General features: G+C 43.8%; 20 protein-coding genes across 35 annotated transcripts; 12 read left to right on the top strand and 8 right to left on the bottom strand.

Annotated features, from left to right (window-relative positions):
• Positions 1-8,152: 8,152 nt before the first annotated feature.
• On the bottom strand, positions 8,153-61,218 carry LOC130535081 (protocadherin-16-like). The gene is made up of 21 exons (XM_057049914.1): positions 60,655-61,218; positions 54,414-56,225; positions 23,162-23,350; positions 22,420-22,651; positions 22,027-22,263; positions 20,711-21,739; positions 20,274-20,461; positions 20,105-20,201; positions 19,665-19,822; positions 17,899-18,739; positions 15,768-16,007; positions 15,154-15,279; positions 14,864-15,073; positions 13,923-14,789; positions 13,734-13,847; positions 13,429-13,640; positions 13,095-13,246; positions 12,883-13,013; positions 12,416-12,702; positions 12,189-12,330; positions 8,153-12,106 (listed from the first exon to the last, which is right to left on the bottom strand). Exons 2-21 carry the CDS (start codon positions 56,202-56,204, stop codon positions 9,525-9,527), a joined length of 9,825 nt encoding a protein of 3,274 aa, XP_056905894.1. The 5' UTR covers positions 56,205-56,225; positions 60,655-61,218; the 3' UTR covers positions 8,153-9,524.
• A 6,435-nt stretch (positions 61,219-67,653) lies between these two features.
• On the top strand, positions 67,654-79,247 carry urb1 (URB1 ribosome biogenesis homolog). The gene is made up of 39 exons (XM_057049945.1): positions 67,654-67,877; positions 68,013-68,152; positions 68,238-68,389; positions 68,479-68,608; positions 68,692-68,788; positions 68,876-68,961; positions 69,050-69,172; positions 69,269-69,399; positions 69,490-69,685; positions 69,764-69,901; positions 70,013-70,186; positions 70,272-70,404; positions 70,490-70,612; positions 70,735-70,847; positions 70,955-71,071; positions 71,297-71,413; positions 71,518-71,656; positions 71,754-71,912; positions 72,218-72,417; positions 72,508-72,726; positions 72,809-72,994; positions 73,066-73,903; positions 73,981-74,185; positions 74,260-74,443; positions 74,527-74,585; positions 74,664-74,848; positions 74,939-75,049; positions 75,123-75,186; positions 75,264-75,432; positions 75,595-75,697; positions 75,784-75,944; positions 76,016-76,127; positions 76,329-76,435; positions 76,637-76,780; positions 76,911-77,020; positions 77,121-77,306; positions 77,416-77,657; positions 77,991-78,560; positions 78,655-79,247. Exons 1-39 carry the CDS (start codon positions 67,751-67,753, stop codon positions 78,843-78,845), a joined length of 6,741 nt encoding a protein of 2,246 aa, XP_056905925.1. The 5' UTR covers positions 67,654-67,750; the 3' UTR covers positions 78,846-79,247.
• An 851-nt stretch (positions 79,248-80,098) lies between these two features.
• LOC130535033 (SR-related and CTD-associated factor 4-like) lies at positions 80,099-92,660 on the top strand. 2 transcript variants are annotated; one of them, XM_057049826.1, is made up of 18 exons: positions 80,099-80,306; positions 81,094-81,177; positions 81,522-81,566; positions 81,660-81,821; positions 81,899-82,013; positions 82,099-82,217; positions 82,303-82,437; positions 82,528-82,601; positions 82,728-82,791; positions 82,966-83,046; positions 83,714-83,787; positions 84,214-84,386; positions 84,505-84,605; positions 84,702-84,815; positions 84,980-85,136; positions 85,221-85,306; positions 91,517-91,655; positions 91,746-92,660. In XM_057049826.1, the coding sequence occupies exons 1-18, from the start codon at positions 80,277-80,279 to the stop codon at positions 92,120-92,122; spliced, it is 2,130 nt and encodes a 709-aa protein (XP_056905806.1). In that variant the 5' UTR covers positions 80,099-80,276; the 3' UTR covers positions 92,123-92,660. The 2 variants fall into 2 exon arrangements, 1 of the variants encoding a protein (XP_056905806.1); XR_008953023.1 differs by lacking the exons at positions 91,517-91,655; positions 91,746-92,660 and adding an exon at positions 86,654-91,341 and having other exon boundaries at positions 85,221-86,557.
• Positions 92,661-92,974: 314 nt separating this feature from the next.
• ppp1r13l (protein phosphatase 1, regulatory subunit 13 like) lies at positions 92,975-101,131 on the top strand. 2 transcript variants are annotated; one of them, XM_057049963.1, is made up of 13 exons: positions 92,975-93,203; positions 96,597-96,706; positions 96,787-96,899; positions 97,290-97,827; positions 97,934-98,023; positions 98,179-98,267; positions 98,421-98,787; positions 98,861-99,306; positions 99,398-99,535; positions 99,680-99,813; positions 99,907-100,073; positions 100,261-100,454; positions 100,535-101,131. In XM_057049963.1, the coding sequence occupies exons 2-13, from the start codon at positions 96,670-96,672 to the stop codon at positions 100,568-100,570; spliced, it is 2,349 nt and encodes a 782-aa protein (XP_056905943.1). In that variant the 5' UTR covers positions 92,975-93,203; positions 96,597-96,669; the 3' UTR covers positions 100,571-101,131. The 2 variants fall into 2 exon arrangements, with proteins under 2 accessions (XP_056905943.1, XP_056905942.1); XM_057049962.1 differs by having other exon boundaries at positions 98,861-99,312.
• A 5,058-nt stretch (positions 101,132-106,189) lies between these two features.
• On the top strand, positions 106,190-115,526 carry tmem91 (transmembrane protein 91). Its single transcript, XM_057050625.1, has 4 exons — positions 106,190-106,636; positions 110,226-111,625; positions 113,002-113,148; positions 113,738-115,526. Exons 2-4 carry the CDS (start codon positions 111,194-111,196, stop codon positions 113,891-113,893), a joined length of 735 nt encoding a protein of 244 aa, XP_056906605.1. The 5' UTR covers positions 106,190-106,636; positions 110,226-111,193; the 3' UTR covers positions 113,894-115,526.
• Positions 115,527-115,623: 97 nt separating this feature from the next.
• exosc5 (exosome component 5) lies at positions 115,624-118,050 on the bottom strand. The gene is made up of 6 exons (XM_057050626.1): positions 117,670-118,050; positions 117,130-117,243; positions 116,647-116,768; positions 116,399-116,539; positions 115,943-116,032; positions 115,624-115,809 (listed from the first exon to the last, which is right to left on the bottom strand). The coding sequence occupies exons 1-6, from the start codon at positions 117,764-117,766 to the stop codon at positions 115,714-115,716; spliced, it is 660 nt and encodes a 219-aa protein (XP_056906606.1). The 5' UTR covers positions 117,767-118,050; the 3' UTR covers positions 115,624-115,713.
• On the top strand, positions 117,872-123,885 carry LOC130535539 (uncharacterized). Its single transcript, XM_057050618.1, has 13 exons — positions 117,872-118,161; positions 118,614-118,792; positions 118,887-120,506; positions 120,600-120,739; positions 120,823-120,997; positions 121,110-121,214; positions 121,301-121,490; positions 121,579-122,111; positions 122,204-122,339; positions 122,441-122,672; positions 122,904-123,032; positions 123,175-123,225; positions 123,302-123,885. Exons 1-13 carry the CDS (start codon positions 118,091-118,093, stop codon positions 123,668-123,670), a joined length of 3,930 nt encoding a protein of 1,309 aa, XP_056906598.1. The 5' UTR covers positions 117,872-118,090; the 3' UTR covers positions 123,671-123,885.
• Positions 123,886-124,141: 256 nt separating this feature from the next.
• bckdha (branched chain keto acid dehydrogenase E1 subunit alpha) lies at positions 124,142-127,288 on the top strand. Its single transcript, XM_057050621.1, has 8 exons — positions 124,142-124,410; positions 125,220-125,396; positions 125,484-125,570; positions 125,632-125,740; positions 125,848-126,009; positions 126,081-126,287; positions 126,357-126,498; positions 126,617-127,288. Exons 1-8 carry the CDS (start codon positions 124,297-124,299, stop codon positions 126,957-126,959), a joined length of 1,341 nt encoding a protein of 446 aa, XP_056906601.1. The 5' UTR covers positions 124,142-124,296; the 3' UTR covers positions 126,960-127,288.
• On the bottom strand, positions 127,285-129,487 carry b3gnt2l (UDP-GlcNAc:betaGal beta-1,3-N-acetylglucosaminyltransferase 2, like). Of its 2 annotated transcripts, none has more exons than XM_057050622.1 (2): positions 129,051-129,487; positions 127,285-128,841 (listed from the first exon to the last, which is right to left on the bottom strand). In XM_057050622.1, the coding sequence occupies exon 2, from the start codon at positions 128,722-128,724 to the stop codon at positions 127,477-127,479; it is 1,248 nt and encodes a 415-aa protein (XP_056906602.1). In that variant the 5' UTR covers positions 128,725-128,841; positions 129,051-129,487; the 3' UTR covers positions 127,285-127,476. The 2 variants fall into 2 exon arrangements, with proteins under 2 accessions (XP_056906602.1, XP_056906603.1); XM_057050623.1 differs by lacking the exon at positions 129,051-129,487 and adding an exon at positions 128,941-129,050.
• A 130-nt stretch (positions 129,488-129,617) lies between these two features.
• napab (N-ethylmaleimide-sensitive factor attachment protein, alpha b) lies at positions 129,618-133,207 on the bottom strand. The gene is made up of 11 exons (XM_057050624.1): positions 132,946-133,207; positions 132,096-132,175; positions 131,895-132,011; positions 131,772-131,818; positions 131,590-131,667; positions 131,446-131,501; positions 131,264-131,348; positions 131,063-131,167; positions 130,922-130,990; positions 130,776-130,826; positions 129,618-130,657 (listed from the first exon to the last, which is right to left on the bottom strand). The coding sequence occupies exons 1-11, from the start codon at positions 133,170-133,172 to the stop codon at positions 130,556-130,558; spliced, it is 1,017 nt and encodes a 338-aa protein (XP_056906604.1). The 5' UTR covers positions 133,173-133,207; the 3' UTR covers positions 129,618-130,555.
• Positions 133,208-133,746: 539 nt separating this feature from the next.
• On the top strand, positions 133,747-145,393 carry bicra (BRD4 interacting chromatin remodeling complex associated protein). Of its 5 annotated transcripts, none has more exons than XM_057050615.1 (15): positions 133,747-133,846; positions 135,523-135,568; positions 135,671-135,716; positions 136,400-136,465; positions 136,703-138,778; positions 138,966-139,148; positions 140,339-140,938; positions 141,095-141,281; positions 141,366-141,463; positions 141,548-141,682; positions 141,758-141,804; positions 141,898-142,046; positions 142,127-142,221; positions 142,319-142,424; positions 142,528-145,393. In XM_057050615.1, exons 2-15 carry the CDS (start codon positions 135,528-135,530, stop codon positions 144,345-144,347), a joined length of 5,649 nt encoding a protein of 1,882 aa, XP_056906595.1. In that variant the 5' UTR covers positions 133,747-133,846; positions 135,523-135,527; the 3' UTR covers positions 144,348-145,393. The 5 variants fall into 5 exon arrangements, with proteins under 5 accessions (XP_056906595.1, XP_056906594.1, XP_056906593.1 ...); XM_057050614.1 differs by having other exon boundaries at positions 138,960-139,148; positions 142,322-142,424; XM_057050613.1 differs by having other exon boundaries at positions 138,960-139,148.
• Positions 145,394-145,784: 391 nt separating this feature from the next.
• Positions 145,785-151,023, top strand: ehd2b (EH-domain containing 2b). The gene is made up of 7 exons (XM_057050620.1): positions 145,785-146,199; positions 147,114-147,584; positions 147,661-147,837; positions 148,741-148,838; positions 149,142-149,554; positions 149,634-149,798; positions 149,952-151,023. The coding sequence occupies exons 2-7, from the start codon at positions 147,364-147,366 to the stop codon at positions 150,495-150,497; spliced, it is 1,620 nt and encodes a 539-aa protein (XP_056906600.1). The 5' UTR covers positions 145,785-146,199; positions 147,114-147,363; the 3' UTR covers positions 150,498-151,023.
• A 1,580-nt stretch (positions 151,024-152,603) lies between these two features.
• nup88 (nucleoporin 88) lies at positions 152,604-154,968 on the bottom strand. Its single transcript, XM_057049770.1, has one exon. It carries the CDS (start codon positions 154,936-154,938, stop codon positions 152,794-152,796), a length of 2,145 nt encoding a protein of 714 aa, XP_056905750.1. The 5' UTR covers positions 154,939-154,968; the 3' UTR covers positions 152,604-152,793.
• Positions 154,969-155,838: 870 nt separating this feature from the next.
• Positions 155,839-158,652, top strand: psmd8 (proteasome 26S subunit, non-ATPase 8). Its single transcript, XM_057049772.1, has 7 exons — positions 155,839-155,996; positions 156,485-156,557; positions 156,663-156,765; positions 156,858-157,023; positions 157,245-157,345; positions 157,935-158,046; positions 158,388-158,652. Exons 1-7 carry the CDS (start codon positions 155,892-155,894, stop codon positions 158,523-158,525), a joined length of 798 nt encoding a protein of 265 aa, XP_056905752.1. The 5' UTR covers positions 155,839-155,891; the 3' UTR covers positions 158,526-158,652.
• Positions 158,653-159,889: 1,237 nt separating this feature from the next.
• Positions 159,890-166,046, top strand: spred3 (sprouty related EVH1 domain containing 3). Of its 2 annotated transcripts, XM_057049809.1 has the most exons (6): positions 159,890-160,170; positions 161,577-161,742; positions 161,894-162,062; positions 162,141-162,202; positions 162,332-162,490; positions 162,602-166,046. In XM_057049809.1, the coding sequence occupies exons 1-6, from the start codon at positions 160,160-160,162 to the stop codon at positions 163,604-163,606; spliced, it is 1,572 nt and encodes a 523-aa protein (XP_056905789.1). In that variant the 5' UTR covers positions 159,890-160,159; the 3' UTR covers positions 163,607-166,046. The 2 variants fall into 2 exon arrangements, with proteins under 2 accessions (XP_056905789.1, XP_056905790.1); XM_057049810.1 differs by lacking the exon at positions 159,890-160,170 and having other exon boundaries at positions 161,583-161,750.
• A 98-nt stretch (positions 166,047-166,144) lies between these two features.
• dhx34 (DEAH (Asp-Glu-Ala-His) box polypeptide 34) lies at positions 166,145-172,034 on the bottom strand. Its single transcript, XM_057049808.1, has 16 exons — positions 171,067-172,034; positions 170,651-170,962; positions 170,174-170,428; positions 169,970-170,072; positions 169,601-169,818; positions 169,340-169,514; positions 169,048-169,241; positions 168,825-168,926; positions 168,475-168,735; positions 168,171-168,344; positions 167,984-168,089; positions 167,574-167,680; positions 167,133-167,399; positions 166,749-166,940; positions 166,459-166,600; positions 166,145-166,368 (listed from the first exon to the last, which is right to left on the bottom strand). Exons 1-16 carry the CDS (start codon positions 171,760-171,762, stop codon positions 166,223-166,225), a joined length of 3,450 nt encoding a protein of 1,149 aa, XP_056905788.1. The 5' UTR covers positions 171,763-172,034; the 3' UTR covers positions 166,145-166,222.
• Positions 172,035-172,370: 336 nt separating this feature from the next.
• On the bottom strand, positions 172,371-179,719 carry st14a (ST14 transmembrane serine protease matriptase a). Its single transcript, XM_057050151.1, has 19 exons — positions 179,310-179,719; positions 177,895-178,054; positions 177,510-177,640; positions 177,300-177,370; positions 177,038-177,204; positions 176,895-176,930; positions 176,572-176,806; positions 176,243-176,385; positions 176,029-176,132; positions 175,762-175,874; positions 175,544-175,680; positions 175,371-175,475; positions 175,185-175,292; positions 174,987-175,103; positions 174,707-174,829; positions 174,417-174,600; positions 173,913-174,184; positions 173,329-173,465; positions 172,371-173,253 (listed from the first exon to the last, which is right to left on the bottom strand). Exons 1-19 carry the CDS (start codon positions 179,349-179,351, stop codon positions 173,095-173,097), a joined length of 2,544 nt encoding a protein of 847 aa, XP_056906131.1. The 5' UTR covers positions 179,352-179,719; the 3' UTR covers positions 172,371-173,094.
• Positions 179,720-180,408: 689 nt separating this feature from the next.
• Positions 180,409-211,762, bottom strand: aplp2 (amyloid beta (A4) precursor-like protein 2). Of its 4 annotated transcripts, XM_057049044.1 has the most exons (18): positions 211,465-211,762; positions 196,115-196,288; positions 195,555-195,681; positions 191,443-191,555; positions 190,718-190,929; positions 190,410-190,606; positions 189,867-190,034; positions 188,649-188,782; positions 188,351-188,425; positions 187,966-188,124; positions 187,356-187,484; positions 185,993-186,092; positions 185,329-185,502; positions 184,726-184,761; positions 183,832-183,914; positions 182,813-182,890; positions 182,030-182,185; positions 180,409-181,890 (listed from the first exon to the last, which is right to left on the bottom strand). In XM_057049044.1, the coding sequence occupies exons 1-18, from the start codon at positions 211,534-211,536 to the stop codon at positions 181,789-181,791; spliced, it is 2,289 nt and encodes a 762-aa protein (XP_056905024.1). In that variant the 5' UTR covers positions 211,537-211,762; the 3' UTR covers positions 180,409-181,788. The 4 variants fall into 4 exon arrangements, with proteins under 4 accessions (XP_056905024.1, XP_056905026.1, XP_056905025.1 ...); XM_057049046.1 differs by lacking the exon at positions 182,813-182,890; XM_057049045.1 differs by lacking the exon at positions 184,726-184,761.
• A 1,439-nt stretch (positions 211,763-213,201) lies between these two features.
• Positions 213,202-221,496, top strand: prdm10 (PR domain containing 10). 4 transcript variants are annotated; one of them, XM_057049042.1, is made up of 23 exons: positions 213,202-213,574; positions 214,602-214,738; positions 214,921-215,082; positions 215,249-215,308; positions 215,393-215,497; positions 215,622-215,796; positions 215,893-216,134; positions 216,263-216,463; positions 216,540-216,612; positions 216,693-216,810; positions 216,895-217,009; positions 217,228-217,500; positions 217,789-218,133; positions 218,360-218,515; positions 218,614-218,793; positions 218,868-218,978; positions 219,076-219,276; positions 219,370-219,513; positions 219,610-219,783; positions 220,198-220,314; positions 220,385-220,559; positions 220,656-220,753; positions 220,867-221,496. In XM_057049042.1, the coding sequence occupies exons 2-23, from the start codon at positions 214,667-214,669 to the stop codon at positions 221,053-221,055; spliced, it is 3,486 nt and encodes a 1,161-aa protein (XP_056905022.1). In that variant the 5' UTR covers positions 213,202-213,574; positions 214,602-214,666; the 3' UTR covers positions 221,056-221,496. The 4 variants fall into 4 exon arrangements, with proteins under 4 accessions (XP_056905022.1, XP_056905021.1, XP_056905020.1 ...); XM_057049041.1 differs by having other exon boundaries at positions 213,204-213,574; positions 217,231-217,500; positions 220,177-220,314; XM_057049040.1 differs by having other exon boundaries at positions 213,204-213,574; positions 220,177-220,314.
• Positions 221,497-222,150: 654 nt separating this feature from the next.
• si:ch211-151h10.2 (uncharacterized protein LOC567699 homolog) lies at positions 222,151-225,181 on the top strand. 2 transcript variants are annotated; one of them, XM_057049048.1, is made up of 9 exons: positions 222,151-222,504; positions 222,622-222,877; positions 222,959-223,029; positions 223,190-223,328; positions 223,607-223,698; positions 223,784-223,964; positions 224,048-224,131; positions 224,207-224,311; positions 224,377-225,181. In XM_057049048.1, the coding sequence occupies exons 1-9, from the start codon at positions 222,386-222,388 to the stop codon at positions 224,662-224,664; spliced, it is 1,335 nt and encodes a 444-aa protein (XP_056905028.1). In that variant the 5' UTR covers positions 222,151-222,385; the 3' UTR covers positions 224,665-225,181. The 2 variants fall into 2 exon arrangements, with proteins under 2 accessions (XP_056905028.1, XP_056905030.1); XM_057049050.1 differs by having other exon boundaries at positions 222,155-222,504; positions 222,966-223,029.
• Positions 225,182-251,603: the final 26,422 nt, after the last annotated feature.

Below are 251,603 nucleotides of genomic sequence, written 5' to 3'. Positions count from 1 at the left end.
CTGTCCTCTAAATCACAGCAACAGGCGAGATGTGATAAAGCAGATGTGGGGCCCTAGCGCCATGTGTTTGTATCTGTTTCCACCCACGGCAGCACGGAGCTCGGACTCTCTGCATCCCGGTGCCCCTTTTTTCAAACGCCCTCGACTGCGCCGAACATTCCCGCTGCCACTCATTACAGTCCAAGCTGCTCCACAGATGTGCTTGCAATGGTTAATGGCTCGACTAAAGGCCGTATCTGCAGTGCGTGAACAGCTCATGACTAACTTTTGCCAGGCTTCAGCACTTTTTATGGGGTACGCTTCATTCGGTCCGGTGTCTTGCAGCGTTCAAAGTGTTAATCCTGTTTGAAATTATGCCCAGGAAGCCTGCGTTCATTAAAAAAAGCAGGTTATTTTAACCTATGGTGCCGGCAATATGACGTGGAAAAAAGATCTAATGTATCCAATAAAGAACAGTCATTTAAATGCTCAAATGACACATGTGGGGTTCAAACTGACTCTGGACTCTTATTGTTGTGGTAAACAGCACGTCTGAGTTTTAGTTTTGGCAGAAATGTGATGATGTGGCCTGAAAATTTGTGGTCACTCAGTATTTTACGACGCTCTTTGGACGAAGAGGGAGAATTGTGATTCCACTTCAATTAAATCTCCTGCCAGGACAGTAGATTGGTGTCAGAAAGAGGTTGCTAACACAGAAAATGGGCAACAATTTGCGATGGGAAGGCTTGAACCCAGCAATTTTTTTTCTTTTTTTAGCTTTAAGGGTGGAATCATAATTCCCACGCCATCCGACCCTGTGATACTCTTTGAACATATAAAGGCAGTTTTGCAATTGGGAGCACCATTTCTCATCAACAAAGTCCAAGGGAGGACCACTCAGGCTTACAACATGAAACCACATCATTGATTTGGTTAACCTGCTCCTATGATAAGATTTTTTCCAAAGATTTCAGTCAAAATGTATAAAAAGAGGTAAAGCTGAACAGAGAGGAAACAGAATGAAGGCAGAGGAATAGGACAGGATCGGGATCCAGGGTGTTTTTAAAATCTCTAACAGAAAATGATGCTGTTTTTTTGGCTTTCAAAGGACTCAAACTGGCTAAATAAAGCTTCTAACTGACAACATTTCAGGGCTCCCCTCCAAAAAAATAAGAAAGTGCTTACAATAGAGGTCAGATTGTCCATTCACCTCACATGCAAAGACAATGTATCCAGACAAATATCCTTTGTGCACCTGTAGCTAACATGCCTACCCATAATTAGAATAGTAGAGTCCATCTTTAATTATAAATCTGCTATAAAAGTAGTCCAGTAGTCTGACAGCAGTAATAATTGCAATTACAAAAGGTTTTTTAATTATATTTTTCACTGTTACAAATGTAAGTGTGACTAGGCTCCATGTCTTTATGTGGGGTTAAAAGAGTAGTCAACTAGCCTGAAACATTTAATCTTGCCAAGCTTTTATGCTTTGTGTGTGCGGATTTGTGTGTGTGTGTGAGACTGTGTGTGTGTGGATGCATTGATTTTGCCCACTTGTGCTCTTCCCTTGTGCTGCTGAGGGCCTGGGCAGCCTGGAGAAGCAGCTACCCCCTACCGTGAGGCTGTAGCGGGATTTGGAAAAGCTTGGCAAAATATTCCCCTCTTCTCAGCACGCTTTATCCTCCATTTTCTATTTCTGTAGAGGTTAGCAAGGAATATTGTTCAGAGATACAGCATTACACGGGTCCTGGGGATATAATGGCTACAAGAGCATTGGTGCTACAGCAGAAACTATTTAACATTGTAACATAATGAATCATTAAAATAAAGATTAAGCACATTAGTTCGACTTTGTGGGGAAGTCCAGCTAACACGGTCGAAGCTATTCATAATATTCTTGTCTAATTTCCTATGAGCGGTAAAAGTTTTTCAATTACTGTATGAGCCATCAGTTTTATGGCTGTGCTGACTGTGTAAATCTAAGATCTAAGTTGGCTCTGTGAACGCCGATGCTGACAAGTGAAAATCTCCACATCAATGTTTTTGAAATGAATTGCAGTGTAAAAACGCATAATTGTCCGCATGCCGTAGAAGACACTATCAATTTATTTGGCAAATTAAAGTGAAAGCAGATGGACTGTAGACGAAAATACTTTCCACTTGAAGTAGACCACTCTTCTTCTGAGCTCTTTCTCAGTAGCTGGGCGTGTTCCAGGCGCCCGACTGCAGACAGTTCAAAGTTCTTGGCAACCAGCTCTTTCTGCACAGTTGTTGAGATCTGACTTAATGCAAGACTCGGTTCTCTTGCTGGAATGGACAAATTACAGGCAGGGGTGAAGCACTGCATCTCCAACAGTGGACTGAACTATTGTTGCTAAGACAAACAGTAAATACACCAGTGTTGTCTAGTCATAATAGAAAAAAGGACAACAGTTAAGAGTTGTAGACGAAAGGGACACTCAATAAAAACCGCAACAAGCTTGTAGTAGTTCCTAAATCACCATGTTTTTAAAATTTGGCAGGAATAAATAACGTTAATGTGAAAACCTTAACTACAGATGTTTAACAGCTGTCTAACTGTGCTTCAGTTATTAGCTTCCCTAGAAAGCTATTGTGCGTACAAATCCTTGTCTTGTGTGCAACTAAATCCATCCATCCATCCATCCATCCATCCATCCATCCATCCATCATCCATCCATCCATCCATCCATCCATCCATCCATCCATCCATCCATCCATCCATCTTTTTTGTGCAAGTTTGCCAACAGGTTCATGAAATGTTGGTAAGAGCAAAGATGAGGCCATGGATAATGTCTAGACAGGGAATAACATGAACTTTGTTAAGCGCTGCAATTGTGAAATGTAGGAGTGGAGAGGCTAATGAATATAAAACACAATTATTAAATTAAATCATAGGCACCTAGTGGAGGAGAAATCCATATCCCGCCACTTTACAGGTGCTTTTAATGCTTAGTTATAAAGTTAATTTATATTTGAATGTTGACACGAAGAAAAACATCATGAGTGTAGTGTTCGGTTCTGGTTCATAGGATTTAAATAAAACCAAGTGGTTGTGTCTTTTTATGAGGTTGTTTCTGATTATTGATAGCACACATGTATTTGAGATTGAGCAAAGAGAGAAAGGAACTGAAACACAATGTTAATTGGCAGATAAACAAAACATTGTGTCTCAGGGTCAGAGAGGACAGGGACCATTTTTTTGTCATGTGGCAGTTTAATGTGCACCATAAAATGGATCATTGTGTCGTGGAGGGAAAAATAATACCAGTTTGCAAGAGCTGTAAGCGAGCTCATCGCTAAATCTGCGACTGTGTCCCTTTGTGCTCACGTCCAAAATCAACTTGAGTTGTCAGGAAAGCACATTTGCTCCTTTGGTGTCAACACATCCTCTACTCTCTGTGTGTACATCATAAGATGGTATAGAAAGTGTATATATTTAAAATTAAACCCGTCATCCGCTTAAGGGTTTTAAGTGTGGGCTGGTGATGAGACATGTCAGTCATCTTTCAGGGGTCATGTTTGAAACTCTTGGTTCATCAGCCTGTGCACATCACCTGTGTTATCAGTACAGAAAAGGATTACAAATATTTAAAGAAACTAAAAGGAAAGCGCCCTCAATTGGAAATGCATCAGTATGCAAGATATGCTTAAATTCAAATTGCCTAGTTCCTGGTATCAGGGGGTGAATTTGCATTAGGTTTAAGGAATCACTGGGCTCTCAATCAGCAGGGAAAGGTGGAATCATTAAATGGGGGAACTGTAATCCAAACCATGTAAAATGACCTGCACCTAATAATCAGTTATTCCTTCCGTCCTTAAATTCAGCCTGCTTGCCAGTAAATCTTTGTCTCTTCTCAGTTTTTCCTCTGGTTCGATTACATACACAAAGTCATTTTGTGTTTCTGTTTGCTAGAATAAACATTATTTAACATAATTCAGGTCCATTTTATTGTTTTTGTGGTCAATTTAGAAGTAATGGTTCAGAAAATGTAGCACTGGAGCTTTATGGAAATTGAACTGGGATTACTTTCCTAGGTCTGGAAATGTCTACATGTAGTGAAATACTGTGCATGTGAGCCTTGAAAAGAATCAAAAAGAATTGGCCCAAATGAAGCAAAACTATAAATCAGTGAATTTAAATGTGGTATACATTACTTTATGTATATTGAGTAGGAAAAGACATTTCATTTAGTCACGGTTACGGGTGGTGTAGTTTCCTGCCGTAGACACAAAGGATGGGAAACGCCGCAATATCTGTGCCGCAGCTGCACCAATATGAGTTATTTTAGTCTGCAACCACAAATCTCTACATTTGCATTCATGCCATAATGTGTTGGCCCATCGTACTGACAGACTGCACCAGATAGAATTAATCACATTAATAATAATCATACTTGTGCAATTATAGCTGTCATTACATGTTTAAAACATAGGATTTACCTTTAAATGGTTGCTGAGAAGGTATATATACTTAGTAGTAGTAATAGTACTAGTAGTTTCAGTAGTAGTAGTACTAGTAGTATCAGTAGTAGTAGTACTAGTAGCAACAGTATTTCATCTTTGCTGTATAGATAATTAGTCCAACATGTCATCAGTAGAAAACGGAAATAATTCATGTGCTGCATTGAAGCAAATGCTTCTGCAGAAAGCTCCCAAAACAACAGCTGACGTAAATGTATCGACATGTAACTGCAGCAATTTAATCCTGGCAAATGTGAGACAAAAGTTAAAGAGGGGTAAAACTAAATCAAAACAAAGTAAAGCTGGAACACAAGCAGATGGCCTCGTAATGGGAAGCAGGTTAGCTTGGTTGCTAAGTGACAAGGGTAAAGATGTGAGTCCATAGTTTTGGCTGTGGTTTTGCAGGGAAAACACTTCTCCTCCCTTCTCTAAGCCACACTCTTGCCTCAAAGTGCTGTGGTTGTGACGTTGGCGGGGCAGGACAGGAGGCAGACCTGGCCAAATGAGAAACAGACCCCTACACCCCAGTATTGCCTATTTTTCCCTGTGGCTTTTTTGTTTTGAAAGAAAAAAAAAAAAAAGACGCTCTCCAAAAATAGATTTGGGGCTCGCGTGCCAATGGCTTTTGAAACCCTTTTTTTCTTTTTTTCCACTCACTCTAGTCACGCAAGTAGCCTGGCAGGAGGAGACGAGAGAGCGGGGGGAAAAACAGAACTTGTAACAGACAAGATGATGAGGGGGGTGGGGGTCTCTCTCCTGTGTGTTAGGAGGAAGGATTGTGGTAAGCTTAGACCGGACCATCCGTGGAGCCTGACCCTTTTCAGGGGGAAAAGGAATGGAGATGTCCGTGCAAGCCGCAGGTATAAGGGGTTTACGGGTAATCCAAGCAGGAGCAGAAAGGCCTCTTTCTGGTCAGGTTTCATTTTAACTGGACGGTAGCCTGGGTTTCACCAAAGAGGAGAGTGATCCTTAGCAAAAGAAACAGCCTCTCATACATGAAAGCAAAGATTCCCATTTCCTATGTCCATAAGTCCAATTGATTCACATCCCAGCTGACTGATCTCCGCTGCACCCATTCATCATGTTTAGGGTTACATAATCTAGCGCGTCATCAACAGCAATTGCTGCTTTAGTTATTTCCACAAAAAGGGGGCTTTCGCTCTCAGACCTGTATCCGATTTTCAGTATCGTATCGATGAGCATGAGACGAGCACAAAGAGGAGTTGGACACAAATGTTTCAGCAGAAATATCCAACGGTGATGCTGTTCACTCTCAAGCTATCGATATTCTGTGAGTGGGCCATTGCACCAAAGACCATTCCTGGATTTTTCTGGAAATCGAAACAAAGCAGGTCCCAAATCTCAAAATGACGAATGTAAAGATGCCGGGACAGCAGTAACACACTCTTCTGTAGAGCAACAAAAAAGGCCCAAACAGTATTATACAAGCAACAAAGCCAAATGTTCAGTGCATGAAATAGTTCTACTCAAGACTGGAACTCATCAGTATGAATAATGACACCTTTGTTCTCTAACAGGCTTAACGTTTTCAAAGGTTGGTTGCTTCCACAGTGAGAAGGACGCCGTAAGCACCAGTAACACAAAAAAGGTGCAATGGCACATTCACTGGAATGGAAAACACATAAATTTATCTTTTTCAATGCGGCTTGAAATGAAGTTTGAGAAAAGCAGGCTGATAAATCCCCCGATTTTCCCTGTTTTTTTCCTCAACTGTCTTTTTTAAGAGCTAAATAAGTTAATAATGGCAGCCGTGCTCACCACTATATGTCATTTAACTCAGGAAGGTTTAGTGGGCAACCTGGTGATTGCATGCAACAGCCATCTCCTGCATGTCCAAGTAATGTTGACAACAAAAGCTTTCATTTGGTTTTCACAAGGGCCCTAATATGAACTGAGTAACTACTTAGTGCATCCCTCTTCGATCAGTGAGCTCTGTTACCTGGTGACACATAAACTGTCCGCTTCAGCCAATATTTCCACTGTGGTCATGTGTATGTGCATAAACATCAACATGAGGTTCAGGTTCAAGCCTCATAAACAAGTCACAGACTGACCTTGGAACATGTTTGGTCTGGTTTCAGCTCTGTTTCATCACACACCAGGAGTGTTGTCCAACCTAAGGCAATATGAGAGTTGTGTAATGAGTTCCCATGACAGGTGGGGCTGGATCCTGAAAAAACAACCCTATTAAGCAAGCCGGGTGACGTGCATTCATTTAAAGTGGGGGAAAAGTTCAGAAACTGACACTGGAAGTCTGCAGTGGGATGAAAAGTTCACTGAGTATAAAAGTTGGAATTTTCGTGTGAGATCTTTTATTTACTCACCACTACAAATGTGGAGCCTTAGATTGGAACATATGGTTGTCTAGCAAAGACCACACAATGTTAATAAGAATCAAATGTTATTTAGATTTTTTATAGATGATGCTTATGGATGGGTTGAGGGTCAGAACAGGACAATTAAGGCCCATGATTGGGGTGGATGAGTTAACCTGACGCAGATAAGGGCAGGAAATTGGAATAATATGTCACTCACATAAACACCTAAAGATACTAATTTACAACTTTAACTTTTACAACTTTAACACTTGTGTCTGTTTTGGCCAGTGCTATGATAAATGAATGGAAAAGCAATCTTTTGGGGGTTGAGTTGGAGTCAGAATGCAGAATGGATGGGGAAATCAGTGGTGTGAAGATGATCCTTCCATTAAAAATCCGAGTTACAGAGTCATTTGTACTTTAAAATCATTAGCAACAGGAAAAAGAAACCAAACTATGTGTATTTTCATCCACCCATGCTTAGCTTGATTTGCAGAGAGCTGGTGTCTAATAGAGTGTTAATATAGGAGACATTCATTATTACCTGATTTATTAATGAGAGCTAATCAATGATTAATCTATGGAGAAAACAACCACATGAACGCCAATGAAACCAAACATAAAAACGACCTGTAACTGTCCTATAACTGCAGATCTCAGTAGATTTGCTTCTGTAATCCACCTAATATAACATTACAGCCCAACACTTGACTTGAATTGGAGCAGCACCCATAAAACACAAAGGCCTATTTGTCCGTTTTACATTCCAGACACATAAAAAAACAGCAATAAAATATAACTTATCCATCCCTCTTCTTTTAGTCTTTTTAGTCTCTCCTGGATTTTTTTAGCAACATATTTGCCCTTCAAATCTTCCTTTTTATGGTTCTGCTGCTCCACATTTTTTCTCTTTTTCATATAGCTGCATCTAGACATACAGCTTCTTCTTTTCTTTTTCTTTTATTTTAAGCTCCAATCAGTTAGTCTTTTTTCTTTCAAATTAGTAACTTTAAAATCTAATCAATTTCTAGCACAATCTCATATGTTAAACTACAAAAATAAAGCTAGCATGCGGTGGTAGCTCAGCCTAGAGGGCTGGGCTGAGAAGCGTAGGGTTCTTAACCCAAGCGCCAGTGTGGACAAACCTTGGAAAGTGTTCTGGTAGCAGGGAGAGGTACCAGAACCCCTTCAGAGCACTGCCAAGATACCCTTGAGCAAGGTACTGAACCCCCAAATGCTGAAAGGAGCTGGAGACTCATTAAGGGGTGCATCCTGCCTTCCACGTACAAAAAGGCCACCCTGAAAGTACGGTGATTCAGTCCTCACACTGAGAGACGTGACAGAGGCATGAATCTGCTCATGTAAGTACTTTAATCAGGCACTTTTTACTCAAAACATTTCTATGCATACGTATGAAAATTCAGAGCAACTTGGTTTTCCTCATACGGTACAATTTACACAAACAGCTTAGACAAACGTGGAATGTGAGTGGGGAGCATCTTCTGTATAAAACAACAAGGATCTGATCATTCATTCTCTCAAACAGGTAGAAGAGTGTTCACACAGCATTTGGTCACGGTCAGACAAAAATCCCTGTAGCCCAATTCATCAAGTCTTTTAGTTTTAGAAGTAATAAATTAAATCTTAAATACATTCGTCTTGCCAGTAAAAGTTACTGGTGACCTAATAGTGGGGATTTAAGCAAACATGACGCATAGAGGAGCACAAGATTAGGTTTTGTAAAGGTTAAAACATTAGTTTCCTTTTTATGTCTAAAGTCTCAGACATTAAAGATAAAGGACAACATCCAAAAATATTCAAACAGGTACTTAAATGTTCAATAAATCAAGACTAAATGGGTGAGTTTATAAATTGGTTAGATCAGATTTTTTCCCCCACTATGACAGATTTAACTGAGGAATGTCAGAGTTCTCTGGAATTATAAGGTTGCTGATAAATTTACATTTACCCCATATCCAACTGCTCAAATATCTATGACATGATTTGATTTGATTTTTTACAAATATTCATAAACTATATAATATGGGAACACTAAGGCTGACTGTGAGAAATGACATGGTTTTCCTTTTCCTCTGGATTCTTGTATGTTTTCTCATCACATTTGTACTGAATGGGTGGCTCTGCCTCTATGAATATTTACAGTAACTGTTTACAAAAATTCAAAAAGCATGAATTGGAGAGCTTTGTAATCACGACATTTGCCAGATCAAACCAAAATACAGTACAAACATGTAAACAGTACAAGCATCAAATATACAAATATATATATATATATATATATATATACTGAGGTTTATGCAACGTTTAGGCAGAGTTGCCTTTTTGTTTCTGAAACCCAGAGTATAAAAATATAGACATGATTCTGTACAAAATATTGACAACGTGGATGAATCTTCATTTGAATGTGCAAACTAACACAAATCATCAGAAGGATTTCTCTTTCCATCTTAAACACACACACACACACACACACACACACACAAACACACGCACACACACACAAACATAGAAGAAATAGTCCATTTTACTCATGTTGTCCAGTTTCTCTTTAAGCACCATGACTTTAGCTCTGTTTTAACTCAATCCCTGGAGATTGAGAACAAACAAGAGCCTCAACAGGTTCCTGTCTGCAGCCCCTGTGGACAAACAACAAAAACGAGTCTGGGGTAGCAGTGATTCATTTTCAAGTCTGCAAGTTAGCATTCAAATCCTCAGCTCTGCCTCCTCACTGTGTTCCAAATTGTGCTCGGTTGCGCTGATCAGTGATGCAGAAGGACCCTGCGAGACACTGAAAGGTGTGACTGCAGGAGAGCGAGCTGCTAGGGGAGAGAGAGACGGGGAAAAGCTTGGAGACATAGCAACTGACGAGATGGACCCATCTGAACTGAGGGGAGATCGTCGAAAAGAACCCAAGTGGGGGAATGTCCTGCCCACGGCGGGCTTTGGAGGTACAGTTTTTGCCCCCGGGTGAGCGACAGATGTGATGAGAGGTGGAGGGTCAATTCTTGACTCGGGCTTTGGTTTGTGATGGAATGATCTGCGAGGATGAGGAGGAGCCGTTTCGTCCTTTAAACGCGCTATTTCAGTAAAAACGTTAGCTAAAGGCTGGAACTGGGGACACCAGTTTAGCAAATAGTCCCAGTTATAGCTTCCTCTCAGCTCTTCATCACTGGCCACGATGGCTGTCAATGAACCATCCACAGCTGGTTTCCCATCCTGTGGGAACGTGTAATCTTTTGGGTGGGTAATGCTAAGTCCACGTCCAACACCCACATATCCGCCCCCCTCGTCCCTGTAGACAGGGACCTGGCCAGCTAGTAACGTACCATTAATGCTGCCCATTTTCTTCCCTCTGAACCAGTCTATCGAAGGTTCGCAGGACACATCTGATAGCTGATCTGCATCCTGCTGGATTCCAGAGTCTGGTCCTCGAGCAGAGATGCGCTCCTGCATGGAAGAGGAGATGCTTGACACCCGAGGGTGTTCATTAATCATTCTAATCTCATCGTCCTCTGCTGCCTCTGCCGATCCACGCCCACTGGAGTGGGAGGGATCCAGCGATCCTCCACGAGTGTACGGACCCACGTTGTTGCCCCGATCGGCTGCATATCCAGGAAGGGCCTGGTGGTAAATCATCTCATTAGCTGCTAGTTTTGTTTCTTCAAGCTTGTGCAACATCGTGTCTGAAACAGGTGCCTGTCTGTGTTTTTGCTGTTCCTTTTTGTGGCGCCTCAGTCTTACAAAAATTAGTGCCACTGCTATCATTATGAGAATGACGATGGTCCCGAGTGAAACAGCAACAACACTAATGAGCAGCGTATTCATATCAGTGGTGAGACCAAAGGAGGTGTGGGTGACATCGACGATAACTTTGGCTGCAGCTATGCGAGATGTCTCCAGAGGGCTGTGAGCTGTGATGTCCAATGTCATAAGACGTAGTTCTCTTTTAGAACGACTCCCGGGTGTACTGTGGCTGTCCATTCTTAAGGAAATTGCTCCCGAAGACCTGTTGACTTCAAAATAGGGTGACGCGTGTACTAAAGAGTAGAGGACAATACCATCCACACCTCCATCCTCGTCCTGGGCTTGTACTTTGCCGATTATCTGACCTTTCTTGGCTCCTTCAGGCACTTTGAATGAAAAGTCAGAGGAGGTGAAAACTGGATCATATTCATCCTCCCCTGTTACGTAAACCTGTACTGTTACGGTGGCAGAATAGTTGCCAGCATCCATGGCAACAGCTACAAAAGAGAAGGAGTTGAGTTTCTCAAAATCAAAACTACAGCGAGTCCGAACCTCCCCTGAAGTTTGGTTGATGAAGAAGGTCTCTTTGCCATCACTGGATTTGTCTAACATGTAGTACTTTAACTGTCCAAAAACGCCTTTGTCGTGGTCAACTGCGTGCAATACAGTCACTAAGGCATTCTGGGGTTTATTCTCCCTGATGCTCGCTGTTAAGAGTTTGAGGGGGAAAAAGGGCCGGTTATCGTTGATGTCTTTGACTTCGATACTCACTGGAGCCAAAGCGTACTGGCCTCGGCCGTCAGTAGCCTGGACAATCAGCACATGAGTTGATTGGCTCTCTCTGCCCAGAGCTCGCTGAAGTCGCAAGGCTCCTGTCCACCGGTCTACTTGGAAAAGCTCAGTCTCATCCCCGGAGCAGATGGAGTACTGAACCTCTCCATTGGGAGTGGAGTCTGGATCCGTGGCAGACAGATGCAGAATCTCCGTCCCTGCTGCCACACCCTCGCTCAACACTACGCTGTACTCTGCACGGCTGAAAGCTGGAGGGTTGTCATTGGTGTCCAGGACGCTGATGAGGATCAGCACGCTGGAGCTACGCTGAGGGATTCCACGGTCCGACACTACAACAGTTAAGTTATAACTTGGCACTGCTTCATAGTCCAACTCCTCCACCAGAATCAGGCTCCCGACTGTCTGGAAGCCATGGCCCTCCAAGTAACGCACGCTGCTTTCAATCTGGAAGGTGTTCCCTGAATTGCCACTGGCAATGGCAAAATCAAAACCACAGTTTTCCCGGTTTACGTCTCCATCCACAGCTTCTAGGGTCAAAATAGCTGAACCAGGAACGTCATCTTCAGACAAACTGGCTCGGTATTCCGACTGGTGGAAGATGGGGGCGTTGTCGTTGACATCGGTCACATGCACGTGGACGGTGGCGATGGATGAAAGGGATGGAGTGCCCTGGTCCTGGGCCTCAATGACCACGAGGATGGATGGATTCTCGGAATCAAACGCCGTTTTCTGATTGGCGAACAGAGTACCTGTGAGGTTAACAAAAGACACAGGACATAAACTCAGCGTTCACAATACAGAATTTTGACAAAAGCCAGAAAATGACTTTACCATTGCTTGGGTCGATGTAAAAGATGCCTTTAGTCGAGGACATCACCCTGTAGGTAATTTTGCCATTGTCCCCAGAGTCACGGTCTGTAGCCGTGACTGTGATGACTGCACTGCCTGCTGGGAGGTGTTCTGATACAGTCACCTAATGTCAGACACAGAGGACAGATATAGTCATGCACTGAGCTGACAATCATGCTAATCACCTGAGGCTGTAAAAGCAGCCGTACCTGATACACGTCTTGAGTGAAGGTGGGTGCATTGTCATTCACATCATCCACCAGCACGGTGAGGTTTGCCTCGCTGTGATGCTTCGAGTCAGATGTGCTGACAGTCACAGTGTACCATGTCCGTTCTTCATAGTCCAGAGGGCCTGTCAGCGACACGCCTCCTCCGTAACGATGGATCCCGAACATGTCTCGGCTATTCATATCCAAGGTTAATGTGTAGAAGAGGGCTGGGCCTGAGTCCACATCATTCCCTGTCACCTGGGTGATAACTGTGCCTATCAGAGTATCTGTATGTGCAGACCAGTAGGATAAATTAAGCCGAGTACAACAACAGCATGTATCTTTATGAGGACTTATTAACTTTTTGAGTGCATTGGCCAAATATACATGGAAATTTGGGAAAGGATTATTATAGTTTACTCTCCAGCCACCCCGAGTGATGCGCGTTAATTGTAAATCTGACTTACTCTCCGGCACATGAATCTCTTGAGGGAGGGGAATCATTGGGCTGTTGTCATTGAGGTCAGTAACAATGACAGTGAGGGTCGCAGAGCCAGCCAGTCGTGGGGTTCCCCTGTCTGTTGCTGTGACAACAAGCCTGAGTGCAAACATATATATAAGTGCCCGTGTCTTTACTCCCATGCAATTCTGTGGCGACTGGATGAACGAAATGACTCACTTGGTTTCTGTCCAGATCTCTCTATCCATGATGGCAGCGGTGGTGATGCTGCCAGTCAGTGGGTCAATCTTAAACAAGCCGCTCATGGACGATGACCTGAGAGAATAGATCACCTGACCATTTTGTCCTTGATCCAGGTCAACTGCAGCAACCTGCAGCAAATATGCGACAACACACAGTTTAACAATCGGGAAATGGAAAGTTAACCGGCAAATCTTATCTTTATGGCAAAAATTAGATTATGGTGTAAAATCTGGACCCATTGTCTTACACAGGGGTTCAGTTTCATACATATTTTTGCTCACTTAAGTGTGTGTGGAGGCGGCTACTGTACCTGGATAATGGGAAAATCATAACCCTGTGCCTCTCTAATGTAGGCTACATAATTTTGGAGTTGAAAGCGTGGCAAGTTGTCGTTGACATCCTGCAGGATTAAATTAACAGCCATGTACGAGCTGGAGGACGCCGATTCGGCTTTCACCACAAGGCGGAGTTTCGGAGTCTCCTCAAAGTCGAGCCCTTCAGATTTCTGCACCCAGATTTCACCTTATTGACAGAAATTAGATGAAAAGAAAGGAGGTTAAAAGAGGTTTTCAAAACACCACTATGGAGGGAATAATGCCATCTTGCTGAACTCACCAGTAATGGTATTTATTCCAAAAGATTGCAATCTATTTCCACTGAAAATACTGTAACTGATACCAATTTGAGAACCATCAGGGTACCGAGCCTGAGTCTGTGTGACCACTGTGCCTGTGAGATGAAAAAAATATATATATTAATATGCAATTACATATTTCATAGGGAAAATGTTTAATATCATCAAACCTTTGGAAGCATTCTCCTGCAGAGCGACATCTCGTGTTGTCCTGGAGAAGCGGATGCCTCTGTAGATCTGTTCCCTAAGGTAAATGATGACAACCCCCAGAGAGGACTGAGCCGGGTTGCCTTGGTCCATTGCCTGAACTATTAAAGTCCTCTGGCTTTGGGACAGAGTTTGCAGCTTCTCTGTAACTTGGATATCTCCTGTTAGAGAGTTGATGGTAAAACCCCTCACGGGGTTTGCAAAACGATAAAACACGGAGCCATTGGCCCCAAAGTCTTTGTCCTCTGCTCTCATGGTGGCCAGCACTCGACGACTGGACGCACTGCTGACGGAGACATTCACAATGAGTGGGTCTTGAATGAAGAAGGGAGCGTTGTCATTCACATCCTGGACAGCGATTGTCACCTCAGTGGTGGAGTTTAGAGGGTTTAAAGGGGAGGAGTCTGTGGCACACACTTTAAAGGTGTAAGAGGCAATTTTCTCTCTGTCTAGAGGTGCGGTTGTGATAATGCTTCCTGTGTCCTGGTCAATGATGAACATACTGTGTGAGCTACTGCTCATGAAGTAGAGAACGCGGCTGTTGGGGCCTTCATCCAGATCTGTTGCTTTCACATCGAGGACATGCGAGCCAATAGGAATATCTTCAGGAATGTCTGCAGTGTAGGCGCTGCTCTCAAACTGTGGGCTGTGATCGTTGATGTCCAGAATAGTCACCTCCACTGTAGCAATGCTGCTGAGGGCAGGGTGGCCCTGGTCCTGCGCTGTAATCGTTAACGTATATCCAGTTCTCATCTCCCTATCTAGAGGTCTGGAAGTGGACAACACCCCCGACATTCTGTCCAAGTGGAAATCTCCAGCTAAATCTCCAGCTGCAAGAGGAAGAACTGTAAGTTCTAACTGTCATGTCGTTAATTCACCGAATGTCAAAGAATGTCAAAATCACCTGAAATTTTGTAGTTTATGATGGCACTTTCTCCTGTGTCTTGGTCATTGGCCCTCAGGGTAAACAGAGGCATTGCATCCAGGTTTTCTGGAACCTCAATGTTGTAATAGAGACGCCCAAAGACGGGGGCATTGTCATTCTCATCAAGCACTCTGATTCTCACTGTGGCTTTGGCGTAATTAGGGGGGAGTCCTCCATCTTTTGCATAAACTGTGGGGAGAAAAAAAAACAGGTGACACTCCTTTTTGAATTTCTGAGGTACTTTTATTTGTGATGCTTTAGAATCTAACCTGTGACAGTGTAATACTCCTGCAGCTCCCGATCCAGTGACTTTGTGGTTGTTATTACACCTGTAACTGGGTTTATATTGAAATCCTCCTCTGCGATGCCGCCATATGTCACCTGTCCATTGGGTCCTAAAGAACAATAGACACAATGTTCATTAACTCTCATTCTATTAAGTGATGGTCTCCTTTATTTGGCTGCAACATTTCAACAAAGTGCAGAATTTAATTGGATCTTTATAGACAAATGACCTGTTCTGCTCTTATGTCGTAGTCAGGCATGTTTGAGAGGAGACTGTGCTCTCAATGCCAGATTGCATGATATCAGAATGGAGCCGGGCAAGCTTCACTGATTGTTTTTGGAAGGAAAGTTTATAATCCTTCTGTTTTATGTGCTTCTGACTAAGCCAGGGGGAATGCAAACTTTCTGTACACATCCCTTCCAACTGTGTTCAATTAAAACCAACTGTTAATGTAATCCAAATACACACTCAGCCATACACACAGCACACCAAGGCTGAAAAACATCACATGGAATTGTTAAAACAGAATCATTTCCATTACGTCTCTGGCCACATGGATATACGCACTCACACGAGCAGACACAAACACAGTCTCACCTTGGTCCAGATCAGAGGCAGATACTGTTAGCACTTCAGTTCCCGAAGGTCGGTTCTCAGAGATCTGGGCTTCATATTGGGTCTCCTCAAACCAGGGCACCTCGTCGTTCACATCAATCACGTGGACACACAGCAGCTGGGTAGATGACCGCTGGGGTATCCCATGATCCTCAGCGATTATTGTTAGGTTAAAGATGTCCTGGTCCTCGCGATCCAGAGGTTTGAAAATAGACAGAGAGCCTGTCGAAGAAAGGAGTCAGAGGTTTGATGTGAGGAGAGATTTCCTGTGTGTGTGCCTGTGTTTTATTACATCCTCTTTCAGAGAGGCCGTAACACACAATTGCAGTATAAAATGGCACTTTCCACTGTGCAGTTAAACAATGTATTTAAATTGTGAAGTTGGAGTGTGAGAGACAAATGAAAGCAAATCTCCTCCACAAACAAACAGTGTTACCTACCTGAGCGCTACCACCACCACCACCAGTGTTGTAAAGACCTACAATCTGGCCACAGTTTACAAGTTTTTTGGTTTTTTTCCTTTTTCCAATGGAAAATGCAGAAGCCATCACAAAACAAGCAGTAAACACAGTCTATGCATGCAAGGGTCAAGCCTGCCGTGCTCTGCAGAAATTACGAGACAACCCTGCCTTTTCATTATCTGAACCAAAAACAGGACAGCAAGCGGCAATGTAATTTCAATTTCACTGCTTTAAAATGTAAAAAAAAAGAGTCCTAAACCAGTTTTAGTTTAAACCTTTAGTTTTAGCATGTTTTTCCCTTTTTATCTTGTTGGGATTGGGATAATTTGCCCCTAAGCCTATAATCTTGCAGGAATTACAGGCTTGAATATTTTTCAGCAAATTTGACTTGACTGTGATCCTCCTGTATCCCTGTCCACTGATAACATGTGAGTAGAAAAAAAGGGACTGGGAAAGGGGAAGCTTTGAATATTTTCAATTCCAGCATTGTAAGTATGTACGTAAACTGTTTGTGGCGCCAACACTTTGGACTGTAGTGTGAGGTTTGCTGGCGTTGCTCGGACAACCAAACACACTTTGTTGTGCTATATAAATGAGACATTTCTAAAATGCCACGTTAGTCCTTTCATGGTGTTGTCTAATGCCCTAGATCAATTGTGTATTTACTGCCTTTGCTCCCAAAGTGAAATTAACGACCTCCACTTGGCCAGAGCCGTCTCTACTGTGGTAACTGCAGTGCCAGAGTAATGAAAACCAAGCATGCAGAGATGGTCATAGCTCTGCCATCACCATCTTCAATACAGAAGCAAACCAGGTGTGCAGAGGATCACCTCTGTCATCGTTCTCAAAAATAACCGCGATGCATGAAAAGACTTCAAGGTGAGCGCCCGTACTGGTTTAAAGCAGAAGTGACATGCATGACAGATCCTGAATGTTTCCATCCCTGAGCTGCTGCAGAGGGCTTTCAGTTGGAGGACTCGAGGGGGAAGGCGGAGTTAACTTTGACACGTGTCTTACACACCACAACAAAGCCCACAGGACGAAATGGCCCGAGGTCAGCCCCGACTAAGTGACAGTCTCGTGCAAACGCAGACGCACTCTTACTGTTACGCGCACAAACACACTCGCGCGTACGCTCAAACACATGTAACTGATCCCAGCTCTAATGGTTCCCAGAAGCCCAGGCAGGAGGTTCTTTGGTCTTTCATGGGAAGAGTTCCACAATAACAGATTATAGGCTTTGTGTATGTTTGTGTGCGGTTGTGTTTGCGTGCGTACTATTTTTCTGGCACACTGCTCTGACTGTCTAGCCTCCAATGAGGAGACATAAGTCATGAAAGGTGAAGCAAGCGTCTTGTGCTTAGATATAAGCAGTGTTTCACTGTACGAGAGCTTGTGTGAGAGGAAAGGTCTGGGGGGATGAGTTCACGTGCACGTAAATTTAAATTTAGATGAGCTGCAAATGCTTAAAAATAACTCTGGCATCGTTCTAATATAGAAAATAATTAGTACACAACATGTTCTTAAAATAGAAACATAGAAACTTACATAAAAGCTTTCAAAAAAATGTAAAGAAGTGTTCATATTATGCAAGTAGAATATTTTAGTGTGTAGAAGAACAAGTAGAGTTACAACAGCACCTTTAGACTTACCAGTATTGGGATTAAGGCTGAATTTTCCTCCAGTGTTGCCTGACTGGATCCTATAGGTCACTCTGCCATTTTCCCCTTCGTCTGCATCAGTGGCCATTACATACAGGGTCACGAAGCCAACTGGCTGGTCCTCCATGACACTAACGCTGGCAGGTGAGCGGAACACCGGAGGATTGTCGTTCTCGTCGGTTATGTATACCCTCGCAGTGACAGAACCCCAACGCCTCTGACTGGCATCATGGGCCGAGTCTGTTGCCTTCACAACCAGTAACAGGCTGGGGGTGACCTCGTGATCCAGCTCTTGCGCAATAGAGAGAACTCCAGTGGAAGAGTCCAGGGATAGGAGTCCATGTGTGTTTGGCCACTGGTGTAGAATCGAGTACGTTAACTGACTGTTGGGTTCGCTGCCATCTTTGTCCACGGCCTGAAATGTATAGACAGACGAGTCGGGCTCCGTGCTCTCAGATATGACAATAGTGATGGGATCCTCGGAGAATTGGGGGGCGTGGTCATTACTGTCCTCGACATCAATGTCCAGGTGAACCAAAGTGCTGCTCAGTGTGGCTTGGGAGAGGTCGTCTACCTCAATCTGGAGGGTGTAGTGGCTGTGTTGTTCATAGTCCAGGGGACGTGCCAGGAATACGTCTCCCGTCAGGCGGTCGACAACAAACGTTCCATCACTGTCCGTACCACCTATCACCGTGTAGGTCACCTCCCCGTCTTTAGAGATTTCTCCCCCGTGGTGGCGAACTGAGCCGATTACTGACCCGGGTGCAGTCTCCTCCACCGAATTGAAAGTTATCGAATGGGAACTAGAAGGAGGCCTGTTAATGCTGAGAACCTGAAATGAGGAAGCAATGGAATATTTGAATGGATTGTGGATTTTTAAGACAATATCTTATGGAAGTTTTGATGGATAAAAGAAAATATTCATGGACAAAGTGAACACAAATGCACTCAGACAGAACTGTTCTGTTGCCACTTTTCTGCTCTGCACAATAACAGCACTGCAGATTACACATTGTACAAGATTTCTATAAAACCCTTTAAGCATTGTGTTCATATGTTGGAAGAGCTTTGAAGGGAGGAACAGAACCAAGTAAGCAGGCAAATGTAAATTTTTTTTTCCGGATCTGACGGAAAATATGTGTTCTGAAAATAAATCGGTCCAGTTCGCCGCATCATTACTGGTTGTAGAAAGGAAATTACAGCAATATCTCAGTGGGTAAGAACAACAACATTTAACCCAATTAACCAATCATTAAGGTCTTTCTGTTTTTTTGTTTTTTTTTCGGAAATGAGAAAATGGAAAAATCTGTTCCTAAAAAGAGCTGTTTTGAGTTCAGATCTTAGGTACTCTCTAATTTAGTCAATACTGAATTACCTTTAATGGCGTGATTTACGTGTGTGTGTGCATCTCTGCCAATCATGTCAACAAAGTCCACTGTATTAAAAAAAAGTGTTGAAGTCATTGAGTATGACCTTGATCAGAGCAGTCTGCAGCTGGCCCTCATCATGAGGCAGCTGGGAGTATTTGATTCAGACCCACTTTTCCATTTGAGATAGAAATTTCCCATTTGAAAACTCACAGGGGAAGAAAAGGGAGGGGATGGGAGGGAAGCTTGTCAGAAGTGAGGCTGATATGTCTGCAGTTAGTCTGAGGGGCCCAGAGACATGAATCCTCTCAGCACTGAGCCTATTCTTTGATATTAAATAGGTGAGTGGTAAGGGTGTTTGTGCTGGATGGGCTCCAGTGAATGTCTGACCTGAACGGTGAGGGAGCAGGAGGTGCTGCGCGGAGGTTGTCCTCTGTCAGTCGCTGTCACCATCAGCGAGTACTCAGCACGGTCTGAGTGGCTGAGAGCGGAAGCTGAATGCAGCTCTCCGGAGTTTGGGTTCAGAGAAAAACGGTCGGCTCTGGGACCTTGGTAAGAGGAAAACATGCACTTGATACTTTCTTAAGCAAATTAAAATAATTTACAGAGTTAAATCATGGATTTCAATTCACGCTGGGATCTTGGACACAAACTTTTAAACTAGCATAAGGCCTAAAATTAACTATTTTATTAATAGAAAACAATCATTTAAAAAAAGCTAATGATCCCTTTCACAATCTGCTTTACACAGCATCTGTGCATACATAAATCAGCTCTTTCAGAACTTATTTTCCATAGAATCATGGTTATCTTGTCTTGGTGTAATATACCTGTCAAACTATAGAATACAGTGCCATTCTCTCCTTCATCTGGGTCTTTGGCTTGCAGCGTGCCCAGTAAAACCCCAGAAGCCTGACTTTCTGTCACCTAGGCAGAAAACAATAATACAAGTCAACAAAAATAGCAATAACATTTTTTTTGTCTGGTTTAGGTTGTCACCTGCAAAATGAGGTTTTTGCCAGACGGGCTGTGTGTAAACGCTGGGTCATTGTCATTGTCGTCAAGGACGGTGATGAAGGCGGTGCCCGTGGCGCTGCGGGGTGGAGAACCTCCATCTTGAACCAACACTATTAGCTGGTAACTCGACTGCTGCTCTCTGTCCAGAACCGTCTTTGTATTAATTTCACCTAGAGAGATGAACAAAAGAAGATTAATCAACTCCAGAGGACTGATGAAAACAGATGATTTGACTGAAGACTGAATGAAGGTTGCTTTTTAGTGATTTATCCACTTCACAGACCCAAAAATCTTTCTCATAGTTCTCATAGTTTATTTTCATATTGCAGAGTTCTTCAACTTAATAATTTATTCAAGAGTTAAACTATCTCTTAATAATACAATTACAAGGGCTGCGGAAAATATGCAGTTATACTAACCTGTGTGGGAGTTTATCTGGAAATGGCGGTCAGGGTGCAGGAACCGGTAGCTAAGGCGCCCATTGGGACCGCTGTCTCGATCTGTGGCGGACACGTGACCAAAACCGCTTCCTGCAGGCATGTTTTCTTTGACAGCCATAAAGACCCTGTCCTGTGTGAATCGCGGCGAGTTGTCGTTCTCATCAGTCACTGATATCCGCACTGTAGCACTGCCCGTTTTCTTTAACTGCCCGTGACCTTGGGTGGCCAGCACAGTCAGAAGATACATATCCTTGACTTCCCTGTCCAGGGTGCTCTTCACAAACAGCCAGCCGCTGTCGGAAGCGATACCAAAGGCTGCCGCATCTCCATCTGGACGGAGATGGTAGGATAGGGGACCAAAGTGACCTGTACCAGATGTTTCTCTGTTCAGAGCCCTGACCTGGAGGAAACGTTTGTTTATCGGCGTCCCCTCTTTTAACTCAACACGGTAGGTAAGGGTATCGAACACAGGGCCGTGATCATTTTCTGCTTGGACATGAACCACAAGTACAAAGGTAGCACTGAGCTGAGGTACTCCACTATCTTTAGCAATCACTTGGAGGTCATAACGAGGAGTACTTTCATAGTTGAGGCTCCCGACCAACCTGATCTCTCCACTGCTGCGATCAATGCTAAAGGTCCTCTGGGTTCCACTGGGAGAATAAAGATCAAAAGAGAGTTGGCCATTAGCTCCAGAGTCTTGATCTTCAGCTTGGACCCGATATACCACAGTTCCCATTTCCGTATGCTCTGGAAGCAATAGGGACTCATAGGGTGAAGGTGAAAACACAGGTGGGTTATCGTTGATGTCTGTGATGCTAATGTGGACACGGGTCTGGCCAAAGGCTGGAGGGTTACCGCTGCGGGCCTGCACTTCCAAATCAAGAGATGACTGGGCTTCATGATCCAGGGGCAGACTGGTTCTAAGGGCCCCTGTGTCAGGATCCACTGTAATGTATCCCACAGGGTCCCCAGAACTGATGGTGTAGGAGATATCCCGAGAGGAGTCTGAAAACATAGGAAGATGACAAAGAACAGAAGCCTGTCACTATAGCCCAGGAGGCCAGACCAGCAGCACTTAAGCAACTGTGTACTCCAAGATGTCATTTGTCATCTGTAACGTGAATACATAAACAAAGTCGGAAAATGGAATTTGTGATTGATGTTATTTGAGCATTCTGTGTGTATGCTGGCTCAGTGCCTATTGTTGGCAGGGAACAGGAAAGAAATGTGTATGTCATGAACGGTGCGCCCATAAACTGTGTGAGCAAATGAGAACAAAGTAAGCATCACACCTGTCTTCACACTGGCCTGGATGATGCCTACAACCGTTCCCCTCAGCACATCCTCAGCTATGGAGAAGTAGTAGTGAGCGTGTTCGAACACAGGTGGCGCCACCAGGCCTGCCACCACGCTGATGTTGACTCTGGCATTGGTGAGGGAAACCAGACCACCACCATCCTGGGCAGAGATTACCATCGGAATAACCGAATTGGCCTTCCCAAAAACGGACCGAGACAGGGAGATCACACCTGCAAATTCAAAACCACAGGCACGTTTCAAAGAGGCGTTTTTTGGTCACTCCTTATAAATCAAGCAAGAAAATATTGTTATAGAATGGGTGAGACTGTCAAGGGAGGAAAAAATCAATCAGTGTGTGTGAGGACTGTAAAAGTAGTCATGCCAACCTGTGTCTTTGTTGAGCGTAAAGTAAGGAGAGGCCCCTCCAGGTGCTGTTTTGTATGTAATTCTGCCATTCTCGCCCGAGTCGGGGTCATAGGCCATCACTCTGACAACAGATGTCCCAGGGGCGCTCTGCGTGCTCAGACTAACAGCGTAGTTGACCGGGTAAAAGGTAGGTCTGTTATCATTAATGTCAACCACATCTACCTTCACATAGGCTACCGAGCTCAATCCGCCCTGGCAGGGAAACAAAGAGAGACTCTGTTACACTTTCATATGCATTAAAACATACCCAAAAGAAGGTTTTAGGTCATATTAATGGTTTAAACCCAGTTTAAACCAGTTTAAATATACCTTTAACAGAGCTTATAAAGTGTCCCCATTAGTACTGACTTATTGTTACTAACAGAAATTTCTCGAGACCACTGGAGGATAAGACACCGTGGCACCATGAAAAACTTTGTGGAAAACATACTGTAGGTCTATTTCTCCAGACAGGGTCACACTAATGACAGAGGGATGCATTTTCATTGCTGAAAGTCTTATTTGGTTATTTGGTAACAGAATATGCTAGCTTTGGAGTAAACTTGTCACTTAAGGTTTTTATTTCCTACTTGGCTGCGCAAATCAAAGTGTTTTTCCTGCACAGTTGGCCATGTCTTTGCTTCCCGTCTGAAAAAGCCCTGTTTATAGTATTGCTCTGACTCAATGAATTTATAAGCCGTATTTCAAAATATGAAAACTCACCCCATCCACGGCAGTAACAGTAAAGTCAAAGCTGGCTGGCCCGTGATCCCTGTCGAGTACGGCAGTAGTGCAGATCTGGCCTGTCTCCTTGCCAATGGTGAACTGTGACGGAGAAGCACTTTTGATGCCAGAACTGAGGGAGTAGCTAATGGAGCCAAATGATCCTCCATCTGCATCTCTTGCGGTCACCTACAAGAAAGAAAAAAAAAAGATATCACTTAAACATTCCAATTTTGAGCATGAAAAGTGCATTAAAGTGGAGCGAATGTATGTCAGTCGCCAGTTTTTCCATAACCCTTAAGCAACTGTCATCAGAGGCATAGAAGAACGGGGGGCAATTGACAAGGCTAAAACTTAATGGGTAGTAGCCTGGTGTCTTTTGAAACTTTCTTTGGTTATTTCTGTAGGAGCCAAAGAGGATTTTTGGTGAAAGGGGGCTCTGAAGGAGGGTGGGTCAATGGAGGATGGCTTCTGCAGACCTTTGGAGGGCTGCCAGCAGAGAAAAGGGCCTCCAAAAGGAAAAGGAAAGCGTCTCTCTACAAAGGACCGTGACCTGAATGGCGGGGATACCACCAACAGACGCTTCGTTGCGTCGCTTTAGACCCTTAATATAAAGTCCTACTTGGCGTCTGGTTTTAATAATGCAGCACATCTATAGAGGGTTGCAACTGTGGGAGCTATAAAAGGACCTCATAAGCCATGAGCTGGGGAGCCAACTCAATTACTGCAAGATCTCCCAAAACCAATCAGATCGGGCCCCTGAGTCGCAGCTACATATAATTGTTTACAAGTGTTTGGCTCTGAATCACAGTTTAGGGTTAAGCCACACATGTTGATTAGAATTCTCCGTCCATCTTTTTGAAATAGATCTTTTTCGGAAAAAACTAATTGGAACAAAGGGGAAGCTCAACGATTGAGGTGCAGCAGGGAGCTTCCACAGAGACAGAGAACACTGCCAAAGAAAACATCTCCGTGCTTATCCCTTCATTCATTTGTTTGTTTGTTTTTTAATGGATGAGATGCGTAGGAGTGTGGGCAGATGGAAATTAGGAGATTTCATTTGAGGTGATGAAGGTGTTGGTGCAGCTTTTTAAACTTCAGTTCTTTCCTGAGCAGATGGCAAAGAGATGAACATGCCCCACATTCTGGACTGTGACGCCTGACAGAGGGTGAGCGGTGTGTAGGAGTCAGGGAGTTGTAAAGCTGGCAGGGACCCGATCCAAGGAGAAGAATAATAAACCACATGAGGAAAGGAGAAACCAAAGGCAATACAAGAAAGCCACTTCATCTTTTAACACATAGCGATGCTTTCTGTAATATTCTCTAATTCTGAAGAAAGATCAGGTATTCGTAGCCGCTCTGCAGCTTTATTTATTTATCAAGTGCCGTGTGGAGGAAAAGGTGAAGGCTCGTTTTGGCAGCCAAAGAGAAAAAGCTACCAAACTTTTGCAGGTGATCTGGAAAATATTTTCCTTTTTGAAACTGACCTTTTCCTGACAGGCGCATGGGGAGTGCATGTTGTTTTCAATTTGGCCACAGTTATTTGTTTAAAAAAGAAAAAGAGTTTTTAATAAATGTAATAACCAGAGGTTGATTACCACCAGAAGTAGTTGGATTAATTTTGAATAAGCAGTGACTGCTGTTTTAATTACACTTTCATTTCTAATTTAAAAGCAGCAAAACAGTGTCCTTATTTTCCAATAGTGCATAATTTACCAGCCACTCAAATGAAGGACATGTGGGACAATTAAAAATGAATTAGACTATTAACCAAGCCTGAAGCCATTAAGTCTGAAAGAATTAGGACTGGGTAAATGTGCCTACAAGCATGAAAGAGAGAAAAGCTTAAACTTGTACTTGTGTGTAAAATCAATTTTAAATGTCGATTTAGAAAAAGTTTTCTGTCGATTCCCTTCACGTTTCACTATGAAACATTGGTATTGGTATTATAAACAGAACATCTCAGGCGAGAAGTTGAAAAGATGCAATAAATGCAGAGGAAACAGCCAACGGTATTCTGTCCATATGCAAGAGTGGAGGATGGAATGAGCTGTTCTATCAATCTGAGGGGAGCAACATTTGGCCAACTCCTTTGTAAAACAAGCAGGGGGACGGTAGATGCTCGGAGCACATTGTGGGGTTTTTTTCCCGATAGAATCCAAACGCCTACAAGGAGAAACTTTCTGATTGACGTTCTAATCAAGAGAACAGTCTTCTTGGGAGAAAACCTCATGTCTTCACATATTTACGTGTAAGGCGTTCCAATTGAGCAATGACCCTGAGGCTTTTAAATGCAGCAAAATGTTCTGGCTGAGATTGTATTCAGACTCTCTTGTCTGAAAGGCAGCCAAGTTTGGAAATTAAGAAGCCCAAAATTTGGTGCTTTCTATTTTTAGAGCAAACTTTCCTTTACAGTGACATTTATGCTATAACTATATGACTGTTTCCTTCTGTCCTAGTATCATAAATATCTCTGGACCAAGTGAAAACATGTGGATTTGTGTGACCTTGTTGGGGCATGCAGGGGAAAAAATCATGTGATAACCTGCGAATGATGGAGAATCTAAGCCAAAGAGGCCAACAAAGAGTGAGATGCCCAAGAAGAAACGCAGCTTTTCGTCCTGCTCCTCATGTTTGTGCCCAGTCAAACAAATCTGTCTTGCATCTTCCTCAGTAAACCCAGCCAATCCAAATAGGTGCGCGTAAACCCAGAAAAATGTTTGCCGACGAGGAAATTATCGCACACATCAATCAGAAAGTGCGTGTAAACGGCCTTCTTTGTGTTCCTTAAGTGCACAAGCGAAGACACGAATGTGCAAACGCTGGGGGAAACAGTTCTTACTCATCATCCTCTTCTGATGCCTGCAGAGCAAAACAGAGATCAAGCCCATTCTACGGTGTGATTACAACAAAATATTTTTGTATTCGCCACAAGAAAGGAGTCACGTATGAAGCAGAAAATACTGGACTACATCTGTCAATCTCCCTCTCTCTGATGAGCAGAGCACTCTCGAGGGAAAGGAGACCCTGAACAACATTTTGGAGACTATTGAATAACCCAAAAAGGCAATCAAACTGTTCTTTACGGTCGATGAACAAGACCAAACCAATCAAAAACAGAAAAATCGTAGCAGAATTTAGCGTATTACGTCCAAACATGCACATTTGTTAAACTGGCTAAGTGGAATAAAGTCATTAGTCGGCGAAGGCACATATGAAAGCGGAGGCTCAGTATGGGATCTTGCAGAAAACTGGACTGAGAGTTGTTTTGAGTTTTCACAGCTGGTGTTAAGCCGCGCACACTCCTCTCCCCCTATTGTCTTGGCATCACTTCTAAGCAGAGCACAAATGAGGAGAAAGAGGTGGAGAGACGGCCTGAGGGCTTCTTACCCCCTTCCTTTCACAAAAGTAGCAGATAGGCATAATTTGTGACATGTCCACCACCACACTAAAGATCCAGGCGGAAAAAAAAATCCGCACCAGCCAAATGGAAGGAAGGAGCCCACACACTGTTGATGAAGAAAAAAAACCGAAACATTTGCCACACAGAGTGTTGTTTGGATTCGAACCAACCATGTGTGAAAGATTTTGGTGGTTACTCAGGAGACAAAAGGGCTGAAATCTTCGCTGCATAGTTTTAGACATATGTAAGGTTTATGAAATTGTGACATTTAATACCGTCAAAGCGGCCAGAGATGTCTGGCTACTCTGCATAAGTGCGATATAAGATAATGAAATTTCAAAGGAACTGAAAAAAAAAGTTGAAAATCATCCCAGAGGCCTTACTTTGTTCTTCCGACCAACCAAACCCTAAATTAAACTGATACTGTTGTCTACTTTTCCTAATGTATGCTACACGATACATAGAGTCAATAAAAACCATAAGCTCTTTGTCTCCAGCCCCGTTGTCCATGGAAAGGTCCAAATGTTGCCTGTATTGCAAATCTATGTTCAGAGCGTCAGCCAGCATATGTAGGAATGGTAATGAAATTCAGTCGAAGCACAATGAAAACGTACTTTGGGCGTTTAAATGTATGTGAAGGCCAATCCAGTCTACTTATTGGCACTGTGTGTCTGATTTTGAGATCTCTTGGTGACAAGTGCTGCGAGGGAGGACGGAGGTCATGGAAAGACTATTCAGTGATTCAGCTCACAGCACATTAAGCTTGTATCAAAAAGCATGTGTGAATGGATTTTACAGGGGCCATTCGGTGCCTACAGAAATATACAGTAAATATATACTGAAGGTTATATCAATACTTGTGGTCCAATGTCTTGCACATATGATTGATTTTATACTATTGCTTTGAGGAAGATTTTATATTTACATCCATTTACTACTAACAATCTGCTTTTAAAATGTTGCTAATATAAAAAAACCCCATCTATACAATCTATCCTGCAATCTACATAGATTTTTCTTTGAATAGTAACACTACCCCAAAATAAACACAACACCCCGACTGTAACACATTTCATCAGAATAAACATTTAGTCTTTGTGACGATTTTCCTGTCAAGGTGCTTTAGGTTAAATTGACATTGTTATGCAGACATGTATTCGTTATTAGCAAGTCAAATCCACAAAGCCTCCTGCAGTATCCCGGCATGACTTCACGCGAACAAACTCCTCCAGATGTCCATTAAAATACATTTGCAGAGTTGAGGTATCCCCGTGGAACGCCTTATAACTGTCAGGATCGGTCACTGTCTTAATCGCGCCGAATTTTTCCAAAAACATGCATGCATGTGCCAGTCAAATCATCCCTCGCTGAATCTTGACTGTACAAGAGAAACAACTGTCCTCGTAGGGTTAATGGTTTCAACCTATAGAGCCATATACGAATACTGAAATGATCTATTGCAGATGGACTGAAGAATAAACATGACAACAGATAATATTTCACAGCAAGTATGCTAGCATAAATACTGTAGCTGTCATCTGCCTTTGAACACATCTATAGCAGAAAAAAAACAGATTGCCAAGATTATGACCCTCAAAGGTCAGAGCTATTGGGCTGTTTTTTCTTTCCCAGGACTGCCCCGGGTACAATCTGACACAAAGAGACTAGTAGGTATTCATTTCTAAATCAACAATTTTTCCAGGAGCTGCAGCTTATCATCTGTCTCTGCGCAGCACCCGTATTAATGGCGGCAGGTTAGCGCGCTGTAAGGTCCACATATCTGGCAGAGGAAGAGAGGGGAGGTGGTGTAGTACACAGACGTATAACAACGCTCGGTGCTAAGAGTGCAGACACGCTACAGGATAAGGTTTCTGTCTCCTTCCTTTCGTTTCACACATCACTCAACATAACTACTGCACGGCTGGAAAAAAAAAACGGTTAGTCAAAACATCTGACAGACTCAGCACGGTCCGTATGTTGATGAATGCAACGAGATATAATGGGCAACCTAAACACACCGTGTACTATTTTCCTACTGGAAATATTTCTTTCTGCAACAGAACAGGGTTTTATACATTTCAACAAGGGTGAAACCAAAGCGAGAGGTTTGACTTTGGTCAGCAGACATCTGTGTCAAGAAAAGTATGAAACCTTACGACTTGGGGTTGAAGTTTCCAACCCGAGATGAGCAGACCCAGTCTAGGCTTCTTTATAACATTTTTGTCCTCATCGACCTCCATTAACCAGGCACACCATCAGTGAGACTGACAGAATCAACACAACTCATAACTCTTATGTTTAACATAAACATGTCAGACCTGCCTCAAAGAGTTCCAAGAGAGGAAAAAAAAAAACACATTTTCTCTCACAACAGTCCCTCTTTGTAGTTCGCAATTTTCAAGATGTCACAAACTTGTTGGAACTTAAATACTGGTCTTTTTTTTTTTTTTTAAACTTTCATTAGACCTTTTTTTTTCCTTTTTACTCTCAAACTGAAGCGTCTGTCTTTCATCTCCATCTTACATCTGGAAGTGATTAGCCATCAAACCATTTAAGGAGAGGGGGCTTTCAGAGAGGCAAAATGAGCTGTGAGGAGACATATCGTGGAAAGGAAAGGAGACCTGAATGGAGAGAAGGTGCATTCAGGAGCAGGGACAGATTGCCATTTCTGTTTTCATATGAGATGTAGAGGTCGATTAATTACAAATTACTTCCATATTGATAACTGAACGCCTACTGAAGTTGGATATTCCTATACAGCTGCTAAAGATTTAAGTCACCAAAGTGGAATGCAGCACCTTGGAAATAGCTTTAAGGTGATTTTAAAAGCCCCCTGATGTGGACTAACCCAGTCAGTGTTCGATATGACACTCGAGTCCAACAGGCTAACTGGGAGGATTTGATTTGTAGCTGTTATGCGGTTTTGAAAAGGGATGAAAATAAAAAGCATCACTTAGAACAAAATCTCACATGAAAATGCAAAACAATGTAAAGGGTCCTGGGAACAGCAATTCAGGAAGTGTGCCTTTTTACTTCAAGCCTTTTCTTCCGATTAAAGAAATGCCATTCATAAAGGCTAAGATAAACAGTAACTCAATGGGTTACAATAAATAACCTCCGCACACCCACTAACGTAAGTACTGAAGCCATTAAAGAGCCAATCAAACCCACACAACATCCGCTGGAAGTGGTGAACTGAAGTTTGAAGCTTGCTTAGGAGCTACACTCTCAGAAGTCTTCCTCCAAGGAAGCTAATCTCACATCAAATACTGGTGGAGCCAGACCTGTCAGGCTCTATCACAGCTCTGTTTCAGCAAGTCCTTTCTTTCACAACCATCCAATGGCTGTGCTCGGCTCTGGCCTGCTGAGGAAAGCCAGGCGGTGGATCCCAGGGTTTGGGTAAGTGGGAGGGGAGCTAATATGAACCATTCAAAGCATGTGGGGGTGCAGGAGCACTGATGTGGGCTAGGCCAGTACTACAGCTGCATGCAGTGGGTGGGAGAATGCCCACTGAGCGTGGCGTGCGTAAATAAAGTACACATGTGGTTGCAGAGCCAGGCTAGACCCTGGTTCCCAGAGCTCCAAATAGAGATCCAGATATTTGATTGTTCATGGCGTTTGTCCTCATGTCCTTGTGCAAAGCAGGTTTACAGCAGCATAACATTCTAATGAAGCGGTCTCCCAATTAAAAAAAAATATTCACAACCTGCAAAACAAACCTGGCTCGATCCAATTTGTGAGCTGGCGCAGACTTGACGTTTCCTGATTAAACCTCTCAGTATGAGGAGTATTCGCATGCTGATGCCATCCCATTTCACTGTCATATATTATCTCCAAAGTTTATGGTTTCAGCGACTGTACGGAAGAGCTGGTGTTGAAACAGCCTGTCAGAGCCACTTACATCAGTGATTTAAAAGATAAATAAATCAATAGATCATCGTTACAGTGCTTACATTCCCTATGAACGCATCAGGCTGTGGCTCCACTGAGTGACGGTTTGGATTAGTCCTTCATTTTCTCACCCTAAACAGCAGCTGTCCAATAATGAGGAACCTGACAGATCTTCCTGTTGTGACATGCCTTTGGATACAATTTAGTGCCTTATCTATAATTCCGCTGCCATGTTACATCAACATTTTCCTTTATTATTCTTGACGGATGAAAGGATCTGTCAGCTCGAATATCCTTTCTTCAACAAGAATAGAAGTTTCCCTGTAAACCGGGAGGAGAAGTGAAAAGAATGAAAAGATCGGTTTACATAGTCAACGTTAAAAAATACAGGGACTCTTTGCTAAAGAGAAACGACATCCTCTTTTGAGTGGCTGTCTAATAAAGTGGCTAAAGAGCGGCTAACAAAAGGAAAACGATCAGATGTCTTCAGTAATAAGGAAAAAAGCTGTTTATTAGGCAACACATGAAATCATAGTAATCAGCACTGTGTTATTCTATTCTAAAAGGCCACATTTGAAAAATCATTTTGTACATCATCAACAAGTAAACTAATAATGCTGTTTAATGAGCTGCTGCAGACGAGGGCATTGAAAAACGGCTACACACAGTCGGAGAAACTTACAACTTCCAATGGTGTCCAACTTTTGCCTCCCGTGTCCAGAGATGAAAAATTGGGTGTTGGGGGGGGTATCTGGTTGAGTTGGGGCACTGAGGTCACAAAAACCTCGTGGAATCACATATAAACAGAGTTTGTCACCGACTGATAAACATTACAAAAGAATGAAGTCAGACCGTGCAAAGGCTCTGGCGCACCGCTTCTCCACTGGAGTCTGTTTAACTGTAAGCTCGGTCCTGAAGGGAGTCGTCTCTGCCTCAGATGTGGATTGGACATATAATGACAACACATTCTGGCAGTGGAAATCCTCCAGAGAGCCGAGTGTCTGTTTGGATCTCATTCCTTTGTTTCACCGAGTCACATAATTACGAGTCAACAGAGATTCATCCCGGGCAGGAAAGGGAACGGCGCACAGATTGACAGACGAGTGCACGCGAACACATGTGATGCGTCCTGTAACTTTCCAAACGGTTCCCTGCCAACAACAAACAACAGCTGCTCTTCACATAAAACAACGTCACGCCGAGATGGATCGAATCGCCGCCACGGCGTCACGACCGCACCTTTTTATCTGGGTTTGAAAGCTGCTGGAAACTATGAGGCAGATTTTGCCGTGTTTCCACAACCAAACGCACCGTTACGTCGGAACTGTTTCCTTTCTCTTTTTTTGGTGGGGGGGCAATATTTGAATGTTTACCATCTCAGATGTTCCCACTGATTCACTGGCATTCTTCTGCACACGAGCCTCCCAAAAAATAGGTGGGTTTCATTTCCTCATTGGGGTATTTATTTAGTTCTCTCCAAAATATTTGGGCGATAGAGTAATTATATTTTATCTTGTATACATGTCCAGTCCCCTCCTTCATGTGATTCATTTCAAACAATTCCTTCTGAGTATACATAAGGTAGTCACTGAGCACTTCAGTTGTTTCTCAGACCAAAAGGGACTTCCACAGTAAACATGTCATCCACACGATTACACTCACGCAGACCCCTGAAGAAGGAACACGCACGGGTTACAACGAAACATCTATTTGAACAATAAAAACAGTTTGGAGTTATACAAAAGCCGAGGATGGTGCAGGGGATTCCTCGTGATGCCGCTCACACCTCAAACCCACCTCACACACTTGTCCCTCGGGGGTCCGAACAGGTAGCTTTTTGTTTAAGTGAGGGTGATCTGGACAGTCTGTGTTTGTTGTTCATTGCTAGTGCAGCTATGCGAGTGATTGCCGTCAGGCGACTTTGTGAAAAGTGTTAGTAAGTTCACCCCAAATAAGAGAAGAAAAAAAAACTAAATCATCAAATCAGGATCTGGAAGCTTCATCAATAACTGAAGCACACATGTGGAGTTCTTCACAGGAAAACAAGAGAACGTGATATAAATCACAGATAAATTGGCCTCAAAATTCCCCCACAGGACTCTTGCATTTTTCCAACTTCTAATGTTCTTTCGAGTTTGTAATTAAAGACTGCTCTGATGATCTGAGGTATTATATTATAGGGCATCTCAGAGCAGCAAATTATCTTCAAATACGCCACGAAGAGAAACCCATTTATTAACAAAAGAGTGAAGCCAAGACACAACATTTCATCGAGTGCCTTGCTGTGTTATGGAACAGTTCTGCTGTCATCTCCAGGCTGCATTCGGAGCTTCATAAAACACAGCTTTCAGTTGTTTTCTGTGCTCCGTAAAGTTGCGGTTTTTATTCTAAGACCAATAAAAATGTGCCAGTCCTGAACGGATTAATAACGTCCTCATGAGAATTGGGGTTGTGGTTACAGTCACACCACCTAGAACTGATAAAAACAAATAAATAAACAAACAAATAAATAAACAAACAAATAAATAAAGCTGTCTGCTGATGACAGCATCTTTATCACTTCTTTTTCATTAAAGCTTAAATCATGCCAGATGTTCCTCCTCAACTTCTGACCGAATAAATTAATGCTGGCGTAATCAAATTCTTCAGTCTGGGATCTTTTTAGGAAGGTCACGGTTCACGCTTTTAGGTCTAACATGTGACTTTCAGATATAACAAATGATATCTCACACCAAGAAAAAAAAATCCAGTTAGGGCGCAGTTTCGGCTCCAACGACTTCTAAAGCGCAAAAATGCTAAAGCTAAAGTTTGAACAGTGTTGGATTCATTTTAGTGTCGCTGCTGATGCTCCAAACATGCGATTTTAATCAAGTGGTGTTCATGCAAATGAACACCACTTTTTCCTTAAGTTTTCAGTATGCAATTAAAAAAAAGAACAATTCAAAAGATCACGCCGGACAAACATGCTTATAACTCACTTACAAGGTTGCACATAAACGTATTTTATTCCTCACTGAAATGCTTTGTTTGAAAAATAATCCAATTACACAAGGCCAAGACTGTTAAAACCAGCTGGCAATGGAACTATTTGTGGTTGAGAAACTCATTACTCTACATTAGGGTCAGTGTCCTTTTTCAGCTATAGTTCAGTTAACTAAATAATTTATAGTCATCTATTATAGTCAAAGATATTAGTCTTTCAACCATGTCCATAATTGTTCAACAAATTATCCAATTAAAGCCCTGTTTGAGGACATTACGCAGGCGCTGAATGGGTTACTATGTTATATCCTGCTGGGAGACCCTGCGCACCAACCTCTGTGAGCTCGTGTTGAGCGCTTTGACTTTAGACCTCTGTGACAATGGCAGAAATAAATCACAGTTTTCCAAAGAAGGATTTATTGGTGGGGTGGAATGTGTGACTGCATGACCTCACAGACACAACAAAGGTCAAAGGTCACCGTTTCGCTGCATGAATGAGGACAGAGGAGATGCAAGGATGCAATCAATGTCCCCAAATAAAGCAGGGAAAAGTAAAAGATGAATGTTTAGCCGTGGATTAAAGGAATCAGCTTCACTAAAGTTAATTGTCAACTGTTGGACTAGCGTCTGTGTCGTAACCCTTAGCATTGTATGCGCTTTACGTTACAGGCGTAACAACGAAACTATTGAGAACAAAAGCTGACAATAGCTTTCAGGCTCGTGTTTTAGGCCAGCACATAGGAGGCAGGCTGAGCGATGGGCTGCGAGAGCAGTAGAACAAACAGCAGGAGGGGTCTCAGATCAAAGAAAGGTGTAGGATGTGTAATGATGGAGGCTTATAGGCCATTCCTGTAGAGGGGAGGATAATATATCCAAAAGACATATGGTCCTGGCTTCATTTTCTTTCTGCATTCTGTAACAAGAGAGGAGGGAAGACGAATGGTGTCGCTGGCTTTGCGGCACTGCTGTAAATGGCAGAGCCTCCCTGCACCAGTCAAAGGAAGAAGCATCTATAGATAAACAAATTAAACAAATTGAACTAATAAAGGAGGAGATGTTATTAAAATATAAGAGAAGAGGTCCAAAGTCGCCTTTAAAAAAAAACAGGAAGACTGTTTTTATCACTCTAAGCTTGGTGCCTGCTCCCTGCATGCTTAAAGCAAGTGTGAGACTTTAAAGCTAAGAACTTTAGTGATTGAGCCCAGTCTTGAATTCTGGGGAGATAAAAGCGACCCAGTTGAGCATCAGGCTAGGAGAGAAACTGTGAGGAAGACACAGATGGAGAACACTGCACCCCTATGGAGCTGATTAACCCTGCCTTTAGACACAACTCAGCTTCATAAATATATCACAATCGTTGAAACGTGGCTCACAGATCTCATGCTTTTCCGCTATAAAACATCATTGTCACTCGCATCCATTCCTGCGTGTCATTATGCTAGCGGTCGGATGTCGTACAATTAGTTTGTAATGTGGCGTTCTCTTGAAATGCAGAGCTAATAACACATTAAGTAAGCCCTCTTGTCAGGGTAGAAAAATTATCTACAAATAAATTGTGGTTTAAAAACTGCTGGTGTCTACTGGGAGCACTGGTGATGGTAAACAAAGCCATGCAAGCCAGCCCATACTGTACATCGCACAACCGTGATGTCGGGACTGCTAATGTTCCAGTCTGTGTTTACTTTCCTCAAATACTGACTTTGTGACGACGTCCTCAACCGCGCTGCCTATTGACGGCTTAAAAGCCCAAGGAAAACCAATACCTTCCCTCATTTCGCCACGTTACATTTTAGGAAACGTGCAAAGACGAATTTACATCCGTCAGTCAGACATGTTGCAGTGTGAAAGGGAGCATTGTATTGAGGACGAGGTGTGTTTTTTTGGCCTTTTTTTTCCTCTAACGAAACAAGGAAACGGAGAAAACTGAGCAAAAGTGGGGAAAAGCAAAACCAGAGTGTGAAGGAAAAAAATAATCCTCCAGTTTCCTCTGAGGCTGAGGCCTTACAGGGCTCATTCAGCAACAACTGTACAATGTTTTACTTCCCTTTAAAAGATTACATCAGTGCACTACAGTCTATTCACTCTGATTGGAAACACTTGATCAATAGAAATGTTTTAACTGTGTTGAGAGGCCCTGGTTGAAATAGAGAATATATATATATATATATGTCATGTACCTGTAATTTTCCTCTGAACATAATAATGCAGCGGATCAACATTCAGAGCTTTAATCAAATCTCAAGTGTGCGGTAATGAGGATTAAAGGGGCTTTCACAAAGAGACAAAAGACTGTGTGGGCTGTTTCAGTGTTAACAAGCAAAAGATAAAACTGAACAAAGACAACATTTAGGAGGCCAAGGAGAAACACGGATTATTGGAAAGTCATGAGATCTCACAAATGTTCAGATTCAGATGTCACATGTCGGGCTCTCTGGGGGGAGAAACTACCTTTGTGTGGAGCAAATCTATAAGTAGATCAACCACGCCTTAAAGGGATTATATTTGATTTCAGAGGGCAAAGGCTCAGAGACGTGAACTATTGAATCGGAGCACAGCAACAATAAGGCCGGAGTGATGGTGGTGGGGGGGCACTGATTTATTCATCCCGACATTTGCTTTAAAATAATGAAAAGTCTGCAATACTGAAACATTCATCCCGAAATCAAACCTCTCTTGATTCTACGCTTGTCTGATGCGGTTCCAGCAGAAGTTTTACTCTATTCAGCTGATTTCGATGTGAGGAAGATGACCCAAAAATACCAACTTTAAACAGCACTCGAGTCAGTCGTCAATAATTGATAAGCAATGATGCGAGCCCCCCCGTTGCATACCAACAAGTTGTTTAAGTGCTGAGGAGGAAAAGAACCATTTTTTTTCCCTTCAGCCTGTAGAATGTTTGTTGGGAAACATACATTTCCTTGCCAAACCTCCTGTTGTGGATCAAAGTCTGGTCCAGTGATATTTTACTCTTTGTTCTGCGTGGTGTGTGGCCCCCGGCTAAAGGTTTTAACTACAACCCTGTTGAAACAAGAATAAAAATTCACACATCTCAAGTTTCTACCAAACTAACTTATTTCATTGACCTGGCAGTGGTCGAGTTCCCTTTCATGGTCAGTTTACCTTTGTTTAGTTTGTCATGAATTAGAGAATTTCTTCTTATTTTCTTTGCTTTTTGTTTAAAATGTAAAGAATGGGCGATAACTGTGGCAGCATGACACCTTTCACCAGACCGCTCAGCCTGGTACCAAAAGAGTGTAATACCTGATAAGCAATTAATGATCTAACAAGGAACAGGGAGATCGGCTGTCAATCCAGATATCAGATAGGTGATGGCGGGGAGGCCACACAGTATTAGGTATTAGCTTTCCCACACTTGTCCTCGGACATGAACTCTGTGCTCTGATATGCTTCAGAAATCTGATGATGTCACACCGGCTGTAAAAACATTTCTGGTGTGTCTTCCATCCGCCCCCAAATGATAATATCAAAACTGACCACGGTCCGTTGGAGGAGCAGGCGCTGTAGATCTGAGTGTGTGGCCTGTTTTCATCATTTTGTGAATTAGAAAGTCTTATCTAAAGACTTGCTGAGATATCTTATTGCCTTGTGACACTCCCAATTTATTCCAAAAAAAAAAAAATATTGCATGCTTGATATAATAATTCATTTTGTAAGAGGCTCCAGTAAAAACACACACTAATGAACTGCAGCCAATGAGATAAACTTACTTTGGAAAAGAGGGAAAACCAAAATGATGCCTTCAATAATTCAGTACAATTATACATTCAATAAGTCAGCCTTAAAAAGAGACTCTTGACACAAAGTGTATCTTTCACCTCGCATAAACAACACGGGGACCCTGTGGTGTGTGTCGGACACATCGGACAGACTGTTGATACGTTGCCTTAAGGGTCTTGTAAATCAGACCGTCTCTGGGGGATTGTACAGTATTCACAGATATGTTACATCCTGTAGGTGCTTGTAGACACGTTTACATTTCCCTGTATTATTTAGGTTTGGTCTATTTAGAATTCGGAGCAGAAGGCCCATTAACTCAGACTGTTGTTTATCTTGCTCTGACTTTGAGATATCAATTGGAAGAAACACTTTCATATCGTCCTTGATCTTTGAAATGAATTGCACACATAGTTAAGCCCTGTCATGATTGGGTTATTCTTTAATAAAAGAAAAAGGAAGAATAATGAAATCTCGTATGGGTGAGTTGTAACTTCAATCCATGGCAGCTATGAAGTGGATTTAGTGAATTATTGGGTTTATCTGACAGCTTTCTGCATAAATTTGCCTTTGTGTAATCACCAAAAAAGCACAACAGCTCAAATTAGGCAAAGGGTTGATCATGTGGCATCTAAAGACATTTACATCTCTGTTACTACGAGGCTACACAAGTGCACAAAAGCATATTTTCACACCTTAAAAGGAACCATAAATGAAAGTCTTTCATTTTGAATTATAATTAATCATAATGATAATTTTGACATAATTATTTTCTGAACTGACTGATGAGCTCATGGTTTAAGTTGTATGTGCACTTTTATCCCAAAAAGTTGCACAAAAAATACACAATGTTCCAGTAATTTCACATATTTCTCACATTTTTTGCACCATTCAAAGCTGTTATTCAAAAGCCCTTTTATAGCTGCACTTAAAGTCATTCTAAGAGAAAATGAGTGTAAGAGACCTTTAAATTCACATTGCAGGTTTTCTTTAATGCAAGATATAATATTCTATATCTTAGCACTACTAGGGTACGTGTCTCAACCTGATAAAAACACTAAAACATTAATGCAAATGGATGCATGGGAGAATTCCTTCCTTCCTTTATCCCACTTTCCACAATTCAGTCTACTCTGCTGAAGGAATAAAGGTTCTTCTACATCTCTTGCACTTACAATATTTCCATATTTGAACCCAGAAAGACCCAATAAAAAGGTTACATTTACAACAACATTTTTGTGAATCTAACTGTGAAGACATGCCAATATTAAAGAACAAACCAAAAAAACTCTCTTTTTAATACAGGAGGCTGCTGTTCTTGATGGAGTTGAAACCTCAAATATTCTGTGATGTGTGTAAGCTGAGGAGAAATTTGAAACCAGGAGCACCAGTGGGGGGAAGAAGAATAACAAGAAGCCATCGTGGAAGAGCGCTAGAAAAAAAGGGGGCCTGTCATTTCATGCTTTACCAAATTTCAAACGAAAGACAAACTTCAAAGAGGAACATATGCATTAGGCCTATTTAAAGTAATTGTCACTGTATATTTCAGAATAATTCAAAGTGCTTTTTGACGTTGTAAAAGCGCGTGCCTTGAAAAGTCAGTATTTTTTAGTTTTTTTAATGGTGACTAGTTGATATTCTTTTTCAAAATCGTGGTACATATTTGTAGTTTGTGTCTCGCATAAAACATGATGTACTAATTCACAAATTCTGTTTGAGGTTTTTCACGCATGGAAGGTTTCAGAGCTGATTCCTTTGACAAAAACAGCTTGTCAGTAGAACTGGTCTTCAGTGTTATTTTAACATCTTCGCTGGCCAGTCAGAGTGGTGCTGCCGTCTTTGACTGATCCTGCTGAGATAATAAAAACAAGTCTTTGATTTGAGTTAATTCCAGGTAATCGTTTCCAGAGCCTGTGGAATGCAAACTAATCTGGTGCCATTGGTGATGCCGAAGCCCTCAGAAAGCCCAGCAGGGTCATCACCCTCGTAAAACCAGCCCACATTCACAACCCTTTTCAATACAAAGTTCAGAAGTGGATGAAGGCAGATAGGAAAGAGGTGGGGACTCACATTATCGAGTGAGCCGTGGCTACTGTTGACGTGCACAATGGAAGAATTGAGCAGGGGATGAACAGAGATGGAGAGAAGCATTTTTGTGCCGAACTCGTAAAACACCTCAGTGGTTCCCATAAGCAAACATTGCAATCGTCTGGTGAACTCTGTGGAATCCTGTTAGGGCAACCAGTAACTGATCGCACCTTTGTCACAGCGCAGACAAAGCGCTCCACTTTTTTTAATTCTGAGCTGTTTTCATTAATTAAGCTGCGTGACGCTCAAAGGCTAATCCCATCACACAGCGACCTCTCCTCACAGCTCAGGGCCCGGCTTCTTCATGACTTCGCCACACATACGGCCTCACCGCAGGCGGCACAACAGTACGCACTGCCGAAAAGCCACCACAGAGAACAGGAATCAGGAAAGCAAGGGAGGCAACGGAAGCAACAATCCACCCAAACATCACGAAAAAGACGCTTGCCTCCATTTACTGCAATGCAGCATCCCGCAGTTCTGCTTGGCGCTGTACAAGCGATGAAGGAAGACTACCTGCTTTTTTAGTAGTTGAAATGCTAATGGCAGGCGTTGCAAGGAGCTACAGACAGTTTTTTGGGGGAGGGGGTTGTCATTTATTGCTATTTAGTGCTGAGTTAATATAAAGAAGATGCAGTTATCCCACACATAAGAACTCACAACAAAAGGAAAACAGCCTTCTCACTGTTTAAGCACTGTTAAATCAGCACAAATCAAGAGATTCTAGCGATCTGATGTAAGGATCTTTGATGTCCAATATAGTCTGCCTTCTGTTTCCTTTCATGTAAATATTAAATAGAGAAAATTGCAAATCAAAGCCTTCTGTCAGGATGTCTGAATTTGACAGCAAAGACAAATAAAGGCCATCATTATTTGCATACTGATTTTCATCTCCTCGGTCATTCAGCGGTTTCTCCGGTGCCCATGATTCAATTCTCTGCATTATGTTGTGGGCCAAAAGAACAAACACTATTTGGAGTCTAACTATCCCTTTAGACCGAGAGCCACTGGACTCCTCAGACTGATGGATATAACAGATCACATCAAACCCAGATGCAAAAGGGAAGGGAAAAAAGCAGACTGGAGAAAGCAGCAGAGGTGGGGAGGAACTCTCCTGCTGCAGTTTACTATTGTTTACTTTTGGCAAAAGCTGCACTCACTGAAAATCATAAAGCACACACTGAAGGAGTGAAAATATCTTTGAATTACTAAAGCTTCAAGCATGCACAGTTTGGCTTCATTCTTACCTTTGGCCTCTGTGATCTGCTGATGGGCAAAAGAACCCTGGTTTATATTCTTGCTACAAATTATGCCCTAAAATCTACTGAAACGCTTTTTCCCAGTTCTCAGAATATATCTCCCAATACCCTTAAAACCTGACCCGACTTCAGACAGAAAAATGGTTTATCACCAGACAAAATAGCGATGTTCAGAGCTCTGCTGCTGAACACGTATCAGTTTCTAGAGCCATCTGGATCAATAAGTTCCAAAGAATTTGGTTTCCGCGAAAGGAGTGATGGACACGCTTGTTTTCAATCATGGGAACAACTGCAGGATTAAGGCAGGACGCTCCAACAGAACATGTGGAAGAGGCGAGGGCCATCATCTAATGGCTGTTATTATTACAACTGTCGGCTTCAGATTAGTGCAGCTGACAGATGACATATGGGTGTTGATGGAACTCACGCTAAGGAGGCAACCCGAGTGTGCCGCTGTTGTCTCCTCCTAGTCATCAAAACCTCTACCTGTGTGCAAAGTCGGACAGTTCCAGCTGCCAAGAAAAAGCACCAGTGCCCCGAAACTGTCAGCCACTGGCGGAGTGCACAATAACCACCACCCTCAGCGAAATAGTGGTCAAACTAGCAAAAATCCATCATAGATTGAATTTCACTGTGACAGAATATCACATTCCTCAATTTCACCTGCTTTGCGCGTAGCTCCAATGCAATACTTGGTAGAGACGAATTTAGGCCGGCTAATTTCCATCTGTGAACAACTGCCTCACGTTTCATCCGAGAGAATGTTTATTTTATTGGTACAAATGGAAATAGATCATGCATAGGAAAACACAAAGTGAGATGGCAGCTTCTCCTTGCTCTCTGGCAACTGTTACTGGAGGGCAATCTTAAAAAAAATATTGTTCTCTCGTCTCGCCATCCCTCAGCAGATTGCTGGACTAACTCAACATGACACCTACTTCCAATGCAAAAAAACAGATATGCCAAAGCCACAACAGACAAATGTAAAGACTGCTCTTTCTCAGACAAACGCGCACGTGTAACCCTAGAGGCAGCCCCGCGCTGGTTGGGCCACCGGGGACCGTGCAGGGACACAGAGGTGAGGTAGCAGCAGACCCTTCCCTTCTCCGTTACATCCCAGAGGAACCACGCGCCGCTTCCATTTCACAAACTTCCTACGGACTGTCATGGAAGATTGGGGAAGTGGAGGTGCAGCACAGAGCGGGAGTGAGACAAAGAAGAAATTATAATCCTCAATCGGGCAAGAGGCCAGGTTTGTAACTTTGCAAGCGGCATGTTAGAGGAAACGCTGCTAAACCAGATGGAGCAACTCCAAATGTGGACTTGTTATTAAATTATTGTTTGTTTTTGTTATATAGGTTAGTTTAGTTATTAGTTTGTGTTAGTGCTCCGCTCCTGTTTTTGTCTTTCTCCCCTGCCCTTCCTCCCGTCCTCCTCCTCCTTTACCCATCCTGCCATCAGCAGAAAGGTAGCAGAGGCTTCATAAACCAAGTGGAACTTAGAGTTGAAGCAGCAATCTGCTTACAAAATATATAAAACTCCTGAGTTTGCTTGTAGATACAGATGATTGTGAATGTATTCTGCCACTTCTTGATGCAGAGACCTCTGTGGTTCAATAATAAAGCAGCCAGCGTCTACATCCAAGTCTCTGAGGGCTGGGGGGATACACAGGGGTTACGTGATACCCAATCAGAGTGGAGCCATAACACACATGGTTGTAGAGAAAGATGAGAAGCAGCTGCTTACTGCTGGCTACTTGCTGGGCCTCGATTCGCTCGAAACCACTCACAGTTATGTAAACGTGAAAACAAAAAAAGGCCAAATGGGTCAGTCAGATTCATCATCCGACAGGGCAAAAGAAGTCAGTCGCGGGTTAAAACATACAAAACAGAGAAACGTTATTTCGGTGTAAGGTCATTTTGGGAATGCACATTAAGTACACGTCATTTGAAATATAAATTTGATTCATTGCCACCTTCGTGTTGCCTCCCTTCCACTATAATATAACCCTGTCAAAAAGATCGGGTGTAGCTTTTTTTTTGCTGTCTTCCAATGCATACTGACAATTATATGGAAATTACAGCCTAGGCAGGAAGCAGGCATACATTTTCTGATTTACTGGATCTGCATCAGTACACAACAACAAAAACAACACAATGGTTCAGATGACCTGCTGTCCTCCCCCAGCCTCGGCGCTACTCCACTGAAATGAGGAGCATTAGTGAAATGTATCCACCCAATCACCTATTTTTATGGCCAAAACCTTCATCCCCTAAAAATGTGCTTCTGTCTTGTTTGACTCAGACCCTAAATATTTTCCATTGGACTTTAGAAAAAGAGAAAATTCAGCCAGATGTCAGCAACATTGATCCGTATTCATCCCTGTCTCTTAAAATGACGGTGAGAAAAAGACTCTTGTGACCTCTGCCTCCAATATCTCGTCTCTGTCAGGAGACTTTTGATCTTAGTCTTCTAGATCCAGTAATGCTGGGAAAAAAGAAAAAAACAGAGACGGCTCCGGTTTCAAACAGATGTGATTTGCAATTCGGTTCTGTGCTTCATTTTTGGTGTCTCTCCTTCCCGCTCTCTCTGCATATTATCCCTTTTGGTGCGTAATGCCGTCTCATCTCAAGCCACAAATGAATGGCAGAGAAGGCTTGATCACGTCTCTTCTGTATAATTTTGAATGGCTTTATTTAGACACCTCTCATTTCCTTTGTAAAGGCAGACATCCTGCATCCCATAATCCCATGATGCTGCCCTCCACTGACTTTTCACTGTGGTGCTGAGTGTGTATCTGTGGCTTGGGGCAGGAATAAGAAAGCTCCATTTCCTTAGAACGCATTTCATCTGTTTAGACAGACAGTTAATATTACACATTATCCCAGGTCTTACCCTTTCAAAGTTGAGCGGATATGATTTGGTTTATGTAGGAGTACCTAAAGGCTGTCCTGTCCTTCTCTGACCTATATCTGCACTGCCTCAAGGGAATGTCGACTTAAAGGCGTGGAACCAGTTAGCTGGCACTGGTAACCAAATTATGTGATGACTTTTGGTTGTATGCATAAACGGGGAAGGTCTACCTCCCAAAAGACAACAAGTTTATTATGTGTGGCACCAATTTTCCATGATTCCACAGAAATGTGGTGACGGTCTAGTGAAACCAATCAAAATCATCAATAGAACGGCCATTATTGATGGAGTGTGACAAATTAAAAGGAACGCATTGGTGAACATCTGACATCCAGATTTTAAAAAAAAACATGGCTTAGTTGATTTGGGATGGGATTGGTCTTTTATTTTTCCACTTTTCAAGGTTTATTTTTCAAGAAAAGCTAAAACTGACGCACTTCCCGATGGTTCACATCTGCTGATGTTACCCAATAATTCTATAATTCTCTAGTTGACACCCAAATCCCTCAGCAGAGAATAACTATACATTATATTCAACATTATTTAAACTATTTATTTGTAGAATAACGGTTCAAATGTCTGTATAAAGGACAGAGCTTGTTCTCTGAAGCAGCCGTGCTTTGTTGCTTAAACCGTAACACACGGTCCCTCCACAGCAAGAGAAAGAGAGAGAAAAAGCCAGGCTGGAGCTGGAGCCTTGGCAGTTGGAAGGGTGTGTGGTGTGGCCCCTCCTTTATGCTGGGCTGGGAAAAACCAGGGAGTGTGGCGCCTCTGAGGTTAGTGGGCTGCCTCATCAGGTCACCAGCTCCACCATGAACCTATTTTTATTCTTTTTTTTATATTTTCCTCTACTGGAAAGACCTATCTTGACCCTTTTTTTCATCTCTCTAGTTTTATCTTCTTTTCTTTCTTATCATAGCGTGCTTACATTTCTTTGCTTTGTTTTACAGAGAGGTGAGAGAAACATCTATATGTTGGTTTATATTGTACATGACTATGTTGTGTTCTCCCCTTTCAGTCCTTTCTGGCTGTATTTCTTTACTGCAGCCACATGCTTGAGGGCAAGAATTCCCTGTCAATGGTTTGGCTGTATGACTGCAGTAAATATATATTGGGTTAAATACCTTCATCCATACGCACTCAAGACATTTATGGGACCCAGCAAAAGAAATTATGTGCATGAAAAATATTTCCTTTGGGTGTCTGCATAGAATTTTTTCGACAAGTAACCATCTCCCAGAGAATCGCAACCATAATTTGCATTCAGGTTGCTAACTTCCTCACAATAGCCCCAAAGCAAACAAGAAGCAGGGGAAAAAAATTCAGCTGTTGTTTTTGATATTCTAATGCCTGGATGTCAAGGATCAATGTATTTGACCTGCTAATCCAACATGTTGAATCAAGCCATGTACAATGTGGTTACGTTGGCATTATGGCGGGGGGTCCTCGGGTTTTATGGGGGAAAAAAGCGAGTTTACCATCATAAAGAGGCTATCCCACATCAACAGTCTCCACAGATACAGACAGTGCCGTGTTTGTGCCGCAGGCCATTCTATACAGGCACATTGTGGTAACTCCTCTAGCATTTACCAACAGCCTGGCAACAGTGAGCCCAGAGAGCAACAAGGGTCTACCCCAGATTTCCAGTGAGACCTTTGCTTCACATTGGCATCTCCCAGATTAAAAGAAGAAGAAAAAAAAAGCAGCACGGATTTTGGCATACTTGTAAATAAAACCTCAATTAGCACAAGTTACAAGAACTCTAAAGTGAAAAGTATTGTAACTTTTGTCACTAGAATCTGGCTGAACAAAGTCCCGCACATGAATTAAGGGCTACAATTAACTTTACTTCTTTAGCACTTGAGGCACATTTTTGTTTCCAATGACAGAGTTAACATCACTGTGTCCTTGGCAACTGATGAAGGGACTACTTGATTTATCCAATCCTTCCTCGCATCACATATCGGTCTGCCTGCACCCGTGGCTAAATGAGCTCTGTATCTCAAAAAAGGGTGTTTCAAACTAAGTATTCTGTGAGCTGTCCTGGCTGACTTGAATTCATTTGAATAATTCTGCCTACAGAATAGAATGAATATGTGTAAATGGTTGATCCATCAATCTAGCCTGACATTGTGCTTTCGAAAAACAGTATTCCCTCTGTTCTTTGTTTTTCTGGATACCTAATGAGAAATAGAAAACAACTTTGGGCAGTTGAATAATGCAGACCTCTTTGGTGAGGTTGGCACAGATTTTTAAGCCCCGAATTAGTTTGGTGCCGTATGAGCAAGCAGTTTCCTCTCCCTCGTCCACAAACCACACCACTGCCACGGTGTTCATTTCCACTCGCTTCCTTCATTACCCACATCTGAAGATTCCCCAGTTTAGGAGGGATTGGAAACCAACCGACTGTCCAGCGTGAACACAGCTATGTGAGGATATCATGCCGCTCTTTCCAGTTCAAGCAGTCTGATGTCAGGTCATTAATCTTCACCGTACCACCCCAAATTCTGGGAGACCGCACCAAATGCAGCGGACCTTTGAGCAGTGAACAACAAAGAGGCTGAATTAATTATTTAATTACATACTGTCAGACTGTAATGAATTTTGCACAAGGAAAAGACTTATTGTCCATAGTAAACAATGAGTAAAAAAAGTTGGCAAAACCTTTTTTTCCATGTTCTAGCGCCATTGAATGTAACACGAGCCAAACCTCAAACTGTGAAATGCTCGAACCATCACTGCTGTCGTGCAAAGTTTTGGCTAATTTTTCGACTCTTTGTCAGATCAATTTTGCAGCTCAATCACCAGCGCAACGGTTTTTCGGATTAAACTGATCCACGTGTACCGACGTGCTGCGGCTGCGCCTTGTATTGTGTCCGATCCTGCACGTTGACCTTGTCCATTCAGAGATGTGTTTGTTCACATGGCTAAACTCTGAGAGATAAGGGGAAACTATCTGCTCCAGGGGATCAAGCTGTGTCTTAAGGGAAGTGTTTTTTAGACTGATAGCTCTTCCATTCCAAGTGGAAAAACCCTGGCAAACTCAATCTAATCGTACTGGCACTTCATTAGAATGCCCCCAATCTTTTATCTGAACCCTGGAGAGCTGAGAAGGACATGGTGAAAGGAGGTGCCTATAGTGAGACAAAAAGCACGGACAAAGATGTCTGAGTAGGGCTGGAGTTTAGGAAGAGAAATTCTTGTGAACCCCCCCAGACCACCACTGCTACCGCCCCTCACACCCAGCCTGAATGTCTGTCTCGCATGACAGATGCAGAGGCCCAGCACTGGCACCAAGCAAGCCTAGGTGGGCTTTAAAAGGGCAAACATGTTGAATAAACATATTCAGTCTTATCCCAGATTTCCAACCCTCACTCCATATATATAATATAGATCCATCAGATAGCTCGATTGATGAGCTGTATTTACACTTCAGGACAGGCGGACCCTCTCCAGCCAAAACGTCATAATGTTTCTATCTCCAAACAAACATCCTCGGACGTCGCTGCATGTTCTCCAGGCCTCGAGGATGTGTTGATAAAGTTGTGTGATAGCCAATACAGCGAAACGGTCCAAAAACATAACAGGGGTGAACTTTCGAGAAAGGACAGCTCAACACATAACAGTCCGACCCGACAGAAAGTCGGTGTTTGGACAAGTGTGGGAGTAACATACTTTTTCACTTCACTTCTACCTCTGGATGCTCCTGCGCGTGCACATAAATATCTCGTTGCACACACAATGGAAACTCAAGCGCCGTGTGTTGATTTCCCTGTCAAATCGATGATGTTGCTTGTTGATTCCATGTTTCTGACTATTGCTATGGAAACAAGCAACCACTTGGACTCCATCTTTGTGCTACCTCTGCACCGCATGGTGTAAAACGCCTTTCTTTCCCTCACAATGTCCGTTTTATCCTCACCGTTTCCTTTTAATACCCCCCATTTGTTTGGATCATTTTTTTCATCTAGATTTTGCTCCACTGCAGGGCAGAGCACTGTCCTTTCAAATACATAAAGTGGAGGAATAAATAAAAGCAACAGATCAACAGATCCTTTTTCATTTTTACAAACCTTACTTGACAGCGGTCAACAAACAGAAGAAGGCCACCCCCCTACACACAAACACACACACACACACACAACAACAACAACATTGGCCGTGCTTCTATGTGTGTATGTGATGAATAAAGAGCGGAAGCGACAGGGCACAGGGTGACTTCACACTTAAACAGCCTGTTTACAAGTCATTTACCGAACTGCAGGGGGGATAGAGGCTCGGACGAGACCCCCTAAAGAAAGGCTTTCTTTGGTAGGATGGTGAGAACTTGTTCCACCTTCTGAAATGTGTTTTCCTACCGAACAAAACGTTGCCTTTTGCAAAAAAGGAACTGTTATATGCACTTTATGCCTAATTTCTATTTATTTATTTACCGTTTGGGTCCAGAAATGGCAGTGAGAGTGATTACACAAGCACAGTCAGTGTCTTCCGTACCTATGAATTTAGACAGTGTCACAGAAGTGATGCGGCGCCACTGTGACTAACAGACTTGAATCCTCGTCATTTGTATTCAACATCCTTTTTGGCTCTGCTTTGCTTAAAGCCCATTGGGACAGGTTCTACTTAAAACCAGCTGCATCACTCAGTGACTTCCCCTGGGATGAAGCTTGTTTCAGTAGCCTTTGTTGAGATTATTTCACTATAGGTGCTTCTTATAGGCATTCAACATGCCAAATGAATTATCATGAAACTATAATCACCCACGCAATACACCGTGTGTGACCTAAATAAACAACAGTGAAACATTGGAGTCAAATACCCTTTAATACTTTGTAATTAGCAATTGGACAAGACAAGAAAGATTAACTTTGTAACATGTAAAATAAGATTATAAAGCATTCATGACACTGCAGATTCCACTTGGCTCCATGTTTGAAGAGCTGTCATGTCCACATTTATAAAGTCACTGATGTGCACTGACTGAGATCATTCCCATGCACACTCCTACAGACCTCTTTAGTAAGACTAAAGTGAATGCCTCCTGATAAATTCTGCTGCACAGAAGAGCGATTCAGCTGGGATTTGATTCTTTTGAAGCAGCACAAGGGAGCTGATGAAATATATTACACATAATTTCAGATTACAGACACAAAGCCAGGTTGGACTGGAGACAAGTCAGGAAACCAGATGCCTCACTACCTTCGGTCCAGTCACTGATGAAGTGTTTCGATGAAAGCAGCAACAAGTTCTCCATTAACCCAGCTACTGAACTAACCAGCAACCTGTCTGCAACAATTTGTGTGGTGAGTTGACCTGCGTCAAGATCTCCACAGACTAGTGTTTCACATCAAGAGGATCGTCAATACACACATTACTTGTGAGTGAAAGCTCAAAACAGAGCAGATTTCCACTGTGCAGAAGACAAACGCGGTCAATAATGTTGCGGAATGAAGCAACCCAGTCTGAAGCAGCTGTAATGGGATCAAAGGCGGCATATCAAGCATTCACCAGACAGAACAATACAGATGTGGGCAAAATTCCTGATGCGAGCTACTCACTATATTTGAAATATGACATGCAGAGTAATATCTTTTTCCTGCTCTTTAAACATATTTTCAGGATTTAGAATGCAGCAAAGACTTTCTACTAATTATCTGACGTAGAGGCCTGGTCACAGATTAAGAGGATTTAAATCCTATCTGTATGTAAACACAACTCCTGGCTTTTCCCAGTATCACTTCATATATCTTGAGGCTACATAACACGCAGCTTGGCCCCCAATTCCACTGGTTTCTGCTTTCCAAAGCAACTATACAGAATAATCTAAACAAAGATTTGGCTTTTCAACACACTTGCTTAATGAAGCACCACACCATTTACAACACAATCTCTGCAGAACCAGATCAAATTTGCATGCTGATAAGTTACACATTCCAGTGGTAATTAGTTCCTTATTAAATCTTAATAACATCTTAACAATAGTACTAACAGGAAATGTTAAATGCAGCAATTGTCTGCTGACTGCAATCTGCAAGATATAAGCATAACATTAGATTTTCAGGCAGAAAATGGGATATTTCTGGTTCGTGTGGCAGATTCTTTAAGATATGTGACCAACAGTGTGTGGGAGGACCACCATGGAGCATCACTACATACAGACTCGGTGTCTGGCAAGAGTGATCCTGGGAGCCTCTCTGTCTAAATCCATGACAGACAGCGTTGGGTAACCGCAAAATTAAAGGGGAGCTTCTCATCCCAAAAATGTCTCTGGCTACCTTTTTGTCTCTCTTGCGAGGCTTAAAATGTCCTCACCATAACTGAGCCACACATGACAGTGAAAGAAAAAAGTTGGCGGCTGTGCTTTATTAAAAGCTGCTGTTGTCAATTAATTGTTCTCTTCCATTTGATCCGCATTCAAGCAGTCAAGTTGACATTTGCTAATTGGGTCAGACTCCAATCTTGCTGGCTACTGAATATATTTCCTGGAAGCATTTGACAATGAACAAGGAATCAATACCGATGGAGTCAAATTATTTAATACAATGGAAACAGATAATGACCTCCAATCTTTTATTCACCTAAAAAGCTAGGTTAATGCTTATTTCATATGGCGAGTGAAGCCACATCTAGCAAACAATAACAGACACAGAGCGCGATTTCTTTTTTATGTGTTCAATTTGGCGTCTAACTATGCGTACCCAGTTTTATTACGCTCTAGTGATTTTTCTTTCCGCATCCCATTTCATGTGCATTTCCATTCATTCAGCAACAAAATAAGAGGAACAAATAGGGCATATGCTGGGCTAAGCTTAAATGTATCCTACCCTAACTTCTAACAATGTTAAACTTTTATATAAAATGATTTACATTGGGTTGTAAATTTATGTTATAATTTGGTTTTACACAGACCACATTGCGGGATTGGTTGATTTTTGGTTCTCTGCTTCCACACAGGCATTTAGAGCTTGTATTGTATATTGCTATAAAAGCTCGTACCTTCTGACCACACAGAGAGACATGTCTTTTTAAAATCCTACTTCTGCTTTTACTGTTTTATGCACGCGTTCCCTGTTTTACCATCCCATGAAGCTCTTCCCCTATCAGCGATTTTTGAGATATGGGGTATTAAATAATTCCTTTGGCTCTGCCATCTTCACTTTACCTTCAGCTGTCCTCAGACTAACTATGTGATGTATGCTGTGCTACAGAAAGGCAGGTTTTACATGGCTGTAATTGTGGATATTTGTTACCTGGCAAGCTGTCACACAGTGTCTGCTTTCCAGTCTGCTGGCTTTTCAGTGGACAGCAGGAGACTGGATGGGTGATTTAACACAGATTTGCTTTGGAACAGAATGAATATCATGAGCAGATGATGCTTCCTGCTACCCAGCTTGTCTAGCAATGCCAACTGCACATGTGCAGGGTAGTGCGGACTGTGAAAACAGAAGGCTTAGCAGATCTGATCACAGTAAGCCTCGAAACCCTCTTCCACAGACGATCTGAATGATACAATAAATGGTGGATATTAAAGAAAAGACACAGTCTGACTTCACACTTTATAATCTGGTAAAAATCTTCCATTGTTTTTACTTTTAAATGAGATAACCACTTGCCTGCAAAAGACCTCCGAGCTAACCACTAACAAGGCATTTACTTTACACCAGGGAGGCTTGAGTAGCCTCAGGCAGTGAGCCTGTGCGGCTCTCACCTGCAATGATGTACTTGTCACATCTCTGGAGGGATGTGAGGGGAAGTGAGGAGGTGAAATTGGATCTCAGAAGGGATGCAACAGTATGGGAAAAGGAAGTGCGAAAGATAAGAAGTCTGGCCAAACACGGGGAAAGAGTAAAGTTACATAAACACAGACAATGATTCAGTAAGGGCAGTGGAGATCCCACCCTTCAGTGTTAAAGGATAGATGTTAAGGGGCGAATTAACAGCTGGATCCAGCTGCTAGTGTATGACGATTGTCAGTTGTCACAGCTGCCAAGAGGTGGACTGTCCCTCTGAGGACTCTGCACTGTTTTCCTTTCTCTATTCCTTATTATTTTGACCACCCTCACGCCCACAGAGGACCAGCTGAGAGGTTTGTGTCACCTGCAGCAGACTTTATTAATAAGATGTAAGTCCCATGAGAGAGCCATGTAAGCCAGTCTTCAGTCCTGGACAGATGCGGGAGGAACCCCCTCCAGCAGATTTTGTCTCTCCCACTCGTGGCAGCTTTGCAGGTGACACTCAACTTGCACTCAGGAGAGAATGATTTGAACAATGAGCACGGCTTGTTTTACAATTCAAAGACGAGACGGGAAAAGCTAACCGAATACCAACCGCCCGTTTGATTGCACCTTTCACGGAAAAGAATCTTTCATTATGCACTAACCTTTTACAGCACGACCCAGAATAATAATAATTGCATAAAAGTTATAATAATTATAACTGCGCTTGCACTTTTCAGTTATGTGTCATTTATTATTTTATCACAGCTTGGTACTCTTTAGAAAGTGAACGATAATGGATGTGTTGATGAAAGCCTGCATGAATCTATGTCCGTCACCTGAAGATCTCAGCACGATGCTAAGCCCAGACGTAAATGTTAAAGGAAACATTACATTTCCAAACACATCAAGAAACCGCATCAAGTTTCCTGCAATTTCACAAGTTGGAAAAATAACAGTATAAATGGGAATCAGCATGCTTCCAGCTAACCAAATCCCACGGGGAAACAGATCACTGGCACGAACACGACATTTTCAGCAAATGTCTCGGGGGAATCTCTTTGGATCCCATAATATTAGTATGACAATTTAATCTGCTGCACTGGATGTTAAAAAAATCATTACTCAATCTCATATTTAAACAACACTAAGGTTAATTAGGTAATACTGGAAAACTTGGCTCATGGTTTAGTAATTAATGCGTTTATGGTCAGTAGAGTGCAAATAGACTGTTAAAACTGTGAGGTGCTCATGTTTAAGAAACAAATTCTATCCATTATTCATACCTTTTCTCCAGGGCAATTATAATTATATCCTTTCCTGCATGCACAGATTGCCTTAATGTTGGCAGGAAAAGAGTTTCAGTGCACTGTGTAACTCTTTCAACTAGGTTGTCTTTAAAGAACGCCGTGAAATACAGAAATTCGAATATGTCTGAATAGTCTGCTTGAAATAACATCTGGAGTTCTCAACCCTCCGACAACTCAAACAAGTAATTCTAGCTAAAATATAACAGCCCTACAGAAGAGAAGTGACCTGATTAGTGAGTAGCTGCTAGGTAACCACTCCAGGCAGTAGAGAGACTGGTAAATGCTATTGTCATTTAGCTACCTTTACCAAAAGATTTACTTGCAACGTCTATGCTGAGGGAGCCCCAGCGATGACAAGGGGTCCAACATGAGCAAGGTGGTTTTAGAAATGAGAACTTGGCTTTCATCGCGCCCTGCTGATGGGAAATGAAGTTAGATCAGATAAGAATACGGAGAGGGACAGACCGGTGGACAGACGAGGAAACCCCATTGCTCCGGTCACCCCCATCGCGCCAAGTCTTTTCAGAGCTCATTTCCTACTCAGCTGCTGGGAGACTTCCCCCCTCTTCACTTTTTGAAGGAGCCAAAAGGACCCACACAAAGTGGAATATTTGAAGACATGAACTTTAAGCGATTTTAAATGATTGGATTATTTCTAGTTTTAAAGTAATCTGTAAACCAAATCATACGCAGCAGAAGGCAGCAAAAGATTCCATGTCCCTACTGTCTGGCCCGGTTACCCCGGCTTTACTGGAATAATCCTGAACCGCTGTGCTGGTGACCTCCAGAGGAAGAAAAGACACTTTTGAACTAATGATCCCCGAATTATTATTATAATGTCTCTTTGGACAGTAATGCAGATGGAAAAAAGAAATTGGAAATTTGGTCTGCAGAGGGAAAAGGCAGCCATCAGATGTCATGGTGAGCTACTTGGATGTAGAACTGGCACCACGACCAAGAGCAGCCTGTTCTCACACAGCCGGCCAAACAAACGTCTGCTGCATATCCAGACAGGCTGAAGAGAGGTTACCAGTGGCTTTAAACACACTGCACAATCTCAGTGATGCTACTAGTCACTGATTTATTTATTTTTTTGAGCTCAGAGAGAGAGGCTTTGAGTTTAAGAGACGGTATACCTCAGATTTTAATTATTTACAAAGAACTTGGACTTCATTACTATTGGAGAGAGCAATGGTTGAACATTTCCTACTTTTCTGTTTCTGATGTGAAGCCATAAGATGGGAAGGCCTGCATTTTCTGTTTACTCACCCTATGCCAAAGCCAAACCTTGGGGCAGGATCCCATCTGTTCATTCTGCACTCCAAATCATTTCAATAATATAGCAGCTCTCAGTTTGGACTTGATAAATACTATAATGATTTAAATAATTGATGTGCTGTCTTGTGTAAAAAAAAAAAATCCTCAGAAATGTAGTGAGCAAATTATAACTATTGAATTGGGGATGAAGTGGGACTGCAGTCACTTTCGATGCTGTAATATTTTTTTCTTGTAGCTATTTGTCCCCTTTCAATACATTAGTTTAATTAACGTCCCTTTTTAGGATGAAATCACATCAGGTTTTTTCGATACGGAGTTTTTTGCCGCCTGCGAAAATGTGGATAACCCCTTCGTGCTTATGCTGACTGAGGTTTTTATGTCCCCTCCGTTACCCTGGAAACTTCTTGTGAGGTAAACAGCAGGACGGCCAAAAATAAGATCAACATGTTATGAATCTGCATGTAAATCCACATGAAGGCACTCCAATTTATAGCGGCTTTAAACTAAATAATAACCTGTAGAGGAACGAAGGCCAAAGACTAATTTCCCTCAAATGCATCGAAATGGCAGTAATATTTTTTTATGAATTTACTGTTTCAGTGGGGGGTTCGTGTTTGTGAACATCAATGCATTTATGAAACGTTCATGCAATAAATCCTGGGGGGGGGGATGTCCTACCTCAAGAATGCAGGTCCCTGGAGCTGTGTTCTCCTTGATAGAGACATTGTAGACGTTTCTCTCAAAGACAGGCTCATTGTCGTTTATATCCTGGAGCACAATATTCACCACAGCGGTGGAGGACAGGGGTGGTTTCCCTCCATCTGTGGCCACCACAGTTATACTTGGATTTGGGTTTTTTTCATAATCCAGCTGTGAGTGAGTAGTTATAATCCCTGTGACTGAGTCTATACTGAACCACTTGTTGTAAGCACCTTGGTCTTGAAAGAGGCTGTAAGATATGTCCCCGTTCGGCCCGTGGTCTTTATCCCTAGCTGTCACCTGCAGCACAAAGCTCCCTGGAAACACCACTTCAGGAATGACCTGCCTGTACACTGGCTGGTCAAACAAAGGTGGGTTGTCATTGACGTCAGTCACCTGGATGATGAAGGACGACTCAGCCCTGAGAGGAGGGGTGCCTGAGTCTGTCGCCATCACCCTCAGCTCATAAGTGTCCCTCTCCTCCCGGTCCAGAATCCTGTCCACACAGATCAGATAGATGATATTATCCTTGGTGGTAAGGGCAAATTTGCCGTCGCCTCCCTCTAGGGACACGTTAACGTTGGCGTACTCTCCATAATCTGGATCTGTGACCGATATCCTGGCCACGTACTGGCCCGGCTGTGCACCTTCCGATACTCTCGGAGAGCCATCTTCACTGAGAAAGATGATCGTCATAGTGGGCTGGTTGTCGTTGTAGTCTCTGACATGGATGGTGACAAAGGCATTGGAGACCTCGGGCTGGGTTGCGTTGTCCTGGGCCTGCACCACCAGCTCGTGGACTCTCCTCATCTCAAAGTCCAGCGGCTTGTTGAGAGTGATGACACCAGACTGAGGGTCAACGAGGAAGTAATGATCTGGATCGCTCTGTCTCCGGTTGATTTCATACAACACCTTCCCGTTGTCTCCTTCATCATCATCTGTAGCGAACACTTGCAGGATGTTGCTCCCTGGTTGGAGGTTCTCTGATATTATGGCATGGTAGCGGCTCTGGTTGAAAACAGGAGCATTGTCATTGATGTCTTGCACGGTGATGTCTAATGTCATCTCATCAGTCCTCTTGGGAGAGCCCCCATCAAAGGCCTCCAGAGACAAGGTATATGTGGATCTTTTTTCTCTGTCTAGAATGGTGTTGACCACCAAGTCCAGATAGAGAACCCCGTTGCTTCCCCTCCTGGTCTCCAGGGTGAACGCTTGGCCAACATTTCCATCCTTGATAAGGTAACCCTGTGTTGTTAGCTGTCCCTGATCGGCATCAACAGCTGGCTCGAGGGGAAATCTAGTACCGATGGCCGTCTGTTCTGGGATTCTAAACGTTGCTTTTTTCCTCGGGAACTTTGGCGCGTGGTCGTTTATGTCGTTCACTTTGATGGTGACCTCCACGGTCACGCCTGTCATGGTGACAGCAATGAAGTTGTATCGGTCCCGAACTTCTCTGTCCAGAACTTTAGCAGTTTCAATAATGCCCGTGCTTTCATCTATGTGCAAATCAGTACTGACCCCGGTGCCCTCGTGGTCGGAGATGAAGAACAAGGTTGCTGTGACACCAGGAGGCAGGCCTGCACTGATGTCTCCTACAACTGTACCTGCAGGTTGTTCCTCATCTAGCTGCAGCTCAAGGGTTGCCAGGACCATGGGTGAATTGAAAGCTACAAGTTCCAAGGCCACATATATTATTAGCGCCATTCTCCTCCTCCAAAACGCTCCGCGATGTTTCAAAGACACCCGAACCTCGTTGGAAGCTGTCCTCATTTTGGCTGTTCTTTTTTACACCTGGAGACACACAAAGAAAGAATGAAAAGCCGAGTGATGTTGAAATCGCAAAGCAGTAGAGGCAGAGAGTGTATGATTTCTACATCTAGAAAAAGATGCATTTGCCTTAAACGCATTTCCATATGTTTGAGGGGCTCGGTTCCCATCCACAACACACAATAGTCCACGAAGGCACTATTTCCCTGCACTCTTTACTTCGCTTCATAAGTCAACACCTCCTCGGCCCTACATACCAGAGAGTTCTCCTTTGCTAAAGAAACACCATAACCACAAACCAGAGCAGACTGCATCAGCAGAGGAACCTTTGGATGTGGCTATTTATAAAGGACACGAGCCGTTAGCCAGTGACCTTACTACATCTGTGCCATCTAATCTGAATCCAGAAGTTCATATTTATGCATGCCAAAACCTTACAAACACACAGACCGATGAGGCTAAAGGTCCTTCCATTAATAACAGATATCTAAATTGTTTAAATAGACTCCAGCTTTTTTTTTAAATGGCATATTTAATATTAATGTTTATGGTTTAGTTGAAACACATTAAGTTCTGTGCATCTGGTTTAAGTCAGCTGATATGGCTACAGTGGACATTTCTATTTTATTCAGAGGAAATACCTATATAAAGCGGAGTGTGTGTTTAGACTTTGAGTGATGTTCTGCTAGAGAGGTTTTGAGGCTCCCTCCACCGGTTTTGATGATAAATGCAAACTAACAATTACAAAACATCTACGTGTGCAGAAAATGCCTCCGATGCTTCCCAAAACACAGTGTGACCATCTGTTTCAGCCATGGTGGTGAAAGCATGTTTGAGTGGCAGAGAAGTACAGCAGAGTTAAGGGCTCCGTTCAGTCTACTTCTCTCCCCCTTCTGGCTTTGCAATATTGTAATTGAGGGTTGCTGGAAGTTGTCCATACGCACACCAGATTCCATTACTAATTTCAGTCTGCCGTGATTTTGGAGACCACAACACTGGAGATGCTAACATTAATGTCACAAACTGGACCGAATTCCACTACGTTACAGTAAAAACATACTGCTTACCTGAATATCTTGACAGCACTTGAATTCAAAAATAATTATACAAATAGGGACTTTATTTAAATGAACTGGGGGTTATGGAAGTTACTTCCAACTGCAAAGGACAGCTTTGCAAAAGCCAGAATTTTATCCAAAGGCCATGACTCTAATAATACATTCTACTGCTATACTACAGCGGCTGACATGTGCAGAGCGGAGTCGCCTAATGGACACAGCAGACACACTCGTGTAGGGCAATTGTACAATACAAGGTTGAAAAGGACATTATGCACTATGAAGTCTAGAAAGGTCCATAACTTTAATGCTAAAACTGTCAGTCACCCAGTCTCTCCTGGCTTCATATGTGTAACTATTAATTTCTGTTACAAGTCTGGTTGTAATGCTGCATTACTTCACATTATTAAATATTATTTTAGCTGATAGTAATGACAACTGATCATCCTCATAGTGGGTCCAATTTAATTGCTCAACTTGTGGCTCAGCTGTCAATTATTGACATCTACAACTTTACATGTGCCTATGGAAGAAAGGCCAGACTTATTATCACGAGTTCAGCTTTCCATCAAATAATAATTGTCAAATATCTTGATTTTTTTTCCGTTCTAGATTGCATCTCAATTAAGTTGGATTGAGGTAAACTTTACTGTTGCTTGTTACCGTAGCATTGGCCCACTTTCTCCTAAATCCACGAAACCACGTTAGCCAATCAAATCCAAGATTTCTCAGTCTTTTGTGCAGAATGAAACCTCTGTTACAATCAGCAGATATTAACCTACTTTAGGCTCTTTATTAGCTTGACAGGAATCTGCATTAAAATCCGTTTAATCAGTAAGCTGGTAGGATTTCCCGTTTACCTCCCCACTTGTCACAAAATCTGTGATAGTCAAAACCAATATTATAGATTAAGACACTAAACATGATGCACAATGTTTCTGATATGTTGTCAATGAAACTGCCATCATGGTGTAATCCAGCGCTTCTCAAATAGTGGGGCGCGCCCCCCCGGGGGGGCGCGGTGCGATGCCAGGGGGGGCGCGTGTGACACCGGAGAACTTTATTTTAATTTTTTTTTGCCGTACTAGAATAAAGTGTAATTGCACATCCCGCGCGCACACGCCACAGAGCAACAGATAGGAAGCGCAGTGAACAAACCACCAAGAGACAGCATGAAAATACTTAACAGTGATGAAAAGAAAGGCGGAGAGAGACGGAGATAATGAGACATGCGAAAGTCTCCCGAAAGCTAAGACGAGGAAATATGACGAAGCATATAGCGCTTGGCTTCACTGCGACTACGGTGGGAGACGAGGAAAGACCGGTGTGTTTACTGTGTCTAAAAATGTTGCAGGACAGCATGAAGAAGCCAAATAAATGAAGGCGTCACTTAAAGACATTACACCCCAGTCACGCTGATCAGCCGCTTGAGTTTTTTCGGCAAAAACGTGCCGAATATTGGCAACAATCATCCCGCTTTGGTCTATATTTCTTTCTTTTTTTTCTTTAATATTAATAAGGATACAATGTTATGCAGAGGTGTACTTATAACAATTTCATAGACAATTATACTAATTATAGTCACGGCCGGGGGGGGGGCGCAAAATGTTTTCTTCTTCCTAGGGGGGGCGTAACAGAGAATAATTGAGAAGCACTGGTGTAACCACAGTATGATCCACTAAGCTTTAGTCATAGTTCAAAGCAGCATTCCAATGAGCTTAATTAACACGCACGCAACAGTCGCCCTAATCACCAACAGCTACAGCTAGTTTCACTGTTGGAACAAACGCCAACGCCATTTGGAACAAAAACACAACCCAGGAGCTGGACTGCAGATTGGAGATGGAGAAGACAGGCTGAGGACGAAGAAAACCTGAAAACGCCTCGCAAGTGCCACAGGGTCCCTCCCAATGGAGGAAGAAAAAAAGCCAGATTGGTTGGGAACCAACAGTCTCCTAATAGAAATGTGTTTCCTGGCTGTAGCGGCACTGCTAAAGCACAGCAACCACTTTCTAAATGCACTTTATGAAATTTAATGGCAACTCAATCGTCACTTCCCCCGCAAGGGTGACTGGGGTGGATTCAAATGTTTGAGGAAGATGCTGCAGACAACACACACACACACACACACACACACACACACACACACACGCCTTCTGTGTTTGAAGCGGACACCGTCTGTTTTTGCCCAGATTGCATTGTTAAAAACAGATTAGAAACAGATGCACATCAAGTGACAGTAGCTGGGGTGGCAAAAGTGCACGACCTGCATTACTACAGCTGAGGTCAAAGTTCACCAGATATTCACCTGAAGATTCGTATGCAGTCATTTGTGTAAGTCTGTGGCCTGTTTATTTGCTGGCGGACGTCAGATGGAGACAATAAAAGCAGCGAGGGCTACTCTCCTGCACCTTATGGATGCCTAACAGCTAAATTTACAGCCACACCATGAAGAAACCGAGTCTGTAAAAAGTTACTGATAACACAGGAAATGAGAATATGAAACACTTCAGAGATATTTAACAGAGCAGGCCAACTGTGTGTCAAATATGGCTGATTGTAAACAGTCAGAACCAAAAGAGAACTGAACCTAATAACTTTTCTTTTTTTTCTTTCTTTTTTTTAAATGTTCATAATTACTCATCTACACAATTTGAAACGTCGCTGTTGCAACTCAAGTGGTGATGGAACCCAGCAGAGACTTGATTAATTTATTAATTGAGGGAAAGGAACACTTTTTCACGGTCAGTGAGCACAAGACTTCCAGCAGAATAACGGTGCAGCATGCAGATAATCATTTGGTATTTGCTCAAATAGAGTAAGAGCGACGCACAAAGGCACAGCGGCAGCACTCCCTGGACAATGAAACAGCCCCGTAGGATCCGCTCATTTGGCCAAAAAATAATAATAAAAAAGATCTCAGTTCTTTCGCGGGGTGCCATGTCATACAGTTAAAATATTTAGCTGTCTTCCAAGTATGTGCGCTGGCTGGGAGAAGATTTAATGAACTTTGATACAGTCCGCAATAATCTATCATCAAAACGAGGCTTGCTTCCCCCCAAAGATAAAAGAATCCAAGCGCACCCCGATCCGCCTCGCAGCGCGCAAGACCTCGATTTTTTGGATTTCTATCAACCTCTTGGGATTATTCAGCGATTTGTCTTTTGAGTTGGGGCTGCGCCCAAATGGTGCACTATTAGAGTGGAGCCGTCTGCTTAAAAGTCCCCCCCCCCACCCCCCCCCCACCTAAGTTGAGTTGATGCACCTCAAAACAACAACAACACAAATGCCCAACAGTTAAACGTGTGCGTAAAAACATCTGTAGTTCTGGATCAACTGCGGCGGTGACACCGCCAGGATATTGTGGATGAAGATCCGACCCGATCGATACTCACATTCATCTGTTGCTCGTTGTGTTTCAGCAAAAGACTTGCGGGATTCTCTTCTCACTCCTCCTCTGCGAAGTCCAAAGTTAAAGTTACATCCATTTTTAGACCGAAAAGCCTTTTGTTCTTTTGCCGGTAAGAGAAGATCCCCCGTCTGCGGAGTGCTTTTCCAGAGATCTCCTGGTTGGTGTGCGCCGTCCTGAAGCGATGTCTGACGAGAAAGCTCAGATTTCAACCGTTTGCAACCTTTTCGGTAAAACCTTGGAGTGTCCAGTTGCGTGCACCGATGCAGCGCGCCGACTGAAGGCGGTGTGGCACCGATCGGTCGAGGTCTCTCTCTCTCCAGATCTAATTTATTCAACACGTGACAGAGTGTAACCTCCTGTTTCAGGGCTCTGAAACTCCTGCTGCTCCTCTGCCCTGTGCTGCTGCTGCTGCTGCTGCTGCAGGAGCCAAAGCTGCAAAAAGCAAACCAAACTGAACTTCGGAGCCATCATCACACATCAAAAGGGAAGAGATAAAAAGAAAACCACTCTGGAGAGTCACGTCTGGATTTAAAATAAAAAAAGGTGAAAATATCCACATATATATGTATATTTAACTACGATAACTGAGCATGGTTCACATCGCAGCCACATTTCTCTTCATTTACTTTGATGTTTGAATCTTTTTTACAAAAATGGAAAGGCTCGAGGTGCTTCGTCAGAGATGCTGAACCTTCAAGTCAGTCAAATTTCAGCATTAGATGCTCCAGCAAGCAGCACCTTATAATAACCTCCACATCAGCAGGAGCATCACAGGCACACACGCATATATACACACACACCCACACAAACGCAGTTTTTTCCCCCCTCAGAAGTTAGAAGTCAGGAAATCTCCCGGGGGTGATTTTATCAATGCAACTAACTTTTCCTCACATCTTGCAAGTCTTGAAAGTAGTGTAGCTTCCATTTACTCCCCAGAGGAGCACTAGTTTGCATCTCTAACAGTGCTGGAGCAGTCACACCTCTTTTTCGTCAATCACCAACGGTTCTGGAAGGTATTAAATCAAGACAAAAAAGGGTGGAATATGTTCACTAGCAATAAACAAAAGATTGATTTGCTAATCTTCTGTTAATCTTTGCTAATCTTGATTTACCTGGCAGGAGCTTTATGGTGAGGAAATTCCCATCCTGTTGGAAAGTTAGGCTTTAATTGTGGTTATTACATCAGTTAAACACCCAACGTCTCTCATTTTGACCTATTAATGGGAACTTTATGTTACTTTTGCATCAAGACGTCATCTTAACTACATTTACTGTAACCAACTCACCAGTTAAGAGCAATTATAAAGTTCCTATGAGTCACAAGATACTCACTGATGTTTTTTCTATAGGTGCTGTGATGGCAGATAAATCTGAGAGACTGTTTTGAGGTCCCGTTTTGTCCACATCATAAGGCTGCGGTTTCAGAAATTTCCTTTTGATGGTTATTTTAGTGACATCTGACCATGAAAACCACACAGTTTGGCTCAGGTTCTGGCGCTGAAGGTCCGTGGAAGAACAAACAGATTGGGTTTAATCAAGATTCAATTGTGTGTGATGGTCCCATCCACGGGGGGAATTCACTCTTTAAGGCTGGCATTGTGCTAACGAATATTAGCCATTTGGTTACTTCTTCTTGAAGAGATTTCCTCCCACTGATGTAATATTAACTATGTCTTCCTCTTATGTGGTGTGCGAATTGTTTGCAAACACAATTTGCAATGCTGAAGATGGATAAAACTGTTTTTGCATGGGGAATGTGTGCAATCTAAATCCGCAAGTCTATTTCAGAACCCTGAACTGCCCACATGGACAGTTCGCACCGCTCTTGTCATCCAAATCTGTCTTGTTTTTTTGGTTTCTCTGCCATCTATCATTTGTGTGATCAGTTCCCGACACACACAGGTCTAACCCTGTGGACACACACCTGCCGTACGAATATAACAGACTGAATTAGATTTGGTTAACGTTCATCCCAAAATAAGAAGTGTTGCCTGAAATGCGACCGCTTGTCCTGGATCAGAACCAAACAGGCTAATGGTCCGTTAGGTTTATAGTTAATCCAGCCGTTGGCATCTGTCTCCGCAGTAAAACATTTAGTGGATAAGAAAATGACTAAAAACCAGGCAGCGACTCTTCCAAGTCTAGAGTGAGACAGCAAAATATTACTTTTGCAGCCTTAATGAGATTTCGAGAGAGACTATGGAGGAAATTTTTCTGAGTTCTTGTGGGGGATAAGGCAACATCCTCACATTTCATTCTTCCTACGCCTTTAGATCAGGTCTCCCTGGCTGCTGTCCACTTAATAACAGAAGGCTTTGCAACAGTGACACCTACTTCAGAGAGACCGAGAGCGAGAAAAAAGCCCTCCTCTGAGGCCGTCTACCGTCAATGCTTCCTAATTAATACACTATCAATCACGCAGTCCTGCACGTCGTTTTGCTGCGGGATGAAATTCCTCAGACATTGTCGAGAGTCTAACCGATTCTGATGGAGATCACTTTTATTCCCCAGGAATGCGCTCTGTTGTGCAGAGAAGGAATGCAGCATTGAGAGGGGTGGCCTGGAATTCCCAAAACAATTAAATTGTTCAGGCAAATGTTTCTTTGAGGAAAGAGGGAACGACTCTAATCCCATTACTCCACAGCTCTCGACGCTGTCACAGGAGAGACCTCAAAAAGTGTTGACTCTATACTCGCTCCGTCAATCTGAGACACACCATTGAAATCCGCCTTGGCACTGAAAAGAGCAATGACTGCCAGGGTCAAAATGGAGCATCCCGGTTGAATTCCTTCACCGGGGAAGATTCCGCGAAGCTTCAGGCGGCTGAAACCGAGACGTGGAGTCGATCCATCGCTCCGGCGAAGAGATTTGTTTTTCTGTGGATTTTTTTTTCTTCTTTCCCCCAAAACTGTTGGTTGAGCCACAAGATAAAAAGAACAAGCCGCAACCGCTCATTGCCAATAAATTTCAATCCTGTAAACAGATTTGGGAAGAAAAGGGGGTGCAGAGTTTTAGAATCTGCTCTGAGTTCAGTCAGCGCCGACATGCTGTCATCACAAATGAAATACGTAGTTTGTGTGTGTTCCTGTTTCTAATGGACACTTTTGCCCGGCTTCAGAGGAAATCAAAGAAAAATAAATGACTAATGAACATCTTGGTGGTGTCAGAAGTCTCATTATGCCACCCAGACTGTTGCCATGGCTCCACTCAGCAATGCTATCACTCTGAGGGTCTAAGCACGTACTTTCTTTTTAAAGATGTCGGCGGTCTCCCTAGCTGCCAACGTCATCAACTTCAAGGGTCAAATGATTTTTTGAAAAGGCAAAACCAAAGTGTTTGGATGGATGAATAGTTCCCGGGGGGAGATTTCACTTCAAAAGTCCTGTGACGTGTATGGTTTTCAAATTTGCATCCTTGTTTCTCAATATTGCTGTAGAATCTCGTGTTCGGTCGTGTTTATAAAGCTTGTCTGCTTTTAACATCACTGTAAAGATTTGTACTCAGAGCCATAAAGCTATGAGTCAACTCCCCCCCTGCAGGGAAAAAAGTGGACATTTAAGTCAGGAACAGTCCTCCCAGCAGCGACAAAGGAAGCAAAGTAAGCTGCTCAGCCAGGAGAAATGTATTCATCTCAAAGCCTTCAGAGTTCTCCAGCCTGACCCGATCAATATCTGCTCCAAGTTCTGCTGCACTTACTATATAACTGCTCCAAAGATCACAGTCTCTGTCATTTAGGTTGGATCAGAGTGTTGAATTTATATTTATATATATAGTCTGCTGTTTAATGCCTTCCTTTAGAGGTGGGAAATGTTGGAGCCTAAACTGTAACTCTGGATCTTTGAGAATAACACAGGAACTGTGTTTGTCCACAGGCGCCTCTCACAAACATCAATACCTCAACAAAAGGCTCCTGAGACATTTTGCCCTTGCGGCTGACTTCTAAAGCTCTTTTTTTGTTGTTTTACACATTTACTTGATACAAAAGCTGATGTGATCTCAGAATTCAAGGCAAGATCCATGAAATGTGTAAAACAAGTCCATCTTTAACTGAATGGCATTTAGAATAATTCAATACTCATTGTGGTCAACTTTATACACTTTGCTATGAACCTGTAAAGAATGACCATCCAAGAGCTTTTCTGGGCTCCAGCATCTTGCTCAAGGACGTTTTAACATTCAGGAGACATAAATGGACCAACGACCTTCGTATTACTCCGCCACAGGAGCTACAGCCTTCCTTCTTATTCTCAACAGTGGGTACATAAAGTGTGTCAAGAATGGGGGGGGGGGGGGGTGAAGCAAAACTCTAAAGTTTTCTCCAGGAAAATATATAAAAAATACGTATAAATGGGGGTGGAGGGTGGATTCGGCCATTTGTGAGGTCGCAGTGAAGCAGAATTTCAAAGTTAGTCGTGCGCAGATGTTCAAGAAGAGCGCCGCTTGCTACCGTCAAATCCACATGTGCTTTGGTTTGAACAAACACTATAATCAGTACCTATCTATAAACCAGCTGCTTAGGCCTCAACTAAAAATACAGAGGCAAGGTTTACAATTACAGATGAATATACCGGTGATCATTTGGACGGTGAAAGAAATTATTTTATAAAGTTAGATATAGTAAATAACCACATCCCATTTGTGCCCTTTAATGATTTTCTGTGGTTTTGAACCCAAATCCTCTGCCTGAATCATAGGCTTTTTATTCTGCCCTTCATCCCCTCAGGAAACTTCAGCCAGTGGCTTCAACCGAATAATTATCCAATCACAATGCTGTCACTGGAAATAAAATGCTGCACGATCAAAGAAATCTTCCTTTGTTGGCTTTTTCTTTCCTTTTACAATCCAGTCCTCTTTATTTATAGTACAAGGTTGACAAAGTACTGCACAAACATTGGAATAAATCCACCACTTCAACGATCTCTTCCAGTTCTATCTCCAGGCTGTACACTACTTTATCTTGCCACCAATAACAAAAGATTATAAATTAAAGAAAATGGGAGAGGAAAGCAGGACAATTCTGATTTGAACATTTTAAATGGACAAAGAACAATGTTAGAGAACAATGTTGGACGAATATCACCTCAGGAGACACGCTATCGTCTTGTTGAAGACAATGCGGCGCTACAGTGACCAAATTCTCTCAGTGGCATGCAAAAAAGTCCATCAGGAGGAGACGGCCGAGTCCAATCCCACCTACAATAGAGGACATGATTGGAATTACCTTCAGTGGCAGCAGCGCGCCCCATAGGTTCCTGTAAATAGTTACTTTGATGCCATTCTGTTTTAAGGCTGGGTGGCTGCATATTTTTACTGGTTTTTTGTTGCTTTTAATTATTAATTTCAAAGTCCCAGATATCCACCCAGAGGCTTGGGGCATCCCAAAGTGCAGAGAATCTGGTTTTTGGTGCAGCAGTCTAATTGGACTTGAGAAAGCTTCCCGGCTCTTGTGGCGAGGGGAATGCGCAGCTTATGTGAACTGATCTCCACATCTATCCTGGGTCCTAATTGTTGCAGTGGTGTGGGCACACACCAACAGCTGCAGCCAACTACCACCAGATGTTTCTGACAGGCCAAGTGTCTGGCTGTTTGTTAGGCCTGGGGTAAACTTTGATCCTCCAACAGTATTTTTGTAATGAGGAAGCACTGTGAGATTCACACAAGAGATACCTCACAGAAAGATCTGTGGGATTCTGCTGTGAAAAACAAGCAGGATAAAATGTCTTCAGGTGTGGAGGAGAACCTTTTTAGGACCCACCCATTGTCTCTAAGCAGGCCATCCATGCTACTGGTGCCAATGGAAGTAATCGTGGCACAGTGGTAATGAATTTGCATAACTTTCATGTGTAATTTCCACATTCTAAAAATGAATAGAGTTGTTGCTTGACCTTCTGATGACATGATCACTCTGTCATCACTATCTGTGGTCCACAACGATACAACCTCATTCGGCTGATGGGCATCTTGGTCCTCCATCCCAGGGCTATAAAAGCCTGACCATCCTTGTCAGCGCTCGGGAGGCTTTGCACACCCACCATTTAGTTTAAAAGAGAAGTGGTGCACACCAAGCCAGAACTTCAAAAATAAACATGGCATTTATGGACCGGAAAAGGTTTTGCACAGCTGTGCCACTCCTGTTTCCACTCGCATCCAGCACAGTTTGGTCCCTCTCCACTTCAGTAACAGGTAATTTAGCAGCAGTGCAGCAGATTTATTTCAGGCATTAAATACCATGCCTTGATGTTAAGAGCATCAACGGAGAGTCCCGATCCTATTTGGAGGACAGACAAGCCACAAGGAACTGCCTCAAGAAAGGGTGACATATTGTCAGTAAACAAGCTGATCCTTCATATGTGCCAAGCTGAAACTCTTAATGATGTAGTTTACATTTTTGAAGTTCTCACGCGCGCGCGCACACACACACACACACACGCACACGCACAGAGAGAGAGAGAGAGAAAGAAAGGGAGAGAGAGAGCTTTTCACTACTTGTAAATTACGGAAAACCCCAAGACACAACAGCAGAGAAGAGACTGTCGTTTAAGCAACACTTTTGCATCAGTTCGGACCCTGAAATTTATTAGATGAGTTTGTTGCTAACAATGTAGAGTATGGACAATAGCTCCCTCTTGTGGGAAGATAATTGGATTACAACAGTTTACATTTTTATTTTAAAATTTTAAACGGTATGGATAAAAACGACGAAATTATTTATTAGATACATCAGGATAATGTATGTATTCAGAAATAAATAGCTCTAAATTAGTACTGATAACACAGTGACTAAGAAATTGGATATCACATCCAGGAAAGAAGAATTGCTCGCTTCTGTAATGTTAAAGATTTCACAATGCACTTATATTTTCCTGTATACATTATATAGGCATTTTCTTCTTCCTCTACAATTTTATCCGTTTATTTTGAATTATGCGGAACTAAAAGTCCGAAGTATTAGTTTCCGATCGGATCGCAATTTCATTGGACAGCCTCTGTTTATACCCAACGTGGGATTTCGATAAAACGCTTGTGGTGTGCATTAACTTTAACACATTGATCACCTTTTACCCATCTAAGGGGTCAAAATGGGTAAAAAGCGAATCAGCGGTGACTCTGGGGGGTCAACACCCCCTGAGAAAATACAAAAAGTTATGGAATTTAGTGGAATTGCATTTAAAACCATGCTGAAGGAGCCCACTTCAGCCATGAAAGGTGAGTGTATATGTACCTGCAAACAATACTCACAGTAGATATCAGCAGTTGTTCCTTCATTTATTTACAGGAAGCTTAAGTGGCAGTTTTACTTTATGTGCAACTGTGTGTTTCTTTCTGTGTTGTCTGCTGCAGGACTGGAAGCGTTCATATCAGCTGCGAAGAAGCTTCCATCATCTGACGTGTACGATGTGGTTGAGGGTTACATTAAAATATCAATGGAGTGTACAGAAATATTCAAATTGCTAGAGGGAGAAAAACATTTAGAGACAGAGGTATTAAGAAACACCTTTATCGATTTGTTCGTTAACATGTTGGCGACAGTGATGTATAGATTTTTTTTAAAAATTCTCTTGCCAGTTGATTCTGATCTTTGAAAGCCTGGAGATGATACTTCTAAGGACAGCAAGTGACCTTTCCCACTTCAGCATGGTGGGAAATGCAGTTGTCAAGAAAACTGTATCCGGTTACATGAAACTTCTGCAGTCGTCTCTCCATTCAAGCAATCACAGGTTGTAGTTGCTTTCAAAGAAACTAAACACTTTTGATCATGGCGTGATTTGATTGGCACAAAGCTAATATTCTTTTTTCTTATGTACAGGTTTGTTCGCCAGTGCCTCAGTTTCCTGACTGCTTTGGTGTCTCAGGGTCCAGAGGCCGCTAGAGAGATCCTGAGTTGCATTCACATCAATAAATCTCTATCAGGATTGGCAAAGAGAAAGGACAAGAAGGTGCCATGTTTAGTATTACATTGACATGCTCAGTTACACCGTATAGATATATACTAACATTTTTTTCTTTGTGAATTACTCAGGGAAGACCTGATGTACGCATGGCTTTTGTCCAGTTTGTGCTATCTTTTTTGGTGTCTGGAGATAATGCCACCATTGGACAAGTATTAGAATTCAAAGGTAATTCTGCACTAAGATGCCAACCAACATCTTGACCATAATCTTTCAATTTGTGTTGATTTTATGTTCATTTTTTGCTTTCATCAGAACTCCTGCCGGAGATTTTATGCACGGGTATAAAGGAAGACAGGATGTCTATTGTAAATCTTATTTTGTCCACACTGAAAACCAGAGTAAGTTTTCAGCTGATCACTTCCCATTTCAAAGAGTTTTTTGGATTTGACGTTTGCACGTGTTTTATTTTATTTTTTCTTGTCGCAGGTTGTGCTAAATAAGGCCATAAGCAAAACCCAGAAAATAAATTTTTTCACACCGGCTCTATTGGCCAATGTAGCATCCTTGTATAAATGGAATGGCCTTGTGGATTTAATTACTGATGACAACGTAAGTCGCGCTTTTTATTTTTCTTGGTTTTGCTGTTGACCGGATTGAAATGTGCTTTACAACCAAAGGGTCTAAACCTTATTTTCTATAATTGAGATGGAGGAAGGCTCTGATCATGCTGGGATATCGGCTGTACGGGATCTTGTTCACAGTTTCCTAACTGACCTCTGTAGCTCTCGCAAACATGGTATCAGTTTCCATGACGCCAGCTATGGCACAGCTGGCAGGTAAGTAAACAGAGCATCAGAATTTCTTAATTGGCACCTTTTCTTTTTAGAAAGTCTTCATGCTGAACATGGTCTTTTAATTCTAAACAGGTCTGGCAACATTGTCTTGCTCAAGTTCCTGGTTGGGCTGAAGCAGGCCACCGAAGATGCATTAGTGGCAGACCTGGTGGTCAGTGTACTGAAGGTTTGCCCTGATATTCTGGCCAGATACTTCCAGGAAACTCAGTATTCGTACACACCCCGCTGCAAGAGTGCATGGCAGGAAAATGTCCAGTTACTCAAAAAAGTAAGATAATTCTTTCTTACGTACAACTCACTAGCTATACTTTGTATCATTCTTTTAAACTTTCTAATTGCAATTCAGATCTATGATGCCCAGCCAGAGATTTCCACCATTTTTCAAACTGCTGAGGTCATTCCTCTCCAACGTTTGCTTTCCATGATCCTGGTGGTGTCTCTTCCTCCAGTCTGCAACAAGCCCTTCTTCACTCAGGGGCTCAATGTAAGTGACTAAGAAAGTCATTCAGTAGCTGCACTCTCACAAGATACTGAAACCAGTATGGTATTGTCTAAAATATAATTATACATTTTCCAAATACCCTCTATCCAACAGCTAGCTAACACCGCAGTGCAGCTCACAACCCTTTCCATGATAAACTTCATCTTGAAACGAGCTATAAAGAATATAGAGTACCTCTTGGAGAAATCTGAATGGCATAACTCAAAAGGATACACACATGACATGACAGAGGAACTTCTGCAGCTGTACAGGGAGGCCCTCAGCAAGGTAAGGACCGGGAACTGATACACAGTCAATATTCATGCTTTAAACCACTCATATCTACACGTGTACGTCTACTTATGCCTTTCAGATTTTGCCTGATATAACAAGTGTAATTGCGAAGTGGCAGTCCCTTAGTAAGAAGGAAAAGATGAATGATGAAGGAAAAAATATACCAACCGAAGGAAGTGTCACACAGACAGATGACAAAAAAGAAAATCCTGGTGCTCATACAGAACGCACTTCTTATGTTGCTTATGTAGACCACACCGAGACTGACTGATGGTTTGTTTTCTCTGTTTCAAATAGCTGCGGAGACAGCAGAGGTTATCCTTTTGAAAGCTCTGATTCTCCAGGTCCTGTGTCTTTACCAGAAAGTGGTGCCACATGTGGTCAGCCAGTGCAAATTTGATTTCAGCAAACTCTTCAAAGGTTTGTTTGTTTGTTTGTTTTTTAGGATTGTGTGTATTTACAGTTTATCTATGGAGTGAGATGAGGTGGTTCTACAACGGAAACTATCAGATATATATATATTTTTTTAATCACTTCTCTAGGTATCGTGTCAGACAAAGGAATGCGGGAAGAAGTTCCCCCAGTTTTACAGTATCAGATACTGCAGTTAGCATTAGAGCTCCCTGCAAGCAAGTTTTCATGGTTCCGGATACAGGTGATGGTCTTGCACCGTTGCACGTTTTAATTCAGCCCCATTTTCGCATTATTATTTCTGGTTAGTTTATGGTCAATATTATTCTAAATGTGTACATTTGTTTCTAGGATGTTGCAGATTCAGAGTCATCTGGGGAGAAATCTGTACTTTACCTGCTTCTGAAGATGTTTGTCAGCAGCGGCAGCAGCCATTTGAAAACATCCACACGCTCACTAATTCTAAAAGTAAGAGGTTTTTTTTTTGTTCTTTTTCAGTTGGTTTTTTTAATCACGCACTTTGTAGGACATATTTTTCATTCTTAATCAACTGCCAACTGCCTTAGAAAAGTAATAGTCTTATTTAATAGACCCAAGTATTTGATGCAGGAGCAGCTCAAATCTCTCCAAAAATATTGGAAGCATAAGAATGGTTTTATCTAAAAGTGAACGCGGATGCTGTCTTGTATTTAGGTGCTAAAGGACAGTGGGGTGTTTGAGTATACCTGGACAGAGCTGGAGATATGGCTCAATCAGTTGGCAAGAGTAGATCCAAACCAACAAGAAACAGTGATTCAGTTCTTGGAGAGGGTGAGTTATCTGCCCAACAGGCTTAGTTACTTCTTAAACATTTTGATTGTTCCTGTTTTTTTTTACTCAAAGTCATATTTATTTATTCCGTGCGCTTATTCTAGGTTTTGGGGAAGCTTGTGAACAGTTCTTACACGTACACAGATAAGGTTGCCAGCCTTGTGCAGGAGGCAGCTTACCTGCAAGATAACCTGAGTAGCCAAGAGGGCGAGACTGCCAGTACCCCAGTCTCACACATAGATGGTGAGGATTTAAACATTCCAGCGACACCTTATTTCTGCCCTAACACAACCATATCTGTGTTTATTTACAATGTGTTCCGGTCGATGGTGTCTTCTAGACATCATAAACATGCTGGACGTCATTATGGAGAGTGCTGAAGGGGAGATGCAGGAATTTGGGCCGTCTCTGAGCGAAGAGCTGATTCTTCAAACCTTCCCTTTCAGTGTGCTTGTACCTGCTGCTCTGGAGGCCAGAAACAAACTGCCAGGCAACAAGGGTACAGTACTGGAAGAATGATGTGTATATTTTTATGTATTAAAGACGCAGTGTGTAATATTGAGGATATACGGTGGCATCTATTTGGGAGAATACACAAAAATGGAATAGCTGTCCCAGACTACTGTGGAACCATAACAGAGCAGCATTTGTACACAAATGAAGGAAATTTGTTCAGAATTATCTAAATACAGTATCTCAATGCCCGGGGAGCAAAAATTCAATGATTAGTACTTAAATAGTGTTATACACCATTTGGAAAGCCTGAATATGTCATTTATCTATTAACTTTTTTCTTTCTTTCAGAAGTGGTGTTTGAATATGTGTCAGCAGTTCTTTGTGATGTGCTGCACTGCCAGAGGGAACCTCTTCCTCTCTGTTTGGCTCTGCTACAATATGACAAAGAGCTGGTTTCTTCACAGCCTTCTGCTTCTCCTCATCCATCCATCATAAGCCTTAATGAGTATTACTCTAAGTGGCTTCCACGGCAGTGCCAGGAGCCGCTGGTCAGTTTTGTTTACAAGAGTTTTGTTAAATCCTGCCTCCTGGACAAGGCTGGCAACCTTATATTGAATAACAATTGTCTCTTATCACAGTTCAAGTCGTCTGAAGGCTGCTCAGGGGAATTATCATCACCCTCTTCATTCAATGCTCTGATGAAAGCTGCTTATAGCCAGGGAATGAGCACTTTACTCGAGGATGCTTTCAGAAAGAAAGTGGAAGAAACTCTATCCTCCATTTCGATGGCAGAGTATCCAGTAGCGGTGAAACAGATCTTACTCTACATAAATTCAACTCTGGAAAATGTTGGCACTGTAAGAGAGTAACTGCTAATCCTATTGGCTATTGAGGCACCATCTATGAGTCTATGCAAAACATATTCAATATTCTCCACAGTTTCCCAAAGAAATAGGTATTAGGCCTGTGAGGACCTTAATGGGGATACTCTTGGATCTGGTGACCAGTTTAAAAGATCACCAGGAGAGCACAAACTCTGTGCCAACAGCTGAGATGCCCCAGGAAGGTTCAGAGCTCTTCCTAGAAATCAACCAATCATCAGCAGAAGAAGCTAACAAAGAGCAGGTGGGTGAGACGCTCGACTTTGATGGTGATCCTCATTTCATGCTGATTCTGATTCTCTTTTCTGTGTTTAGATCCTTCTTTCTGTACTTGGCTCCATCTTCAAGCATCCATGTTTGAAGCAGTGGTTTCTGGCCCTGGAGTTGTCTGCTTTGCCCCCTCACACGCTGAAACCTGTCAGATTGAAACATCTATGCACCCAGTTGAATGAGGACATTCTGGCCTTGTTGAAGACCAGTGCTCCCATTCTCCATGATCTGGCTCAATTGGACCTTGTTTGTAGCTACATGGAGGCTATAGAAAAGTCAGTGCTTAAGGAAGTGATGGAAAAGTCATCCGAGGGGGCAAAGAAAGAGTCTAAACCTTTCCAAGCCCTCTTGTCTTTGCATTGTTACTTGGACTCTTTTAAGCTGAATGAAGTGGTTTCCAAATTGTTGCTCCTCCCCCAGCAGAGTTTAATCCTCCCCATGAGTAAGGCTACACAGGCTGAGCTGAGTGTTTACGGTCATGCAGCTGTGCAGATCCTCACACAGTCTAAAGCAAACTCGTCCCTGGACCGCAGTATCTTTCTCTCCCAGGCACACCTTCATGGTCTAGGGACCCTGTTCCTGTCCTGTTCCAGTCCCACACTGGAGGCCTTCTTATTACAGACTCTGTCTGATGAGCCAGGCAGTGCCAAGCTTATCACCACAGATGTTCTGCTGCATTGTTTTCAGTATCCTTCCCACAACACTCTGGCAATCGGCTCTCTGTTACTACAGAACTGCTCCACCCATCTTCTTTGTTTTGAGATGTGGTGTCTAGAACCTTCAAACATGGAGAAGCTTTTAGACAACATGGAAACTTTCCTTCCGCTCATCGTAGTCTACCTGCAGATGGCAAGTAAAGAGGATCCAGCCAGACCCAAAGATGGTTTGTTCACTGACTTACAGAAAGTAATATATATTTGTGTCTCTTCTGGTATAATAATTTTATTTTATTTTTTACAGTGCAAAAGCAGGTTTTAAAAGCCTTGAACGAAGGTTTGCTCTTGAATTTGTCCAAATGTGTTCTGGGAAACATGACTGAGAACTCAAGACCCCAACAGACTGAAGCATTATCTAGTCTGATCAAACTCTCTGCAAACACCGACGACATCAGGAAGCTGATTAATAATCTGCTGAGTGCTCTTCAAAATGTGGAGAGCTTTGAAAGGTATTTATTAAGCTTGAAAATGAAGCAAATTCTGATCGTTAACAGTTGCTATAAAACATTCTTCCCCTTTTCAGGTGGAAATTAATTGATGTTATTACTGAGAAACTGGCTGATTTTCCAGAAGAAAAAGAAACATGGAGAAAGTCTGTGATTACTGCTGCCATCAAGTGTCTCACTGCCAGTTACAGCAACTATAAAGATCAAGCTACTTCCCCTGAACAGGAGAGGACTGTTTCGGAAAGACTGTGTCAACACTTTGTGGGTTTATCCGAGACACACACACACACACACACACACTTGTTTCTATTTCATTTAATCTATAACCTATTTTCTTTACATAGTCGTCATCTGAAGACATCGCTGCATCTGAATGGAACAGTTTTGTCAAGAATGGGCTGAAGTGAGATTTTAAAATTAGTTCACGTGTCTCATTAAAGAAATGTCTTCAGTGGCATAAAAAGTTATTTTTCTGTTACAGATACCGCTTCAAAGATCACCATTTCCTGAATACATTGAGAAGCCTGTTGGAAGTGATTTATACAGACAGCAAAGATCAAAAAGATCTGATCTCATTGTCAACCATTCATATGATGACCAGCACCCATTCTCTGTTTCTACCTACAATGTTGGACTCTGGTGAAGAGCCCACGAGTAAGGCTAAAGGTAAGATTAGTGTGGGTCAAAGATTTCACACTTAAGCACATTTAATTACTTTTTTTGTGGACAAGTTGATTTATTTTGTTGTCTTTACAGAGGCTTTGGTGTCTTTACTTCTCTGTTTGGTAAGGAAATGTCCAGCAGTATGCAACAACAATCATTTTGTTGTACTTATGGGAGCATACGGAGTAACACTGAGTACTTTAGGTAAGATAGAAAAGTAGTCCTGTGATTTTGGATGCTGCTCTGCCTTTCTGTGACATCTTTTTTTGGTTTGTAGATCAAAAATTATTGCTCCTCCTTCAAGATTATGAAAAGAACAATGTCAGTCTGCTGAAATTTCAGTAAGTACCATTCACATTGGAAAAGCTACTCACGAAAGAAACAGCTTTCGATCAATAACAAATCCCTCCTACTGCAGAGCCTTCTTGTGGGGCCCAGCAGCTGTGGAACATCACAAAACCAGGAAAAGGCTGGGAGCTTCTCTTTGGAAGCAGGTCGGCTCAGATGATATGTTGGCCCTGCTCAATCCTGACAGGATGCTGCAGACCGTGACGCACTTTCCCCAGCGACGCAAAATGATGACCCAGGTCAGTTTTTTGTGTGCAGTAAATGTTCCAGAATAACATTTGCCAGAAAGCACTTCATTTTATTCCTAAGATCCTGTAGTTCAAGCATTTTTGTGTGAAGTATTTGATTAAACTGATGACCTGTAATATTAACATGTAATCCCAATTGTAACTCAAATATAGGAAGATAAAGAGCTCCTCCACACTAACAGTGCCGTGAAGGATCTTGGGAATTTGTATGATCCCTGTTTTCTTTTGCCTCTCTTCAGTGCCATACTGAGACCAGGTGAGTATTATTGAAATGTTACTTTCGTCATTGCTAATCCATTCACAGTCTTTGGTAAATTTGGCATTTTCTTATTTCTGTACAAGAGTGTGTGATCGACTGCCTGAAGTTTGTATCCTGCCACGCTATGGGAGTGACAGTGATGGCTCTGAGTAGCTACGACCCAAAAGTGAGGGCGGCGGCCTATCATGTGCTGAGCTGCTTCTACCAACACTTGGAAGGTTCTCAGTTCAGGGAAAAGAGACAGGTAAATGCAGGGAAGGTGTTTCTAAGCATTATATTTAAAGAAATGCTGAAGGCTTTGTGCGTCTTAACCAGCTGCTGTACCTGATGGATACAATGAAGAATGGAATTCGACAGACAAATCAAAGACTTCCATTTGTTTTGACCACTTATGTCGCCAAAGTAGCTCAACAGATGCTGAAACCTGGTATGTATCCGCTTTCGCTTTAGCATTCGACCTTGACTAAAGTGTTATCACTCATGTTTAAGGGATCATAGTCCAGAGGATGTTGAGGTCTTTTTCAGACTGTTTTTGATGCCTGTTTGTTATAATTTATAAGTCACCTTCTGTTTTCCTAATCTTGCCTTGCCTCACTGATCCTTTACCCTTTTCTTCCCAACTTCACAGAGGACCACATGTATGTGGTGTTAAACAGGTTCTTGCTGTCTCATCAGAGTTTGGACTTCAGAAGAGTCCCTGAGTTCTTCAAGCTTTTCTATGGCTTTGACCTGGAGGTAATTTATCTTGAAATGAGAGATGTTTTTGTTGGTTTTACCTTGCCATGAAAGTTGTCCAGGTCCTTTTTGCCTGACTGTAAAAATAAACACAGTATATTTAACCTTCATTAGTTTGTTCTAGCCAGTTCGTGTTTTAGATCATATTGTCTGTTTCACAGAAATGACAGCTGCTATGGAATTTGATTTTTTTTTTTTCAGCACAAAATGGAGCGTGAATGGATCCTACATGTGCTGGAGGAAGGGATGAGTGATGGGCAGTGCTTTGACCTGTGTGACAAACAGGGCATCTTTCAGATCCTGTTGGGCTTCAGTAGTAGCCCCTTGTGTGACGAACACTGCCAGGTATGCACTAAAGCTCCAGCAAAGGGATAAAATGAGACCGTGGTAACGGGGCAGTCAGTCAATTTGTGGAACGAATTGTCAAAGTAATAAAAATGTGTTGAGTTTGCATTTATTTTACATCTATCTGTAGGCCCAGATTATGAAGGTCTTATTGCGGGCTGCTCATGTCACCAGAGCAGCTCATAACCTGACGAAGAGCTGTGGGCTCCTAACATGGATCATACAAATGGCTGAAAGGAAGTAAGCATGGCGGTAGCCCTGTAATCTTTATTTTGACAGTGACTTTGGATATTTCCAGTCATATGTTGTCTGTTTTATATTTGTGCATATCCCTCCTCAGTACTGTGGACCAGCAGCTGCTCAGTGTCATCATAGATCTGCTTCATGCGCTGTGGTTTACGATCCTCGGACAGAATGAGAAGCAGATGACGGCCGCAGAGAAACGCCAAAGCTCAGTGAAGTGTCTCCCACTACCTCTGATTAATGACTTCCTGTGTGTGGCCTTGACCATCAGCAGACATCTCAGGTAAGTATTTAAAGGGCCTCCTCACTGTCTTGATCCAAACCTTTACTAATGTTTTGTGTACTTGGTGGTTTTGCTCAGAGTTGTCAATGTTTTGTTGATCTCTCACCAGGTTGAGGGTGAGGCCTGGACAGCTCTGTCTGTTTCTGCAGACACTTTGCTCTGTGTTGAAATATGGAAGGACAGCGTTCAGTCTCAACACAGAAGCTGGGCGCTTCACCTTACCCCCACAGCCTCTCTCCTGCTCACAAGTGCTTTCTCTTCTACATTGCTGGGCTTCCCTGGCCCACGACACGGTGCTACTTACCCAATTACACGAGCTGTCTGAAAAGCACAAACTGAATAAACTGTTTGGTGAGTGCCCTTAAGCTCCTCTTTGGCCACCTGTCATTTTGTTGAATGTTAATATCTGGATGAAATTTCCTACAAAAAAACTACAAAACTGACCTTGAACTTGGGAGATTTGTTCTCTGAAAGCTTATTTTTCTTTACTTTGTACTCCCTGTTGACTCCACTTGACTTCACTTTTATGTATGCAACAGAATTAGTGCAGGAATTTAAAAAATAAATTGTGAAATGGAGGGACATGCTCTGTCTGTGTCAAGTGCACATAATTAGGTTTTATAATCTGCATTGTATGTGTTGTATCTTTAATGGTTTAACTGCAATTTTGTTCATCTTTTTTAGGTAAGGATAAGATTCAAGCCAAATCCCACCTTTCCAAGGCCCGATCAACAAGACAGAGCTTGGCAGAAGATTCTGAAATTGAGAAACAAGAATCGAGCCCCCTGATGGAGTGTAAATCATACCTCTGTAGCATCTTTGTTCATTGGGAGCCTCTGATTCCCGTCTCTGAGCCTCAGTTGGTCAACAGCCCACAGGGATTAGCTCCCAGTCCTTTAGCCAATGACACTGCACAACTGCTCTCCAAGTGGTGCCTTAGGTGCTTGGTGGAGGAACCATATGATGAAAATAGAACAAAAGAATTTTTATTTTGGGCCAAGAAAATCGTGCTGGAAGACAAGGAAATTATGAATTCCTTGTTAGATGATTCTGGCTGGAGAGCCAATCTTCTTCGACTCCATCACCACACCGACGTTTATTGCCATAGCAGCGTCCCATCAAGAGTGGAAACCTTGCAGATATTTACTGACATCATGATTTGCTTACTAGAGGCCAAAGGCAACCTTCCAGTGTTGCATCATGCAGTCGTGTCTGCCTGCCTTTCAAAATCCAAACAGGACCAATCCAGATACGGTGAGAGCCTCCCACCTAACACATGTATTTCAACAGTACAATTCGGTTGCAGTAATCTTAATTTACATTAATGCCTTTGTTTTCTCCTTTACAGAAGCAGGGCTGTTTCTGTTCTCACTTTACATCAGTGAGATGTGGAGTGGAGCCACATCAGCACAGATGTTTCTATCTCATGTTAGTTTGGTGGCCAGAACCAAATGTAAAATAAAGAAAACATCCCAGTCAGCAGTGACTCAAATAGCCATCAAAGCCGTTTGTGATGACATCATCACCAGCACAAGTTAGATATGTGAGATAGATCATTGCAAATAAAGTCTATTACCATTATTTTTGTTTTTTAAAAGCGGTAAAGTCATTTGTCGCAAAAGATTCTGTGCATTTTATCATTTTATTCTTTATGACCTTTAACATATGCATGTGTATCAATCTAGCTCAGAACATGTAAAGCAGTTGACAAAATAAAGAACCATAAAGGAAGACAAATAACTAAAAAAAACACAGCAAAAGAACAAATTAAAGATATAAAACAGCTTCAGATCATTTGTACCCAAGAGGAAAAAAATGTTTCAAAAAGACATTTATTTGAAACAACTGGGACAGCGTTGATATTTTTATACATTACTATTTAAAGCACAACATTACAATGTGTGATGAAACTTTTTCTACATAATAAAATTCATAAATCCCTTTCTATGTTTTCTATTTTTTTTCATCAGAAATGAAGGTTACATTTAAAATGACTTGGATCTTAAAAAGTCTTATTCCCATAAACAGACCACATTTAGCGTCAGCATCCACTTAAGATCTTCTACAAAACTGCATGATTTTGCATCTGGTGATCCTGCAATATTTAGAGGAAAGAATGGCAGAAATTAATGTGGGAAGAAGTGGTTCAAATTTTATTAAGTCAAAAGTGCATTTGAGACTTACCCTGGAATATGTCCACTGTGCGACATTAGATTCAAAGTGAGAAAAAGAAATCCCACAAGGCCACTGAGTGAAATCCAGAATATTATTATAACTGAGTCTATAAGCAAAAATAAACATCTGTTAGTTACTGTTATTATTGCTCCTCCTAACGATAATATTTTGGTAGTAGATTTTAAGGATAAATACTCACACTTGTGGTATTTGAGCTTACTCTCATCCACAATCACGGCTCAATATAATCATAATAGTATTCCCATTCATAGGTGCCAGTTGAGTTCTCCATGTCAACCTTAATCCGGTGGTGGGATAGATGGAGGTGCTGGTGAAGTTCTCAGACCTTAATAGACTGTGGAATTTGAAGACATGTGTAATTCAAATATTTGGCCGCTTGGGGTGTGGTATGCTTTTCGAAAAGATCTAACAAAATTCGCAGCCTGTCCATTTAAGGTCACACAGCCTGAATTTTGATGGTATAGCGTTCTCATACGCAGCAACGCATTTGCTTTCGCTACATTCCCTTTTCTTCCTCAAAATTGTTAATTTACCACAGTGGTAAAACGTGGTGACGTCACCACCCTCACAGGAAGTTACGAATCGTCTCCCCCATGTCACGTGACGTTGGCATTTCCGACTCTAGTAGCCGAGGTCTCGGTAGCTATGTTGTCACAGCGACATTAAAACAAGTTATTTGTTTTTATTGGATATATTTTAGCCATGCAATTACATGTTCATATGACTACGTAGAGAAACAGCCAGGTCCATTAGTTCAAAAAATCTAAAACAAGGATGGATGCAGTAAACGCGTTCAACATGGAGGTAAAGTTTTCTTCCGTTCGAAGAGCAAAAATGAAGGCTAGCGCTTTAGGCTAATGTTCGTCAGCTTTGCTGCGTACGTTGAAGCAACGTTAGAGCCATTTAAGTCTAAATATGTCCATTTTCGGAGTGTTTGTGTGGTTAAATCCAGCTAGTGTAAACGCAAGACGATTTGTTTTCATTCAGAAGGCACCACTGCTGCTGAAGCTAAGTAAATATTTGTAGGCCTGTCATTTCAGTATCTCTAAGCGGCTAACCACTGAGGCCACTTAGCCTTGACAGATATCGTGATGAAGCTTAATTTATAATTTGATTTTGTGAAACTTATGCTTGCTTCTGACTATTCTATCTCTCGGCACGGTAAATGTTTTGGTAGTAGTTTAACATGAAGTCAGAATGGCTATGAACATTATCACCAATGGCGGCACAACATCATTTCGATGTGTTTCCTGAGAGCCAGTCTGTTATTGAGTGGTTTTAAGTTGATTTGGGGGTTGATATTCGACTAATCCACACAGGATTAATTATTAGAAACACTTTGACTTTACTGAATTGCCTTAATGTCTATGCATTTTCAGTTGGAATACACACAAGTCTATTTTATGACGTTTGATGGGCTTTTTATATCTACTATAATTCACTTGAGTCCATTTGGGAGGATATAATAGTTATTTAATTATTAGGACTTGATGTATTCGTCTGTATTTATGGGTAGCCACACTTAGTCTAACACAATGTTTAAGTGTGTGTTATTTCACCATATTAATTATTTTCTTATATCTCTTTTAAGTTGTTCTCCATGATTGACATGAAGCCTCCAATATCCCGCGCTAAGATGATGTCGGTTACAAAAGCAGCCATTAAAGCGATCAAGGTAAATTCTCCAACTTATTAAATTCACACGGTTTTGGACCGCAGGTGTTGACCTTTTAAAACTCAGTTAATGTTAAAACTCAGTTAATGTTGTAAAAAGCGTTGTGCCTAAAGAGGGTTGTTTAATGGAATAATAGCCTCATACAAAAGGGAGCACATGCTGGTTAATGCATCTCATTAATCTTCCCCTCAAAGCTTCCCTAAGTTGATCCTGGACAGTGGCACAGCTCGTTAGGGTCTCGAAATAAACTAAATGAAGTCGACAATAGATTTCAGTTATAGGGAGGGTTTTTAATACATTTTTCATATTTTCTTTAACATTTTTTTGTGTGTGTCTTTCATCAGCTTTACAAACATGTTGTCCAGATTGTGGAAAAGTTTATCAAGAAGGTATGTACTGAGAAGCTTAACCTAAAGTTCAAAATACAGTCCAAATAGCCATTGTGTAAGGAAAATAATTATCAATTCTTTTTTTTTTTCTAGTGCAAGCCAGAATTAAAAGTCCCTGGGTTGTATGTGATTGATTCGATTGTTCGACAGTCACGGCATCAGTTTGGTGTCGACAAGGACGTGTTTGGCCCCAGATTCCTGAAGAACTTCACTGAGACTTTTCAAAACCTTTATCACTGCCAAGGGGAAGACAAGGTTTTCTATATTTGTGCAGCTAGAAATTTTATTGAATTTAACTGAATGTTGTGCTGAAACCCTCTAACGTTTTCCAGACCAAAATAGTCCGCGTGCTGAACCTGTGGCAGAAGAATGGGGTGTTTGACACAAATATACTCCAGTCTTTAGTAGACATGGCAAATGGAAATATTTCTCCTAATATAGTTGAGGGTAATTAAATGCACATATTCCTTTTATCACAGTGATTTAATACTCCCATGTACACACCTGATTTGCCTTGTTTTAACTGTCCCAGCTGCTCAGACACAGCTGCCCGTCACTAGTCCCACAGTTGTGTCCAGTGAGCCCCAGCTACCCACGACTGATGCCTTAGCTGCTGTGGCACAGCTGTTTCAGTCACAGCATGGACAGGAGGTAAGTTTATTTTTAAGTGCCCCTGTATTTTTTTTTAAATCTTGGCATTTCGGAAGCTTTAAATGAATCATCTATTATCCTATAGCTGCAGAGAATACTCCAGAATTTCCAGCAGGCAGATAAGACTTTTGCAAACAACAGCCTGACCCCACCACATATGCCTGTGACCCCGCTCGGCTCCTACAATGCACACAAAGAAAAGAAAAGCTCTTTAGCAGAGGTAATTATTTGGTTATCTCAGCGTTATTACATTCATTTTGGGGCTCCTGTAAACTTGACATTTGTGTAACATGTAACTGTATTTCCTTAGAAACTCCTGGACCGATTTGAGTATGATGATGACCCAGAGGATGTAACTGCTAAAGAAGGAAATACTCAGCCACAGTGAGTACAAAAAATCTTTAAACTTTATAGTCTACTGGGTCTAAATTCTATATACAATCTTTTTTCATATATTTTTCTGATTTTCTTTATTTTTGTAATACCTTCATACCTGTTTTCTAATTACAGAGGTATTTCTGAAAAACTGATACTTGAGAGTGTTCATATGTTGGCCCAAGCCAGTGGTATACAGGTACCAAATATAGCTTTTGTTTAATAATTCTTATTATGCACTTATTTTTCAATTATAGTTATCGAGTTTAAGTTTTAATTGTATCAATGTTTTGGTTTCATTCTGTAAAATCTCACCTATTTGATGGTGCAATGTTTATTTCTGGTTTATTGTTTTGTTTTTTGTTTTTTTCAGGATGGTAAAATGAGTCATGCTGAGCATCAAACACTACCAGACAGATACCATCCCATAAATGATGCTTATTCATACTGTGAGGTAAATCTTAAATACAAAGCTCTACTCTGCTATGTAACATTTACATATAATTTTAAGCTTAAAATGTGATCTTATGTGTAATAGTCAAACAATGCCTTGTACAGTTTCTGCCTCATATTGCAACACATCCCCTTATCGTTTCAAGAAATAATGGACAGTTGACTGTAGGTTGTTGAAGGTTGCATAGTGTTTATAGAAATATGTTAAATTAAATTAAATGGGTCACTTACTATGAAATCATCCTCATCGAATCTATCGTTGCGTAGTGCTACGAATGCCAGTTTTTTTGTCTTCACTCATGATTAATCTGATTATCGTTGTGTGGAAGTGACTGAAGTTTCCACTCGAAAATCGAATAATTACCACTGGTAACAACATCTTTTTTCTGTAGGTATATTGTATTAATATAAGTATATATTAATGACATAGCCTGCAGATCTGTTATGTCTGTCTACCACAGATTAGCTGGCCTTTATAATAAGATGAATCTTCTGTTACTATTCAACATTATCTTTAAATTTGTAGATTACTGATTCTGTTTTCTAAAGATTGAGACATATGAGCGTGGTGATATATGTTTATTGTCAAACGGTGATCTTACTGTCTTTTTGCACTTAAATTTGTCAAAAACCTGCTGCACAGTCATTTTGCCATGTTGTCACTTTAGGGAAGTTCAAGAGAAGATTCGGGTTTTATTCAGGAAGGGAGACACAGAAGTTATAACAGGCGATCAGGTTCAAGGTAAGAATTTAGATTTACTTTAATGGTTGTAATGTTACTTCTGTAACCTTCTGGAGGGTAGTAAACCAGTGTTGTAAATAAGATGGAGCTAGGTCCAGCATGATTCAGTGATTTGAACAATAAAGCTCTCGATTTTCCTTTTGGTTGTATCTGGTGCAATAAATCCCGACAAAGATGAGGACTGTGTGTGTTATGTAAAAATAATGATTTCAGGACATGTCAGACATCCTCATTTCATTTTTTCTCAGGGGTGAATGAATTTATACCTGATCTCACAGTGAAACCTAGAAATGAAGCATAACATTAAACTAATGATAAGAATCCTCAATGCTGTGTATTTATGTCTTCTTTTTCTGACTTTATTACAAAACTATTATATCATGTAGTGTTATTTTGTGACACCATGTCCAATATGGTGTGGTTCAGATCTCCAAGGAGAAGAAGATCAAGATCGTCATCCCGCTCCAGGAGGGGTAGGCCTGAGCATTCCCGACCCAGGGAAAGGCGTTGGAGGTCTCGTTCTGGTGACAGGAGTGAGAGGGAAAACAGAGAGCGCAGACAGAAAGGTCTTCCTACCATAAAAAGCCACACTCTCAGCGGTATGTACCACTGCCAGCAGAGTCCAGTGTGTGAATGTATCATCCAGTCAGGTATCAAAGCTTTTTTGGATGCTGCCTCTTGGAAAATGTTGCTAATGCAGTTTTGTTTGATTTCTAGTTTGCAGTACTACACTATGGATTGGACAGCTGGACAAGAAAACCCAGCAGTCTGATGTGGTGTCCCTTTTAGAAGAGTTTGGCCAGATTGAGTCAATTAATGTGAGTTGGGGTGGTTCGTACGTCTAAGTGTCTGTGCTACTTCAGCCACGCAGCGTTGTGTATCTGGAGTTTAAACTTTGCTTTCTTTATATCCAGATGATCCCTCCGAGAGGCTGTGCTTATATCGTCATGGTTCACAGACAAGACGCCTACACAGCCTTGAACAAGCTCAGTCGGGGATCGTACAGAGTCAACCAGAAACCAGTGAAGGTACGTAAACTACAGTTTATCTCCAGTTATTAGTGATTGAATGGAGCCTTTCACACGTGCATTGACATCCTTGTCTGTTGAGTCTTGTCTGTTGCTTATTGTTAAAACCACCATAACTAAATATTCTATTCTAAATATTCTTTTCTAAATAATGTCTAATGTAGATCGCCTGGGCCTTGAACAAAGGTATAAAATCAACTCACAAAAAGTTCTGGGATGTAGAGCAAGGAGTTACCTACATCCCCTGGAGCAAGGTCAGAGTTGAGGATTTGGAGAGCTATCGGGAAGGTGGTATGCTCGATGCAGACACTTTAGATCCAGGTAAAAGTAACTACACTTAATCCCTCATGAAGACCATTGGCTGCAATCCCCTGATCTTTTCATTTCCCTTTCTATTGTCCACAGCCTGGAATATTGCCAATGACCTTAAAATGGTGGCTGCAAATGGAGCATTGGAAAGTGTGTCAGTAGATGGAGTCTCGCAAGTTCAGGTAATGATAATGCAGACATTCAACACCTTAATTTTGATATTCCCAGTTCTTTCATTTAAGTTTCATTCATATTGTATTGGAGGGTTCCAAATTATTGTAGAGTATGAATGGGAAAATGAAACGCATGAGCAGTGGAGCTTATCTGTTCTGCCTTCTTACTTTCTCTCTTCAATAAAGGTTCCTACAGAAAATCTATGCATGTAATTTTGAACTTCTCACCAGATGTGAGAAGACATTGTGACAGCTTCTTTGGAGAAATACTTGCTCATTTATACACATTTCTTTAACCTTCATCCGCATCCTTACAAAAAACGAGTCCTTCCTTGGCATCCGAGAAACGGTAACTTGTCATGATTAACCGGTAATAAATGTCAATTTTCTATCAACATACCTCAAAGAGCAGCAGAAGGTGAAAATGAGAGCACTCTTAGGGTGTTTGCAGGCTGTGAAAGTGAGTCAGGAATTTAACACTAAAGACTTGACCAAACGGAAATCTTCTCAGTTAAGGTATGTGAACAAATACGGTGTATTAGGTTTTACTCCTTTTATTACCTGTATGTATATATATATATATATTTTAAATAGCATAATTATTAATTAATGAGGTAATAGGCGATATTCACTTATTTGCCATGATCCATTAATTTCAGTTTCATCTATATAATAAACTTCCTGAAATAGAAATCCCATAAGCTCCTCTGCTGAGTCACATTCAGCCTCAGAAATGACTGTTGCTTTCTTCACTTCCTAAAAAAAAAAAGCATTTTCACTTACCTTGCACCCTGCAGTAACATATTCAAATAAAGTATGACAATAAGACAACCTACTGTGGTATATGTAGAGGGCACCTTTGTAAACCTTTCTTTGTTTCCAGGAACAGCCCATTCTTCAGAAAACTAGGATTTGGTCATTTGTATCGGTTCCCCCCTTTATTCTCAAATTCTGCTATCAACGGGCAACAGATAAGTTTATAACATCTGGGTGACAATGTGCAAACATACAAGCAGATGTGAGCCTTAATAGTCCAATCATTCCATGATAAAGACGCCTCATGAACAGCTGCTAAATAAAAGAAACTAGCTTCACGGTCATCTGGTCGGACCCTCGGCATCCGGCCGCCTTTAGCTGGGAAAGTTGCACTCTTCAATGTGAATGGTTGCACACAAACTTTGAGCTCAAGGGTACGTATTGGATGCCCATGGAATTTAAAGGCCACGATGGAAGCAAGTGTTTTCCAGTGACAAGGAAAAGGTAAGCCAGAATTCCGCCAATTATTCAACACGTCTCGCCAGAAAAATCAGAACCTGGACAGGCTGCAGTATCTGCTTTTCTTGTTCTTCACAAGAGGAATGTTGCCAGGTTGAGAATCTGTTAATGGATGGAGGGCAAGAAACCCAAGGAACATCCTTCATGCCGTAGAATCTATGATATCCTTTCCAACGGTGGTCTCTGGCTTCAGGTTCACCTGTAAGTTGTAACATTTTGTATAAATGTAACATTGGTGTACCTAACAGAAGCAGAAACAAGCCAAGAGACGTGTGAGGACTCAGTCCACTTGAGATAGATATTTATTACATTTATTTATTAATTAAATATTCCTGAGCGCACTGTAAATGATCCTAAGCCAATGTTACGAGAAACAACATTCTTAAAGTTAAGCTCACTGCTGTGATGCTCTACAGTGACGATCTTTATTAGGAACCGGCTTGTCGTCATGGCCACACGTCTCTACACGTCTTATAGGTTTTACTCTTGGCCTTCTCTTTAGATCTCAGTGTAGTAGAAAATATCCCAGGGTTGACACTGAACAAAAGCTTTGACAACATTCTGGTGTTCCAAAATTTGCTCACTTTTGAGGTCTCTATTAGACATTTTGTCTAAAAGATGCAAATTTTAAAGGCCCTTATCTATATTTCCTGTGCATCAGAGATTCCGTGGCTCTTACCTGAATAAGTAGGTGCTGGTTACAAAATGATCCTTAACAGGTTTATCAGGGACTTCTATCCTGTGACATTCTGACTTTCACCATTCTATTTAAACCTTTTGCATTAATATAACTGAGTGAGACACCGCCGACTCCAACAGCTTTACGATACACGGGGAGAAGTTTCTATCTTTGTATTAATGTATATTCCACAGAAAGGTGACGGCTCCCTCTTTCATGACTTGGCTGGTTTGTTATTTGCCTGATGTGGCTGGCACACCTGGTCTGTGTCGGGGTGCAGATTTTTAAAAGGCTACATATCCAGGAAGTGTCACATTAAACCGATGAAGGTTCACTTGTGCTGCGGAGTGGAGCAGGGACATGGTCAAGAAAAGTGATAATGAGGCACGTGGATGGAACGCAAGGCAGAGTTTGGTGGATGCTTGAGTTGTTTTTGTCCAAAAAAAGGAAATGCACGTTAACCATCCTATTTCAGAACCTGTTGCAGTATTAATCATGATCAGTCCCAACTGTTCAAAGATGATGTCCACCTGGGTGGGTTTCATTAGTTCAGAGCAGCAGCCCTGTTAAATTACTACGATCCCTCAGTTATATGGAATGTGATAATCTGCAATTTTTATCATTACCTTTAAGACTGCGCCCTTATATTTGAAACCAAACGCCACCTATTGGACGAATGCTTTATTTGCTGATGATGTTTTGATGGGCAACATCACACAATGAACATTCTGTGTGACATTTATTAAAATATGCACCGTACAGTTTGCAATATCTTAGAAACCATGATTTTTAGAGATGCAGTGCTGCTCGTGGCTACACAAGGCTATAACTGCTAAAATAAAACACGGCAAAGTAAAAAGCTACTGAACTTTGCCTGGTTAATGCCTTGTTTTTAAATCTGAAACACTTGTGAACTTAAATTATGACGCACGCTTAAAAATATCAATTATGAATTGCAAGTTGATGTTGCACCCTCCACACACACCAGCCAACATGCCAACATGCGGGGAGCCCGTTTCACGGCAGCACACGGGCGTTAACTTTTCTGGCCAGTCCAAGTTTGTACATGCGGATCGTGGTGTCGCAGCTCGTTCTCGGGGTTGCCTCCCCAAGGGCGATGTGGGAGCGTTTGTATCCTGGATGTTATAGCTTCATTTCTGCACTGTGGGAGAAACGGCAACATCCGTATCTGTTGCATCTCATCTGGAAGCGGCATACTTGAGGTTTGTCAACACGTTCAGAGCGTATTTGATGGCAGATGAAAGGATCGCTTCAAGACTCCGGTTGACTCTTTTTTTTCTGTCTTTTAAGCGCGGCCCCTTTTTGGCCAAATGTTTAAAGCATTGCCTGCATCTGCTGCCTTAATACACTTTCACAGAAATGTCAGCGCTTTGATCAGCCTGAGAGCATTTTTTTCTGAATCTGCAAACACAAATATGCAGGCTTTTGCATTACAGGACTGCAGAAAAACCTTTAGAGTTCGCTGCATCTATATGTGATATAAACAAGGCCTGTTTGACCTCTGCTGCCCTCTGCTCAGGGGGATCTGGGATGGGTCCAGGCAGGGATGTGAGCACCAAGACGGCCAGAAAATTCGGTTTTCTCGGACGCCTTTATCTCCGAATGCATTTGGCAATAATGCATCAGTTTTAAAGTGCGTGTTTGTCATAGCATGAGGTGTCCTCCATTAACAGGAAATTGACGCCCATGTGAAGAAACAAACAGGTTCTGGAGCAGAATGTGCTGCTTTAAAACATCCTTTACTGGGGTGTATTTCAACATGACCACTGAAATACTGACAAGCTGACACTTTTTTTATTATTTATTTATAATAAATTGTTACAGCAGCTTGCCCTGTCAGTGCCTGCAAACCTTTATGTTTTAAAACCCCAACATAAATATGAATTCCTTAACAGGAATGAAAGCTTTAAATGCCTGTTTTGTGTTCAAAATTAATCTACAGTGTCTAAAGTTCACCGTTCAGAACAACACTGTAACACGCAGTCCAAATTTAAATTTAAAAAAATCCAGCATGTCATTTTTATTGTTAGAAGTCCTACTTTTATGAAGCAACAAAACACATCTGGGGCAGTGAGGACCCATCTTTCAGTCGTCCCCATCTACCTCCAACACATCACTGTCTACGTCTCGTTGCTATTTTATACATTGATTATTCAGCACATTGGTTCATAGTGAACTCTCACATCCTGTAAATAAGCTGCATTTTTTTGTTTCTATCTCAGTAATGGAACAAGGAAGCATGCTTCAACAGCTTTACTGAACTGCATATATATATATATATATATGTATATATGTCTGTGTGTGTGTGTGTATATATATATAATGTGTGTGTGTATATGTATAGTTACATGTGAGATTGTCCTGTGCGGTCTCATGGGAACAAATGCTTTAGTCTTTTCCTCTGTTTTGATGCGAGGTCACTTTTCAAGGGTATGAGGTCAAATTTTCAGTTGCCTCAAGTAATCCAACAGTGTTCTCAGTCCGCGCGTGGAGAACGTCAGACTAACACACGTCCTCACAAAGGTGAGTGTTCCACAGACGGTCTGACTGGACTGATTTGGGGTGCCCCCCCGCCCTATGTGTCACAGGTTCATGTTGATCTGAGCTGCCTTAATAAGAGGTAGTTTAAAGAAGTATGAGAAAAGAACTTAAATAAGCTTTTATTTAATCTACAATCTTTGATATTGTGCTTGATTCATGAACTTCCTGAGGATTTCCTTTAATAATGTCAGATATCTCTTATAATTTGCCTCCCCTCAGTATGCACAGATGGAATATAAACTATATGTTGTGTGAGTTAGTTATCAGCAATTAATAGACGTAATATAGCTCCAAATCTTGTCAGTTTGAAATTTCATATTTGGTAAAGAACGTGAGGAATCGGACATGTCTCCAGTAGTAAATACCCAGAAGAATTTCAACTATAAATGGAGTTGGATTAACATTCAAATTTTTTGTCTTCAATGATGCCTTTATCTCTTATATCTAACAATGAGGAAACCCACAATAAGTTGCAATTTTGGCTCTTCAAACATTACTATTGATTTAGGTCATGGATGATTTTTTAAAAATAATTATGAAGATTTTTCTGTCATGTTTGAATAATGTGCAGTTCAGCTTTCATGTTTTAAATTTCTCTGAAAAACATTTGTATGAAGAAGATTATTTGTTTCTGTTCTCACGTTCTTGATAAACCAGTGTGGAGTCTGATTTTCTGAGCTCCCAAAGCGTGAGGTCAAAATATCTCTGCTGCCCCCTTGTGGATGAATGTGTATGTAATAGCCCCTTCCCCTCTCTAATTATTGAACAGCAATTTTAAAAAAGCATCCAATGCCAACAAAACCTTAAGTACCAACATTTTACCAAGGTTTATATTTTTATTAGTTTTCACCTGGTAGACGTGACAACATCATGACTGATGTACGACTAATCTGCTGGTCAGTGTTTGGATTGAAAGTCTAAAATAAATTTATTTTGCAATTTTATATTCTTCAAAAAAAGATTTATATAACATGCAAATATTGTGTTGATGTGTTTTATTGATATGTCCAGTTGTTTGTGTAGAACAAACTGCTCCACTGTGTTAATACTGTCAGTTAAGCTTATTAAACTATGATTATGAGCCTAATTTGTAAAACCTTCCACTAGAGGGAAAATGTCCAGTTCTGTTCATAAATAGAACATTGACAGCGTTCTGTGCTAGGAACAGGAGTTCTTTTCTTTGGAGCATCTACCTTTATGATAGAATGGTTCTAAACGTTTATCTTTCACCATCTAGTGGACTTTGGCCTTTACTACATTTGACCGTGACTTTTTTAAACACTAGTAATTCTGTATCTGAAGCAAATCTAAAAAAAAAAAAGAAAAAGATAAGGCAACTGCAGGTACAGTACAGTTATCTCACTGACACATATTGACCGTTATATATAATCATAGTTTGTAAAGTCAGTGTTTTATTATTAACTGTAGAATGTGCATGTGTGTCACAACTCCATACTCCACACTTTTACCTTTTTCTATGGCCTATCAGGTATAAATGTTGTATTAAAAGGGGAAACACTAAAGTATGCATTGTTGTTCATGTGTTTTCTTTCATCTGAAGCCTTTTTCATTTTCTGCCAGCACTTGAAACTGGTGGAAATAATATAATCAGAAGCTGTTGATGCCGTTCTTTCCTTAATTTGACTGCTTTGTACTTTAGTTTCAACCCAATATCAATGATATTGTGCATCTTTGTCTTGCAGACACAGCCCCTTGATCAGGCAACACCCATCGGGAGTCCGCTTCGCTTCACTGGAGCCGTTGTCATGCCCCCTGCATCCATGCCCCCTGCAGAAACTGCTTTCATGCACGTGGAGATTGAGCGGACAGTGTTGCCACCAGGTAAGCCATTTTAACAGAGATTAGAAAAGATAACCTCCAATGCTCTACCAGAATATGTTTTTGAACCTCTCTCGACTTTTAACTCTGCAGGAAATGAAGAGGATAGTAAAGCAAACGATATCCTTCTCTCCATGCGTATGGTCAACCAGCTGGGGACTGTTTTGACCATTCCTGCTCCCCGGTCAGGTTTCCCTCATCTGCAGCCTCCTGCCAGCACCCCTGGGCCTTGCCCTTCGCCGTTTCTCTCCCCCCCATACATGCCACACTTACCGCCACAAATGATGCACAGGCGGCCCGTGTTCCCTCCCGGGAGGTACAGCGTGGCCGTGCCCTTCCCTCCCCGCGACCCTCTTTTTCATCAGCACCCTGCCATGGAACCAGAAGGCATGGATGATGGAGAAGTAAGGCATTTTGGAAATGGAAATCCAAGGTTTCCACATCCACGCTTCCACAGAGGGAGTTGGTAGATGCGATTCTTCTCTCTCTCTCTATTTTTTGAAAGCCAGGAATGGACATTGTCCTGAACCACTGTGACGCATAGTATCGTGGGCTACTGTCAACCAACTCTTTGGAGACATTTCTACCAGAATCATTTTTAAACTCAACATTCTGACATCTCAGGACTGGACAAGAAACTGTCCTGTATGTTCTGTAGTGGCTCGATATTGGTTGCTCTCATTTTGTACAGTGTATTTAAAGTATAGTGTCATTTGTCGCAGTCTGTAATCCTGACAGTTGGTGATGGATTCAAAGACAAAGTTTGTATTTTTTGCTGTTTTTGTCTATGAAGCCACCATAAAACTCTTTCATAAAGATTTCATATTTGATATTTAGAAGAATGTTAATTATTCTACACTTGTGCTTACATTTTCTTTCAGCAGAGAAGTCTGATATGTTTGTAGGAGAGAGAGTTTTGTCCTTTAATTAAAAGGCAGGGTAAATTTAACACGGTCGGCCTCTGCTGCTGATGTACAATCTACTATATTAAAAACTGGTATAAACTAATATCATGGTGATTTTATTTTGTTGCGGTTAAAAAATATTGTGCACTTGGTTAATGAACACATTGTGTTACAAAACAGCTAAAATGTCTTTGTGCTAACTAATTGTTAATATCATAATAACCGCTAGCTTTGAATTAAATAAAAACGTACTGGCCAAAGCGATGACTAAAATATGAAAGTATTGCGTTAGGATAAAAAGAAATTAAGTCCATTCTGATTGGCGCCCCCTGATTGGCTGACTACAATGAGTGGCAGCCTCCTAGTCCAATTAGATGCCGTCCGGGAGGTTTGGCCCCGCCCCCACGGAGCGGAGACGCGTCCTCTGTCAGTAACCTGTTCCAGCTGTGACAGAACTCCTGGCTCAGGTTACAGCAGCGCACAGTTGCAGGGGCAGGACTCTGGTTCGGAACAACTCCGTGACTCCATGTCTGGAGAGGACGACGCTGGAGACAGCTCTCGACTTCTGAGAGGAGGAAACAACTCCTGGACGAAATCTGGACAATCTGGAAGGAACGAAACTGCGACAGGACTTTAATCTGTTTGAGTAAGAGGCTTTAATGCATGCGATCTAGATGTCATAGTTCAGCCAATGCCTTCTAACATTAACCCCTTGTAGGTGTCGGTGTCTGAAACCGTGAGCGTCTGATCACGTCTGGTGTTTCACTTATTGCGCAATCGCCACTCGAAAAGTGTTTCATTCCCAGATTTCCGCGTTTGCTCCGACGGCAGCGACGGTTTCTAATCTTCCTTTTCCTTTTCCTTTTCCTTTTCCTTTTCCTTTTCTAATGAAAACCAGATGTTAACCACCATGTCCGTCTTGTGTAGTCTGCAGCCACAGAAGGAGCCACATTATACAGCATCATTCACCACCAACCGTGCAGAGACTAAAGGCGTGGGGCAATCATACATTAGATTTGAGCCATTCTGATCACATATCATGCACAGCCGGATCAATATTTATTTGCCACACTGTGACACAGTCATGACTTTGTAAATGTGTGTGAGTATTTGCCTGACTTTTTAGTCGAGCAGATCACTCAACAAACGCCAAGCAAACCAATCCTTCCTGTCAGAGCAGCTCGTAAGTTTCCAACATTGTTATCCGTGTGGTCAGAACTAGACAGGCTGCATTGCGTGATGCACTTTCAGCAACCTGTTGGACCTATTTGTCCTGGTCGAAATGTCCCATCATGTGGTAGTGACGCTGCACGTTGTGGCACAAGGAATTAAAAGTAAATTGTATCTTCCAAGTGTCCAAGCAGATAAAGTTCCCTGTCTTTGCTTCTCAAAATGAAAAAGAGGGGTCGTGGCTATCAAACAGAGCGTGTAACTTGTTGTGCAGGACTGTGAGATTCCTCAGTCACATGCTTTAGTGAGAGGAGTGTTGCCAAATGGGAACTAACAACATTAAACAGTAAAAAACTGCATTAATGTAGTTCTTGGGTGGAGGTTTTGCATAGATTACAAATGACAAAGAGGATTCGAGGGGACTTCATGACTTCCAGAGAAGCCTGATTTAATTAGAAGCAACCAGTATTTCAGCCTGTGGCAATTTATAATCCATGAATTCAAAAATAGTCTCTAGATGGGGTATACAGATAGTTTCCAGTGGCTCTTTTTTGTGCGTACAGTTCCCATCATCATCCCATCATCAAAAAAGGCATGAAGAGAATGCTTGGTTGTGTCAGTGGAATTCCCTTCAAACCCCCATCGTGACCAAATTCCCGAACAAAGGAAGGGAAGGATGTGCCAGAAGTTATTGTGAAACATCATCCGAAACCAGTTCTGAAGGACATAAAAGGGAAACAGCAAAGGCCTGTATGTAGTTTTTGGTTAAACACACCCTGACATTGCCTACAATCCATAAAGGTTTTTTTTCCCCACAAGATATTTGCTTTCCTAAGCTGCCAACTCCTATTCAGAGGCAGCCAGGGCTTTTGTGCACTAGTCTTGGCTTTTCTCCCGTAAAGAGCCAATTAATTGTAAAATGCTGGAACCAGTGGGCATTGTTGCACCTTAAAAGAATCTGTGTGAGGGATTAAGAATTCAGCGGGCAGTCAAATGTCATCCAGAAAAGACAAATCCATCTAGTCCACTATTTGCTAGGTCAAACCTTAACTGTGGATGACGTTTACTGCAAATCTGGTAACATTGTGCGCATTCCTACTTTCAAACACAGAGAAAAATGCCAAAAATGATCCCATGAACCACAACAGATCCTTGATAAAGAGAAGGAGACAATCCAGTAAATCACGACAGGTTTGCCTGTTAAATATTACGAACAAATATTAAGTTAAATTAAACAATTTCATGGACTTGTTGAATTATTGACTGAACCACTCCTAACAAAACGAGAGGAAATGACAGTGAAATCCAGTTTGCCACAAAATCAACAAAGAGCAGATGGAAAGTGCTACACTGGCACGTTGAAAATGATTATGGTGAGGCAACGGGTGGGGCGAAAGTGAGGCAACGGGCGGGGTGAAAGAATTCCTGGACAGGGTTTTAATGTGTGAGTGATCAACCTGAACTTTGTGACAGTTTAATCTCATCTCCTGTCAGCCACTCTTGACCAAGATAAGAGTCCTAAGGAGTGTGTGTGAGAGGAGCGGAGAGGAATGTGAGCCTGTACCAGCCACTGCTAAACATGACAAATCCCAGTTACAGCAGCATGCAAACACACCACGCGGGGAGGACCATCATGCACCGCAGGCGGATTTAGACATAAAACTCCTCTCTCCTCTAAAACTCCTCTACATTAGTCACAACTAATGCTAAATGTTATATAAGAACAGATAGGTTGTCATTAAAAGGTATTTCTAGGTCTGCCAGCTATTTAATAAAGATGCTGATCAACAACAGTTCTGTTTACAAAGTGTTTCCTATGAAGAACTCACACTCAATTGTGAGCTAAAGCATTTTTCCCCAGAATTGCTGTGAGTCAATAACAGTTGATTCTTTGCTCCAGGCAAGGACTGACCTCACCCTCTGCATGTCTGCACCACTTTGTCATTCAATTTTTCATACGCTCAACCACCTCAACATAGACAGTATGGGCGACTGTACATCATAGATTGTTACACACAAAATAATCAATCTCGATTTGAAAGATAATACAGAAAAATGCAAGAGGATGCCACCAGATATGCTAACATGCCCATTTTTATATTAGTACTACTATTATATTTTATAAAAGACCTGAGTTCTTGTTCATTTCTTGCTCGAAATGTAAATATTGGATGTGCTTGGCAAGGCAGTGCACAGTGGTATTGGTGAGTTATGTCACCAATGGATACCAAAAACCACTAAATACGTACGACCACCCTTTTTCAGCATATTCCCTCAGGCTTTGAGACTGTTTCCAGTATTTCTGGCATTCCGTTAGATATTTCTTTCGTTTCCTGCGTCGCTTAAATGGATACTGCTTTGGATTTTGTGAAACATCGCTGCAACATAAAATGATAAATGAACTTTGACCCAACGACGGGTTTTTCCTGTGACCACGAGCACATCCGTCTGCTGCTGGCATCCAGACAGACAGTGATATGTGTAAGAGGCATTCTCACCTGTGTTTTTGTCTCAGGAAATTAAACACTATGGCATTTTTTTCTTTTTTCTTTATTTCTTTTTTGTGATATCATGTGGTAACAGACCTACAAGTGTTACATGCACTGCAATATAGCCATGGTATGAGGAAACTCACATGTTTGGGCATGTAGACAAACCAGGTGGTGTGTTTCTGGGGTGAGTAGGTAGAAAGGGAAGGGCTGAACTGATCTTTACGATGCAAAGCAGTTAGATCTGTTCTACAGTTCAACGGAAATTGAACTGAGAGCTCGAGCCAGTTCATAGAAACATTTATGCTCTTTTCTGTTGGATTTAAAATGTATAAAGTGCTGGCTGTGACTCTGTCTTCTTGGATTGTGAATATTCACAGGTGGATATGATGCCCTCCAGACGGCTTTGATGCATGTTCATACTTTCCAGAATCAATAAATCACCTCACAGCCATGAGTTCCCAGACAAGTTTTGGCAGCAACATGCTGTGTAAGTTTTGCACAAATCTCATTTTGGTTTGTTTATTTGAGGAGAATGCAAGCAAATGTTTGTCTTTGTTTTCCCTGAAGTCCAGTCCATTAACGATGACCTGAACGCATCACTGGCCACAGCAGATGAGTTATCGAAAGAGTTCAACTCCCTGCTGAAGGAGGTGTCCTCGGAAGAAAATACTGGAACACAGGTTCAGTACCGCTGTTCTCCTTGCAGCTCTTTTATTCTCTTTAGTGTCTGTGTGATTCTTTAAATATTATTTTAAAATAAACTAAAAAAAGGATGTGTTGCCACGAATGCCCTGTAAACATAATACATTTGAAGGGCCACATTAAAATACATTGTGATCATTTATTCATTATTGAATAATAGATGTTTCTTCAAAATTCACTTAGAATCATTATAATAAAATCATTTAAAAAAGATTCTCTTAGCAATTTCTCTCATACAACTCAGCTATATGTGTCAGTATTGATTCACTATCCACCTCGGTATCAATATTGTTATCTGACTAAAGTACAAAATCCCATTTGTTCCACAGAGATATTTTCACTTTAATCAGTCGTTTTTTCCCCATCAGACCAGCCCTCGAGTTTCCAGAGAGCAGCCTCGGTCCATCAGCCCCAAAGTTTCAAGCCCACAGCGGACAGGCAGTGATGGAAGCTCCAGTCCTCAGCCCTTCTCTTCAAACTCAACAACTTACTATTCCTCTGACTCCATCTCCAGCGCTAAAAATGTCCCATCCTCTCCGGTCTTTACCACAAGCCCGCTGGCTTCCCCCAAGAGCCAGAGGCACGCACGTTCTCCACTGCCTCGGGCTGGGTCTGACAGCTACCAGCATGGCCAGTATAGCCCCATACAGGCTCCCCGTAGCCCGAGGCATAACTCCCCGAGCCTGAGCCCGCGAGGCCCGAGTCCTTCTCTGAGCCCCACAGCTCTTTCCTTTGGCCAGTCCTCACGGTCTGCCACCTTCCACCCCTCCCCGAACTTGTTGAACCCATACGATAACACTCAGATGGGCCGCAGGTCACCCCGGCGGGAGAGAAGCCCCTCCCCTCTGTCTCTGAACCATCCCATGTCCAGCACGCTGCCACGAAATTTTGGATTTCGCGAACCGGGTAGGTGGCGTTACTGGCAGCCGGCTAGCTGCTGCCACGTTTGTCAGTGGAAAATGAATTACATATTCTCAACGGTAATCACTCCTCTTCTCTACTCCTCTCAAAGATGGTGCACAGCAGCACAAGAGTCCCAGCAAATGGAACGAAACAGATCTGGATGTGTCCTATGAGAAGAAACCTCACCACACCTATGACAGTTGGTTGATTTTCTAGCTCAGCTCATCCACTCTTTTAACATCTGTACTGCACAGTAGGAGTTGTATAGTGACCCAAGGACAGACAATTGATTAACAGACCAAAGGAGCACCGGCCCTCGACTCTGTTTTCATAATGTAAACTTTTCTGTTCCAGAGACGGAGTGGGTCCGGCCGACTGTGCCAAGTAGCAGCTGGAGGGAATCTGACCTTGATGGCCCACCACCAGCTCCAAGCCCCAAAAAGGTATCATCAATTTTCGGGGTTTAAACACAAAGATTCGCCACCACTAAAACCATCTGCAGAATTGTAATAAGTGACTAGCATAAACTGATATAACGCAACCAGTATTAATTGTCTTAGAAAAAATGTTATCTCTGTCTTTTCCTCCCGCTCCAGGATACTCGGGCTAAAGCTTTGCAGTTCTCCCCCAGCTCACTTCCCCGTAATGCACGAATATCAACACCTCCAGAGATTTTGTCTCCATCCCATTCCTCCTACACCGTCCAGCCCATCTCCCGTATTTCTATTCCTCCGACCTCCACTCAGGCCCGCCAGCACAGGCCTATCCCTCTTTCTGTCATCATGCGTCTCCAAAATCCACACTGGGGGGCAATGTCAACCCGCCACCCCAGACTGGGAGGAGAAGGCGATATGGCAGCGTATCAACCGGCTCCGCCCATGCCGAGGGAGTTCTTCAAAGAGCCCTTTTTCCAGCCTCAGAGGCATCCACCAGAGTTGAGGCAGCCAGCCGTGTACAGCGATGGTAAAACACGTCCACGAGACAAGTTTAGATGTCGGGTAACTTCAGCTAACACATGTGCTTTTTCTTTGTTTAGCGCTCAGCTCAGGGGATGTAGACGCTGAGTTGGAGCGGCTGGACTCGCCTCATAAAATGGCCGTGATTTCGGAGCATCCGTTCACCCAGTCTGAGCAGGCTGTGACCCCAGCTCCCCGGCCTCTCAGCCCCACCAGGTTACAGCCAATGGTGGCTCCAGAGGCTCAGAGCCAAGAGATTCCTGACATAGAAGAGTTGCTCCGCATCCGGGCTGAAATTCCCCGGGCTTTGAAGAGACGGGGCTCCGTCGACCAATCGCAGCCCCTAAAAAAAGCCTCACATTACCAGCCAAACCAGTACAAAACTCTAATCGACAAGCTGTTTAGGAAGAAGGAGCGCCGTTCGAGAGGAGAGCAAGGCAGTGACGCCAGCAGCTCTTCAGAAGGAGAGGAGTGCGCTATGCCTCCTTCTTTTACACCTAAAAAATCAACTGTGATCCCCCAGGAGGTCAGAGTGAGACATGTTCTCCCATGTAAGCATCTCAGTATAAATAAAAACGCCTGAAATTGTTGAAAGGCTGCTTCTGTTACGACTTCAGAGCTACAATTCCATACTCCGGAGGCCTAAAAAAGAACGTAAAAGTTCTGGGAAGCGAGCCCGGCTCAGTCCACACGTCCTGGCGTTAGATGGAGCACTGCACGGCGAACTGGAGACAGTGCAGAAAGCTGTGCAAGAGGTGCGTGCAGAGCTACTCTACACTAATCAGTGCCGGTGCTTGGACCTTATTATATGGAAAACCACTGCATTCGCTTCAGTGCAGCAGCGTGGTGCCGCCTTCTTTCTGTCCTTGTTCCTAACTAAGCAAACTGCTGTTCTGTAGATGACCGACCCGAGCCAACCCAACGACGAAGGCATCACCGCCCTTCACAATGCTATCTGCGGGGGTCACTACAACGTTGTGGACTTTCTGGTTCGCATCGGGGCCAATGTCAGTGCTCCAGACAGCCACGGCTGGTAAATATTCACATTCTTTCCGCCTGGTCATGTTGTCATTGCGATCGGCGGCGGAGTCTCGATGTACGTTGGTGCTGACTCTTTCTCCCTCAGGACGCCGCTGCACTGCGCGGCCTCCTGCAACGACCGTCTTCTCTGTGAGTTTTTGGTGAGAAACGGCGGGGCGGTGATGGCCATGACGGAGAGTGACGGCGCCACTGCCTCCCAGAAATGTGACCCGTATGCTGTCGGCTTTGAGGAGTGCGAGAACTTTCTGAGAGGCGAGGAGTGCACACACACCTGCACACACACACACATGCCCGATGACATTGAAATGATTCTTGAAATGATATTTTGAAAGACAAGCAGGTCACGGTCGAAGTAACGCATCCTGTACAAACAGGGCGTCTACTTCTCTCTCCGGGACAATAAGACGCGCTTAAATATGTTGCATTCATGTGATTCCAGGTATGGAGGAGGCCATGGGTTTGGAAAACAGCGGGGTGCTGTATGCGCTGTGGAGCTACCCAGCTCAGGCGCCTGATGAGCTGAGCTTCAAAGATGGAGACATGGTCACCATCCTGCAGAAACCTGAGGGCTCAGACTGGTGGTGGGCCTCACTCTGTGGCAGAGAGGGCTTTGTGCCAAACAACTACTTTGGGGTAAGATGCAGCGATGATGTTTTAGACTATTTATCCCTCACTCCCTGCAAAAAACATTAATATAATTGTCTGTTTTTCAGCTTTTCCCAAAGGTTCGACCAAAGACTCTCTGCTAATCCATTTGTTAGAACTTAAATGACGACTTTGTATTCTAGCATGACAGAGTTGTTGAAATGAACTGTCTTTAGTATGATTATAGTTCTTCTGTGGGGCGGGTGAACAGTTTCTGATATTCCAGACAAGGAAATACTCAAGTTTTTGTGACAGAATATACTATTTGCAATGGATATGCTAAAAATTCTTTCCTGTAAAACTAAAACTAGAGTTACATCGTGTATGTAAAGCCAAGGTCAGACTCTGCTTTTTAACAATGTTCCACGCATAAAGTCAACTTTTATATGTTAATGACAGATTAGAAATGAAATACTAAACTGTGGCTGTAGTGTTTAGTGTCCACTGCGTGTTGCTACATTTGCCAAACTGCTCTAAATGTTAGTGGAACTGCCTCAAACTGCCTTCTGGTGGATCAAAAAAGAAAGGAAAAATAACAGGAATGATGGTCAGATGACATGAAACTGTATAGTTAGTACTGGCTTGAAGGGAAATGATGATTAAAGTTGTCCTCCAATGTGACTCTAGAATTTATTAGCGTTTAATAAATATATTTTTAAAATGTGTTTGTCACGCGTGTGTGCATTTCCTCGTCAAGGGAATATTGACAGCAATATTCACAGCAATATTTAATCACCACGGGACCATTTTTCATCATAGGCCAGCAGGTGTCGCTGTAGTAATGTACAAAATGACAGATATTTGAAGACGGAGAGCAGATAAGATATTATTTATTGTTTGGCACCCGGTTTTGCTTTGTACTTGTTATTTTTTTATTGCTCTTTCTTCTTTGAAGATGATTGGTTTTGTCTTACATCACAAATGACCCAGATGATTTCTAAGATTTGTAATTAATCGTTTATTATTATGCATAAGGGTTATTACAATAAAAGCCTACTTACACAGTTAATATTTTTTAATGAAGTCTTTTGATCTGTAGCTCTCTATCCCACAGAAATTTAAGAAAACCAACAACTCTTGCGTCATCACAGTCCCTTATGCCTACGAGTGTCAAGGCTGCTTCATGCTGGTTTCCATTTTAACATTTTACTTATTTTAGTTTTAGGCAGATTATTAAAGAATAATCAGGATGTTAATGGGAATTCTTGTGAAAAAGAGACACTTAATTATACTGGTTCACATGTGGTAATCTTGTTCCGTGTCCAAACCGTTTCGTTGAATAATCCAGCTGATTTCCACTGCCTGTAGCCTCATACATGATATTATGATTAAATTAGTCAAGAGTGCCAGATTTTGATTCATAAAAATCCTCTTATTTGCTTCTTAGATAAGTTAAAATGCTAAGATCTGCTAAACGAAAAGATATTCCAAACTGAAAAACAAACAATGGCTTTAATCATTCTTTGTAAATTGGTTCTCAGAAATGAACCTTATCTTCAGGTTACACAGGTGCTTACTCTTGTTGTTTCTGGAGTGCAAGTGTTTGCAGCAGTTTCATATTTTTGGTGACGAGCAGTGACTGTGTTCAGGCCGAACTCATTTGATGGTTCATTGAAACCCCATTACGGCCTCCACCAAGCAAAATGAACTCTTATTGACACGAGCTGATGCCATTGAGTCCGAGGAGGGTGGGAGGAATCCGCCCTGCTGGGGAGACTTTTTAGTTTTTCTCCTTTTTTTTTTCTTATTCTCTTCCACTCACACTGATTTCAGAGATGTTGCTCTTTGCCCGTCAGGATCTGAAAATACCACCTGACCCAACAGGCCAGTGCTGCAATCAAGAAAACATGCAAGAGCAAATGAGAGAAGAGGGGATTTACAGACAGGAAAGGATGGAATGGAGGAGAAAAACACTCAAACTGTCACCAACCATATTGCGATGAAGAGAAATAAAGAATACAAATGGAACAAATGCAACAAAAAGGATGTTTGTTTTCCCACCAACTGTCATCTCGAACCGTTGTGGTCATTAACAAGTGACTTCGGCGAGCAATGTTGTATGTTTTGGAAAGCGTTCCTCTTGATGATACTTCTGAGGAGATTGGTTTTGTCAGCTTGGAGACATGAAAACGTACCACGGCGTAATCTGGGCACAAGAGGGCTCCATTATTTACACACAACAAAGAAGCCAATGCAGTTTATCGCTACCACAAACAACTGGGTGAGATGAACGTCAGCATGGCGTACGATATGTGTGTCTGCGTTCCAACAGACTACAGCGGCCCTTTATTTGAGAGTATTGTATGTGACAGCCAGCAAACTGCCTTGAAGGAAGAGTGTGTGTGTGTGTGTGTGTGTGTGTGTGTGTGTGTGTGTGTGTGTGTGTGTGTGTGTGTGTGTGTGTGTGTTCTCTGCTCTTACACTAAGGTGAGCGGACAGATCTGTGACCCAGCAGAAGCTCTTCTGGAACCAGCCAGCTCTACATAAAGGGCACGCACCAAAAATGGTGAAACAACAAATACGGCAACATCTTACTGGACTTGTTCTGCTCCACCGCTGCTAATTTCTTTCCCTCCTTCCTTGTTTTTTTTTTTTTGTTAATTCAGATCCGTGCCGCCACTTTGCGCTCCCGTGGAGTGGTGAATAATAGAGGATGGCTCGTCCTCTCTCCTTTCCGTGGTTAATCAGAGCTCGCCTGGGCAACCCTTATCCGCCTCTCCTCACTTTAATAAATCATTCAGGCCTTGATGGGAGAAAAAAAAAAAGCCCTTCATTGTAGGCTAAGCAGGGTTCTCTGGCACGAACCTTCCAACTCATCTCATTGTTAGACAGTCAACTCAAAACCAACCATGAGACCGTCAGCCACCTTCCTCTCCTCCTTCATCACTTTCAAAGGGGCTGGCTCTGGACCGCCCTCCTCTGGTTCCAAAGCATTTTAATAGTTATTTCATGCTGCCAACTAATGTGTGATGATGTCATTGCATCCATCTTCTGGATGTGGGGTCATTTAGGGATGATTTGAAAGCTTTTGCAGGAATCTTCTTTGGTTCCACATCCTTGAAAGCACTCCTTTCCTCCTCCTCTCATCTCATCCCCTCTGTCAATACATCTCAAGATCCACTCTGGGTTTTAGCACTTGTGAATACTCCTTCCTGTCCAGCCTGTGTATCCTGCTGTCTTTAAGTGGTTCACACACAGATGCCAAGCAGTGGTTGTTTTGGGGTTTTTTTTCTTAATCTGGCTACATTAACTTGCCTTCATCCTTCTTGGCAGAAGGATAGTAATCACTTTAATTGGCAAGAGACCCGAGCCCATCATCTTTCTTCCTCTCTCTAAATGTTTATCTTACTGTCTTACTCCAAATCTCCTTTTATTCAACATTGAACAGTAAAATGGACACTTTCCTAAGATTTCACAGAGCCTGAGCAGATGGAGGTAAAGTTATCAGAGAATATAAAAGTATAATCCCACCGGAGGCGTTTACACGATGGCAACCTCCTTTTTCACTTGTTGATCCCCAAAGTCACACTTGCTTTTTGTCCCCTCACAGCTCAGCGTGTAATCAATTTATCAGGACATTAATCTCTCTCTCCTCTGGAGAAAACATCACACATTCACCCTTTCTCTCTCTTTTCCCAGTTGGTTTATGGCAATTGAATGGTGTGAGAGTGCGCGTGTAGTTTTGTGCGTGTGTGTTCACATAGATTTATGTAAACATTTCAGCATAAGTGTGTGGGTTGGAGGTGAGGCCTAAGATGTGAATGTGTGTGGGTGTGTTTGTGTATTTCACTCTAAGCTCTCTCCATTTTGTTTGTCCTTGTATCCCTCAGCGTTTTCCCCTTATGTAAGATAAGTAATTCAAAGACAAAAAACCTGTCCGTGCATTGTCTTTGCAGGAGCACAAGGCTGCTTTCCCTTGAATTGGACCTGCCCCAGCCGGCCGCACCAGATCCAGCTGCTGCATTTGAACTTGATTCCGATTATTCGTAGGTTATTTTCTAATTTCTTTAAATCTACCCACAGGATCTGACACTTTCTAACATTAATTAATCTTTAAAACCCCAAAGTGATTTGATTTCCACTCCTCTGTGAGAATTAGATTAACTGTGTATTCCCTGCTGAGCTACCCCCCCCCCCCCCCCCCGGCTTTCTGCTAATGCTACCCTCCTCGGCCTGCACCATCCTCCTCCAACAGGGTTGTTGATGTGTCCATCCATGCATAAATGTTGCAACAACACTGGAGAAAAGTGCATGCCTAATTAAAACACGCCGACTCATTTGCACACAGCCTGCAATATATTAGAAGTGACCTAATTTTACATCGAGTAACATTCACTTAAAAAGCCACTGTACATGCACGTCTGTGCAAGAATAAGTTGCCGTCTTTTCACCTTTGTGCAAAATCCCCGGTTAGCTCATTACTCTTCAATCAGCTTGTGGGAAAAGGTCAACCTTTAAGGAGATAAAGGTCTTATGACACTTTGTTCAACACCGGGCACTGGCATTTACACATTATTAGCCACAAAATGATTGATTAATTAGTCAAAGAATGGCTGGTCATTGGTAATGACTGAGGTCAGACGGCCTTGTTTGTGCTTGATATCTATTTGAAATGCTCAGTTTTGTATTTCAATGTACCAACAGGCCTGTGGCCAACACCAATCAAATCTGCTCAAGCAGACGACAGAGCTTATTATACTGTCTGGTCAACTGCTGTTCTTGAACAAAGACGTAAAGCCAGAGCGCAGGAGAGCAGAAAAGAGGGTAAATGTGCGACAGCAGGTGGATGTGCCCGGGCTAAAGAGAGATTATTGATCTTTGCTTCATGATGGAGTGAGAGGCTGCTGTCGCTCTGGCCGCAGGTTGACAAATGGAGCGTCGGATAGGCAGCTTTGTGATCGCGTGGACCAATTGGAGAGAGCCGAACGACAAGACGAAAACAAAAAGCAGCCTAAAGGTTAAACCATTTCTGGGAGATGGGGATTCTAGCTGAGAGCAGTGCACCTCATTAAATACTCAGCGTAAGCCCTGTGGATTTCATTGATTGCTGGTGTCCAGCGATGCCTGAGCTTTATCCCACGTAGCCTCCAACGAAAGAAGAGAAATGAGCACGAGCCTGAAGCAGGGATGATTGTTTTTGCATCTTCTGACTGGAGATCGTAACGTGGCCTGGCTTGGTTGGCTAAACTGGGTCATATAGCAGAAATATAGGGGCTGACATGAGGTGGAGTCTTCCTCGCTGGGGGGCATCCAACTGCCTCCACTCTGTAATGGCACAGACAAATTCCCTTTGTAATACCACCCTCCCCTCCCTGCAACTCCCTGTTTGTTTCATCTTTATTTTATTTATTTTTTTACTTTGACGTTTGTCCCACTTGTATTTTTGAATCCCTGACATTGTATTTCTTGCTTGCACCTAGCTGTGTGCGGTGGATATCGCATTTGCAGCTTGTCTGCTAGATGATCTGGCATCCCGTTGAACACCATAACAACCTTATATCCCTATAGTCTTAACCCCAATCCTTCAAACCTAAAATGACCCCTCTAATCCTCTTAAAGAAGTAAGAAAATGCAAAATGCCCTCACTTTGCATTCATTCTGTCCTTATGGGGACTTTAGAGTAATTAAAATATTAACCAGCACATGCTAGTGCACTAAGTAGAAGGCTTTAGGACCCAGTATTTCTGTCCTCCAGTAATCAGAGATGAGAGATGAAGGAGGGCGAGAGAGAGAGGAGAGGTTGAAGGGGGAGAGGACGAGTGGAATTTGGAAAGTCCTGTCAGGGAAGAGCTGGGGTGTCAGGGGAAAGTTGATACGTTGTGATTTATGCAGCAGTGAGGATTAATGGGAGAACGGACACGCGAGCGATGTGCTGGTTGAGGGGGGGTCAGTCACCGCACTCAGGTGTATTAGGAGCATCTGCGTATTTCCACATTCATCGACCCAGGAGTCCCTGCGAGGTCGGCCTTTGCGTTCTGCACCTCTGTCGACACGTGTAGGAGACACATATACAGGCGGACCTACCTTCTGCCCACACTCAGAGCAGGGTGGGGGGGCAACAGGAGCGGTGCGTGGAGCAGCCTTCATCCCTGAAGATGACTGCATTCCCGCATTCTCCCAAGCACCGTCCCACAGAAAGGACAGGACGGATCTGAGGTCCCAGCATAAAGGTGAGCTTGCGTTTCACTGACAGGACACCTTCAGCTGCAGGATCAGCGGGGGGGCAAATAACGCCGAAACCACCGTGTTCGCCCCGCGCTGTTATGGGTCGATCATTATCGGCCAGCGCTGCAGAAACGTCGTTAAATATTTAGAGATAATTCTACTGTTATTGTTCCACCACCCCACCCCCACTCTTGCAGAAGAGCAATCTCTAATAGGGATCACGAAGCATATAAAGGTATTTAACATAATTCCTACCTCACTATGAGTGTGTGTATATATGCATATGCATTATTTAATAAATCGAACACTGGTTGTGTCAGAAGAACTGATTGTAAATAATATTGAGTAATATTAAGGAAATGTCTCATAAATAAGCACATGTCGTCTATTTTCTCTTGACGGGGTTAATATAAAAAATGTGTCTATGTCATTGTCAAGGCGATGCTCTGATAATGACCTCCCAAACCATCACTCTTATGAAGATTTCTGAGAGCTTAATTAGCTCATATCATTTGGCTCTAAGCTGCATGCACACCCTTGCACACAAACTTACTTATGGGAGCTGCATTGTTTCATATTTGCTCCACAGAGACTACATTATCTTGTCTTTTTCTGTATGCAGTTAAAAAAAAGGGGCTTTAAACGCAGACAGCATCTATCCACTAATCCAGGTTACCTGCTCCAGAAGCTCTTTTTGACATTTTTAACACTTTAATTGATGTGGTCTGTGTTCTCTGGAGATGCTGTTGCAATATCTGATTATCTACCAAATGATAATATAAAAAAATAGGGGTATGTAACATCTTTATGCATATGAATGTAGGATGTCTGTGTAGATGTAGATGTCTGTGATGATCTCAATGTAGACTCACTGCATGCCCATGTGGCCATTTTGTGTTTTAACCATTTTTTCAGTAACTAAGCTTACATCACCATGTCATATTGTGTCTGTACCAATATTAAGGTGAGCATACATGTAAGCCCAGAAAAATGGGGATGAGATTCAGGCACTGAGACAGGAATACAGGATACAAAAAGGAGTACACAAACAAGGACTTTGAGAAGCTAAGCTTGTAGTGGGTGTCCACAGCAGGGCAACTGAATAGGATGCACGGTGTACAATACATTTTGCACGAATACTGAATACAACATATTGCAGAATCTTATTCCTTAGGCCTCATTGCACTCAAGCCCCAGCTGTGCAAACAGTGTGTGTGTGTGTGTGTGTGTGTGTGTGTGTGTGTGTGTGTGTGTGTGTGTGTGTGTGTGTGTGTGTAGCGTCAGAGTGGGCATACAGTGAACGGTTTATTGAGTTGGCTCTGTAAAACACACAGTCTGCAGAGGGCGTTCAAGTAAGGGCAGAGCTCATGTGTGCGTGTTCATTAATGTATGGAGTAATTCAGTGGAAATGATTCTCCCTCTGCTGTCTAATGTGACAGCAACACACTCTTCTTGGAAGGAACGGCTGGAATTATCCCATCCAGTTATTATCAAGCTGAGCAGAAGAACAATTCTGAAATGGCAAATTAGCCCCTGGTTCATTTATCCCACAGCGAGCGCTCCACTCCATGGTGAATTTGTTTCCATAGGAACAGGATGTTACTTTGGGCATCATAAGCTGTATAACACCCTCATGTAGCTGCTGTGTTTTTCTTTTTTGTCAGGGATCTTTTCTTCCTGTCAGGCACGGTGCAACAAGATAAATACAACAGGAGCATTTTTAGCAGCGATATTACCAGCTCAGATTTCCAGCAGCAACGATGCTATTTCCTTTCTCAAAATGCGCTGGGCAAAAAAAAAAGAATAATAATACAGCAATTACTTCCAGCTCTGTGCACGACTGTGTTTATGCCAAATGGCAGAGAGTTACTGCGCACCGCGACGACTGCAGAGTAGCGGAAAATCTCTACAAGAGTCAGCAGCAACAGTTCTCTCCTTCTGAAACAGCACTATTGTATTTCACTTTGGCTGCACATTTCAAGCCCTGTTGTCAAGCAACAAGGACTGAAGGAAAATAAAGGGCCATATAAATAAATGGGCTACATTCTATGGCAATGCAACAGCCCAAAAGGAAGATGAATGCAAAGGAGAAGCATGCGTGAAAGTGTTGATAAGCACTTGCAGTGTCCTTGCAGCCTTTCCGCCACCCGACTGGATGGTTTATGAGCATTGTAGGTTTCCCGAAAAGGAGGTATAGCTGATAATACAGCCGACAGAAGTCTTTTTACGGTGGATGAGCAGAGGTGCAGGATGGAGGTGGTGTAGGGGTGGAGGGATGGATGCGTAATAAAGCTGAGTGCATCTCTCCTGCAATGGAGCCACAGCAAGTGGAGAGGACAGAAGGGGGGGGCGGGGGGGTGAAGTGTTACAAATGTAATGCCGGGGGTGAGTACAAGTGCGTGCGCATCGTCTGGCGTTTGTTCAGAAGTGTGCGCCTGTGTGAGTTCAATGGCAGTGGAGTTTGCTCAGAGCCGTTGCTGACGTCAGCAGCGGTCGCCCGGCTCGTTCAGCAGGAGAGGCACTCTCCTTCCATAAAGGGGTGTGTGCAGTGGGGAGGGGGGGCAAGGTCTGGGTTCCACACCACGGAGCGGTATCAGGGTACGAACGAGCATCTACCGGGGAAACCTGAAAGACGCCCAATTATTCCATTTAATTCTGTGCTGTGCAGCGAAGTGCGTGACAGTGAGTCACTGAATTGATCTGGAGCACTCTGCCAGGCAGGGTGAATACATACTGATGAGGTATTATGTCATTTACTTAAATTACACTCCCTGGCAAGCAAGGAGATACCCGTGGCACACCATGTAGTCTCAATGTTTCTTCACAGTGAGATTTCTCCAGCATTTATTTGCTCTTTCTTCGATTAATCCAGGTTGGATTACTCCATAATACTTAGCTCACCATGTAAAGTCACCTACCACTGAAATGGTATAGAGAATAACGTGTGTATGTCCAGCCTTTTACTCATTATTTTGATTTTATAAGCAGCTTATCCTGTGGGAGGCTGTTGAGACAAATCCTAACACGCATGAGGTGAGAAGAAGGCTGCCTGGATGGATGAACACTGTAAACACCTAAACAGCACACACAGTAATGCACAGTATACAAACATACATTAACCTAAATAACTCTTCATTTGCCTTGAGTTTTGCTTTTTTCATACTCACACTTTTTATATAAAGGCTAAATCCAGCTGTGGTGTCGAGGTTCTGTCTTGTTTGTTAAAAATCCGATGTCTTTTCAAGTTTACTTTTATTTGTCAATTGTATGCATTTCAATGGGAACAAAAGATATTTAAGATATTCAATTTGATGTACAGAATGCAAAGCAAATGGTAGATAATACAGTGAGTCCCTTGTGTTCTCCCCTCGGTGTAGCCATCAGATAAAATACCGAGCGAGTGTTTTACAGTATCTCAGCACGTGGATGCAACCTCTTGTGAACTATATTTGCTTTTGTGTTACCAGTATCCGAACACTGTCTAATATAGACTGGTTGTACGGCGTTTGCTCAGAAGTGCAGCTCTCCTTGAGTGCAGAAAGCTGAGCTTACACATCCTAATGTTTTGCCTGACCTTGTCCCTTTACTTTACAGACTGCTTGCCCTCACTGGAGAGCTGAACAGAGTGCTGTCCACTGTCCGCCCTAAAGGAAACAGCGTGAAGGTGGACCCAGCGCATAAAAAATACACGTCCAGAGGGAACATCGCTGTGGCGAGCATCAACCTGCGTCCCTCAGACAACAGATTTCTTCATGATGACTTCATCTGGCAACAACTGACCTGCATGTGTGCACCATAGGATTCTATTTGTGGAACCTTATTGCTTTTACAGATTAACCACCTCCTAATATGGCCCAAATCTGTTCATTGGGCCACTAATTTGCCTGCAGTTAGACGTTCTGCATATTTAAGGACTTAAAAAGAATTGTGCCAACCCAGTAATTCCAAAGGTCGGTGACTTTGTCCTGTTTTATTGGGATTTGTTGCCATTTTTTTCCAATTATTCAAGAAAACCAACAATGATCCTTCAAGTCACAACAATCTGAAAGCCATTTTCTATTCATATTTGTTGGTTGCATCCAGGTTTACTCTGAACACATAATTTAACACATTGTGTTGTACGGAGGAGAAATCCCTTTCCCCCTTTTTTGCCTCGCTGAGACCAACCAAGGTCACTCTGCATCCGAGTTATTCATTTCATAGTATATGAGGGAGGAAGAGTCAACACTGACAGACTAATGTGGAACTGAAGACATGCGACAGGAGCCTTCAACTCTTAAAATAAATGACATCTGAACAAACAAGTAATCTGAGCATAGCTTTCGGACGCAAGCCGATGCCTACATCCCATATATTGCGGACACTTTAGTCACAAACCCAGCTGGTGTTGCTGCTCTTTGACTGAAGCCATATATTAACAGAAAGAATTAATGGGCGATCACTGAAACACAACAGTCAGCAGCTGCCTCGGCGCAACCCCACACTCTCTGCAGACTGATTCGTTGCTCACCTTCTATTTTTGATGCAGTGGTCTGTTGTGTGGTCATTGTCATTAGAGAGGGATGGAGAATCTAGATGAACTGGAACACCCTCTTCTGGAAGAAAGCCTCAATAGTAATCCTGCATCAGGCCAAGGACCGGGGCCTGGAATTGGACAGGCCCCCAGCGGACTATTCAAAGGCATCTTGGTTAAGTGTGAGGAGGACATAGCTTACCCACCGTTTGGTTGGAGAAGCCATTGCAGACCTCCTCCTGAGCTGCAGCAGCAGCAGCAGCTGCTGGACCCTTGTTCCTTACCTTGCACACTGGAGTCCTTTTACCCATCAGCCCCTATTTGGGGCCATGGAGACACCATGCTCAGCAAAGACTACCTAGAGACCACGTTTGTGGACATTCGGCCCGGCTCCACGCTGGAGCGGAAGCTGTTGGCCGAGGCTCAGGACAGTGTATCCTACAGCATGGACGACGAGGATGACCTGCTCCCTGATTCTGATGTAAGATACCCCATCCGTTGAGATTATTTAATGTAGTGACAATTAATATTTAAATGCTTCATGAAATCAAAAATTGTGAAATGGACTATGACAGTAAGAAGAAACAAGTTCTTCTAATAACAAATTATCAGGGGCCAAGAATGAAGAATAGTGAACATTCTTGCATGGACCAAGTTCTTAAGTCCAGATCTGTTTCAAGTAAAGAATATACAGTATGCAAAGGTTCCAACTGGCCAAAATGAAACTGAATTGGGAACTTTTCTGCATGACTTTCAATCAGACAAGCAATGAATATTAAATACCAGGCAATAAATATTTCCTGCTGTGTACCCTTTGCGGCGCAGTGAGTAAGCATGTGATATTTTGAGCACAAAATTCCTCAAAGAGGATCCTAAAATAGATGTATTTTAAGTTTCTAGAAATATCGCGTTTGTAGTGTTCAAAAGTTTTCCTGCTGCAGTGCAGATAGTGGCATCAGAATAATGACATATCACAGATTAGATAGTAACGCTAACACTGGAGTGTGTAAATTAGCCTGAAGTCCCTCAAGAAACTGATGAACAATAGGCTCAAAAATTAGAAGCCGTACTAGGTTGTATAAATGGTTCCCCAAATGTCTTAATAAATGCTTCATTCTCTTACCTTATGTGAAGTTTGCTCTGAGAAAATAGGATTAAAATAACCCTGAACCTACTCTATACATGTAGTATTGCAGGGATATAAAGGCAGAGACCTCTGGGAATAAAAGAAAGGGTTAATTTACCACCTAGTTAGTAGTTTGCATTCACAACAATAGTGCTCTCTTTAGATTGCCCCAATATTTCTCATAAATAAAACATGACTAAATAAATCATCAGGCAATCTGACAGTGGCTGAGTTGAGGAGGAAGTCGGACTGGATATGCAGATGTTTTAAAAAGATGCATGAGTCATGAATTGCCTGCAGCACAGCCAGCGCAATACAGACTAACCTCATTCAGTCACATTATCTCACAGGCACCAGCAAAGTTATGCAGCTGTGTGGAGGAAATCAACGCAACATAACGAATGAAACATTTCACAAGGTCCATCACAGTGAACCATAGAGTGTATTACAGTATATCTGTGTGTTAATGTAGGAATCTCTCATTCTCCTTTTTTCCACTTGAGTCATTGTGGACATTTGGCTGTTAGTGATCAAATCCCCAAAAGAAAATAAATGTTATTCTTTATTAAGCTTTTGGCAAATAAATGAAAAAGAAAACCTGAGAAATGCTTTCTGATGATGGTGAGTAATGCTAGCAAGACTAAACTAATTTTTATGAAAAAGAAACTGCCGTGCATTGGAAAGTTGCTGACCAAAGGTCAACCTCTCCCTGCATGCTGTGTGACTCTCAGGACTCATCCATCGAGGACTTTAGCGACACAGACAGCGAGAGCAACTTTCCTCTGATGATCCCTCAGGACTATCTGGGCTTGGCCTTTTTCTCAATGCTCTGCTGCTTCTGGCCTCTGGGCATCGCTGCCTTCTACCTTTCACAGAAGGTACTTTCAGTCTCACACACACCTGCGTTCCTTAGAAACTACTTGGCAGCATCATACGCCGCTTAACAACACCTCCAGTGTCTTGAATACAGGAGGGATTACATCTAGATTTACAGGATTATGCTGCAAAAGCTTTGAGACAAAGCCAGAGGAGGGACCCGAGAGGGTGTGCATTGTAGTGTTATTCATTTAGATGATTTAGAAATGACTATTGAAGGTCAAACCACTTTCTCGTTATTTACACAGAACCAAAACACAACCACCCACACATGCACTGATTCAAAGTGTTATTGTAAGGAAAATGTATTTAACGGCAGGTGTGACTTCTGAATGTAGTTAAATATACTCAAACACGTGCACAGGTGTGTGTCAGTATTGTTGTTATTGTTGTATTGGGGCAGGATGTCGACAGGACAGGTGTGATTCAGAGGTGGGACAAACTGTAATATGGGTTTAGAGTGTAATAAGTATGAGCACAGGTAAGTGGAGTCCAAGGAGGACCTCGACAAATGATGATGAATGTCTTCTCTTCTCTTCCTTCTGCCTCTAATTCCTATCTCCATCTGTTTTTTTCTCTTCCATCTCTCAGACCAACAAGGCGTCAGCTCAGGGAGATTATCAGGGGGCAAATGCGGCATCCCGCCAGGCGCTGTGGCTCTCAGTGCTCTCCATTGTGTTTGGCATCATAACATACATCTGCGCCATCGCGGCACTCATTTCATACCTGTCTGGAAAACCACCATAACGGGATCTGTTATGAAGATACACCTGCAACAAGCCACCCCATACCGCTAACATCACCTGTAAATATAAAATAACCTCAGTCTTTGTTTAAACAATCTCATTTAATACACAAGATTCGGTCTGTAAATGTGCTTTATTTTGCCAATGTGGACTTTAGACCTGTGCTGTAGCTGTCATCACATTATCCATTAATCTACTTTGTTTTTAAAAAAAATGCAGTGCAGATGTTCTGATAATACTGTATAGAAAACACTGTCACAGCCAGCAAAAGAATAATGGGTGTCAAGACAGGTGATGTGTGGCCTCATCTACCCAGGAGGAGCTACGTGGAGGCAGTGCACAGGGGTGGGATGTTCAGATTTATGAGAAGGTTGTAGCAAGGGCGTAGCAGCAGCGGAATCCTGATGGTCCTTGCTCATTGGGGGCCTAGGCCATCAGTGTCATTTGCTGGGTTAAAAGCTTTATTTTATCTTTTTTTTTGTAATGACAAAATAAGGGGCCAGAATACCCAGAATTTATTGCTCCACTCTCACCACAGACCATCATGAATCCACATTCCACATCACCGATCGCTCACCTGCGTTGATATTTTTCAGTTAAATAAGTATCTCGAGGAATTTCTTGTAAATATGTTGTTCAGAAAGCGTCACATGAAATGCAAAGATGCAAAAATATTTAAACGCTCCTGCATATGTTGCACAGCGGTATGCAGACGTGCAAGTGCCAAAAAATACAGAAGTGGCTCAAAAGGATTATTCCATTAATAGAAGCAAGCAGGCTGCTGTACTTTGTGCACCCGATATATTCTTCTACCTCCTCAGTATGGGGAACTTAAATCCTTCAAGAGCTTGCTTTGTGCGGTATGACATGTTTTTAAGTTATCTTCTCAGACTGAGGTAAAGCAACAGAGATGAGCAGAGGTTAAAAATAGCCTGAGAAGACATCCAGTGCTCTCTGGTGTTATGCATGAGTCAGTAGTGTCTCCAACCTGCAACAGAAACCTGTCTGATAAATCGGCACCTCGTTGAATGCAGACTTTATCCACAATTTGGTTTTTAATTTAAAAATAAAGCTTTAGGAAAAAAAACACCATATTGGTTTGAAATGAAATGCGCAATCAACAAAACTGTGACAAACCATTTATTTATAACAAAGAAGGTGTAAATGTTGACATTTTCTATTTAGATATATAGTTTTTATAGTGCACAAGCAAACAAAGCCAGAGTTGTATCAAGACTACAGCGATAGATTCCAGTCACTCTACTGTATGTGGCAATTGTGGACACCAGTGATTTCTCAGCCTCTAACCTTTGTCAGTGATCACTGCTGATGTGCCGTGACGATGCTACTCACGCACCGTGTTGTGAAGTTCTGACAATCGTGACCTGTTCTTCCTCCTGGATATGCAAGCATTAGCTGTGGGCTGCCTTGACTGCTGTGCTGGCCCTCAGTTAAAGGGCAGATTTGTCTCACTTTGTCTAACCTGCGTAAACAGCACCTGGACACAACAGCGCGAAACAATAGTCGATCAAAAAAAGCCCGTTGCTTCCCAGTGCACACCCTTGTATTACATGTACATTTTAGGCTAAAAAAAAGAAAGAATTGATGACAATAAATCCACGGTTTGACTTTAATCTCTCTCTTTTCTGTAGTTCATGCAGGGATTATATGTCCATCACCTCCCACCTCATTCACTTTGTCCACAGCACAGCTCAAGAACTGGAGCAAAAGTAGCCAAAGCAGGTGCTCATATTTTATTACACCAGGAATAGTCATAAGACATAAAAACACAGTTAGAGAATAGAGAATTTAGCCTTTTCCTCAGAGGTTTTTGGAATATCGTCGCTGGACAGAGTCTCTGTAGAACTGGAAGATCTTCTCAGATGCTTTCTGACTGATTGCTATACACTGCTGCAGCTGTGGCAGGGGACAAAAAAAGTTTAAATAAAAAATAAAAGGCACACGAGGGTGATAATATTACTTCAGAATGAGCAGAAATGCATTTTTTCAGATTTTGCAGGGCAACATTTAGTCATTTAGATTTTCTCACTTCTTGAACTGAAAAGGATCCTTTGGTTGATGACATCATTACTCTGCATTTCTTACTGTCAATAGCAAAAGTCAGCAAAGCTCGACATTCCTGTTGAAAGAAAAGATTTAAGAAATACATTTTACAGAAAGCATAGCAGCACTGACATTCCAGTAATGTGTTTATTCAATATATTGAGTTTGATGGAGGAATTGCCACTTAGTCTTTTAAATCTCTCAATAATTTGATAATTTAATAATCCAGTTAAGTTAGTTTTTTTTCTATTTTAGGATTTTCAGGGGGTATCGTAGCAACTAAAAATAAGAAAACTCTTCTTTCTTAGTTGATTTTATATTTCACTGCACAATATGCTTGTCCACCACCCATACCTGTTTAAAAATTAATTACACAAACAATATAATCATGTCACAATGCCTTAGAGTGATGTTTAATAGAAGATGTAAGCCTCAGAGTCACCTTCTCCTGGGCTGCAGTGGGGTCAGTGATGATTTCCCCATCCGCTGCAATAGCGCACGTTACTCCGCAGAACAGGCAGCTCATGGGCAGACCTGCGTCCATTAGGGCCATACAGGCAGCATTCAAAAAACAGGATAATAACTGAAGGGCCGGTCAAGAAAAACACAGCTCACCAGGTAACTCCATTTATAAAGTAGCAGAAATGAACAGCACACCATGACTGTAAGTTTTTTTTATCTGAAGGATACTGAACCATCATCATGTAACACCTGAAGAACAAGAGTGAGCGAGGAGCGAGGGTGAAGTGACAGGAGCAGAGATGCCTCACAGGTCTCTCGCACATTCTGCTCTTGTGATCGCTCCTTCACGCCTAGAAAATAAAGAAATAAATGTCCTTAGATCTGCTGTTCTTTTGAGGGTTGACAGGGTCTCACTATTCCACCATGTGGTGTGTTCCTGTATAACAGCTTTAACACAGCAGAAGTGGTGGAGGGTTAAAAGTGGTGGTTGCATGTTGCTTCTAAATGAAACAATAATGACATGAATATGCCACGATATATGGTGTACTATTTTAACCAAACTGAAAATCAACTTTTACCATAACAATAATATGACAATAGTGCTGGAAACAAGCATTGTGAACACTTCAACATTTGATGGGGAAAAAAAGGCTGCCCCTGCAGTTTAAAAAAATAAAATAAAATATCTTGTTTATTTGGAAAACTGCTTACTTGGTAGTCCCACTTTAGGCTGTATCAACACCTCCAGTGTTGCACGGTCATAGATTTCTTTGCTGACTTTCACTTCAGCTGGTCCATACACCCCGGCCAACACACTTGTGTCCCCTTTGCATGGAATTAAAAGATCATTAAAATAATAACAATAATGAAAGAACAAATGACTTCATCTTTTCAGTAAACGTAATCAATCCAAAACCAATACTAGATAGTTGCAAAAATGTAATGGCTGTTTATGTTTACACTGTACATAAAATACAGTATGTGGCCCATTCAAGGTATTAGAATGTTGGACCATTAAGTTATTATGTAAAACTATTGTTTTGCTTTTGACTTTTCCACACAAAAAACGACTTATATGTAACTAACTCAAGTAATAGAATTAAACGTCAAAAACACGATGCATTTGACATTTCTCGATGTGTATACCTGCGATGCACGAATGCAGAACAGTGGCACATTGGGGTAGCATGTTTGCAGAATAAACAGTCCCACACGGAGACACAATTTACTAAGACATATATGAATTTGTACCTTGCATAAATGACGATGAACCGTCAGGACGAGACAACAAACTCTGTTCACAACTAAAATCCCTGAGAGTAACATTTGAAATGCCGCACACTTCCATCACGCCACCAGAACGGGGAAAAATTCCAGTCGCTGATAAAATACGTCATCTATTTTTCTATTACGGACTCCTAATGATGACGAATGAGTATGTTTACTCAGAAAAATCATTAAATTTATATGAAGGCAGACAAAAATATAAAAATAAACATAAAAAGACGAAAAATAAAGAAGATTTTGTCTAATTGTCTTTTAGATTGTTAAAGGCAAAGTTTTTTCAATATTTTTAAACGTTGTTAAAATAAAGGGGCGTGTCTGACAGGCGTATCTCGAGACTGCAGAGTCTCCAACAACAGACGATCCACTTCTACAGTTACCAGACAAAATGGCGCAGCCTTTCGGGGCGTGTGGTGATACCAAGGCACCACGACAGCAGCTTTGTGGGCGTGTTGAAAGGTAAAAAAAAAGTCAGTAAATTAATTGATTTATATTTTTGCAACCTGCTCAAATAGATGGTTATAAATGGTCACGCTAGGATACCTAGGGCTAGCTTATTTAGCATTCGAATACGAGCCTCATGGCAAAGCTCTGCACTAATTTAGGCTTTGGGTGCGTGAGGTGTCCTCATTGTTTCCTTAAAAGAGACGACGATGATGAGGATTATGATTAATACGTATTTATTTCTGCAAAGACTAAAATAATCATTAATGCAGTGAACATATCCGTGTGACTTATTTTTATATCGACATTAAAAGAAATATCACATGTTGTTAAATCGATCAAAAAAGGCAAACAAAATCAAAGAAGTCACTCTAAACATTTTTATTGATGCCACTGATGTTACATTTCTACTCATTCTTGCAACTAAAGCGTACATTTTATTTTTGTTTTGGCATCTTTCTCTCAAGGGACCCAAGAGTCTCCATCCGCAGACAATCAGAAGGCCGGATAAATCTGGAGTTGTGCAAGAATTGCAGTCTGTACCACTGCCCCTTCTGTAAGACATCAGTCTACAAGCCAAAAGCAGACTATGGAAGTGTTTGGACACATATAGAAATCCACAGAATAAGAGCTGTTAAACATGGAGGTCAGAATATAAGAGCTTAAATGCAAACATTTATTTTGAATTAATATACAGCTGCTCTCTCATGTTAATGCACATTCATTTGTTTTTCTTGTAGAATTTAGCATCTATACTTGCAATTTGGAGTGCAGAGAGGAGCGTCATTTTCATTGCCCATACTGTGCAAAGACAATCACAACAAAGAGACAGTTTGAAATTCATCTGGGCAAATGTGCACAAAGTTCAACACACAGCAGCCATTGTCTCGCTCCACTTGACCGAGCTCATTTGCCTACTATGGCCGTTGGCAAGCCTGCCCTCCTAATGCTCAATTTTACTCCCCTTGCCCAGCAAGTCGTTTCAACGGGACAGTCTTCTGATCTAACAAATTCTTCACCTGATCAGAATCCCGCTTCAACTATTGAACTGAAATCTACAGTAGACCAACAACAAAATTCAACTGCGTCCCCTGTTCACCCAAAATCCCCAGTAAACCAGCAGTGCATTCAAAATGGCCCCCCTGTTCAACTGAAAGCAATAGTAGACAAGCCACCTGCTTCATCCACCTCCCCCATTCAACCAAAACCAACAGTCGACCAACATCCAATGGCAACTTATTGCTTTGTTGAACCCACCGGTGTGTCTGACCAGCTCGCAGTCGCGCTAGCAGTTCCAGTCCAGCCTGTAGCCCCAGTGGTTTACTCCTCTTCTTATCCAGCAAACACTGTCCAGCAAGCGCTTCAAATATCAGGTCGAGCAAAGCAAAAAATTAAGTGCTCAATATGCAACCTATACTTGCATAAAAAAAATCTAAGCAAGCACAAACTCAGAAAACACCTAATTTCAGACACAGACATAACAGCCAAAGATCATCTAAGAAGTCAGTGCATTGACTCTCATAACGGGGTGTACGCTGTGTCCAAGTATTACAAAACCACTGCTGTTCCGGTCCACGTCATCAAAAAGAGATCAGCCGGTGTCGTCAAAATGCTATGTGAGGAAGATCGGTGTGAGGTCATCTTCCAGTTTAAAAAAAAAGGAGGTTTGCCATACAGCCAGTGTCCCCATTTACGCTCTGTCGATTTTTGTATAAGTCATGCAAGGCAGGAAGATGTGGACCCTTCTATACTGGAGGAACTGGTGACCAATAATTTAATTGGAAAGGAAATGATGGCCAAGTGCCAGAAGCATCGCGATCAGGCGGCTCAGAACTCGGCTCCTCTTGTTGCTCTTGTGGATCTTGGTGGAAATCATTGCCTGTATTTCTCTGTGTTTGAGCCCAAAGCGACGCACTACAGCAAGTTTGGAAGATTGTTTGTGACGTATAATATACGGGGAAAGTTCTGGCACTGTGACTGTTCTCAAGGGAGAATTTACTGCCTACACAAATGCATCGCTAAATGGTATCTCTTCCAGACCAATCAAAAGTTATTTTCCTCAAATGCTAAACAAGACACAGTGCTTGATGATGCTGAAACGATGGAAGGCACACCTGAAACCCTACTTCCGCCTGGAGATAAAAACCTAGAACAAATGGCAAAATATGTTTATCACCACAAGAAATTACCCTCTGCTCTTCCTGAAAATCTCACCCAGTTTGAGTCTGAAATCCAGTTTTCAAAGCACCTGATTCCAGCTGAAACTGTGTGCCAAGAGTGCCCAGGTCAGGTTTGCTTAACGGAGCCAGTGCTGGTTACTGACAAAGCCAGGGTCGTGACATCCAATGGAGTGATCCAAGGTGTGTATGCAAATGTGCCTGTTATATAATGTTGCATCTATCTTTGTGGTCTTTGTGGCAATCCTTGTAAAATTCTGCTTTTATATCTTTCAGACAATTCCACCTTTTTAAAAAAGTGTCCAAAATGTGATTTAATGTACCACTACCAGGAGTGGAGCGAGGGTCTGCACAATTACAACAGTCACATAATCCTCAGTTTGCAACTTTGCATGCTTCTGCAGAATTTGATTCAGGTTTTTGTGCTTCAGAAAATAAGTTAAATATTCCGTTTTCAGTGAAACGTGTTTGCTACCCCCCATTTTCTTTATGTTTCTAGAATCACAGTGCGGAGGATGGCCTGGCAGTGGTGCTAAAACAGACTGTAGGTGACATGTCTTCCTGTGGCATGGAAGTACTGCAGGCCTACCTGCACTTTGAAGCTCTTCGAAGCCACGAGTGTCCTTCTCTGCTCATGATAGATCTTTATCAAAAGGGGATTTTCAACATGGCAGGTGTGCACTTATGTGTGTGTGGTGACATTTAACGATTTCTCTCGGCAGCATAAGTGTAGGCTTTTGAAAATAGTTGATATTTCTCACAGTCAGGTGATTGCTTTTTTTGTAGGAATTGAGATCCACGGCATGCCCGAACCCTTAACAGGGGAAGTGAATGCAGAGGAAATCTGGGATTCGGTGTGCAAGGAGATAATAACAAGTGGCCTGAATGCGCGTAAGTGTGACCCGGACAGTTATGACCGACAGCGTTACAGGGCATTTTTCATTAATCATTTTTCTGTGCATCTTTCTTTAATATAGATGATATTGTATATGTTGAAACAAACAATGTCATCAAGGAAGCTGCAGTTTCTGCTGTGACAACCCCGTTCAAACTATCTGAAGGTAGGCGATTGAACAAAGAAAGAACGGAGCAGTGCCACAAGGCCGTGACCAGGTTTCTCGTAAAAACCCTGCAACCCTTGTCCACGGTGGAGTCTCCCTGGTTCAGGTGGGTTGCACTGATTCATGCATTCGATGCACACATGGGATTATTTCCATCATCTTATGAAGCATTTTTGATCTCTGCTTTTCTTTAGAGATCTGACAAAAACGCTCAACCCAAAGTACCGACCACCTTCCATTGATGAGCTCAGGAAGACCCTCATACCTTCCTGGTACTCAGCGGAGAAGAAACGAGCTGTTGAAGAGCTGCTGGGAGTAACTGAGGCTGCACTGACTTGTGATTGGTGGTCAAATTCTGCTCATGACCATTACCTGACAGTTAATCTGCACTTTATTATGAAAGGGCAGATGATGCACAAAGTCCTTCGTACAAAGCCGGTGTACGATGCGTCTACAGCAGAAGCTCCACTGATATATCCCATACTGGAAGAATTTGGTGTCCGAGACAAAGTCGTTGCTGTGACAGTTGATAACATGGACATTTCCATCAACAGCTTACACATCAGGAAGTTGAAATGCTTTGCATGTATACTAAATCTTGCAGCACAGAAGGTGTTTACCTGCAGCAGCGTGGTCAGATGGGTATCAAAGATACAGGCTGTCCTTGCATGGATCAAATCTTCCCTCCCTGCTCAGAACATTCTCCAAGAACAACAGAAGATGCTTAGTAAGTGTCTAAAACTGTCTTTACATGGTGATCAGTAACAGGACAGACTGTAGGTCCCAGTGTAAGTGGCACACTTGTGTTTCATCTTTCAGTAATGAAGCAGCAGCTCCTCTTCCAGTCAAGTTGGGACTCATTGTATCTCATGGTGGAGCAGTTTGTGGAGCAATTTGCTGCCGTCCAGGCCACTCTCACAGATCCGCAGGTCCGAGAGGCCATTGAGGAGAAAAGGTAATGTATCAGTATCAGAAGTAAAATGTCATTGTATTAATATTACAATAAAAACATTCTTTATGTTGTTTGGGGTGGGGTTGCATGAATTTGCCTGGAAGGTTGGAAATGCTCACTGAGAATGAGTACCAAGAAGCAGGGGAATTCATCCGGATCCTGAAGCCCCTGTACACATCTTCGCTTTGTGTCTCTGCCGAGAAGAGTCCAAACTGTAGTCAGATCTTTCCAATTCTGAAAAAACTGGAGGCGCACTTAGAAACCCAACATGAGGACACTCCGTTCACTAACACACTGAAGAGAACAATCTGGGGCGACCTGTCCACACATTATAAGGTACGAGTACGTTTATCCAGTATTTAGACAACGGAGCAGGCATCAGTGTGTTTAAGATTCGAATTTTAATTTGGCTATGGCGTTCTGTTAACATAACATCTATTTATAATTGCTGCTTTTTAAAAAAGTGTAAAAGTCTACATTTACGTTGTTAAAAGTGTAAAAGTCTTGATTATACTCTGAGATTAAAAAGTTCAAATTTAACATTAAACTTTATTTTACTGTTGACAGGATGGCGACACTTGGAATTTCCTACAGGAGGCGAGTGCCTTAGATCCAAGATTCAAGAACAGAATCGACTCAGATGAGATTTGGCAAAGGGTGCTAAGTGCTGCTTGTGATCTCCCAGTGACAGGAGAGGTACTGTAGGGTTCTACCTTTGGGTACCATACTAACAACCACCCACAAAAGCCACAAACTAGACATTGATGTTGGTTTTTCTAATACTCCTGTTCAATTGAATCTAAAGATATTCACATCTTTATGTGTATTTACCATACAGTTACCAAGCGATGCTGTTTCTGAGCACAATGATGCTGAGCATTCAGAAGAGGTAATCTAATCTAAACATTTTTAATGCTTGATTCAGGATTTCTTGTTGACTTTCCCCCTTCATTTTCATCTTCCAGGCTCCGTTTTCTAAAAGGCTGAGGTTATCTGCACTGGAGGAGCTCTTTGAGGCAGAGGACAGAGCTCTGAAGAGTTGTACAGATGCAAGCAGTAATGTTTCAATACCTACAAGACTCCTGCAGGAGATAGAGTTGTACAGAAAAATTCCTGCAATCCCCACATCAGAGGACCCCCTGGTGTGGTGGTGGGACAGACGGGACATGCTGCCTTTCCTCTATCAACTCTCCAACTCCTACCTGTGCATCCAGGCCTCGTCTACTCCACATGAGAGAGCTTTTTCCACGGAAGGGGACAAGCTCAGCCAAGAAAGGTCGCATGTTCTGCCTGAACAAGCAGACCTTTTAATTTTTCTACAGAAAAATTGTTAAAATATAGTGTCTCTCTTGTTATATTTTACTATTAAAATTCATTGGTAATTGTTAAAATGAAAGATTATTAGTTATGTTTCTGGTGCATTTGGAAGGTTTTTTACTTTTTTTAAATCTTTGAGTCCACATGTAAATTTAATTGACTGGATATGAGTTGGGTACGAATATGGAAAAGAATAAAATCAGTCTTTCTTGAGTACAAGAGACACACTATACAGCGGCATTATCTTGGGGTTGACTGGGACATTTTAACTTTATAAATATAAAAATTCCCCTATAAAATGATAAGGTTAACAATGTCAAATTTATTTTTGGGGAAGTAGCCAAAAAAAACCCTCATCAAAGCAATATCTATTTCCTGATATTGCAGAGCTGGTTCCGTGTTCCACTGACATTATGCAACACATCGAACACTGAAGTTTGTCCAAGTTGAGTTGCCGTAGGTTGTTGCCGAAGTCGACACACTTTTCTGCGCATGCGCAAAGGAAATCTGACAGTGTGAGGTAGTGCTTTAATTTTGTGCAGACACCAAACAGCCAGTATCGTGCTTGTTGCTTGCTGTTTTTGTGGGACTCTTTTCACATAAATTGTCCAAGTACCGGAGAGCCGGTTAAGTCGAAGCACAGATGGCGGCTCTGAAAACTATGAACAGAATGTATGAAGTTTGTTTCACCGCAGCCCGTCAAGCGGCAGGACTGAAGACGTCGAGACTAATTCAGCATCGATCCTTCAGGATCAGTGTGAGTTATGGGGAAATTACTCCAATATCCTGCTCGCATTAAGCTGTGTGCAATGGAAATGGGTTGGCGAATTTAAAGCTAAAGTTAATGCAAGTACAACCTAACCCGTACGTTATTTATTAAATTGCCCAACACAGTGGAATTAAGTATCCACGTAAACAGGCAGCCAAGCTGAAAAATACATTTGTGAGGTCGTCGAAGCTCCACATATCACCGTTGCAATCCGATCTTCGGCAATTAGCTAGCTAGATAAGATGACAACCTTGCTTATATTATGATCAAGGTCTTATATCGGTTATCGAGTTCTCTGACTCCGCAGTGTATGCTGCGAAGTGTTTCTGATATCTGCATGATATAGGTCAACTGTTGTTTGTTCTAAAAATAATTATTGATCCTGACGTAGTTGCACCTTGTGTTTGTTGTGATTGTTGACTGCTAGCTAGCAGGCTAAAGTATTTGATGGTTAGTTCCCATTGGTGGATCAAAGGGGCGTGAGGCGAAAACGTACCATCGGCGGTGACGTCGAAATAATCGTCATGCGAAGTGGAAACCGGATTAAAACTTTAATTTTTTAACAGTTGATAAAATTAATATTGAAGTTTTATTGCTGTAGTTGTGTAACATTGACTCTTGATGCCACATCGGTATGGAAGTGTATTGGCAACATCTATCTAAAGCCAAACAGCCAATGACGACTTTAAATGTCATTTAAAAAGAATACATTTAATTTTTCTGTTTTCTAGTGTCATCCTTTGTTGCAATGACAATATATTGTTGTTCTTAAATAGAGCTTGTATTTAATTTCTTAGTCTGCAAAACTGCAGCAGCCCTTTGACTCATCGCTGGAGAAGCCGCAGTTTCCAGGAGCATCAGCCGAATTTGTGGACAACCTTGAGTTTATCCAGCCTAATGTTATCTCTGGAATCCCAATATACCGGGTCATGGATAGACAGGGAAATATCATCAACCCCTCCCAAGACCCTCAGGTACGCTCGACTCACTTCCCTTCCTGGTCACTTTAACACATCCAGTGTCCTAAAGCTTATTTTTTGTGTGTGTTTACTGCTCCTCAGCTTCCCAAAGAAACAGTTTTGAACTATTACCAGAAGATGACTCTGCTAAACACAATGGATCGCATTCTCTACGAATCGCAGAGACAGGTGAGTTTCTGCTCTTGGATCCTGGAAAAGCTGAAAAATGTTCTAAATATTTGCGTTGCAGGGCCGCATCTCCTTTTACATGACCAACTATGGTGAAGAGGGGACACATATTGGCAGTGCCTCTGCTCTCGACCCAAATGATTTAGTGTTTGGTCAATACAGAGAAGCTGGTAAGAATTTACTTAATTTCTTTCTACCTGATCATTTTCTTCTAAAGGTTTTTAAACCTTTTCCCTACCCCACGAGCAGTGTTGTAATTCTTGCCCTGGCCCTGCAGGGGTGCTGATGTACCGGGGCTTTCCTCTGGATTTGTTCATGGCTCAGTGCTATGCTAACGCCGATGACCTTGGGAAGGGCCGGCAGATGCCCGTCCACTATGGTTCCAAAGACCTGAACTTTGTCACCATTTCCTCCCCTCTGGCCACTCAGATTCCTCAGGGTGAGTTGTAACTCAAAGTTTGCTTGGCAGTAATTGACAGTCACACATGAAAATTTCTTTTCATCTTCCAGCGGTTGGAGCTGCATATGCATTTAAGAGACAAAACATGAACCGTGCCGTCATCTGCTACTTTGGGGAGGGTGCGGCCAGCGAAGGAGACGCACACGCTGGCTTCAACTTCTCCGCCACCCTCGAGTGCCCGCTGATATTCTTCTGTCGTAACAATGGCTACGCTATTTCTACTCCCACCAATGAGCAGTACAGAGGAGACGGCATAGGTACCAAGCTTCAGAGATGATCCGCAGCTGCTCTCGTGAACACACTTAATTCACTGTCGTATTTCGCAGCTGCTCGCGGTCCGGGTTACGGCATGCTGTCTATCCGGGTCGATGGCAACGATGTGTTTGCTGTGTACAATGCCACGAAGGAGGCGCGCCGCAGGGCTGTGGCTGAAAACCAGCCTTTCCTCATTGAGGCTATGACCTACAGGTTAGTTGATGTTCTCTATATATGAAAATTAAGCAAACTGTTAACAGACTATAAATGGTTGGTCTGTAAAACATATTTTCGTGTTAATTAGCTTTATTTGTTTTCCCCATATCCTCAGGATTGGCCACCACAGCACCAGTGACGACAGCTCGGCTTACCGCTCGGTGGATGAGGTGAACTACTGGGACAAGCAGGATCACCCCATCTCGAGACTGAGGCATTACATGACAGCCCGCGGATGGTGGAGCGAGGACGACGAGAGGAGCTGGAGGAAGCAGTCCCGCAAGACTGTGATGGAAGCCTTTGAAAAAGCGGAGAAGCGCCTAAAGCCCAACCCTGAACTCCTTTTTACCGACGTGTACGACGAGATGATACCCACTCTGAACAAGCAGAAAGAATCCATGTGGAGGCATGTGCAGCAGTACAAAGAGCACTACCCTGTCGACCTGTATGAAAAGTAAGCCCTTAATGGAGGGTTTATTCTGGTGGTACTGGGATGAACTGTTGCTGACTGCATTTATAAAGTAGTTTCAGGTTTTCTGCACAAAACGGAGAGCAAAAAATTGTAACATACTTGATGGATGGATTTTGGTGCCTTAAATACCTGTATTACTTCCATGTAAGCGTGAAAGAAGTCTGTTAAGTTTTTAAGGTCAGCCAGCAGGTGTGTCCATTCTCCTTTCCACTCATGTTTGACAGATGCTGTAGGTGTTTTTGTTACACACTCCCTTAATCCCCAAATTTATGTTACACGGTTGACATTTTGTGGAAAATAAACTGTGAAAATTCAGTTGTTTTGCTTATTTTAATCGAAACTGAACTGAGTCGTGGTGACGGATTAGTTTGCAAGAATAAAACGTGAAGTTTTGACTTTGACATTATCCTCAATATGAAAATGGAAAACAAATCCCAAACACCAGGTAAACGACAGAAAAATAAACACCGCAGATTAAATGTTCCCATCTCATCCGGTCATTTTCAACAGGTCAGCAGGGGGTTGTGAATGCCGTTCCACAGCTTCTTTATCTGCTGTGGGGACCGCTGGTGAATCAGGATGAGGTTTTTGTACACGCACAGGTTCTCTCGGTCTTCCTCCTTGATATCGAAGGTCTTGAAGCCAGAGTTTTCCACAGGAGAAACTCCCACAGCCTGAAGGCACATACCTGTGTACACATCATCCATGGGAAACAGAGGGATGATGCGTGAAACAGAAGCCAGAGGCCGCAGCAGCTTTCCAGAGATGACAAAACCACCTCCGCCCACATAAGGAGGGTACGAGCCATCATAGAAGCTCAGGGGAACGTAGTATTTGTTTTTTGGGTCCCTGAAGGGGACTGACGCCTTTAGGACCTGTCCGACATATAGGTGAGAGGCTTTTGAAGGCTCCAGGGACTCCAGGAAGGTAAATAAAGCTGGAGAATTTACAAAAACATCATCATCCCCACTGAAGATGAAGGAGACCTGAGGACAGTGGTTCAGTGTCCACTCAAAAAAAGCATTCAGTTTGTGAGTCAGGTTGAGCAGGGATTCTTGTATGTCCCACAGCAGGAGGTCTCCAAAGTACTGGGATTCAAAAGACAACAGTGGGTCAAGGTCACCCTGAGAAGATTGGCCCAGGAGGAACAGCGTGTGCACCCTCAGGCCTTTCTGGAAAAGGCCCTCTTGGCCCCAAGTCTTCCTCACAGCTTGCCTCTGCTCAAAATTACCTGGAACCGATTTGATGCCAAAGAGCAGGAGGGTCTGGTTTTCGGCCCCTCTGCCACTGGTGCACTTGTTGGGCTGGTTGATCAACAGTGGGGGGGACCTGCAGTTCATAATCTGGAGAAAATCCTGCAGGATGGAAGAATACGAAAGGAGGTCGTGAATGTTGGTTTTTAACAGCTCCTGGTTTGACTCCCTGCAGCGAGACCAGTCAGAGTCCCGGCTGAATGGATTCTTTCCATTTTCCACTTGTTTGATGGTGGAGTAAAGCAGACGGTTCCAGTATGCCCCGTTCTGAGGGATGGCCCGTCTGAGCTTGTTGTAGATGGACAAACTCGGAGTAATTGAGACAGTGGCCATTGCCGGAGTAGAGGTTTTCACATCGCCTTCCTGGATCCAGAGGCTTCGGAACTGCTGCACATCCAACTTGCCCTTGTGGGTCCTCTCCAGGTACAAGGTGGAGTAGAAGATGAAGACAACTGTTACCAGGAAAGCTACAGCGGTGATGTTTTTTACGGGCTTCATTGGGGTGAAGGTTTGAAAAAAATGCGCTCTGGTGGACTGTTTTATACTCAGCTGGACTCTTTAGTGAGTGGCACAAGAGGTCACTGCAGAGAAAACTACACAGACCAGAACCAGCATCTGCAAAACAATAATGGATCCTCACAATGAGCTTCAGAACATGTTGAAACGCCATCATTTCATTTTACATTGACAGAACAACGCAACAGAAGGCCTTACAACGTCCTCTCGAACGAGGCATCGTGTTGAGAAAACCCGTCGTTACCTCCTGCAACCATCTCATCAAATTGCCATAAAGACAAACATGTTTAGCAAAGGTCTTATCTCACCTGAGATGAAGGCACACCCGCCAGAAGCTCAACGCAACAAAATGGGATCGGGGACGCAGGTGCGCAAACCCGCATCATTTGGTTTTCCAGGCCCGGCTTTTTTTTTTAATGACGTCGGCTCGGTCGTGAGTGGAGCAGACACATGTGAAGGCAGGTGATGAGCTCGCACACCTCACACAACTTTTCACAAAATTTCCACCGATCTGCGGGTTCCGACAAGCGTCCTTCAAAACGGTACATACAAACACCTATTTAAAAAGTTGACGTTAACTTCTTTCTATAGAGACAAATACGTTATTTGATGCATTTTCTGTAGGTGCATACCTAATACATCCTATTTATTATTCTCAGAAGTCGGCTTTAATCTCAGACCTCGATACATTTTAAGCATTTGAGTATCCACCGGTAGGGGGCGCCAAAGCAGAGCCTTTTTTCTTTACATCAATTTGATGTCTTTTCTGTTCCATGTGTTTTTAGAAAGCACAATTTCCTTTTCTAAATCAAATGATGCAATCCTTGTATGCTTGACTTAGATCAAAACTCATAAGAGCTGGCATGTGATCCAGCTGCTGTGTCCAAGAGATTTATTTAAACATCTGACAGGAAACAAACACAAATGTACAAATGGTTTAAGACACACTCGCTGGTAAAAACATTATCAGGTGAGCACAGTGTTCAGATCTGTAAAGCTAATTTCTTTTTCTTATTGCATCCTATGTCGACTGAAAAGGTTTTTTCCAGCCTGAATTGGACAGAAACACAAGACAGACCAAATAATCACAACTAGTTGATAAGTAACTCATCCACATCAGGGAAAATTTTGCTAAGTTTTTTCATTCACAACCATGCAAAGGCTAGACACTTGTTTAATAAAAGTAAAAGCACTTTGTACTGAAAATAAATGATGACATTTCTCAGTTTTAATTGTGTGAGTCAAATCTGGTCACTGTTCAGGTCCTGAGAGCCTTAAGGCAGATGAAACCTTGTTGAACCTCTGAAACTCCTTATTCAGCCAGGATGATAATTAATTAGAGACGCCTCGCTGTGATCTCACGCAAGCACCAAAACCAAATGGCAGTGCTCGCCTCTACGCAGGCATATATCATAACATCTGATCAAAGATGCTAATTATTTTCAAAAATAATTCTAATATTATTGAAAACAGGCTTAAAGTGTCGGCATCCTGAAATTCCAGAATTTCCTGAAATTAATATTTGGTACTGCACCCTTTTATTTAAATACACACCTGACCAGTGGCTCTATCATAAAATAAATGTAGTATTCTCTTGGCAGTGTGCACTAGTGTCCATATCTGCAGCACTGAGACATCAAATGGGTTCAAGAGACACATCTAACATATAGAAGGAGGGAAAACATGTCTGTGAATAATAATAATGGGGCCACTGGTCAGTTACAGATGGTGCTAAAATGGAATCGAGAGGCTCAAGGCAGAAAGAAGGATGCAAGACTTTTGCTGAGGGAATGAGGACAAGGATGGAAGAAAGTCAACAGAGATCGTTCTCTTCATCCTGTATGGTTTTCTTGATGCGCAGGAGCATTGTGGTGAGCCACTGGTCCAGCCGGGAAATGGTGTCATATTCCTTCACCTGCCAGCACAACAGGAGAAATACTAGTTATGGTGGAGGTGAGGTAATGGCTGTGTCAAATATTGCAAACAGTATAGGGTGCTGTTATTTTGATGAAAGTCGACTTATATGGACTGACCGCATCAGTGAAGGCATCCACGTTCTGCTCCTCGTAGGCATCTAGAAGTTTCTGTTGTAATGTGATAAATAGAACCCATTTTTACCAAGTCTATCCGTCCGTCGTTATCACTGTATATTTCATACTGAAGCAAAAACAAAGCGTACCTTCAACAGTTTGCATTCTCGAGAGTCCGAGAAGGCTGGAAACATTTCTGTATACTTCTGCTCTGCAAGCTTTTAAAGAGGGGAGTGAGAGTTAGACGTGTGGCTTCCATGAACACAGACAAGAGTTGTGTTATGGTTTACTTTTGCGTTCAGCATGTCTACACAGAAGTGACAGAGTGCTGCCTTGAAGAAGTAATCCTTGGCACTGTATTTGAGAAGTGTGCTGTCCATAGCGTAGGTTCCAACCTGAAATCACAGGTGGACACTCTTCAGTGAACAGGTGAATTCAGGCCGTATCACAACAACAACTGAGCCGATGTTTGCTGGTCAGCATCCTCACACCTGTTCAAAGATCTCGATGGCTTTTGGGTACTGCTCCAACTGTGCTGCATAAGTGGCTACTTTCAGGAGGCACTTGTTTGCTGAACTGAAAAGAAAAAAAAGAGACGCTATTCACAGTCCATGTTTTGACAACAGTGTGGCAAGGCGAGGAACACCTCATTAAAAATGCAAGAGAAAGTCACCTGATAGATTCTTCACCTTTGTAATAATCTCCTGCTTGTTCATAATGGGCAATGGCCTGTAAAGGAAGGAGGGGAGAAATATTACAGGACATGAACAGTGTTTTACTTTAGTCACAATTAGTTTTGTAGCAGAACTTTGCAGACCTTATCAACGTCAATCAGCTCTGTCTCATATATTTCAGCGATGTGCATATGATGTTTGGCTGCGATGACGAAGCGTCCCTAGAACCCAAAAATTATTAGAAATAAACAAAGGCATTGCATATATAGCTATAAAAATATATAGGCTTAAAAGGTTCCATGGCCAGTCTCACTGCTAGACTCACCATATCAGTGTATATCTCAATAGCTCTGTTTAGGCAGTTTATAGCTTCTGTTGATCAAAAAAAAAAGTATATATGGGTAAAATATTCAGCCATAACTCCAGAATGGTGATAAGTAGTCATTACCTTGTGGATCTGCTTTTTTGAAGGCATTTCCAGCATCTATGAAGTTAGTAGCAGCATCGTGTTTGCTCTGCATCTGCAGATGGAGCCGTGCAGCTTCAGAGAAGGCATTTCCCGCAGCTGGAAAACAAATTCTCATGTTTAGACCGTTGCACATAGATTATCACATATATTAACTCAGAGGGGAAACAAAATAGTTCTTACCACACCAATTTTTGGCCATTTTGTACATGTTGGCAGCCCGCACATACAAGTCACAGGCCTCTTCCATCTTGGAGGATCCCCTGTACAAGAGGACTTTAATTACAACAGCATTCATGCCGATCATATAGGAAGGGTCACGCAGAATAACTTTGTGGGACAATGGATGTTCAGTCACTTCATAAAGCCATAAAATATTATTAATTACTATTAAGACATAAGGCTAAACAATAACAATGATTCCAGTGCAGTGACTTATACAATTTAAAAATTATATTGCTAAGAATTTTTACTTTTTTATAGATGTTTATCTAATCTATGGTACATGAGTGAATCTTATAAACCTATTTAAAACACACAAATCACACTTTAATAGTGTAAATATTTGAATTATTACGAAGGTTCTGATTGCTGTCTATACTCGTCAACCACTGGGTGGCGCTATATACACAACAATGTTGCTTATTATTCACTTTAGTACACTAAGGTTCATTAAATGTAACACGACTTGTGAAATAAGCCTCAGTCACAAAGTGATCCTATACACAATCAAGTATTGAGTAATTTGTTCGGTCTACATAGCTTTTCATGTTTATAAATTCACCAAGGTGTTTAGATGCCATCCAGAGCTCTATTGGCAACCCAGCTAACTTACATCGAAGTAGCGGCGTCTGCGACATTAGCAGAACACATAATAGTGTAATGCTGCATGGTTTGACATAAAGGACCTAGTACAATCGAATTAAGACTGCATTTAACCTGTTTTATAATCTGTTTGGTTCTAAAATTATTCTGCCTGGTTGGCCCTTAGCTTGACAGAATCGTCAAAACAGTAACTCCATGACATGCTCACCCAAACAGTGCTCCAAAAAACGACTGTGACGATCTCATTTTCTTTTCTGCCTCAGCTATTAAAGCCATGGCCTCCTTTTCTTTGCCACTATTGTCCATTTTCTTTGCTCTGTGGTGATTTCTGGGAAGAGCGAAGAACTGCGAAAGTGAACAAACTCGCTTCAGTTGTGCTAACAGCAATGGGTTGGCTAGCCGTGTCACGTCATCAGCCGCAAAGCAGCCTGTCATACCCGTGTCATGTGACTCGGGAGCGACGAAAAGGATGCTGCGTTCAACGTTACTCTTACAAATAAACTCCGCACCTTTGCATAGTCGGCACAAAATAATAAACATGTTGATGACAGCGTTTGAAAACGAAAGAGGGGTGATTCGAAGTGAAAGTTAAACAACGATTTACTGTTATGATAAACACTTTCGCTCCCTTATGCGAGCATGTCAACATTAAATTTATTCGTGTATTGTCATTCGTTTTTAACTTAAACGTATTCTTGGTGGTTAGTAGTGAGCGTCTTATATTATCATTGCTGCAAATTCCTTCTTTTTTGCTGTTCTGGTCATTAATTAATAAGCGTTGACAAAAATGTACGTTTTTAAAAACATTTGTTTTCGATTGCAGCTAAAGCCTTTTAATTGGCTTAGTTTATCAATTCTATTGTGTTTTAGAATAACCATCGTTCAATAACCAAAAATGCATTAAAAGCCCTTCTATCTTAGGTGAACAATTAGTACAAAAATAGATTTTGTACACCGTAAAAGAGGGAGTTTATGTGTTGACAACACACACGGATTTCATTCAGGCAAAAAGAAAGTCCCCCGTTTCCTGTCTGTAGTTGGGTCCTGTACAGCAGCCCGTGCGAGGCTGTCCTGGAGACCCCGCGCTGCCTGCACCTCTATCATCTCGGGTGAGTTTGTTACAATGTAGCAATTTCTCTATAAATCCGAATAACTGCGCAAACGCTGCAATATTCGCGTACTGCAATGAACCCGCGAAATGCACGCCTACTGCAATCGAAACGCCCCATTACTGTGCGACCTGGTAAACATAGTAATTTTCCAACGAATTCCCAAGCATACCCCCCTTATCCAAGAGTATTCCAACATTAACTCATATTTTGCTTGCAAGAAGAGATAGATAGCTCGCTACGCAGTCGCGTTTACACGTCTAACCAAAAATCGCCACACTGTCTTGGCTGAATTTTGCTGCCAATGTACCGTTTGATTGTTTAAATTTTGCCACACAGTGGTTTGTTTTGAATGTCAAATGCTCAAGCTAGCTATACGTCTTGTTGATAGCTGGTTGGCTAAGCAGGCTAGCAAGGCAGGGTAACGAAATCTAACCCAGTTGATCAAAAAAATCTCAAAGGAAAAGTGAAACTATGGTTTGAACCGACACGTTTTGTCACACCAGAGCCTTAAGTCACTAACAAAACTGTTATACATGATGTGTTGTAAGGTGTCGACATAATATCCATGCAAACCTCTTTGAAAACAGCAGCTAGCATGTTGCAAGCCGCCTGCAGGGTCTCCATTCATATCCTGCGTACTGCTTCTGCGATCTCTGAGCAATGCCTATCATCCCTAGTCTTTTAGAGGTGGAAAATGATGTTCCTTCTCATAGGCACTTTTGGGTGTATGAGTGGAGATTGTTGCGTCGGTGGAGAGATGCACCACGCAGTCTCGCTTTCAGCAGCAAGCTTGCAGCGGATTCTTCCTAAACTGCGCGAAAACCGCGCTTTTTCAGTTTGTTGTCTGTTGCCATCCGCTGTTGGCCAAGTGCAGAAAACATAACATCACTTTACAATAGTCGTATTTAATGTGTCAAGGCATAGTGTATTATATGTGCGTGGCTTTGTATTTAACATTGATTATTGTTCAAGACGTTACACTTTCTGCAGTGTCACTTATTTAAGTCCACAACATCCAGCAGTCTTTTTAAAATTTTCATACCCAAGAGCAATAATCTGTAATGTTTGAATCAGAACGAATAGCCTGAAAGCAGAGCTAAACGGTGTTTGGAAAATAATCCCAATCAGTTGAAATTAATTTATCAAAATTTGTTTGGCCAAATATCACTTTTTCCTGTACTATTTAACCTATAATTGTTAATTAAACGATGGTGTTATCGAACCCAGAATTTGAAGTGATTTTGTAATTATAATGACAGTATAAAGTAGAATGCATTATTACATATTTTATAATTACTACAAGGATATTTTGAGATTTCCTGAATTATTTGGCTAATAAATATATGTAGATGCATTTCATAACAGTAAAGACTGATGTTTTAGAAACATGGCAGAACAATAATTGTAAAAACATGTTAATACTTTATAGCATGACAGCTAATATGGAATAGGACAGTCACGTATAAAATTAAAAATTCACTATGTCAAAATTTGAAAGTGACAGTCGTGTGGCTCTTGACATATATGATGAATATGGGGTTTAAACATTTTTATTTGTGTTGTGAGGGGAAAAGCTGTTATATTAAAGCATATGTTTGTAATTGTAATGTGGGAGGTGGTTGATTTATGTAAAGAATACATTGATTAAATGGAATTGTTTCTGTATCTAATAGTTGTCATGGATGATGAAGATGGCAGGTGCCTTCTAGATGTAATTTGGTAAGTCATCGCTGATACAGATGTCAGACACAATGAATTTTTGTTGGAACATTATTTTGTCAGTCATCTTTAGCACTAAATCAATATTACTTTCTTCTGCAGTGACCCAGAAGCTCTTAATGACTTTCTTCATGGATCTGAGACCCATGTGAGTATGAGAATCAAAAGCCTAATTGGCTTTACATGCCTCATTGTGAGTCTAAACGGTGCTGTTCCTCTCCCACGTAGTAGTGGCCATGTTATCCTCAAGCCTTTCCGTGTCAGTGGAGTTTATACCTCACGTCTTTGAGTTCCCCCGTCATGCAAATTTCTAGTATTATGCGAAAATAGCTTCAGCAATGCTGAGCAAAGTGGCACAGCTATTTTGGAGAGAGTTGGCCACAGTTTAGGCTGCAGATAGAAGAATGTTCATATGTTTCTGAGCATGATGCTTTATGTATCCTCAAAAGGTTGAAAGTTGTGAATTGCATTTTCATCAGCTATGATTGCAAGCAGAGGCACGGGTCACTTGATGGTTTCATTTACTTTGATTTTGCAACTTCTTTGGTTCCAATATTATGTTTTTTATGGCTGAGGCTTGCATTTTCTTTTTTATTTAGCTAAGATTTTAAATGCTCATACTAACACTTCCCCACCCTGTGTTATTCTGTCGCTCCACTGTTGCTTATTTAGCGCTGGTTTCTGCGATCTAATTTCTATCGACTGTATTCTGTCCTTTCCTTGCCCTGCTCCTCTTTGATGGGTTGTGCGTCTCTGTCCTGGTGGCTTTTGCCTGCTTGTTTGGGTGATTTTGATTTCTGTCTGTCCTGTCCTGGTTGGGTATGTCTGTAGTTGGACACTGACGACCTTTTGGATGGTTCGAGCGACCCCTCCAGCTCATTCTTCTCCACCACTGGGGTGAGTAACATCCCCCAAAACTCTTCCCTCTGTAGTCTCTGCGCCTCTGTAGCATGCATTTTCAAATAACCCCTTTTCTCACTAACATTATGATCCTCTACAAGCTTTGATTTGCTGTATTGATGTGGGGTTTCTTTGTCTGCGTTTAGCGTTCACAGGATCACACTTCGCGGGCATGACACTGCTGTTTAGTCATTGAAATTTACTTTCCTATCTCGTTCCATCCTTTTCTTGAAGGGCCACGTTCCAGAGGTCCAGCCTGCGGTCCAACTGTCAGCAAATGAGCCTTCAGGCTTGCCAAGGGTCAGTGTTGACCTGGACTTTCTGGAAGATGAAGATATCCTTGGAGGATCTCCAGGTGGTGAAGGTGGGAGCAATGGCATTGGGACAAATCATGAGCCATGTGACATCCTGCAGCAAAGTCTGGCCGAAGCCAACATCACAGAACAAAGCCTCCAGGAAGCCGAAGCTGAATTGGACCTGGGCTCCTTTGGAATTCCAGGCCTTACGCAAGTCGTTCAGACACTGCCTGATGCCAGTATCCCTGGGGCAGAAAGCACTGCTGTTGGTGTAGGCATAGGCGTTGGTGTTGCAGGAGCAACAGCAATTTTCCCAGGGTCTACCCCAAGTGCCACCGCCACTCCTCCAAATGCTACTGCTGATATGCTGGGATCAGTGCTTGCTCAGCAGGGCCTTCAACTTCAACCCCAGGTCATGAACAAGGCCATTAGTGTTCAGCCATTTATGCAGCCTGTCGGCCTGGGAAATGTGACCCTTCAACCCATCTCGAGCCTTCAAGCTCTGCCGAACGGGAGTCAGTCTGGACATTTAGGTATCGGACAGATTCAGGTCGTGGGTCAACCTACAGTCATGACCATCAGTCAGTCCGGACAGCCGATCCTGGCTAAAGCTATGGGTGGTTACCAGCTGCACCAGAGTGGGCCCGAGGTATCAGCCGCTGGTTCTCAACCAGGGCTTGGAGGTTCAGGGGGTGGACTTTTGATACAAGGCCATAAAGCCACGTTGGGATCTCCAGCTTTAAATGGACCAGCTGTTTGTGTCAGCAGCACAAACAGTAGCAGTACAATGAGTGCTCCTACTGGAATTGTGGGTTTTGGTAGTACCCCAATAAGTTCTGGCATTGGACCCCAGACACAGACTCAAGGCCAAATAATGCAAAATGTTATCATTCAACGCACGCCAACACCAATTCAACCTAAACCTCCTCAGGGGGGAGCCATTCAACCGAAACTCTTCAAACCGCAGCAGCAGCCTCAGCCAGCATCCCAGCCCCTGCAAAACGATGCCCACAAGGCGCTAGGGCTGCAGCAAATTCCGGTTTCCACTGCTCAAAATGTAGCCTTTCTGACGGGAAAGCCTGGCTCCAACGTGGTCTTGAGTACTCAAGCAACGACACAAGGGCCTCAGTTCCAACAAGCCTTGTTTAAACAACAAGCAGCACAACCATCTGGCAAACCCCTCAGTGTACACTTGTTAAACCAAACAGGCAGCATTGTCATTCCTTCTCAGACAGTTCTACAAGGACAGAATCACCAGTTTCTTCTGCCGCAGTTACAGGCAGGTGGACAGATCCTGACCCAGCATCCAGGGGGTCACATCATTACAAGTCAGGGTCCTGGTGGACAGCTAATAGCAAACCAGATTTTAACTGCAAATCAGAATATTAATTTGGGACAGGTATTGACTTCACAGGGCCACCCCGGCGCCGCCCACATCCTCTCTGGACCCATCCAGCTCCAGCCTGGGCAAATGGGCACACCCACCCTTTTCCAAATGCCCGTCTCCTTGGCCCAGAATCAAAGCCAGACACAAACCCACACAGTATCAGGTCCTGCACAGACAGTAATACAGGGAATGCCAATCCAAAACTCCCTGACTATGCTTAGTCAGGTGGAGGGGCTGAGCCCTGCAGTCAGTCTTCAGCCAGCCCTACAACCCCAACCAGGTGGAGTCCCCAGCAACAGCAGTAACAGCAGTACAGGAGCGGTGACAATGGCTCAGAACCAGTCTGGAGAAGGTGTCACTGTGCTTGGGAGCTCCACAGACCAAGCTGCCCATCCTACTCCACAGCATCTACCACAATCCTCTATCCTTGCCATGCAACCACCTTCCTCTGTATCCACGGCCACTTCGGTACCCTCGTCTTCTCCATCCATGTCTGTGTCCACCTCTGTCACGACAGTGGGGCTGGTCCCCCCTCAGGCCCAGCACAGTCCAGGGAGGTTGCTCTTCACTAACCAGGGCTCCAGTATGATCCTGAGCCAAGAGTCTCTGCAGATGTTTCTGCAGCAGGTCAGTGTTCCATTTGTTGAATTACTTTGTGTACAGTTTACATTTTCTAAACAATGAATAACATGCATGGAGTGAAATCTTGGTCTGATCTTTTTTGGTTTACTATTTTACTCCCCCCTTCCCTCCATTCTCCTTCCTCCCTCCCCTCCTTATCCCGAAATGGTAAATAAACTCCTGTTAGGAGCAGCAGCACCACCAAACAGAGAATGAGTCCACCCCCTCTGTGGGCGTACCAGCATCTGTAATCGTCAGCAGCAACAGCATCACTGCTCCGGCCCCTGGCCATGACACTCAATTAACTGACTCCTGGGTGGGTCAGGGCAGCAACCCTTCCCCAGGCCCTTCTCACATGACAGCAGTGGTAAATCAGGTAGAAAATGCCCCTTCATGTCGATCCCCACCCACTCGTTGCTGCTGCTGTCACATTTTTTAGAGAATCTGACCTTTCCCCCTGCACTTTTCTGCATTAAGTATTCTTTCTCTGCCTCTCACATTTTCTATGCCTAAGCTGTAAATGTAATAATTTGCTTGCAATTCTATGTCTTTCATTATTTAAATGCATGGTCATTCCTGTAGTTCGTATAATTGAATTCTATATTAAGTGATTGCATGTCTGCAGTGCTTGAGTTGGGCAATCAGGAGCAAGTTTTTAACTTAACTGTTGAACTTACTCTGCATGTATGTTTCAATGCATTCTCATTTTAATTTTACACCACAATATTGAAGACCATGCTTGTAATTGAGACTGGAGCTGCCATGCTCCCAAATGCAGTTCACACCTTTACTAACACCCACAGTTGAATGCATCACCTCACTTACCATGTTTGAGCCAACAGACTCACCTTCATCTTCTGCATTATTGACCAGTGACTGATCGATACACTTGCCCCTCTCAAAATTGCATTTCATTTTTATTCTTATGTGCTTACAGCACTTGTCCCGTGACCAAATTCATGATATCAATCCCACAAAATAATAATTACACATTCCCCTCACCCCAGTCCCCAGAGGCTTCAGAGCACCCTTTAATTCACCATCACAGGCCTGAGGTCCCGTGCCCAGATTCTGACTTCTTGCTTTTGTGAACTTTCCATTTTTGTCCTTTTTAACTATGTGTCTATTCTTTACCTCAAATCAAGAAAATGAATCAGAAGGTTCTACGTCAAAGTTTCTCACTGTTTTGCTTCAATGTTGCTTTAACAATATCCTGTAATTGTATGTCGACTTGGTTAATGATTCCATATCTTTTTCATATTATTATTTTCACTGGAATTGTGTAATAATCGACTATCATCTATTTATGTATTTAAGTTATCTATAGTTTAAATGTTAAACAAGCAACTTTTGATCACCTCAAACATGATTAATATTTATTACTTAAAGTCTGATTTGTTATTACAACTAGATTATGCTTCTCTCAATTTCCTAAGCATTGAGTCACAATCACATTGAGTAGCTTTTATGCTGTGTGCATGCAGAATTATCTGAGTGGGTGTTAAGCTACTGGATTTAAATATTGTTGTATAACCATATTGATACACTGTGATTCTGCTTCTTCAGGTACCCTCTAGTGGACATAAACAGCCGATCAAGATCCAAGGCATGTCCCCCTCTCCAGCCTTGACCACTCATACCCCAGCACCCCCAGTGGCAGACAGTCCCCAGCCTTCCCAGTCTCCTGTCACATTGAGCCAGCAGATCCAATCACCGCACCAACAGCAGCAGCCCCATTCTTCTCAGCCACAGTCTCAAACTCCCTCCCGCTCAGGCACACCTTCATCTCACCCTCCGCTTTTTATTATCCATAATCAGATAACTGATCCTCCCCAAACGGCCACACAAGGCCAGCCACAGCAGACCCAGGCACACATTCAAGTTCAGCCTCAGCCAAGGCCACCTTCTCAGCCCGCCCCTTTTCAACAAGAAATGCCTCCTGTGTCTCAGTCACCCAAGCCTCCCGCAGCATCAGCTGCACAGCACCAATTTACGGTTCCACCTGTGAGCACTTCTCCTGGTGTTGTCAAACCCCCAATTCCCATCCACTGCTTGACAGCAGAGCAGCAGCAGCACCTGCAATTAGTAGGAGCACAAATTCAAACCCTGTCTGGCATCACACAGCCTTCACCACAACAGAAACAGCTGCTGGATAAACTGCATCAGGTACCAGTACGCCACAAATGTCTTAATATGCAATGAAAGCTCGTTCTTAATCCGTGTACAAAATATGTCTCCCATCATCTGGGAAACAGTTGTTTTATTTGTCGAGAATAGATCCTTTAAAATACAGTATGTGTAAGACAGCTGATGTGTTTTAAGGCCCAGCAGAGCATCCTGCTGCAGGCCAAGCAACCTGCTCAGCCTCAGGCCACCAGTCAGTTCAGCTCCCAGCAAGATGTGCCTGCTGACAAAGTGGTGATTGCATCATCAGACAGCACCGGTCCTCCTGCCCAGCTTCCCTCGGTGTTGCAGCCTACATCAGTGCTTGTGACAACTCCTGCTACAGGTTGGACAGTATTGTAATGCAAATGTCCGAACTTTTCAGAAGTCCCATCGTTTCCTGTCTGATTTGATCTGTTGACTTTTTCAGCCTCCAATGAATTGCAAATATTCTCAGGAGCCCAAGGGTCAGCTGGAACAATTGTGAATCAAACGGTCACTCCTGTAAGCCTTACACAGCCTACACAGGTGATTATTACCACATTCCTCCCTCACCCACTCCATAAATGTATTAATGTCATCGCTCATATATAAATTGGCTGATTTCTGCAGGTTCAGCCAAAGCCAGGAGTCATCAGCTCAGTTGGAGGTCTGAGTCTAGGAAAAGGTGCTGTGCAGATACAGGTGTTGGGTGCAAATCTAACTCAGATATCTGCTCCACAGGCTCAACCCACATTACAAACTCAGGTAAATTTCACTGCATGTTAACAAAGAGCTCCTACTTCTTTGCACAGCACCTGAGGCAGTTTGTTTATGTTACAGACAACTATCAAGATGCCTTTTAGTGCCGAGCCCAGCAAAGAAGCCAGGTGTGTCTCGCATGCAATGAAGTGTATTCCTTATTTTACTTTCTTTTTTCCCCCACAGTTGAGTTTTAAATTCTGCATTGTTTAACACTACAGGATGCTCGAACAGCTGAGGAAACAGCAGGGTTCTGTGCTACAGCCCAACTACAGTGCTCCTTTCCACTCTTTTGAGGACACATTACATCGACTGCTGCCTTACCATCTTTACCAGGGAACTGCCAACTCTCCTCAAGACTATCAAAGAGGTAAACTCAACAATCAAACTGCAGTCCAGTGCTCCTTTAACATTTTCACATTCATAACCCATTTGCTTACTTTTACATAGTGGATGATGAATTTGAGAAGGTCTCCTGTCAGCTACTCAAAAGGACCCAGGCCATGCTGGACAAATACCGCTACCTGCTTTTTGCTGAGTCAAAAGTAAGTTTTAACACCCAGACAAAGTGCCTCTTTGTTGTTCTTATCTTTTTGAGTCGGATTGATTTTGAACTGATGGATTTTGTGTCTCGTACCCGAGCAGAGACTTGGCCCTTCAGCAGAGATGGTGATGATAGACCGGATGTTCATTCAGGAAGAAAAGATTGCTCTTAGTCAAGACAAAGTCTTGGCAAAGGAGAGACCAGGTATTCTCAACGTTTATGACATGTTTGTGCATGTTATTATTGTGCTCATCTTCAGTTAATGTAACTATGTTAGTTATAAATAATCCTGCTGATGTCTTTGCAGAGGAGTTTGTGGCAAATGTACGCATGTACGAGAGAGTAGTCGCATCCCATCAGAAAACATCTTCTGCTGAACCTGCTTCAGTGAGTGGAAGCGTGGGTACTATGGTCCCCGCGCCTGCTCCCGCTCCTGCACCCGATCCGGTTCCAGTTCCAGTTCCAGTACCTGCTCCAGTACCTGTATCTGCCCCTGCACCTGCCCCCGGACCTCATCTAAACAACACCCCAAATCCTCCTCCGGGTCCCACCCCAGCTCCACATCCACCATCCACTACCGCTCCGTGTGCTAACCCTTTTCCACCTACCAAACTAGTTATAAAGCAAGGCGGAGGTGGCGCCTCTGTGTCCTGGTCCAGCAGCTGTCCTCCACCTGCAGCTGCTGCAAGCAGGCCAGAACCAACTAATCAGAGCTCCTCTCTCAGTCAGTCATCCTCTACGTCCTCATCCTCTTTCAACTCTCGAGTGGTGGACGACGACGACGCTCTGCCACAGAGAACCAGCAAACCACCAATCAAGACCTACGAAGCTCGCAGGCGAATTGGCTTGAAACTCAAGATCAAGCAGGATCAAACGGGGTTCAGTAAAGTAGTTCATAACACTGCCTTAGACCCAATACATACGCCTCAATCTCTGCAGAGCAGCCAGTCCATGTCCCAGACTCAGTTTGAAGTTGCTGCACCACAGTCAGAGTCCCATCGTGTATCATCGCCTCCTACAGTCATCAGAACTCAGTCCCCTGTATGTACTGCTTCTTCTGCCTCATCAGTCACCATGGTAACTACTCAGTGTAATCCAGCTATGAGAGGCAATGTCCCCCACAGTGGTGCTCCATCTTCCACTACCTCTCACAGCTGGCCATTGTCGTCCTCCACTACCACCACGACCACCACCACTTCCTCCTCATCCACCGCTCAAATGAATGGGACATTGGATCACGATGACGCGGGCGGGGTCAAACAGAACTCTGCCTCCAGTACTGCTCCCTCACAGAAAACGTGTCGTCTCCCCCTTCGAAAAACCTACCGAGAAAATGTTAGTCCCCGGGTCAGACCCGGTGTCCCAGGTGGAGGAGAGGAAAGTTTCTCGTACCCCAAAGCCACGCTGTCACCTACAAAACATAAAGCCTCGTCTCCTCCTTCAGAGCGGACAGTGATAGCAAGTGTGAAGGTGGAAAAGAGAGGCAGGGACTCTACGCACAAGGAGTCGAGCCACGAAATGGGCCGCTTAGGGAGCGCCATGAATAGGCTAGATGAAATGGATGAGATGTTTAGCTGTGGTATGAAAACCACACAGCATCACCTCCCGCAGCTCCTGAGTAGAGAAGTGGCCAAGGACAGAATGGAAGAACACGCAGACCAGGAAACAGATGTTAGCAAATACAAGCAGGCAAGTGCAAAAAATATACATAGGGCAGGTGGGACATTTAGAATGGACCAACATGCCCCCGGGCCACCTTCTCCTGAACCTTCCTTTATGCGAGACTCTTTGCTTCCCGCCAAACGCTGCAAGTCAGATTCCCCCGATATGGATAATGCTAGCTTTTCCAGCGGCAGTCCTCCAGACGACTCTCTGAATCAACACCTGCAGTGCGCCATCGACAGCATCCTAAACCTGCAGCAAGAGCCCACCGCCCGTGAGCATCACATAAAAGGGGGTAGTAGCAGGTCCCACCAACACCAAAGTCAGCGCCCCGGAAGTTCTGCAGCCTCATCCCACAGATCTTCAATTCTTCCCTCTTCTGCATCGTCCTCTTTGGCCCAGCACCCTCAGGTTGGTGGCCGCGGCCACAACGGCAGCCTGGTGCCCCAAACTCAAAGCAGATAACAGCCCCTTCTCCCGGCTAAGAGACAGAAACGGAGGCAGGGCATCGGGGACACTGTGAAAAAGGGACAGCGATACTACTCTGCCTGACTGCATTGGCTTTGTTTGTCAATTTGAATTGTCTAAACATGCTTGTCAGTAATTTACAGCTTGAGGAGTTGGTGAAATGTTGTCTTTAAGATGGAGACATGACGATAAGCCAGCCAGTCACATGTCAGAATGAAATGCCAGAAAATGATGTCCACTTCTTGTTCACTTTTTGATACCTTGTTTGTAATTCAGTATTCACCCCCCTTTTTTTCTTTTCTTTTTGTCACGTGACCTGAGCACCTGTCTCCACAGAGGCCTTTCACAAAAGTACCTGTCCCCAGTTAAACATGTCGCAGTGAGCATCAGGCAGCTCTTCATACAGTTCATTTCTATTTGGGTAACACTTACTTATGAAGCACCAGGTTTATACTGTAAAACATCATGTTATCCCCTCTTATTCAAGAAGAAATCACCAACGCCAGGAATTAAATTCTTCAGAATTTATGCAGAAAAGATCTGAATAACCATGTTGAGGTATTTTGAGAGTTGTTTTCATTTGAAATTGACTTCAGGACATCAAAGAAATGCAAGGAAATTGGTTCTCATCCATCCTCTATGTGTGAAGCTTTCATAAATCATGAAGATGAAATTATAAAACATTTATCCTCTATGAAGCCAGTTTAGGCAGGCGTTATCCATTTCAGTCAACAGGGGGCAGTCCAGTTTTAACTCTTCATTTTCTGTGTTCTCAGGCTGTTCGGTTCAACTTTTCTGCCACTGTATCCCTGCCTCCTGTGTGTTTATTGTGTTTTTAAATCCTGGTGGACAATTCAAACACAAACACAGCACAAGCAGTAAAATAGAAATGGAACAATGTACAAAAAGATCGTAAGAGAATTTGAAGTATAGTATTACAGATTAATTTTGTATTGTATTTATTGTGTATAATGACACTTTTTAAAAAGAAATGTACATTTAGTAAAACTGTAAATTAAACCTTGCTTCTTTTATGAAACACAGCATGCAATTTGGTTTTCATGGTGCATTTAGGGAGTCCACTGTTCAAGAGGAGGTGCTGAAGGTAACAAGGGAACGGTGGGGTGTGTTTGGACAACCAGCAGATGGTGCATGGAAGTGGAAAATAGTTCTGCCTCGTGTGTTCCTCTCCCTGGAAGGTTCAGGGTTTGGGAGGAGCAAAGGAGTTTAGGCTGATGAGGAGAACCGACATCTATATTTTTATAATGTATTACAGTAGACTCATCAGGAAAAAGATAGAAGGAAAAAAGAGGCGGGCGATGCCAGTCGTGGCAGTCGGGGTTTGGGGTGTGGCATTTGAAGGCTGAAGTTGTTGGAAACATGTTTCCAACCAAATTATTTAATCAGAAACCACCCCCTCTCCACATCCACGCCCTCAAACCAAATGCGGATCATCCCTGTCCTGTGCAGGGTGTTAGTGTTGCCAAGCATCCCTGGAAGACAAGCAGAGCTCAGAAGGAAGACACTGGTGAGAAAACCTGGTCTGCCTGTAGGTTTGGGTGGTTTTTTACTCTGCAAACGGAGTAAGAATAGTTTCCTGAGCTGAGGCTCTTCTGAAAAGCACTAAACTTGAGGAAACAGAGCTCCACTGTAATCTAGCTGCTCTCCACTCAGCCTTCCTATTTGCTGTCAGAGGTACACCCATGCATGTAGCAGCAGCTCCTCCAGACTGACTGTTTTTGTCCTCTCAACTCAAAATATTTTCCAAGATCCCGAGGGCAAGACTGAAGGTAGGGAGTCATCAAGGTGTTTGAAGAAATCCGCTGTGCTTCTCACGACTAACAACTCGGTATGTACTTTAAAAAAAAACTTTTAGAAACAAGATTTCAGTTCATATGACTCTATTTGTGCAGTTAGATTGTGATAAACCAGCAGCTGCCACTTGCTATTACTAGACTTTAGTCTTTTTCCTGAATTAATTAATTTAGAATACAACTTTGTTCCACTTGTGGGGGAAAAACTGAGGATTTTCCACATTACTAAAATGTTTTAAGCTTGCTGCAGAGTGTTTACCGCACATAAAAACAGTCTTTACTGGGCCAGCTGCACTGACACAATGCTTCACTGTGTAATGGCAGTCAAATCAGTTGATTTCTCTCTGTTGATCTTCAGGGCTCAACCATTTTTCACAAGGCTCTTTGCAGGCTGATCATATGATTTGTTTGGCCTGGGCCAGTTAATTTCCACAGATTTTTTTTTTAAAGGGTTTAAATTAAGTTTCGTTTCGCAAGAGAGAAGCTCACCGTAAAGACCCCACTGACACGTGTCTACCCAGAAGAACACTTTTTGTTGTCCCATCTTTCTGTTTTTTATATAGCTCTCTATAAATCGTCTAGTGATTTGAGGATTATAGTTGTTTTGGAGTTTCTTCTCCTCGGGAGCAAGTGAGCCATTCACATATTTCATTTTGAAGCAACGTGCGGGGGATAAAAAGAATGTCTCACTTATTGAGCTGGAAAGCTGAGCTGTGCCTGTGCAAACCCTGCCACAGGGCTGGGTTTGCAAGTTTTCCAGAGTGAATGCTAACTTTTTCCAGGCATGCACTGACAATGCTTGGCAGAGCTCTGCTGCAGAGTTACACACTCCACATCCTGAGTATCGCCCGGGCTGTACAGTTTACCGCAATTACCGTGTTTGTCATCTCGTCATCTCCTCTTTTTTATTGCATCTTGCTCATCTCTGTCTGTCTCCTCTGCACATTAGGGGGTTTAAAGCTATCAGTTTGGCAGCTGCTTCTAGAGTTGAGGATCCAGACTTCAAAGAAAAACTCTGCCAGCTCTTCCTTCTTGGCATGTGCAGAGGAGGTTTCAAGGACAAGTGAACGACGGTCACATAAATACAGGAAACCCCAGAAGGTTTTTCCAAGGTTCAGTGACAGGAAAGAAGATCAAAAAAAAAAAAAAAAACCCACGTTTTTCTAAGGAGCTCCCTATTCTCCCATAACTCTGTCGTCATGTCACGCTGGGGGCGGAAAGATGTGAAAAAGGCACCTGAGGTGATCCGCACCGTGACCGAAGGCCTCAAGTCCTTGTATCGAAAGAAGCTGCTGCCCCTGGAGCAGTATTATGGCTTCCATGACTTCCACTCTCCCAGTCTGGAGGATGCAGACTTTGACAATAAGCCAATGGTGTTAGTAGTGGGCCAATACTCCACTGGAAAGACTACTTTCATCAAGTAAGACTACCCATGTCTCATTTCATTCATCTGCTGTAGAAAAAAAACAAATTCACACTTTTTGTGTATGTGACAGGTATCTACTGGAGCAGGATATTCCTGGCAGCAGGGTGGGACCCGAACCAACCACTGACTGCTTTACTGCCATCATGCACGGGGAGGTGGAAAGTGTCATACCAGGGAATGCTCTCATTGTTGACCCCAACAAGCCTTTCCGCAAACTCAACCCTTTTGGAAACACCTTCCTCAATAGGTGAGAGCATGATATTAATTCACAGGGTGCTGTTGACTTCTCCGAGGTGGCCGAGGCTAAATCGTGCAGCGGGTGTGTGTGAGAGAGAAAGAGAGAGAGAGAGAGCAGAGAAGGAGAGATAACACAAAGTTCTCTGGAATTTCACGTCCTTGTGCCAAATTTCAGAGCAAGGAGGCACTTGCCTTATTTGTGGAAAAACAGAGAAAGGAAGCGATATCACAAGAGAGGGTAATGAAAGCCAGTGGTCTCGGACAGGAACTGCAAAGTACGCAGATTCAAAGGCGAGGTTAGAGGGCTGTGCGGCCTCATGGGGCAAAGACAAGTAAATGGCGTCACAGATTTAGTGGGACTTCTAGAACCCAGAGGGGAGAGGTTAGCAGACGTTCCTTCTTATATTACAGTAATGGACGGGCCGCAAGATCAGACTTAAACCACAAAATGGTCACCCTTTTTTCCAGTAATGTGGTACAAATGTGTCCATGCAACATGATGTCCCCTTGTCCCTCTACGGGCTTTGTTTGTGAGCGCATTTACGTCTGTCCTTATGCTTATGCTTCCTGTCCTGGGATCCGCTGGGCTCGTTAAGCTCATACGCCACAGGAAGCGGCTCTGTTGTTCTAAGGCACACATCGTTAGCAAACTTCATTGTTTAATCCTGGCAGTGATGGTCATTTTCCTTCAGGAAGCCAAGAGCAATGAGAGCCCTGCCTGCATACAATGGCTGCAGTGAGGCGGCTTTGGGTGCGGAGAGGGCCAATCTCCTCCTCCCATCACACAGACCGCTTTCATGAGAATCAAACATTTTTCACATGACCCTTTTGCGACAACACTGCGTCCGAACGTTCTTATCCCCATCTATCTGACATTTTTGTTTCAACCCAATGATGTTTTGATAAACCACAGGTTTCAGTGTGCCCAGATGTCCAACCAGGTGCTGGAGAGCATCAGCATCATCGACACGCCGGGAATCTTGTCTGGTGCTAAGCAGAGGGTGAGCCGAGGTGAGAGAGAGGTGACAACGGCGAGGAGAGGGCAAAGGAGGCCTACAGAGACACCCGCCTGAGAATGACCACTCACAAACACATCTCTTTGGCATGCTGAGCTAACTCGTGACCGGTTTACACGGTCACATTAACAGCAAACAAGAACAGACACAGCGAGAACACCAAGATGTCATAAAATCTGAGTTAAACCAAATAAAAGAACGAAGGGCTTGGGTCCATGTGGACCATGTGGAGTGCATGTTCTGCTTGCAGGGTGCAGCATCTTGGCATCTCACCGCCGTTTCTCTTCTTTTCGAGCAGGCTACGACTTCCCGGCTGTGCTGCGCTGGTTTGCAGAGCGCGTGGATCGCATCATTCTGCTGTTCGATGCACATAAACTGGAGATATCAGACGAGTTCTCCGAGGCCATCGGCGCTCTAAAAGGCAACGAGGATAAGCTGCGCGTGGTGCTAAACAAAGCAGACATGGTGGGGACGCAGCAGCTCATGAGAGTGTACGGAGCGCTCATGTGGTCCCTGGGGAAAGTGTTTGGCACCCCGGAGGTTCTGCGCGTCTACATTGGCTCCTTCTGGTCCGAGCCCCTGATGGTGGCAGACAACCGTAAGCTGTTTGAGCTGGAGGAGGAAGACCTGTTCGCTGACATCCAAAACCTTCCTCGCAATGCAGCTTTACGCAAGCTCAACGATCTGGTCAAGCGCGCACGCCTGGTTAGGGTAGGTGGGGTTTGTTCCAAAGTTTACGTGAACTGGTTGCCTTTAGTCGTTGCGTGTTAAAAAACCTTTGCCCTCCCAGGTCCATGCCCACATCATCAGCTATCTGAAGCAGGAGATGCCCTCTGTCTTCAGAAAGGACAATAAAAAGAAGAGTCTGATCTTCCAGCTGCCGGTTATTTTCTCCAAAATCCAGCTGCAGCACAACATTTCTGCTGGAGACTTCCCAAATTGCGCTAAGATGCAGGTTTGTCTCAGAGTTTTCTCTCCTGAGCCCATCTGGAGGCACTTCAAAAGCGGTTTCTCTTTAAACATTTGGTCATATTTCTCAGGCCTGTCAGGAGTGTCTTTGAATTCACTTTACTTTTTTTTTTTTAACCATTCCCCCCCCCTTTTCAAGGAGCAACTGATGGTTCATGACTTTACCAAGTTCAAAACTTTGAAGCCTAATCTGATGACGGCTTTGGATGAGCTGCTGTCAGGCGACATCGCCAAGCTGATGCCCCTCCTGCGGCAGGAGGAGCTGGAGGCTGGCGAGCTGGGGGTGCAGGGCGGCGCCTTCCTGGGGACCCGCGGCGGACCATTCGGGGAAGGCGACCCCTTCGCCGACGAGAATGAAGAGAGATGCGAGGAGGAGGAAGATTGGGTGGTGACAAAAGATAAACCCAAATACGATGAAATCTTCTACAACCTCGCTCCCAACGAGGGGAAGCTGAGCGGCACCAAGGCTAAGGACTGGATGGTCAGCTCCCGCCTGCCCAACTCTGTGCTGGGCCGCATCTGGAAGCTCTCAGATTTGGACCACGATGGGATGCTGGATGATGAAGAATTCGCTCTGGCCAGCCACTTGATCGAGGTCAAGTTAGAGGGCCACGGTCTTCCTCCAGAGCTTCCGGCACGTCTGATCCCGCCATCCAAACGCAGACAAAAGGGTTCTGATGCATAGACGGGTTTCAAAGTCCTGCAGAGACTGTCCTCTACTGGCTGTCACGCTTATGCTACTGTTTGTATTGGCGCTCACTTAGATGCATTTGACACTGATTTTAGTCTTACACAATGGAACTTGTATCAAAATTCAAGGAAATCCTTTGTGACCTTCAGGCTCACTGCAAAAGACTTTATACTCAGAGTCACGCTGGTCTGGTTGCTTCTTCCCTTCAGCTCTTAAAGGTTAGCTTTAACTTTAAATACATATCTACTTGGTTTTACAGTGCTGAAAGACATAAAGTATTTAGCTTTTAATGCGGCAGGATACAGAGTGAAGAATATTACTGTATTCCCTCAGTGACTAGACTGCAGTATTATCGAGGCCATTATTTTCGGGATTTTTCCACCGTTTAGTCATGTCCATGAGAGATTTATGTTGCACAAAAGCAGCAAAACTCAAACTGATAGCACCGATCAAACATATTTCACTTTGGTGCTTTTCAGGACATGGTTTTCATCGGTTATATATATATATATATTTTTTTTTTTTAATTTTTTTTTTTTTAAAAGGAAATGCATTTCAGCTAAAGTGGAAGACACATTACTGACTACTGTACACAGCTTTATGACTTTAATATAACCAAATAAAATTCCACAACTGTGCCTGGTCTGTTATTGGATGATTTCTACGGTAGAAAATATAGATTTTAAACTCTAATGTCCACAGGCTGTGACATCAAATGTATAAAATGTACATTTAATTAGCTGTGCGTAAAAGTTTTTCCTTTTTGTCCACTTGGTCTCTATGTGCAGACCAGATAAACAGTGACTCATGTTCTCCGCTGCCAAGTCGCAGCACCACTATTTTCCAAGCTTCCTCCCCCCTTCATGATTCGAAGCCTTTTTTCCCCCCTACTATGTTATGCGAAAGTTCGGCTAATTTAAAGCCCATTTCGCTCATTTCTTTTCAGTTGCACATTTGCCCCGTTCGTCATCCATCAGAAAGTATCAGCTCAACCCTGTCCAGGTTACAGCAGGACTCCAGGGTGAGAGGAGTGGTCTTGCCTCTCTGTTCCACTCCTCCATGGAAAGAAACACAAATGAGAAGCAGAGGCAGCAGAGCGCTCCTCTCTCCGCTCCCTGACTCAAGTATAAAGAATGTGGTGGGTTGGCTTAGGAGTTATTAATAACCCTTTTCTTTGGGTCCACTAAGTTTCCTCAGGCTCATGCACAGGATTCAGACACTGTACCTTTATGAAAGACTTCACATCCCCTATTTGGAGAATTCCTGAGCTGAACCTGCGGCACACCACACCCTCCTCTGCTTTAGGCAAAAATAGGGGCAACGCTCGAAAAGTACAGTCAAATTCAGACAGATGTTGAAAACATTGCCACTAACATGATTTATATAGCTTATTAATCCCTCGTTGCCACTGAAAAAAAATGTAAGCAATGCACATCTGTTCCATGTTCCAGCTGCTCCGAGCAGCTCCCCATCTGTTGGCCAATTGTAGTGATGCCACCGGGATGAAGAAACAGCCGCAGGGCCGAGCAGCAGCGGACCATCCTGACTACCAACATCAGGCATCCCCAGATGTGGGATATACGTCACTCTGTGGTTGATGGGGGAATTCCTCATTCGCAAATGCGCCAAAGGAGACAGTGTGATGACCAAGACGCGGCTGACACCTGCTGGTCACAGAAATATGAGAAACCTCCACCGAAACTGCACTAATAATGTTCGACGCTAGGTGGCATCGTAGAGTCGGAGTATTAAAGTGTAACCAGAGGTAACGTAAAATGGGATTTAAAATATATTACGCTTAAATTTATTATTAAATTTACTTCTAATTGCTCCTGATATTTTGTACTCTAAAATTTTGATTGTGATTTTTTTCCTATTTAATAAAAAAACGTGTCAGTATTTTAACAGCACTAATATTTAGCCATTTATTTTACAGTGGCTCCGATACTTGTGTATAAAAATACTTTCAATTTATTTATAGATCTAAATTTTAAGTAGCAGAATGTATGAACTAACTTTGATTGGTTCATAGAAATAGATTTAAATAAGAGAAAATAGATTCAAATAAAATGGCAATGAATCAAAATAAATGAGAAAAGCCAGAGGAAAGGTGATTTTTATTGACAACCCTGGTGAACATGTGAAACATATCTACTCAAGATACTCAGAACGTTTGTGCTACATGTCAAGATATTCCGCTTCAACGACACTGGTGACATAAAATTTTGAGATAAGTTGAACAGAAGAAAACAAACTAAATGGCCTCCATTTGAATCGTTTCAGCAGAAACTCAGAAGTCGAAGTTATTTTTGACGTCTTTGATCTGTTTCATGGCGTCACCGATCTGCTGCCCCTGCTCCCGGAGGATGTCCTGAATGACCTTCTTCTGCTGGGCGTTGAGTAACAACTTTGATCTGGACGCAGGTGCATCTTTGTCCACCTGTGTCTTCTGGTACTCCATCTTCATGTTCACCTGTTTGATGCAGTTGTCCAGGTGTTTCAGCTGATTGCTGATGGTCTGCAGCTCCTTCTTCATGTCCCTTTCACTGTGGGACAGAATGGGCAGCTGGTTCTGCAAACTCCCCAGGACCTTTTTCATTCTGCCCAGGATGAGGTCCTGGCGGTACTTTGCATCTTCATACTTGTCAGCCAACATCTCCGCGGTCTTTCTTAAGCCGAGCCTCTCCTCTTTGCACAGGCCCAGCTCTTCCACCTGCTTGCTCTTCTGACCCTTGAGGAGTTTCACTCTTCGTTCCATCTCTTCGTGGGCCATGTCCTGTTTGAGGATGTACTCCTCCCTGAAGACCTGAGTGGCTCTGCTGAGGAGCTGCAGGCACTCCGTTGGCGGAGGTGACGTTTCTTTGTCTGCAGCTTTAATCAGGAGAGGGTTGGTGGAGCTGCGCGCCAGGATGTTCCGGATGTGCTGCTCGAAGGTGTTGTCGGCGAACCTGCGAAGGGGGGAGCTCCCCGAGCTGGGACCGGGATGGGAACAGAGCAGAGGTGGGGACGGAGGCCGGATGGAGCTCAGCAAAGGCAACAACATGCATTCATAAGTGCTTGTGATGCAAATCATGGTAGCACCCAAGGATAGATCAGACAAAATCAAAAAGCCTCGAACTGGGAATGACTGACTGGTGGGGAGCGGTCTGGTACAGATGATGTGTTCGACAATGCATTGCTTCTCGGCAGCCAGCTCCTGGAGACTGTCCTTGTTTTCCTCCACCGACTGGAGAAAGTTCTGCAGTCTATTGACCCAGATGAGGCCCACACTGTGCACCCCTGCTTCATGGGTACAGTGATATCTGTGTGGACACAGGGGGTCCATGTGGAGCTTGATTGGGCACGTGAAATCAACTTCTTGAGGCTCCTCGTCCTCCCCAGTGGCGACTTTAAGGGTGAGCTCGAGCTCCACGCACTCAAAGACATAGAGAGCTGGTGCTGCCTCCGTCCCACGGATCCAAGCTTCCACCGTCTCCGTCTCGTCCTCCTCTTCCGACTCCAACACCACGCAGTGATACAACGTGCCCGCTTCTGTTGCGATGACCAAGGTACTCGGTACAGTGGGTAAGCAGAGAATGGCACAGGCATCGTAGCCATAATTATCTTCTGCGGCAGGATGCATCGGCAGGGGTCCAATGGGTTTGGATGCAGTCACCCCGTTTGTCTGGGATGTGTAGCTCAGATACGTCTCCCCGTTTCCGTAGAGGATGTATAAAGGATAAACAGGTCGTTCAGTTGAGCGCCTTGACAATTTCCGTGTGGATGACAAGGGTCCAAAGTCAAAGGCTACAGCTATCTCTCCAAGGGATGCTGCGTATGAACGGGCTTGAGGATACACGATGCTGTCATCTTCAGACTGCGACAAGGAAAGGATTTTGGACAATGTTTGGGGCGACTTTAAGCTGTAGAATCTGATGTTGTTGTCGGATGTGAGGAGCACCAAATGAGGATCTCCGGCCTCGCTGGGGTACCAGGCCGCCTGTCGCAGGGTGACCGAAGGGGAGCTGGTGAAGAAGCGCTCCGCCACCGGCGTAGTTTTGCAGTTGATTTTGCGTTTGCCACCTTCGAACTCTGACCGCTTTCCCCACCGCTGGGGAAGTTCCAACACAGACACCCCTCGCTGTCCTATGAGGGCGACGTGAAGCTGCGATGGACTCAGCAACACCTGGTGCACCTCGAAAAGAGGAGGGTTGATGCACAGCAACTTTTGATAGCTTCCGCTCTCCTCTGAATTTAGTTGCCGCAAGTTGGTCGTGTAAAAAACGCGGTCCGTCTCGTCCCAAACGAAGAAGTCCCCGCCTAAACAAAATATTAGGCTCTTGGTGGTATTTTCTTCATTCCTAGGCGGCTCCGAATTTAATTTTTCGCGTATCTGTTTGAAAATGCCATGGTTTGGTAAGCCTTCCAGCCAACGATCTGCGATTATTGCCGCCATCTTGATCAACTACGTCAGTGCCGAGAGGCGCCGAACACGAGCTGTTCCTGGTCGCTTCTGCGCATGCGGAGAACATGTACGCACGCGCAGTCGTTCTTATGGCATGATTTTTTTTGCCCGCCAATCTTTATTTATATCAAAACAATGGGCAGGACAAAAGACAATATAAGACGTCAGCCAATATTGTAAAAAGTCATTATACATTTTTAATCGAAGCAAGAGAAGAAATTAACTTGAAAAAATAGCTACAAATTAATATGCAATAAACAATCAATAATTCATATAAAACAAAATGGCAATTGAAAAATAGACGCAACATTTCAGTGCACACCTCTGCAAGTACGTACATATTTAACAGTGATGATCAAAGTCAAAGTTTCTCCGGAAACTGGAACATCACCAAAAATCAATTATTTAAAATCCGTCCATAAATTTTCGACTTAATTAGCTAACAGACAGGCAAAGGCTGTTAACCTGGTAATAACGAAAATAAAGAGGTTGACTATGACATTAACCTTAGGAAGAGGAATTTTTCCCAATATTTGTCATCAAAGCAATACTGTTTTAGTTTTGTAGAATAGAAAATTCTTTCCAAAACAGCGCAAAAAGCGGACAATAAATAGACGGATAAGACTTTCAGTCTAATTTCTACAAAAGCGAAACTCTTTTAGAAACGTAACAATGTGTCGGATGGATATTGAGAAACAATTTGAGATTTGGTTCTTTAACTTTATTTAACAAGACAGACAGAGTACTTTGTCATGGAACAAGGAACAAGTCACGATCTTGGTTTGTAATTCGTAAATCTAATCACATTTAAATTAGTACTATACATTTACCGTGCATCACCGACGCATGCGCCGTAGTTGACAGCGGTAAAGTGTGATTTTTACGACACCTTGCGTCTTTTAACGTATTACGTTGCTTGGTGTCGTAGATTTTGCAGAATCACCATGGCGTTGAAAGAGACTACGGGGCTTTATGAAACACTCAAAGCAGAATGGAACAAGAAAAACCCAAACTTAAACAAATGCGGGGATATTCTGAGCAAACTTAAGGTAGAGTGCCATATGGATTGAGGTTTTATTTCGTTGAGGGAACTGTTAGACACTTAAAAACGTTTGAGGTGCTAGCAAGCGTGCTAATTTCGGCTAACCTAATGTAGGTTTACTACTTTTTGATGCACAATGTTAATGTAATTGATATGAAAGGTAGTTGGTTAAATTTACACCAGTAACGGTTAGTTGAGTAATCAACTAAAGCAAAAATCAGCTCAAATACATTGATACAGTAAATCCCTGTCGCATCTTGCATTTGCAGTTCATTGGCCAACTAAATACAACAAATTTTAAGATATATGCCATTAACCGAAGTGTATAACATCTTCTGATAAAACATGTTTACCATCAGCGTTCGTTGCATATATTAGTATTATATAGTTTATCAGTGTTGTGGATGGTGAATGCCATCGTTTTAGGTTGACATACACGATGTACTGAGTCGTGTTGAAAATAGCAATTTTTAAACTTTAGCATTTTCCTTACAGGTGTCACTGTTGGAGTTAAACTTTTTACCAACAACTGGGTCAGCGCTCACCAAGCCACAGCTTATTTTAGCTCGTGAGTATTTTTTTTAAATTAAAGTCAAGCCTGTGCGTTGACATTAATGATCATGGTCTAAGTTATAAAGAGGATATTGTTAGTTGAGTTGTTTGTGTGTTTCAGGTGATGTCCTGGAAATTGGAGCATTATGGAGTATCCTCAAAAAGGACATCCCATCCTTTGAGAGATATATGGCACAGCTCAAGTGTTACTACTTTGATTACAAGTAATGTGATGTTGCTTTTCTAAATTGAATACGTAGTTGGATCGTCGGATCTTGTGACCCGTTTAACATGACATGTTTATTGCCTTCACAAGGGAGGAATTGCCAGAAGCTGCCTACATGCACCAGCTACTGGGACTCAATCTGCTCTTCCTGCTATCCCAAAACCGCGTTTCTGAGTTTCACACAGAACTTGAGAGGTTGAGTGCACGAGACATTCAAACCAATGTCTACATCAGACATCCAGTGTCCTTAGAGCAGGTAAATACTTTTAATTGTGGATGAATCACAAATTTAGGGGTTTGATATTTCTTTGTTTTGTTTATTTGCATGGCCACATGTAATACATTGTTTACAGCGCTTATTTACAGGTATAAATTAATTCTTACACCACTTAAAATGGGTATTTTTTTTCTCTATTTTATGTATGAAGTTCTGTTTTGTTCTAAACCATCTTTAATCTATCATGACATTTTTTTCAGTACTTGATGGAGGGAAGTTATAACAAGGTTTTTCTCGCCAAAGGCAACATCCCTGCAGAAAGTTACACCTTTTTTATAGATATTCTGCTCGACACAATTCGGTAAGCATCAGCCCTGACGCGTTATATTTATATAGTGAGTTGTTTTTTCTTCCGTTAAACTTAAGTTTTCAATCTTAAATGCATGTTTTGTAGGTTTAGTTTCATGTAAGTGGTCATCCAAAAAATATTCCCAAGTTAGGGTAACTTATGGGTGGAATACAGACACAAGGATTATAGAAAACTCAGCATTCAACCAAACACAAAAACTGTATCTTCCCAAAGGATCTATTGTCTATTGATCTATTGTATTGGATTAACAGCAGATTATTTAGCCCAAGAAAGTTATGCCACAAAAGCACTCTAAAAATTGTAAATTTGAATTTTTAGGAAATGTTGATAATGAGCCAAGGAACAAATGATTAAATTTTAGTGAATTCTGAAAGGAATTTGACCTTTTGTTCTTTCAAATCAAGCCAAGGGGCTTCTTTGATCTTTGATATGTATCGTTGTAGCTCTTCCAGTGCTTTTTCTGTAGTTATGTTATAAAACTACTGTTGAAATGTTTAATACAAACTAAATCAGGAAGAATTGTCAAATGAAAATGTTTTTATGATGAGTCAAACCGCAACTGTGACATTTTTGATTTCAGAGATGAGATTGCAGGTTGCATCGAGAAAGCATACGAGCAGATCCAGTTCAGTGAAGCTACCCGCGTGCTATTCTTCAGTTCCAAAAAAGAAATGACTGAGTATGCCAAGAAGGTATGTTCATTTCCCATTGTGGCATTAAGCAATCGTGAAGTACATAAAATGAACAGGTATTAAAGTAATGCTGCAAGGCTGCATCTTGGTCTCCTTTTTCTGATTTTTAGTCCTCTAAAAAAAAAAAAATCTTTCCCTTGTCCTTTTCCCCGTGCCTGGTTTCTTTATCTTCAACATCTAGTCTATCCTTATCCCTCTGGAAAATTCCAGTCTCAAACTGTCCTCTAGTCAATTTTACTGACCTCAGAATTGATAAACACCCTCAACATCATGGAAAATGAAATAGTCATTTTAATGGCGAAATATAATTAAGAGTTGATTTCAAACCTATGTAATTTCAGAGGGGATGGATTTTGAGTCCAGACGGCTACTACTCCTTCACCAGTCAGCAGCAACGTACAGAAGAGGTCACCATTCCCTCTACAGAGCTTGCACAACAAGTCATCGAGTATGCGCGGCAGCTGGAAATGATTGTGTAACCTGCTCTGAGGACCAAAACTCCATGTACAGACACTCGGCTCGCTGGTCTAATCCAGTCACCTCAAATGCAATTTTAAAGCAAAAGAGGATTTCATTCAATAAAATTTTTGCCCAATCCTTCACAAATGTTTTTCTACTGTGTTCGTATATTGTTATTTTTCTGTCTGTCCGCTTTTGTTTTTAAAGTAGAGGGAGTAAACTACCAGAAAAAAACATCTTGTAGAGCGATATGAATAGAGACAACAAACATTTCTCCCAAAATCAAGCAACTCCTTTGTGCACACATTAAACCTTCTCCCTAAAAGACCCTTTTCTTTTTGTCCTACTTGTGAGAATTAGCATTAATAATTGTCAGGGTTTCCTGCTGGCACTGCCTCTTCTGTCTGAGATGGTTTGTTATCTGGTTGAGTTTTTTTTTTTTTTTTTTTTTTTTTTTACCATATTTGTCAATAAAAAATAAATCCAGACCATTCTGACTTTTCTGGCAAAGAAATAATTTACCATTTAAAGAAACCAAATATTTATTACAAAGGATCTGTGCTGCGGAAAATTCAAAAATCCACCTTGGCTAACCATGAGGGAAAGTCAAATTTTATCACCAGGTTTTCCCAAAGTTGTCAAAGCCATTTGTATTAATGTTCCTGGCTAGATTTCAAAGTGACTGCCTTTAACATCACTGCAATAGAAGAGTCGGAAAATTTGGTGAACACACTTGGGGCTCATCCGGGATTTGAACTCCTCACCCTAAACGAGAATCATACACCTAGAACAACGAGCCACCTCCATTTCGCCTCCATTCCATCCTAATTCTACAATTAGAGCCATAGGAGTTACTGGTTACCTCAAAATGTATTAAATGCCTAAAAGTGAGCTTTGAGGCTTCCAGCAGCAGGGGCTCCTTCCACCGACCTCCCCACCCTAATAAGACCGGCCCCGCCGCTGCTGTCCATGGTGCTGAAACGTCTCTGCCGCCGGGATAGTTTCAGTCCAAACTCATGGTTTATGAATGAGGGGGGAAAGGTCTGAAAGCTCACTTGAAATGTGCACAAACGCAGATAGATGTGACCATCGTTCTGCTCCTCGCGAAAATAATGTATATGCGACTTTCCTGGTTTTATTTAAACGACTGCTACAATTCTTGTCCCGGATGTTTGCTCTGTGACATCCAGGGGATCGTCCGGAGGTCATTGATGGTTTACTTTGGTGTTCATTCACCACGCCAGACTCTCCAGGAACTCGTGATTTCAATTTTAAACCACATGGCAAATCGGATAACTACTATGATGTCGATGATTAGTGTGGATGTGCTGGCACAGTGGCAGGCGGACTAAAAACGGGAATAGATGGAAAGAGAGAGAGGGAGGGAGAGAGAGGGAGGGAGGGAGGATGCTGCCAGCGGAAAATGGCTGCTGCAACCTCAAGCCTATCCTGATACACCGAAACGACATCAAGGTTGAGAGAGAGAGAGAGAGCAAGAGAGGGAGGACGAGAAAGATTAGGAAAATGAGGGGAGATGGAGAGAGAATGTAAGTCTTTGGGCTTTTCCTGAAAGGAGGATAAAGAGAGAGAGAGAGGGAGAGAGAGAGAGGAGACCCTGGGGTGGGCTGCTGCAAGCGGCGGGCAACACCGAGCCATGGAGGGCGAGTAAGTCCTTACATTTTCATTTTTAACATTGCACATATTCAGCCATCCGCCAAAACGGATAGAGAGATGAGCACCGCCATCAATGTTACACCAACCCAGCATCATGCACGAGTGTCACAGTCGGTGCTACTGTAGCCGCTGCCGAGAATAAAAACACCATTACGTAGTCTTGAATCAACAGCATACACCCCGTTTCTGATATATCCACGACAATATGTGGTAAATGATGGTGAATGTGGATCTGTGGTTCAGGTGGGGGGATCGACAAACACTCCTCGCAGACACCGGAGGCACATAAGCACGTTGGGGGGGAAATGTAACATCGGCCGTGCATTAATTCAAAAGTAAATGCGTGGTTAGCGATTGGTAAAAACAGTCACGAAATCAGTCAATGAGTAAAATACATGGCTAAAAAGGACATTTACGGCGAGTTTTTGGTCCAGCGTCGCGTCATTCAGTTCATGGCTACAGTAAATCGAAGGAGGGATGGAGGCGTTGTGATTTTTATCAACGTGTCTCGGGGTTTCATTATGATTTTTTAAAGCCAAACTTTATGAATGAAATGTGATTTTTCTCTCTCTCCCTCTCTTTCTCGCTCTCCTTCCTCACCCCTCCTCCCTTCCTTCCTTCCCAACCGCCCCCCTCCCCCTACCTCTCGTTTTCTCTCATTCTCTCACCCACTCGTTCCCCTTTCCCTTCCTTTTTTCACGCGCGATTGCGTTGCGTTCAGGGCCTGGTATGATTTCTGTCACATAATAACATCAGTTGCAGCGCGGTGTCGAATGCGGCCCCGCGCTGTCCCATTCATAAAAATATAACATAACACCGAGGTGTGTTAATGAGTGCGTACAGCAGGGGCGGAATTCACCAAACCAACGGCTAAGTAAATAATTGCAGCCACGAAAACTCAGTGTGATTGTGATTGCAATAAAAACGACGCCCGCATGCCTTCCGTGCACACAAACTGCAGTGCTGAATAATTCAGCCGAACGGCGAGGGCAGAGCTTTTTTAGCGAGGATGCCGGGGCCTCTGATGGCGAATGGGTGCGTTCATTGATACATCTAACTGGGAAACATTCATTCTCCCTCCCTCCTCCCGTTTAGACGGTTCTCTCAGCGCTGCCTCTCTCTTCAGTCCGTTTGTTCTTTCATCCTCTGTGCCCGCAGTCGCTAGTTTAACACCTAGGTTCACTTATCCTCGCCATTTTTGTGGCATTTGTCATAATAACTGTCATCAGCTGCTGATTAAAAATGATCTCTTGACTGACACGAGAAGAGATGATTAAACCTGCGTGACTTGAACGTCCTGAATTGTCTTCTGCAGCCATGCAACGATTTTCTTTTATGCTGAATGAGTGCGTGTGTGTTTAATCAGCCTCCGCTCACTCTCTTGGCTTCCCTGACAGTGTGCGTGTTCGTGCAGTGGTGATGACACGTGACGACTCCAGTGGCGGTTGGGTGCCCCTTGGAGGTGGCGGCCTCAGTCATGTGGTCATATGTAAGAGGAGGAGCCAGGACAGCAGGGGGCGGAGAGAATACATCATATGTGGAGAACGGCTGCGAGATCGAGCAGTGAGTGTGTGCGTGTGTTATGGCGGTCTTTGGTGCCACAACGCTTCCCAACACCATGACGAGGCTATAGATTCATGAAATGAGAGGGCATGAGGATGCAGGCTGGGAGGTGTGTTTTAATGGACGCTGGGGCGGCTGTTTGTGTCTCCAGCCGGTGTTGGAGTGTGCAGTGCAGAGAGGGTTGGTGTACAACAAGGTGAACCCCATCTTCCATCACTGGCGGGTCGAGGATCGAAAGTTTGGCCTTACGTTCCAGAGTCCTGCCGACGCCATCTCCTTCGAGAAAGGGCTGCAGACTGTCATAGACAAGCTGGACAGAGGTATTTCATCAGCCACGGTTCAATCTACTCGAAAATGATTGTGGAAAACCTCAAAACCTCCTTCTTCATCTGATCCAGGTTCTGACTCACCCTCGTCCTCCACACCAGAGGAGGCTGACACAGAGGATGACGGACAAGCTGTGAGTATGACTTTTCCCCGCTTCCTGTCTTTATTTTCCTCTGTACAAATGGGACGCCAATGTTGATGTCACACTCTAAATCATCATATTAATATCTCAACTTGGGGGATAACATGCAGTCTTTGCCAGTCTCATACAGGAAGCGAGTCGTCATCCAACAGCAGAAAGGAGATGCTTCCAAAACCGATCACCATAGTAACGAGTGAGTCGTCATCCACCTGCTTTGTGAGATCAGAGGAGTTTACTTTTGGATCCAGCCATGCTGTCACTACTCAGACACCTGCTCAGGTATCGCGACGCCGCCATTTTGATTTTGATTTTGAAATGAAAGGCGGGCTAATTTGTGATTGCCAGTCTAACTTAACACACTTAGTCTGTAATTCCTCACCTTCTCCGCAGATCCACACCAGAGCAGGGCAGCACCAGCTTTCACAAATGACGACCGTGCTGAATCCACCTGCGCCCCCGCCACCGCCTCCCGCCCCGCCTACCCCCCCTGTGGGCCCCCCAGCCTCATCGCCTCTCTCACCGCTGTCACCCACGATTTCCCTGTTAGAGGAAGGGGACCTGCGCAGCGTGGACCCTTGCAAAGACCTGTGGGGTTCCCGTGGCTATGAGGACTACCGACGAGCGGGCGCCACGAGGACTATGGTCGGGGGCCTGACTGGAGGTGTAGTTGTGGGCAGCGGAGGGAGTCTGCAGGATAAGTCAGAGCTGTGTGTGGTCCGCTTCAAGAAAGACCTGGGGGGAGTAGGGACGGCGGGCTGCGACGTGACAGTGACTCTGGACAGCAAAGCCACCCAGCGTCTGTCGTCATCCTCGCCCACGTGTATGTCCATGCCCAATGCTGTGTCAGCTGCATCCTCAGGTGCCGGCTCACCCCAGGAGATGGGCAAAGGCTCACTCTCTCCATGCTGCATCCACACCTCACTGGCCACGCCCCGGTCGCGGACTCGTAAAAGAGGAGGAGGGGCCAGCAGCATTGGTGACCCAGGGGCAATCTCACCGGACGATGACAGTCCGTGTCCTCAAGCCTCGTCATCCTGCTCGTCTCGCTGTGTGTACTGCCGCTCTGTGTTCAGCGCTTCGGAGAACGGGCGGGGCCGCTGCAGAGATGCCCCAGACCCGGCCCTGCACTGCCTACGCCAGTGGACCTGTGTGTGGTGCGCGGAGAGTCTACTGTACCACTGTATGTCGGACTCTGAGGGAGAGTTCTGGGAGCCCTGCTCCTGTGATGACTCGATGGGGGGATACCCACACCCCCTGTGCTGTGCCCGCTGGTTGGCCCTCCTGGCCCTGTCGCTCTTTGTGCCCTGCATGTGCTGCTACCTGCCTTTGCGCGCCTGCTTGCGGTGTGGGGAGAGATGTGGCTGCTGTGGGGGAAAGCACAAGGCGGTCCGATGAGGCCAGGTGTGGGGCAAAGGAGGGATTCCTTGGACTGGGGACCTTTGGATGCTGAGAAGGGAGAACACCTGTAAAAGGGGGATCTTGGCAGGCGGGAGCAGTGTTCTTAGAAGACCCAGATTTCTGATGAGGCCCTCCAAAGCCCTACAACGTTCCACTGCATTCCGCTTTTTCACTTTTCAATTTGGGGCCTTCCGCACTGGTCTGTGTCTGTCGAAGGTGCACTCAGACCAGACGTTTGGGAGCCATCCAGAGCCTTTACAGTGGATTTACTGAGGTTTGGTCAGTCTCGAGGAAGAGATCAGAGACTTTTTGACTGAGGGAAAAGCAGAGGCAACAATGGTGTGTACACAGTTTCAAATGTCTGTTTTCTTTTTTTTAATTCAGAAAGAAAAACACACAAAAAAAATCAAAAGATGTTTATATATTATTGCTATAATTTTAATTGGTATATTTTATTAAATGGAAAACATTTTGACAGAATCCCCCAACGGCACATCTTGATCACATCTTCACAAACATTCGATCTTGGGGATGTTGTGTTTCACTTCCGTCTGTTTGTCAGTCAGACAAACAGGCGTCACCCTTTACCTCTAAGTTTACCTCATATGTTTGTCAGACTCTGGTGAGGAAGTGACAAAGAGAAGGAGAAAAGAGGTTTGGTGAGCGAGCACGACACAATCAGAGTTGTCTTTTGCTTAAAATAGAAGGCAGTAGAGACAATTAAGGGATGTTGCAATGACAACCACGGAGACTTAAAAGTCTTAATGTGATCCATTACGGTCCTTTTTAACCAAATACTCTTTTAGTTTTTGTTGTCTTTAAAAAGTGATCAAGGACGTGTGTCTGACACTCTCCCCAAGTTTATACCTTTGGTCATCTTTGCGTGTATTTTGGATATCAATCATAGAAATGATCACATTCCACAGCTGCACTTTCTGAACAAGTCAAGGTGCTGACTACTGAGGCTTCTGAGTGAGTCTATTCTACCTAATGCACACACTGAAATTACAATCCCAACCCCAAAGAAAAACAAAAAGAGGACCCCGTGCTAACGTTGATTAGCCTTAGAATGAAACAAAAAGAAGTGCAATGAAAGGCCTGAAGAGTATTTTTCTACCAGTTGTTCATGTCAAGTAAAACAGAAGAGAAGTCAACGTGTTGGATATGAAAACAGTTGTGTTTTTGTGTTTATTTTCATGCAGAAAAGGTCAACTGAAACACAAATTAAACTCTGATCACAAGCACGTGGTATTGACCTTTGACCCCGTGGTACGATAGGAAATGCGTTCTGATTGGAAACGATGAACGGCAGTCGACTGTTGGGAACAGCTGGGATTAAAAAGATGCATTTACCCTGAGACGGTTTGAAAATCAGCAGGTGATGCACCTTTGCATTACGAAATTCAACTATGTTTGGCTTTAAGAGGTGACTGACTGAACAATTAAGGCTAATGCTTGTTCTCATTCACGAAGATGGAGTTCACACCTTTAACAGGGTTGAAGGAACTCGAGTTGTGCTTGGCGGAATGTCATAAAATAAATTCACAAGCAAATATTGTAAAAGGAAAAGAAATTCGCTGGGTATCACATCAGCACGTGTGCGCGTGCGAGTTCTCTCGTCAACCTAGTGGTGTGAGGGAAGTCAGCGTCTTGTGTCCTGAACCCAGGGTAGTCTGGAAGATGCTGAACCATAACAGAATGAACCTTTCAGAAGCTTCACCAGGTTTACATTTTACGTTTAGCCAAGAAACTTTTCCAAAGTGGCTTAAAGTGAGTGGACCAGCAGTCGGGCTCAGCCAGGTGTCACATGACTGCTGATAAACATGGCCCTTGACCTTTCTGTTACAGGATGGCGGTCTGCACTACTAGACCAGCCTGCCAACAGTGTTTTGTCCACTTATGGGGAAAAAAAAGAAAAGAAAAAAAAGACACCCTGTCACACGGGCAGGAAATATTGTTCACGAACCGACCACAGATTCTGCACTGCACACACCTGCACAGACACACGCACTCAGTGGTGCAAACAAACTAGTAAAGCCATCGCACTGTTCACTATTTTTGGTTCAGAAATGGTGTTAAAGTACAGTAACGACAGTCATGCGATCACAGTTGCAGGCCCCATTCTTACATGTGCCTTTTGATTTGAGTAATCAATTAACTTATGATTTTAAGTAACTGTGTTAAGTACTATTTCCTTTTTGGACAATTGATTTTTGCCAGTGTGCATATTTCAAATATATGTATTTATTAGTTTGAAAGTAATTAATGAGATATTACCTGTTTATTTATTGAGATATTTATTCTGATTCTTTATTTTTTTGAGACAGGTTTTTATCTTCCTTGCTGTCTTACTTCTGACTTTGTGCCAATGTGCTGCTTTGAGGTGTTACATATCGTGGGTTTGTATCATTATTAAACCCTCACTCTATATTTTAAATGAGTCTCTCGTGTGTGCATGTCTCCCCCCCCCCCTGTGGATTTTCAGAAACATTGTCCTTGAACTCTGGTGTCCTCATACAAAAACAAAGAGAGACATTACATTAGATGGAAACTTTAATCTATAAACTCGTTAAGGGACAGAAGCAATCATCTCATATGTTTCAGATGTTCTGGTCAGTTATTTGCAGAATACATGTGCTGCCTTTTATGTTTGAGGATCTCCGTAGAGGTGAGAGTCAGGTCTTTGTTACATATGTCACAGTGATAAACTCTACTAAGGCTGGACATTCCTGAGGAGCTCTTCTGCCCACTTTCTGGCTCTGAAACCACAAAACATTTAAAGATGATTAATTTATCCAATGATAGCTTCATATAAATACATATACACATTGGTAAATATAAATCCGGACCTGCTTCCTGCTGCTGTTCTCCAGCTGGCCTGCAGGAGGTCTCATGCTGCATGCGTTCTAGTGGCGTCAGAGGCATGTAGAGGTCACAGTTAGGGCAGGCCCAAAAGGTGCGCAAACACTCGCTGTAGAGGTCCCTGGAATCCTGCACATCAAAGAGAACCAGCAAATGATTTATCCGTCAGTGTCACTGATAACGTTGTGACTACAAATGTGAAATAAAAGTCAATCCGCAAGCTTTTTACAGAAGCTGCAGCTTTAAGAAAATGTGCTTCATTCTCAGAAAAACTCACAGCCAAACAGTTGTAGGTGAAAAAACTGGTGACTTGAAGACCTCCTTTAATGGGATCAGGCTTGGCCTCGGTTCCTGGAGACAGCGAACCGAGACCTGGCGATTTTAGGTTAGACAGCCCCGACTCTGTCTGCGGGCCGATATACAGGTTTTGCATCTGCAAAGCTGTGATTCGCCGCAGGCTGTAAATGACCTGTGAGGGGAGGTATTAAGGAAATAGAAAAAAGCCAACAGTTATGCTGAACAGAGGGTAAAAAAACAATATAGGTATCAAAAATGTCCAGAACACCCAAGATAACATTGACTTTTTTTTCTCCTGCATGTTTGTCTAAAATGATATTTTGCATTTAAGTATGGATTTAGTGGTAGATCCTTCTGTGGGTACCTCAGTGTACATCAGATAGCGAACCAGGCCTTCGCTTAGCTTCTCTGTGGTTTTGCGGGACACTCCCTGGGTTGACTCCCCCCTCGATGTGTTATGATCCAGCTGGGCCAACAGGAGGCGCTCCCACTCAGCCCTGAGGGTTAGTGCTGAAGAGAGCACTTTCAGAGCCTCCTCTGGATTTCTCAGCTCCAACTCCAACCAACCATCCACCACCAGACGTGTACAGTCAGCATTACTGTCGATAGAGTTCGCCACCAGCAGCAAAGTCTAACGAACAAGTGAAACATCAAATTACAATCTGTTTAACATAATCACAACACAAGCCACTAAATAACATGCTGACACAAAATATTTAAGTCTCTATTTACTGCCACTTCCACTTTTTATTTAAAAACACTATTTACTTTAATAAACACTGTTACGGTCACACTGTCCACCAACCTGCAGTGCAGGAACCCGAACACAGTTGGTCAAATATGGTCTGTTGGTCTCCAGTAAAGTGACAAAAGCTAGCAGCTGGTGTTTGCTGCTCTCTCTCTTATTAGCCTCTTCAGACGGGAAACAGAGTCAAAGCGGGAGGAACGGATGAGACGTGACAAAACACATGCACCATCGAAAAAAAGTTACAAATCAGGCTCTTTGAGACACAGAACATGCAATATGTGAAGTTCAATGTATAGCATCTGAGAATCAAAACAATGAATCACAGAAACACCATTTTAGTGAGATGGATGTTGATATGAAAACTTTAAGAGAAAGTACAGAGTGAAAGACTGAAATATTAGCGAATTCATCAACAGCAAAGCAGGTTTGATCTCCTCATTTTAGAAAGTGTGTCGAAATGACATTACCTGTGTCTCTGCTCTCCTCCTCAGGCACTAGTAACACCTCTGGGTCAGTGGCAAACACACTGGTTGGATGCATCACCACTCCCTGCTTGTTCTTTGTATGAAACACCTACTCCATTTAAATAAAAATAACATTTACTCATCGTATGTTTGCTATATCAATCAGAATGGCTGCTGCAGAAGGGCCGACCTGGTCAGAGTCTTTGCGGGAGGTGTTGTGTTCGTCTGGCAGTGCCATTTGAGGGTAGAGGCCTCTGCAGAGCAGGAGCTTCAGCAAAGCCTGCTGTCGGGAGGATAAGTCCTGACTGACACTGACCGCATCCTGCAGCTCTGACATGTTGTGGCGCAGCTTGAACTTCACCTCCTGTTTTACAGAGAAGAGTCCAACACAGATGTATCCACCTCAAACATACAGGTCAATACTTTAATAGCAGATGCAAACAGCAGCATGTACCTAACATAATGTAGGGAAAAACTTTTTCGACTGAATTCACCTGTATGTCCACATTTGATCCTGATCCCTTCTTGTCTTTTTTGCCCCTGCCTGTTTTCTCCGTATCTGATCCAGATGAGAATTCATCTTGACCTTCGTTCATTTTCAAGACCTTCCGCTTGGTGCTCTCCTGCTGCTCGTGGTCCCTCTTCATCTGATGTAGCTTCTTCCTCTCTGTGAGCCTCTCCCTACGTTGTCCGCGGTCACCATCAGAGGAAGTGCTGAAATTTGATTCCAGCAGGCCGTGGTCCTTCAGCAAATCCTATGAGGCAGAGAGGATGTTAGTGAAATAATGCAATGGTATGAAAAAATACCAATACTTGACATTATAATTAAACTAAGATGCTATGCCTTGAACTGCCTGCGTAGGTTGACCATTTCATAAAGTCGCTGCTCTTCCAAGCCCCTCCTCCTGCACCACTTCCTTGATCCACCGCCTCGCTCTCCTTTTATCTAGTCAGATCATAATGAACAATATGTTTATTGACAATTATGAACATCCTATTCCCTTTATTTTACAGCAATTAATATACTAGAGGCAAAAGGCCTCAGACACACTATATCACTTGCTAACCTCCACCCAGGCGTTGAAGGTGTTGAGCAATGTGAAGGGGTCTCCCTGGTTGCTGTGCAGAGATTGGCGAGCAGTGGCACAGTCTGGGTTATGTTGTGAACTCCGCAGAAACGGTGACTGAACACTGAGGGCTGCTGCTACGGTCAACACTGACTCCACCAGGTTAAACAGGGAACCCAGGACTAACATCTTCCCTGAAAAAAACAAACAAAAATGAGTACTTATTAAACAATCAATGGCATCTAAAAATATATATAGGATAATTCTGAAGTCTTCCTGCAGGGACTTTTACCTATGACCACATCCACAGGGAGTTGCGCAAGCAAACTACCAATAGAGGTCAGTTCACCACGCCTGTCCAGTGCCCCCTGTTCTTTTAGGTAAGTAATTGCAGTCTGAATACTCGCAGCTGGTGGAGGATCAATAAAGACAAAAGAAAGCGGGTCTCCAAGATCCATACTTTTCATCTGAGGAAACAAAATAACATTCATAAAGTTGAGGAGTACCCATAGAAACTCCACCATTATCACAATGTTCTATAGGGTCTTGATACCTGCAGAATGAGGGAATCCAGCGACACCCTGTGGATTTCAGGCACAGGATAAGGTGCGAAGGCGTCGTAGTCTGACTCCGCATACAAGCGGTAACACACTCCCGGGCCTGTGCGGCCCGCTCGACCTTTCCTCTGCTCAGAGCTCGCACGACTGATCCAGAACTCCTGCAAACGTTGCATCTTGGCTTTAGGGTCAAAACTCATTTCCTTCACCTTTCCTGGTAAAAAGAAAAAACTTAATGAATATCTTTAGGACATTTTAGAGAGCTCTATTACATCTGATTCCACAGAATTATATAAAGGATTGAGTGACTTGCAGATCCAGAAAATTTCAAAATGTAATCACAATATATACGAAGTGTTCTTTACCCGAGTCTACTACAAAGCGCACCCCGTCTATCGTAACCGAGGTCTCAGCAATGTTGGTCGAGATGATGCATTTTCTCACCCCAGTAGGAGAAATGTCAAACACCTAACAAATAACAAGAGGAAGTAATTACATCTGAAAAACACATACAGTGTGTATGAAATTTAAACAAAGTATGACTATTTTGATCCATAATGTGACTGTGCCTTGTCCTGCTGGGCTAGGGACAGAGTGCTGTGCAACGGTAAGATTATCCAGCGACGTGTGTGTGTGGCATAAATCTGACAGGCCTCCTGGATGGTGGAGATCTCTGCCAAACCACTGAGAAAAATCAGCAGATCACCCCGTTCCTCGGGAGGGTAACGCTGATCTATACCCTGCAGGATCCGCAGATATGGTCTGGGATCCATTTTCTCTGAACGTGAGGCCTGCTCTTCAGGTGGAATGGGCTGGTATGTGACCTGGTAAGGAAAAAAAAAGATGGGCTTCTGACAATTAAACAGAACAGAAAGGCGTATTTGTATTTATATATTTGTATTGTAATTAGCAAATTTGAATGAATTATAACTCAAACTTTTTAAAAGAAACCTCTGTGAATGAGAGTCTATTACTCTCAAGCCTTTCCCGGTGACTGAGTGAAAGCAGAAAGTAAACCTTGTTTTTTTGCTACGTTCTCTACTAACCTGAATAGGAAACAGCCTGCCAGGTACCTGCAGCACAGGAGCACTGCGAAAATAGTCTGAGAAAAGTTTAATGTTGATGGTGGCTGACATGAGGATGAGACGCAGATCAGGACGCTCGGCCACCAACGTACGCAATACGCCAAGTAGGAAGTCACAATGGAGGTGTCTCTCGTGGACCTCGTCTACTATCACCACCTGATATTGAGCCAGTGTCCTGTCATGCTGGATCTGTCGAAGCAGCAGCCCCTCCGTCAGAAACAACAATTTGGTGGCCTTTGTCCTGGTGGTCTCAAAGCGTATCTGGTGCCCCACCTGCAATATTTTGATTGAGTTTGGTAAGCTCTACAGCTTTGATTACTAATATACATTTTCTAACCAAGCGATTAAATATCGCTATCTGATCTGTCAGTACAAACCTTTGAGCCAAACTGATTGAGACTCTCAAAGCTAACCCTCTTTGCAAGGGATATGCAGGCAATACGTCGAGGCTGAGTGCAGGCTATATGGCTGAAACCAGCTGACAGAAGATACTGAGGTACTTGGGTGGATTTCCCGCAGCCCGTGTCCCCGGCCACCACCACAACGGGGTGAAGTCGTATCAGGTCTACGATCTTGTCCCGGTACTGGAAGATTGGCAAGTTCTTCTGGTCTCTGCGGAGCTTGGCCAGTTTGATAAAACTCTGCCTTTGGGTGAAGTCCAGAAAATGTAGCAGGGCCACACGACAGTCTGAGATCTCCTGGTTACCTGGACCAGAGGATCTGTGTCTGCTTGCGTGCTTTGACACCCCCAAACGCTCCTCGACATCTCGAGTGCACACAGACAGATTAATCCGATACCGGGCATCGTACTCCTTTGGAAGGCCAAGATCTACTGTTTCAGAAGAAATCTTCCTGCGCCGGTCTTCTCGACTCATTTCATCTCGACTGGTTGCTAACCCAGACATATCCCTCTTCATTTTAAAACTCTGAAAGCGGTCAAAGAAAGCCCAGAACTCTCTGTGTTCTGGGCTGCCAGCCTGGATGTAGTCATGTCGTCGGAAAAAGACCTCGTCCAATTGAGCTCGGCAATTTGAACTGTCCCAGTCCCAATTCCGATTGTCGTCTGAATCCATATCCACCCCAGTTCAATAGATTACTCGACCATAACGTTGTGTCCACATGAGTTTAAGTTTACTGGCTTGTACCCCTCGTTCGAACTGGTGGCTATTACTGACTGAATAGCTATCCCAACTGACCAATGCAAACAACACCTAATCCTGTTTGAAACTAAATGTCATGTTTTGCAATCAAAGCCCCCCTCGAATCAAGAGTTTTACACAGTAAAATAGATTAGTTTTTTTTTTTAAACGCTCTACAGCGACTGATAATAGGGGAACAATAATACTGTAGCACATTTCCGTTCCGTTGTTATAAAGTATCCGTTATAATTCTAACGTTCCGGTTTAAATAGAAAGTAAAGTTTTATTTGAATTTCAAATGAATAAATCTACATGTTTTGTCTTGAAAATAAGACACAACTTTGGATAACCAATTACTCAATTCACATTAAAAGAACTGTGTGAGGCAATGCATGATATGCATCATGTTATAGTTTTTCAGATATTACAACCCATCCCCAGTCTGTACTGTAAACTTTTAAGTGATTTATGTTATTTAAAGGGTTTCTTTAAAAAAAAAAAACGTATGAGTGAAATATATGACAATGTATAAAACGGAAAAGTTAAAGATAGTTTTGAAATTTTTATTAAAAACATTGTTGTAAAAACATTTACACAGGTAATTTCAATTGCTGAGAGTGATTGTTTGTGGGCAACACAGTAACACTTAAAATTTTACTCACACAAAACCTACTAATTTGGTTAGAAAGAAACGAGATAAATGAAATGCATCTGCAATTACAAAGTTATTGCTTTAAAAAAAAAAGTCAATTCATTAGAAATTAGAAAGACATTTCTATTGAGCCAGAAAATCAGCAATAAACATCTATAAATACCAAACCATAGGAGGTAGATTACAGTGGTATTGCTGGCATGTCTGTTTCATTATTATTTTTTTATGTATTCTGATGGTAAATTATTTTCATGGCAATTAGCAGATAAAATGACTAAACAGTACAAAGATGCACATTTCTTGGGAACAGTAACATTCACATTTGATATTTTTTGTGAAGTACGTAACTAACAAAAAAAAATGGTAAAACAGGAAAAAAACAAAAATAAAATGTTTATTTACAGTTAAAATAATTTCATTTAACAAACGCTAGTATCAGTGTACATAAAAAAGTGTTAAAACTACATTTCATCCAAACAGTATAGTGCATTTTCGCTGCGGCTGCAACATAGAATGTCAGAGTTTTAATAAAGCAAAAATCTATACTGTGGCATCTATCATAAGTCCATATTTATGTCCATGCCCTGGGCCTTATTTGACCAGTTTCCTGGACATTACACTCCTGTCTTCTCTTTGATCCATGCACGGTATTTGGTAACTGTTGTGTAGATGCCAGGCTTGTTCCTGCGGGCACAGCCATCACCCCAGCTGACAACTCCAGCCAGGAACATACGACTCCCAGATGGACTGGACAGAGGACCACCAGAATCGCCCTGACAAAAGGCACACGGTTAGTATAGAGGTTCTGAAACTTGTATTACCCACCAGGCTTTAAGGCCTTTTCTTACCTGGCAAGCATCAACTCCTCCACTCAGTACCCCAGCACACAACATTCGAGATGTGATCTGGCCTCCCATCAGACTATTACAAGTGTCATGGTTGATGATTCGGACCTGAGCCTTTTGGAGCACCGTTGCTGCAAATCCTGAATGAAAACATACAGAATGTTTCTTTCTAAATATAGCTTCCTCATGTTTGAAGTGATCCTTGTAAAAGTTCACTCTGCAGATGCAAAGAAAATGAATGTATTACACTATCAGCAAAATTTGTGGCATTTCATTATTTTGATAACTAATAAAGGTTAAAATATTTCTACGATCACTATCAGAAATAAATCATTGAAGAATCCACTTGACCACTGGGCGGTGCAATTGCACCACTTTTGGAATGAGGACTGGCTACAGTTACTGCCGTTGTATTGCTGCATGAATGCAGGTTATCTTGGACAGAAATTACTCAATTAATATACTAATATAATAACTGTTTATCTTGAGAATTGGCCTATGTTTGGACCAGAATACTTCCATTAACATTTGGGGGATTCGATTGTTCATTAAACCAATAAATAAAGGTTAAATGACTGGAAACTCACCTCCTTCTCGTGTAGCTCCCCATCCAGTGATCCACACTGTGTTACCCATTGGAAAGTCATGCTGGGCAGCCGGCAAACAGATAGGCCTGATGTGATCAGAGAACTTAACAGGACTGTCCAGCTCCATCAAGGCGATGTCATTGTCAAAATTGTACGGGTTGTAGTTTGGATGGGGGATGATCTTCTTCAGGTACTTCTTCACGACGGTACTCCCAATGTTTCGCTGGATGTGAAGACCGAGGTAAACTTCCCATGTCCCAGGCTGTGAGAATCTGATGATACACACCGTGTTTATTATGAAACTGTAGAATTAATTTCCTTAGAGATAATTGAGGAAATGCACAGCTGCCTCCAGAACCATCAAAATATGCAATGCATCTTTTGTCTCTTCAAAACACAACTGAGCTGGGACACTTTCAAAATAACTTTCTCCCTTTCAACATTGGTTTCAATCCCTCTCTTCCAACACAATGAACTCACACCATAAATGAAAACAAATGCTACCTTGTCTTGCCGTCATCCTGCACGCAGTGAGCAGCAGTGACCAGCCAGAGGGGGCTGATGATGGACGCTCCACAGACGTGACCATAATTTTTTATGTGGAGGCTGACCTGCCAGGGAAACTCTCCCTCTTCTGCATCCTGACCACCGACAATACGCGATGTTTTGAACATGCTCCTCCCACAGTCTGCAAAGTATCACAGGACCAAAAGGTGGCATGTCCAGGTCTGCTTTATCACACAATGCTATCAATTTGTGATCCGAGAGTAAAGCTTGGGATTATGCCGACGTACCACAGTTGGCCTCGTCAGATCCGTCCTCACAGTCAGGAGTTCCGTCACATTCTGGGTTCACTTTAGAGATGCATTTATTGTTTGAGCACCTGTACGTCAAGTCTGTGCACCTTGTATCAGAATCTAGAGAAAGGCAAAAGAAAATGAATTCAAACAGGTGTTCAAACACTTAACACACGTACAGATACGGCTGAAGCAACCTCTTGAGAAAATTAGTTTCATCCCTTTCATCCAACAATGGATTATAACAAACGCTGGACACAATTGAACTTTTTCTTACGTCTTCCACAGTCAAGCTCATCCGACCCATCGCCACAGTTGTCTGTGCCGTCACAACGGTTCTTCTCTGACACACACTTCTTGTTCTTGCACATAATTTGGCCAGTTGCACATCCGCCTTTGGGAAAATAAAGGAATTGTGAGCAACACCTTCAGCCGCTTGCGTTAAATATTTTCTCCTTCGCTATCAGAGTCTCACCGCAGTTTTGCTCGTCCGTGTTGTCCCCACAGTCATCCACCCCATCACACTTCCAGAACATTGGCTTGCAGAACCCGTTTTTACATGCGATGTCTGTTGAACTGCATTCTGGGTAGTAAACGCATTGAAATGAGTGTTCAATTGAAGCAAGTATCTAAAACCAGCGGCAGTGTGAACAGCACTCACTGCAGTTGACTTCGTCGCTCATGTCTCCGCAGTCGTTCCAGCCGTCGCATTTGAGCTCCAGTTTGATGCAACGCTGATTTCTGCACTGGAATTTCTTTGGACAGGCTGTGGATGACAGGATTTCAGAAGCCTGCTTCTCAAAGGACATTAGCGGCCGAAAGGGAGTCACTTACGGTCGCTGGCATCAACGGCCTGAAACTCTGCGTCAAACCCTCGGTCCACGTAGGAAGAGTCGGAGAAGAACACCACTTCCATCGTGTTGGTGCTGCTGGTTTCCGTCACTGTTCCCTCAGGTTTTTCTCCACACACTCTGGTTGGGAGGATACACTGTCAATAACGCAGCCACTCACTCGCTTCAGTGGCGTTAAACCGCTTTTTCTTTGGGGCTTACTTTTTTCCATCGATGCTCACGTAGTCTTTGGGGCAGTTCTGAATGTTTTCCTGGCCAGGCTCAAACAAGAGGAACTTTTTGAACGTCACCTTCACTACTTTTCCAGCAGGGACCTTGATGATGAGAGGGGATCGGTAGGAATGAAAATGAAACTGTTCCTTCAGCCCATCCAAATATCAGCCATACTTTAAGCTCTGACACGTGACATAATTTAAACTTCAGATTTTGGTGTGATAATAATTTTTTTTGTTTTTCTAGTAAGCTCACCTTGATCGACCAGTGGCAGTTTATTCGGGGAGGGTAATAATTTGGGAAGTTGGGCGAAGTGAACTTGCCATTTTCCCCTGACAGCTGGCCTCCACACTTGGTCTCTGTATAAACAACAACACGTCAGTGATTGAATGAATTATCAGACATGTACTGTGAACAACGATAGGGTTAGTGAGCTTCGTTCATCACTCACTGAAGAAGCCCGTCTTACCTGGACTGCCACGTTTGATTTGTGAGACCTGTGCCCTGAAGCCAGGGTAGTTTTTCTCGTCATTTGTAGCCATGGTTACCAGCATGACATTCCCCGATGACAGAAAGGCCAGTGGTTCGCTGGGCGAGTGGTACCCACATAACCTAGAGGAAAATGTTGCAGAGTCAAGTCGGTCATTTATACGGTAAATTAGGAATATTTCAGCTCTTTTTTTGGCAAATTCAATGAATTTCTGTTGTTTTCCCCAGCGCATGGTTTGGTTGGGAGACAACTTTTCCAATTGCAAATGCGCTTGCCTCGGCATGAGCTTCCACGGCTTCGTAACTTACTCGTCCACAATGCGACTTTCGATGGACACCAGCGAGTCGTAGATTCTGATGAAGTCGTTCTTGCAGTCCTCTTCCAGATTCATCGTATCAAAGTTAAGTTTGATGATGTAGTTGGGGTCTGCCCGCAGGCTCCACCGCATGAAGGCGTTGGGGGAGTAGGGATGGTTGGGGAAGCCAGGAGACTGGATCTGTCCGATGTGGTTGGACCTGGCATGCTCGTCAAACTGAAAATATCCTGAAACAGAATCAACAAATGATTAAACCAAAACACCGTTCAGCGGCAGCGAAACACATAGATAATTCTACCAGACGCAATCACTTACGGCTGAACGACGATGAAGCAAACCGGTCGTCAAGAGCTGGAAAAAAAATATCTAATTTTAAAAGCGGAAGCAGAAAATCCACAACCAGACAAGTGGCTACCATCAGCACAGCCTGACTGGCGTGTCAGCAGCCGGGACTCTACCTGAAGACACGACATCGTCGAACAGCAGGGAGTTCCCTGCTCTTAATATGTTCCGCTGCTCCTTGTCCACCAGTTTGTCCATTGCGGCCATGGCTTTGTCGACAGCGGCCTCCTGGCCTGTAGGGACGTGGAACTCAGACAGGTAGTAGGCAATAACGCTACCTTCGCTGAGAGAGGCGAGACAGGGGCAATTTCATCTCTGCAACTCTTCAACGGGGAACAATAAAATAAACATTTGAGATCTGCAGCTCCACTCACTCACCTGAAAGCCTGAACGGTGGAACCCACGTAGTATTTGGCCAGCTGAGGACTTTTGGAATAGATGTTTTTGAGCTGGAAAGTACAAGAGAATGACACTATTTAACAAAAACACACTATACGCACAATACAAGTGTGTGTGTGTGTGTGTGTGGTGTGTGTGTGTGTGGTGTGTGTGTGTGTTATATAGGTGGTGCCAGTGGAGCAGCCTCACCTGAGAAACCACCTGCTTTGCCAGAGCTTTGAACTCAGTGCTGTTGGAGTTCTCATATGCATTTTCAAACACTTGGTTGGTGATCCGCATGGAGCCGGTGTAAATCCTCTTGACCCGGGCGTCTTTCCTGACTGCAGAAATGCAAAGACAAAGCTGAAGACCAGCACCCACGCACAACAAGGAGGGAATGAATCTTTCCTTTTTCGGAAACAGTCAGCCAGCACCCATTAATCGAAGGTTGCTGATAAACCACAATGAGCAATAAGTATGATTTTGTTTTTAATTTTATTTCTTTAACTTTCAGCCAATGAGGGCCTTGTGCTCCGTCCTATTTTTCCGACAGATTGATGTGAATGCTGATTTGAAAGGGACGTGTGACACTCACACTGGAAATGCCAGACCAGCAGCCCGATCATAAGAGCAACGACGAGAGCAAAGATCACCACGCCGATCACCGCTCCAATTTTCCTGGGTCCCTTGTTCTTCTCGAGTTTTTTGTTGTCCGAAGCGGGCAAAAACTGGACAGAAGACTCCCATTCTTTGTCCTGGAAGACAGTCGCCAGAGGAAATGAATGAATAAAAAACTAAAGGGTCAATTACGCTGACATTTGGCAATAGATGACAGCAGTAATAGACTTTATGGGTGTAAGGCTCGGTGAATTGGTTTTAACCTCGAGGCAAAACGAAAGCGGCTGACATTTCTGTCGCCGAAGACAGGAAACAACCAGCAGAGGACAACTTGCTGCTTTTACATTTAAAGGAGTCAAAAGCACTGGTCTGCAGTTTGAAAAACATTTTTATATGAATTCTATTTAAGGTTTCAAGAAATGTAAATGCTTTCTTGGAACTGGAACATTCCAGCTTTGTGATTAGGTTCAGTAGGGGGGGGAGGAGTACAAAGGTTTCACCATGTGAAATCCTGTCAAACCTGTTGGGAGCCACTGTCTGCACAGCTGAAGCTGCACTCACAAAACAAGTTTGTTTGAGCGGCGGCTGTGTTGCATAAGGAAGGTTAGAAAGCAAACTGTAAAACACTCAGTAAAAACTCTTCTTAGAAACTGCAAACGTGAAATTTCCCCAAATATTTTATTCACCTGGTCACTTGTTAAGCAAAGCGAACAAACCTGAACACGTGTAAATGCTTGTAAATGTATCATTTTGATCTGTTTCTTTTCATAAAGCCGTGTGTTTGTCATCATGCTGTACTGTGATGCTGTGCAGGATATTAGCTGGTATCTGTGGAGACGCGCTCCAAGGAACAAGTCATAACAGGGATGAAGCACCTGGTGGAATTCTGCCTGTTTACCACAAACAGTTGCAAATAACTTTGTAACTAACAAGCAAATTCAATGGAAAACTTCAATAAATAACAGTTAATCACCAATATATAGATTGTGAGTCCGCCCCCGTTGCCAAATACCATAATAAAATCCTTGAACAGCCTGTAATTTTTAAAAATAAAAATGAACCTAAATGTTGATTAATGCAGAGATTATTTATATACTCGTTGATATCGTACAAACTCAATTTGGCAAAGTCGATTAATTGTGATTAAAATTGAATAAACGTCATTTTAGAACGTCAGTAAATGCCATTTATTCATGTTTACCGTATTTGTGATAAAGCGCCACAATTACTTTTTTGGATCATTTCAATTAAACATGCAATATTTCATTCTCTCTCACGGTACAAGTATCGAGATCATTTGTGTCATTTTACTAGAAAACCAGCCCGTTTCAGATAATTTCACATGATAAAGCAACTTTGCTGTTTCCGTGTGTGTCTGTAACAATTTCTTACTGTTTTAGGTGTGTATCTCAGCCCACTGTCCATGTAATCCATCAGCCGGAACTACAAATCTAACAATAAAAGTTTAGTTTCACTACCAATACCTTCTTCCCTCGCAAATTTCCTCTTTTCTCTCTTTAAATTTAGCACCTGGTTTTGTCACGCAAGGTTGATTGTGACCCTGCAGGCCCGTCGCCGACAGGTGATTCTCCAACAATTACACTCGTGCTACAACAAAACCCCTCAAAAGAAGCTTTATGTCACAGAAAATGTCCTCTATTCCCAATAATATTAGTTTAAATCTCCTCTCTGATCGATTAATTAGTACAAGCGTTTACAGATCGAGCAAAAAGCGTCGCATATATGTGGTTCACACGACACACGAAGCAGAGGAAGAAAAAAACCCTCTTTTTTCCGGCAGCTTCAGGTTTCTGTGGGCGTGTCCCCCCACCTGAACCCGCTTCCTGTTTACCTGTCACAGGTAAAGGCGCGTTCTAACGTCGCTTTAAGGTCAATCTTCTCCAAACATTTAAAAGAATTTGAAGCGAATTTAGTTCTTTAATTACCGTATGTCACATCAGGTCATTCGATTAATTTAGAAGTGATTTTTGTTTATGAGGTCGCTTTCAGTCACGTGACTCCCCCCCCCGGCCTCCGTGTTTGACTAATGTACAGAAACTCATGAGTCAATGTTTTTGCGTCACCTTCAAGATACAAAAACCAAGCCACCAAACAAACAAACAAAAAAAAGTTGACAGGAAAGTCCCGAAAATTATGATCGTGATAGTTCCAATTTTAGCTCTTCGAGATTGTTATAATACTGAAACCGATGGGATTGATATCAATTGACAGAAATGTATACTTGTCAATTTTTAACAATTGACCAAACAAAATTAAATAAACCTTGAAAAAAGGGATGGACGCAATAGTAGTTCTTTATTTTTCTCCATGTGTGCTGACAATTATAATTCAATAAATTCTATCTATCTATCTATCTATCTATCTATCTATCTATCTATCTATCTATCTATCTATGAAGATGTGAATTGATTGATATGTACCCCCCTCCCTCCCCCATCCATCAACCAGTGTCAATAATTTTTAAAATCACTAATATGTATATTTTATTAGTTGCCAGTCCCCCTCCCCCACAATCAAGCAGGCAGTTACAAGGTCAAAGCCAGTTGGGTGCATAGTGAGACAGCCACATACAGAGATACTGTCACAGAAGGGGGAAAAAAAATAGAAAACTTAAAAATATTTTTTTTTATCATTTCATAAAAGAACAATGCACACCACAAGTAATCCGCTGGGGGGGAAAGCCACAGTTGCAATATCAATACAGGCATACAGGGACGAAAGTAAGAGAGAGGCATTCTGGAAATGGAGGATATTTGATTTCCCTGTATACACACACTTGTTTCAGGAAGCAGCTCTCCTGTCTGTCTTTCCGTCTGTGTCTGCCTGCATGGCCCTCCAGCTTCACCATGTCTCCTGCACACCCTCACCCGGGGGATCTTGGTACATCTAATTAGCGCCAAACACACCAGTTTCTTATTCGTTTTGAGGGTCCTAATGGGCAACTGCTGCAGTTTCGCAGTGGCTACGCCGTTTGCTGGGCTACAGAACACAGAAACAAAAGCTTCCTAAACACAGCACATTCATTTACGCATTCAGTAGGCATCATTTATCACCCTGCATCCCCATTTAAGAACGGGTTGTGTGAATGGGGGGATCACATTCACATGAGTGGGTCGATATGTTCGAGCTGCGGGTCTGTGCACACGTTCTTCTTTCACTCAGTGCACCTGCAAACAGTTTAGCTGTCAATAAAACCCTAAAGCCAACTTCCTGTAGAATGAGGTGGAATAAAACATCTACTTTCCTTTATATATATTTATATATATTCATCATGTAAATGTATCTTGTGTCTCTTATCATAAAGAACAAAAGTAAATAACTCATGATTTTATTTTTTTTTATGTGTTGTTTCACTATACAATTTAATCATTTAAAAAGAACCTTCATATACAAGCCATCTATTAAGAGGGGGGGGAAGAGAACAAAATAAAACAAGTTATTTCAGAATCTGCAATAATGACACTTGATGGAAAACTATAAGGATAGTGTCTGGTCCAGTTTTTAATATAGCTATTAAAAAACATTTAAGTCTTACTTGATTTGCATTTCACTTTCAAAAAATAAAATGTCTGAAAGAAAGTTACATCTTGATCTGGAATAGCTGTATATGCAATCACAGAGAAATCACATCTTCCATAATGTAAAATGGCAGATACATCACTTTTTCAAAAGAAACATGATCAAAAGTAGCTCTATATTACAATAGTAGCAGTAGTAGAAGTAGTAGCATTATTTAAGGATTGTTCTGAACAGACCAGTAAAAGGAGTTTGAATGATGCTCTTTATCAATAGCATAGGTTATTGGTCAGTAGTATAATTCTCCACAGTTGCTGCCCCCTGTCGGCGCCACTTAGATCTGCATTTGCTCCAGGTATTTGTAGGTGGGGTTTTCATAGCCGTGGTTCTGCATCTTGCTGAGATGGCGTTCCTCCGGCGACAGCATTGGGTCAACCTGGGGGAGAGGGGGGGGGCAGACACAGAGCACTGACATTCAACAACCATTCAACTCCAGCGGGTAAATCACGCTGTATGCGTCTTGTTTGATGTTTGCTTGTGTCTGAGGGGTACATTGAAGTCAGTGGCTGGCTCACCTCCACGATGCCATGACTGATGGTACCGTACTGTCTCTTCCTCAAAAGCACCAGACTGATTACAATCACAGTCGCTATGGCGACTGCAATCACCAGCAGGCCAATCAGCGCACTGCTCCCAAAGCTGAAGTCCTCTCCCAGGGGGCGGTAGGACTCCTACCACACATGTTAGAGGTGAAGAGTTAGAGAAACACAAGAATTTTAAATCCAAACAAATTGGTTTTAGAGTATAAGCCACAAAGAAAAATAAAAGAGATCAATCTTCATAGAAGTGGCTTTAAAATGGTGATTTATAAAGCAGAAGGTCTCTCCCGGAGGACAACCTATAACACACGACTGGCTTGCATACGTGTCCACACATGCATGAAATGTGACTTTGTGTAATATCTCAACCAGCTGCACAACACAGTCCACAGTCATCTCCACACTCACCTTCACAATGTTAGTTGGCACATATGACACAAACTGATCATATGCTGTAGGGGGTTTCTTTTCGTTTGCTCACATAAACCGAGCACGCTCAGTTTGTGTGGACTCACAAGTCAATGCTTAGATTTCCAAAGTGTGGTGCATTCTTTAACATTCACATAACAAACATGCTACCATGCCAAAATAACCAAAAGCTATTAGCCTGAACCACCATTAAAGGCACTGGAGAGGACTGGGATTCATTCCCAGAGCTTTTCGTCAATTCTCTCTGCACACTCCCTCCTTCCTTCACCTCCTCCCCACAGATAACTACAGTTCCCCAGAGAGGCCTGTGGAGGGCGCTGCTGTACTCACCAGCTCATCATCATGTATAACGCTGACTCTCTCTGCACTGTAAACCACTTCCTTTACATCCAGAGACTCATCAATCACCTGACAACACAGACAGGGGAGCCCAGGTTACACTCACCACAATGAGTGTGAGAATGTGTGTGTTAGAGACAGAGAGAGACAGAAAGAGAGAGAGCGAGAGAGGGAATGGATGTACAACAAAATTAAGTTTAAGGATTATCTGTGTGTGGCTGATGATACACTTGGAGTTGTCTGTCTGTAGAAAGTGGAAGGAGAGAGGGAGGGGTTTTGCACGCATCAACATAGTTAGCGTTCTGGTAGCGCCTCATTTCTGAGAGCTCTATTTAAAGGAGACGAAGCGCTGCGAGTGGAAGTGGCTGTGTTCAGGCAGCAGAGACAAAACCTCCTGCTTGTAGAGACAGAGCAGTCCACAGTCAGGATCCCATCATAAAATAATCCTGAGCGACACTTTAGCCCTCAGCGGCATTTGGAATTTTTAAACCTCGGACTGCTCTGTCCAAGAAGACCACCATGCTAGCATGCGTACATTCAAGAGTTTGCATGTCTGCAATTCATACGCACGCAAACAAATGCAGTTTTTGGGTGTGAAAAGCAGATCGCATTCAACAGCCGGAGCGTCATTAGTAACTCCACGGCCGGGTGTGGGGAGAAAAGAAAAGAAGCATGCATGTCTGCTGATCCAACTGTGACATTGATCAGAGACCACAGAGACACAGAAATAGCCCAGTAAGTGACAGCTGTAGCTATGACAACGCAGTTACTGGTAAATCAGACTCGTTAAGAGCTGAACTTAAGGGGCGCTTTGTGAAAGCATCTGTGTGTCTTCAGCAACAGAAACTGCAGCGATAAACCTGAAGGCAAATGTCTCTTTTTGCATATTTAAGAGGACAGAATCCAGGAGCGGCTGTCCTGCTGTGTTCAAGCTTTCACAAAGCCGCCCTTAGTTCAGGCCCTGAGCGCGGCAGGAATGCTCTGCGACGGAGGCTGAGATTCCCTCTTACCGTGTTCCCGTTGATCTTGGTTTTGCTGTTGATAATTCTCTCCTCGGCACCTATCAGTCCGTCTAATCCCGACATGGCAGAGCCTGCGGGAGGAGAAGCAGCACAGTCAACAACAGCAGGACAGGGGTGGGTGCATTAATGGGGACGGCCGCACGTCGCCGTCAGGCTCTCGCCGTGCACCCGTGACAACAAAGCTCTTTCTTCCATTCAGCAGGGCGACCGATGCTTGCCAGCGTGACAATAGCTTTACTTTTCTCCACACATCTTTCCTTTGACGTCATAACAGATGGTCATTTTTTAATCAAAGGTACCAGAAATTGGGCCATGATGTCATAAATGTGTCCTAGACTGATGATTTATGAACAGGCCAGAGGATCTATTAATAAACCCACATGAATAACTCAACAGGGAACCGTAGCGAGGCCGCGGGGCCACAGTCCTGAACAATGGACCTGTCTGATAGCTCTGGCTCTTATTGTCCACTTCTAGCTCAGTGCAATTGCTGATGTAAGTTGATTGAAACGCTGGACAGTAGCCCAGGCATCACGAGCAGTGACGTCAACACGCTTGAATAAAAAGGACTTTATATTGATTCCATATCTATAAATGTTGTACAAACTATCAATTATAATTTTTTTTAACTGTATGCCATTTCTGCAGATAGATACTTTATTTATACTGTATTTATTTCCAAGAAACCCCCTAAAACCAAGATGGATGGATAAAACTGGTAATAACTGTGCTAGAGTCAGAACGGAGCAGGTTTATGTAGATTATCAACACAGCAACCAAACAGCCTGAAGAGCTCACCATCAAAAGTAGAAAAGGGGGAGCAAAACAGTAGATGGGGATGAAGAGTAGGGGAGAGAAACGAGATGCAACAAAGGCACCAACCTTTTTTGAAGGCACGCGGGGAGTCTGATAGATCGCCTTGGTGTTAGGAATGAGCAACGAAAAAAGAAATAAAACAGAAAAAGGGAAGGAAGAGAGAAGAGAGAACTTAAGTGAGGAGAGAAATAGACAGGATTAACAAGCTGCGTTAACTAGAATTCAAAAGAGACCAGAAAGGAAGAGACATGACCAAACTTAAAAAGGCAGCCATTTCAGACGTGGCTCTTTCTAAGTCCTCTGCTGTGTTAGCATGTAAATGAGATGTTCCTCGGGGTTTTGCTCATGAAAATGTTCCATCCATCACTTTTTCCCCCCCTTTCCTTAAGGATTCAGTTTTCTGTTTGGCATCAGTGAAAAGCTTTCAGCTGCAGTTCAGTACCAAAGCCTGAGGCATCCTGCCTGCTGCAGGCTCGGCCACAAGGGAGACGCGGATTAATTTGAACCCGTGGAGCCGCAGCACATCTGCATTCACACTAAAAAGTACTGAAAACCGCTTAAACTTTTTTTTTCCTCTGCAACTGTTTTGTCACACTTTATCCCTCAAATCGTTCGTAGAGGCTTCTCCTCTCAACGGCGGACAGTGAGGATGCTGTTGGTGACTCTCACCCTCTGGCTCTGAGCGGGAGCCCACCGAGGCGACCTGGAACGGCCGGTAGGGTTTGCCCTCGGACACGGAGACCTCCACGCTCTCCTCTGACGACACGGTGATGTCTGGCTGGGATTCAGAGATGGAGGCCAGGAACTGGTCCATGTCCGTTTTCTGCTCCTGGAGAAGCTCGTCTGGGGCGAGAAACACAAATTGCCAACCAGTCAGTTAGTCTGGCACGTGGCCGCAAGGTGGAAAGTGAGAATTTCAATTACCGGGAACAGCCAGAGCATCTGTTCCCATTTCTGCTAACAACCAATTAGTATATTTCTGTGAGCTATTTTCTCTGTAAATCTACACATCTCCCAACAGGATAGTGCATGCTGAAAGCTGTGACCCAGTTCTGTCACCGCACCACTCCACTTTAATCTGTGCTGCTCCGTGCAGCACGGTTTCTTTAAACAAGCCGGAGCAAACAAAAGAACAGTATTAAAAACATGCGATGAGAGGTGTCTGTCTCGCCTTGTGCTACTGGAGATGAATAACGGGGGTTCTGAAATAGTTTCCCGATGAAGAGAGCAGAGAAACACGAATTCATGGGGAGAAAATGATTCCAGTCGCTGTCTGGGTTCCCTCTGCTTTCATTTCAAGTTCAAGGCACCTTGAGTTTTCTGACAGACTCACCAATTTCATCCTGGATCTCATCGGCCACATAGGGAACTTTGTAGAGCAGAGACAGGCTCTGGTTCATCCTCTCCTCGATCACACGCAGGTGGGTCATCACCTGAAGAGAGAGGTAAAGAAAGGGCCACAGATCTTTTTTTAGTGCTCAATCACAAGGCTGCACAACACGGCTGTATTCCACTTTATTAAGGCTCGTGTGTTTTTTCTTCGTGAAGCTGACATAATAAACAAGATGAATGCATTCCTGGTAAAACCCATGAGAAATTCAGACACAAAACTCGAGTCTTTGCGCGGATTCTTCCTCCTCCCATCATACATTGTGAGAATTACTGTTGGTTTAATTCATATATATTCAAAAAGGTATTGGAAACATTTAAACAGTAATGTTTTTCTAGTACAATGTGTGTTCTCTAGTGATTGTCAGTGATAAAGGAGCAGTGTTGAAGGCTGTTTTCATGCAAAAATGGGAATACATTTCAGCCCATTTCTACTTATTCACGCACAAAAAAATGTAGCATTCTAAGAATGTGTTCAAATTCTCTGCATGCGAGTCGGTGCTAACTAAGGAGATGCCAATGTGGGCAGAATATGAAAAGCTACCTGCCACTGACAAATCTGATCAGTTCTTGGCATTTGGATGTTTATTTCCTCCTGTAAAGTCCGTTGAAGTAATGCAGCATCTGGTTGCAGTGCCTCGTAATCACCGACAGATGGCAACAATGCACCTTTAGCTTTAAAGCCTATCTGGAGCCCTGCTGTTGATAAATAACCCTCACAACGAAGATTAGATTCTAGAGTCTTAGAGTGGAGATTTTGATGCATTAGACAACCTCTCCTATGCTCAGCATGGGTGCTTATTGCCTTACAAATAAATCAAGCACACTGGGCATGTTTTTAAGTTAAATATCAAACAAATAAAGAGCAGAAAATATATTTAAGCTCGTTGCAATTTTTCTGGGAGACAAGATACTGGCTATTAGGCAGCAAAGACGTGCACCCATATCATCTAATTAATGTATGCATCCAGCTTGTCCTCTTTCTCATTATTGACTGATTACCAAAAATGATGTAGAAGGGTACTGGAACATGCAGACAAGCACAATTAAGAGGCAAATTGTCAGCCGAATCCCTCTGCCATGACTTCTACTTCCTACACTTAAATGGGGCAGAGCAGAATGAGACACCACCATCTGTCTGAGCAGGATAGGGAGTGGTTTAGGATCGACTGTAGTGACACAATATGTGTTCACTGCCTAAAGGAGCCCAGGAGACACCAAACCGAACCATAGAGACTTCCTATAATACACAGAGGATTTATTATGAACAGATGAACCAAGTGAGGATTGGGATTCTAAAAACTGACCTGTGACTTCATCTGAGCAGCCTTCTCGGGATCCACAGCCAGGACGTGCTGGTAGTGGCGGATGGTGTGTTGGCGGTCCTTATTCTCAGCACGCACGTACCTTCTCAGGGCCTGCAGGATGCGATGGGGCTGAAGGAGACAGCATGCCCACACGTTAAATACTGTCACAACATTTCTGTCTTTTAACACAAGTCTCGTGACAGCAATTATACAATGAAGCTAAACCGTCTAAAATTATTTTATGCTGGGGACACTTCACTATTTTTGGACGGAAGCCCAACACCAAGCAGGTAAAAATGTTATCAGCACCTTGTGACACAGAGACAAAGTGTGCGCTGCCAAAAGGAGCAGGGAAATATTAGATAAGAGGCATTAAATAAATGACACAGGGATTATTACTGGAGCTTCTAACGTAACCGAGTTATTGCTCAAGCAGGAAATCTTTGTCTCTGTGATGAGATGAGATTTGGCAGAAGACACTGTCAGCTTAAGGCGCAGTAGGAGGCACGGCTCGCCGTATCCTCGTAAACCCGCTTGTGTTCACACATTTAGCGGGGATGAAACATTCAGACAGGTCAGGACAAAAAGATGCCCTTGTCTGGGAATTTACCCTGGGAGGGTCTGCCTGCAGGGCAGCGAGGTAATTCTCCAGCGCCAGTCGGCGGCGGTCGTTCAGCATGGCCTCCACCCGGGCCAAGTGGGTCTCCACCAACTGCTGCTTCTCGCTGGCCGTTTCTTCCTCCAGAGATTCCACCATGGCCTGGAAGTGCTGTAAACAAAAATCACACTCAATAATGTATACCTTCCTGAACAAAAGATGGGGGGGGGGGCTTCTCTGTCAGGCTGTCCTAATTTAGTCTTAGTGTTTTAAAGATAGGGCAGCCAGGGAAAAGAGATCTTAAATGGCACAGGGAACATGGGACAGTAAAAGTTACGTCTCACACAAACACAGGAACAAAGGGAACGCTCACACAGGTCGAGGATCGGTGTCTTACTTGGATCAGAGTCTGCCTCTCAGCCTTTGGAAGGTTCTTAGCCTGACGATCAGCTTCTTCCCACTCTTTTCTTACCTACAGACAACCGGAAACCAGGATAAAAAGCCTTTGATTTCACTGATAAGAGGCACTTAAAATACAGGTTTATTCTTTTTCCATTTATTTCTGGTGCTGAATTCAGATGCAGAATCTTTTGTTTTCTAATGCTTGAAATTTGAAGGGATGGCAAATGGCAGACTGATCAGCATGAGGACAACCCTAAAAGGCTTCTTCAAGGCAGGACAAAACACATCCTCACCCTCTCCATGCGACTGCGGTGCCTGATCTCCAGCTGCTCCTTGGCCCTTTGGAAGCGACTGTGCTCCTTGTCGTCGGCGGGGGTCTCGAAGTAAATGTCAACATCGTCGGTGGGCTGGGGAGTCACCAGGGTGACTGCCAATATTTGAACACATATGGTGAGTGATGTCGGCTAAAAACAATAGCTGGATCAAGAAATTCCAAAGCAGAACACAGCTTGCTGCTGCACAAAGGACCCAAAAGGACTCTTCACATTTCTGTTCCACTTCTGATAAATTTAAACCCATCCGACAGTCCTTCTTTTCTAGTTTGTTTCATCTTCCCGTCGGCTTTCTGCTGACACGTCTGTTTGACGTCCGGGTCATCCAGAGCCAAAGGACTCTCGGCTTCACGAGGTCCCCTTGCTGACTGGAGACGTCAAAAACATCATCTCAACCTCCAAAGAGGAGGCGCGGGGTTAAAAGTAAGCAAAAGTCCCTTGTAAGCCCTTTACTGCTTCATCTTCTAAAGGTCATGAATTGCATTAGAAAAGGCTGTGATGTCATTTTCTAACTCTACTGATAAAACAAAGAATCTATTTGACAGGTTACAGATCATTACCCAGAAAACAGGCTGCCTCTAGACTTGATTTTTATCTATTTTTGCAACCTTAAGGTGCACTTAAAATCTAAAATTTTCTCCAAAATGGACGGGGCACCTTATAATGTGGTGCGCCTTATGTGTGCACCGAGTTCCAAGATCTGTAAATGCTTTTCGGCTTTCGCAAAAGCCATTTGGGATTCATTTCATTCATTTCGGATACAGAAGATGACGTACATGAGTAAATTGCTAACGTACATGTTTTAAGCTAGCGTACCGGTATGTTTCACCATGCTGGCGCCCTATAATCCGGTGCGCCTTATGTATGTGTTAAATACAGAAATAGCACCCGTAACTGAGACTGCGCCTTTTAATACGGTACCCCTTATGGTTGCGAAACTACGGTAGTTCGACTGTCAATGGATATATTTGGATTTTAAACACAAGATTGTAGCAATTAGCTCCAGGAAAAACCAACCCCCATCAACTCATTAATGAGACGCAGCAGAGAGAATTTAAACACATCAGGGAAGAAACAATAGGCGATGAGCGACAGGTAACAGGCGTTCAGCTTCCACCTGAGTGACAGACTTCATGGCAGAAGTTTGCCCAATGTGGCCCCCTGTCATGTGACACTTACTCAGGCGCTTGCACACAGCCATGCAGTACTCCTCCGAGTCGAAATTGTTGCGGTTGCCGGCGCAGCCCCCGTAGATGAAGCGCACGCATTTCTTCTGGTCCACATCGAAGTGCCAACGGGGCATGGAGGCGCGGCAGGGGCCCGTCTCAGGCTCCAGGGTGCACACCTCTGTGAGGGGACAGCATGCTACATCATCAGGCCGCTAACGCTGATCACAAACACAACGTGATAACCGCAGGATTGACCTGCTACATCCGCTTAAACACCCTTCTGAAGCATGATGAACTGGAGTTATCAGCAGCTTGTCAAAGAAAGAGCAGGGTGATGTATTGTTACTGTGCTCTGATAAAGCAGCAGAGGGCACATCTGCCATTAGCTCAAGGAAAAAGCACTTGTTACTGCACAAGCTTATCTAATTACTGGCTGACTGAGATTCAGGAGTTAAAAAGGTTTGATAATATTTGAGTGGTAGGCAAAGTGCCACTAAAGAAGAAAAGCAAAGGTAGCAGCGAGACGGCAGATTATAATTTAATAGATCATAACCTTTCAGTTCCTGCAGAGTCTTGTCCTCTTGGCTCTCTGGCATTTTGTTCTCTTTTTTGTCATCCTCGTCCCCCTTTACTGCCTCCTCATCCTCGTAGACATAGTGGTACTCCTCCTCATCTTCCTCCTCCTCATCATCTTTGTAGTCATCCGCTGAATCTTCCTTTGCTGTGGGCTGCTCCTCAGCTGGTGTCTCACTGTGGAGGTGGGGGGGGGTGATGAGTTAAGGGAGGACTAATTCATCTGGGTGGACGATGGTGCCTGTCCTCCTCAGAAGAGGAAACAAACAGACTTTTTTTTGCCTTCACCTGGTTTCCTCCTCCATCAGATCGGCCTCGTCGATCTCCTCGTCCTCTATTTCCTCATCCTCGTCATCCTCTTGGGAGGGTGGGGGCGCGGGGGAGTTGTTGCCGGCGTGAGTGGAGGGGCAGCAGACGTATTCTGTGCCGTGGAACTTGTCAATGCCGCAGGGGAGCAGCATGCCATAGCTGTGCAGCACCATGGTGCTTTTGGAACAAGCCTGTCAGCACAGAAAGTGTCAGTTTTACTCCGTGAAACATTACAAAGCGAAGAAATTGCTCATTTTTAAACAGCCGTGAACACACGAATGGTGTGTAGAGACTCCAGCTCTTCATTAAACGTTACGTCTTCAGTATGTTTATATGGAAGAGAGGAGGCTTTGTTTTGGTGAGTTCCTCCTCCTCGTGCTGCTCTGGTCAAAGCGGTTCCTAAAGATGAGCTGTGGGACTGCCCGGGGGGGGATTAGCTGCATTGCAGTCATAACACTAATCTGATTAGGAGCTGAGACATGAGGATTCCCTGTCAGGCTGTGATCAGAGAGCCTCGGAGACCCGCAGAGACACGGGGAAAGGTATTATCGAAGAGAGAGCAAAGATCAGAAAGTAATGCAAGGGTCACCAGGATTATTAGGTTTAAAATTTGTTTGATTAACTGTGTAATAGTTTGGGGGGAGTTCTTCCCGAAAGCTCTGCAGGGAGGCTGTCTCAAGCTTTAAGCTAATCCTTTTCCATACCTCTTTGGCAACACCATGCCACTGCTGATGGCTAACACACAGGTCCATACGCTCCTTGTGGAAGAACTTGCACTTCTCTGGAACCAGAAGAACGTCGCTCACAAATTCCCCCACTGCAAAAACCAAACACAGACATGCAAACTGTCAGCATTGTGCACCAATTATAAATATACTGCTGCCCCTAGTGAGGGGTGGGGGGGGGGGGGGGGGGGGGGGGGTGGACGGATTAAGAGAATAATTCACAGTGGCCTTCTCCGTTAGATTTCCATTACAGAAATGGCACCTGACAGCTGAACATCTGTCCCTGCACCTAAAGCCAGGAGTGGATACATCCCCTCTCTTGCATCCATACCGCTAACTTAAAATGGCAGCGGAGAGAATCACTTTTCACAGTCTTTATAAGTACTCTGGAATCCTTCGGCAAGTCAATTAGCTTGAAAAGGCCTTTGAAAGATGTTTAATTCATAGAAAAATCTGACAGCAGAAAGATACGCAGTTATGAAAAAGCACAATGTGATAAATATGAAATGTTTTGGCATAAAAACTGTTTTGCAATCATATTTTGCAGGGAAGATTACAAAAGACTGGCTGTTGCCTGGCGGTAAAGGTAGATGAACAGAAGGTTTGGGGCAAAGTCCAGTTGAGGAAGGGTGCACTAAGAAGGCAAACATGAAGGTCTAGTGGTGCCAGCACGCTGGCTGGGCTCTGTCCTGTAACTGTTCATTTAGTGGTTTTCGAAGCCCTCGTCCTGAGGCAGCGACACTGGAGCACGTCAAGAAGCAGGCGAGGCAGTTAAAAAAAAAAAGAAGCAGTGTTTTGGAAAATGAGAGGGTAGGAGAGGAAGACGAGACAGCTGGAAATAGCTGACGACCCAGCAGCTGCTTCTCATCTCCACCCAGGAGGTACAGTAGAGCCCCCTCAGCCACCAAGACCCCCTGCTTCTCTGGTTTGTGTGAGGAAAGTAACTGAACACCAAAGTACAGGGATATAGTTTGAATGAAAAGCGAATATATTTTGTTTTGGACACCAGCTGAGAGGAAGATTGCACTTCTTACACTGTTTAAATGTCTGGTCTGCTTCATGAAAAGGGCATCTGCCTCACTTCCTGTACTGGCAAGACAGCTCGACTCCCAGCAGAGCGGATGCTGACTGATTCATCCTTCAACGCTCACTTCTATCACATTTACACTCCGCTGCTCTGCTGAGAGGTGCAGGAGGTTTCAAATGTACCCTCGAAGTATTCACTGCGAGGTGTGATGCAAGGTGGAGTTTGGAGAGCAGCGCTGTGTGTGAGTGTGTGGGCATATATTCCCCTCCCCCTGTGAACGGCGTTCCAACTCCCTTATTCATCCGCCTTTTCTTACTTTTCCTGTTAAGTATGTCAGATAACCTGGATCACACCCGCTGACTGTACCCAGACAGTGGAAGGAAGACACGTGCAACCAATAGAACAGAAATGTTCAGCACTGAGAGGAGGTGAAGAAAATCATAAGGAATAATTCATCCATCATGCTGTGCTATATGCTTTATTCATATAGAGAAAATATTGGTGTCTGGCATTAATTCTGTCAGGTTACATTCATTAATTCCTGGTTGGCTGTGTTGTACCCTGTTACATTTGCATCATATTTGGACCCTACATGATATCATTTGACTGCGTGACTAAAACCCGGATGTAAGTTGTGATTAAACATTTGCATGCACGTCCAACATTTAAACTCATGCAAAGAGTATTAACGTTGGTGTTATCGGTGCCCAACCATTCCACAAAACTGCAAAATATCACATTTTAGGATTACTTCTTCCTGTTTCTCAAACCATGAGTGGAAAGAGGTGTGTGGCTCTGAAACAGGCATGAGTGTTATTGACTGAAATATCCACAAGACTGATTAAATCAGGATTTGTCACTGGGTGCCTCGCCCTCTCCTAAATAAACACGCCGAGTCAACAGGAAAGGCGAAGGCACTTCTGATGATTGCAATAAGTCTTTTAATTCCATGTTAATTCATCAACTTTATCTTTTTTCTTTAAAAAAAGCCTTATAATCATTGTTTATTCAGGAATAAAAGAATACAGGATTCTTTAATCGTATTCTTTTTTTCCACTGGATTATTTTTTCTAAAAACATTCTCACACAAAGTCCTCAGTAAACACTGCCCCGCATGCATTTGCCAATGATTAATCTGCAAAAACAAAATCCCAAAAATGAATTTGCTAAAATAATCACCTGCTTTTTGACAAAGGCATCACTGTGGAGGGGATTAGAGTGCTGTGGAACCAAAATCACATTTGCTGGCATACTTTGGCGTCAGAGGCCTCGCGAATCCCCTCAGAAATGTTCCTCTATTATTCTGAGGGAGCGAATATAAGGTAGAATACTGGGAGGAATTTCCTCATACACATTCTGCGCTGGTGAAAAATTCAAACACTACAGGTTGACTCGTGGTGGGACTGACAAATAACCTGCAGACGTATGCAGAGGCATGCTGGGGCTTGTAGCATATGATCACAGCCTCCAATTAAGCTCTTATCACGCTCCATTACATAATTGCACACAAACGCTTTCAATAACCTCCTCCTTGCCAACACCTTGTGTTTATCTGGCCTCCATCTGTCGCCCCCCCCGGTTCTCTCGCATCAGACACCTTTCCAAAGCCAGAAGGTCTGCTCTCATAATCTGATGGGGCTCCAAATCTTGGGCGCTGGTGACACGTGTGAGGACAAGCGATGAAGACCCGTAATGATATTAGAAGTGGTTACAGTGAGATGCTTCTAATTAAAATCCTGTGGTGGAATCATTTTGAGGTATAAAAATACAGCCCCTGACCATGAAGGCAAGCACAGGAGAGTCTAGAGAAAGGGGCACACACTCATCTGTGGTCGTGTCTCAGTCCCTGTGTGGCCACTCCAGTCGTGGTTTTTGATGTACCATGAATTTTCTTAAAGGTTCCTTTGTGCATTTGCCAAAAATGCTCTTGAATGGTGGCTCATTTCACAGTCCAGCGGAACTGCTAATAGCTTTTCATCCCGGAAAGCAACTCAACTCAATCAGGACGAGTTGGCTGGACAGAGGAAGGGCGTTGGGAAGTGTTTGCCACAAATGTGATGAGGTTTCATTTCTGTATTCGTCGACAGCTTTTAATTGCTAATGACGGTGGACAAATCAGGGCTGCCATGAAAATTCGAAAAGTCGTGTGCCCAAGTGTGACATCTCATCTCCAATGAGCCATGCTGGCCCATGAGGTCCCTCTGATTACCATCAATACATTAAAAGATCATTTTCTACAGAAATTCTTGAGCCTGATACTGGAGGTTTAGAGAAATGCTATTAATGGCAATAGCTGGTACATGTTAAATGACATTAAGATATTTAGACAATGGAAGATAAGGAAGTGCTTGTTTGGCAGTGGATGAGGCAGCTTTGCCGTTGGGGAGGTAGCTCATTCGCTCTGAGTGCTACTTTTCTCTGGTTCATCTGCAGTGTTAAGATGGCTCCATAACTGCCTGACCAATGCATTTGCCTAGAGTACAGCCACTCACTGATGATCTCGAGTCACATGGCTAATTATAGTGTATTATCAGTGGGGTGCAAAATTAACTCCACAGTGAGGATTCCGTTAGGAAAACTCGGCAGTTGTCACAGACGGATGGATAATAGTTCCAGAACGTGTAATCCTCAATGGCAGAGAGCACAGAAGCGTGTGGCTCAAACTATCTGGGACTCTGTTCGACATCTAAATCAACTGTGCTAATGCCGTGTCGCTGCCGCTGATCAGCGAACAAAGATGAGGTGGGGAGGGATGTGCGGGTTGAATGGTAAAAAGGAAAGTAATACTGCAATCCTCCCCAAGCTTCAAAAGCTGCACCCCTCAACTATCCAGTCTTAAAGACATTAGCCCGCCTGGATCTGCTCAGTCTGCAGCTCAAGGCCAGGATTAGTCAACTGAATCAAGGCTCCAATATCACTATGTCACCTCTGCCTGTGGCAAAGATGTATCATAATCTTTTCTTTTTTCCATCTACGGGCAGTATGAAGGACTGTGAAGAACCACTCTGAGCCCTCTAATTGGTTTCCCCGAGCCCTTGACCTACTTATTAATGTACAGGCTTACCTAAGCATTTATAAGGCACCACGATGTGGGCATGGCCTTTGCACGCCTTCTTCTTCTTGCACCAGTTTTCAATACGAATTTGCTGGTCGGCTTCGACCACGTTTGTGATTTGGAACTCAGGATACATCTGTTGGAAGATAAGGAAGCAGAGAATGCATATTAAAGAAGTGTGTCTGAGTGTGTGTGCGCGCGTGTGTGTGTGTGTGTGCAGCGAGCATGACGCTTTGATGCACATTTTATATTCTCCTGATCGCATCAGCCATGAATGAGCGTGGAGATTTTTCTCTTTTCCCACATGCCATCAAAATGTCATCAATAAATACAACGAAGGCTTTAAGGGGGGGGGGGGCTGCTGAAAATTTAAAGAATAATTTCAGGAAAAAGGGAAGTGGGGAAAAGAAAAGCCCGACTCAAAACAAAAGGATGGGGAAATTAGGCTCATTAGAACAAGTAAGGCAACACTCTTTTTTCCTTCTCATACAATTATAATTAGCTCCATTTACTATCTATACATATCTATTAACTGTCCTGCATTATAAATGAGCGTTGTAATGACTCACCTCCTGGCAATACTGCAGCACCCCCTCTTTGGTTCCTACACAGCTCTTGGTTCCGGATGGGTCGGGCTCCCAGCGGCCTGTCTGAATGTTAACGTGCATGTTGAGTTTCCCACAGAACATGGCCACCTGGGGCTCAGCTACAGCAAACCCTGTGCCGGCATTGGCTGCTAGTGCCTGCAAAAATGGAGAAGAGAACAAGGACGGCAATTAATGCAACCCCGAAAGCTGGAGAATAGCGGGGGCGACGGCCCGGCTCGTCTTTAAACTTTGTTAGACTTGAAAAGATGAAGAAGCCCGAGTCTGGACACATTACGCTGATTCAGCTAATTTACTGCGATGCAAAATTATACCCAAAGTGATGGTGCAAACGCCTGGCCGCTGCTGAATGCAGTGCTGCAGTGCTGAAAAAACAGAGGGGCCGACTTCAAACACGAATCAAACGCACCTCAGGAAGTCTTCTCTAAGGTTGAACAGCTACGAGGTGACTGAATCTGAGGACAAGCTTTGTTTTGATGCCCATGATTGAAGGGATACAAAGAGAGAGCAGAGGGGTGTGGGTGGAGGGGGGGGCACTGTGAGAGTCTGTCAGCTCTCACAAACCAGGACATCCCTCATAAGAGCAGAGTTTTGATCGCTTACGCCTCCTGTGACTATAAACAGGATGGATAATTTATTCAAGGTGCCCTGACAGCTTGCCGCAAAAAGCAACATATATGGGATGGTGATACCAAGGATTCAAAGATATATTTAGAAATATCCTGCGAGTTCCCTGTTTTTGTACCTCCCATCCCTCGGAACATCAGAGGAAATCTGATATCTTTTGTCCCCGCTGTCCTTCCTGTCATCATTCCTGAACCAGGCAGCTCATCCTTCAGCAAACAGGCTGCAGAACATGGAGTGCCATTGAGCCTCATCGCGTTTAAAAAAATAAAACCCAAAAAATAATTTACCAACTATTTGAGTCCAGGAGAACTGCAGCGTGGCAAACTGGAAAGACTCAATGAGACGATGTGGCTCTGTATGCAAAACCATCACTAAACACACACCAGGGAGCCTCCAGACAGGAAGTGGAATGGAACTGATCCCCACTTGATTGTCATAATGTCATCAAGCCGAGTAAACAGGCTTCAACCCAGGAGGGAGATTGAGGGAATGAGCACGGCCTCAAATGTCTGACTGTTTGCCGTGTTCTGAGCCTGCGAGCAGAGACCCCCATGAGGAAACGGCTGAAAGGAAAACTTTAGTAACAGCATGTTAAAGGCTAAGCTCTGCCTCCAATTCTGCGTCCGCTGCCAGGCTGATAATGGGCTCGGAGCTGTGCAAAGCGAGGACAATACAAGTGGCACGTAATCAGCAGTTAGCTGTAAAGTTTGATGGGCTGCAGAGATCCCCAGGGCTGAATCCGCACACACACACACACACTCGTACTTTTAGAGCCAAAATATACAGGCTGAACTGTTTTGGTCTCATGGGCAGAAATGTTCCGATTCAACCTCTTCCTCCATCTCTACAGCTTTTTTCTGCTCCACTCTTTCTTCACTGTAGGTTTGTTTGCCCTCCTGCCTCTCGCTCCTTTGTGAGGCTGGCCCAGGGGTGAACGCCAACTGTGGTGGGGAGGAAATGGAGGATGTAGAGAGGCATATTTGAGATCGCAGGAGGCAAAGCCTGACTACTCTGACCACTCTGTGGCTGCCGAGAATCGAGCGCCGGGTCTGCCTCATCGCCTTTCTGACTTCACTTTAATGACAAATTCTCTTTTAACCACGACGGTGGAGGTGTTTTATACCTCTGCAGTGCAGTAATGCGCCAGCAGTAGAGGAGATCTGACCAAACACAGACGGTTTCAGCCACGTCTCGGCACCAACGCCTCATCCTCACAGATTAGCGGCCTCAGGAAATCAGGCTATTCAATGTTTAAGTCTCTTTTGCCATTTGGCAACAAAAACAGTGACAAAAATTCAGAGAAACCACACAGAAAGAAGAGAAGATTCAGACCGGAGCCGAATTTCTGCGGAAGCCAGTTGGGGCCTCGTTAATCTAGTTTCCAAATGTGATTTATCTGAACTCCTCCCACTGTCGGTAACTCGATTCCACAGTTTATCGTGTCAGTACATGAAGTGACAGGAAGGAGCCCAGATTAAAGAGTGCAAAACCCACACCTAGAAACCAAACAACCCTGATCCCTTTTTACTGTCAGGCAATGTTCTAGAATTGAGGCCACTGTTTAAAAAAGGAAATAAAGATGCACAAACAGCCATGGGGTAATTCACCTGACATACGGTGTGTATCAGCCGTGACTCACTGTTATATGGCGTTTAAGCATGAACACCTGCTGCCACGTTGAAGCGACTAATTAACAAGAGGTGGAAGTTTGCAAAAGGGAACCGCTTTGACACAGATGGCGTTTTAAAGGTGAAACCAGGGAATGTGATTGGCTTATATCCTGATCCAACAAGTTATTAATAACTGAAGACAGATGGGGAAGAGAATGGCGTGAGGTGCCTGAACACAGGAGAGACAGGCCTGCCACAACAGATGCTTGTCAAATTCTGTGTGGGCCGAGGATCATTTAACTCATTTTCACGCTAGCCTGCAAACACACATGGGTCTGTTATTGCTTTTTTCCACTCCACTCCACAACACACACACACACACACACACAAACACACACCCTGACATAGCTGTCCATTAAGATTTTATTTGTTTATTTATTTTGGGAATTGAAGGACCAGGAAGAGTTTGCATGTGTGTGAGATTTTCCATGTGCTATTTCATAACATGCTTGTCTTTGCTTGTTACACAAAACCTGGCATGGAACAGGCAAGCTCCAATAAAATGTGTGTGTGAGTGAAGGAAAGAGAGCGAGAGAGAGAGAGAGAGAGAGAGAGAGAGCGAGAGAGAGAGCGAGAGAGAGCGAGAGAGAGAGAGAGCGAGAGAGAGAGAGAGCATGCTCGGGTCAACTTAAGAGCACGATCAGCAGTCTGTAATCTCAGGAGGAGACACACACCACGCGCCTTCAAGTTTAAAACAACTGCACACAGAGTTCCTCCCATGAAAGACCCCCGATAAACAAGTTAGACTATATGACCTTCCAAATTTCATGTCTGCTAACTGCCTGTGTTGCATATAAAAATAGTTCCAACCGCCACTGGTCCAGAAACTTTAAAGGGGCCAGTGAGCTCGGCAACTCGTCTAATTTTGGCCCGGTGAAGGCGTCGTCACAGTCCTGCCTTTTTAAAAAGCAGCAGTTGGTTCCCAGAAAGCTTCGCGTCCATGTGACTCTGCACAGTAACGCTCAACATTGTTAATCCACCTAATCCTTCCCTGTGGCCACCAAACACTTTAACAAGATGGACAGTAATGAGAAGGCCACACACACACACACACACACACACACATGCACGCAAGCACGCACACACACACGTGTGGAAATTACAAAAAGGGATGTTTACTGGTTTCATTGATTATCTTTTAATTTCCTGCAATGAGAAGTGTGAAGTGAATATAATTTTATTAAGCAGCCTATTCATGCTTAATGTTCTTTTAATGTGTTTTAGTGGATTTTTTTAATGATTAAGTTTCCCTGTGGAGTATAGTCACGGTTTTCATTATTTTCCTTGAAAGAAACACAAGCTAATTCAAGAGCTATGCAGAAGTACTATTGCTGTAGCTTTTTTGTTTTTCTTTTTACAAATATTCTTTGTTCAACACTATAACAATATAATAAAACATTGCATTCTTCTATTATAGATGACAGTACCAGCTGATAATACTGCTATTTGAGGTATTTTGGTTCATTCTGGTTTATTCTAGCACACAGGAAGTTGCCAACATAGATCTAGGTTGCTAAGCTACAGCAGCGCTAAGGTCTGAAACACGTCGGCATGACGGAGAAAGAAAGGTTCAGCAATGCCACCAAAACCAGTGGAGCATTTTCAGCCACAATGAGACATAGGTGACATTTCCCAACTGACCAAACACCCTTGCTTCCACTCTCCAAAGCGGAAACAGAACAATATAAAAACGGAAGATGTCACATTATTGGGCTCTGAACCAGAGGACAATCCCTCAATTCAATGCAAATTAGGAAAAAGGGAGGTCCAGGAAGGGAGAGAGGGATCCTGCCAGGTTCAAAGGCATTTAAGTGAAATGCTCAGTGAAATGGATTTATTAGCAAGCCTGAGCAAGTTCCTTGTGTTCCAATCTGGTCCCTGGACAGGATCAGGCAGGAAAGGAGAGTCTGCTGCCATCATGTTCCGTCACATGAGAGCAGAAAAACACAGCACACCTTACTCCCACAGCAGAGCCCAATGAGTCGGACATGACGTGCCAGTACCAGTCTGGTTAAGGCGGTAAGCCGAGTTATGATCCTTTCTGCAAAATGTGTGCTTGATTAAACATGCCCGTGATAACGTGACCCTGTGAATGCCTGGTTATATTCTGTCTTAAACGGGAAGGAACGAAGAAAGGAAGATAGGAAGAAAGGAAGGAAGGATGTTCTGTCTGGGTGAATGAGTTTGCATTTCTTGTTTAAAAAGAGGAGTGTTTCTCCTCTAAGGGGTGATGGGGGATGGATGGAGCGGTTCTGTATTAACTACAAAATAAACTGCACCCAACAATGATTCACTAGTGTTAATGATCTATACGTCACACCCATTATTGAGCTGTGACTTGATTCCGTTAGCGCCGCTGTGCTCGCTAGAGGGGAGGAACGACAGCAAGATGTGTTCATAATGAAGCTCCAGCCAGCAAATGTGCAGCAGCGCTCTGGTTTGTTGGATAACAGTTGTCCTGAGTTGCACATGCCTGCGTCTGTGTGTCGGGGGGAGTCAGCATGGCCTCCTTCCAGCTTACAGCCAACGGACAAGAATGACGACTTGTTCAAATGGCCCATCACTATGGAAACCCTTTACAAAAGCATCCCAGCTATTCACACAGAAGAGGGAAAAGGCAGAGGGAGAGACAGACAGACTGGAGAGGACGGAAAAGAAAGGCCTGGAGATAAACAGTCAGAAGCTCTCAGCCACAGAGAAGGATGATGGGAGGGAGGGAAAAAGAGGAGGACTTGGAAAAGAAGAGACTGGCATATGAAACACTGATGGCTGCACGAGAAGAACGTTGGACAGCATAAAAGCTGCTCTGTCTCGACAACAGCGTGCAACAAATAATCAACATGCAGCATCGCATCAGCAGCTCAAAGTTCCCTGTAGGACAATTAAAAGAGTCAGTACTCAGTCCCCTGTGTCAGTTCCAAGCTTCCGTAGCAGTGAGTCATGACTTAAGTATTCAGCAACTCTGATATTTATCTGAAACACAGAAACCCATCAAAGTGTCTAATCCATCAGGTTCTCTGATGCAGGGCTGAGTCACGCAGCGGGAGCCTGGTTAGTGGGCTTTCAGTTGCTCAACGTTCTGGGTCAAAGTCTGAAAATCAATCTCTTGGAGAAGAAGCTTGTAGCACCAGCTCCCTGTTCATTTAGAAGAGTGTTGAGTCCCACTCGCTGTAGCCCCGGGGCTCCTTCATATCAAGATCTCATGTTTATTCTGTACAGGTTTAAAGCAGCAAATCAAATGGAGTCGACTCTGCCTTGTAGGTATGTCTGTAAGAGAATCAGAGAAAACCACTTATCTTGTGACATTTTCATTCAAGAGAAGGTGCCTCTGGGTCATTTATGACAAAAAAGCTCAGGTCGGTCGTCAGTAGGGTCTTTTTTTGCCAACTTGGCATTTGAATACACTCACGAGGCCGTATTGTTGGGCTGAAGTGGTGCTATCCTTATAAAACCATTCATGTGAAGAGCTTTTGAGTGGTGTTCAAGGTAAAATATATTTTGAAATAATAAAAAGGGAGCCATACGTAAAAAGGCCATTTATTCCGACTGAAATTACTGATTTAAAGTGTGCAGTGTCATTGAGAGTTTGGTTCCTCTCATGTGGCCAAATACGTGTTACTTTAGTTAAAAGACAGGCTTGAGAGTTCAAATAGTTTCAAAGCATAACCAGCGTGGTCGTGTCTGAAGCTCGGCCGGTCAGTATTGCAGCTCTCTGGGTCCAGAGTTAATAGGTAAAGACTTCTCATAAATTCCTTCGGAGACAAACTGGAGCATTCATTAACTCCTGTAAAGTGCAACCGAGACGTTAGAATGTAGGCCGACCTCACCAAAGGGCAGCCAGGGCCGGGAACAATCGTCCACTGGTGCTGACGGACAGAAAAGATTCTCTCTGACACCTCATGCAAAGATCTTCACTTCAACTCTTCAGTTCACTGTTGGGTACTTTCTCTGACAGCCAGTCTTCCCGATTCTGAGCGCTCTCAGTGTTTTTAACTCAGCTGAGCAGACTTGCGCAGACACACATGGCTGCTGCTCGGAGGCCACTTTCAGGAACACGTGCGGCATCCGTTACGGCCAGCATCGGGATGCCTGCTACACTTGTGCTCCATTCTTCTTCTACTCAGAGGACAGGGGCTTCCAGTGAAGCGGGGAGAGTAGGAGCATGAGGCCGATTGCCCCTCCTGGCTCCTCCTGACACAGATTTCGGGCTACACAGTCCTCCCTGGATTATTAGTCCTCTTGCGGAATTTATCCCCATCAATCACAACACTGCATTTAATTGTCCCCATTAAACAGACTGAGTTTTAGCTGGCTGAGGGGGGAGGAAACTGGGGAGTCAAATTGTTTCGATCCAGTGTTGGCTGCTGCAGTATACGTTGTCAAATTTAGGAAGAGACATGTCAGATGAGAGCACAGGCCGGAGTACAGCATCCTCGTTAGTCCAATCACTGTCACGGGAAGTTGGGAAGAGCCAAACAACCGGAGAAGCGTGTGTGTGTGTGTGTGTGGGGGGGACCAGAAGTTTGGATTATTATTACAGTAAAACAGAAAGGGTTTGATCTTGTTTTGCTGCCTATTTGCTGGGAGTTATGAACTGGAGATATGATGGGCCGAGCAAATGTCTGGTGTCTTTGATAATTGGAAAGTTATTTTGTCACATCCCAATGAAGCATTGAGGAAAGTGTTCATGCACTTTAATCCCACAAACCAGAGAGTTCCGGAGATGAGCTGACATGAAAACAGTAGATGAAATTATCTGTGGAAATGATCTGTGATGAGGGCTGAGGAACATACTAGCACATGAAATTGGCCTGTTGTGTTTGTTTTTCAGGGGAAAATAGAATGCACGTTAAAGTCTGAGAGACGCTGAATATGTTGTGGCAATATTGAGTTAATTACCCAGAACTGTTCTGTTGCTAAGTTACGCAGGTGTATTATTGCATAAACATGGGGGCTGGAGTGTAATAAGTGTTTATTGCATGGAAAAGATAATGAATTTCTATTTTATATTAATGACTCGGGGACCATGATGTCTTCGCTGCAACCCCACGGCCCAAACATTGGAGCTCGCCCGGCGCTCCTGCAGAGCCGCTGTCATGACGGTCAGTCGTTCTCCCCCTTCTGCCCACTAACAGCCACCCTGCATCAACAACCCCCTCATCCCGCATCCCTTTTAATCCCTGCACACTCTGGGAAACTCTTTATGCTCCCAGTTCCTCTTACGTCGACCACACCTGGTGCATTTTCCTCGCCACCTGTTTCTCCCTCCCTCTCTCAATCCCGCTCTGGCTGGTGACCCTCTCACTCCTCTCTATCTGGGCTTACATCCACGTGACCGTGAGCGGATTACACTCCTGACATCACTCAGCCAGATGTTGATGACAAAAATAGACGGAACGTCAAACCCCCACATAGTCACATAATGCTTTTTGCAAAACCCCCCAAAAGTGATGGTAGATTCTTTAGTTAGAAATAAATATTCTTTTCTGCACCAGAGATTGATTTAGTTTCTCTTTTTCGGCTTACACTGTTCACGCTGGCGACGCTCTCAGTAATTTGGACTATTGACATTCGCTGGGTCACTCGTGAGAGAATTACAGTTCATTGGGGAATTTCCCCACCCCTGCACTGAATCGACTGTCTTTCTTATCTTCTTGATATTTGCTTCCATTTTCCATTCTTCCTCCTGCAGCAGCAGAGTGCAGATCAAATAGCAGATAAGTCACCCGCTGTAACATCCACATTAGCCTGATTAAATTGGCTGATGGCTGCCATTTATTAAAAGCCTCTCTGCACTGAGCATCCATCCAGCCTGTGTGTGCTGATGGACATGAACACGATATGTATGACAGTCACTGTGGAGGAATGCTTCCATCACATAGAAAACATTTTGAGAAGCGAGAGCTGACTGGGAAAATGTGTGCGGTGGGCTCGGCTCTGGCACCGACCGCACGGCACATTTGGAGCTGAAGTGATTGTTAGACGGGGCTTGTTTTGAACCCCCCTTGTCTGTGTTTTTCAGTGGGCTGCTTTATGCGGATGCTGACTCTTTCCCCACTTTGTATTGCACGCTCAGCAATTTAAAAGGAGGAGGATTAAACACTGGCACGTGCCTCTGCTCTGTGGAGGAGCAGAGTGGTTTAATCTCTCCGAGGAGAAGGGGATTTAGGAAAAAATGACCTGTGCTCACTTCACTTTGCTTCTTTTCCACACTCCATGTTTGCTAAAAAAATATTGTTGCAACCCTCCTCTCCTCATTCTTTCTGTCACCCCCACCTCTGCTTCTTCAGTTTTCTGCTAACTGACTTTAGCATGCAGCACCATCCAGGTGAAGGACGCAGACGGGCAGGCAGACAGGCGCTTCAATAAAGGAACGATAACCTCAGCAAGGCCACCAGCACTGAGACATCAACGACATCTCGCTCAGCTGCCTCGACTCTGTTGGTTAATGGCTGTGTAATTGTTGAGCAGGGAATGCAGGAAATGGGAAAGCGAGAGGGAAACAGCCGTAAGGGGAGGGGAGAGAGAGGACACTGTGGCACAGTAAGAAGTAGGAAATAAAATATCCAATTTTTCTGCACGTGTGCAGTGAGGTGCTGACAAGAGTGGGACCGCTGTGTCTATATCATGTGGGACTGCATGGGGGCTCAGCGGGAGCTGACATTGCAGGCGAGGGAAAGCCATTTCAAGGACAACATGGAAATATCACATTCAGGCTTCACATGACAGCTATGAGTTGTGTTGAGGGTGTGCAGGAGCCAAAGATGGGCTTGCGAAACGCAGGCCAAGGAATGAGATCAAGGACAAAAGTGATGTTTCCAACAGACCTGACAGCATGAAAGAGTAGGAAGGCTCCTGTGTGAGGAATGTTAACCAGGGAGGCGGTGACATGACGCGAGTTGGCATGGCTGCAGGTGTATCACTTTAATGCCATCACTAATTTTAACATGCCCAGACTCCCAATAAGAGCTCATTAATCAGGAAAAACACCTAGCATCCTTCTGCAATATATCAAGAGAGGTTTGTTTTTATTTTGGTCATTAGCCCGTTTTAACCTTTTATTGTAAAGATGTAATGTATGTTTTTTTCTTTAATGTAACGCATTAAACATATTAAATAAATATTAAATGCTCAACCTTTAGGTTTTGGTTACAGTAAAAACTTTTACACCGACACAGTGGTGGTGAAACAGCAGCTGAGTCTGATTCCAGCCTCACCAGGTCTCCCACGGCCACCCAGGTTGATTTGAAATGAATCTGCGCTCTGACCTCAGAGGTGTAGGTTCCTGTATCACCCCTGCAGACTCAAAACATCAATCTAGTGACGGCCCACAGGACACAAGATTAGCCTGCTATGCTCTGGGCCAAATTCTACCAAGTGACATTTGTAACATAGATGTGTTTAGCTGTCACTGAGTCCTCAGGAGGGCGAGTGTTTTCAATCATCTATCCTACGATGCAACATCAATCAGACACCTCTGTCCTGCAGAAACCTTTGCCCTGAACACTTCAGAAACCAAGTGAAGGCTCATTGGCAGCGGCGAGACAGACTGATGACTGAGCTGCAGTGTCCAGCTGTCGGCCTCAGGCACTGAAAATAATGGAGCAATGATGCTAAACGGGCTGCCAGTGCCGAGACCCGACGACAGGACGTGATGATGAGCGACTGCAGCAGTCGAACGGAAGGTGGAGTCCGGTGAAGCTGCACAGAAGCCTCTATAATTAGCTGCAGGAGATCAAATGACTCTTAATGGGTTTGTCTGAAAACAGCAGACGAGTACAGATTTGCGCTTCCAGCTACAATCGTATCTCATCAAACTGATTCTCCAGAGTGCTTGATTGGTTTTTATCTCAGATCAAAATGGATGACGGGGGTGCATGGCCGCAATGTTCAGGAGCTGCAGTTTTGTCGTGAAAAAGTCATTAAACGAAAGTGGGGTGGGCGTAAAAACACGCTTTAATAGGTTGCTTGAAGTAAGGATGGAATCTTCCTGGAAGGGTGTGTTCTGTCTGCATCCCAAGCTGAACATCCTAGCTTCAGCCTGTCCTTGACTACCTCCTTGAGAAAGTGCTGTATCAGACCAGCTACCGGCTAACAGGGCCGTCATATAACCGAAGCACTGGCGGCTGCAGCAGCAGCACAGGCCTCTCTGTGGGGGTATATCGTTACATCGCGCCGCTTCTATCTCTTACCGCTTTGACATTTTCATTTCCCCCCGAACGTCTCCCGAGGAGAAAAAAGATAAAACATAAAAAAGACGATGCCCCGCACGCTTCCGTTCTTGGCTAGATGTTAATATGTTCATGACAGACAAGAGAGGAGAAGAAACCTCAGTAAGCAGGAAAGAGGGGGGCGGGAGCTAACACGCTCTGTTTTCGCCAGCAGCAAATGGACTATTTGTGCGGCGCTGCTCAACAACACAGAGCAGCATCGCATCCTGCCACTCATACAGTGTAAAGTTCCTTAAGTCTTCACTGTAGAGGAGAACCACATCAGGCTAAACTTTTCATTGCTCTCAAAGTTAACGCAGAACAAAAAAAATTTAGCACTGCGGCAGCCCTCAAACCTGACACCACACAGAGACACAAACACATAAAAAGATGACTTCCAGGGAGTCGCCTGTGTATCAGGAGAAAACGGGAACATCAATGTGCAAAAGACACACAAACAGAAAGACACAGGCGCAGATAGACGCGCCCACACACACTCGCAGAGATGAATATACAACAACAAATAAACAAAGCTCAAAAGAATCGGCGCTGAAGTTAAGAAGAACTGGTCTGATGTGGATGCGGATGCTCGACGGGAGACGCGAAGGATTCAACTGAAGATGAGTTCAAATCCGAGTAAAGAAGAAAAACAGCCCCCGAGTAATTTATGCTCTTGTAAGTTTCTGGTGCGGTTGAACTTGCAAACAGTAGGAACGGTTTCTGGCACAGATAAACCGCCTCTTTGATTGTGCCTCCATTCTGTTTTACAGTGCGTGGAAGAAAAACACTGACAAATCTGTGCACGGGCCACGCGTGAGTCTGGGGAAAACAGCACCTGAGAGACACAGGGGGGTGCACATCTGGGCTATCTCCCACACTGACAGGGATTGAGAGGGGGACGCAGATGGGACCAACAGGCAGAGGTATGAGTCCATCAGAAGTCACAGATAGCAAAAGATATTTTATTCATGGGAAGAAAAATCTAACAGCGAGAGTGACTCAGTGAGCCGCAGGAACACACGCGAGTCACCCCAGCAGAGGGGTGACGGGGTTTAACCCTCCTCCAGTGACTGGCTTCTCAATTTAAATCAGGCTCTGCATTAAAAAATAATGTCCCTTCAGCACAATGTTTTTTGTCTGCTGGACTCACTCTCATGCTGCTATCACAGGAGAGGAGCCACTCACGGCACAATAGTGAGCGCCGTTTCACTCCGGGCTATGCATTCCTCGCCGAGCCCGCTCAGGTGTGGCGGCGTTCGCGCCGAGTGCATCTGCACAAGGGTGAGACTGTAATTTGGCGTGCGTGTGGCAGGAGGGCTGGACGCCAATTAAATGATGTGCAGCCATCGGTGTGCTAGCGGCGAGCTCAGTCACTGTGGCTAAATTCTTGCGGGAAGAAAACACTAAATATGTTATGAGCTGAAGTGTATGAAGACTCCAGCATGCAAACATGCATTCGTGTAATTTTGTGGTAAACAGAAACACACAAACATGAATTTACAGTTGTGTAACAGGAGGGGGGAGATTCAGTTGAGATAATTGGAGGCTAGACTGGGAGCTAATGCTAAATTTGTGAGAACAAAGCTTGCCCCTTGGGACCTCTCTATATTTAAATCCTCAGGATGAGTTCATAGCGTGTGCATGTTTTGCTCCAGGAGACACGCAGGAAGAGCTCTTTGATGAGACTAGAGGACACGGGGTTACGTTTCAATCAATCACACATCTCTTTCTTCCATTATTCATGCATACACGTATGAATGTCACCGGGATTGCACACAGGTGACTCACTCGGTGCGGTGCCACTTTGTAGTCAAGGTTTGGAAATGAGTGGTGTCTGCAGGTGTGGGCGGGTGGGGGAGGGGGAGCGAGCAAGAGTATCAGTGGGAAGACTAGAGGAGGGTGAGCTCTGGGATTAGTACCTTTCCCTTTGCGCATCCATAAGCACCATGTGTTTCTTCCCCGTAAGAGGATTCAGGGGATGTAGGGGGGGGGTATCCTAACAATTGAAAGCAAGGGTTTAGGTGCTAATCTACCAATCCAAGGGTGAGTGAGGCCGATCCTTGTCTGATGGTGCACACGCCATGGCCTTTAACTTGATTGACATGGCAAAGTGGGGAGGTCAAGAAAGCAGCCTTGACAGCTTAGACGCAAGAGAGGAAACACTCAGGGGGCTTTATGGATGCCACCAGCCACAAAGACGCGTTGAAAGATCAAATCAGATGACTGTTTTTTTAAGTCTTGCCCAGGCGTGAAATGTCCATCTTTTCTTTTGCTTCTGCTCGGTATCTTGATCACCTCTGTATGGTTACAACAGCCTGGGCTTTCCCAGCTATTCAGAGCCACACAAAAGCCCCTCATAGGGATCCATTCAGGCCTGCAACCAGACAGCTCTACAGCACCCACCCTGACAATAACAGCCAGCCGAGGGCATTCATTCTCAGGCTATTGTGCACTAGAAACAGCCCCTATCCAGAGCCAACACAAGTGAAACTACACAGGACCTCCACATTAATATCGACACACACAAATCCTGCTTTTTGATTTCCCCTTCTTGATTTTCTCCTTATTTCTGGGTGGACACTTTTTATTTGACATCACTGACATTAGCAATAACAATTTTTCAGCATCCAGGAGAGCACCAACCGGATGATTGGCTGTTTAATTTCAGCATAGCAGAGCAAGAGAAGGGACACCGGATTCACAAAGTTTAAAACATGCGATGGTGCGTTCAGTGACATGCAGGAACATATCTGTTAGAAGAAACTAAAGCTTTCATATGTAATAGTATAACGCTGCATTGGTGTGACTATAGCCTTCCTGAATAGTGTACACAGACTAGTGCCCCCTACTGGCATGGAGGCTTTGTTAATCTGCGGGAGTTTTAAGTGGATGTCTGCTCTTTGCGGCGTGGTTCAAAGCAAATTTTTCTGAGGAAGGATTTTCTCATTCAGTGCATTGATAATCTCTGCTTAACTCAGCAGAGAATAAAATGTACTGAAGGCAGCTGTCCTAGATATTCCCTATTAAATTAATCCAGTAAAACCCTTAGTGTGATGCAATTCAAACAGGCACAGATTTTTATTTTTTATTTTTTACAATAGCTGCTATATACCTGTTTACTGTGGATAAGAAGCGGGATGAGATACATGAGCTAGATGAGATAAAAACTGAACTAAAGAGCAGGAAATTAGCAGGGAAAAGCCTCTGGTGACACAAATGTGTTTAGAAGAGAAGGGACACACAGCTGAAGAAACAGAAATCAGAATCTGACCTACGTGCCAAAACAAAAGCGTTTACACAGCTGAAGCTGCCATCTAAACACAGAGAGGAAGAATCTGCACCACAAAGAGAGCCAACGGCTCACCGACGCCCAGGTTATCACACCCGGAGAGGAGCCGACCAAGGACAGGGTTGGAAATAATCAACCGTCCCCGAGTGTGTCTCTCAGGAGCCCTCAACGGTGAGCAAAGTCAAGCTCAAGGTCCAGGGGATCAAGTGCAGCCAGCACGTCAACACAGCAGTATCTGCCTCAGCGGCGGGTGCGTGAGCTCACCAACTGGGCCGGGCCTGCACGCACCAGCGGCCCGAAACACAAACAACGGCAAGATGGTTTTTGTTTGATGCGATTCGAGTCATTGAGAATTTGCAAAAGCTCTGACCATCTGTTTTAAGGTTTCTCTTCATTGGCCCAAAGAATTGTCAGCACGAAGCAGACAGAAGCCAGCTCAGATTAACCTGGACGACTGATCAGGAAAATGCATCGAATCCATCCATTAATCATGTGGTGGGAGTCTGTGCGGTATTGATCAGCACGTCTGTGCGGTAAGGAGGGCCGACTGAGGAGCCGATCACTGATCAGCAGTTTGTTGGGGACATCGTCATTATTTGCCCCTTTGCAGCAGCAGCCAAATCTGCCCCAAAATGGCTGAATTCCCAAAGTCCCACACAAGAGACAGAAATATTCCCCCTTTAACCCACCTGCCTATACCCGGCACCACCAAGACGCATCATCCTGTGTTTTGTCATGGCTGTTTTAACACTGAGCAGGAACCCTTGTGTTTACCCTTTCGGTGGGCTCGGAGGGGAGGGATGGGGGGATGCATTCAAAATGGTGCCATTGTTAACCGAGACCGGTATGGTATGGAGTCGAGGGACAATGACTGCTGGCCAGCCAGTAAAACAGGACATCAGGTATGCTGTGTGTGTGTGTGTGTGTGTGTTGGGGGGAAACAATTGGGACTGCGGGGAGCTGGTTTTATACTGTTCCAGAAGAAAATTAAAGAAAATCCTCACATTAAAAAGGAAGCATTAACAAACACACAGAGCAAGAGGCGTGTGCGCGTTAAATGGAGGGTAAATGATTAGGTGAGGGCTCAAACAGGTTTGAGGTGAGAACAGGTTGTGTTTGTGGTTCCATGTGTCCCCACAGGCCCGATGAAAACACACTTTCTTTCACTTCTCCGCAGCGAGCAGATTTGAGTCTTATTTCAAACACCCTCAGCTCTGAACCACGACTGCAATCAGTGCTCCACAGTGTTTACGCACGTAACTTCACCATTATTAGGACGTTTTGGACCATTTTTAAAGGTTCAATCCGCAGGTAGCCTTCAGCGCTTGTAAATTATTATACTCGCTTAAGGATTTTACAGTACATATGGATCAAATTCTGGGATCGTTAGCGGGGTTTACATAAAGTAACAGCTGCGCGTAAAGCGCAACACCAGGCCAAAATAATCCTCGCCTACACTTCGTGTTGATGCGGGTTTAATCTGGCCCGGAATAAATCGCAAAACATCGCATTACCTACCTCAATATAAGCGGCCAACGCTGGCACCACAATGCCAAGAACGAGGACAGATATCGCCGAGACCGGACCCATTTTTCTGCGGTTCTGCGACTCTGAATAAACTTGTATCCCGACAGCTGAACGGCGATACTCTGGAGAATAAAGTCCTGCAGAAGCGCTTCCACAGAGCGGAAGGACTCCCGCTCGGCTTGTTTTGTTACCCGAGCTGGAGAGAAGGACGTTGGTAGGAGGCTGAATGCGGGTCTCCTCTGGAAGTGTGGATCCGACCGAGTGTGTCTGTGCTGCCGTTGCTCCGCTGCCTCCTCCTCCTCCCATCAATGTGGGAGGCACACGGCGCAAGCGCCATCTGGTGGACACATGTGGTAAAAGCACCCAGGATGAACGTGCGCACACAGTGCACATCATTCGGTAAAATGCTTTTGTTACAATGAGGATAATCCCTGCAGAATGACACCATATTTTCTGCAAATGAGATTAGAACCCCAGGGTACGTTCTCCAAATTACGCTACCATGACAATTTTGTTGTAATTTCATCAAAAATATATATGGAACCGAGCTACATCGTTATAGGCTACAAAACCCACACGAGCCAGCAGGGACACTAGTGTTTTAAATGTTTGTTTTTTTAAATTGACCCCTATTATGTCCCTAAGCAACATACACTAAACACCCCGTTGTGGCGATCAGCTGTCAAGCGCGTTACTGGACCGGAAATTACGTCTTCGCGAGGGTGACGTCACCTACACATAACCATAGGGAAAGACTGTTCCAAATATTATATAAGCAAATAAATATTGAATTGATGTTGAATTGATGTTTCTGCAAATTTTATCCAGTTTTTATAAATAAAGTTAAATAAAATAGGAAATAAAGATTGTTTTTGATACCAAAGGTAACTTCCAACATATTTGACATTTCCAGAGCTTTAAGTTCATGTCCTATATTAGTAATTGAATCCGTTCTGACCAACTTAATGAAATAAAAACGAATAAATAAAAGACTCATTAATGCTATTAAGATGAAAAATACGGTGTATTTTTTTTGTATAGAAAAAGAATATATCTACACCAGAAACATTAGATTGTATTCAAATATGACTGGAATTTTGTTTATCACATCCTCACAGGCCATAAATGAGCACTATCTCAGCCCCTCTCTCTATTGTTGCTGCTACAATGTTGTTGTTGTTGTTGTTGTTGTTGTTTTAACATGGATCAAGAACGAAACACAAACTTCAATTTACTGTCTGGTTAAAAAAAAAAGACAATACTTTTCAGAACCAGTATAACCTAAAGAAAAAGGTCCTGATTGCACCTTACTTTAGTTTTTCTCGATTTTTTTGCCACAAATTTGAGAAATAATTATGATGTCCATGTAACCATACACTACAAGGTAGACAAAACCTATCAAATTTAAGAAATCGTAAATATCAAAATTAACCCCAAGACTGAATCGTGATTGTTGCTGTTCCCCACGGTGACCACTAGGTAGCAACGTTGGGCAGGAGAATTGAAATATTGAATTTTACTTTAAAATGCAATCCTCAAACAATAGATCTTTTATTTGAGGGAGTCTGTAGATTTTTTTTTTTTTTTTAAAAAGTTATTTATTTTTAATTTTAGAGTACCGGTACACAAATCTAGTACAATCAAAACACGCATTTTAATTCGGACGAGTAAAGTTTATTGCGCTTGACCACATCTTTTTCTCCCATATGTGTGTATTTCGACGCAGATAAGAACAATATAAATGCAGTTCCTACTATTAAAACTGTTAAAAGACGGCACTAAAAGACGGGCTACGGGTTTAATTCAATTGGATGACTCCGATATCTTTTTTCTGATTGGCCACTGACATTGTTAAGGCTTACTCGATTTAACACGTTTTCCAACATAAGGAGGAATACTTCTCTGAAATGCAATTTAATTATATTTTTGCACACACACATGTATATATACACGAGCCACTTTTTTACTAAACGAAAGATTAAAACTATTAGATCGTTTCCCCCATGGAGTAAATAACGACCAATCAGATAGCTCCGTCCTGTTACTAGGCAGATTATGTTAATATATGCAATGTAGCCATCTCTGCAGCTACCATTTTGAGGTAAGAACAACTTATACGCCTCTCTTAAAATGTAAAAATCTGTTGACTGCTCATCGGCCACTTCCACAGCCCAGTTGCTCGCTCGTCTTTTATTTCGGATAAAGTAATTGTACGTGTTATCGTAGCTCTGTTACACCCGCGTCAAAACTATATTTTTTCCGTCGGTCTCTTCGGATGCGGTTGTTGTTGGTAGTCCCACCCAAAATGGAGCCCGTTCTTCCTTATTCACTGTAGACTTGAAGGGCTGGGCTCATCTAGATTGAAGAGACGGGTGGGTCTAACCAACTTCTTCTGCTTTATAGTGCACAAAAAACACGTATGACAAAAATTACAAAACCAGTAAACTTCCCGAAGCATGATAAGACACACCTCGGTGCTGGGTAGGCCCTACATTGACAATATGTGGCCGTAAGGCTAATGGTGCGGTGCAGCGAATGCCCGGGTTTCTATGCCGTTGTTTTTTGTGGTATGGTCCAGTTGGGACCGGGGACCTGCGGGTGGAAATAGGGGGAAATGTATTTATTAATAATTTTCCGAAATACGTTTCGGAAGTAATTGGGAGTGGCGGTGTTGCACGGCGGGTTTTGTGTGGATGTGGGGTTATATTTAGATGCTGTTTCCCGGGCGGCCTGACGAGCAAACGGGGACCGCGTTTTTTTGGTCCCCCTGCTGAGTCCTGTGTGGCCGCTGCACTCGGTGACATGCTGCTTTATTTTGGAGCTCATGTCCTGTCAAATGTTACCGAAAACCCACAATATCTGCAGCGGCCACGTGAAGGTTGAAACTTTCTTAAAATGGCTGCTGCGCTGCTTTTTGTTCCAATCAGCCACAAACGGTGCAATTATATGATTTTGATTGAGTTAGCCGGTAAACATTTACGTCATTTCAGATCATACATATTGAGGTTGCAGGTTTTTTCTCTTTTTTCATAGTATCACGACACAGCAAGTCGCAGAACTAACAGCTTTTCACTCCCCATTACTGACATGAAAACCACCCAATTCCTCTTGGCTTTTGTGCATTACAGGCGTCCCTATCAACAGATTGAAGTGATAGGTGAAGTGGTTGGCTTCTGCTTGGCACTCGGCTGCCATGGAGACCAAACAGGAACCTTCTGCTGTGTGGAACACGACTGCTAACAGTGATTCAGACAATGGCACACAGGTCTGCTGGAGTATCTCAACAGTTGATGCACAACCAAAGAATTATATGGAGTGTTGCATCATAGATCATTAAGCCTTTAGCAAATTATGTCTATAGTAACATTATCCATGGACACAAGTCCATCCAAATTAGACTATATCAGGAGCTAATCTGTGTATGTGTGTGGTGCATGTGTGTGGCAGGTGCATTTTGAAGGTGGCACAGTTGCCCAGATCGTCTACAGTGGCGAACAGGCAGATCGGGGACAGCAGCAGGTGGTTTACACTGCAGATGGGAACTCTTTTACCTCTGTAGAGTCTGGAGAACATACATTAGTCTACATACATCCTGCTGATAGCACTCAGGTAAGGAAGGGGTTTACAGGAATTGGCTCATAAGTCATAACTAAAATGTAATTTAAATTAGTTTCAAATGTGTGAGCTGTATATAAGTATGTAGAATTATAGACCTGTGGACAATGACCTGCAGGGTCAGCTAATACTACCATATTTAACCTTTTTTTTTGTTCAGGCAGTATTTACTGATCAGCCACAGGTGGCATACATTCAGCAGGATGGTACAACCCAACAGGTAACTTACCACTTTACTCATGTGTCTGTAGCCATGCGTCTGCTGGTATTTCTGAAAATTAACATTATCTAAACTTCTCTTCAGGTCACAGTTTTGCTGCCCAGTGGACAGAACATGAATGCTGCCAATTTACATGTTCTGAGCAATGTTACAGATGCTCCACAAGCTCTCCTGGAGCCGGTTTCCCAGGTGAAAGACGTCTGTTTTAGTTACACATTTGACTCCATGGTAGTGTGTCTGACAATGGAGCAAAAAATAAAGATAATTAGACAAGATGTTTGAGTGTCAACTTTGTGAAATGACACACATTCAGGAGCCGCTGGCTGTGTCTAATTCACTCCCCTCCATGGTTAATATGGAAGATCCCCCCAACTGTCCGCTCAGCGCCGCAGACACTACAGATGATTCTGAGGAAGATGAGGAGGAGGATTCGGAGATGGATGACTGGGAACCTCGAGAGCCTCAGTCATTCAACCCTCACAGCCTCTGTGAGTAATTAGCCAAAATTCACTCACAATAACTCCTTAACATTTATGAGAAGGAATAATGCTGCAAATTCAACTCTTTTTTTTGTGGATTTTCAGGGTGTGAAGAGTGTAATGTTGCTAACCCGTCTGTGTGTTTGAAACACGGACCTCTGCACCCCATACTAAACCGGCCGGTGATGACCAAGGCCCGAGCCAGTCTCCCTCTGGTCCTCTACATTGATCGTTTCCTTGGTGGGGTGTTCTCCAAGAGACGCATTCCAAAGCGTACGCAGTTTGGTCCTGTAGAGGGGCCCCTGGTCCCTCAGAGTGAACTGCAGGAACACTACATTCATCTGAAAGTAAATCGCTGTTCATTATTTCTTATCTTAGACATATTGATTGTGTCAAACATCTATTTTCAAATTACTTTCTTGAATCTGTATTTATTTTTTACATCTGAGTAGTCTGGCTTTCCTTCCTTCGTCAGCTTTGCGAGCTGGATGTAGAAAAAGACATCGAGAAGTCCAACGACCTGTGGTTGGAGCTTTCTGACGAGGAACGTTGCAACTGGATGATGTTTGTGAGGCCTGCTCAGAATCATCTTGAACAGAATCTGGTAGCCTATCAGTATGGCTCAGAGATATTTTACACAACCATTAAGAACATCCAACCCAAGGAGGAGCTCAAGGTCAGTATCAACACCTCTGAAACACTGATGAAGTTTGTACGACTCATGCATTCCCTCATGGTTTCGCCTTCTGCAGGTGTGGTACGCAGCGTCCTACGCTGAGTTTGTCAATCAGAAGATCCATGATGTTACAGAAGAAGAGAGAAAAGGTTCCTGTCTGCATTATTCAGAATTTAATTTTCAGCTGCTGTGATCGCTTATTTCCCTTTAACAAGTGCCCTTCTTTCAGTACTGCGGGAGCAGGAGAAGAACTGGCCGTGTTATGAGTGTAATCGGCGCTTTGTGAGCTCGGAACAACTGCAGCTACATCTCAACATGCACGATGAAAAGTTAAACTCGATTACCAAGTAAAACATTGTTTTTTTTCCGCTGATTACTTATTTCCGGTCATGTCAGGGTTCGCGTAATGACTGTGCTCTCTCCTCTCCCAGATCCAGAGGAAGAGGAAGAGGAAGGCGGAGATTTGGGACCGGAAGAAGACCCGGACGTCCTCCTAAATTTCTATGCTTGGATCCACCGTTAGAACCTAGTGGGGACAAAACGGCAGTAAGGGCAATTTGGGTGATACTTGGATGATGATGATTTACCACATTATTGCCCAAGAGTTAGCCAAGGGGCATTAGCTACACTTATTTTAGAATAAAACAATTTTGAAGAATATTTTTAGTTAAGACAAACTGAAGAGCTGCCATAATGTGGCAGGCAAACAAGACAAATTATGCTAAATATGCTAAAATATTTTTTCTTTATTACCCATTTTCAAGCAGGAGACACTGGAGTTGCCTGAGAAGCCACTGGAGGAGCAGGTAGAGGGGTCAAAGAATGGACCAAAAGTGGTAGAGATGGAGCCGGAGGTCCAGGCGGTGGCAGAGGTAGAGAGCCAGCTTATACCAGCCGAAGGGGTACCGGTCCCAGAGTCGGTCACCCTGCTCTCTGACACAGATTTGCAAGTTCCTCTGAAGGAGGACCCTGCACAGAGCAGCCAGTCAGAGTCCCAGCTCACATCTCAGGATATACGCCGTGCCAAGAGGATACGGGTGAGTTCCCAGTTCAATATTACAGACCTGTTACTATGTCTCGGAGGAGCCTCAGATATGCTTTACAACAGTGTGTCTCTCTTCCTCAATCTGTGCTTCCTTCAAAGATGGATGTGCAGGTAGGTGGGGTGGCAGCAACATGTAGTTAACAAATCTCAGTTTGATATTGCTCATGTGAAATGCATCCAACCACGCACTGGGCACGACTTCTTCCTATGTTTTCTCAAATATGTGTCAAGCCATCGTTTTTATTCTCTCAACAACTCTTTGTTGTCTTTTGTGTAACAGAATGCAGCCCTCCAGCACCTTTTCATCAGGAAGTGCTTCCGTCCATTTAAGTGTACGCACTGTGGAAAGGCCTTCCGTGACAAGGACAAGCTGGATCAGCACCTGCGCGTGCACGGCAGGGACGCTTACACCCTTTCCTGCCACATCTGCAGCAAGAGCTTCATCAGTGACTCGGCCCTAGAGGACCATCTGTTGGTGCACACAGACAGCCGCTCCTATTCCTGCATCTTGTGCCCGGAAACCTTCGAAAAGCTGGAAATGCTAAAAGATCACGTAGGGGTGCATGCGGTGGACGGCTGCTTTGGTTGTCCGATCTGCAAGAAGACATTTACTGACTTTATGCAGGTTAGTAATGCAGTCGTTCATGGTACCGATCGATCCAGGTCCTGTGTATCTGTACTGGATCGGGGTTTTGGTGAGCTTACTTTTGTCTTACATCTGCTTCCAATTACTCCAAAGTTTTACACCCACTTCAAGATCAAAGAAGATTTTCTGTAGTTATTTGTCGAATGTTGTTTAAGAGTGCAAATTAAGATAGTACTCATCATTTTGACGGTGTTGTCTTCCTCAGGTTAAGAAACATATGCGCTGCTTCCATTCAGAGAAGATCTTCCAGTGTCCACACTGTGAAAAGGCCTTCTGCAGACCAGACAAACTGCGATTACACATGCTTCGCCACTCTGACCGTAAAGACTTCCTGTGTTCAACATGTGGCAAACAATTCAAGGTAATGCCAAGTGAGATGTTAAAAAATGTAAAAAAAAACAAACAAAGAAAGTATTTTTATTGACTTTTTGTTTTATTCCTTTCTTTTGTGGTGCTAAGAGGAAAGATAAGCTACGGGAGCACATGCAGCGCATGCACAATCCTGACAGGGAGGCTAAGAAAGCCGACCGAGTCCACCGCTCCAAAGCCCTGAAATTGAAGACCCCTGCCACCGACTTTGAGAGCTTTGTGTTCAAATGCAGATTATGCATGATGGGATTCAGACGCAGAGGAATGCTGGTGAGTGGAATGGCAAGGTTTGGTTATTCCGAGGGGATCGCAGCACGCTTACTTTAAATACGTCCCCGTCACAGGTCAATCATTTGTCGAAGCGTCATCCAGAGATGCGTATTGACGATGTCCCTGAGTTAACAATGCCAATTATCAAGCCTAACAGGGACTACTTCTGCCAGTATTGTGACAAGGTTTGTGTTTTTGATTTGCTCTGAGGGTATAAATGGTTTATCTAGTCCATAATTCAACTTATTTAATAAAACCGAGGCCCACATTCTTCTTGCACAGGTGTATAAGAGCGCCAGCAAGAGGAAAGCCCACATACTGAAGAATCACCCCGGTGCAGAATTGCCTCCCAGCATCCGTAAACTGCGTCCAGCTGCTCCCGGTGAGCCTGACCCCATGTTAAGCACGCACACCCAGCTGACCGGAACAATCGCCACGGCACCCGTCTGTTGTCCACATTGTGCCAAACAGTACAGCAGCAAGGTTAGCGCCCAGCCGCCTAATCCCAACCGGTCTAAACCTAAATGCAGCGCTGTTTGCTGTATTTCATTTTGCCGTCTTGTTTTCTTGGGTTAGACCAAGATGGTTCAACACATCAGAAAGAAACACCCAGAGCTTGCCCCTCTCGCCAACACCATCCATACCCCGCTGACTACAGCTGTGATCAGCAGTACTCCTGCGGTCATTAGTGCTGACGGCACCACCGCTGAGGCCGTAGTGGTAAGAAAAATGGACAATTGCACATATAGCAAATGGAAAATCAAAGGTTATTTTATCTCCACCAGCTGTATTAACTCCAGATTATTCCCTCCACAGACCACAGACCTGCTGACCCAGGCTATGACGGAGCTTTCACAGACCCTGACCACAGACTATCGCACGGCACAGGGAGATTACCAGAGGATCCAGTACATTCCTGTGTCGCAGGCAGCAGGCAGCAGCCTGTCCCAGCCACAACACATCCAGCTGCAGGTGGTGCAGGTGGCTCCGGTTAGTTTTCAAGATCTAATCTTTAAAGGCTCCATGTTGCTTTTTTAGCACCACGCTTCCTGAATTAGATTTAATCGGAAAAGATCTTTCTCAAATATTTGAATTTGCCTGCAGGTGTGATGTGTCTTTCCTTTTCCGACCAAAGAAAACTACAACCATCTTATCAGAGGAGATTTTGCCTTTGACAGTTCTGTTGTCGGCCAGATTAAACTTTCTTTAGTAACAGGATTTGTTGAGCCTGGTCCTGCTTAAGGTTTCTTCCTGGTAGTGGAGGTTCTCTTTGACACTGCTGCTTGTCGGGGGGGGGGCATGCTCTGGATTTGTGTAAAGTGCCTAGAGACAATTTTGGCTGTAACTTATGCTATATAAATAAAGTTGAATTGAATTGAACAGGCTTCCTCACCGCCCTCCCAGCATCCAACAGTAGATGTGAGCCAGCTACAGGACCCTCATGGATACAGTCAGCACTCCATTCAGGTGCAACAGATCCAGGTCACAGAGCCCCCTGGTCCTGGACAAGGGTCCACTCAGGTAAATCCTCACACTGACCGTGATTTAATGATTTAGAAGAATATTTGCGTGACCATCTCTTCACTGTCAGTGCTCAGGTCAGGATTTAAGCCCCACTTCCCAGCAGCCAAATCAGGAGTTGAGCCCCTCCCAGCTGACGCCTGTGACTTTAGCTCAAAGCCACAATCTGCAGAGCAGCAGCACCCAGCAGCAGGGCACGGTGCAGCATGCATACATACCTGGAAACTGGAACTATCGGGGCTACCGTGAGTCTTACACTGCACAAAAGCCCACATCAGGGGCTGTTGATGACTGCAGGCTGTGTTGGTGCCGTGCTAATATGCTCACACACACTGTTGCAGCGTCTGAAGTCCAGATGATGACTCTACCTCACACACAGTATGTAATAGCTGAGGCAAGCACACCTGTGTCTGGAGTCAACAGCAGCCAGGTGAAAACGGTGAGTAAAAATGAACGTCTTTGCTTTTTAAAAAATTTTTCCTCTACACAAAAGTCAACCCGGTGTATTACAAATGCATCGCACTTAAAGTGTGTTTATTCCTTTGATGGCAGACGCACTACGTGATCTCCGAGGGTCAGACCGAACTGGAGACGAAGCAGAATGTTGCCCAGAACACGACGCAGGCCCATGCTGAACATCTGGAGGAGCAGACGACCAGTCAACCAACCACCACTCAGTACATTATCACAACGACCACCAACGGCAGCGGCGCGAGCGAAGTTCATATCACGAAACCTTGAAATGTGCAGGGAGAGTCTGCAGAGCCTCAGACACACCCTTCATGTAGACCTCAGCAGCTTGTACGCATAAATATGCACATGGTTACACACTGGTTACTCCAGAAGGACGATAGACAACATTAGAGCTCTGGATGGGCCGCCCCCACACCAGAACATATCAAATCTCCCAAAGATGGTTTCTGACTTTGTAGTATATCCAATATTTATTTTTCTGTCAGAGTAAACATGGAAAATATCAATGGCTGATGACATCACCAGGCTCTCCAGCAGTGACTAATGTCCATCTTTGTACTGTAGGGAGACGTGATCTCCTTTTTATGCTACGTGTAAATAAGAGACTTGTGGCCGCACGGAGATGAACTAATACAGATCAGCACAGTTTTATGTGTTACAGTAAGTGTATTGTTTTCATTGAGAAAATAAAGACAGTACAGAGGTAAATGCAATGTTGGGGTTTTTGACCACAAAAATGACAAATGACACTGTAAACATACTCCAAAACATCTGTATCAGAAACGCCTAAAAAAGAAGGTAAGCAGACTAGAGCTTAACCCACCGATGATATTTGTACATAAAGCAGTTGATGCAGGCTGTATTAACTATTAATATGCATTACTCTCCCCTGTTTCTGAAGTTTTGCTTCCACCTACTGCTTAAAATTGGCCAATTTGCAATTGTGGCTATAACAGCTGAAAGCTATTTAAAGCCACAGTGTTCAACTACTAGGATAAAAACTTGAACATTGTGTAAAATATTTGACTGCTAATCCTAAAATACCTTGGGCTAAATCGATGTTATTTAGCTAATGCGATTATTTGAGATTTGGTATAACCCGAACGACAAATGATACAGTGTAACATTTGTGTTGTAAACCAAGAAGAAAGGAGGCTTTGCTCAATTTCTGATTTAAGTTCTGGCTGAAATTCCTCCTCTGGCTGTTAGATGGCAGCATTGTTCCAGGTAAGACAAGTACAGACCTCCAGGAAAGAGACTGACAGCAGCCATAATTGTAATGCTGTGATTCCAGTCTCAGTCATATCTGAGCCGTCAGGATTAGAAATAAGCTCCTTTTTTGGAGGCATTTAGCTGTATTTAAACAGCAGCAGGCAGTCATCATACAGTCAGTGATGAAGTGACTGTTGCTGGGGTGTTGCTGCAGAGCTCCTCCTCAACACCTTTGTGTATCATTCCTACTAAAAAAATGGCAAATCCAGTTTGACAAGCCCGTCGTGTTGGAGGAAACATCAGTCACTATGAACGCTGAATCATCCAACTGAGTGCTTTCTGTTGCAGTTTCAGCAAACATGTCTGTGCCGCTCAGATACTTCGTATGAGTCTAGTCAGTCCCAAGTGTGAGGGGGGTCAGGGCCGGGAGGGGCGGGGTGGCTCGGAGTTCAACTCTGAATGGATGGAGGAGTTTGAACCTGCAGGAAGGCACCAACTACAAAGGTAGGCTGATCTGGGATTACATTTGGAGAGATCTGCTCTCTCTTTCCTTTTATGTCCCACATCTGTTTCTCATTCTTCTTTCACTAATCACGCTTCTACCTGTACGTGCCCCTTCAGTAGTGCCCACCAAACACTGGCGGTTCCCCAGCCACAGGAACCATCTTGGCCACACACCCTCAGCTCGCTGCCACCCTGGAAGGAATGGCACCATTTTGCCCTGGTGGTTGTGGTGTGGTCGGTGTTTCAGGCGGAGGCACCTCTGCAGCCCTCTCTGCTGCTGCTCTACGTGTGCTGGAGGCTCCTCGTAATGTGTTTGCTGTGGTTGGGGCTGGGAGGCTGCGTGTACTTCCTGAAGTGCTGCTTCCAGAAGCAGGTCAGTGCGGCCACAAACTGGGCCGAGAGCTGCCGCGGCTTTTCTCCATGAAGTGTGATTTATTCTGTGACTTTGCTTCAGTTCACAGGCGCGCCTCCAGTGAGGCAGCAGCAGGAGGATGAGAGTGGAAACAGGAAAGACCAGTTTCTACGGTGAGGCTTCACCTCTATACGCTCATTCATACGTGCCTCACTTTGATATTTCCAGTAGCTACGGTGCAGATCTGATTTTGAGGTTTCCAATAAAGGCCGCTTCGCTCAGGTACTGTTTGTGTGCGAGCTAACACACAGCGTCACCTCTTTCTCCCTCCAGGACGTCCCTGTCAAAGCGCCCAGACCACAGCATTCCTCTGGCCCTCGCTCTGGCTGACAGCCTGCTTCTGTGTGTGCTTCAGGAACCTCTGCCAGACCCCGGCGTGTCCCACATAAAGGCTCTCCTCTCTAGGCTCCAAGTGAGTCTCCAACGTAGATCCACGCATGCAATCGCATCCTCTCTTTTCACACAACAATGTCGGTTTTTAGTGGCTTCATACGACCATCCAAACTATTTTTCCATGAACTCAACGGCAAAAAAGGACAGAGACAAAGCTGCTTCTGTATCTGTGTAGTTGTGTTGTTATTCTGTGTTGGTGCTGGGCTAACTAACCCTTACAATTATACCTTCATTTCTATGGAAACCAAGTGCCGCTGAGATGTCTCTCTGATCCGATCCCTTTGCGTCCGTCTGCAGGCCGTGTCCTCTCCGCTGGAGTTCGCTGAAATGGACCGTAGCTCTGCAGCAGCAGACAAAGTGCAGCTCATCCGCGGCTACCTGCAGCAGAGGTGAGGTCAGCAGCCTGTGACTGCTTTTCCTGGGAACTAAACACTGAACTACGGTAATAATCTCTCTCACACTCCTCTCTGACAGGACAGATTCCCTTGTTAGTCTCCTCCAGGTTCAGGCGGACTTTGAGGCCAGTGTGAAGGACATGCTGGAAGGACTCGATGGCCTGTGGGCTCGGCTGGAGCTGCTGCACACGGGAGTGACGCTCAGCAAACAAGAGAGCCGAGGACACAAGGACCTGGCATCGGCCTGCACAGACGCAGAGGTGAGCAGGCTGAGTGTTGTCTTTACCAGAAAGGGATCGTCATGGCAGCTAACGCAGAATCTATCATCCCGTATTTGGGGAAGACTCTGTCCACCGTCATGTGTCATTATGGGAAAAGACTTCAGAGCTGCCAGACTCACCTGAGCGACAGCACCCAGCTGCTGCAGGTAAGCACCTGCTGTGACCCCTCTTAACCCCTGATGCTCTCTGAACCAGCAGCTGAGTCAGCGGTCTTTCCGCAGGAGCTCACCTGGAGCCACACTCACATCAGCAACCACATGAGCCGGAGCTGGAGCAGCGCCGAGTCAGTGTGGCCCGAGCTGCTGCTTCAGTCCAACATCGAGCAGGTAAGTGGCAAAATGAGCGCCCAGGAGGCAAAATCAGCAGAAGTGACACACCTCTGTCCCTGCAGTTTGACAAGGTGCAGGAGAGTTTCCTCTCCCTGGAACAACAGATCTCCACATTCCAGGCCCACCTGGAAGGCCTTGGAAAAGCCATTCTGGACGGGTCTGCAGGAAAATTCGCTCATGCTAAAACGACCCGCGTTGCCAGTTTAAAGACAGGCGAATCGCCAGCGGAGGCCCAGAACTCGACCTCTGCACCTGCATCCGCTCCTGCCACAGACGCAGACGCCCCGAGGTCACCTCTGTCCTTTTCCTCCACCATTGGACGACTGCATAAATCTGGAAGGAAGAAATGACGTTCATCAGGCTAAAAATGGGGTGTTTGGGGAGACGGAACATTTTCAAATGTTGATCATTTGCTGGTTATCTGTAGACCTACAAGTATTATTGCTTTTTGTCACGAGCAGTATTCCTGGAATGGAGATCTGGAATAACAACATATATGTTGTTGGGTTGACTGGTATTTTATAATGTCATAATTCTGTTGTTGTTTTTAATTTCTTTTTATAATTTGTTAAATCCATCACTTTTATTTGTTTAGATATAAAAAGTGCCTCTTTTTACCTAATTTAGCTTGTTTTAGTAGTTAATAAATAGAAAAAAAATTTCAAAACTTTGGAAAACGTCAGTTTATAGGCGACATTACGTCCAACAGCAGGTGGCGCTCTTTTACCAAATATTACAATCAGGGCTTAACTACGGTTCAATGCAAATGTTTGCGTTTGTGTATTGATTTCAGGTATTCAATAACCACAGCTGGCGATATAACAATATCTTTGAAGCTGTGGGTAATAAAGTATTTCAATTCATTGATTTGGCCAAAGTTTAAGTGAATATCAAAAGGTAAAAACCACTGCACTTTTGCCCCGTCTGTCAAGAGATGATACTCAACCCTGCATCAGCCTTGCAGTGTGTATACACTTTTGTCAGATAACTGTTGATAACTGGTCACCCTAAATGTGCCTGCAGGGACTTACAGGTGAAGGTCAAACGGGCCGTTGGGTAGCCTCCGTAGCAACAGAGGAGGCCACAGGACCTTCTTCCTGAACGTTCTGGTCAGAGCTCATATCGCTGAGGAGGAGAATTGATTTACTCTGCTGTCAGTTGCTTCTTGCAGGGAGTCTGCTCAGTCTGCATGATGTCATCGGACCATGATCTGCCAAATCCTGCATCTGTCTGATTCCATCACACTGGCACAGGGACCCGGACGGGCAAATCTGGACCCTGGGGGATCTGGAATGAAGAGAAGGATTCAATGAACATTTATAAATACATTTTTAATTATTGCTCTTATTATTATTAGTAGTAGTTTCAGACAGACATCCAATTAAAATGATAGATCGACAGATATAAATAAATAGATATATATTCAGTGGAGTTAATAACTGAGGAAACGAGCTCAAGTTTCTGAGTTGAGTCTGTTCCTGTCCAGATCAACTCGTGCCTCACATTGCTCGCCTGTGATGTCATAGCCAACTGAAAGAACGCGTCTGGGGGGGTTACCATATCTGCACGCTGAGGACATAAGAGAGTGCTAATGAAATTAGCACGGGCTTTGTTTGGTTACACTAAAACGTTGATGACGGGCTTCCTCACAGGCCGCTCCCGTCCTGAAGGGGGAGGCTATTTTAAAGCTAGCTAGAGTGTGTTGTTTCAGAAAATATAGTTCATGGTGAGGTCAATCCCTCGCCTTAGCCGGACAATTACTCAAGATCGAGTTTCACTGGTGTACGCGGTCGCACTGATCCCTCCTCTGATGGCACGGCGCAGACACCGTGTAGCGGTGGGGCTGGAGGTTATCTGATATACACAAACACAAAAAGACTTGTCGCTGAGATTTTACGAGCATGCGCTTAAACAACCTACATCCATTTCCCATCGAGATTTAAAACGACTTCTGCCAAAGCAAACCAACAGTAGACGAAGGCACACAAGGTCAAAGAGGATTTTAATCAATGTGCTAACAAGCGGGAATAACAGCGCCACCGATGTGAAAATGGATATTAGGACACCTGAATGCATCGTCTATAGTGAGTCCAGCTGGAGACGGATGGTGCCGCCGTCATTAACCTCTGGACTCGATGGCGGTGATATTTGACGAATGGCAGCGGCCTCATTAAAAGACAATGTTTTACTCCGAGGACGTGAGCGGTGCGACAAAGACGATCCAACAGCGCCAAAGACGAGAGGTGACCTATTAGCTCGACGACGATCTGAAAACTCAAATCTGTCCTGGAATCTCACCAGATGTTGCACCAATTCGATAGGCGCTGCGTGAAAGGACAAAGCAGCTTCACAAATGATGCATAATCGGGCTACTGGGGGGTAGCAAACCTGGGTCACAAAATACCGTCAGTTTCTTTCTCTCTCATAAAAACTTCCATCGTTAACAGGAGGTCGAAGGTCGACACACACCAAACCGGCTCTACATTAAATTAGCTTAAAAGTAGCTACTTGTTAAGGTCTGCAGGAAGCTGGAGGTGCACCCTGACATCCCCGATGAAGAATATCTGCGCTCCTGCTAAGTTATTTTAAGAATTTTCCCCTTCGTACCCGTCTGCACGGCTCCATTTAAGGTATGATAACTTTAGCCAGAGGCTGCTGGAAATGAAACGGACAGCTGCAATTGAAGCTAAACTTCAAAAACACTAGCCACAGATGCACGCAATTAGCAACATGGTAGACATTTGGGGAGCAAAGGTCCATAAACTAGCTACCTATTATGGTGCGTCCAACCTTGCTGGAGGGAAGCCTCGACTCCATTAATAGGTGACTGCTTGGGTATTTGTCTGTGAGTTTACATTCATGAAGCTTTTGTTCGTTGTAATGCCGCCATGCCACCGTGCCTCCGGGAACGAGTGTTTCCAATAATTAGGAAATTCAAAACCTCCTGTTTGTGCAAATATTTTCTTATTTTGTTTTGCCAGGGAGCAGGGGCACAATATCAAACCTGGCCTCTCTGACCTCCTGTTTCCTACTTATCAATGGCAGCTTCTGCATGGACACCGCTGAGGCCAGAGGCAGGAACCTGCCATGACCTGTTACCGGCTTATGGGAAAGGTTATTCAGGAATGGCTGGAGTCGCCAAAGGTCACGGGGAACAGCCATTTACGGCGATGGGGAACAGCTGTGGTGCAGTAAAGTTAACGTTTTACAGTAAAGACAAAACACGTTTCAGGTTGTCTCATGAACTGTTGAACCGCTTCGCACGCTGATAAAGTTGCAGCGCAGACAGACAGTGGTGCTCAACAGCTCCGTGGTAGTTTCAGACGCTGTTACACCGAGTCTTTGGTTCCAGCTCTCATTTAATATCGTGGATGTATAAGAAGTCTTGATCTTCAGCTGCAGCCTGCGGGCCACATCTGGTCGGCTAAAGCTTCACATCCGTCCTGCAGAATATTGAAATAAGGAAATCTAATAGTTGCAGGGGCCCAGTTTGTCCCGAGAGTGATCATAAATTAGCTTGCCAACCCCTGGCAACAAGCTGAACCAACCCTTTGTTTTAGAACTGGACGATGTAGGTGTGCAAACAGTCTAAATATAGCTAAAACATATGCCAGCGTACATATTTATAATGAATGAATGATTATATTGTCTGTATGGGGGGGGGGGGTGATTTCAGTTTGTATGGCAAAATGCCACCGAATGACAGTAATGTTCACAACAAAATCAAAGGGAACAAACTCGATTTTGCCGTCATTTCTAGATGGGAAAAGTCATTTTAGTTGCTTCATTTTTCATCCCCAGTATTTGCATTGAAGTATTCTGGATGTTTGTGTGTTTTTGCTCTCACAGCATCTCAGGCATCTCACGCCATGTCCACCGTGTGCGACCGTGATCCGAAATCCGCTTCCACTTCCTGCTCACCCCTCAGAGTCTTGGCTGTCATTCTTCCGTATGATGTGCGAAGTATTTCTGCGAGGAAAGGCTAAACAAACAGGCCGGCCCAAGAGTCTGCCACTCAGGGACATGTGGCAGCAACCCCCCCCCCCCCCCAAAACACCCTTCAGCTCTCGACCCCTCACACTCCCACCATTCCACACATCCACAAAGTCTGAGCCAAGCGAAGGAAAGGTGGAGGCTTGGATGGGGGGGTTCTGATTTCTATTCAGTGAATGTCACCACCTCACAAAGGGAACCGCATGACACTGCCACTAAATCAGAGTTAATGGACTCCTTTCTCACTCCCGTGAACATGACAGGGGGCGTGTGTGTGAGAGCGAGGGGGTGTGGGAGCAGAACGGGGGCTGGCGAGGGCGCCTGATTGCCCCACTGAGGGGGCACCGGGGCCAACGAGCCCCGTGTGTAACAACAAGAGGGAAGCGTGTTTTCCAGGGGAATTAACTTCTGGACTCACGTCCTGCCCTTGTGCACGTTTGAGCCGTCTGTAACACGCTCATTCAAACTTTGTCTCATGGTATTCAAATAAAAAAGAGCCTTTTCATCACATTCAAAGTGATTAGTATTCATTTTTGGCAAACATACCCGGCTGGTGTCACTTTCCGAGTGATGTGATGGTGAACAACACCCCTCGGGCTTGTGGCCTGATTGTGGATTTGCATGTGAACGCTGTTTCGACAGCGAGGAGCCAGACTGGGGAGCAGCAATTTCGGAGCCATTTGTTATCTTCCCCACAGGGCAGAAACTAATATGAGTAACGCCGCTCACCCGGCAACCGCGCAATCCATCCTTGGGTTGAGATAACTGAAGATGGTGTCACCGGTCAGGCATTCCCAGATAATGCGCCCCCCCCGCATCAATTGTGCGGTGAAGAGTGGAGAAAGAGAGGCGGAGAGACGCTGATCCCCAGGTACCGACCTCATTAGCAGATAAAAGCAACCTTACCCTGCGACCCCCTGACCTGAGAGGTTGCCATGGAGCCTTCCAGTCGGGCAGTAGATGCGGCATGCTGGGATTGCTCACAGCAGGGTGGGGTGAATATAGGCTGCTGTGAGAATTATTAAGCCCCCTCTGTTCCCCCCACCGCTCCTTTCTCGTGAGCAAATCCATATTTGTCCACTTCATGCTTTCCTGAACTTGCTTCTTGCAGCTCACGCGCTTCTCCGGCCCGCTTCCTGCTCGGTTTCTGCCCAGTCGTCCTAATACCAGTCAAACAGTTAAGCTCATTACATCCCCCTGCTCACCTTTGATGTGCAGGAAGGAAGGAAAGAGGGTTTACATAAGGAGAGGAATGAAAAGAGCCGGCCACCGCTGTTTCTGCCGCTTAACGCTTGTTCCCAAACACCGCGATAGCAAAGCGCCTTTATTTATGCTCAGTTGTAACGTGTGTGTGTCTGTTTGCAGGTGTGTGTTATGTGTTTGGTGGAAAATCAGGTGGTGGTGGTGGTGGTGGTGGTGGGGGGGTTATATCTTGGTCATGCTGACTGCGTTTCATAAGCTGTGGCTAACCCTGCTCCCCACAGCTGACTGAATATTAAATAAACAGAGGAAAGTGGATGAATCCAGAGTGAGCGCTCCGGCTGGAGAAGCACTACTTCACCAGCAACTGGCCTCCCCCCGCGGGGGCCCCAGCATTAGCCTGTCTTATTTTTGGCAGCCGTGGTGGAGAGATGCAGCCTATGGGCCCAGCCTGTACGGCGTGATGTGTTTCAGGGCTCCACGTAAGGGGGAATCGCCCCGGGAAGACGGGGGAAGGGGGGTGGATGGAAAGGAAAGTTGGAGAGGGGGGAAGAAGTGGAGCAACACAAGTAAACAGACCATCAACACGAGTGAATTCCACTTTGCTGCTTCAGTTTTGGAGTTCTGATGGACTTTTGCGTAATATATTTTGCCTTGTCGCAGCTACTGAAACCACCCATGGTGTCATCCCTCCTCTGCCTGCATCTTTCTGCCACATGCACAGATGCAGTGCACACTAACACAGAGTCACACGCACCCTCCAAATGTGCGGAACACACAAAGATGGTTCTGATACCCAAAACTGAGCCTCTGAGATCAAGAATTCGGAGCTGAGTGAATAAAAATTGTTTGATATCAAGCTTGATTTATAAGACGCTGCCACATGAAAGCTATTGGATGTCAGTGAGCATCTGGGAAGTTCATGGGAGCCATTTTCCTACGTGAGCTGCGCTGCGTAAACACAGCTGTCAGTCTTGGGTCTGCTGTCGTGGCCAGCTCTTGTGTTTTATTCTCTCATTATTTCAGTTTGAGGGCTGAGCAGGTGGAACGCCTCCTGTCAGCATCCTGCTTTGCTGCTGTTGGATGTGGAGTAGTTTGGCTTTTTCTATTTACACACTCGAAGAAGAAATATATGCGGAATGCTCGTCCCTGTTTATGGAGAAATCTCTGCCTGGAACAAATGTTGCTGCAAAAACACGGCTGTAATGATTCACACCAAAAACCTCCGAAGATCCGTTAGTTCAGCTAATTGAATCCAGCGTCTGGATCTCTGTCCACTCCGTCCTCCGTCCCGCACTGTAGACCTCCCACAATCATCTAAGGAGACACACTTTCATTCACAGCGGAGCAGGTAGAGGCTATCATCGGGGGAACGGCGTTTCATCCTGACCCCAGGAAGTCAAGGGTCGACAAAAACGGAAACATGGAGCTGGAAAGTGATAGAGAGAATTCACATTTATGTACAGTATGAAGTGGAGGATGGCGGATTAGGGAAAGTGAGCCAATTGCCTTGTGGGTTTCCCTCTCCTGCAGCCCCATGCAGGTCGGCTATCCCTCCGCTCTTCCTGTGTGGTCCAGAACTCCGAGTCATTCCCAAACAATCGGCATTAATCCAGGGACTGAGAGGCCCGGAGCACAGCGCTGCCAGAGAACCCTCACCCTGGCCCGTACTGACGCACGCTACACTAGACACACTGTACACTCGCTGACGCACTAATAGAGTCATGCAGCCTTTAATTGGGCATGATGGTGTGTTTTATTACAGCTTACAATATGGCCCCCGGCAAAGAGCAACATCACACATCCTGTCAGACATGTACGCTCCAGATGAGCCTCGGCAGGCTTTTACCAAGCGAGTGATCAAAATACAATAATAAGATGATTATCACACCAGTATCAATCTCTAAATCCATGTTTTACTTGATTTTATCTGTTTAATCACCAAAGTCGGTCACACATTTTAGGGTTCCCCTACCTTTGCCACCATGTTTCCGTGTGTTTTACTGGTGTACTCTGTTCAACATTACCAGAAGTATTTCATAAAGGCCGAGGAGAAATTTCATATCCTGTCATCTGAGAGACCCTGTTTTTCCCAGCGTATTTTTTTTGCTCTTGTTGTGAAAGACTCAGTGACCACAACCTACATATCAACCCCCCCTACACACACACACCCCTAGACCCCTATACACAACTTCAGACATCTGGGATTAGCTTACCCTGCGTGCTGTGGTCTGGAATGTGCTGTATATTCCTGGCAGCGTTCACGCTAAATTGCTGTAATCAGCCATTACTCTAATTCAGTCATTTACCTGACTTTACACATTCATCATTTTCCTATGTGTCACAGCATGATGATGAATTGGAGCGTTTGTGCCCCCCTCCCGCTCCCAATTTTCACCCCACCTGCTGTAACTGCCCAGAAACACAACACAAGTCTCACTGGGGACCCAGCGTCTTACAACTGAATTACCAACTCTGACCAAGCATCAGTCAGTCAGGCCAGACAACATGTCCTGGACCCCATTTCCACATCACCTTACTCCCCAGCGCAAAGACAGACGGTGGGCGTGCTGCGTGGAGGTCCAATAGAATTACATCAAGGAACAAGGTCACTGGCTCCCTTATGGCCATTACTGTAATCATAGTTGGCACTGTTAATTGTTTTTTTTTTTTTTTGCTGGGACTAATGATGTGGAGGGCCAGCACAACGCAATTAGGGAGGCCAAAGGAGGTGGCGGGGTGAGGAAGTTTCAGGGAGAGAGGGCGGGCGGGGAAGGGAGCGGGCGATGGACTGCGGGATTGAATTGTCAGTCCAGGTTATGATTAGGAGGCGCAGAGGCGGCCATGTGAGAAATGAATTTCATGCCTGTTGAGTCTGAGATTTCTTCTGGAATGTAGGGGCGTTGCTGCGGAGAGAAGGGTGGAGAGACGGGGGAGACAGAAGACTAACTTACTCTGACAGTTGGATAAAAGGGTGGGGAAGGAAAGTGCGTAAACAAGGATTCGTCATCCAGGAAGTTAAGCTTCGATTTAGCAAAATATGCCACTGGAGCGGTTGCATGGTCTGGCAAACAGAAACATACAGTTATTAGAGCATTAAAATCAGTTCAGTATGTTTCTCTTGACATTATTCCCAAAAATGCCGAGAGGTCGCAGCTTAAGTGATGCAATAACTGAACTGGGATGTGATATTTAACGGCAATGCCACATTAATGCGTTGCAGATATAGATCGGTTGGGATTAAAGGAAGATGTGTGTGCAGGAGGAGAAGAGCAGCGGGCAGGAGTGTATGTGTGGAGGCGGCCTGCCAGGAACTGTTTAAGTGGGCCGCACCAGCTGTGGACATCAGCCCGCGACCAGCTGCCAGCCTGGCATATCAGCCCACGTTAGCCTCCCTCCCAGCTCCCCAATGAACTGCAGGACCAGGAGATGGAGGCCAGGTTTTCACCAAAATACAGCACACTCTTTGTTTTGGGCGGTATTTGCAAATTTTTCACATGCGTTGAGGTGGCGCACATGTCGTTACCGGGTGTCACCCACTCCAGTCTGGACCTGGAATGGTGGAAAACACGCAGAGCTCGGCCTGTGCCGCGATGGAAAAGTCTTCTGCAGCCCTGTCAGAAACACGTTCGCGTCCCTCCGAAGGCGTTCGCACCTTCCCTGTAGACCAGCGCACTTCACAGGTGCAGTAGTGGATTCAGGCTACTCCACGTGAGTGTGCACGGACGCCTATTTGCTCCTCTCGTGTGCTGAGTTTGTTAATGACGGAGTATAATTGGATTTTTTTTTTGTGTAGTAGCATTGAGGAGAAGGTTGAGCCTTGTCAAACCCCCCGAGGAGAGAGGAGATGAGGGGACAAACCACAATCTGGATTACCACAGTGGCCTTTTCTCTCATTCTGCCTTTCCAAGGTGGGGATTATTGTCAGAATGAGGAGGAAAGCTGGTGAAAAGGAACTTCAGGAGTGCCGGTTGTCGGGATAAAGGCCATAAGGTTCATAAGGCCATAAATTTGATTAGAAGTTAATTGTCCCACGGATGCTCTAGTGTCGAGCACGTCAATCAACTTGTGTAGAGTCATGTCAAAGGGGAAATTGCAGAAAACGGGACCCATTCTTCAAATTTGTTCATTTCCCTCTTGTGTGTTTGTCGTCCATTCTGCCATTAAAAGTTCTGGCCTACTTTTATTTGGAAAACCTGTATTTTTCCCAGCAGTCCAAAAGGAAATAGGGACTTTCTGTAGTTTTTCCCCCAACAAGAAAAACAGTGAAATAATAAGGGTGACATAATACAGGTCTGCTGTCCGCTCCCTCCCAACCTCCCTTGTTCTCTGTCCCTGCACTGGCACATTGTCCTCTGGGACTGGAGTAGTTCCCGATTGCTGCAAACAGGATTAGGAGCACCCGTGGCTCCAGTCATTCTCTGTGGATTTGGGAGTGTTACTGCAGCCTGGCTGATCTATGGTCCTTTAATTACCCCACCACCAGGTGTCCTCAGAGGGGCCTGGAGAGTAACATGCAGAGAGCAGAGGAAAATCATCTGATTAAACATGGGAATAATTCCAGAGGCCACATCAGATGATAGGATTGGACACGAATATGCATATGTTCACATATTGTAAAGCTGCCTCCGGAGGTGCATCTTATACTTCAAAAACAGACGTTTCTCCTCCAGCAGAGGCAACTGTGCAACCAAAACTGAACAGTTTAACAATCTCAATCGAGCCAAATGTTTAAGAGTGAAATTAGTGCAGAGCGATGCCAACATCTGGGCCCGGCTTAATGTCACTGGCTGCTGTGTGCGTGCTTGAATCTGCAGAGACGGAGGCAGAGTGCGGACACAGACAAAGGTAAGTCTGTGTGCCCCCTCCACTGTTGACCTGTGGAAAATTCCCCGTCAGTGGCGAGCCAAGATGCCTGAGTGTACGGGGAGGGGGGGGCATTTACGCTGGATGTATGAGGCAGATGCAAACCAGCCTGCCAACATTCATGCTTACAGACATAAAGTGGTATGTTTTTTAATTTAAAGAAAGAACATTAAATCTAAATGTTCGATTTTTTACTGGAGCTGGGGTGGTGTCAGTGGTGCTAATCTCATCCTTTCTTCTCAAAAATCCAATCTCACCTGTGTTTCTGCCTTTTTCAGGCCGTTTGGGTGTCAGTCTGGACTGGATGTGCCTTTTTACCCACCTCGCCTTTCATGAAGCACGTGTACAGGAACAGAAAGATACATGCTCTTGAACTGAGCACCTGCTGAGCGTCAGGGATGGAGCACGTAAGACAGAGTGTACCACAGGAGTGTCTGAGCGGTCTTCTAGCGCACAGAATTGTTTGTTTTCATGGTGTTGTTGGGGTTGCAGGGAGGAAATTGCACTCCTAGCGCAGCCTCCTTTGGGGCTACTGGGGCTCCTTCAGCCAGAGCCCAGAGCCACCAAGATCTTTGCATCTGGTCCTGCTTAATCAGTCCTCAGCCTCAGAATAACGCAATCACTTGCATTTGCTGCAGTTTACCTTCGTAGATTAGTTGCAGAGTGTTACATCGACATATACGACCGGGTGTGTTCTTCCACTGTGCAACCAATGATGCAAAAACTTCAGTCAGGGCTGGGTGGAACCAATGCACAAAGAGATAAACACACATATGGAGACTTATATGCACAGTAGAAGGAGAAAAAAAGACACCATTGCTTTGCCCCCACCTCTGCAGACATTCCTGAAGCACCTGCACTCACTTAATATTTTGGCAGAAGTAGGAAAAAAAAAAGCTCCTCTGCTCAGCGCCTGTCATGTTTGTTCACTGAAGGAAACAAAGTTTGGTTCTAATTAGAGCCCCTGCCAAGAGCTGAGGTAATTGCCACTTTCTTTTTGATTTTTTTTTCTTTTCCCTATATATATTTTAAAACCAATGCTTGTAGGACAAAAACGTGTTAATACATCTGCGGGTGGACCCATGCTGGGAAGAGAGGAGAAACACAGAAGGTCAGCGACCCCTGGGTGTAGCCAGACATGTACTCATTAGTTTCACTGGACAGAGCGCATACAGTGAGGAACATACGCATTAGGATAATTGCCGTGTTCATCAAAAACCAACCGAGTGTCTGTGTGTAATGCTCAAGGTGTTCTTTGGCCCAGAAAAAGGCTCTGTCCTCCAGGGGTCCGCTCTTATTTAAGCTACAGTTCTCCACCTGTAACACAGCTGCAGCTCTGTGCAGCTCATTAAAACTTTCCAAGGAATTATTCTTAGTTGAATAAATAAATTAAATCCAAGACGCCACCGTTATTACCAGACATCCTGACCAGTAAAACCGGATCAGCTGGGGTTTGTTATCATTTAAACGAAAGGTTTATGGTATTTTATACCGCTAGGACACTCCTGGAGATCAGTTCTTTTCCGTCCATCCCAGCATGCAAGCCCCAAACACGGGCTTGTTGCTCATCCTGTTGCCCTGCTGTGCTTCATCATTCCTCATGCAAACACACATTCTTAAGGTGGAGGGAGGATCCATCTCTGATTTGTCTGTCTGTCAATAAGAAGATGGGAATCAGGGATGTTTTTTCTTTCTCCTTTTTTTTTCTCAACGGGGCCTCAAATGACTTGAGCACATGCTGGGCCTTTCAGAACGGCTTTTATTTTGATTTGCACCAGCAGGGGATGGAATGGAGCTGCCTTGGTCTCTCTTCACCAGAGGCCCCGTGGACCAGTCGGAGCCTCGCTCGGCTCCGGCGAAGAGACGCCACGGCGCTGATTTACTATTCAGGGGTTATTCTTCGCCTGTGGATTTAAAGACAATTGAATTATGTTGTTTGAGGAGCCAAGGTTGTGACTGAGCCGTTCAGGACAGATTAGTTGCATTAAGCAGGACAGAGAGTGAAGATAGACAGGCTGAGATGTGTGCTCTCCTGAGCTGGTTGGTACACATGCGTTCAGTACAAGCTGATAATAAACAGCCATCCAGGAGAAGCTGTATGCCTGGAACCAGTCAGTTAAGTCTAAACTATATATAGATCTATGTAAAGCTGAGCTGTTTATTAATACATTTATAAACATTAAAAACAAAGGCCAGCCAGTTTTGTTCATGATATCCAATATTAATAATAAAGCAACTCTAAACCACATATTTTCAACCACATTAGTCACACGCATTGTCTCACATTTGGTTGGAGCCCTTGTTTAGACATAAGCTGGGGAAACATGAGGTTCCCATTTAATGGACACCGTGTCACACCTGCAAAGCATCCAAAAAAAATACCCTCAAACTTTTGCGAAGGAGGAAAGAATGCTGTCACGTCTGAAAAGTCACGGGTTCGGTGCCAGGCTGTAAATCTGTGTCCTTCCCCCTGATGACATCATACTGTTAGCGTTGACCTGCTAATAGGTCAGGCAGGCGAACATTCTCTGACCGACCGGTTGCACTCTCAGTCGTGTCTCAGGTGAAACAAGACCGCAGCGGTTTCCTTCTGCGTCCCCTTTTAATTGCTGCTGGGGAAACGTCCGGGCCAGGTTTTGGCAGGACACCCCCCCCCCCATCCTGCCTTTGAAGGACAGAGCTGGTTTACCCATTTCCCATCATGCACGCATAATTCTTAATATCAAATTGAAAATGCACATTGGAACCCCGGGACACACACACAGGTTGCACGGAATTTCCAAAACACCAACAAATGGAGGCAAAACACATTTAACAGCGTGGCTCTCTGTGTTCAGAAGTCCAATGGGTGGCCTTTGCTCAGGGGGTGGCCCGCTGTGGCGTGTCATGGCTGTTGATTGTATACAGTATAAGCGTGATTGTACCGCCCCTTCCTCTGTTCGCCAAGTGGAACATAGCGCTCCATGGCCTTCACCTCCCAGGAAATAGAAGGTGAGCTGGAGCAAAGCCTAGATAAACTAAACGTTTGATCCAGCTGGGGTTGTGTCAGGATCTACTGGGCAGCGTGGACAGACCCGTCTTTGTCCAGCGGGAGCTGTGTGTGGTTCAGTATCTTAAGAGAGCCATAATCACATCACTGATCGGGGTGTTAACAGGCCCCTACAGCTGTCAGAGAGTGATGCACCCTGGGAATGCATGACGAAGGAGCCGCTGGGCCCCAGCTGGTTGCAGTGTGTGTTTGTGCTTGTATGTATGTGCAGACATATGCTACTCCGAGGTTATATGGGTGGACGCCTCATTTCTTTTCCAACAGCTATAGTGGCACATCCACAACAACTGAAGAAATTTGCATCTTAAAATGGTTGGTTAGATTAAGGAAGGGATTCCAGTTCAGGTCCTGCGCTCTGTGGGAAGATACCTCCTGTCCAGGCCTGATTCATGAGACAGCCCTTCAGAGTCGACCACTTTTAGCAGCTGTTAGTGCCTTTAAGGTAGTCCCGCTGAATCACAGAAGCCAGAGAACAAGGAGGCTTTTGCCCTCAAGAACCCCAACGTGCGAGGCACCGGGAGGACCCCTACGACGACACTGCCGGCAGGGGGGCGCGCAGGGATACGGCAGCGTGAGTGCCAGGATGGCTCCAGGCTGGCAGGCAAGGTGGTCCAGTCGTGTTTACTCCTACGGGCTTGTTTAAACAGAGTGGATGCCTTTCTAAGCTAACTCTCAGCTCACAGACGTCATCGAGCAGGAGTGTGTTGATGAGAAGGGGAGAGAGAGATGTGACTATTATGACATATGGAACAAAAGCATGTTGATCTCAATACTTTCGGGGGAGTCGTAGTGAAGCTAGCAAAGTAACGGATCACGGAAATGCTTGAAAGTACGTAGAAAAATGGCACAGTTTTTATTCATTTCCCTCCTAATGGCGCCGCACAGGTGTTTTAGTTCTTCCGAGTTGAAAAAGAATTACTGTAAAAAAAAAAGTTTGAGGAAATGACGCAAATCTAATAAGAATAAGTAGGTTTAAACTCTTTTTACTGGTTACAGGCTGCCAATATCGTTCTTAGTTTTGGATGAAACCTGAATCTCTAGTTTGTGGGAAAACTCTACACACCAGGTGTTTTCAATGATGTTCTCCCCCGTTTCACTGAAAACAGAGACATTACAGACATTACTTGTATGTAATCGCCATGGAGACACACAAGAGGTGGGAGAAAAAAGGTGATAAATAACATTTTCACTTCACACGGACTAAATGTCCCCAAAAAAGGATTTTTATTGGTTCTGCTGTGTCTGAAAACCTCATCAAATGTGTCACAAAACTAAAACAAAGCTTCCAGGAACAAACAACAACAAAAAACACAATTAAACCTGATGTTCAATTCAAAATGGCTCATATAGAATTTAACTTATGAACTCTTCTGTTAGAACAAGGAAGGAATTTAAAAAATGCCATTAGTCTCCCCTACACATAGATAAGCCTAATAGTTACCAATTTGTATGCTTGAGAAACATTAACAAGTCTATATTTGCCTTTTAAAGGTGCTCTGAGACGTCACAGTGTGCCTCACACGACGTGGACCTGAAACAGTACACCGGGATCGCGCCAAAAACCTTTCCAGTGAGGAATTTTAACTGCTCAGCCTCCGTATGGCGCAGGATTGACAGTGATACCAGGATTCGTCCGCATGACTCACGAGCATCTGAACGAGGCCTCTGAGTTCCCACATTATCTTTAATCAAAGCGCTTCGTCTCATAACGACAGCTGATAGAGTGCAACAAGCTGTGCTATCTGAGCGCTTTGATCAGGCCTGTCGTCCATCACCCTTTTGGCCCCGCGTTGCCCCGGATGGCCTCGGGTTCTAATCCTTGCCTGGTCCGTGGGGACAGAATTCGGAGAAGGTGGCTATCACAGATGTCCCCCCCCCCTCTCTTCTCCAGCACATGAAAGCTAACAGAGGCCATGCTGGTTTGATCCCAACCCCTGACATGAATTTTTGATCAATGGCTGGTGCCTCTGAAGGGGTGTTTCCGACAGTGCTCCTCTCACCAGCCTCCTTGCCCCTGGTGTCTTTCCCTCTCCCTCCCCTGTGCACACACACTCACACACACACACACACACACACACACACACACCACACACACACACACACATGCACGCGCGCCTTTTCCTCTCACTCTAAAGCTTGGGCAACTCCAAATGTCACTGATGTTAGTTTACCCATTGTACACGGCTGGCCGCATTTGAATGGATGACTTGTCCCCAGGCCGCCCCCCTACAATGGCTTCCTTTCTTACTCTGACTTGTTCTGAGCATTTTGCCCCTTTAGTGAGGAGAAGGTCTCCCTCTCTTTCTCTCTCTCTCTCTCTCTTGGTCTTTGGTTCCTGGAGCCTTAAAGTGGGAGAGATGGTGCAAGTAATGAAGAGAGAGGGTGTAAAGGGGGAATGGAGACTGGAAGGTCGGTGTGGAGGTGGACCATGACAGAGCAGTAACTTTCATAACCACAGCTGTAAGCATGCACTCTACCAATGATTACCAGCATAGAGCGGAGGTAAACCAGGGCTTCACACACCAGTTAAGCACGTTAGTGTGCCTAATCAGACAGTTAAGGAGTGTGTTGTGCAGATCAAAGCTTTGGGAGACTGAGAAAATGTGCCCTCGTGTCCTTAATGAAGAGTGACAGGAAGGAGACGGTGCACAGGGCATTGCAAGAGAAAAAAGAGAGAGAAAAAAGTCATATGTGCATGTTGGATTGCAGATCTGGATGAGCTGAAATTCCTCATATGTGTGTGAGAAAAATAAGTAAAAGTGACAGAGTGGACTGATGTGAAGCTGCAGGGCAGGAGGGATTATGGGGAGAGTGTCAACAGAAAGAAACAAGAACAAACTGGAGAACTTTCATTTGGGCTGCAAATGTTTGAGAGGCGAGCTGTTGTGCAGCTGATACTGCTGGTGGAGGCCAGGGGAGGTTTCAGGTTCTTCCTCTGGGATGAGTTTTGACTTTGCGCTTTCAGAGTTGTGAAACCAGGTGTTTATTGGTTTATTAAGAAATCAAAGTTAGTTTGTCTCAAATGTACCACGATTACGTTGGTTGGAAAAGGTACAAATAGCAGTGAAACTTAAATAATCTCATCAAACTTTGCTTTACATGTTTAAGTTGCCAAAAATTAGCTAAAAAAAAAAAACATTAGCTATACAATTAGCTTTTAGTTAATAACCTTATGTGCTGCCCTCTAGTGAGAACTGAACTGAATTGCTTGTGATGTTTTGCTGTCTGGTGCTCTTTGGAGTGCACATCTGGACGGCACATGCCTCCTGAGACAGATGTCTGAGGGGTCAGGGGTCACAAGGACCCTTTAATGCAGATTAAAGAAGAAAAGTCAAGAGCAACAGAGATGGACAAACCTCTGAAGTAGATCCAAAAAGAGAGAAGAGCATCATCAATCAGGTATGCGTGCTGATAGTTGTGTTGTTTGCACATGTTCGAGCGCGAACCACAAACGCGTCTCAATTATTGCTGCTAAATCTGATTCAGGGCGGTTTGAAATAAACACGCACGGGTCACAGTCTTCTTTAGATGTAGACGTGTTGTGTGTGGGGCTTCTTACGTCGAGTCTTTGTTCCCTCCGCTCTCCTTCTACTAACTCTGCTCAGACATGTTTCGCTCTCCCTCCCCTAAATTCCCTTCTTTCAGGGAGAGATCAGAGGTCAGGGACTCTGACCTGCCCCGAGGGTGGGTGAAGGACTCCCCAACACCCCCTCCTTCATGAGAGATGTGCTGCCCCCATTCTCTGTATTTTGTATACACCTGAGTCTCTTATTCTCCCTTGGATCACCTGACAATGTGCAGAAAGACTCGCGGTATTCAGTTTCCGCCTCTATTTTGGACTGTTCGGCAGGACCAGTACTTATCCTGCATCAAGTTGTATGCAGTCATTGTGTGGGAAAACAAAGGTAAAAACCCAACTTTCTTTTCTGAAAAGTGATTTTGATTCCACGAGGTGAATAACCTTGAAAATAACCTTCTAAAGTCTCTTCTATCACCTTTCAACATATAAGTACAACATATAAGTACAAAATATAGGAATTATGATCATATCTGCCCGGCAGAGGTTTGATTTTGTCTGTGTCCACGTGTTTTGATGGACCCCCTCCCTCCTCCGCTACCCCCCGCTTCTCCTTGGCACCAGTCCTGCAACTATTGGCTTAGGGGAATTTTCTGGAGGCTGCAGGAGAAATGAGTTGCATTACACGCCACTATCTCGCGCTTGCCCACTCCAAGACAAAGTTTTGCTAGCCCTGTCTGTGCTTGTGCTTCTCAAACAGGTCTGAAACAGCTCACCTCAGCCCCCCCCCCCCCCACACACACACACACCTTCTTCATTCCACATTTGACAAGCCAGACAAGTGAAATGTTTGGGATTAAGGAAGCTCAAATCCTGCGTCTTGTCATGCTGCCTCCGGTAATCTGGATGATTTTACCAGGAATTTTTAATGGAACTCTTATGCTGGTAGCGTGCCTGGAGCCAGTTTTATATACAAATGTTAATGTCGTAAAGCTAATTTGATTTTTTACGCTCCGTGCTCGGTTTTTCCCACGTCATCTCTCTTCTCAAATCATTTATTGTTTAAACTGCTGTTTAAGTGATATTTTGTGTGCTTTGAGTGAATCCATATACCTCGGACAACGTGCTGAGCCAAAATAAAAGCAATAACCTGCAGAATTGAAAGTTGGTTTCTATGGGATATGAGATTCTGCCCTTAAGCTGCTGGCATTCCTTTGTTCCCCAAATACAATTATCTTTTCCCATTTGTCTGTTTTTGGTTTCTCTGCCCTTCTGCCTTATACTAATTTCCTGTTTTGAGCTACACCCGGCTTTTAACCCCCTCCTCATCCCTCTCATAAGAATAAAAGCATATCTGTTATTTACAGCCCCCAGGGGCTACCTGTCATTCTCACTGCTCCATTGTGAATGGCCACGGGGACACCAGAATTCCACAGAGTGCAGGTCCTGACCCCCACCCACTCCACCATAAAGCCCTGACCCCTCACCTCCACACCTGGGGAGGCAGGTTACAAAACCTTTTGCAGCTGATTAGAGAGGAGCTGTAAGAGGAGGCGTCTATTTAATCACAAATTCATTATTTTTTGAGTATCTCTTCACCTCTAAAATGGAGATCCAGAGGACAGTGAACAGATGGCTGCATGTGCTGAAGCTTGGAAGAAGAAAGCAGCCAGATGCCTAATTTTAGCCATTGTAGCAGCTTTTGTTAGCTGATAGCCATTTTCTACACTGCCAGGAAGCTACAGAAACTGAGCCAACTCCTTGCACGACCACAGATGTAATAAAATAAAATCGCCAATTGTGGGTCAGGTGATTCGCTCAAAGATGCCAATGCGAATGTAGCTCAATTCTCTGCTGACTCCTCCGTGGCTAAACTGTCGGTAAATCAAAAACCACAGCAAAACGTCGTCGTAGTCTGTATTTTTTTTAATATTGGAATATTTTGGACTTAACTTATGGGTCAGAACTCATAAAGGAAAACTGCTCCCGTGCACAGGCACCATTGTGTTATATGAAGTCGGGGGGATTAACCAGTCACCCTTGAGCTGTCTTGCTGACTCATATTTATCCCTGAGTTTCCCCTGCAAATGTTTTTGTCCGGCTATGACGTGCATCCTGTGTAGCCTGTTTTTCGGCCTTCTGGTGGCGCTGTGTCTGATGTGCTGATGTTACCCTCGCTCTTTAAGCAACAGTGCCAGCTCCTCGACGTCCATCTGGCTGGCAGCGTTTGTGTCCTCGGAGGTGCCCACTGCTGAGTCGACCACAACCATCTGTCCTGCGTCTGCTTCCTGTCCTCCGCGTATCAGTGTGAATCCAGTGAAGACCTCAGGAGTTCTGCTGGAACCCTGGCGCTCTGGCACACTCCCTCATTGTATCTGGGATTCAAGGAGGGAAAGTTTGACGGAAACTCTACTGTAGGAGAAATTCACTCCCTGGGAGTCCATCAGAGCAGAGCAGGATGTGAGGTCAGAGGGCCCGATTCACTTGTTGTAGAAACCAGAGAACACGTGCTCACAGCCCCCTACTCTCCTCTCATTATAGTGCCTGTTGATTTCAACTGTTTGAGGTTTTTTTTGACAATAACGATGTGTTTTCACCGTTCTGTATTTCTCCATATTCAATTCTATATCTTAAACCCTCTCGGACTGCATCACGCTTTTCCTCCACCATCCACGTTCTCCTCTCATCTCTTGTCTTTCTTTGAAAATAGCTTTCAGTTTCCCGGGTAGCTATCTTCAAAGGACGCGGGCAGGGGGCGAGGGGCCGAGGAGGATGCCAGAGGCTCCGTGACAGCTGGGAGGCAGGAGACTCCGAGGACCAGATCAGAGGGTTCGAGTTTCTGTCCGCTGCTGACACACTGTCATTCTCTGAGCTCCTGCCCCTGCTGTTTACACACACACGCACACACACACACACACAAAGAGTTTCAATAAATTTATGTCATATCCTATTAATAGCACACATAGAATGCAAGAAAGAAGAAAGAGAGAGAGAGTTGAAAGTGCAGATGTGTTTCGGGGCTGCACTGTGGGTTGCAATATCCAGAGTTTAGTCCCAGATGATGATTTAAGGTGGGAGGGTAGAGCAAAAAAATTTGGTAATCTTGTTCAATTTTCATAATGTGTTGACTTTGGCACCGGTGCTATTGTGCTGGACCTTCTCAATGGCAGCTCCCCTTCCCAACACATTTTAATGATTAATGCTCTCAAATCGTCTTTATAGTTGCAGCGCAGAACTCCTGTCTCCCCCTTTTGGGATTGATGGTAATTACACCGGCACTGACAATGTGCTTTTGATTCCATTCATGCACCTTCCGTAGCCGGTCCTGTCAACGGGTTTGAGTTCCGTGCAGTTTCATGAATGTAACAGATGTTGGTATCCCCACAGCTCAGTTCGAAGGTGTGTCATATGTGGTAGTTGCCAGGTAATGGGAACTAGCACGCAACAGTGCCCTACAAGAGCACTAAATGAACTGAGCAGCATATTAAAGCAGCATTTTCAGTACAAAAAGCGACCTTCTGAGCTTTATAAAGGAGATTAATTAAATCCTGATTGGGCACCAGTTTGTCATGTTGCTGCCTAACATGTGGCCTGGCGATGCGCGCAACCCCGGGAGGAAAGTGACATCAGCAGCCACAGAGCTGCTGTTTGCACACGAGCAGGCAGTGGGGAGTAAACCGAGGATTTGTTTGGAAAAGTTCACTGATGCTTTCTTTAAGTCTCACCTCAAAAACCAGAGTGTTGACTGCTCTCGTGTTCCAAAGGCATCGTACACTTGGAAGAAAATATACGCACGGAATGGTGTAGAGAGAGATTGGGGACTCCTGCTGAAGGGGGAGCACAGACAGAGGGAGAAGGGGGAATAGTCTTTGTTAATCCCCCCACATCTGGCTCCTATTAGGATGTGGGGGCCGCTAAAATAATGTTTTTCACCCTACAAGCCTTTCTGTGCTATAAATTACCCACCAGCCACTGTGTCTTCCTGACTGAAACTCCTCTCAGCAAGACAGTTTTCATTTTCAAGGCGATTGACGCAACTTCACCCCCTCCTCTTTCTTGTTCTCGTTCTCTCTGCTTTCCCCCTTTCAAAACTCCCTCCTGCAGCAGTGAAATCAGGCTTCTCTTCCTGTTAACTTAGCACACTTCCTGTCTATGACTCTGGACTTTATAACTTCGCTGATTGCACAAACTCTGTCCTCTTGAGTGCATTACTAACACACGGAGAAAACTAAAAACACAACCAAGTCAAGGTGGGGGTGCAAAGGAAACAGATTTCGTCAAAGAAAAAGAGCAAAATGGCTACCTCTGAAACATGCAATCATCTAGCTCAAATCTTAGCGGTCGTATTGACGATATTTTGATCCATTTGTCTTGAGGTAAGAGTCCTCAACAGATCTTTAAGCAGCTCATCACCACCAGGGGTTAAGCAGAGTTCAGTATACAAAGATGCAAGTGAGCTTCCATGGCGCTGGAGGCCCAATGACTGGGGCACAGCCCGGTGGAGAAGTAGTGAGTCTGGTGAGAGGGGTGAAGGGCGCCAGATCAGTACCTCTTCACCAGTAATACCAATTAGATGAATAGGAGCTGACAGCTCGGAGGATGAAAAGGAAAAGGTCGACTAATGCACGAACACAAGTGGTCATGATGAACTGACTGAACCTGATTTTATAGCCATTAGACACCTGTTTGAGGAGGGCAGCTGGTCCTGCCAGGAGGCCGAGGCTCCTCCAGGTGATTTCTAATACCACAGCACATCTGCTCTGAAACCAGAGCCGAGCAGACAGTAGCCAGCTCCTTTGATTGTGAAAGAGATCCTCCGCCACATCAAACCAAATACAGTAAACTAGAAATCCTGCACATTTGCTGCGAGTCGCGCTCACTCCCTTTTGCTTGGAAGATCAAATCAGTTGGCCTAAATCAAATAAGACTGTGGAATATCTTGTTTCCCACTTTAGTGAGATCTGTCTGGGACTGAACCTGAGAGCTGCTGTCCCCCCCCACCCGCCCCCCGCGTCCCCACTGTTTGCAGTGTCTGGCAGCGTGTGCTGCCTTGGTCTGATTTGATATGTTCTGCACTATTGACAAAGTTTTGGCCATCAGGGAAGAGATCATTTGGGAAAAGCTCATCGCCGTCCAATCCAAGTTGTGTCTATGAGACCGATTTGCATGCAGTAAGTTATTTATCGCACAAAACCAACCACTCTGTTCTGGGAGATTATCACCTGATCATCAAACATGTCAACGGGTTTGTTGCGAGTCTGTATCCCCATTAGTCCATCCCATAATTACCCTCTGGACATCACTCAGTGAAACCAATCCTTCCTTCGTCCGACTGCCAATTCCTCAGATGTTTCTGGGGAGCTGAGCTAGCCCGCTGACATGGGCTGGCCAGATCAACTGTCTAGACCTTTCTGACTGAGCTGTCTGCTTCAGTTCCACCGGCTCTTCCTGTTTCCACAAAGAACAAGGAACGCTGGCCTTCCCAGCAACTCCGCATCATCGGGGATTTCATTTTCTTACCTAAGAATCCCTGTGATCTCACATTGGAAGACCTCTGTTGCTCCACACCTGAGCGTGCTTTGGAAGAAGAAGATGAGAGATAAACACTCAGCAATGCAGAGAGGAAAAGCCAAAGAAGACCCTCAAATTCCAGCATGGGAATGTCCCGGCTTATCCAAAGGCTAATGAAAGAAAAAACACAAAACAACCTTTCAGTGGATGTATGTGAACCATTCTCATGAGATTAAACCCTCTGTCATTTTTCTGTCATGATCCATGGGATTACTTGCATTGAGGTGGGGAGAGCTGGTATGAGCGGAGGAGACCGTTCCTCCACGCAGGGGTCTAACGTATCAAAGCCAGGAGGCTGTGGGGAGGATGGAGAGGGTGGATGCAACAGGAGCGTTTCTGGGGTGCTGGAGTTTGGCTTTTGTTCCAAGTCCTCCAGCAGGATTCCCTGAAAAGATTACCGAGTTGGCTGATTTGTCACGGCTCCCGGCTCTACGCTCTGATTGGTCACCGCGGGCAGGCAGATGTTGGAGCTGCAGCAGGGGGTTCAGATGACTCCAACACATCATTCTCACACCGCAGGACCATCTCACAGCACCAGCAGCTCTCAAACACAACCCCACCAGACCAGGGGCCCCTCTGGCTCACGACACAAACACACGCACACACACACACTCGACACTCGCTCGAATGCCTCTCAAAGACGAAGACACACTCAACAATGCTTCATCATCAAAGATGAACACGAGGCTTCCCCCTAAACCATGTTTGCTGCTGAAATGCATTATGGGCGTTAACTGACCGTGTATGAATCCACTTCAGAATTCTATTGAAAAACAAAAGACTCGCTGGCGTCTTGTAGTGGAATGCCAGCTTTATTTGTCCTTAAAACATATTAAAATGTGGAAAAATCAGTCACGAGAATTCTAAGAATTCCCTCATTAATGACCACATTTAAGCCAGGATGATGTTACACTGATGTTTGTGCTCTCTATAAGAACATCAGGAGGAAATGACATATGTATTTGGGCTTCTCGTGGCATCTGTTAATACCACTTTTCCTCCTTAATCACGCTGCTTATAGTCTAATGAAAAATAAAAAGCGGATATCTACAACAAAAGAAGGACTTCCTCATGAGGCTGAACACACTGCAGAAGTCAAGAAACCATTATAATCAGGATGACGGCTACATTTCAAGGGTACTATCTTCTTATTCCACTTATCTTTAAGTGCTAATTAAGCCAGAATAAAGGAAAAAGATGCTTTCCTGCATAAATTCAAAGCCACCCTTCCCTTGAGCAAACTAATTAGTGCGATTAGAGTGGTAATTACTTCTCGGTGTGTCACTGAAATGACTTGTTTTCCCATTCTGATAGCAATGTGGGTTCTTAATCTCTATCCTTGGTTTCTTAGCGACACTAGATAAGCAGACGGTTGTCTCGGGATTGTGATTGTGAGGCTGAGGATAGCAACGGTAATTGCTCTGCTTTGCATCAGCAGGCTGATTCCTGGTCCGGGTCTCACACACAAACCCCTTTCTGGTACAGTTTAAGAGGCAGATATGCTATCTGGGAAAATCTACAGTCTTTGAAAGCATTCCCATACTGTCCCTCCTCAGCCTGGCTAAAGTTACACAGTTTAAGGCAACTCTGCAGCTTTTCCATTACTCATAATGACACAACAACAACACGTACAACACAAAGAATAAAAAAAACGAGTCACCAGCAAACAAAGAAAGATAAAGTAACCTCATGAAAAAGTCAAATAGGCTCGTAAGTTGTAGATTTATATAAGTTACGGTAGGTCTAATAAATCTTTACAGAGCACTTTTAATTTCTGCTGTAAGACTGTGCAGCTCCAGTTTCAGGGATCTGCTTTTATAGGTCTGGCAGGAGGTCATCTCCAGAAGATGGATGCAACAGCAAACACTGTGTCCAGAAAGGCAGCATAAAACTATCAGTGGACATTTAAAAAAACAAAAACAAACCTGGATTACACACAATCAGATGCTTTGGGCCATTTTACTGGCTTTATTTTTTAAAGCCACACTGACTGGATTTACCTTTTTGTGGCATCCTAAAGTTACATTTTTCTCTTTTTACTGCCTCGCTTTCGTCCATTTTGCCTTGCATGGTTTTAATTTTATGAACCATGGAGAGAACAGCAGCTAATGCCAAGTGACCGAAAGCAGGAGGCGCAAACAGGAAGGGGGGTTCCTCATTGACTGAAATAATGAGCTAGCCTGTCACAGGTAAAGCCAAAAAGGTCAAAGGGCAATGCTTCTCCGAGAACAGACAGGAATTGTCTTATCCGCTCTGAAATCAGTGCACTGTGGATCTGTTACGTGTGCTAGTTTGCCGTCTTTGAAGCTTGGCGTTCCCGTAGGAATAGCATGGCGTGACATGAGCCAAACAGGGCGAGTAACCCTATGAGGGGAGATGTTCTGGTTGTGGTTATCGGTGCGCTATGCTGGCATCCAGGCAGCAAAGTATGTTGGGGCGATAACAGGTCTTCGGGATGACGGGTGGTGGGTGCTGAGGGAGCATCAGAGCGTCCACCTTTTAACACAATCTGACCAGGCCTTCACCCACGTTGTGGACAACTGAAGTCTGAGCCAGTAATGCACATCTGTGCCTTATTTCATTGCTGTTCAACTTTGCTTCGGTATGTGCAGAGGGCAACAAACAAAGCACAGTTCCACCTTGTTCCCATATCCCTGCTTCTCCCCCTCTGCCTTCCTTCCTCCCCCCTTGCAGTGCACCAGTTTGGACATTAGAGAGAATGCAGAGGTGCAGATCTTATATTGAAGTAGCATTCCAGTGTAACCCCCACAGGGCAGATGACAGGATTTTACTTAAAAGAGAAACGGCTTGCAGGGGAGACTGCAAGTCTGAAGAGGATATTAGAAAAATACATTGAAAATAGTCCCCTCCGGCATTTTTTTTTTCACTTTCAGAAACAATTTCGTACCTTTCCTTCAGAGTGGAGAGCGTGCTCATTGGAGAGAGGGCAGGGGGGAGGGAAGGCTACAGGTTTTTTTAATGTTGGTCTGAAGTGCAAAGGATGTAATTGAAACCAACTGGCAGGCCGTCAATATCTATCTATTCTGCTGCAGGACAGCATCGACATGAAGAAGAAAAACAGACCCTCTCTTAATCCAGCCGGGCCTGCCTTTCTCCTCCCCCCTCGCTGTTTCACTTTCAAGACACAAAACAGTTCTCAGACCGAGATTGTGCTTTCCAAACGTGCGAGGGGGCCGATGATGTGAGATGATCTGTACGTGCGGAAGTCCGAAGAGTTTGCGGGTCTTCGGACATCAGCGCAGGCTTTGTTACTGCGAGGGCAGCTTAATCAGTTCTGACACCACCAATTTATCGGGCGGACTTCGCCAACAGTGTTTTCTGTTAGGCAACACGTCTGCTGCGTCCCACCTGACTGCGCACTGAAAGCGGTCTTTGGGTCATTTCGGGAGTTTGTCCTGCAGGCGGGGGGTGGGGGGCAGTCTGAGGGCGATAACACTCTGAAGGCAGCTCTTTCACACCCACGCCACTTCCTAATCCACGCCGCGCCACCCAAACCACCAAGCCTAATATTAGCCTTCCCGCAGCTGCTCAGTCAGGTAATGAACATGAGCACATTTGCTTCAGGGTGTTAGTGGCCCCGACAGTTTTGCCTAATTTCGTCTCCTTGTTGTGGCTGCTAGTTTGGGCTGAAAGCAGTTTCAGTATTCAGCCGCTGCCTGCTTGATAGTGTGTCAAGATGTTAACAAAAACCAACAGTATTTGCATTTGATGACACAGTTTGTGTTTTTTTTAATGATCAAACTTGGTCAGCAATTTTGTCAGCAAAACAAAACTTCCTTTTTTCCAAAATTCTGCTGTCCTTTGCTTACTCAGGCGTACCTGTGTCCTATCAACAAATCAGGAATATTCCCTCATGCTCAGTCTGCTGATAGCCAGAATTTCACACCTGGAAATTGTACATTTAACTGAAAATACCCTCTTAAACTTAAAGCATAAAATCTATATGAAACTGCAATTATGAACGTGAGACGGGGGCACTGTGGTGCCCATTGTTGCTGTGGAACATTTCTGACCTGTGCTCTGCCATTAAATGTTTGTTAACACCCCATCTACCCTTTTTCCTAATTGACAGTCATTAGCAAAGACCAACAGTCTCCTCTCGTTAAGCGGTCCAGGCTGACGGCTATGAGAGCCTTTCATTCTCTTCACATTTCTTATTGCCTGTTTTAATGAGCACTTAAGACCGTCACCTCCACTCTCTGATTTACTGCACTTGTAGCGGAGATCAGAGGCCCTCGCCTGTTGCGCATTTCTGAGGCCTTTTCCCGACACCCCGTGCTAGTGTGTGTACTGGGGGGACACAGCTGGGCCCAACATGGCATGAGGCGTGAACCCCCCGGGCCTAATGAGCTGATGGAAGAGGCGGATTACAGAAGGGGTCAGAGGTGATGGGACCTGGGCTGCATAGCCGGGTCTTAATATCCATGAGCCAGATTAAAATAGATGAGATTAACTCCATCATTGTGCACCACCAGAGAAATCCTCTGGCCCAAAATAGTCATTTTGGAACAAGTTCACATGTAACCTGTGTATACCACCTTCAGTGAAGTGGACATGAAGGAACATAAGGAGGATACAAGGCCCGAATTAGTTGCCTAAAGAGTCCTTTTAGTTTGCCTTTAACACAGCCGTGAAGCACCTTTCGGTGGAGGCCACATGCACACCGACACATCGGTCCTGTCACGCTGGCTGGGACCTGAGCGGCTGTTGACACCACTGAAACAGGATAGAGGAAGTCGAAACAAATTTAACTTCAAGGGAACTTTTGTCCAGCAGGCCTAATTTGAAACAGGAGCCCAGTCAGACAGCTCTATCTCACCGCCACTTGTCTTCCCATCGCCCCCACGGGATGTGCGATTTATGGAACAGAGAGCGCAGCACAGCCTGCAGGATGGAGCGGATTGTCCACGGGTCTAGCTTTTCGCTAGCTCTCCGGCATGACGGGCAGAAAAAGGACGAGGAAGCAAAGCTGGCTGAGGGAATGACTTAGAGGGCGAAAGACGAAATCATGATGAAGACGTCAGTCTTCACATTACATCTGTGCAACATTTCTCAACAGCCCATTCATCCTG

Source organism: Takifugu flavidus, chromosome 12 (assembly GCF_003711565.1).
Source record: "Takifugu flavidus isolate HTHZ2018 chromosome 12, ASM371156v2, whole genome shotgun sequence".
In the NCBI taxonomy this organism is placed as follows: domain Eukaryota; kingdom Metazoa; phylum Chordata; class Actinopteri; order Tetraodontiformes; family Tetraodontidae; genus Takifugu; species Takifugu flavidus.
Note: the sequence above shows the minus strand (reverse complement) of the source record. Positions and strands in the feature narration are given on the sequence as shown.

Excerpts from the sequence above, each read along its gene's own strand:
- LOC130535081 (XM_057049914.1), bottom strand. The coding sequence starts at position 56,204 with ATGAGGACAGCTTCCAACGAGGTTCGGGTGTCTTTGAAACATCGCGGA. Across the intron at positions 16,008-17,898 it reads CAGCCTTAATCCCAATACTG|GCTCTCTGTCTATTTTCAAA; the intron begins GTAAGTCTAAAG and ends TTTCTTCGACAG. Across the intron at positions 12,331-12,415 it reads TCACTCAAGACGTGTATCAG|GTGACTGTATCAGAACACCT; the intron begins GTACGGCTGCTT and ends GTCTGACATTAG.
- urb1 (XM_057049945.1), top strand. The coding sequence starts at position 67,751 with ATGGGTAAAAAGCGAATCAGCGGTGACTCTGGGGGGTCAACACCCCCT. Across the intron at positions 69,902-70,012 it reads TCTTCACTCAGGGGCTCAAT|CTAGCTAACACCGCAGTGCA; the intron begins GTAAGTGACTAA and ends TCTATCCAACAG. Across the intron at positions 71,913-72,217 it reads CAAACTGCCAGGCAACAAGG|AAGTGGTGTTTGAATATGTG; the intron begins GTACAGTACTGG and ends TCTTTCTTTCAG.
- LOC130535033 (XM_057049826.1), top strand. The coding sequence starts at position 80,277 with ATGGATGCAGTAAACGCGTTCAACATGGAG. Across the intron at positions 82,014-82,098 it reads TTCTCCTAATATAGTTGAGG|CTGCTCAGACACAGCTGCCC; the intron begins GTAATTAAATGC and ends TAACTGTCCCAG. Across the intron at positions 82,792-82,965 it reads CCCAAGCCAGTGGTATACAG|GATGGTAAAATGAGTCATGC; the intron begins GTACCAAATATA and ends TGTTTTTTTCAG.
- ppp1r13l (XM_057049962.1), top strand. The coding sequence starts at position 96,670 with ATGAGTTCCCAGACAAGTTTTGGCAGCAACATGCTGT. Across the intron at positions 96,707-96,786 it reads TTTTGGCAGCAACATGCTGT|TCCAGTCCATTAACGATGAC; the intron begins GTAAGTTTTGCA and ends TTTTCCCTGAAG. Across the intron at positions 99,313-99,397 it reads TGATCCCCCAGGAGGTCAGA|AGCTACAATTCCATACTCCG; the intron begins GTGAGACATGTT and ends TTACGACTTCAG.
- tmem91 (XM_057050625.1), top strand. The coding sequence starts at position 111,194 with ATGGAGAATCTAGATGAACTGGAACACCCTCTTCTGGAAGAAAGCCTC. Across the intron at positions 111,626-113,001 it reads ACCTGCTCCCTGATTCTGAT|GACTCATCCATCGAGGACTT; the intron begins GTAAGATACCCC and ends TGTGACTCTCAG. Across the intron at positions 113,149-113,737 it reads CCTTCTACCTTTCACAGAAG|ACCAACAAGGCGTCAGCTCA; the intron begins GTACTTTCAGTC and ends TCCATCTCTCAG.
- exosc5 (XM_057050626.1), bottom strand. The coding sequence starts at position 117,766 with ATGGAAGTGTGCGGCATTTCAAATGTTACTCTCAGGGATTTTAGTTGT. Across the intron at positions 117,244-117,669 it reads TTCATCGTCATTTATGCAAG|GGGACACAAGTGTGTTGGCC; the intron begins GTACAAATTCAT and ends TTCCATGCAAAG. Across the intron at positions 116,769-117,129 it reads GCCTAAAGTGGGACTACCAA|GCGTGAAGGAGCGATCACAA; the intron begins GTAAGCAGTTTT and ends TTTATTTTCTAG.
- LOC130535539 (XM_057050618.1), top strand. The coding sequence starts at position 118,091 with ATGGCGCAGCCTTTCGGGGCGTGTGGTGATACCAAGGCACCACGACAG. Across the intron at positions 123,033-123,174 it reads ATCTCCCAGTGACAGGAGAG|TTACCAAGCGATGCTGTTTC; the intron begins GTACTGTAGGGT and ends TTTACCATACAG. Across the intron at positions 123,226-123,301 it reads ATGCTGAGCATTCAGAAGAG|GCTCCGTTTTCTAAAAGGCT; the intron begins GTAATCTAATCT and ends TTCATCTTCCAG.
- bckdha (XM_057050621.1), top strand. The coding sequence starts at position 124,297 with ATGGCGGCTCTGAAAACTATGAACAGAATGTATGAAGTTTGTTTCACC. Across the intron at positions 126,288-126,356 it reads GTACAGAGGAGACGGCATAG|CTGCTCGCGGTCCGGGTTAC; the intron begins GTACCAAGCTTC and ends CGTATTTCGCAG. Across the intron at positions 126,499-126,616 it reads ATTGAGGCTATGACCTACAG|GATTGGCCACCACAGCACCA; the intron begins GTTAGTTGATGT and ends CCATATCCTCAG.
- b3gnt2l (XM_057050622.1), bottom strand. The coding sequence starts at position 128,724 with ATGAAGCCCGTAAAAAACATCACCGCTGTAGCTTTCCTGGTAACAGTT.
- napab (XM_057050624.1), bottom strand. The coding sequence starts at position 133,172 with ATGACAGGCTGCTTTGCGGCTGATGACGTGACACGGCTAGCCAACCCA. Across the intron at positions 132,012-132,095 it reads AATGGCCAAAAATTGGTGTG|CTGCGGGAAATGCCTTCTCT; the intron begins GTAAGAACTATT and ends TTTGTTTTCCAG. Across the intron at positions 130,991-131,062 it reads TAGACATGCTGAACGCAAAA|CTTGCAGAGCAGAAGTATAC; the intron begins GTAAACCATAAC and ends CCTCTTTAAAAG.
- bicra (XM_057050613.1), top strand. The coding sequence starts at position 135,528 with ATGGATGATGAAGATGGCAGGTGCCTTCTAGATGTAATTTG. Across the intron at positions 140,939-141,094 it reads TGCTGGATAAACTGCATCAG|GCCCAGCAGAGCATCCTGCT; the intron begins GTACCAGTACGC and ends ATGTGTTTTAAG. Across the intron at positions 142,047-142,126 it reads TCCTCAAGACTATCAAAGAG|TGGATGATGAATTTGAGAAG; the intron begins GTAAACTCAACA and ends ACTTTTACATAG.
- ehd2b (XM_057050620.1), top strand. The coding sequence starts at position 147,364 with ATGTCACGCTGGGGGCGGAAAGATGTGAAAAAGGCACCTGAGGTGATC. Across the intron at positions 147,838-148,740 it reads GGAAACACCTTCCTCAATAG|GTTTCAGTGTGCCCAGATGT; the intron begins GTGAGAGCATGA and ends GATAAACCACAG. Across the intron at positions 149,799-149,951 it reads CAAATTGCGCTAAGATGCAG|GAGCAACTGATGGTTCATGA; the intron begins GTTTGTCTCAGA and ends CCCCTTTTCAAG.
- nup88 (XM_057049770.1), bottom strand. The coding sequence starts at position 154,938 with ATGGCGGCAATAATCGCAGATCGTTGGCTGGAAGGCTTACCAAACCAT.
- psmd8 (XM_057049772.1), top strand. The coding sequence starts at position 155,892 with ATGGCGTTGAAAGAGACTACGGGGCTTTATGAAACACTCAAAGCAGAA. Across the intron at positions 156,558-156,662 it reads GCCACAGCTTATTTTAGCTC|GTGATGTCCTGGAAATTGGA; the intron begins GTGAGTATTTTT and ends TGTGTGTTTCAG. Across the intron at positions 157,024-157,244 it reads ATCCAGTGTCCTTAGAGCAG|TACTTGATGGAGGGAAGTTA; the intron begins GTAAATACTTTT and ends CATTTTTTTCAG.
- spred3 (XM_057049809.1), top strand. Across the intron at positions 162,203-162,331 it reads CAGAGGATGACGGACAAGCT|TCTCATACAGGAAGCGAGTC; the intron begins GTGAGTATGACT and ends AGTCTTTGCCAG. Across the intron at positions 162,491-162,601 it reads CTACTCAGACACCTGCTCAG|ATCCACACCAGAGCAGGGCA; the intron begins GTATCGCGACGC and ends CCTTCTCCGCAG.
- dhx34 (XM_057049808.1), bottom strand. The coding sequence starts at position 171,762 with ATGGATTCAGACGACAATCGGAATTGGGACTGGGACAGTTCAAATTGC. Across the intron at positions 170,073-170,173 it reads CCCTAGCCCAGCAGGACAAG|GTGTTTGACATTTCTCCTAC; the intron begins GCACAGTCACAT and ends GTTATTTGTTAG. Across the intron at positions 166,941-167,132 it reads GCTATCTGATGTACACTGAG|GTCATTTACAGCCTGCGGCG; the intron begins GTACCCACAGAA and ends CTCCCCTCACAG.
- st14a (XM_057050151.1), bottom strand. The coding sequence starts at position 179,351 with ATGGATTACATGGACAGTGGGCTGAGATACACACCTAAAACA. Across the intron at positions 177,641-177,894 it reads GCTGGTCTGGCATTTCCAGT|TCAGGAAAGACGCCCGGGTC; the intron begins GTGAGTGTCACA and ends GCATTTCTGCAG. Across the intron at positions 173,466-173,912 it reads GGGAGCTACACGAGAAGGAG|GATTTGCAGCAACGGTGCTC; the intron begins GTGAGTTTCCAG and ends GTTTTCATTCAG.
- aplp2 (XM_057049044.1), bottom strand. The coding sequence starts at position 211,536 with ATGGGTCCGGTCTCGGCGATATCTGTCCTCGTTCTTGGCATTGTGGTG. Across the intron at positions 190,607-190,717 it reads CTGATGGAGGAGGAAACCAG|TGAGACACCAGCTGAGGAGC; the intron begins GTGAAGGCAAAA and ends CCACCTCCACAG. Across the intron at positions 190,035-190,409 it reads GACTCTGCAGGAACTGAAAG|AGGTGTGCACCCTGGAGCCT; the intron begins GTTATGATCTAT and ends GTCCCCTCACAG.
- prdm10 (XM_057049040.1), top strand. The coding sequence starts at position 214,667 with ATGGAGACCAAACAGGAACCTTCTGCTGTGTGGAACACGACTGCTAAC. Across the intron at positions 215,309-215,392 it reads AGGATGGTACAACCCAACAG|GTCACAGTTTTGCTGCCCAG; the intron begins GTAACTTACCAC and ends ACTTCTCTTCAG. Across the intron at positions 220,315-220,384 it reads CTGGACAAGGGTCCACTCAG|TGCTCAGGTCAGGATTTAAG; the intron begins GTAAATCCTCAC and ends CTTCACTGTCAG.
- si:ch211-151h10.2 (XM_057049048.1), top strand. The coding sequence starts at position 222,386 with ATGAGTCTAGTCAGTCCCAAGTGTGAGGGGGGTCAGGGCCGGGAGGGG. Across the intron at positions 223,699-223,783 it reads CGCGGCTACCTGCAGCAGAG|GACAGATTCCCTTGTTAGTC; the intron begins GTGAGGTCAGCA and ends CCTCTCTGACAG. Across the intron at positions 224,312-224,376 it reads TTCAGTCCAACATCGAGCAG|TTTGACAAGGTGCAGGAGAG; the intron begins GTAAGTGGCAAA and ends CTGTCCCTGCAG.